Source organism: Pteronotus mesoamericanus, unplaced genomic scaffold, assembly GCF_021234165.1.
Source record: "Pteronotus mesoamericanus isolate MK-2021 breed Mesoamerican mustached bat unplaced genomic scaffold, CSHL_Meso_final scaffold_85, whole genome shotgun sequence".
NCBI lineage: Eukaryota > Metazoa > Chordata > Mammalia > Chiroptera > Mormoopidae > Pteronotus > Pteronotus mesoamericanus.
Genome location: NW_026555329.1, coordinates 56,197,946 through 56,486,303, shown reverse-complemented (window position 1 = coordinate 56,486,303; position 288,358 = coordinate 56,197,946). Strand labels below are relative to the sequence as shown.

At 35.6% G+C, this 288,358-nt stretch overlaps 2 pseudogenes; one reads left to right on the top strand and one right to left on the bottom strand.

Moving 5' to 3' along the window:
• The first annotated feature begins 54,580 nt into the window (after positions 1–54,580).
• Positions 54,581–165,619, top strand: LOC129063203 (nucleophosmin-like; annotated as a pseudogene).
• Positions 165,620–284,509: 118,890 nt separating this feature from the next.
• On the bottom strand, positions 284,510–286,490 carry LOC129062835 (RNA-binding protein EWS-like; annotated as a pseudogene).
• Between the last annotated feature and the right edge of the window lie 1,868 nt (positions 286,491–288,358).

The window sequence follows — 288,358 nt, the reverse complement described above, 5'->3', positions numbered from 1 at the left end:
CTTAGTTCACTTCATTCCTGGAATTAATACATTTTCCAACAATAAAATATCAATATATGTTGCTTATTTCTCTGCACTGTTGCAGCAGCTTCATTAGTTTCATTATACAGCTTTAAATGGTTTCATGCCAGCTTAAAAATGTAGGTATTCGAAGGATTAAGATTGCTAGTTCAGCCTAAAGAAATTTCAAGCTTACCCATATTAAGATTTTCATTTTTTAATCATTCTACTACAAACAATTTTTTACAATGGTATAATAATATATGCTACTCTTTGGAAACACTTATAAATTGTTGACAACATATACCTTGTACATTTACTAGACAATGAACTTTTAAGAAAATAATTGTTATAGACTGAAAAAGTTCTTTAAAGTTTCAGTGTCACAGAACAATATTTTCCGAAAAACACATTTCAAAGGCAAATGGCTTTACTTGGTTATTAATGTATAATAGTAGAATAATAACTCAATGATCAAATTGGAAAACATTGAATTAAACAATTATTTGAGATTTATTAATGCAGAACTGCTCAAGATTGTTATGTACAATGAAAACTAAATTCAATCCTAAGGGCATCAATGAGAGTAAGATATTTGATACTGCTTAATCCTCATTTTACTTTCCAGCCCCATTCAACAGCACTTGTCACAATTACACTTTTTTATTTGATTATAAAGTGATTATGCATTTACAAATATCACAATGTGTAATCAAGTATAAAGTGAACAGTATCCTTCAGCCAACTCAACACCTTTACCCACACTCCAAATCCAGGTATTGGATATCAACAGTGTCTATTTTATACTTTTATAACTTCATTATGCATAGACGAGTATATACATACATGATATTTCTATTTTATACATGTAACATAGTTGACTTAGCCTATTTCCAAAGTTGGATATTAAGTTGCTTTAAAATATTGGTACTACAGTCAACACATTATTTTGCATTTCTGTGGGTATACCTGAGTCATCATTTTACCAAAGTCAAATTCCCTAATAGAAAGCACTACAGATTTGAATCAACATGGCCAAGGAGCCAGTGGAAGTCACACTGACCTCTTCCCAGGATCAATCTGGAATTACAAGTAAACTGGGGAGAAACTACCTGGAACAAACAACTGAACAACAGCGAGAAAGGAGCCTTATAACCTCAGTCAGACAGAAGAATCAGCTTTAGCACAACCTAACTGGTAAGGGGTGCAGTAGAGACTCAAGAGGGCAGGTTGGGGTGCTCACAGGAAGTAGCACCAGAAGGGTACTGAAACTGCCAGTTGGATCCCCCTGAGATGAGTGGGGTCTAAACCTTAAGCGGGGATCTCCAGCCTACAGCACCAGAGCCCAAAAGTGCACAGATAACAGCCAGCAATGAAAAGTGGCAGGGTTGTCTCTGCCAGAAACAGGCAGCTGGAGATGCAAAGAGCCATTAAAAGGGCCAACACATACATTTTTATTTGTAGCCACTTATCTTGGTCTCTGGCAAAGGTGGGGACAGAGTGGGCTAGAGATGCCTGAGGAAAGACTGGGGAAGGATGCTTTGGGGAGAGAATGGAGAGAGTAGCGGGCAGGATCCCGGCGCTGACTCCTCCCCCATATAGCAGCAGTCATCTGGCTCATGCAGAACACTTCCCTGAAGAGGAAAAAATAATCCCACCCACAGCAGGGCCTAGGCTCTGCCCTGTGGTGTCTTGTTGGCCTGCTGAGTGCAGAGTGACTAAATTAACAGCTGAAGGAGCCAGCCACAGACAGGAGATTCCCGGAAGACTCAAACAGACTGCCTAAGGTCAGACAGGGTCAACATCTGACATCATCAGAGGCAGACACAGAAAAAAAAAAAAAAGAGCAGTCTAGTACCATAGAAGTTCACAACACAAAGTCAGGAAATCAAGACATACCAATTTAAGAATCTGAAGCAAAAAAAAGTCTCACAAATAATGGGAAGACAAAGAAACACCCCCCAGTTAAAGGGAAAGGAGGAAATCCCACAAAGGGAACTAAATGAAATAGAGGCAAGTAAACTATCAGATATTGATTTCAAAACAGTAGTTCTTAAGGAAGCTCAATGAGCTCAATGAGCACAGAGAAAATTACAAAAAAACTATAGGAAAACTACAAGGAACTTACTGTAAACTATATCAGCATGAAAAAGGATATAGAAATTATCAACAAGATATGAGAAAAAATGAAGAATACAATTTCTGAATTGAAGAACACAGTAGAAGGAATCAAAGGCAGGTTGAATGAAGCAGAGAACTGAATCAGTGAGCTGAAGGATAAGGTAGGAAAAAACTCCCATAAAGAGCAAGAAACTGAAAAAAAGACTCCAAAAGAATGAAGAGGCTTTGAGGGAAAGGCAAGACAACCTGAAATGTAATAATATCTGTATAATAGGGATACTGGAAGGAGAAGAAGAAGAGGAAGGGATAGAAAACCTGTTTGAAAAAGTAATGATGGAAAACTTCCCTAATTGGAGGAGAGAAAAAGTCTTACAAGTCCAGGAAGCACAAAGGGTCCCATTTAAGAGGAACCTAATGAGGCCCACCCCAAGAAACATCATAATGAAAAATGGCAAATAGCAAAGACAAAAAGAATCCTAAAGGAAGCAAGGAAGAAACAGGTAGTAACATATAAGTGAGCCGTGGTACAGCCAGCAGCTGACTTTTCAACAGAAACATTGCAAGCCAGAAGGGAATGGCAAGAAATATTCCAAGTAATGAAAAGCAAAGGCCTGCAACCCAGACTACTCTACCCAGTAAGACACTCAATTAAAATGAAGGCACAATAAAGGGTTTCCCAGACAAAAGAAGGCTGAAAGAATACATCTCCTCAAACCAGCATTGCAAAATATGCTAAAGGAACTGCTTTAAGAAGGTAAAGAAAAAGTCTATGAATACCTAGTTCCTTTCAGTCACGAATACTTGATATTACCAATATTTTTAATACTTATGAATCTGATTGTGACAATGATGTATTATTTTAATTGTTACTTCATTATTTGTTGAAACTAAACCTGTTTTAATATTTCCTGCCTATTTCTATTATTTTTAAAAATCTTTAAATGACTTTTTGATACTCTTTATCCATTTTTTGATTAAATGTTTATAGAATTATTTCCCTAAAAAAACCCAAAAAACTATTAACCCTTTTTTAGATGCATTGCAAATACTTTCCTATTCTATTACTTGTCCTTTAATTTTTTTATATGTATATTGCTATATAGTCTTAAATGTTTAATATAGTTATATTATTAATATTTTACTTTATATCTTCCAGGTTTGAGTATTTTACTTCAGGGTAAGAGAAATATTATTTTGTATTTTCTCCTAACATTCCATAGATTTTACATATTGATTTTTAACTCACCTGAATATTTGTTGTATAATGTGTGAAATAGGGTTCTATATTTGTTTTATTTTAAGTAATAGTGGTCCATTCCCTTTATGTGCTGAATAAGCCTTATTTTTCCCATGGATTTGATATATCAGTTTAATCATATATTACATTGTTAGACAGATATATATGTTTGTTTCTAGAATGCTCATTTTATTTCATTGATCTACTTGATTATTTCTGTGTTGGTGTCATGTTTTAATTGCTGAGACTTTATTTTATAATAGATTTTTACATTTAAAAAATAAGTAAATAAAATTAATCTGCATTAAAAAAAGAAGAAAGAAGGAATTCCTACTTTTTGTGACAACATGGATGGAACTGGAGAACATTATGTTTAGTGAAATAAGCCAGGCGGTGAAAGACAAATACCATATAACCTCACTTACAAGTGGTATGTATTCAACAAAATAAACTAACAAACAAAATAAACCACAAGCGTGGAAATATGGAGCAGACTGAAAGTGATCAGAGGGGATGGGGAAAGAGGACAATTGTGGAAAGAAGGAGAAGGAACTGAGTATGTATATATGAATGACCCATAGACATGGGCAACACAGTGGGAGAAAGGGGTGGGGTGGGATGGTTGGAGGAAGGCGAAGGGGGAAAAACTGAGACAAGTGTAATAGAGTAAACATGATTGAAAAATAAAATATTAAAAAAGAAAGAAAAGCACTAGTTATAATTCTGACAGATACTGCCAAAGTGCTACATATAGGAGTTACACCAAACACGTAATACTAATAACAGTTTGGCCAACAGAAGGTTGGTCCAGTTATTTTGCTTTTATCCAATTTGATAGGTGGTAAATACCATCTCAGTGAAATTTTGATATGAATTTTTCTTTATTTGAGCATACTTGAATATCTTTCCATTGGTTTAAAAGTCCTTTCTATTTCCTGTTCTGTCTTTTCATATACTTTGCCCATTTTTCTACTAAAGTTATTATGTTACTCATAACTTGATGGACACTTTCAGTATATGAAGATTTGTAATCATATGACTGTTTATGTAGATATAGGTCTTGTTAAAATTATTTCAAATTATTTAATCTATACTATTATATTTAAAAGGTGGATTTTTATTCCCTTATATTTATTCTGAAGTTTTCTAAAGTTTCTTGAGGTTTATGGTAGTTTGTCTTTCAGAATTTATTTTATATTAATTCATATAATCAACACAATAATTAGGGCCATAATTATGATTGCATTATAATAACAATATATTTATAGAATATTGATTTTATTAATGTTATATTGACATATCATAGTAGTATATAATTAACATATCATATGCAGCAGGTCATTGAATATCATTTCATTATAACATTGGTGAAATGCCAAAGAAACTTAACTCTTGTCTATATCAATTAAGTATATGGTAAAATTGATTTCATTATATGTTAATTTGCCACAGTTCCAAGAACCAATGAACTTAAGTGAGAACTTACTGTATAATTATTATCTTACTTATATTAATTACATCTTGAGTAAATACTTATAGTCTTTTTTTTAATGATTTTATTTATTTATTTAGAGAGAGGGGAAGGCAGAGAAAGAACGGGAGAGGACCAGCAATGCAAAAGAGAAAGATGCAAGAGAGAAACTTCAATCTGTTCCTGTTATCCAGAACCCCACAGGGACCGAACTTGTGACCCAGGCATGTGCCCTAACCAGCAATTGAACTGGTGACCTTCTGCTTTGCAGAACAATGCCCAGCAAACTGAGGCACACTAGTCAGGGCTTCTTTCTCTTTTTAGTTAAACCTAGAAACAATGTGAAATAATAGTCAGTACTTGGAAGATGGGTCTAATTCTTTGCAATGCTTTGGAAATGGCCATATGATTCTCTTTTTCTATATATAGTGAAATAGAAAACTGTTAATAAATTATTAAGAGTTAATCTTTTTTAGTCCATGGGATAGATCTCACTTAGGCATGATATATAATTTAATGTGTTTCTGTTAGTAATAATCATTGGGATTTTTGCCCTGGCAACTTTGTCATTTTCTTTATTGCTGGGCCTTTCTAAACTTTTGATGTTTCTTGTTTTCCTTACTCCACATGACCCTGTTTTCCTCAACTCTAACTTGTGTTTTCAAATCTGTCAGCTAGAGCATCTTCCGTATTTTTATAAAAATTGAGATGATTTTTAACTCGCATTTTAATTTTTCATAGTATTTAAGAAGTGAAGAAAAGTGCTGATTTCTTCCTACTTGTAATTTTCCTTCACTTAGCTTCCAGATAACAGTTATCTTCCTGCTTTTGTTTCTTACTTTGTTTTTAGCTCTTCAACTTCTTTGTAGGAACTTCTTTCCTTACCTAACCAGTAAATGCTGGACTTATTCTAGGTTTATTTCTGAGCTTTTTTTCTCTTCTCATTATATATTTTCTCTCTAGGCATTAGTATCCTTTGGATTTAAATGAGAGAACAGCAACATTTATTTAGCATCAAGGAAGTATTTTCCTGGATTTTTCACAGAATGATTTAATATAATTGAACTATATTATAATCTTCTTTCTGCATAAAAAGTGTGGTGGACAGACTCTCAGGTGCCCCCTGAATTTTGCTTCCTGTGATCAAGCTCTTCTACGATTTCTTCTTCCTGAGTATGGTTAAGGCTTGTTTCTAATCAATAGAATAAAGTAGAAGAGTATGTATTATCATGTGTTTTTGTTTAAGTTATATAACACGTAGCAACCGTCTTATGAGGAAACTGTCTTTCTTGATGCTTTTCATGGACTGTAAAGCTGCTCTGGAAAGGGCTACATAGTAAAGAACTGAGTTTGGCCTCCAACCAATAAAAACTGTGGCCTTCAGTCTGCTGAATCAATGCTTGGAAGCACATTCATTCTTAGTGAAGCCTAGGATGATACTGTAGCCTCAGCCTAGTACTTTGATTGGAACTTTGTGAGGTCTTTAAGTAGAAGACCCAACTACTTTGTGACCACATCATTGACAAACAAAAATAATAAGTAAAATGTGATCAGTTTATAAATTCCATAATGTCTAATCACTGGGTTGTACACCTGAAACTAATATAATATTGTACATCAACTATAATTGAAAAATAAAATATATTTTTAAAAAGGATGAGCGCCTGGCTGGATAGCTAAGTTGATTACAATGTTGTTCTGATATGACAAGCTTGCAGGTTTTATCTTTGGTCAGGGAACATACAAGAAAAAACAAACGAATGCACAGCTAAGTGGAACAGCAAATTGTTTCCCTCTCTTTCTCTCTCTCTTCCTATCTTTCTAAAATAAAATTTAAAAAAAAAAGGTGAGCAAAAAAAAAAGAAAAAAAAGGTCTAACCAAAAAAAAATGTGAAATAACAAATGTGTCTTGTTGTAAGATATGAAGTTTATGCAATAGGTAGGTATTATGCAATAGGTGTAACACTAGATAACTATTATGCCAAATATTTGTCGAGATAATTTATTTCAATGAGTATGCCCTTTCTCAACAATTATGCAAACCAGGTACCTAAAGTTTATCCTTGTGATTCTCTTTCTCTTTTCTGTGTACTATCATCACTTAATATTCAAACTGGTCTATTAAGGACAGCTCAAGTTTAGCTTCAATCTTTTCTCTGCACCAAGAATATTCTTGACATACAAATACAGTTATTTCATGCCTCTTCTAAACATTCTTTGAATGGCTCTATGCCTTCACTAAGTATAGAATCTTTAATTGCTTACAAACTTTGAAAACCTAGTTTATATCACTTCCACAATCTAAAGTACTTTCCTTGTTTCTGACAATGGGTCTATTAAAAATATCTTCCAGTATCATTCTCCCTTTTGCCACTGTGCATTTGTTTATGCTTTCTACTCACTTCATAGGTCTTTCATCCTGCTTTTTCTATTTAGATACTACATACCCATTTAATCTCATTTAAATTATCACTTCATCAAGACATCCTTGGTTGAATGTCCAATCAATTAGGGACCTTATAATAACAAGTACCTCTTGTCTGTATGATATTTTACAATTGCTATTTTAAACATTTATTTGCATGATTTTTTATTAAAACCATATCTCCTTGAAGTAAATCAACTGACTCTTCAATGTAGTCTTAGTTTATACTAGTTTATACTGTAAAAGTATTATGCAAATATGCATTGAATAAATTGGGTAAATTCCTGAATGAATTTATGAAACCTTATTTTGAAGTGGAACATCCTGCAAGAGTAAGGTTCTGATAAATAGTTTGTTAAATATTACATAGAATAATAAAGCTGAAAGGAAATTTTGAGGCTGAGTTCAATTCTTTCCTTGAAGATATGACTGACCTGATATCCAGAGGAGTTAGGTAATTTGACATAATTAATAAAACAAGATATAGACTTCCTGACTGAGACTAAAATATGAATCTTTTGGATTTTAGTCTAGCTTTATTTCTGTGATGCTATGTAATTTAAAATAAATTTCTGTAATTGTTTAACTTGTGCTTTTTTCTATGTTAAGCTTTTTTATACATAATCACACTCATGAATTAAGATAAAGTAAGTGGAACCTCTATGATCATAGTTTAAAAAATTATAGACATATGATGAGGTAGATGCACTATGAAAATATTTATTATATGAAAAAATCTTCAATTAATACATATTCAGTATAAAATGCAAATTATTTTCATTGAAATGAATGGAGCTTTTCCCCACTGAAGGCTGACATTCTATCTTAATCATCATTACCGCTTTTTTATACAGAGTAGATAATCAATTCATTTTTTCTGTTTATTTTTATATTTCAGCTTGATGGATGAATCTTGGTTAGTGAACACTCCCATGGAATCTTTAGAATCAAATTCCAAAACACTTTTAAAACAGATCCTTAGGCAGCCCAGTGAATATACTGTCAGTTTGAAAGAAATTTCAGGTTTCTAAATTCAAATTTGCTTAATTAAATATACAGGTTATTTTAATCTTCTGGAAAGCTGTGGAGTAGCTGTGAGAAAAATCATTGGCCCAACAGCAATTCAAGATTATTAGATAACTGTGCCATCTATTGTTTACACTTGGCTGTGCTGACCTGTTCTGGGTTCTGAAACCAACTGGCTATGTTTTCATCAATCTTATTTCACTTATGCAAAACTCATTATGTATTTAGGAGCAGATGGGTTGCCTATAACATCCTGATACCTGATGCTCTGGCTGAGCCTACTTTCATTATGTGTAATTATATTAACATAAAGGAGGAGAAATAATTAGAAAAATTAGTTTTTCTAATCAATGTATACTACACATACATACAGATATAGACATTTGTACATATATACACATATGTTTATATATATCACATTTAAATTATATTATGTAATAAGCACCAATTTCTCCTCATTTTTTGCTAAAATATTTATTTTGATATGAATGTTGCAATTGCTTGAGGTTTACATATTTTAAGTAAAATCACTGGAGGACATATTTTGCTATCTCCCAAAGACTACGAATGACAGATATAAACTATAGTAACTGGAGAATAAGTGTTTAATATTCACTAAGAATTTTAAGAATATAATGGTCATTTTGAAGCTGGCCTTGAAAATGGTCTTTGTATAATCAACTAATCAAATCATTACTAACACCAAATAATAAAGAATTTTTTGTAATTATGAAATTCATAGTAACGGGAAGATTACAATTTTTCATTGAATTATATGTTGCATTACTAAAAGTATTTCATGTGAATACCAGAATCATCTGAAAAAGACAGATATCTTCATGTTTCCAATCCTCTATGGCCACTCAGGTTTCTCTCAGAAAAGTATAAAATGTTTTACACATTACTTGCATTCTGTCAGGGGAGTTCAAAATCTTTCCCAGTTTATAAAGGTGGTATGAGTGGTACTATTACAGCATGAGGAAAAAGGCAGGACAACTGTAACTGAACAATAAATTAAAACATGAAAAAAGAAAATCTACCGGGGTTGGGGGACATTTTTGTGTGACATGGAGGAGTAAATTGCTTAATAGTAAAATTGCTTAATAGTGAACTTTACAAAACTTTGCTACTTACCCATGAATTTGAATGAGGTTTCAACATATGGTGAAAAGAAGTCAGTATTTTAATTCACATTTTTACTAAATATTTAAGAAAGATATTATACCAGTTCTTTATAAGGTCTTCTAGGAAACAGATGTGGTAGGAATATTTCGTAACTCATTCTAAAAGAACAACATTACCCTAATAACAAAACCAGACTAAGACATTAAAAGAAAGAAAAACTACAAACTAACATCTCTTTTAAACATAGATGCAAAAATCCTCAAAAATAGCAAAACCCAATAATCGATAAAAGGAAGCATATACCAAGACCAAACAAAATTTATTCCAGGTATACAAAACTGGTTAAACATTCAAAAATTAATGTACTCTAACACATCAATTTGCTAAAGACATAAAATTTCATAACTAAATCAATACACACAAAAAGTATTTGATAAAAGCACACACCATTCATAATAAAATCTCTCAACAAACTAAAATTACAAAGGTTCTTTCTCAACTTGATAAAGAACATTTTGAAAAATCCAACAAGTAACATCATATATAATGTTGAGAAACCAGATAGTTTTCAACTGAGCTGGAAACAAGGTAAAAGTGTTTTATCTCACAACTTCTTTTCAACATCTTACTGGAAAGTCCTAGGTAATGTGATAAGAAAAGAAAGTAAAAGGTACACAAACTGGGAAATAAATCAACCTTTTTATATGCAGATGAATGACTGTCTATGTAGGAAATCTCACAAAGTAAAACAACAACAACAACAACAACAACAAAAGGTCTGAAACCAGTAAGGGATTATAGCAAGGTTTCAGGATATAAGTTGAATATGCAAAAGTCAATTGCTATGTAAAGCAAGGGCCTACAACCAAGACTATTTTATCCAGCAAGGCTAACATTTAAAATTGAAGGGGAAATAAAGAGCTTTTTAAGACCAAAAAAAAAAAAACACCCAAAAATAAAAAATAAGGGAGTTCATTACTGTGAAACCAGTATTACAAGAAAGTTAAAGGCCTTGATTTAAGCCTCAGCAGAAAAAATGATCCAGAGAAAAACATAGATATAGAGAATAAAATGACAATAAGTATGTACCTATCTATAAGAACTTTAATGTAAATGGATTAAGTGCTCTAATCAAGAGACAAAGGATAGGTAAATGAATAAGAAAACATGACCCATATACATGCTGTCCACAAAGGGATGAAAAAATATTCAATGAAAATGGAAACAAACAAAAGAAGCCGAGGAGCAATACTGATATATCAAACAAAAGAGACTTCAAAACAAACACCATAACAAGAGACAAAGAAGGCCACTACATAATACTAAAGGAATATATCCAACAAGATGATATAACCCTTTAAACATATATGCATCCAACACAGGAGCACCAGAACATAAGGAAAAAACTCAGTGGACATTAAAAGAGAGATCAACAGCAATCAAGTCATAGTAGGTGATTTTAACACACTTCACTGACATCAGTGAATAGATCTTCCAGGCAAAAAATCAACAAGGCAAGAGCGACCTTACACAACACAGCAGATCAATGGATTTAATGTGTATGTACAGAACATTTCATCCCAAAGCAACAGAACACACATTCTTATCAAGTGCACATGGAGCAGTCTCAAAGATAGATCACATGTTAGAATCCAAAATAAGTCTTGATAGGTTTAATAAGATTGAAATCATAGCAAGCATCTTTTCTGACCATAATGATATAAAACTAAAAATTAACTGCAATAAAAAATCTGAAAAACATTCAAACACATGGAGGCTAAGTAACATCTTATTAAACAATGAATAGGTTAACAATGAGATCAAGGAAGAAATTAAAAGTTACCTGGAAGCAAGTGAAAATGAACACACAATAACCCAAAATCTATGGAACACATTGAAAGCAGTCCTAAGAGGGAAATTCACAGCATTACATAGCTTATCTTAAGAACCAAGACAAAATCTTGGCTGGTGTGACTCAGTGGATTGAGCTCCAGACTGTGAACCAAAGAGCTGCCACTTCAAATCCCAGTTAGGGCATATGCCTGGGTTGCAAACCAGATCCCTCATGGGAGGCATGTGAAAGGCAACTGGATGATGTACCTCTCACACACCGACATTTCTCTCCCTCTCTTTCTCCTTCTCTTCCCATTTCTTTAAAAATAAATAAATAAAATCTTTAATAAAAAGAATAATCTCAAATAAACAATCTAATCTTAGACCTAAAAGAACTAGGAAAACAACAACAAACAAATCCCAGAGTAAGTAGAAAGGAGGAAATAATAAAAATCAGAGCAGAAATAATGACTTAGAGACAAAAAAGAAAAATATTAATTCAAAAGATTAAAGAAACTAAGAGCTGGTGCTTTGAAAAGAGAAACAGGACTAACAAACCTCTAACCAGATTCATCAAATGAAAAAGGGAGAAAATCCAAATAATATCAGAAATGAAAGAGAAGAAATAATAACTGACATCGCAGAAAAATACTATGGACAACAAATTGAATAACCTGAGTGAAATGGATAAATTCTTAGAAACATATAATCTTCCAAAACTGAATCAGGAATAATAAGTAAACCTGAATAGGCCAGTTATAGCTAATGAAATTGAAGAAGTATTCAACAAACTTCCAACAAGCAAATATCCTGGACCAGATGACTTTACAGGCAATAACTGCCAAATATTCAAAAAGAACTAAAACTTATCCTTCTCAAACTATTCCAAAAAATTTAAGAGGAGTGAAAACTTCCAAATTCTTTTTATGAGGCCAACATCATTTCAATTCCAAAACCAGGTAAAGAGGCTACAAAGAAAGAAACATGTAGGCCATTATCCATGATGAACATAGATATTAAAATTTTCAAGAAAATATTAGCAAATACAGCACTACATTAAATAGATCATACACCATGATCAGACAAGATTTATTCCACAGATGCAAGGTTAGTACAATAAAAGTGATACATCATATCAACAAAAAGAAGGGAAAAAGTCGCAGAATCATATCAATAGATGCAGAAAAAGCATTCACTAAAATCCAACACCCATTTATGATAAAAACTCAGCAAAGTGAGAATAGAGAGATCATACCTCAACAAAATAAAGATTGTATGAAAAACCCACTGTCAGCATTATACTCAGTGGGCAAAAACTACAAGCATTACCCTTGCGATCAGGAATAAGACAAGGATGTCCACTTTCACCACTCTTATTCACCATAGTACTGGAAACCTTAGCCACATTGATAAGAAAAGAGGAAATAAAATGCATCCAAATTGTAAAGTAGGAAGTAAAATTGTTATTATTTGCAATGACATGGTATTGTACTTAGAAAACCCTAAAGATTCCACAAAAATGAAACTACTAGAGCTAATGAATGAATTCAGCAATGTAGCAGAATACAAAATTAATATTTAAAAATTGTTGACATTTTTATATACCAATTATGAACTATCAGAGAAATTAAGAAAATAATATCATTTACTATTGAAACAAAAATAAAATTAAGATACCTAGGAATAAATTTAAACAAGGAGGTAAAATACCGAACATAGAAAATTATAGACGTAAGACAGATTTTGAAGAAGATACAAGTAAGTGGAAGCACATATCATGCTCATGGATTGGAAAAATTAACATCGTAAATATGTCCATACTACCCAAAGTAATCTATAAATTTAACATCATTCTTATTAAAATACCAGTGACAATATTTCACAGATCAAGAACAAATATTCCAAAAATTTATATGGAACCAAAAAATACCTCAAATAGCCTCAGCAATCAGGAGAAAAAAGAACTTAGTTGAAGGGATCATACTACCTGGTATAAAATTATACTACAAGACCCTTGTAATTAAAATAGCCTGGTACTGACATAAAAATAGACATGTAAATCAATGAAACAGAACAGACAGCCCAGAAATAAACCCACAACTTCATGGTCAATTAATATTTGATAATAAAGGCAAGAGCATACGATGGAGTAAAGACAATATCTTCAATAATCGACATTAGGAATATTGGACAGGTATATGCAAAAAAAAATGAAATAAAATCAAACCACCAAATTACAGCATGCAAAAGAATAAACTCAAAGTGGGTAAAAAACTTAAATGTAAGTCACAAAACTACAAAAATCTTTGAGGAAAACATAGCCAACACAACCTCTGACATCTCTAGTAGCAATATTTTTGCCAATATATTCTCCTAGGGCAACGGAAGCAAAAGAAAAAAATTAAAAAATTGGACCACATCAGTCTAAAAAGCTTCTGCCCAGCAAAAAAAAAAAACTATCAACAAAATGGGAAAACATATTTTGCCAATGATATATCTGATAGGGGCTAATTTCCAAAATATATAAAGAACTTATATAAGTCAACACCAGGAAGACAAACAACCTAATTAAAACTGGATGAAGGACCTGTATAGACACTTCTCCAAAGAGGATTATGGATAGCCAATAGACATATGAAAAAATGCTCATCACTAATCATGAGATGTAAATTAAAATCACAATGAGAGAACACTTCACACATGCCAGAATGGTTATCATCAGTAAATGAACAAACAGGTGTTGGTGAAGATGTGAAGAAAAGGGAACCCTCATGTACTGTTGGTGGGAATCCAGACTGGTGCAGACACTGTGGAAAACAGTATGGAGTTTCCTCAAAAAATTTAAAATTGAACTGCCTTTTGAATCAGTGATCCTATTTATGGGAATATATCCTAAGAAATGCAAAATACTAATTCAATAGATTATATGCACCTCTATGTTTATTGTAATGTTATTTATAATAGCTAAGATCTGGAAACATCCTAAAAACCCATCAATACATATGTAGTTAAAAAAAAGCTGTGGTACATTTACACAATGCATACTATGTGGTCATGAAAAGAAAAGAGAAGGAAGGAAGGAAGGAAGGAAGGAAGGAAGGAAGGAAGGAAGGAAGGAAGGAAGGAAGGAAGGAAGGAAGGAAGGAAGGAAGGAAGGAAGGAAGGAAGGAAGGAAGGAAGGAAAGAAAGAAGGAAAGAAAGAAGGAAGGAAAGAAAGAAGGAAAGAAAGAAAGAAGGAAAGAAAGAAAGAAAGAAAGAAAGAAGGAAAGAAAGAAAGAAAGAAAGAAAGAAAGAGAGAGAGAGAGAGAGAGAAAGAAAGAAAGAAAAAGAAAGAAAGAAAGGAAGGAAGGAAGGAAGGAAGGAAGGAAGGAAGGAAGGAAGGAAGAGAGGAAGAGAGGAAGAGAGAGAGAAAGAGAGAAAGAAAGAGAAAGAAAAGAAAGAGAAAGAGAAAGAAAGAAAGAAAGAAAGCAAGCAAGAAAGAAAGAAAAGAAAACTTACCTTTTGTTACAACATGGAAAGAGGGGTAAAATAAAAGACACTTTTTTTTCATTTTCACTAAAAACTATTGATTTGCTTATTTTGAGTATTCTGGCAACCTCCCTTGTGGCATAATGTTGATTATTCTCAAGTAACGCCTGGGTTTGATGGCTATCACCTTCAACTGCTCTACCAGACCATGAATCATTTTCCAGTGAGAAATTTCTAGTCTAAAAATTCACAAATCACTTTTGACATGTTTTATCAGTCATAGCACCTGCCTTCCCCATACACTGCATAAATCTTTTGTGGGTGTCTGTTTCAGTTGTTTTTACCTTTCTTGAAATAATAAAGCATAATATACTGAAAATGTTGCATATTTTCTTTCATCTTCAGTATTAAAATGGCTAACAAAAATTCAAAATTTTGATTTTTTTTAAAGGCATGCTGATATGACAGCTGTCACAATACAATCTAACAAAATTAAGATAAAGGCAACTAAGCAAGACTACAGCCATCTTATGAGAAAAAAATTTGGCCAAATACACACACACACACACACACACACACACACACACACACACACACACACACATATATATAGCAATGCAATATATATATATATATATATATATAAATATATATATATATATATTTTTTGCATTGACACAGACATAACCATAGGCAAACGCGGGAGAGGGGTGGGGGTAGTTGGAGGTAGGCGATGATGAGGGAAATAGAGATGGAAAGACTTTACTTAGAGTAAGGGATGCACATTAGAGTGCAGATGATGCTTTATTGAGTTGTATACTTGAAACATGTATGGTTTTGTGAACCAATACAATCTCATTAATATTAATTAAAAAGTCAATTTATTTCCTCTATATCAACAATAAACAATTGGAATTTGAAATTGATACATTTATGGTAGCACTAAAAATAAAACAGGTATAAGTCTAACAAAATATGCATAAGATGTATATGAAGGAATCTACAAAGCTATGATGAAAGAAATCAAAGAACTAAATACATGGAGAAATATTTCCTATTCATGGACAGACAATATTGACAAAATGTTAGTTCTTCTCAACTGACATCAAGCAAAATTGTAGCCAAGTATTCTGTGGCTATCAACAATCAGGTGCTAAAGTTTTATGGAGAGCTAAATGACAGAATAACCAAGAAAAGTCAAATAAGAAGAAAAAACAATTGGAGGACTGACAATACCAGACTTCAAGCCTTATTGTAGTAATTAAGACAGTGTGGTATTGGCAAAAGAATAGACATACAGATTATTTGAACAGAACACCCAGTTATGGTCAACTCATCTTTGAGAGTAAAGGTAATACAATGGAACAAAGAGAGGTTTTTCAACAAATGGTAATGGAACAATTGTATATCCACATGAAGAAAATGAAACTAGACACTGATTTTATACCCATCACAAATATTAACTCAAAATGCATCACAGACCTAAATAAAATGCAAAACTGTAAAACTCCTAGAAGATAACATAGGAGGAAATGTAGATGATCTTGTGTTTGCTGATGACTTTTTAGATACAAGACTAAGGGCATGAAAATGAATGAATAAATTAATAGATTAGACTTCAGGAAAATTAAAAACTTTTGCTTTGTGAAGACACTGTCAAGAGAATGAGAAGAAAAGCTACAGACTGGAAAAATATTTGCAAAGTACGTATCTGATGAATGCCTGTAAACAAAATAGAGAAAGAACTCCTAAAACTCAAGAATAAGAAAGCAAAATCCTGATTTAAAAATGGGCAAAAGATATGAACAGAAACCACACCAAAGAAGAAATGAAAATGACAATTAACCATATGAAAAGATGCTCAACATTATACTTCATTAGGGAAATACAAGTTAAAACAATAAGATAGCACTACTCTCCTAATAGAATGGCTAAAAATTAAAGCACTGACAATGACAAAGGCTGACAAATATGTAGAACATTAGAAACTCTCATTCATTGCTGGACTGAAAAATGATAGTCACTTCAGAAGAGAGTTTGACAGTTTTTTAAATCAATCTAAATATACACTTCCCACATAATCCAGCAAGTGTGTGCCTTGATATTAAGCCAAATGTGTTCAAAATTTACGTTTACACAAAAACCTCTGCATGAGTGTTAACAGAATGATTTATTCATAATAGCCAAAACTTGGAAGCAAACATGATGTTGTTCATTAGGTAAATGTATAAATAAATTATGCTATATCTATAAAATGGAATATTATTCAGTGCAAAATAATTTGAGCTAAGAGGCCACAAAAAGATAAAGGAAACTTAAATGCATATTACTAAATAAAAGCAGCTAACCTGAAAATATTACATACTGCATGATTCCAAAAATATGACATTTTGGAAAAGACAAAACTATAGAGACAATAAAATAATCAATGATTGCAAAGTACTTGGAAAACGTGGGATGAATAGGTGGAGCATGGGGGAAACTTAGGGCAGTAAAACTATTTTGTATGGTACTATAATCTTAGGTACAGGCCATTATACATTTGTTAAAACCTGTAGAATGCACAACACACACAGTGAAGGTAAACTGTTCAGATGAGGACTGTATTTTCTGCTCAATTTTGCAGGGAACCCAAAACTGATCTAAAAAAAAAGACAATTTTTTAAAAAGCAAGTAGGTTTTTTTTCTCTGCTGGAGTTAGAAAACAGATTAAAATATTTTTGAGATTCACAGCTTCATGTGCATTCTAGTATTATAAATATGTAAAATTGTGCTGCTGGTGATCTAGCCAGAACTTGGTGTTTTCTTTATGTTTTGGTTCTGCCCTGTTAATACATTTCCATGAACCTTCATTTGCTAATATTCACTTCCACTCTTATACGATAGCCTATATCTATCTATGTATCTATCTATCATCATCATCTATCATCTATCATCTATCTATAGATATATATGAAAATGTTTACTTGAAACCTAAAATTACCTAGCATAATGATGTAGTGACATATATAATTATTCAGACTCTGCTATATCTTTTCTGCTCCTGAGCTAATTTTTGTTTAGTTTATTCCAATGTCCAAAATAGTGGTTTTAGAGAAAACCAGGATGTATTTCCTTTTCCTGACTGCTTTTCAGTTTCCATAACTTTTCTGTCAGTTTCTAGAAGTGGACAACTGAATAAATTCCTAATATGTTATTATAAAATTTAAACAAAGCATTTAAAATGATTTCCTTCTTGAAGAAACCTTGAGACCTTTGTTTTATGAATAGAATGACAATGATTTTAGAGTTTTATGGCCTTCATTTTAAACATCAAGACAGATGAATGTATCTAAATACTTTATTTCTAGAGTTGGGAATTATGAATTATTGCTAATTGAAGAGGACAACATTTCATTTTAAATCTTTGTATAAAATGTCACCTGTATGTAACAGCTGAGCCTGCAAAACAAAAATTAGCCAGTCAGATGTTTGTTTCATGGAACATGATTATAGAAATTGCATAGACATAATTTTCAAGGAAAGTTACTTGTTTTTACAGCTAACATAAATTTTGCAAGGCATTCTTGGACTATAATTTTGGTACAGTAACCAGTCTTGCTTTAACACTCATTTGCCATCTAAAATAGAATATGTAGCCTATGGATAATTAATGATTTAAAATGTAAAACATATATAATAAGAGATGTCATAAATAAAATACATTCCCACAATATAAATAGAGTTCACAGAAAATGAGGGCATTTGAACAAATACGCACATTATGGAGAGGCAATAATTAGCCTCTAGATGTATAAAGCATGGATTCTGGAGCCAAACTACTGGAATTAGACTTCTGTTTCTGACTAGCTCTGTGGTTTTGAGAAGACACTTCTCCATTCCTCAATTTCATTTATAAAACAAGGATCATGATGATGTCTTTTGCCTACATTAAAGAAAAAGTTAAGCATGAGGATTAAATAGGCTAATACCTGCCTGGCATAGTAAGCTGTCATGACAATGACAACATTAATGATGATTATTGCAGTGATGTAATTATTAGGTCAATTCTTTGATGTACAGGCACTTTATTCATCACTTAGAGTTAAGTACAAGGAAGCTGCTTTGAGAGACATGACTGGTATGTTTAGAAATAAGTAGAATAAAACTTGATTAATTTAGGCCCAGAGAAAATGTCTGAGTTAATAGGCCTATAAAGTGCTGTTATATTTCTTTCAATTATGCATTTGTAAGTATGTGTTTGAATTTACACAAGACACACAAATCAGTTTCATTCCTCCTTTCATCCATATTTATTTAAAACAGATACATAGAGTGAATGATAATCAGACAGACCTGGCATGTTATTTCTACTCTAATACTTTGACAAGTGTTGTTAAGATTTCCAAGCCTATATCCACATATATAAATTATTATAAGAAATACATGAGATAGGTTGTGCACACCACTTAATCATGGGATAGCTCCTTTTGAAGAAGTTCTAAGGGAATGAGCTTTAATAAAAAAATACAAAATAATTTAAATTAACATGAGAATTTAGGGGAGGTTGAAAGTTTATTTTTATAAAAATATTAAACATAGAATTAGAAGTATTCCTGGCACATAGTGATGTTTTTTAATATCTATATTTAATTATCTTATCCTGACAGCAAATACAAGTTTTCTGTGTCAGAAGAAAACCAGTTACAGTCATGCACCCTATAACAAAATTTTGGTCAATGACCAAGTAAGTAATACGATAGTGGACCCAAATATTATAATGGAGCTGAAAATTTTCTATCACCTAAATAAATTGAGTATAGCCTAAGTTTACAGTATTTATAAATACTCATAGATAGAGCAGGATGACAGATATTAAGAGGAAGGAGGTTAGGGGGTGGAGGCATCAGAGGGATTGATAAAAAAGGAAAAGGACTCATGGACATTAATGACAGTGTTGTGATTGCAGGGTGGAGAGAGGTATAAGGGTTAAATGACACTGGGAAAAGCACAATAACAAATTAATAAAATAAAATAAAGTCTACAGCAGTAGACAGTAATGTCCTGGGCCTTCACATTCACTCACCATTCACTGGCTGCATCACCAAGAGCAACTTCCAGTCCTGCAGGTCCCATTTATGGTAAGTACCTAGATAGGTGTATCATTTTTACCCTTTTAGGCCATATTTTTACTGTACATTTTCTAAGTTTAGAAATGTTTGGATATACATATACTTACCATTTTGCCTACAGTATTCAGTTCAGTATCATGCTACCCATATTTGTAGCCTAGGAGCAACAGGCTATACTGTATAGCCTAAGTGATAGGTTATACAATAAGGCTTGTGTAAGTGCACTCTGTGATGTTTATACAATGATGAAACTGCCTAACAACATATTTCTCAAGATGTAGCCCTGTTATTAAATGGCTCATGACTGTATTTACTTATAGAACATGTCAACACTGATTCCCTGTTCTTCATTCACCATTAAGCAACATGATCATTGCAAATGTAATTAATCTACTATAGGAGAAATACTGAATTGTTGTTCAGTTACAGTTGTCCCCCCTTTTCCCCATTGCTCCCCCCTACCCCATCCCCCCTCACTCCCACAGTAAACATCCCCCCATTGTACATGCCCATGAGCCCTGTGCTTGCCCCTTCCTCTTCTTTCCCTGTTATCCTCCTCCCACCTCCCCTCTGGTCATTGTCAATTTCTTTATTTCCAAGTCTCTGATTTTCAGAGCTTTTCTAGAAAAGGATGCATAGCTGTTTTATTTCCTGAAGAAAGTTCAAGAATCTTTGTTTTCTAATCACACCATTTATGGGAAGAGAAGAGGGAGATCTTTAGTTTGTTACAGCTTGTAATGTGAAAAACTGGCCCTCTGTATGTTTGGTGGGGGAGGGGTTGAGGGATTGTTTGTCTTTTTTTGTTTGCTTCCCCCCTTCCCGCCCTGCCTCCTCTTATAAATGTAAACAAGGGGATCCAGGGAAAATAAACCTGTAAATTTGTGCGGGACCATTCACTGTCTTTAAATTCCAAGACTAGTTTGCCATTCACTCATCCTTTAATCCAAGTTGCCAGTAATTTTTGCTCAAAAAACCTTTACTGTACAGTGACATGAAAATATACACCTTGTTTCCTGATATATAGCAGGTGCTCAGTAATGGCTGACTAACTGCAAAACTGAGGGCTGGAACAGATACTTGTGATAGTGCAGAAGAAATGAAGAACATGATGTATCTATATATGAATTTTTTTCTCCTATCTGGCTCCAACCTATCATACTAATGGTATTTTCTACCAATCCCCATCCATTCCATGTTCCACCCAAACAGCTTACCAACTTTTTATGATTCAATACTTTACTCCTGGTGATCTCTTGTTTTTCTTTCTTTCCAGGTAATCTCATACATTTTAATCCAGCTCACAGTTTAGTTCTTCTGTGAATACCTTCCATATTTCTCCAGGATATTTTTGTTCTTTCCTTTGTTCTCTCATAGCGTTCTGTTTATATAGTGGTGAATCTTTAGACAGAACATTGTAATGTGACCTATTCTTAATTACCATAAAATTAAAAATTTTACTCATAAAACATATAACAACTAAAAAATGCCTTTCTCCCAGATGATATATTTGAATTTCTATGAATGTTTCATAGCTTAAGTGTTACCAATGTGGCTGTATCTTCTTTGGCATTGTTAAGCAAGTTCTATATCAGCTTTGAAAAAGCCCTGGCTGATATGGTTCAGTTGGTTGAAGTGTCATCCAGTAAGTAAGCCTAAAGGTTGGAGGTTTGATCCCCAGTCAGGGCACACTAGGGCATATCTAGGTTGCAGGTTTGATCCTGGGTTGGAGTGCATATTGAATGCAACCAATCAATGTTTTTCTTTCACATCATTCTCTCTCTCTCTCTCTCTCTCTCTCATAGTGTAAAAGGCCAAAGCAGTTAATCAGGACCTTCATAATTGCATCAATATTATACACTACCATCTATAGTTAATCATTTCTCATTGCTAAAAATGGTATGAAACTTAAAATAGCCATAAAATTTAGAACAATTATTTCTTTGAAAACCTCAGTATTTAATTCTCCTGAGGAATAACATTTTACTTTATACATGTAGCAAAAATAATTCTATTATGTTTCTTTGTTTTGTATTGTAAAAGATAATATATAGAAAAGATAATGAAACATAAATGTAGAGATTAACATTATTATAAAATTACCAATTTTGAATGCATACCAATTCAAGATATAAAATTTATACCAGTTTCTTTTTTCAATACTGTAACTTTTATAAGTTGTTTTTAATCTCACTAGTTTATATCACGTTCTTCTAGAGTTTCTTGCATTATACTATTAACAAAATATACAAATAAACCAATAAATTACAATAGAGAGTGCAGAAATAGACCAAAACACCTAAAATTGCATGACTTATGGCAAAAGCATTAATAGAATATAAAGGGGAAGATAGCGGTTCTAAATTTAAAAATCTGGTCAACTCTATATTCACAGGGAAAAAAATGTCCTGACAAGCATCTCACAACAAACAAAAAGTAATTTGAAAAAGATCAAGAGTACAAATGTGTAAGGTAAAAATTTGTAAAAACTTCTATATAAAACTTAAGAAGATATCTCCATGGTCTCAACATAGGCAAGGCAAAGAGAATGCATACATTTTTAAAAAGTACTTATAAATTAAACAAAAAAATTGAATAGGGACTTTACAAATGTCTCTTAAAGCATATGAAGTGAAACTCAATATCGCTAGTTATCAGGGGATTACCAGTAACACACACACACACACACACACACACACACACACACACACACACGCACACCCCTTACATTCACCAGAATGGTTGAAATGAAAAAATCTGACTATATCAAGTATTGAGCAAAGATGCAGACAAACTGAAATTGACATACATTGCTTGTAGGGCTATAAATTGAAACAACTATTGGTTAAACTTTCTGGCAATATTTACTGAAGTTGGCAATGCTAGCCTATAACTCAACAATTCCATTCTGGGTATATGTTCACTGAAAATTAGTGTTTATGACCAAGAAAAGACATGTAAAATAATGTTGATAACAGCATTATTCATAACAAGAAATTTAAAACAACCCAGATGTACATTAGCAGAAGAATGTATAAAAATTATGTCATATTCAAAGGAAAGAGCAACTGCTGTTACAAACACTTGTATGGATGAACCTCACAAACAGAATAATTTTGATCATAAAAATATGAGATTACAAAGTATATATTGAACAATTCCATTTTTATAAATTTTCTACAGGCAAAATTGTTCCATAGTGGTAGAGGTAAGAATAATGAGGTTTGAGAGAGGAATTAACTAGAAAAGTTCTCCTACCAGTAATGTATAAGAGGGAACATTCCAGGAATGGAAATAATATAAACCTTGAAGTATAAGAAAGTTAAATAATTATATACATATATGATAACATTTATCAATTGGCATTCCATATGATATATCTACAAATCTCCAATTTGAGTGCCTTATACATTACTACTTTCTGGTCATGAATATTAATTTCCATTTTGTTGTCAATGTAGTGGAGTAGCTTGATAATATGTGAAATGTCAAGGTGTGAAGATGTATGTTTGGCCTTAGCAAGTGAAAAGAAAAATGCTTCTCATGACCTTTGTAAAGTGAAAAGGAGAAAAGCTATTATTCAGGTCCATAGAAGAATACCAGGTATGTTGATTTGTTCCTGCAATGATATTGCATCAAAAACAAAAACAAAACAAAAAACCCCCATAAAGCTGCATTTTGGTGCACTGCCTGATGAAGTTTATGATAATCCGGTGTCATAGTGCAAAGTGATCCCAATTACTCCATATATACACAGGTAAGCTAAAAGAGGATGTGATAGGTTACAATATCCATGCCTTGGTCAAATTTTTGATAAAGACATTAATCTCTGTAATAATTGTATCATATTTTTTGTTTATCATCCTGGTATCAAGGGACAGTTTTGGATAATTCCCTTGATCCCTTTCTCCAACAGCTTTACTGGGTTAGAGATCTATAGGGGAATTCTCCCATTTGCCAAGAATATCTATTCTAAGAATATATTCAAGAACCTGGGATAACCAAAACATTAGTCAGTGGAACAGCAGGGCCCAATGTGAGTGGAGACTAGCCTTCATAACATCTCACTCACTAAAGCCCCCAATTTGAATTGTGGACTAAAACAGCATGTTTGTGTCCCCAGAAACTAGTATGAGTTCAAAGTCAGTGTTTTATAATCCCTGAATAGCGTGCTTACTTTATTTCTGCTGTTTCATATTTGTTCTGGTAAATAACTACCAATTCCTTTAAAAAGTTTTGGAAAAAGACTTAACTTGTGTGGTGAAAAAAAGATCACATACTAACCTGGCAAGCTCAGGGGAGGCCTGCGTAGCAACCTTTCAAACTGAGACCTCACATATCCACAAAGGATGGTCTGAAGTGAAAACATAATAACTAAAAGCAGTTTATGGCAGATAGTCACATCCTATAGGCTAGGATCTTCCCTGACAAAAATCTTTATTTACACAGAACTGGAAATTGTTTCTGTTTCTTCCAGCTACAGCAATAGACGTTGTAAATTTTCAGGATGATGGTGGTTTACTCAACAGGACATTGCCTTTGTAAAGGGACAACTTTAGACCTAAATCAATAGCTACTTTTAATCTTGACTGACAAAGCTTAAAATTAAAATTTAAAAGAATCAAACTACTTTTTATATCAAATTTTTACTTTGTGTGAAGTTAATTTTTGAGAATATACAGCACAGTAAGATTACTAATATTTTATGATATAATTTCTGCAACATTATAATCATAAAGATGAATAAAACCCAGAAAGGAAAAAAAAAATTCATCCCTTAGACTCAATGTTTGAATCTTGTTCCTTTCCAATCTGTAAAATACTGAAATGGAAAAGAAGCATTTTTTTTTTAACACTCAAAAGAACTGCTAACCTGTTCACTTAGTGCTTTTTTTTCAGGCTACAGTTGCTGAATAAAATCAAAAGAAAGTTACAGGGCAACATTGCAAAATAAAATAAAATTAACAAAATGAAAGCCTAAAAACTATGTTAGCTCTAAATGTAATGTGACAAAAACTAATATTTTTTATAGGATTTAGAAATGTTTTCATCAATATCCACAAGCCATATGTTTTTAAGTTGCTAAAATAAGATGGCAAATTTTCTATAAAGTATACAACTGTCTTTCAGCTCTGTGGATTTTTTACCAAATAATGGACCCGTGGTGAGGGGGAAGCAGTGCCCAGATGCTATTACCAGAACAATGCCCCCCACTCCTCCGTCAAAGTCCCCGGGGTCCCTCGTTTGGAGCTCCTTTGCCTGCTTCCCTTGAAATTATGGCTCTGAATGGCACAGTTTGGTGAAAAGGAAAGGAACTATTTATTCAAAAGTTTTACAGGTTTGAGTAATAGCTAAATGTCACCCTTAAACCTCAAAATCCCTTCAAAACAATCACCAGCACACACACTGTCCTGCCTTCCCCACTTTGCCTAGTTAGGCCAGTCAGGCCAGTCAGGGGTACCTTCCTTCAGAAGAAAGAGAACAGAAGTCCAGGGCTCCACTAGGCAGGCCTCTCATGGTTCTCAGCACCATCTCCTGTGTTGCTGCGATCTCCAGCTCTTAATCCATAACCATGGGGCCCCTTCTCATGGCCCACTAGGCAAGAGTCCTTTCTCCCCTCTTTCTTCTCGCGTGGTCTTCACAGTTCCCCAGAGTCTGTGTCCCTTGGTCTCTCCTATGGGCCCTGTCTCCCCTCTTCCAGTGATGTTCTGTGGAAAGGTGTTTCAAACCTTCCTGGTTAGCCTCATTGAGATGCCGAATAACTGTCTTTGCATATGAGGTCTGAAGCAATCCTGTTATTGACATGCAAAATGACTCTCAATGGCCCTGCTCCAGGTCTCCCATCCCCCATGGCAGCCCATCTTGGCGGGCGAGGGTTAGAGAGAATATCTCATATTTTTCTTGGACATCCCAAGTTCTGAACCCCATACAAATACCCTTGGGGGGTGCTGGCTGTGCTCCATTACAGAATTAAACCAGTGTCTATATTTAATCCTTCTGCTACAAGGAAAGACAGCATTATACAGGACCCTTAACATACAATTCTTTGAAATGTGTTAGAAATGGTATCAGGGAGATTTCCCTGCCAATTGTAATAGTTTTGTCACAGTTGGGCACAGGTAACCAGGTTCTTGGTGATCGCGGACAAAAACTTGAACCGAACACACAGAGTTTATAGCAGAAAGCAAGAAAAAGCAAATTTATTAAGCCACACAGAACATGGGAGCAGGCCAACTCTGAGTAGAGTGGAGCAGAGAAGAGGCAGAAAATAGCCTAACAGCACTAGCAGCCCCAAACTGAGGAGCTAGAGGGCTTTTATTTCTTAGGGTGGGTCTCCCATGATTTCCTTGATTGGCTACTGGGAAGGGGGTCCCACAATGCTAATTTATTATAATGCTATTATAATGAAGCAGGGGTCAGGTAGCATCTGCACAGGTGCATTCTTGATCCACTAGGATTCAATGCTTTTCCAGATGCAGAAGCTACCAGTCTTAGAACAGGGTCTCCGCCCTTTATCCATGTTCTTTATCTTAGCCCTGGGGCACCTCTGGAGTTTCTTGCTTCCTGCCTCAGTCTTGGTGGCAAGTTTTAAAGAGCCCTCCAGATTTTCAAAGAAAACATCTCCCTGTTAAGATATCCATTAAGTCACACTAGAGAATGTCCCTGTGAAGCCTGTAGCCCACAAAGAAAATATCTTCTGGGGACTGAATTATTGAAAATACACTTGTCCATAGAAGCAGAAAAGATGAAAGAACATTACACATAATTCAAAAACATGTCTTTAATGTACTGAGTGTTGAGATCTTATAACCACCTTTAAGTAACTGTGTCTCTATAATGGAAGGATTGTTCCAAAACGTGGTTTTCTGCAAGTAAGGGAAATAATAAGACCATAAAACAATAAAGACCAGGTAGAATTTGCTTATCAGAAATTGGAGAGAGAAGTATAATTATTTACAGTAATCAGCATAAAATCCAGCATACATGGAGTAGCAATCAGAATTTGTCCAGCTTCTTCCTACTGCCATATTCCAAAGTCACTTCCCCATTTTTAGGTCCTTAAATCTGTATTAGTCCCATATTGCTGCAGTAACGATTTACCAGAAATTTAGTGGCTTAAAACAAACAATTATATTATCTTACAATTTTAAAGTCAGGTGTCTGAAATGGGACTTACTGGGCTAAAACCAAGGTTATCAGCAGGGCTGTGTACCTTTTGGAGTCTCTAAGGGAGAATCCATTATCTTATCTTTTGTTATTTCTAGAGACCACCCTCTCTTCTTGGCTCAATTCTTTCTCCTTGGTCTAATTCCTTCAGTCTAATTCCTTCATCTGTAAACTCAACTACATCAGGCCAAGTTCTCACATTTTTATTTCCTCGGTTCTTCTACTTCCTACTTCTTCTATTTTTTAGAACACTTGTAATTCGATTAGTCCCACCCAGATATTTCAAGATAATGTTCCTATATGCAGATCAGCTAATTAGTAGCCCTTTGTCACGTAACTATATATTCACAGGTTTCAGGAATTAAGACCTGGAAATCTCCAAGCGGTCATTATTCTGCTATACACATGGTAAGAGTTATCATAATATGGAAGACCATTTGGGAGCACCTGAAATTGCTCCCCACTTGGCTAATAAATAACAAGAATATCACATTGTGGGAGGGATATGGTAGAAATTAGTGCCAAACTTAAGGATGAAAAAAATGTGGGTATATGTTCCCCGTTATATCAAGTTCATCAGTCTGGCTTTTGTAGAAGCTGGATGATTCAAGAATAACTACAGACAACCATCAGCTAAACAAGGTAGTAACCCAAATTTCAGTTGCTATGTCAGATGTAATATACTTTTTAGAGCAGATAAATATATTCTCAAGTAGATGATATCTGGCATTAATTTGGTTAATTTATTCTCTCCTAATCAGAAATAAAAACCAATTTTTATTTCACATCAGACAGGTAGATGGACCTGCAATGAGTAATGATATAAATATCCACTAATGTCATAGGGTTATAGTAATATTCTTGTTTTCTGTAATAACATTGTCAAAAGATACTTGGGATATCCTGAGATTCTTCAAAATATCACATTGATCAGTATTTCACAAGTTACATTATATTTATTGACCGAATGATCAAGAGATGGGTAACATGATGAAGACATTCTGTAGAACTCAAATACTTCAGGATACAGGTGTTAAAACGTATGTTTTTCAGGGCCCTCCATAATTATTGCATTTTTAGGGTTCTGATGGTCGAGGGATTATACAGGACATGTTTAGCAAAATAAGAGACAAATTATTTCATCTTGAATAGCCTTCAAAATAGAAGGAAGCACAACATCTAGTTGATTTATTTGAGTTTTGATGTTACCATACAACAGAAACTAGCCATTATAGCTTATTGAATGAACAAAGAAATGTCCAGCTTTGTGTAGAACCAAGAGCAGGAAAAGCTATACAGAAGGTCCAATCATCAGGCTGTCATTTAAAGTATCAGTGATTGGGGAAAAGTTCACTTGTATTTTGTGACAAGTACCAGTTAGAGAATCATATCATAGACGTTTAGGTTTCTGGAGCTAGGCTTTTTCTGCTGCAGCATAGAATTGTTTATCTTTTGACAAACAACTCCTGGCATGATGCTAGGACATGACAGAGATGTTATGGCTCACTGTTGTATACCAAATGTATGCAGCTGGAATTGGTCACTATGAGCTGAGTCCTCTTAAATCTGTCAAACCATAATATTGGATGTATCCAAAAACAAATTATAATAACATGAAAGCGATTCATTGGGAGTAGAGGATGAGCAAGACCAGGTTGTACAAGATTGGCATCCTGGATACACATAAATGTACACTCACAGCTCTCCCTCATCACAAGGCTATAGCATAATCCAGATGTCACTATGTCGGAAATGCAGAATAAAATTAAAAATAATATTCATAGGTGCTGTCCCTTTCTGAAAGAGGATTTTTAAATCCCCTTCAGGAGTGCAGTTCCAGTTTCCCCTTGCAGTATCAACAGCAGCTACAAGATCTGATATCTACTCAGACAGTGCCCACTTTATCTGTGTGTGATGGACTTAAGGCTTGATTCCCTTGAGCTTTAGGGAAAGTGTGTTGTCAGCAGGACATCACAGGGACTGGTCCATTGCTAAGCTAACTGCTGTTCAGGACCTTGAGTCTTCCAGGTCCTTAGTAAGACTAGATCTGCCAGCTGTGGAAAGTATATAAAAGCTTGTCAGACAGGTAGATGGACCTGCAATGAGCAAACTCATACAAAATTGTTAGTATTTGTCCCAAATGTTGTATATATTGTTTGATTTTTTCATTCATGTTTTAAATTTAAAGGGGGTATTCCTTATATAGAAACTTGGAAGGATATACAATTAACTATTTCAAAAAAGCTTAAATTTAAGCCCATTTTGGGTCGCTATCTTAATCTGGACCAAGACAATAAAAAGTATCTGGTCTCATTTCAAATGTGTTTCCTGGAATATTTTTGCCAGGGTCTTATTTATTATGTGGTTCATTTTCTCAGTCTCCTCCATAGATTGGATGAACTTCTAAATGGTCTTTTGTACATGAGAGCCCTTCAAATGTTATCTAATATGACCCATTGAAGCATCCCTTCCATAATGGGTCCCTTCATGCATCAATGTGTGTTTGAGGATGGGATATACTAGAGTTTCAGGGAGTAAGATCATACCATGCAGGTTTACTTTCCACATAGAATTAGGATCAGTGTCAGAAAACCCTCTTTCACAGGCCCATTCTTCAGCTTGTTCTAAGTAATAGGTCTTAAATTCTGACAAGTCCAGGTAGATAATTAAAGCCCCAAGAAGTGGTGACTTTTGGGTGGCTTGTCTTCCTCCTTTATTGGCAGTTTGGTTTCCTTGGGTTGTTTGGGCACCATTTTTCTGGTGTCCCAAGCAGTGCATACGGCGATCTGGTTCAGTAGATTCACTGCCTCTATAAATTTAAAAATATCTTTTGCATGTTTGATGTAGGCATTCTCCAAGTTTAAGAACCCTATTTCATTTCATGTTGTCCCATGGGCATGGACTATCATAAAGGCATATTTAGACTCGGTGTAGATGTCAACAGTATTTTCCTGTGATAATTCTAAGGCTCTGGTGAGGGCTGAGGTTCCTACAGCATGAGCTTGAGCTTCTATTGCCTTGTGTATAATGATTACCATGTACATGGCTCATCATTGACCATTTTCCATGAAGCTGCTTCCATCTGTTACATAATTCCCAGTCAGGTTCAATCAGAGGTGGGTCAAATATATCTGGCCTGCTGGAATAAACTTGGTCAATGATTTCCAAGAAATAATGCTAGAGGTCTGAGCCTCCCTCTGAGTCTGTGAGTAGAGTGACTGGATTTAAGGTAGTGGTGGCTTGCAAGGTAGCATTTATATTGCCTAATAAAATGGCTTGATATTTTCTCATGTGCACTGCCATCAGCCAATACTCTTCCTTCTAACATTTCTCGGTGAGGGTTTCTATCCTTTTTATTTTTCCTTCTGAGTTTCAGGGAGTCCTTTCTCCAATGGCTGTCTCCTTGCAATATGCACATTGATTGGAGCCTAGTGGGTCTTTTCTTTTTCCTTTAAAGTACCACCTCTCCTTTTGGTTTCCTTGCACTATTTCTAAGAAAATGGTGGCCCACTTTAATTTCCTTGTTTCCTAGGCATGGTAAATTTTAAACTCTCTGTCCTTAAGATGGGAGGGACTCATACCCAACACCCTGTCTAAATATTGGAACTTACTCCTGATATCTGGGCCACTTTGCCCAATAAGTCATGTTTACCATAGTGCATTTTCTGGTGCCTGTGGAACAGCATAAGTAAGCTTTCAATAAGTCTGATAGATCCATTGTAAAAATTTGGAAGAATCTTTGTTTGGTTTCTGTTGAGTGTCCTGTATCATATTCAGGCTCTTTTGTTCAGGCACCACTTTCATAAACCATTCTAATATGCACATTTTGTCATGCTTGAGAAAGGCTAGGTCCTCTCTATTTGGGTCTCAGTTGGGCTCTGTGAAGGGAATTGCCCCAGCTGGGTTGGAGATCCTTTGGAATTTTCTTGATAGAGTCAATGAGTCTCTTCACTAGCCTTATTTATAACCAGCTGCCTTTCATCTGTCGTTAGCAGGATATTAAGGCGAGCCTGTACATCTGGCCAGCTTAGAGAGTAAATGGCAAAAATGGAGTTGATAAATCTGCCATTTTCTGAAGATCTTTTCTATATGAGGGATAGGAATTCTTCCAATTCAGTAAATCTGAGGTAGATAATGGACTATGGACCCAATAGGAGCCAGTGGGCTGGCCTTCCTGGTTTATACCACCTATAAAGTATAGCCTCAAAGGAAATTGTCCTGCTTTAGATAGGGAGGCTTCCAGGACGAACTGGGTGTTCTGTCGGGTCTTTTTAAGGGGAATCCATTCCTTGATCATACAAGAGTGGGACTGTTGTCTCTCTGGGCCCTATTTTAAGAGTATCTAGCAGTGGAGCAGGGGTAATCTTCCTTGCTGCTAATCATGGATTCCCTGTTATCAGGGCATTAAAGAGATGTATTTTCTCATTTTTTATTTATTCCTGTGTCTTACTATCAGGGAGGGGTTTTAAAGTCAGTTCTATTCTCTGCATAATTAGTTTGTTCCTTCTCTTTCCAAGTCCTTACTGTGTAAAAATATAAACTCCTGGACATAAAATATTTTGTCCTATTTCATTGACTTTTGGTAAAACAATTCCAATTTCATGATGATGCAGTAATCTAGGGAACCATTTATGGACTATTTTTTTTTCCTGTAGTCTAAAGTATACATAGGCCAAGCAGTTATAGTAGAGAATAAACTCCTTCTTAGACACTGTATAATAGCTGTACATAGACCTATCTGCTAAAATTTGGTCCAGTAATCTCCCTTCAAGAGTCAAATCAGAAACTCTGGATAGCATGAATGTACAAACTCAAAACCATAACTATAACAAACCTCAGACAAAATGGGAACGTATAAACAAAATTTGATTCACAGTTCCATTATTCCAAATGAGTGCTCACAAACATGCTCTGGAGCTTCGACCTTAGAGCATGTCTTAGTGACTCATCTCCTTCCAATGATACCGTAAGTGGTCCTAACTGGAACCAAATGACACAAAGCCCAAGTGGCAGGGGTAGCCTACTGACTGGTATCAAAATATTCCTAAGTGGCACAAAGACCAACTGGCACAAAGCCCAAGCAGCAGGGTTAATGTTAGCCTGCCAATGGGTACTGAAAAATTCCTAACTGGACCCAAGTGACACAAAACCTAAGTGGCAGGGATAGAGGACCCCTGTTCTACATGCCTGTTTGATTTACCCACTCTTGGAGTCCATCTCCTTTCACCAGCCAGAAGTTTCAGGTGGCTGATGCCTTGAGCACAAGTGCAGGGAAATTCCCTAAGAAAAGCTCTCAGTACCTGTTGGGAAATCTTCCCATTCTCATTTTCTAGGGTTGACTTGCCCCTGGGATCCCAGCCTGGGCCCTCTGGGACTTACCGCGGTCCATGCTCTTCCATCTGGAGTTGCCAAAACAGTAACTGAACAAAAACAGAGGTTTAGGTGCCTGTTGCCACAAAAGCCAAACTCATGAGTCAAGTGTGGGTACAAAAGGAAGGAGATTATGTGGGTGCCACACACCTGAGGAAATGGTAGGCTCCCATCTCAAAGATCATCTTAATCTTAATCTTAGTTTAATCCTTTCCCTGTTAACCCCTTCCCTCCTTCCCTCTCGTTTCTGTGGGTTTCTTTTCTCTTTCATGTTGCAGCTTAATCTTAATGCTCAAACTCAAAATTCTTAGCAGAATAGAGAGAAGAGGGATTTTTCTTCCTATCCAATAATGTTTCCAGTTTTTGGTGCACTCAGGGCACTGTCCATTCATCTTTCTAGCTTTTGGCATGCTTAAGTTCTACCTATTCATCTTTTTAGCATGTTATGGCCCTATCCGTTCATATTTCTAGCTTTTGCCAAGCTCAGTGTATGAACATTTCCTTGCTAACATGTTGGCCAATGAAGGGACTTATCAGTGCTCCTACAGATTGTCTATAGTAATAATTTGGCCAGGAATTGAACTGGTGCTTTTTCTGTGCACAGGAAAATGCTCCAACCACTAAGCCACAACAGCCAGAGCATCTTTTGCCTTTTAATGAAAAACAAACATAACGTACAACCCAATCATAACAAGTGGCCCGAAGATTTTTTTTGAAAAGCAATAATTACTTATTAATAATTCCACATAGAAAGCAAAGATAGAATTTATATATGAATAAACATCCAAAGAAGTAATAAAAAATAATACTTCATACTTAAATAAAAACATGAGTTTTTATTAACAGGCTATTTGAGTTTTGAAAATTGTATCTCAGGACATCAAGAATCCTGAATCAAGGACATCAAGAATCAAAGACCCTGAAAGCTCTCAAAGAAAATAAATTTTTATATTTTATTTTTTTCAATGTTTCACATATAATTTACTATGTATTTGTATGAGTGTTTTACATATATTAATTTATTTAATAATCACAGCTATGTCATAATGTAGGGACCATTATTATTTCTCTTTTTATTTTTATTGTTCAAATATATTTGTCTCCATTTACCTGCCACCACTTTCCCCTGTTCCACCCAAACCCACCTTCCTCCCTCAATCCTTCCCCACTTTGGCTTTGTCCATGGGTCCTTTCTACATATTCCATGACTTGACCTTTCCCCTTCCTTTCCCTGTTAACCCCTTCCCTCCTTCCCTCTTGTTTCTGTGGGTTTCTTTTCTCTTTCATGTTGCTGGTTATATTTTCCTTGCTTGTTCGTTTGTTGATTAGGTTCCACTTGCAGGTGAGATTATGCGGTATTTGTCTTTTGCCCTATGGCTTATTTCACTTAGCATAATGCTCTCTAGTTTCATCTATGCTGTTGTGAAGGGTAGTAGCTTTTTCTTTCTTTCTGCTGTGTAGAATTTAATTGTATAAATGTACCATAATTTTTTTATCCACTCATTTATTGATGGGTAGTTAGATTGCTACCAGCACTTGGCTATTGTAAATTGGGCTACTATGAACATTGAGGTGAATAGGTTCTTTTGAATTGGTGTTTTGAGATACTTAAGGTATGACCCCAGAGGTGGAATTTATGGGTCAAAAGGCAGTTCCATTTCTAGTTTTTTGAGGAAATGCCAAACTTTTCCGCAGGGGCTGCACCAGTCTGCATTCCCACCAGCAGTGCACTAAGGTTCACTTTTCTCCATAACTTCACCAGTACTTAGTGTTTGCTGATCTGTTTATGATGGCCATTCTGACCGGTGTGAAGTGATATCTCATTGTAGTATTAATTTGTATTTCTCTGATGGCTAATGATGATGAGCATTCTTTCATCTGTCTCTGGGTCCTGTGTATGTCCTCCTTGAAGAAGTGTCTGTTCAGGTCCTTTGCCCATTTTTTAATGGGATTGTTTGTCTTCATGGAGTGGAGTCATGTGAGTTCTTTACATATTTTGGAGATCAAACCCCTGTTGGAGGTATCATTGGCAAATATATTTTCCCATATGGTTGGTTCCCTTTTCATTCTGCTCATAATTTCTTTAGCCGAGCAGAAGCTTCTTACTGTGATGAAGTCCCATTTGTTTATTCTTTCTCTTATGTCCTTTGTCCTAGGGGACATATTGGTGAAAATATTGTCGCATGAGGATATCTGAGAGATTCCTGCCTATGCTCTCTTCTAGGATTTTTTTAGTGTCATGAGTTTATTTTTGTATATGGTGTCAGTTGGTGGTTGAATTTCACCCAACATCATTTGTTGAAAAGGCTATTTTTACTCCATTTTATGCTTCTGCACCTTTTGTCAAATATTAATTGAACATAAAGACATGGGTTTATTTCTGGGCTTTCTATTCTGTTCCATTGATTAATGTGTCTGTTCTTATGCCAGTACCAGACTGTTTTGATTACACTGGCCTTGTAATATAGTTTAATGTCAGGTATTGTGATCCCTCCAACTTTGTTCTTCTTCCTCAAAATTGCTGCAGCTATTTGGGGTCGTTTATGGTTCCATATACATTTTTAAAATGTTTGTTTTATGTCTGTGAAATACATCATTGGTATTTTAATAGAGATTGTGTTAAATCTATAAATTGTGTTGGGTGGAATGGACATTTTACTGATGTTAATTCTTCCAATCCATGAACATGGTATATGCTTCCATTTATTTGTGTCTTCCTTAATTTATTTCTTCAGTGGTGTATAGTTATCTGCGTAAAGGTCTTTTAACTCCTTTGTTAAGTTTATTCCTAGGTACTCTATTTTTCTTGCTGCTATAGCAAATGTTTTTTTTCCTGATTTCTGTTTCTGATATTTCATTGTTGGCATACAAAAATGCCTTCAATTGCTAAATGTTGACTTTGTATCCTGCTGTTTTGCCAAATTCACTTATTAGGTTGAGTAGTTTTTTGGTAGAGTCTATAGGGTTTTCTATGTACACTCTCATGCCATCTGCAAACAATGACAGTTTTACTTCCTGATTTACAATTTGGATACCTTTTGTATATTTTACTTGTCTGATCTCAGTGGCTAGTACTTCCAATACTATGTTGAATAGAAGTGGTAAAAGTGGACATTCTTGTCTTCTTCCCGATCTTAGCAGAAAAGCTTTTAGTTTTTGCCCATTGAGTATGAGGTTGGCTGTAGGTTTTTCATATATGGCCTTTATTATGTTGAGATATGCCTCCTTATTCCCACTTTGCTGAGTGTTTTTATCATAAATGGGTGCTGTACCTTATCAAATGCTTTTTCTGCATTTATTGATATGATCCTGTGGGTTTTTTGTCTTTCCTTTTATTTATGTGATGTATTATGTTTATTGATTTATGAATATTGAACCATCCTTGCATCCCTGAAATGAATCCCACTTGATCATGGTGAATGCTCTTTTTAATGTATTGCTGGATGCAGTTTGCCAATATTTTGTTGAGGATATTAGTATCTATGTTCATCAGCAATATTGGCCTGTAGTTTTCTTTCTTGTGGCTTTATCTTGTTGTGGGATTAGGTTGATGCTGGCCTCATGAAAAGAGTTTGGAAGTCTTCCCCCTTCTTGGATTTTCTGGATAAGTCTGAGAAGGACAGAGATTAGCTCTTCCTTAAATGTTTTGTAAGCTGCTCCTGGGAAACTGTCTGATCCAGGGCTTTTGTGTGCCTGGAGTTTTTTGATAACCGCTTCAATTTCACCAGCTGTTACTGGTCTCTTCAGGCTTTCAGCTTCTTCTTCATTCAGTGTTGGAAGGTTATACTTTTTCTAGAAATTTGTCCATTTCATTGAGGTTTTCAAATATCTTGGCATATAACTGCTCATAGTAATTTCTTACAATCCTTTGTATTTCTGTGATATCAGTTGTTTTTTCTCCTCTTTCATTTCTGATATTATTTATTTGGGTCCTCTGACTTTTTTTCTTGATGGATCTGTTTAAAGGCTTGTCAATATTTTTTATCTTTTCAAAGAACCAGCTCTTGGATTGATCGATCCTTTGAATTGTTCTTTTAGTCTCTATGCCATTCAATTCTGCTCTGATCTTGATGATTTCCTTTCTTCTACTCACTCTGGGCTTTGTTTGTTGTTGTTTCTCCAGTTCTTGAAGATGTAGGCTTAGGTCATTTATTTGAAATGTTTCTATCTTTTTTAGGTAAGCCTGTATTGCTATGATCTTCCCTCTCAGGACTGCCTTTGCTGTGTCCCATAGGTTTTGGACTGTTGGGTGTTCATTTTCATTTGTTTCCAGAAATTTTTTGATTTCTTCTCTTATCTCATTATTGACCCATTCATTGTTTAATAGCTTATTATTCAGTCTCCATGAATTTGAATGTTTTTGAGTTTTTTCCTTGAAGTTGGTTTCTAGTTTCAAGCCCTTGTGGTCCAAGAAAATGCTTGTTATTGTTTCAGTATTCCTTAATTTGTTGATGCTTGTTTTGTGTCCTATCATGTGTTCTATCTTTGAAAACATTCTATGTGCATTTGAAAAGAATATGTATTTTCCTTCTTTGGGATGAAAGGTTCTATATATATATATCAGTTAAGTCCATTTGATATAATGTGTGGTTAAGTAACTCAATATCCTTGTTGATTTTTGTTTGGAAAATCTATCCATTTTTGACAGTGAGGAGTTAAAATCCCCTACTGTCAGTGTGTTACTGTATATATCTTTCCTGAAGTCATCCGAGTTTTTCCTTATATATTTTGGTGCTGCTATTTTGGGTGTGTATGGGTTATACCCATTCTTGATGGATTCTTCCTTTTAGTATTGTAAAGTATCCTTTTGGGTCTCTTTTTATGGCTTTTGTTTTGAAATCTATTTTGTCTGATGTAAGTATTACTACCCCTGATATGTTTTGTTTTGTTTTGTTTTGTTTTGTTTTTCCTGTCCATTTGCTTGGAATATTTTTTTCCATCCCTTTACTTTCAGTCTGTGTAGGTCCTTTGTTCTGAGGTGGGGCTCTTGTAGGCATAGTATGTGTGGCTCATGTTTTCTTATCTTATCCATTCAGCTATCCTACATCTTTTGATTGGGGCGTTTAATCCACTTACATTAAAGTTATTACTGATAGGTATTTATTCATTTTGTCCCTTTGTACCTGCTTTCTCTTTCTCACACTTTTTCTTTATCTTCTTACACCAGTTCCTTTAGGATATCTTGTAGTGCTGATTTGGTGGAGGTGTATTCTATTAGTTCTCTTTTGTCTGGGAAACTATTTCACCTTCTGTTTTGAGAGCCTTGCTGGGTAGAGCAGTCTTGGTTGTAGGCCTTTGTTTTTCATTACTTGGAATATTTCTCACCATCCCATTCTGGCTGTAACATTTCTGTTGAGAAGTCAGCTGCTAGCCATATCGGAGCTCCTTTGTATGTTACTACCTCTTTCTTCCTTGCTTCTCTGTTTGTCTTTGATATTTGCCATTTTAATTATGATGTGTCTTGGAGTGGGCCTCATTGGGCTCCTCTTAAATGGGACTCTTTGTGCTTCCTGAATATGTGTGACTTTTTCTCTCCTCTAATTAGGGAAGTTTTCCATCATTATTTTTTCAAATAGGTTTTCTATCCCTTCCTCCTCTTCTTCTCCTTCTAGTATCCGTATTATACAGATGTTATTACGTTTCAGGTTGTCCTGCATTTCCCTCAATGCCACTTCATTCTTTCTGAGTCTCTTTTCCATTTCTTGCTCTTTCTGGGAGCTTTTTTCTACCTTGTCCTCTAGGTCGCTGATTGGATCCTCTGCTTCATCTAGCCTTCTTTTGAATCCTTTTACTGTGTCCTTCAATTTAGAAATTGTATTCTTCATTTCCTCTAGCCTCTTATTGATATTTTTCTACATCTTTTTTCATGCTTATATAATCTGCAGTAAGTTCCTCATAGTTTCCCTGTAGGTTTTCATAATTCTCTTTGAGCTGGCTGAGCTCACTGAGCTTCCTTATAACCATTGTTTGGAACTCAGTATGTGATAATTTACTTGCCTCTATTTCATTTATTTCTCTTTGTGGTGATTCTTCCTTTCCCTTCAATTGGGGAGTGCTTATTTTTTTTCCCCTTATTTGTGAGGCTCTTCTCTTTTGCTTTTGCTTCTTACATTGATCTGCTTTGAATTCTTGATTTTGTGGTGCGAACTTCTATGGTAGGTGTCTGCTGTTTTTTTCTTTTTCTTTGTGGATCTGCCTCTGATGATATTAGCTTCTGACCATGTCTGAACTTAGGCAGTGTTAGAAAGACTTCCAGGTATCTAAAGCCTGTGTCTATCTCCTCCAGTTGTTAATCTAGTCACTCTGCTCTCAGCAGTCAGGCTTAGGCACCACATGACAGGGCAGAGTACCTCCTGTGGGTGGGGTTATTGTATCCTTTCACACTGCTGCCACTCAGGGGAGTATTCTGCCTGAGCAAGATGGCTGCCGCTTTATGGGTGAGGAGTCAGCACAGGGATCCCCCCAGATACTCTCTTAGTTCTGTCCCCAATCCCTCTATTGCCAGGCTCCCCTCAGGCATCTCTTGACCACTCTGCATCCCCTTTAGTCAGGGATCTAATATCTGTGACTACTGCTCTGTACCTAGCACCTGGTCCTGTGCCACACTGGGTTGGAGCAGAGCCTCCTGAGGTCAGGTCTATTATATCCTTTCACACTGCTACCACTCAGGGGAGTGGTCTCCCTGAGCAAGATGGAAGCTGCAGAATGGGGGTGAGTCTGCACCAGGACCCCACCAGCCACTTTCTCAGTTCTTTTGCCAAAGCCTTCTTCCTAAGTCTGTCCTTGGGAGTCTCCACTCACTCTGTCCTCACCTTTGCCAGAGACCAGGGTAAGTGGTTACCGCTACAAATTTTTGTGTTGGTCCTTTGAATGACTCTTTGTGTCTCCAGCCACCTGTCTTTGGCAGAGGGCACCTCTACACTTTTTGTGCTTGCTGTTGTCTGTGTGCCTTTTGGGTTTGGGTGCTGTAGGCTGCAGATCCCCACTTATGATTTAGACCCTGCTCTTCTTAGGGAGATCTAACTGGCTGTTTCAATATCCACTGGCTTTGCCCCCCCATGTGTACCCAGACCACCTTCTTGAGCCTCTACTGTGCTTCTTACCAGTTAGGTTGTGCTTAAGCCAATTCTTCTGTCTGCCCAAGGTTTTAAGGCTCCTCTCTTGCTATTGTTCAATTGTTTTCCAGGTGATATCTTGACAATTGAGTTGCTTTCCAGTTTGGTCGTGGGAGGAGGTCAGTGTGACTTCCACTCAGTCCTCTGCCATCTTGAAGTCCTAAATTTTTATATTTTAATTTAGATAATTATCTACAAAAATCATATATCCATCAGTAACATTGGATTTATATGGAAGTGAAACAGTATTTTCATACCTAAAAAAAAGTATATTGAATCAGAATTTTATGCCTAGCAAAACTATCATTCATGCTACTTTTCTTTTTAAGAAGGATGTAATCTGGAAAAAGAAGGTGAGATATTCAGTATAAGGAAATGGAATTAATCCAAAATAAATGTTCCAGAATGAAGGGTATGCAGTATATCAGAAATTAACTAATTTAGAATAATATAAACCTTTGTGGTTATCAACTTGGACAATTTTGGAAGTCAGAGTCTCCAAAAAGATTGCCTTCAAAATGGAAGTTAATTCTATTCAACAGACATTATGATTAAAAAGACAAAGTATACTCATAATATGAAGAAGTCATATCTTTTCTCAAGGAAAATACAAAGAAAAAAAGAACTGAAACACTCAAATATTTTCTATTGGTTTTTAATTTTTAGAATCTATCAGAGGCAAAAATTCTAACTCCTATTTTATTGTTTCTACAATTGTAAACTAATGGAAAAACAAAAACAATTGGGAAAATAATGGAAAATAAGAGGTTTAGGGTAGTTCAGGAGCATTAATTTAATCACCTAACTTAAGGGATATTAAGAAATTTTGACTAAAGTTGATGAAACAAAAAATATAATTCAATGTATAGCTTTTGAAAGTTATTCAAATACAAGGCACTTTTTACTTGGCATAGTAGTTTGCTGCCCACCTCCAAATGATTGTGCAAACTAAAATCGTACAAAATAATCTCAATTTTCATTGGGAAAAACAACATTTGTTCCACAACTTCTCAAAATTTTTATTAAAACATTAAAAACGAATTTTTTGTTTATAAATGTATCAGGAAATAAAAAATAGTAAAACTAACATTTTAAACATCAAGACATTAAATTCTATAATTTAAACATTTAAACATTTAAATTATAGAATTTAGAACATAAAAAACATCCTCTTCAGTCATACTGATCTCTTTGTTATTTTTATTACTTTTTTATTTTTCATCTTTAAAATGTTTAGTATTTCAGTGTTTATTCTATTATAGTTGTCTCATTTTTTCCCTTTGCCCCCTCGATGCAGAATCCCTCATACCAACAGTCAACACCCCCACTATTGTCCATATCCATGGATCATGCATATATTGTCTTTAACTAATCACTTCACCTTCTTTAAAAACAGTCTCCATCTCCCTCATCCCCTTTACAGCTGTCTGTTCTATGTTTCTATGTCTTTGATTCTATTTTGCCTGAGACTTTATTATGTTCATTAAATTTCACTGATAAGTGAGATCATATGGTATTTGTATTTCACTTACTGGCTTAATTCACTTAGTGTAATAGTCTCCATTTCCATCCATGCTGCCACAAAAGGTAAGAATTACTTCTTTTGTACTTCTGTGTAGCATTTCATTGTGTAAATGCATCACAGCTGTTTTATTTACTCATCTATTGATGAGCACTTAGCTGTCTCAAAATCTTGGTTAAATAACACTGCCATGAACATAGAGGTACATACATGTATTTGCATTAGTGTTTCAGAATTCTTAGAATATATTCCCAGTAGTGAATCACTGGACCGAAAGGCAGTGTCATTTTTAATTTTTTGAGGAAACTCCATATTGATTTCTACAGTGGCTGCACCAATCCTCTTTCCCAACAACAGTTCAAAAGTGTTCCACTTTCTCCACCTCCTTGCCAGCACTTGCTGTTTGTTGATTAATGCTATCTATTTTTGCAGGTGTGAGGTGATATTACATTGTGGTTTTAACTTGTGTCTCTCTGATGGCTAGTGATGAACATTTTTTCAAATGCCTATGGGCCATCTGTATGGCCTCCTTGGAGAAGTATCTATGCAGGTCCTTTGCACATTTTTTAATGGAAATGTCTTCTTGGTGTTCAGTCATATAAGTTCTTTATATATTTTGGACATTAAACCCTTGTCCAATTTATCATTGGTAAGTGATTTATCAGAAAAATCCCTTAATTTCAGAAATACAAGCAGTAACATCCAAAAGCATTTCAGAGTACTGCACATCTATCATACTCTTTATACAATTCTTTTGAAGGAAACTGATCTCCTTTAAGAAGTCCCTGAGGATACATTTTGCTTGCTTTGTTCCTACTCCTTGTTAATATCCTTACATTTTAAATTTTTCTGTCAACTTTTATAAAAAAATAGCATCTTGTATCTTATTATATAATTTTTGAATTTTTAACTTTCTTTAGAATCTAACAAGTTTAGATTAGGTACTAGATTAATTGATCATAGAACCTTGTCTTTCACTTTTATTCTAATATACTTGAAATAGATACCTAAAGAATTAATTGAAGAAGGATTTAAGTTGGGGAGTATTTTTCATAACCAGAAACTAATTGAAGCTGGGGTTCAATTTTAATTTTATAGAAATTATTTGAAATGAAATCTATAAAGTGATTCCAAAGGCATTGCTATAAAAGAGTGACTGTCATTTAAGAACTTCCTATTATACTTCACCTCCCATGAGATCAAACTCTTATTCCTAGTCATAGTAATAAATCTTCCTTTTCTGAAGCTGTCTTACTGCACTTTCTACTCTTCAGTAATATTCTTGACATGATGATTTACAAATTCAAATAAATCATCCCTTATATTGGCAGAATTTTAAATGCACCTCTACTTTCCTCTGACACCAGTGTTCTGCTTTTTCCACTCTTTGCTTAAAAATAATCCACCCATTACTGAAGAAGTATTTCCAGTTCTAAATGCCCTAAGAAGCATGCCTTGATAATTCCCAATAACATGTTTCTTTCTCATCTTCATAACTCTTTATAGAGATTTTTAAAAATATTTTTTTCAAGGACATTTGTCTCCATTTTTCCCCTACCACTCCCCACCTCCCACCCTGGACCCTATCCCCCTTTGGCCTTATCCATGTGTCCTTTTTATTCATGTTCCTTGACAATCCTTCCTCTTCTTTCCCATGTTATCCCCCTCTCCCCTCCCCTTTGGGTACCATCTATTTGTTCTTTATTTCATCTCTGGTTATATTTTGCTTGCTTGATTGTTTTGTTGATTAGGTTTCACTTATGGGTAAGATCATATGGTATTTGCCTTTCACTGCCTGGCTTTCTTCACTTAGCATAATGCTCTCCAGATCCATCAATGCTTCTTTCTTTCTGCTGAATAGTATTCCATTATGTAAATGTACTATAGTTTTTTGATACACTCATTTACTGACGAGCACTTAGGTTGTATACAAATTTGGCTAATGTAAATTGTGCTGCTATGAACATTGGGGTGCTTAGGTACTTCTGAATTGATGTTTTAGTTATGATGGAATGCACTAAGAATCCTAAAAATATACTTAAAATGTGGTTTATATATTTTCATTTGCTTAAAAAAATCCTCATTACTTCTCATGTATCCATGTAACCATCCACAAGATTATTAATTTCTCCAAGTTAGGTATTATGCCATGTGCAATGTTTATGTCTGCTATTGTTCTTAGCAATTACCAAAATTAATACTCATTACAAAAACTAAGTTAGTTTAGGAATTAGCTTCATTTGGCCAGTAAAAATTAAAATACAATTCTTTTATAAAATGTACTCCTCTATGTATTGAAAGAAAATGAAAGAAAACAGACTTAAGTAATGATATGAAACATGAGTGATAAGGCAAAGAAAGGCTGAATCTCTGGAACTGAGTGTTTTTAAAAAGTTTGTGAAAGTTCTTTTGTAAGCTGTTAAAATTATTTTCACATGGTACTCTTGCAGGGGAATGGAATTTATTAATGCTCTTTCTAGGTCTGTCCTATTCCTACACTTACATGCTTTCAATCAATTATAAATCTCTATTATCTTTGTAGAAAATTGAAGGGAGGTGAATTTAAATGGTCAAAATAACTTTCTGTATATTAAATTTTAATCTCTAAAGTTACTATTTGTATTTTTAGATAAGGTACACAGTTTGCATACTAACACAAAGAAGCCTGGAAGCACAGTCTGTCAGTTATTGTGTTTTTTATCTTGTAATACATAATTAAATTAAAACTATTAATTATTAACTTAAAAAGTAATCATTGCTAGTGATGAATGTTCAATAATAAAGACAATTCTCTATTTGACTGCAATAAGGGAACACCAGAAATGCAATAATCTTGCAGTGTTTTCAGAGATTTAATGACTTCACTTTCTGTCCTTTTCTGAAAATGTTATAGTGTTTTCTAAATTAAATATTATGACACATAATATTTAGTCAAAATTACTCAGCATTGCTTTCTACAAAATTGCTGATGCTCTATTTTAGGCACAGAACAACTCTCTTCTTTCTTCTCTTCTCTCTCTCTCTCCCCATATATACATACACACACACACACACACACACACACACACACACATTTATATGCATATATGTATGTATGTATACATATGATCCATACACATGAACATATTTGGAATACCTGTAGACTAATTTATTATTTGTATCTAATTGAACTAGAAAACATTGCCATGGCAAAACCTGATGTTTATTTAGCTTATAAGTAGGGACACATTTGTATATCCCACTGTTCTGTACTATTATTTGGCATCATTTAGGTAACATGATGCACTGTATTGAATTAGAAAAAGAAAAAGTACTCTACAGGACAATTGCTTTCAGATCTGATAGCTTCTGGCACTCTTGATTGTTTGTAATCCAATTTACTAGAGTTTTGCTAGTATAAAATCTGCTTTTAATGATCTTAAATACTTATAAACTATCCAGTTGGAGTAAATATATATTGTTCATTTTATAAATAAGACTGGTAATGAGAGGTAGCAGGGTACCTGGGATGAAGTCAGAAATAAAGCATTGATCAGTATTTGAGAGCAGTACCTAAAGGTAGCCAGAAATTTTGAAGAGAAGTCAGAGAAAAACCATTTGAGTCTCTGCCTATGGAGGTGTCTATTAGAGGGTCCTGGTTGAAAAGCAATTATATGTAAATGAAGCTAGAGACCATAAATGGTAATTTCCGCCTTACTATCTTTGGAGGATAAAATGTTCTACTGAATAGCTTATCAGATGAAAAATGAAGGAGGAGTAGTCTGGAGTTTCTAGCTAGTTCAGAAAAATTTGTTTAGAAAAATGTCCCATCATTGTAGGGAAAAGTCAGTATTTCCTGACAGTCCAGTTTAGCTTTATATCACATTTACTTTATATCACATTTTATATTATTTCCTTTGGCCACACCTGCTTGATCAATGTGAACACCTGAATCTAGGGGAGTTCAATTTTATGCAGGTAAGTAGTAGCAATCAGATTATATCTCGGAAAATTTTATTTAGATACTCATACTCCAAGTGGGAGCCCATAAATGGATCTTGAAACAAAATGTCAGTGCTAGAATTATTATATTTAACCATGTGCAAGATGAGAAGAAAAATAATTCTTCATAAAAAATTAGTGGATTGAAAACTTTGGAGACTATCTATGGCCTGAAAGAGCTATGAAAAGAATAGTTATTTATTTTTATATCTATGTATTCCTCATAGAACCTACTCTCCTTTAATAAGGATTTAAACATTTTATTCTATGAATTTATTAATTTTCCATAGGTACAACATACTTTCTAGTTTCTGGAGAGCCTCAGGCTTAATTTTTACTTTGAGAGATATTTTCAGACTCTTTTGATGAAATGATATAATATACTTACTATTCAATATCCTTTACTATGTATGTACGTACATGTGAGAGAGAACCTCCCCAAAAGAGAATTATCTTCTGAAGGGTGAGTCCCTTGTAGCACAGGCTTCCCCTGCTAGGTGAGTCTTCTAGGAACCTATCTGTATCAGCGTACCTGATGGAGTTTTTTGTGAGAGGCTGTGTTCGGCTTCGATGAATTTTTTAAAGATTCTTTCAAAATATATGCCCTTTCCTCATTAGGTGATTTTATGAGTGCTCCTGTCCAGGCCACACACTGAGTGTTCCACAGTTTTTTACCATAAATGGATTGACCCTCTTGCCTCACCCTCCCAATTGACCTACTGTCATGAGCATATGTTTGTGATAATAGTCTTTCATATAAATCAGCCGGGCAACTGCTTAGCTGGCTGCCTACTGAGCAGCCCAGCACCAAGGAACAGACAAGAGTAACACACAGTAATTATGCTATTCACTCAGCTTTTACTGAATTCAGGATTACTCAAAGTAAAATATCAACATATATTAGTATCCTACTCACACTCTAAAAATGTAAAAGAAATATAACATGTACACACATCAATCAATGGGGGATAATGAGCCCGATTCTGAGAGTTTTTAGTCTGCAGGCCAGGGAGACAACAGGGTGGGCAAGGGAGCCATCAGCATCTTGCAAGGAAGGATTTCCAGAGCCAGGTGGGTAGCAGGGCAAATGAAGTCCTCAGTCCAGCAGGTCAGAGCCTCCAGCGGCTGATGCCAAAGAGGTCAGCATAGCTTGGAGCAGTACCTTGATGTGTGTAGCTCAGCTGTCTCAGCAGTGGTCTGGAACCTGCCTCAGTGATACCTTGAAAGTGGTGTACCCTACCCTTCTGGGTCTTTTTGATACATATCTTGGCACCCCTGATGCCAAATGTGGAATTTCCCCAGGAAATATTTGGGTGGCCCCACTCTGCTGACAAGTCTGTTATGACCACGTGTTCACGTGTTCTGATTTCTTAAGTGTGCTGTCATGCCAGATACATTTACTCTGACTCAGGTAATTTTCCGCTTGAACAAAAGTTTCATGGCTGACTCACAGCCATTTTAGTTGACATAAGTGACTCCATTTTGTTTGATATACTTTATATATATAAAGTGTTTGCATATAGCATTGATTGGACTGATGCTATTTTTGGTCCTGCTCTCCACACCTGACATTTCACTGAGTGCCTTTTGTGTGTGTGTCCCCAGATAAGAAAAGTCTTCAAAGGAAAAACTTTTGTTGATGTGGAAGAGGTGAAACAGAAAACAGCAGAGCACTAAAAGCCATCAAAATAGATGAGTACAGAAACTGTTGTAAGCAGTGGAAGAAATGTCTTGATAGGTATATTGCATCAAATGGTAAGAACTTTGAAAATGACTGGTTTAAACGTGTAAGAATAAATATACAATTTTTATAAAAAATTCTGGCCTTTTTGTACATATCTACATCTAATTATAATGATCATGAATAAACACACATTATATATAAAATATATAGTGTTATTATATATATATATCATTTATACATATATATCCTGAATATTTTATTCAGTCTTTAAACCTTATTTCACATTCTGTGTGGGCCTCTTTCAGTTCAGTGCCTTAGGCCTTTGTGCTGCTTCTTTGACTCAGTCACATGTATACATGTGTTGTTTCTTCATTTCTTCTTACATTTTTATTTATTTTAGAGATAGAGAGAGAGAAACATAAATGTTTTTGTTCCACTTACTTACACACTCATTGGTTGATTCTTGTTTGTGCCCTGACCAGGGATTAGACCCACAACCTTGGCATACCAGGATAATGGTCTAACCAACTGAGCTACCCAGCCATGACCTTATGGTGTTTCTTCATACATAGACTTAGGGGGTCCTCTTTTCTGGGTATCTACAGCACCCAGTTTTCCCAGACTTGCTTCTCTGTGTCCTCCAGCCAAAAACAAAACTTCCAGGTTTCATGGTTTTAATTTCCCTACTGTTTCATGTTTTGGCTTGCTTTCTGAGAAAATTAATTAAAATGAAGATACAGGAAACATTGTTGTACCTATGGATCCAAGTTTTGACTCACCTCAATAATCTGCTTCTTTATGTTTACACTATAGAATTCTTAGAAAGTCAATTCTTTTATAAAATAAAATAAAATTTTAAATCTCATCCATACACTTTTAGCTATTATAATCAAGAGAAGCTAGTAAAATGGAGCAAAGCTATCATTCCAGAATCAGAAATGCAGCATTCATCTTTAAAACTATATTACTATATTTAGTTTTATTATATATCTTTAGAACTTACATAGCTAGATCATTGAACATATACCTTAACTTCTTGTCCTAAAAGAATATTATTACATCATTTTAAACTTTCTTCAATGTTTTATAGAAATTCTGTATTCCTATATTTTCATCAGTAGGAAATTTTGGCTGAATATTAGCAAATTTTATCATTTTTGTCAGTTTAAGAGAGCAAACCAGTAGCTTATTATTGCTTTATATTCTATTTTCTGATTATAAGTGATTTTTTTGTCATCTGTTTGTTTTACTTTTTATTAAAGTGCCTGATCATGAAAATTTGTTATTTGTACTTTGTGTAAACCCTTGACACAGAGAGTTTATTTGGAAACATTTTTCAATCCGTGGGAAAATATTTTTAATGCCGTGCATGAGTTCTTTCACATTTTATTTTTTATTATTTTTATTTTACTATTTTTTTCTTCCTGGATCTATGCTGTTAACTCCTTGTTTTATTCTTCAGGGATCCCACTGCAATGTTTGGTAAATGAAGTTAATTATGAGTATTTTATTAAACATAAATATATAATACAGTTTTGGTTAATATATCAGTTCTGGCAGAAGTAATCTTACCTGAATATGGTTGGTAGGGTAATAATATGGGTGCAATAATTTACAGTTTTAATTTGAACACTTCACCTAAAATGTCATATGGTATGCTTGAGTGTGATATTGTTATGTTACAGAATTACATGCTCATGATTTTGTTATGAAAAATTCTGTAGTAAAAAGGGCATTATTTGTGCCAGACCCCTGTATATTTGAATTTATGTAAGTATTGTGATAAGCTGTCATTGATTTACTAAAGTTTTGAGACCACATAATTTTCAAATAGATTAGTGATGCTCTATGTACCTTTCATTTATGTCTGATCATTACATTGTGTTGCACTGTCTCACCATATTTTACTGATGGAATAGGTTAGTAAGGGAAACCTAAGTTATCTCACTTCCAGATAACAGTATGCTTGTGCATTTTATTTACGTGACTACTGACTTTAATTGTATACTCTAGCATAATAATATAATTTTACTAATTAATTTACTTGGTTATGTTTTCCTTCACTCATGACAATTAAGCCTCCTGAGAATAAAGTCATTATTTAGTTTTGTTCATCTTTGTTTCCATAACACTAACCCCACAGTATTAGAGATAGAGGACATGTAAGAAATATAGAAATAGAGAAGACAATAAGCACATATAGAAAGAATAAATAAATATAATTTCTAGTTACAATTCAAGAAGATACTTGCTGTTGCTCATTAAAATTTGTGTAGATTATTTCTACTAAAAGCATGAACATAATGTTAGAGATATGAAGTTTTGAGATTGACTTGTAAGAATACATTTATGTTCATTTAAAGAACTACAGTAACAAATGCTGGAGAGAATGTGGAGCAACATGGACTCTCATTTATTGTTGGCAAAAATGTAAAATGTGCAGCCATGTTAGAAGATAATTTAGCAGTTTCTTATAAAACTAAATATAACTTCAACATTAAAATTCAGCCACTGTGTTTCTTGATATTTACATATATATTACTGGGTACAAGCACCTCATCTGAAAAATGACATATGGTTTCACTCCAAGTATATGGCATGCCAGAGAAAGCAAAACTGTAAAGACAGTAGAAAGAATAATAGTTTTTAGGAGTTGGAAAATAGGCATAAATATGTGGAGGGCAGATGATTTTTATTGCAGTGAAAATACTTTGTGTAATAGTATAATGATGAAATACTTGTCCAAACCCATAGAATGTATAATAATAAGAGTGAACCCTAAAGTAAACTACAGACATTGGGTAATTATGATGTGTTAATGTAAGTTCATCAGTTGTAACAAATGTACCACTCTGATGGGAGAGTTTGATAACGGGGAAGACTGTATGTGTGGGGCCAGAGAATATAGAGGAAATTCCTGTATCTCCCTCTTATTTTTGCTGTGAAACTTATATTGTTCTAAAAAAGTCTTAATTTAAAAAATTGTAGGCTTCAGTAAAAAGAAATCTAAAAAACAAAAAATAAAATAAAATTTAATATAATAAAAGCATAGGAAATTTCTCTAATAGTATTCACTATGGAGTTCCTTAATGTAAGTTCTGACTAGCTCAAGAAAGTGTTAAAAACACATAATTTTCCTTTCCGTAGCGTGTTTGGAGACTGAAGAAACAATAAGAAACTGGTATAGAAATTTAGTGAGATATAAAGATAAAATGTCTGTTGACCTATAAGTTAACGGAAAAAATAATTTTATCTATAAGAAATTGTTTACTCATTAATCACAAATATATCTAGAATAGAGTATGAAATGTATTTATATTGTACAGTTCTACCAAGACCAATTCATTCTCTGTACTCAAGATCACCTGTGGGTTATTATGAGGTGAGGCTATCAATAGCGCAGACTACTGACATCACTGTGGCTGATCTGAATGAGCACAGATACCTGGGGTTGATCTTTGTTTTCACTTGTAAAGAGGGGTTTATTTTGGAAGTTGTTTCAAAATAGATACATTTTAAGTATAAATGTAAATAATTATTTATTGTTATTTACTACCTGATAGGTTGTCATAGTCTAAGGAAAATCCTGAATAAAATCAATTGTAGCATAGGGAACAAGGACACCAAGTTTAGCTCACTTTTTGCTTAACAGAAGGATTCATTTTGAGAAAAGTAATAGTTTTAAGGAAATAGTTTCAGCAGAAGCTCTTCATTAGCAAGAAACATGGTTTGCATTATATAGCATAAATAAGTGGAGCACAGCATTTTGTTTGTTTTCACATGTATGACTTAATAAACATAGTATTACTGAATTTCTGTAGTTGTTCATTTTTTGTTCTGAGATTATATATATATATATATATATATATATATATATATATATATATGTTGGAGGTATTACATTCCACAAATCAAAACTGATTTTTTAAACTACTGGTTACAGAATATTATTATAAACTTCCATTCTCCTTTAATTGTAAACCATGTTAGCACTGAAAAATACTGTTGTCAAAAAAATTAAGAATTCAACATCTATAATTAATAGAATAATTGATACACATGAAGAAGGCACTTATTAAAGTCAGAAGTAGATAACTGGAAGTAGCAAGCTTCACATTGAAAGTTTATTTAATATTGTTATCATTTTATCTGGATTTTTACCTGTATAGTTTATAACAGTTCTAGCATCTCTTAATCAATCATATTGCTAAATGACATTAAAAAAGTGGTTCTCATCAATAACAGCCTGGCTTTAGTGACTAAGGACTTCATTTACTAAGAGAGTTCGGTAATATAATATATATTGATTTTCAACTGCCCTGATTTAAGCTCACAGAATATAGAATGTCTATGATGTGTGTGAATTTAAGTGTGTATGTATTTATAGTCATGTTGATACATATGAATATGTATGTAAGTGTATTCATGTGTGTAGATGTTCTTTCTATGTGATATTTCTGTTGTTGATGAGCATAATTATTTTCTTATTAGAAATCACCACATTTTAATCCTTAGTTACTGCTCAAGAAAAGTTGACACTTTTAGATCTTTAGTGTTACATCTGTTAATGCCATGTTTGTTTGTTTTTTGCAACATTGGATACTAGCATCAATAGGTACTTTCAGTTCAAGATAACAGACCAGAGTAACATTTATTTTTGTTTTTCCTGAAATCATATTTAAATAAAAGTACAGAAATACCAAAATCAATAATCCAAGAAAAGCCATGAAATCATGGAAGTCATCAACAGATGAAAATAGAACAGTTTTGATACACTGCTGAAAAGAGAGAGACGGAGGGCAGAGAGGGCAGGGAGAAAAGGAGCTTAATACAAGGAGGCAAAAGTTATTTTAAGGAAAAATATTTATTGAATAAGCTTCAGAAAGCACCCAGTATACATCCACATTAAGTCTGTATGAATTACAATGGATAGTTAGTAAGAAAAGAGAAGTAAACCTGCAGTGTTCAACCGCAGGTTGTCAACAATGGTTTATTGTCAGTACTACAATTTCCATCCCATGTTGTCCACCATGAGGTTCATTTGATATGACTGGAAATTGGTGCTTTAAAAATGGTCAAATTATAAGTAATCTCACATAACAACTAAAAATTGTTGTTATTAAAACATTTTATTAACTATTAAATTAAATTTATTTTAAAAATAATTAGCCTTTACCAATTTTGTCTCAACTTGCTTTTGCCAAGCTAAATTTCTCAGAATAACCACTTTCTATCTAATGTGATTTTGTCTTAAAGGACAAATAAGATAATATTCTATATGTCAAAAAAAAATCCTGTTCCTCTACTTTTATTTGACAAGACATCAAGAGGTGGATTTCTCCATATTATCCTTGTCCAAATTTCCTTTTCTTGTCCTGAAACCCCAAAATAAATCATTTAAGAAATTTTTGTCTTTGGGGAAAAAAAGATGGAAATAACTTGACTGTAATTTATTGTTTTCAAATAAATCTGACACCTGATCATCTTTTTGAGAATTCTTATAAAAAATCTTTGCCTGAAACTTGTTCCAGCTTGCTATTTTTATTCAAATAGAGAAAATCAAGAGATTGTTACTTACTGAACTCTCCTCAAATTATATTAAAAATATGCTTAAATATCATAACTGTAAATTATTTCTTCTCTGGAAAGGTATGGGCTTACAATATTTCTCCTCAAAAAATATTTAAAAAAAACAGAATTTGGATCTGTTTGAAGGAGCAAAACCTTTTATGTTACCTGACTGGTGTGGCTCAGTTGGTTGGGCATCACCGTACAAAACAAAATGTCACTGGTTTGATTCCCAGTCAGGGCACTTGGCTGGGTAGCGGGTCCAGTTCCCAGTCGGGGCAAGTACAAAAAGCAACTGATAGATGTTTCTCTCCCTCTCTATCTCCCTCCCATCCCTCCTCTCAAAAATTAATAAATAAATAAACACATCTTTTGTGTCTCACCAACCTCAAAAAATGTTGGGCATGAAAATCCAAATTTACTCTAACATGTTATGAAAAAAATTATAAGCAGAAGATTAAAATTGATTTTGTAAATATGAATTATATTTAGTGCTATTTAAAATAGATTTTTACCAAAAATATAAACTCAAACAATTTTACCGAGCTATATAATTCTTGGTTCTGAAATACCTGCATGTCATATGAGTGTTATACAACATCAGCTCCACAAGAGGGAAAGTATTCCAATGAAGTAAGCCACAGAAACAGGATTCAAACTAGATAATGTCATATACAGACAAAGGTTTTCCAAATCTTTCTTGTCATGCTAAAGCTCTCAGCTCCTGGAAATAAATAACATGTTTCTCTTGTCCTGTACACACATAGATATGTCTCTTCTCTTGGGCATAATAATATCTAAAGTTACATTTAGGTGCCAATAATGTGCAGTGAAAACTGGATCCGGCTGGTGTGCTCACAATGATCAAATTCTGTAGCTTACTTTAATCCAATACATTATTCTATTATTAACTTGCAACAAATGAAGCATTTGTTTTCTAGACATGAATGAGATTATTTATCAGACATATTACAGGAAGGCCAGACAAAGTGGCTTCTAATTTATATGGAATAACATACTGGTGACTATCTTTTGGAATGGACCACAATTTATCCAGAATATATTATTTGCATATTTGGATGCTTCACACTAGATGAAGGAGAAAATCTGGACTACAAGTCTCAATTAGGTATGTAGGACGGGACCATACTGACAACTGGTAGTCCTTGACCTACACCTTCTGTCACTATAAACCCATATGGTCCATGATCAATTTATTATTTGAACTAAAGACCTCTTACGAGGAATGTGTGTGCATATTATAGGTATGACATGGTGCTAAGTACCCTAAAGTTTACAATAAAAAGGAAAGGAAATCAAAGGGGATAAAACAGGAAAGAAAGGAAAGGAAAAGAAAGAAAAGGGAAGGGAAAGGGAAGGGAAAGGGAAGGGAAGGGAAGGGAAGGGAAAGGAAGAGAAAGCAAGGCAATGCAAGGCAAGGAAAGGAAAAGGAGAGGAAAGGAAAGGAAAAACAATGATAACATACAATGAATATACCTTATGGAAAAACTGAAATCTAAAGTAGGAGCTCTGAAATCACAAGCTGGGTTCAAATCCTCATCAAAAACTGCCAACTGTATGAGCTCAGGAATGGTCTAAGGTTTAAATGTTGTCTTACCAAATTTCTAAAAAGAAGTGAAGAACTTGCCTGCCAATGCAGCACCCAGTCAGATCAGAACTTTGCGTCCACTCCTCATCAACTTTTACACCTGCCTGGTGGCCAAGGTAGTCATGGAGTAAGTGTACCTGACTTCAGGGCCCACAGAGAATCAGAGAAGGTCCTTGGATGAGGTGGGCTACATCTAGGCATGATTTTGGGGGTTCCAACAATAGGCTTTGAGTGGGCTCTGGCCTCTGGGACCCTGGGGAAGGTGCTGAGGAGCCTTCAGAGCAGATGCTAAGGTGTTAGCTCTGGTAGATGGGGCCTCTGGGGCCTTGAACAGTCTCCATATGGTGGCTTATCTGGAGTCAAACACCTGCAATGAAGTCAAAGGTGCTGGGAAGTCCAAAAGGGGTTGGTCAGTCATTGAGGCCTCACCCTTTGCCTTGGGCCATTTTCTCTTTAGGCTTTGGACTGGTGGTACACATTCCCCCCACCTCCACTCTTTGTGCATCCTCCCCCCTCCCCCATACTCTGTGACATCACAGGCACCTGGCTGAACTTAGTTCAGTGCCTACTAGACCTTGAGAGTAATGGAAAATTAAGGAGAGGCTCTCCTAGTTTCTATTCCATTGTCAGGTTCATTTGATGCACAACTGGCTTTGGAGGAGCAATTTGCATTTAAGTTTCATCTGCCATTCTGCCACCTCAGTCCCTTGCCCAATGGACATCAGCCACTAGTTTTCCCTGTTGCCCAGGATGATGCCCGACCTGGCTGAGCTCACTCTGATGCTCCAGCACCTGCCATGTGCACTGGTCACAAGCTGTTCCTCCAGGATCCTGTACCATTACCACCTGGCTTTTACATCACCAAAGGAGGTGGTGTCCTCTACCACAGACTATGAGCTCCCCTGTGGGGATCCTCCCCCTGGTGACCTGGGAGGATCTTCCAAAGAAGCCCATGCTGTCTGCCTGTAATTCCATGAATTTTGGATGCTTGAAAATTGTTCATATCCTTCCTCCAGTGTGCAGATTCTCTCCCTCATGTTGACCGCCTGAAGATGCAGTCAAGGCTGTGAGGCCCAGAACATCCAGTACTACCTCACTTCCTTCCCCAAAGAAGATGGAAGTGGAGGTTCAAGAAGAGTTCTTAAAACTGATGGCAAAGAACAAAGAGGACCAGGTAGAACCCAAAAACAAGATAATAGGGACAGTCATAGCAGTGGGAATCTACCACTGAGATCTAGGCCCCTGAAGACCAAGGGAGTCTTCACTCCATGTAAGTGTAGTCCTGGGCTTCTGTACCTCAATTCTAAACACCCACAGGATAGCTTGAGTGGGAATGCTCAATTGTCTCGTATGGGATCCTCCTTTGAAAGCCAGGATGTCACAAGCTAATACCCTGAGGAAGATGCCCTGCTTCCTCTGAAGCCTAACTCAGAAGCAGCAGTGCTCTCTGGCCCAACCCCATGCTGCTCCCTGTTGCCAGAGAGATCCACAAACAAAGCGCTGGGTGAAGACCATGTGTCCACCTTTCCAGGACCACTAACTTTGAGTAAGGAAATGAATGCTGAAAATGTATCAAACAGTAATTTTCTACTGGCCTCTGCAAGCAGAAAGCCCTGAAACACAAAATGCCCACACCACGTTTGCTACCACTGCCACCACTGCCCCCACTGCTGTGGGACTGAGGTGAGCTGCTCCACCTACTGAGTTGCCTCGCTTTGCTGTTGACAAAAATCTGAGCACCTTGGAGAACACTAAGTGTCAGAGTAAAAAGACCTGGAAGATTAAAACTGTGATCATGGCTGACTGCCATGCCATATAGCTTGTCCCTTCTTTCTCTCCACCTGGCTTGGTGATTGCAGACACCCTGCCCCTGGCCACTTAGACTTGGCAGGTCCCTGCTATCGCTAACAACTTGTCTGACCCAGTTGCCTCACCCCAGAACATGTTTGTCCCTCCACCTTCTCTAATACCAAATGTTGCTCAGAAAGAAATCACAGTCTCTCACTCTACTCCTGCTGCTCACACTAATTCTCTTAATTCTAGTATTTTGGGAATTCCAGTTCATGAGAATGCAGGTCTTTCTTATACCATTATAACCACAACAGTCTTATTTCTTACTTCCCTATACCTTTTAGGACCTCAGCCTTCTCCTTCCAGCAGCCCTTCTTCTAAAATGAATCCCTGACACCTATGTGTATACATCCTCCCCCTTTTTCTGTGTTTCCCACTCCTCTTTCCCTGCTTTATACCACTGTTTTCACTGCCCAGTCTATCCACTCTGCAGACACTCCTTCCAACAATACAGCCAAAGCATCTGCAGATTTGGCCCCTCAGCCTACTTCATTTTATGAGTTTTTCTTTATTTACTGATTTTAGTGAAAGAGAGAGAAATATTAACTTTGTTGTCTCACTTAACTTATGCATTTAATGGTTGCATCTTGTATGTACTCTGACTGGGGATCAAACACCGCCTTGTCTTTTTGGGTTGACACTCTAATCCATTGAGCTACCTGACTAGGGCTACCTCTCAGCCTACTTTAGATCTTGGTGTCATTGAAATGGACACTATTCTCTTTCTGTTCTGCCATAATCATATCTTCTCCATACTCAAGAATAAGATTCCTCCCAGTTTATCAAATCTAATAGAGTGTGGAGCACAGGTGCCTTGCAGTCCCCTCCACTGATTTCCCTCATTGAAGGACCCCTGCACTACCTCAGACCATCCCTCTGGCCCCAAATCATATTTGAGCCAACCTCAGAGACCTCTGATGGTCAGCAGAGGGTAACCACTCTCATAAGTGCTCCTGTTAACACTGGATTACCCATTATGGGTTCTGCATCACCCATGCTCTGGTAGACACCACCTCTGCAAAACTCAACCCTGCTATTCACACTGAGGCTATAGACACCTCTCTTCCTTCCCAGGCTGTACTTTTTCATTCTGCCCTGTCTCCAGGGATAGCCACTCTCTATTGTCCATGGCACCTCCTAATAATGACAATACACCACCCAGTGGCATCATTGTCTCAGCTGATGTTTCCACACATTTACCTAAAAATTAGTGAGCAGAGGGACCCAAGTTTCTTATCTTCCTTTGGACTCAAGTATTACCTCTTAGCCCACAGCTGGGGCCAGTGACGGGCAGCAGCCTAAAGACCCTTTAATGTTAGTGAAAGTGATCACCCCGACACAAGGCATGGGCGTAAATTCTCCTGCAGTCCTGCCAACTAGAACAGCATAATGCACTCAGGTAGTACAGGTCTGCCATTGCCAAATTCTACATTTGCTACCACTGGCATTGCCCATTGGTGACCCATGAATTCTCCCTATGGACATATCCACAACTGCTGGTGTTGGAGTTGCCCTCAAGACATATAACCAGGGACAGTAGCTCACTGTTTGCCAATATGTCTGCAGGCTGACTTCCTGTGATGAGTCTTGCAGCTCTCCTTGATGGTGGGAGCTATAGGGTCAGTATGTCCAGCTCGGGCCCCACTCAGTCACAGGCATCCAGAGCATCAACATTAGAGATGGACTTAGAAAGGGACACAGCACTGCTTCTATATCTCATTTTAGCCGTATAAGAAGGGATCCATCTGGTCTCAGCATGGCTGCTACAGCAGGAAGAGCATGTACCACCTCAGTGCTTGGATACACTGCTGGCTCCACCTTAAATCCGTTCACCATAGGCTCACCTTTCTCTAACATATGTGGTGGGGTCATGTGACAGTATAACACCATCCCCATAATTGGAGATGCTAGTATTCATACTTGATATCAGTGCTCCTGTGGCTTATCTGGACGTAAAAACCTCCTGTATTTGGAACAGCCACTGCCATGGAGAATAAAATTAGGTCACAGGACATGTCTGTTTTCACCTCTAACCAGACCACCAGGGACTCTTCTGTTTACAGCACACCCATTATAGATGCAAGTCCCAGTACCATTCCTGTGTTTAGACCATTTGTAGTTGCACTTTTTTTCCAAGCACTTGGAACCCACCTGTGCAGCATCAAGGCGATGCTATAGGATGATAGAGTATCCCCCCCATGATGGGAAGACTTGTTATTCTTACTTTTCAACAGTATATCTGGGGTCCATTTGGCCATTAGCCAGGTGGTGCATTCATACTGAACAATGTCTGACCTGTGTTGGCAGGCCTATGCGTGACCACGTGCCATCAGGACACGTGTAGCCCAACTATCCAGACCACAAGTAGAGTGATAGGAAATACCACAAAACCTGCAATGACTGGATGTGCTTTTGACCACCATTGTTATAGTTCTGGGGCCCTCCATGACCTAAACAGTACTGCTATGGGATGGAGCACCAGATATTTTTAGAGAGAAACTTAACTCTCAGTTTAAATACCTACCTCCCAAGCTAGCCATGGAACTGTCAGGATGCCCTAAACACACACACACATACACACACACACACACACACACATTCTTGATCTTGTTAACGTGCCTCTGCTCTTTGTTATTATTCTTTTTTTTCTTTTTTTTAAATTTTATTTTAATTTATTTTTTTAAAATACATTTGTCTCTGCCTACACCCCCACCACTTTCCCTTGCCCCCTACTTCCTTCCCTCCCTCAGCTCTTCCCCTTTGGTTTTGTCCATGAGTCCTTGTTGTATGTTCCTTGACTTTCCCCTTCCCTTCCCTTCCCCCCCCCTTCCCTCTTGTCTCTGTTGATTTCTTTCCCTTTCAGTGTTGCTGGTCTTATTTTCCTTGCATCTTTGTATTGTTGGATAGGTTCCACTTATAGGTGAGATCATATGATATTTGTCTTTCACCCCTGGCTTATTTCGCTTAGCATAATGGTCTTGAGTTCCATCCATGCTGTCGTGAAGTGCAGTAGTTCTTTTTTTCTTTCTGCTGTGTAGTATTCCATTGTGTATATGTACCATAACCTTTTGATCCAATGATCTACTGATGGGCATTTAGGTTGCTTCCAACACTTGGCTATTGTAAATTGTGCTGCTATGAATATTGGGGTTCATAGGTTCTTTAGTATTGGCGTTTTGGTGTTCTTAAGGTACAGTCCCAGCAGGGGAATCGCTGGATGCAAAGGCAGTTCCATTTTCAGCTTTTTGAGGAATTTCCACACTACTTTCCACAGTGGCTGCACCAGTCTGCATTCCCACCAACAGTGGACTAGGGATCCCTTTTCTCCACAGCCTCGCCAGCACCTGTTGTTTGTTGATCTGTTTATGATGGCCTGACTGACCAGTGTGAGGTGGTACCTCATGGTGGTTTTGATCTGCATTTCTCTGATGGCTAGTGATGCTGAGCATCCTTTCAAATGCCTCTGGACCCTCTGTATCTCCTCCTTAGAAAAGCGTCTGCCCAGGTCTTTTGCCCATTTCTGGATTGGATCGTTAGTCTTCTTGGAGTGGAGACAAGTGAGTTCTTTATATATCTTGGAGATCAAACCTCTGTCTGCTGTATCATTATCAAATATATTTTCCCATAGGGTTGGCTCCCTTTTCATTTTGCTGATGTTTTCTTTTGCCGTGCAGAAGCTTCTTATTTTGATGAGGTCCCACTTGTTTATTCTTTCCTTTATGTCCCTTGCTTTAGGAGACATATCAGTAAAAAAACTGCTGCGTGGGATATCTGAGAGTTTCCTGCCAATGTTCTCCTCGAGGACTTTGATGGTGTTGCGACTTCTGTTTAAGTCTTTGATCCATCTTGAGTTTATTTTTGTGTATGGTGTCAGCTGATGATCCTATTTCAATTTTTTGCATGTAGCCGTCCAGCTCTCCCAACACCATTTGTTGAAGAGGCTATTATTGCTCCATTTTAAGCTTCTGCCCCATTTGTCAAATATTAAATGCCCATGTAAACCTGGGCTTATTTCTGGGCTTTCTCTTCTGTTCCACTGGTCTATGGGTCTGTTCTTGTGCCAGTACCAGATTGTTTTGAGTATAGTGGCTTTGTAGTAGAGTTTGATGTCTGGTATTGTGATCCCCCCTACTTTGTTTTTCTTTCTCAAAATTGTTGAAGCTATTTGGGGTCGTTTATGGTTCCATATAAATTTTGAAATGTCTGTTCTATTCTGTGTAATACGTCATTGGTATCTTACTAGGGATTGCGTTGAATCTATTAATTGCTTTGGGTAGTATGGACATTTTGAGGATATTAATTCTTCCAATCTATGAGCACGGTATATGCTTCCATTTATTTGTGTCTTCCTTCATTTCTTTTTACAATGTTGTATAGTTTTCTGCATACAGGTCTCTTACGTCTTTGGTTAAATTTATGCTTAGGTACTTTATTTTTCCTCTTGCTATATCGAATGGTATTTTTTTTTCTGATTTCTTCTTCTATTGCATTGCTGGTGGACAAAAATACCTTTGATTTCTGAATGTTGACTTTGTATCCTGCTGTTTTGCCAAATTCACTTATTAGGTTGAGGAGTTTTTTGGTGGAGTCTACAGGGTTCTCTATGTACACTATCATGTCATCTGCAAACAATGATAGCTTTATTTCCTCTTTTCCTATATGGATGCCTTTTATCTCTTTCTCTTGTCTGACCGCTGTGGCTAGGACTTCCAATACAATGTTGTAAAGAAGCGGTGAGAGCGGGCATCCTTGGCGTGTTCCCGAAAGTAGTGGGAAAGCTTTCAGTTTTTGCCCATTGAGTATGATATTGGCTGTAGGTTTTTCATATATGGCCTTTATTACATTGAGGAATGCCCCATGTATTCCCATTTTGCTGAGTGTTTTGATCACAAATGGGTGCTGTACCTTATCGAATGCTTTTTCTGCATCTATTGACATGATCATGTGGTTTTTGTCTTTTCTTTTATTTATGTGATGCATCACGTTTACTGATTTGCGTATATTGAACCATCCCTGCATCCCTGTGATGAATCTCACTGGATCGTGGTGGATAATCTTTTTAATGTATTGTTGGATGCGGTTTGCCAATATTTTGTTGAGGATTTTAGCATCTCTGTTCATTAGCGAAATTGGCCAGTAGTTTTCTTTCTTTGTAGGGTCTTTATCTGGTTTTGGGATCAGGGTGATGCTGGCCTCATGAAATGAGTCTGGGAGTCTTCCCTCCTCTTGGATTTTTGGGAATAGTCTAAGAAGGACAGGGGTTAGCTCTTCCTTAAATGTTTTGTAATATTCTCCTGGGAAACCGTACGGCCCTGGGCTTTTGTGTGCCGGGAGTTCCTTGATGACTGCTTCAATTTCCGCAGCTGTTATCGGTCGGTTCAAGCTTTCTATTTTTTCCTCCTTCAGTGTTGGAAGACTATACTTTTCTAAAAATTTATCCATTTCATCCAGATATTCAAATTTCTTGGCATATAATTGTTCATAGTAGTTTCTAACGATCCTTTGTATTTCTGTGGTATCAGGTGATATTTCTCCTCTTTAATTTCTGATATTATTAATTTGGGTTCTCTTTTTTCTTGATGAGTCTGCTTAAAGGCTTCTTAATTTTATTTTTCTTTTCAAAGAACCAGCTTCTGGATTGGTTGATCCTCTGAATTGTTCTTTTCATCGCTACGTCATTCAGTTCTGTTCTAATCTTGACTATTTCTTTCCTTCTACTTGCTCTGGGATTTACTTGTTGTTGTTTCTCCAGTTCTTGAAGTTGTAGTGTTAGGTCTTTTATTTGAAATGTTTCTCTCTTTTATAGGTAAGCCTGTATTGCTATGAACGTTCCTCTCAGGACTGCCTTTGCTGTGTCCCATAACTTTTGGACTGTTGTCGGTTCATTTTCGTTTGTTTCCAGACATTTTTTGATGTCTTCTCTTATCTCATTATTGACCGATTCATTGTTTAATAGTCTACTGTTCGGTCGCCATGAGTTTGCAAGTTTTTGAAGTTTCTCTTTGAGGTTGATTTCCAGTTTCAATCCCTTGGGGTCTGAGAAAAAGTTCGGTATAATTTCAATTTTCCTGAATTTGCTGAGGTTTGCTTTTGTCCTATCATGTGGTCTATCTTTGAAAAACTGCCAGGAGCATTTGAAAAGAATGTGTATTTTTCCTCTTTGGGATGTAAAGTTCTATATATGTCAGTTAAGTCTCTTTGATTCAGTGTGTCATTCAGTGCCACAATATGTTTATTAATGTTTTGTTTGGAAGATCTGTCCATTTTTGACAGTGGGGTGTTGATATCCTCTAGTATCAGTATGTTGCTGTCTATACCTTTTCTGAAGTCATCCAGAAATTTCCTTATAAACTTGGGGGCTCCATTATTGGGAACATATAAGTATACAATATTGACATCTTGTTGATAGATTCTTCCTTTAAGTATTATACAGTGCCACTCTGGGTCTCTTTTTATGGCCTTTGTTTTGCAATCTCCTTTGTCTGATACAAGTATGGCAACCCCGGTCTTTTTCTCTTGCCCATTTGCTTGGAATATTTCTTTCCATCCCTTTACTTTCAATCTGTGTAGGTCTCTTGCTCTGAGGTGGGTCTCTTGTAGGCAGCATATGTGTGGGACATGTTTTCTTATCCATTCAGCTACCCTGTGTCTTTGGATTGGGGCATTTAGTCCATTCATGTTGAGAGATATTACTGATAGAAACTTACTCATCTTTTCTCTTTGTACCTGTTTTCCTCTCTCTCATTCTTTTCCTTCATCTGCTTAAACCAGTCCCCTTAGCATATCTTGGAGTGCTGGTTTGGTAAAGGTGTATTCTTTTAGCCTTCTCTTGTCTGGGAAACCCCGTATTTCCCCTTCTATTGTGATTGAGAGCCTTGGTGGGTAGAGCAGCCTTGGCTGTGGGCCCTTGCTTTTAATGGCTTGGAATATTTGTTGCCATTCCCTTCTGGCTTGTAGTGTTCTGTTGAGAAGTCAGCTCCTAGCCATATCGGGGCCCCGTTGTATGTTAATTTTTCCTTCTCCCTTGCTGCCTTCAGGATTCTCTCTTTGTCTTTGACATTTGCCATTTTAATGATGATGTGTCTTGGAGTGGACCTCTTTGCGTCCCTCTTGAGTGGGGTCCTCTGTGCCTCCTGGACCCATGAGAGCCTTTCTCTCCTCAAATTGGGGAAATTTTCCATCATTACTTTTTCAAGGAGGTTCTCTATCCCTTGCTCCTCTTCTTCTCCTGGTATCCCTATTATGCGGATATTATTGTGTTTCAGGTTGTCCTGCATTTCCCTAAATCCCTCTTCATTCTTTTTGAGTCTTTTTTCCATTTCTTGTTCTTTCTGGGAGCTTTTTTCTACCTTATCCTCCATCTCACTGATTCGATCCTCCACTTCTTCCAGCCTGCTTTGGATTCCTTCTACTGTGTTCTTCAATTCAGAAATGGTATTCTTCATATCTTCTTGTGTCTTCTTGATAGTTTCTATGTCCTTTTCCAGGCTGGTATAGATTGCTGTAAGATCCTGATAGTTTTTCTGCAGTTTCTCCTAGTTATCTTTGAGCTGGCTAAACTCATTGAGCTTCGTTAGAACCATTGTTTTGAATTCAATATCTGATAGTTCCCTTGCCTCTAATTCATTTAACTCTCTCTGTGGGGAGTCCCCTTTTCCACTCATTTGGGGGGAACTTCTTTTTCTTCCCATTTTTGTGAGAGTCTGTTAAGTATTTTTGTCCTTTCCTTTCTGGGCCTGCCTCTGATGATGTCAGTTGTTGACCCTATATGACCTTGGGTTGTTTGTTTGAGCCTTCCAGGAGTCTACTCTCTGTGTCTGACTACTGCTTGGGGCAGCTCTGTGACCCCTTCGGTCAGGGTTGGGCTATTTTTTGGGATATCTCTGCACTCTCAAGCTAGCTCCTTGAGCGCGCTCCCGCCGCGGCTGGATCCACCACCTGCCTGGGCTCGCATGTGCTTGCCCCAGACCAGGGGTCTTATTCACGACCTCGTGTACTCATCCGGCCCCCTGGCCAGCGAGCTCCCCGGCACTGCTCAGTTTATGGTTTTCTATTGTGTGTTTTCCCGCTTTTGGCTCTTTGGGTACGTTGCTTGCCCTTGCCAAATGGGGACTACGGAAATGGGAGGAAGTCAGCTCCAGGGCTCTCCGGTTAATCCTGTCTCTGGTCTCTCCTCTAGGGACTCTGGGCAGCTCTACTAATTTTGTGGGCCGCTCCGCAAACGCAGGCAGCCGGGTCAAATTATGCCTGCCCTTGCCGCTCTGTGCACTCCCTCGCAGGCCGTATGCGTGCCAATCTGTGGGAGGCGTTGCAGGCCGGTGCAAGCGTTAGCCAGCCTGCACGGGTCACACACAGGCTCGCCAACCCTCGCGGTGACTCGGTGCAAGTGTGCAAGCCTGCACCAAGTGTTTTTGGGGTGTCTATGTGTGCTTTTCAACTTTTGGCTCTTTGTGGGTGTGGCCGCCTCCGCGCAATGGAGACTATGGCAAGGAGAAGGAGTCGGGACTCCCAGGTTCCTCCCCCCTTTCTTTCCCAAATGCCTCCATTTCTAGTCTCTCCTCAGGGGTCTCTGGGCAGTTCTGTTACCCCTTCGGCCAAAGATCCACCACCTGTGCCCCCTGTGTTTCAATCACGGGCAGTCTGGTTCATGTGCGACCCGCTTCTGCCTCTTTCTGGGCTTGCCTTTCCAGCCCACAATGGAGACTACAGAATGGGGAGGGAGTGGGTACTCCCTGGTTCTTCCTCCCGTTCTTTCCCCAACGCCTCCGTCTCCAGTCTCTCCTCAAGGCTCTCTCAGCCCGTCTGCACTCAGCCCCGCAGCTCACATGCGTACAAGCTGTGTGCAGAGCGCACAAAAGGCAGGTTAATTGATTCCCTTATGCCTGAGCGAGATGGTAGCTGCAGAGTGGGAGGTGCGTTATCGCTGGGGTTCCTCCGGCCGCTGTGTCAGTTCTCTTCACAAAGTTTCCTCACCGGTATTTTCCCAGGCACCAGCCCACCCTGTTGTCACCTCTACCCAGAGATCAAGGAGGGTGGCTGCCACTGCAATTTTTGCGTTGGCCATTTAAATGTCTCTTTGCATCCCCAGCCACCTGTCTCTGGCAGAGAGCGCCCCTAAGCTTTTCCGGGTTGTGTTTTCTCTGTATTGTCTTGGTTTTAGCTGCTGTAGTTTAGGGGTTCCTGTTTATGATTCAGACCCCATTCTTCTCGGGGGAAGCTAACTGGCCGTTTCAATGTCCCTCTGGTGCCAGTGCCTGTGGGCACCCAGCCCACCCTCTCGAGCCTCCATCGCACTTCTCACTCTTTGGAATCTGTGAGAGTAGAATCCACTGTCCGCGGCTCCAAGGCTCCTCTCCCACTATCGTTCCATTGTTTTCCAGGTGATTCTGTGTCATTATTCTTTAACTCAGTCATAGAGGAAGAACTGATACTTGAATGGAGATGTGTTTAGCCAGATGTAACTGTGTATAACTTTTTGTGTTCCAGTGATTGGTGTGTGGAAGCAGCCACACTTTAATGCAGCGTGTACTGGCCCCTGAAATCTTGTTTTGAGTGTAAGGGATGATAACCCTGGGGAAAGGAATGTTCAGAGGTGGGGAAGTGGGTGGATCACTTTTGTCCCTTTCTTCTATGCTTTTCTCTTCTCTCCTACTTCTCTGACCTTATAGAGGCTAGAAAATCTCTGCTCTGTTATAGGAAAACATACTTTACACTCTTAGTTTTTAAAAATATTTAAATCTGTTTATTTGTGTATTCTTGTTTAATTTAGACTTAGGCCAGTCATTCTCACACATTCTCGCTTCACCCAGAGAGGGTAAATTTCGCATCTAGGTTCTAGAGTCTGAAGGAGGAACAAAGGGAGAAAGAGCTCATACCTGTTCTGTAATTACTGAAAATTTATGTTTACTTAGAATTTGTCGCGCTGTTTAAAAATATCAGAAAAGATCTTTTTAAATAATCAGGCAGGGCTCTAATCTAATCTGCTAACATATTAAATTATACAGGTTAAAATTGAGCTCAGTTCTGGCTGATTCTAGAATTCTGCAGGGTCTCCACTAGCCTTGATAAAGGCAAAATTCCTGACTTTGTGGAGCCTAAATTCTAGTTGGAGGGGAGAAAAGCAACAACAAAGATATGTAAATTATCTGCTAGGTTAGCCAGTACCAACTGCTATGGAGAATAAAGCAGTATATGGAGGATTGAGATTTTGGAATGAGAGAAGCAGAGTTTTTAGTTTAAACAATGGACAAAATAAGACTCTCTGGGAAGGTGAAATTTAAACAGTCTAGATGAAGGCAACTGAGTCAGGCATCTGAGGGAAAGCATTCCAAGTGATGCGAATAATTACAGCAAAGGCCCAGAAGAACAATGCCTTGGTTTTTCAGAGAGCAGTTAGTAAATAAATGTGGGTGGAATAGAACCAGGTGGGAGTGGGGAGAGGATAAATATGTGGGTTGAATCCCCTGCATCATTTATTGGCTCATAATCACAGAAGACTCAACCCTTGAGTGTTTCAGTGTATTCAGGGCATTTTCTATGGCCTACCTTCCAAGATTTTTGGAAGAAGAAAATATAATAATGTAGGGAAGTAAGTGACTTACAAGTCATCTTGTTATTGTATTATACATAAGGATAGGTAATAGGTAGGTAGATAGTTAGATGATAGATAGAACATAGAGTTAGAGGCTGAAATTTTATGTGTCCCTCCAAAAAAATCTAGATTGTGAACTCCTGACTCCCAGTGTGATGATATTTGGAGATTGGACCTTTGGAAACCAATTGTGTTTAGAAGAGATCATGAGGGTGGAACTGTCATGGTGGGATTAGTACTGTTAAGAAGAGAGAGAGAAAGAGAGAGAGAGAGAGAGAGAGAGAGAAACCAGAGCCTTCTGCCTCTGCCATATGAGGGCACAGCAGGAAGGTGGTTTATCTGAATGACAGAAAAAGGAGCCCACTATAAATTAAACGTCTTGATCTCAGACTTAACCTTCACAAGTATGAGAAATAAATGTTTGTTTAAGTCCCTCGTCTATATTTTCTTATAGCAGCCTGCACAAACTAAAATAGGTGGGTGGGTAAGGAGACAGATATAAAGGTAGACAGATAGATATGTGGTAAGTACATAGATACATAGATGATGTATGGAGATAGAGTTTATATATATGTATGTTTGCTTAATGAGTTTCTTAAGCAAGAGTGTTTTGACGCCTTCACTGAACAATTAAAATAAGACATTCCTATTTTAAATGAAACATAGCAGTGTTTACTTTTATGAAGTAAATACAGAAAAAAACATAACTGAATCTAAAAATGCTCAGCCTTGAGCCTACTGCAACATTTACCAGGTTAACCCTGTATGATGCTGAATCATTTACTGTAGGTTGTTTATTACAGTTAAAGAGGATCAAAGTTCCTGCTTCCAGAGACTAGCCAGCCCTTTTCAGTCAGAACTGCCTCACAGAAGCAGGGTTGAAATCCAGTTTGCTTCTAATAGTCCAGCATCTTAGCTCTTGACTTTTCTTTTTAAAAGGGCTTTGAGCTATCCCTGGTCAAGTCATTCAGTTGGTTGAAGTTTTGTCTTGTACAATAAAAGGTTGCAGGTTTGATTCCCTGTCAGGGTGTGTATGGGAGGCAACTAATAGGTGTTTCTATCTCACATTTCTCTCTCTCCTCCCCATCTCTTCCTCTCCTCTCTCTCTCCGCTTTCCTCTCTCTAAAAATATCAATAAACATATCCTTGTGTGAGGATAAAAAAAAGAAATGAGCTAAAAATAATGATCCTGATAAGGCAAATAATTAACAAATGCATAAGAAATGTAAATTTGATTTTTAATTTTATGTTTTGATGCACTCACACAGTTCAAGCTATTTCCAAACAAATAAAAGTAGTTTTTTATTTTTATAAAAATAACACATAAACATGATAGCAAGTTGAACAATACTGAAATTCAACCTTTTCTACCCCATTCTGCTCTCCAGAGATAGTTTTTCACTACTTCAATGTTACTCCCTTCATTCTAATCATTATGCTTATCCTCCTGTATCATAGCATATTTGCTTTAGACATTTTACCACATTGACATGGGGAGGAAAATAAACTCTCACTCCCACTCTCACTACTTTTCCTCTCTCTTCTTTTCTGATATATCATATTCATTTTATTATTTTTCTGTATCTTTTTGGTAACTTCATACAATTCTGCCAGTTTTAAAAGGAAACTGGTAGCATAGTAGCTTAAAGCACCTGGGCTGGAATCCTTGTTCTTTAGCTTATTAACTCTGTAAATTTCTTGTGCCTTTGTTTCTTCATCTGTAAGCCAGGGGAAAGAATACTTATTTTATTAGGTTGTTCATTATGATGCAAATAATAATGCAGTTGTAGATGATACTTTTGATAAGGGATAAATTTCTAAAATTTGTAAATAACTCATGCGACTCAACATCAAAAACAAAAACAACCCAGTTAAAAAGTGGTCAGAGGACCTGACTAGATATTCCTCATAGAGGACATACAGATGGTCAATAAATGTATGAAAAGATGCTAAACAACACTAATCAAGAGAAATGCAAAATAAAACCACAATAAAATATCGTTTCACCCCTGTCAGAGTAGCTATCATCAATAAGTCAACAAACAACAAGTGTTGGTGAGGATGTGAAAAAAACGCAGCCTTTGCACCTTGTTGGTAGGAATACAGGCTGGTACAACCACCTTGGAAAACAGTGTGGAGATTTCCTCAAAATATTAAAAATGGAACTGCTTTAGGACACATTGATTTCACTTCTGGGTCTTGTATATCCAAAGAAACTCAAAACACTTATTTGAAAGAATATATGCACCTTTATGTTCATTGCAGCATTATTTACAATAGCCAAGATATGGAAGCAACCAAAGTGCCTATCAATAGCTGAGTGGATAAAAATTTTTGGTACATGTATACAATGGAATGTTACTCAACTAAAAATAAAGAATGAAATCATTTGTAACAGCATGGTTAGACCTAGAGGATATTTTGGTAGGCAAAATTAGTCAGACAGAAAAAGACAAATATTGAATAATTTCACTTATATGCACAATCTAAAGAACAAAATAAATGAGCAAACAAAATAGACACTGACCTATAGCTACAGAGAACAGACTGATGGTTGCCAGAGGAAGCAGGGTTAGGTGGGCTGGGTGAAAAAAAGAGGAGATTAAGAAGTACTAATTGGTAGTTACAAAATAGTCATGAGGATGTAAAGAATAAGAAGTATAGTCATATATAATAATAACTGTGTATGGTAAAAGGTGGTACTTCAAATATACACTTTGTAAATGATGTCATTGTCTAACTGCTCTACTATACACCTAAAACTAATACAAACTAAAGTTGAATGCAAACTATAAATGACAAATAAAATTTTAAATAAACTTAAAAAATAAAATAGTGTATTATTACAGACACTTTCAGGAACATTTTGACAATGGCTACTATATTTTTTTTCTATCTTATGACTTAGAAATTCTATCCTTAGTTACATATTCAAGAGAATTGAATATATATATCTACTAAAAAGATAGGCACAAAATGTTTATCATTGCTTTATTTTTCATTGTCCAGATTGAAAACAACCCATTTGCTTGTGTATATTAGACTGGATATATAAATTATGGTATTCCCATGCAATTGAACATTATGCACCAACAAAAAATAGCAATTGCTGCTACATGCAAATCAGGGATGAAACTCACAGTCATAATGATGAACAAAAGAAACCAATGCAAACTTTGTATCTGCATGATTCAATTTATGAGAAATTAAAAAATAATTTATATTGATAGGAGCCAGAAATAAGGACCGAGGGAGAGCACCATGGATCTTTCTCATACGCTGGTAATGATGTAGGAAATAATTATATATTATATTGAGATACAATCAATGAACTTCAGGTTTTTTATACAATTTAAAAATAAAATGAACTAACATGGAGTACTGAGAATTCTCTTTAATAAAGAATCAAAGATTCTCTGTTCACATTAAAAAAGAAAACAAGAAACAATTTACACATTTGGTTTACATCTTTTGAGAAAACCCATATAAAATATTTCTATAATTATTCTTTATATGTGTTACTGTTTTACAGATGTATACATCTGTAGAAGTTAACTTTAATGTTTTGGAGAAATCTGAAAAAATATATCGTAAGAAATGAATTGAAATCCCACTTTGCTCAAAGAATATAACACAAACTGTGATTTCAGAGCAGGTGATAACAGAAACAAAAATATTAAAAACTGATCACTTTGTGAATAAATTATCTGAATTTTCATCTTTTGAAACTGTATAACTTTGACAATGAGCCCAGGCTGTGAATATACAGATATATTTTAGATTTTGCTTAAACATAAAAAAAACTCTTAATAATTAACTTATTGATTGATATTTGCTTCAATTTAGTGTATCCTCCATCTCAGGTAAAATTCATTGTTTTCTGTTAGTGAATACCTGCTCTCTCAGAGAGCCCAGGCAAAGCTACCATTGCAGGAAAAATGATTTTTTGTAGGAAAACTTTCCAGGCTCAAGTGCTGTCTTTCTGTCTCAAGAAATCACCTAAAGCAACAAAATTCTTGTACTCAAATGATTTTCCACATGTTATTGCACAACATTAAAGTAGATATAGATCTTTAATATTTTCTCATGGGACTTAGGAAGAGGCTACTTATGCTTAGTCTTCTGAAACTCCTTTATACTCTGACTTGAATTAGTGGAATGACTCTTTACAATGTCTATGCCATGTTGTACCTATTCTTAATAGATTTCTATAAAAATTCAGTACCAATGTATGTTAACTTTACTTTAAGAGCAAAGAGATCAATTCAGTGAAAGTTTTATTATTGATATCTATAAAGTGACCTCTAAGAAATATGTGCATCATCATTTTTAATATCTCCCATGAATTTATGAATTAAGGATGAAATGGTTAGGCTCCTGGTTCTGTACCAGTAACTCTCATTCACTTTTCCTATATAATCTATAAGGTTATCATTAAGAACACATCTAGTGAGATATTATTGTATTTTATTTATCTGAACTTTGTTTTGTAAAATAAATAATTATTTTCTTCACAGAATTTCACAGAGATGTAGCTTGTCCTTTTGTCTTTTCTATTTCTCTTTAAAACTTAGCTTTAAACTCAATTTTCCTGCTAGAAGCAGAGACATTTCTTCAGGAAAGCAATAAATCAAGCTGTTAACTCTCCCCATTATTTTATACACATCAGATTGCAACTGAAAATATTTATAAAGAAATTTATATGGTAACATGAAATAACTTCGAACTCACTGTATTTTTTAAAGGATGGACAGTTTATGTTCAACAGTCATGCAGAAGCACATTAAAGACACTTAAAGGATGAGAGAAGGCTGAGACCTGTAGTTTTTAGTGTTTCTACTGAAAGTTTTTATAATGAGAAAAACGTTCTACTACGTGCATTGCTTTTTATAGCCTAATTTTTCTAGGAGTTGTATTGATCTAAAGTATTTTGGCAGCTAAAACTGAACAACATAATAATGTCCAAGTCCTTACTTGCAGCCAAATGATGTACTGGTGTAATAAATGAAAACTAAGATGAAGAACCCTAAGGAGAGCACATAAAATAAGTATTACAAAATATTAACTCCATCACAAATAGCCAGTAGCGTATGTGAAACATTAAAACAGAGAGTTTGAAACTACAAAGTGCAAAACATTAATCTAGTTTCTACTAATGTTTTCCCAAGGGACAGTTCCTGTATCTGATTGGGATTTATGTTTAAATAATGTTACACCCTAGCTGGTGTGGCTCAGGGGATTGAGTTCTGGCCTGCAATATGAAGGGTTCGATTCCCAGTCAGGGCACATGCCTAGGTTGAGAGCCAGGTCTCCAGTTGGTGGTGTGCCAGAGGCAACAGATCCATATTTTTCTCACACATTGTTTCTCTCACACATTGATGTTTCCCTCTCTTTCTCCCTCCCTCCCCCTTTCTCTAAAATAAGTAAATTAAAAACAAACTGTTCCTGCCTTTCAAAAGAAAAAAAAAATGTTACATCCTTACTAACTACATTTCATGGTTTTTCCAAATTACATACAAAGGGATAATGCATAGAAAAAAATATTTTTGAGGAAATGAACATCTTTGTAAAGTCTTTCTGAAGACAACCTTTCAAACTGACACTGTGGTTTTAAAATGGCCTATGGATTCATTGTAAAATGTGATGTGAAAACAATCACTGAGCATATATTAATACATTTCCAAAATGCAGGATTGAAAATTTCTGAGTTCATGCTGGCACTTGATTATTTCTGCAAAAACATTTGTAAGCATAGAGGCCAATAGTACAAATGAAAACTCAGTGAAGTCAATAGAATAAATGACTCCCCTTCTCATACAGTGTGCAAGAGCAGATTATGTTACCCAAACATTTTAAAAACTCATGGCATACTGAATTTATGAAGTCTATATATTTATTTTGATAGGAAAGAATATCTTCGTGGATACCAAGAGGGAACTATTTTATCATTGTGCTTAAATGGAAATATGGATGATCTGTATTATGATTTGATATATACAGTGTTTAGAATGTTTTGAAATTTTAACTCAAATCCCTACCCTATTTCCAAATGCAGCCGCTTTTGTTGCAGAATAATTAGGCTCTCTGCAAGTATAGCAGGAGGAGACCTAGTTAAAAAAATCCGTGTATCCATACTTACCTGAATTTCACTAATATTCGTGGTTAAGCTCCAACTTACAATTCTAATTCCCATATGGCCTTTGTAAGATCCTAAAAGCCTGAATTTAACATAATGAATGATAGGGTTTTTACAGCATCAGCTTCACTCTTAATATTCCTAAATATTTTGTCAAAATCAGTATCATTGAGAATTTAAACTAAATGTATAGAAAATAAACTATCATAGCTTAATGTTGTTAATTTTGCTGTATTTATACATTAATAAAAAATAAATTAGCATAGCTATCATAGATGGAATGGCACTTTTATTTTTATTTTTTAAGATATTAATGACATCTTTAAAAGACTTCTGGCATTTCTATAGTGTTAAATTCCCATTATGCATATTTTTTAACTTAATCTAGACTACAAAAGTTTTCCTTTGAATTATTTATCTAGTGATAACTAAGCAAAACATACATAAAAATAGCATGATTTTTAACACATGAGACAGAATGCATTATTGTGAGAAATTTAGCTTAAATTGTTTGCATACAAAAAGTATTATGTGATTATTATCTATTTTCTACATCAAAACATTTAATAGTTAGAAGGATGTTTAACATTTTGGCATCTCTGTGCCACACCGGAAGAAGAGTGGTTTTGGACCACAAGTTGAATACATTGTGACACATATTCACAAAAATACCTCCTAATGTTTTAAGTAAATTTAGAATTTTGTGTTGGACCCCATTCACATCTATCCTGGGCTGCATGCTGCCCATAGGCTGCAGGTAGAGTACCCTTGACTGAACATTGTGTTTTATGTGCTACATATTTTTAAGAGAAAGGGGAAGGAAAGGAAAAAAGAGGGAGAGAAACATCAATGTGAGAGGGAATGTGGATTGATTGTCTTCTGTAAGCTTTGACCAGGGACTGAACCCACAACGGAAGTATATGCCCTGACTAGGAATCAAACTGGTGACATTTTAACTTGCAGGACAATGCCTAACCAGCTGAGCCACACTTAGTCAGGGCCCTAAGTGCTACATGTTATTGAAAGAAATGAGATTACTTTTCTGGTTATTGTAATATGAATTATCCTTTTAATTAGTAAGATTATTTGCAAATAAAGATATCTAATATACTGAACTCCATATGTGTGTTTATATAATTCAAATTCTATAATAGCATACTTTCATACATATAGATGATAATAATATGTCCATAGAAATCATGGAAAGGCTGTAAAAAGGATCACAGTTAACTTTCACAAGACAAAACTAGAATTTTTGGTATAAATATAACAAAAAATCCATTATAGTTTTATTACATACATAACACATTATATTGCACATCAGAAGTGTGCCTTGATAGACTATATGTACTATTTAATACATGCATTTAATAATCTGTTGGAATCCCATTCAATACATTTACTAATTTTAATTATGATGTTTATACATTGATTATTAAATATAGATTTTTGACCTTCATTTTGTTTATGTGATACATTACATTTATTTATTTGCAAATATGGTACCATCCTTGCATCCATGTGATGAATCCCAGCTGATGATGGCTTATGATCCTTTTAATGTATTTCTGAATCTGGATTGCTAGTATTTTGAGGAGGATTTTGGCATCTATGTTCATCAGAGATACTGGCTTGTTGTTTTCTTTCATTATGTCTTTACCTGGTTTTGTAATTAGGATGATACTGCTCTTGTAAAAGACTTTGGAAGTCTTTCCTCTTCATTAATTTTTGGAATAACTTCAGAAGGATAGGAGTTAGTTTTTCCATAAATATTTGGAAAAATTCACCTGTGAAGCCATCTGGGCCAGGGTTTTTGTGTTCCAGGAGTTTTTTGACTACTGCTTCAATTTGATTCATTGTTATTGGTATATCCAGGCCCTCTGCTTCTTCTTGATTCCGTTTTGGAAGATTATATGTTTCTATAAATTTGTCTATTTCACCAAGATTGTCCAATTTCTTGGAATATAGTGTTATAGCAATTTCTTACAATCCTTTGATTTCTGTGCTTCAGTTGTAACTTCTCCTCTTTCACTTCTGATTTTATTTATTTGGGTCCTCTCTATCTTTTTACTGATGAACCTAGTTAAAGGTTTGTCAATTCTGTTTATGTTTTCAAAGAATGAGCTCCTGGATTTATTGATCCTTTGAATTATTCTTTTAGTCCCTATGCCATTTAATTCTCTGACCTTGATTATATCCTTCCTTCTACTCACTCTGGGCATTGTTTGTTGTTTTTCCTCCACTTCTTTTAGATGTAGGGTTAGGTGGTTTATTTGATATTTTTCTATCTTCTTTAGGTAAGCCTGTATTGCTATGAACTTTCCTCACAGGATTGCCTTCACTGTGTCCGGTAGGTTTTGGGTTGTTGTGTTGTCATTTTCATTTGTTTGCATGTACTTTTTAATTTCTTCCTTGATCTCATTGTTGACCCATTCATTATGGAATAATATGTTGTTCAATTTCCATGTATTTGAACGTTTTTATGTTTTTTCCTTGAGGTTAGTTCCTAGTTTCAATTCATTATGATCTGAGCACACGCTTGATATGATTTCAACTTTTTTGAATTTGTTGAAGCTTATTTCATGTCCTACCATATGGTATGTTTTGTAAAACATTCCATGTGCATTTGAAAAGAATGTATATTTTGTTTCTTTGCGATGAAAGGTTCTAAATATATATATAGTCCATTTAATGTACAGTGCTTTTGCATGCCACAATATCTTTGCTGATTCCTTGTTTGGAACATCTATCAATTGTTGACAGTGGAGTATTAAAATTCCCTACAATGACTGTGTTGTTCTCAATACTTTCTTGAAATCCTCCAGGATTTTCTTTACATATTTAGGTGCTCTTATTTTAGGTGCATGTTTGTTTAAGTCACATGATAATATCAATAGATGTTGAAAAAGCTTTTGATAAAATCCAGCACCCATTTTTGATAAAAAACACTCAGCAAAGTGAGAGTAGAGGGAGCATACCTCAACATAATAAAAGCCATATACAAGAAACCTACAGCCAACACTATACTCAACTGACAAAAAAATTAACTATTTCCCGTTCAGATCAGAGACAAGACAAGGGTATCTACTCTCAACACTCTTATTCAACATAGTACTGGAAGTTCTAGCCACAGTGATCAGACAAGAAAAAAGAAATAAAAAGCATCCACATTGGAAAGGAGGAAGTAAAACTGTCATTACTCACGATGACATGATGGTGTACATAGAAAACCCTATAGCTTCCACCAAGAAATTACTCAACCCAATAAGTGAATTTGGCAAAATAACAGGATACAAAGCCAATGTTGAAAAATTGATGGCATTTTTGTATGAGAAACCAGGGAAAAAATACCATTTACTATAACAACAAGAAAAATAAAATACCTAGGAATAAATTTAACCAAAGAGTTAAAATACCTGTACTTGGAAAACTAGAGAACATTGAAGAAAAAACTAAGGAAGATACAAATACATGAAAACATATATTGTGTTCATGGATTGGAAGAATTAACATCACTAAAACGTCCATGTTACCCAAAGCAATCTATAGATTCAATGCAATTCCTATTAAAATACCAATGATATATTTCACAGATCTAGAAAAAAATATTTCAAAAACTTATATGGAACTAAAAATGACCCCAAATAGCCTCAGCAGTCTTAAGAAAGAAGAGCAAACTAGGAGGGATCACAATACCTGATATCAAACTGTACTAGAAGGCCACTGCAATCCAAAGAGTCTTGTACTGGCCTAAGAACAGACACATAGATCAATGGAATGAAATAAAGAACCTCAAAATGAACTCAAGACTCTATGGACAATTAATATTTGACAGAGGGGCCATGAGCATATAATGGAGTAAAGATAGCCTCTTCAATAAATGGTGTTGGGACGAATGGCCTGGTATATGCCAAAAAATGAAACTAGACCACCAATTTACACCACACACCAGAATAAACTCAAAATGGATAAAAGGCTTAAATATAAGTATGATACCATAAAAGTCCTAGAGGAAAACATAGGCAGGAAAATTTTGGATATCCCACATAGCAATATTTTTGCCAATATATCTCATAGGGCAAGATATATTAATGAAAAAATAAACACATCTATATCAAACTAAAAAGCTTCTGCATGGCTAAAGAAACCATCATCAAAATGGAAAGGGGACCAATTACTTGTGGGAGAACATATTCGTCAATCATCAGACAAGGTTTTGATCTATATAAAGAATTCATATGACTCCACACCAGGAAGACAGTCTAATTAAAAAGTAGGCAAAGGATATGAGAAGGCTCTTTTCCAAGGAGGATATACTGAGGGTCCATAGACATAAGAAAAGATGTTCAGCATCACTAGCCATCAGAGAGATGCAAATTAAAACCACATTGATATATCACCTCACATATGTCAAATGGCCATCATTAATAAATCAATAAACAACAAATGCTGATAAGGATGCAGAGATAAAAGAACCCTAGCATACTATTGATGGGGATGCAGACTGGTACAGCCACTGTAGAAAACAGTATGGGATTTCCTCAAAAAACTAAAGATGGAACTGCCTTTTGATCCAATGATTTTGCTGCTGGGATTATACACTAAGAATTCTGAGTCATCAATTCAAAAGAACTTATGCACCCCTGTGTTCAGAGAGGTGCTATTTACAATAGCCAGGTGCTGGAAATTGCCTAAGTGCCCATCAGTAAATGAATGGATCAAAAAACTGTGGTACTTTTACCCAGCGGAATACTATGCAGAGAAAAGAAAGAAGTTACTCCTGCCTTTTGCGATATCATGAATGGAACTGGAGAATATTATGCCAATTGAAATAAGCTAGTCAGTGAAAGGCAAATACCATATGATCTCACCTATAAAGGGAATCTAATGAACAAAATAAACTAATGAACAAAATAGAACCACAGACATGGAAACATGAAACAGAGTGAAAGTGAACGGGGAGTTGTGGAGGGGGATAATTGTGGAAGGAAGAAGAAGACTAGACAAAGAACTTGTATGGATGACTCACAGACAAGGACTACAGTGTGGAAATTGACTGTAGGAGCCAGGTGTGTGATAGACGGAGGCAGGTAAAGGTGGAAAAATTGAGACAACTGTAATAGAATAACAATAAAAATGATTAAAAGTAAAAAAACAGTAAGTACAGATTTTTAAAAAATGCAGAGTATGCAAACATGCCTTGTTACATTTTAAAATATGTTGTACCATGTTTTTCTCTTTTAATTAGTTGGCCATGTCTATGTAATGATGTAATTTGGTTATTTCTTTTCTTGACTACTCATTACAATTGTCTAGGGAATTTTAAAAAATACCAGTGTCTGGTCTCCAAAGATCTTAATTAGTATGAAGACATTCATTTTATCTCAGGTCCCAAATGTTTTTAATCTTCATGCATATGATCATCAATTTGGGAGTTATTTTAAAAATAACCATGCCTGGTTCTTGTCCCATACCAATTTAATTAGGATCTTTAGAGACAGCTTAATTTAATTTAATTTATGCAATTTAATTTACACAATTATGTAAATTAAAATAATCCATATCATAAAATTATATAGAACTATAAAACAATAAGCAATACAATATAAAATAGGTATTATTATCATCCCCATTGCTCAAATATGAAGATTACACACAGAGACATAGAATGTAATAACTTGTCTAAGTCAACACAGTTCATGAATTGAGGCCAAGCAGTCTGTATTCAGGGTTGACAACTCTTAGTGTACACACTGCTATACTTTGTGCTTAATCTTTGTTAACATTTTATGTGGTATTACTAATAAAACTATATTATAAACAATAAAACTAAGAATTAAAGACTCAAGTAACTTCCCTAAGTCAAGCAGCTAATAAGTGATGCACCTGATATTTCTGCTAGGGTATGAAAGACTTTAAATTCCATCACAATTTACTACTCTAGCTTGGTATAAATTACCTTATAAGTGCTCATTAAAGTTAGATTAAATGTTTTCTTAGTATAACAACATTTTGAAGATAAATTCACATTTAAGCACATTTGTCTCTTCTTTGAGGTTTTATTGATTTTGGATATGTCTAGAAAAATATACTTGGCAACTCTGAAGAAAACATTAAGATAAAATTTAATGAAAAATTTATGCACTTTAAAGCATAACATAAAATAAAGACATTTTATGTGTATTAACTTTGGCAAGACTTTTTCAGAATGTTTAAAGACCCAATGGGTTTTTTTAAGATTCATTGTACACTAAGTTGAGTTTCTCTAGTTGGTAATGAGATAAAACATGTGAAAAGAGAAACGTGTTTGTGTTGATCTTTTGTTATTTTGTTTTAAAAATATTTTTAAATATATAATCTTTATTATATTTTTTCATTACCCTTTAGTCCCCTTATATCCCTTCCCCCCAGTACTCACCTCACTGTTATCCATGTCTTTAAGTCTTTTTTCCTTTTTGCTCAATCCCTCCACCCCCTGACTTCCCCCCCTGCCTCCCATTAGCTATCATCTGTTCCCCATCTATAAGTCTGTTTTGCTTGTTAGTTCCATTTGTGGATAGACCTGGAGAACATGATGCTAAGTGAAATAAATCAGTCAGAGAAATATAAATACTACATGATTTCACTCATATGTGGAATCTAATGATCAAAAATATTTTTTGAGTAAGTAGCATTTCCCTTTTAGTAAGAAATGATAAATAGTAGATGTTTTGTGAAAACATATTTTCCTAAAAGAAGAATGCAGGCTCCTCTGAATTCTATACTAAAGATGTTATTTGCTTTTTCACGTGTATTTGTTGTAGTGTTTGATGTGAAGGTATTTACACTGGAAATAATTGTCTAGTCTTTGTTTATATATATATTTGTATGATACTATACTATATTGACTTAATGATTGTTTTATAATTTGTCTTTAAAAATAAAATATTAACTCTAACATATTTATGTAGTGGATGTTGTTATGACATACTAACTCCAAAATATTACAAGAGAAATCAACAAAACATAATAGAAAAAGCAATTTAATACTATTTCTAATAAGAGACACATTAACACTGATCAACCCCAAATTCTCGTCATGTAGTCAATTAGTGGTTAGGACATAGAACATTCTACTTTTTACATTGTTGCTTTTGCTCCTTGTAAAAATTTAAATCCTTGGAAATTTACCTCCTGTTCTGCAAGGTTCTACCACCAGCAGAATCTGTGTTTCTAAGTTAATGAATATTTTCTCTACCTTATTGCTCAAGCCAAAAGCCTGTTGTTACCTTAACTTCATCTCTTCCATCTAATGTCACATCAATTACCATATCTTGTTGACTCTACCTCCTTAAATTAATACATAAACTACCACTCAAAAAATTATTGTATTTTAAAAAATTGTCCTTTCCTTAAGTTTAACTTATTAGTTGCGTTATTTAAATTATATATAATGTAATAGTTTTCCTAAGAGTTTTAGCCAGGATTTGACGGATCCCTTAACCTCTTCTTGGTCTCTGTGATGTATCATGATCTGAATGGAGAAAATCAAGCCAGGAATATGGGCTGAGTCTGTGTCATCTCAGGAGACACTGTCAGGAAAGATTTCAACAATATTGATGGGGATGAGAGAGGAAAGAGCAACAGGAAATAATCACAAATGTGAATGTGGAAAGGACATATTATGGGCAATTGCAACTGTATGGAAAAGAAAACTCAATAATACCCTACACCTAGAATGTATTTTTATTACCTAATAAGTCTGGAGTAAAGAGTTTGTTAGTTTAATAACTTAGTGACATCAGGGATCTGGACCATTATCTAACAGCACACAAGTTTAAACTGTTTTAGCCTTTAAAGTGCTTACTCTGTGTCACATACTGTCCATATATACACACATATATACACATATACATATATTTACATACTATATATGTACTGTACATATAGGATATGTATATACATACTTATGTGTCATCATTTCCCCATTATATGCCTCTGTAGAAAGACAATCTTTACCAGAAGTCTCTTGCATACTTCCCTTTATGTCTCACTGTTCCTGGTTTAGGAGCTTGGACTACCTTCTATGAAATTGGTGGAGAGGGTTGGTTTAGAAGGAAAGTGTAATCAGAATATAGATTTTTTTTATTACACTACATATATGTTTGTAATTGTAATGAATTTAAATTTTCATGAAAAGATGTATGTGCTCCTATTTTATAATTTCAAATGCATGGAATAAGATGTATGAATTGGCCAGGATGATGCCAACATGCATTGTGACAGGAAAACTTTTAACTTAATAAATGAATATGTGAAACAGGATCTGTAAACATGGATATTCATAAACCTGAGAAGAAAGTCTTCTGTCACTCTAGATTGTTCTAACTCTGTGACTTTGCTTATGATTTGCTCCAAAGTATTTCACCTTACTTTCCCTATGTTTTTCCCTTTCTCATTCTTTTTAAGTCCAGCTTAAATGCAATTTGTTCACTCACTATATTATACACTTGAAACTAATATAACCAATATAAGATTGTAGACCGATTATATTTAAAGAATATGATTAAAATTTTTAATAATAAAAAACAAAGTAAAATACAAAAAATGTGATCACCTCCTTTTTTCTCCTAGTCCACCTTTTTTGCAATTTCCTTTTATTTTAAATATCCCACAGTGCAATTTTTATCTTATTATATTTATTAATGGACATCTGTTTTCTCTTCTTTCATACTCTAAGTTTTGTATGAGCTTATCAAATTTGCTTATACAAACTATAAATATAATTATGGAGAGATAAAATCCTGTGCTTTGGTAGAAGATAAAATGCAATGACTTCTAGATAATTTCCATCTCTCCGGATTGTATAATCATTAATTTCACAAAACATGTAATATATTCAGCAATAATCCCACTTTTGGATAAGCACTCAAGCTTATAACACTTTTGTAATCTTTCTAAAGATGCTATAATTTGAAATGCAAAGAGACCCAAAACTTACAAGAACCCAGAACATAGATTTAAAAAAAATTCACAACTGTTTTTGGTTAGTTATGTGGGTTGATATGCTAAAAATCAAATGGAATTCTTGATGAAAAATATGCATATCCAGGAAAGGGCACTCGAGACTGATTCCAAATCAATGGAGTGTGGTGTGAGAGACTATATTTTTTAAATGCCTCAAGCATATTTTGATACACAATGACTTTCAAATAACATCGTACCAACTTTTTACTAGAGCACATAGGCATAGAATGATTAAATTAACATAAAACCTGAAGATGAGAATTTCTATGTTTTAACTCCAATGGATCTGGCCAGTGGAGTAGAATTGTTCAACTCTTCTGTTATTTTGGTAGTAGTCTTATAGTTTTAAAGATGATGAAAGGATTTGTAACAGGTAAGAAAAAATTAGTATATGCATAACAAATAAATACAGACTTTTCAGTCAAGCTGAGGGAAACACAATAATTGCATAAATTTCATGGAAGGAAGGAAAATTGAAATTTTCTTACACATTTAAAAGTTTAAATTGACCATATTTGTCAGATGTTTATATTTTTGTATTTATCACCATCTAAGTTATTGGACTATCTATTTGACTTCCAAATGAGGTCCATTAATAATGAACAAGGCATTCTAATGAGTATTTAGATAGTTAATTATGGTTACATAGACAGATTTTATTTAATACATATTTAGTAGAAGGATCTAATGTTTAAAGAATTAAAGTGTCCTATAATTAGTATACTTTAGTATTCCTTGTTAGCATACAAATGCTATCTTATTTTTGATGGTATACATTGAGGAACATGTCCTCATACAAACACTTTATTCTAGCTTTTCTTCCTATAACTCCACTGTAATTACTCTTCTTAACATCACCTTAAATTTCATAAGGCTTGTTTCAAAATTATTTTTAGTGTCATTAATCTCGACTGATCAGTAGCATTTGTCACATTGTTCACTGTCTCATCTTTGGAAGACTCCCTTCACTTAATTCCCAGGATACTTCCTTCTCCTTGTTTTCCTTCTAGTCATTAGAAATTCCTTTTTCAATTGCTAATGCAGATTCTTATTCTTCTCTCATTCCTTTAATAGCAAAATTTCCAAGCTTTAATTATGGTATCTTTTCTCTACCTTATTTTCATTCTCTGGAAATATTATCCAGTCCCTATACTTAACTAACATCTACCTATATGCTCCAAATATCTAGATCTACATTTCCATTCTATACTTACTTTCTATATCTGAACTCATTTATCCAATTATTTACTCAACACTTTATTTTAAAGGGCTAATAAATGAACCAAACTGAAGTCTTAAACTTGTTCCCCCAAGTTTACCTTTCTATAGTCTTCTTTTCACTTTAAGATGGCAACTCTGTCTTTACACTTGCTCAAGCCACATATCTCTTTTTTAATATTACATTATTATTACAGTTAAGTTTATTGGAGTGACATTAATAAGATAGTATTATATAGGTTTCAAGAATACATTTCTATGATACATGCTCTGTACAAACACCTGGCTAGACTCATTAAGCAAAAAAGAGAAAAAGCACATGTAAATAAAATCATAAATGAAAGAGGAAGTTACTACAGACATCACAGGAATATAAAAGATCATACTAGAATACTATGAAAGACCATGTGCCACCAAATTGAATAACCTAGAAGAAATGGATAAGTTCCAAGAAATATATAACCTTTCTAGACTGAATCATAAAGAACTGGAATATTTAAATAAACCAATGAACAGTGAGGAAATTGAAACAACTATCAAAAACCTCCCAAAAATTAAAAGTCCAGATGACTTCACTAGAGAATTCTATTGAACATTCAAATATTTGTTACCTATCTTTCTCAAACTCTTCCAAAAAATATTGAAGAAGAGGCAATAGTTCTACATTTTGGGAGGCCATTATAACCCTGATACTAAAACCTGGCAAGTATAACACACACAAAATACTAAAGAACAATATCGCTGATGAATACAGAAGCAAAAATCCTAAACAAATTACCAGCAAATCAAATAAGACAATATATTTAAAAAATAATATATCACAATAAAGTTGGATTCATTTCAGGGCCACAAGAATGGTTCAACATGTGCAAATCAATCAATGTAATACATCACACTAAAAAAATGAATAGAAATCATATGATATTACCAATTGATGACGAAAGAGCATTTGATAAGATACAGAAACCATTTGTGTGTCACGGGGACAGAGAGCTTTGCGGGGAGCGTGGGACTCCCGGATCTGAGGGTTACTGTCCTGGGTCAGCTGAGAAGGGAGCAGGGCTCTGAATCCCGTAGAGCCCATCCCGGGGTTGGCACGGATAAACACGAAATAAACACGAGTTGTCGCAAACACGTCTCTGTTTGCCAGCAGAGGGGCAAGGGCACTTCCCCCTAGTGGAGAAGCCCCCTGATCCCCTTTACCCAAAGGTTTTTATTGAAAAGGTTATCAGTGGGGCTAAGTAATAGGAATGTACAGCTTATCTCATTACATCAGTATGTTAATGTTTGCAGAGAATAGATGATGTTTTGAAGAAAACAAATAGCAGAAACATACCAATTTACAAGGGTCTGAGAAGATATTAGTAAACATGAGAGAGTAAACATGAGAGCAGAAATGTGAGAGCACCAAAGGGTTTAAGGTTAGGATCAGCAAATAATGTAAATTTCCTTCCCAGCATGAGCTGGCTATGATAGCTTTTGAAGGAGAAAGAAAACATGCTTCAACGAATTTATTTTTAGGCCTAATTTCCCCTGGGAACTGCCTGATCCAGTTTAGGGCTGTCTCTAGTATTGTTTCAAGCCTGAGCAAGGTGGGGGGAGGGAGCAGCCAAGAGACAAGGAGACTTCTTTCAGATAAAATGAGGACTCCAGCTGTGTCCAAGCCAAGCTGAGGGGTGCAGGCCTTTTTGTCCCCCAAGTCCTTGTCTGCCTCCCATACTTAATGGGTCTGTCTTAGGTCATCTTTCCTCCTGAGCTATCTTACCCATTTTTGACTAGCCGACCATCACAGGGCCAAGCAGGGTGATGTAAGGGAAGCAGGGGCTGTGCCCCTGCCAGAGGGACAGGTTTCCTCTCCTCAGTGGCCTGTTTTCCCAAGGCTTCCTTGATTATTTCCAGCCTTGTGGCCCTTTCGTGTGTCAGCGGAGCTACAGTTCCTGAAACCAGATGTGGCCTTTCCTAACATCTGTGACTAAAACACTCAGTAAAATAGGTATGGAGGAAAAGAACCTGAACATAATAAAAAACGTGTATGACAAACCTTCAATATCATACGCAAGGGTGAAAAACTGAAAACTTTCCTCTAAGGTTAGGACCAAGCCATATATCATGATGTCATTACTGCCACAGCTTTTTTGAATCAACAATGCCATATTCTATTCACATGCCACATCTAATCCAACCAATATTAGGTCTAGCTTTCATATATACTGGAAATTCCAACCATTTTCATTACTGTTAACACACGAGTCTGAACTACCATCATTGTCACTATATAGAACAGGTCTCTTTCTTTCTGCTTATTCTTCTATTAGCTTTTTACAAAACAGCAGCTAGAATGTTTACGTTGGAACTAAGTCCAATAATTTATTATTCAAAACACATCAATGGTTCCTATTTGTCTCCTAAATTCTATATGACCTCCTTATATCTTCTTTAGTCATTCCACTTTAACCACTCTGGCTATGGAATGTTAGTGCAAAGTAGTCAGTGTCCCCCACTAAGGTGGTGTTTTTGGTTTATCAGTTCTCACTATCTGGATTATTCTTCCCCAGATGTCTCCTTTGTTACCTCTCACCTCTCTCAAACCATTACTCAAATCTCATCTGACTGATGATGAAAATGATGACTATTCTACGTGATACTGTAGTATACCCTACCTCACTTTTACTCAATTTTGACAACCGTTATATTTCTCTTTCTGCTTATTTTTTTCCTTTTTTATATCACCTTCCTATATAGTGCATAATTTACTTATATATCATGTTTCCTCTTAATAGTGCTTTTCTTTCTGCTACAACAAAAACATTAAGTGTCAATAATTTGAGGTTAGCCTTTATTTTGTAAACAATTAATTGTATGATCTTGGAAAAGATTTTTGACCTTTTTTGATATTGATTTTCCCATTTGGTTAAAAATGGAGATTCCACTCAGGAATCTCTAAGTCCTTTCCAACTATGTCTAACTCTAACTTCTTTTTTTTGGCAAAAATCATTTACATTGTAACTCTTAAAACTGAATTTTATCTTACAGAGAGGATATGAAATTAGCTGTTGGAAACACAAGTGTACAGTTGTAGTGTCAGTAATTAGCTGCCTCACTGAAAGTATTTTTTTTTAATAGAAACTTCCCCATTCTCCTAGAGATGACTGCATTTCTCAGGGTAAGCTACCTTTTCAATTCAATACATTGTTAAAACCCAAACAAGTACATAGCGTTGTTTTCCCCCATTGTAATGATATGATTTATTTGGATACAGGGTGCAGCTAAAGAAGTGCTATAAAATACTCATTTTGTTTTGAAATCAGGTGGGCTACAGGATGAAATGAACCTTTACTGTACAAATAAAGTTGTACAGTATGTGCATGTAATTGTGAGATATAATTACAAGATAAATTCAATTTTGAGTCATTGGATTTATCACGTTTTGAGTAAAAAATAGTAGTTACGTGAAGGTGTTATTTTAATTAACCAAGCAAGAGATTGGTTTACTCTTACAGACTTCTAATTTTGTGTTGATTGGTCTATTTTCAGGTAAAATTCAGGAATTTTTTAAAAAATGCATAGGGTATTATTCTTTCTAAACTGTCATCTCCAGGCTGAAATCTTGTTTGGAACATGAGAAATGGGTGGCTGTTTTCTGTAGGTCTAGTGTTTGCCTCTCAGAACTCAGTGACAGAATCCAATTCTCAGAGGTCACGAAGAGGCTGCTCTTGGCAGTGTGTAACAAGCTAGAGGCCTGACATTGATGCAGGCATAATTTTTATAAAAATTACACATATAACCAATAGCACCAAGAGAATTGAAGATTGACCCATCCACCCATATCTCAATCTGTAGATTGCTGCCAGTTCACAAGATTCTGAGGTTCACTAAGAACTGACTTGCTAAAAACCAGTTATAGAAAGCTATTTAACTTTGCAAGCATTGTTGGCAGGCCCTTTCCACTTCACGTATCTTTTATATGTGAAATTTATTTTGCTCTGATGAAACACACACACACACACACACACACATTTATTTTGTATAACGTGCTCTCAATGTAATTCAAAAGATTTATTTTATGAACGTAATTTGTGTGTGTATAATGAAAATATCTGAATCTTAGTATAAAGATGAAATAGAACGTTTACATTAAAAAATACATTTCAATATTTTCCTTATCATTCAGTGTATGCAAATTTATTTTTTTATCATTTTTTTATTTTGTTCAAGTACAGTTGTCTCCACTTCCCCCCCACTGCTCTCCTCCATGCCACAGACCCCACAATCCACCCTCAATCCCACCCCACTTTGATTTGTCCATGGGTCCTTTATACATATTTTTTGATGACCGATCCCCTTCTTTTCCTCATTATATCCCTCCCTCTCCCCTCTGGTCACTGTCAGTTTGTTTTTTATTTCCATGTCTCTGGTTCTATTTTGCTTGCTTATTTGTTTTGCTGATTAGGCTCCGCTTATAGGTGAGATCATATGGTATTTGTCTGTCATCCCCTGGCTTATTTCACTTAGCATAATGCTCTCCAGTTCCATCCATGCTGTACCAAGAGGTGGGAATACCTTCTTTCTTTCTGCTGGGTAGTATTCCATTGTGTAAATGTACCATAGTTTTTTTGATCCACTCATTTACTGATGGCACTTAGGTTGCTTCCAACACTTGGCTATTGTCAATTGTTCTGCTAGGAACATTGGGGTGCATAGGATCTTTTGAATTGGTGTTTCAGGGCCCTTAGGGTGTAATCCCAGCAGTGGAATGTCTGAGTCAAAAGGCAGTTCCATTTTTAGTTTTTTAAGGAAATTCCATTTTCTACAGTGGTTGCACCAGCCTGCATTCTTACCAACAGTGTACCAGGGTTCCCTTTTCTCTACAATCTCACCAGCACTTGTTGTTTGTTGATTTGTTTATGATGGCCATTCTGACTGGTGTGAAGTGCTATCTCTTTGTGGTTTTAATTTGCATCCCTCTGATGGCTAGTGATGCTGAGCCTCCTTTCATATGTCTCTGGGCCTGCTGTATGCCCTCCTTGGAGAAGTGTTTGTCCCGGTCCTTTGCCCATTTTTTTTAATTGAATTGTTTGTGTTCCTGGAGTAGAGTCGTGAGAGTTCTTTATATATTTTGGAGATCAGACCCTTGTCCAAGGTATCATTGGCAAATATATTTTCTAATATGGTTGGTTCCCTTTTCATTTTGCTGATATTTTCTTCAGCCATGCAGAAACTTTTTATTTTGATGAAGTCCCATTTGTTTATTCTTTCTTTTATGCCCCTTGCCATAAAGGACCCCCGAATAGCCACAGCAATTTGGAGAAAGAAGAACAAAGTAGGAGGGATCGCAATACCTGACATCAAATATATTACAAGGCCACTGTAATTAAAGAGTCTGGTACTGACATGGATCAATGCAACAGAAGAAAGAACTCAGAAATAAACCCATGTATCTATGGACAATTAATATTCAACAAGGAAGGCAGAAGCATAAAATGGAGTAAAAATAGCCTTTTCAAAAAATGGTGTGGGGGACCTGGACAGCTACATGCAAAAAAATGAAACTCCACCACCAACTTATACCATACACAAAAATAAACTCAAGATGGATAAAAGACTGATATATAAGTCACAACACCATAAAAGTACTAGAGGAGAATGTAGGCAGGAAAATCTCAGATATTCCATGCAGCAATATTTTCACTGGTATCTCCCTTAGAGCAAATTTATCTTTAAACTAAATTGATATTTAAATGAAATAGGTACTTATTTTCATTACATAACTGACTATAGGCAATAGTTATCATGATTCACTTGAAGATAGGCTAATGCAGGAAATAAAAATCTCTGCTTGTGATATATATGACTATGGTAAAATTTATGACTTAAAGTCAAAGGATATTGCCATTTTTACTTAAGTATTGGTTAAGTATTTGACAAACTGTAATGTATCTTTCCATTATTTTTGTAGCTATTCTTGAAGACCTACTTAGACCAGTGCATTTTGCAAGCAACTGTCATCTATTAAAATTTGAAATGAATTTGCCAATGCAACTTGTATAAAAAAACTAATATGTTTAAAGCATCTCTCTTCCATAGAGCTATCCTAACATTTTTGCCTATTATTAGTACCAATTATTACCTATGTTTGAATCTTATGGAACTTAGACCTAAACAGAATGGTTGGGTTAATAAAATGCAAATAGCTCAGCAACTATTATAACACAGCTTATAACACTGGAGTGTCTGCAAAATATTCTTAATTCTGTTTTGGAAGACATCAGAGTGAGAAAGCAAATACTATTGCAAAACACTAAAATATAGAATTCTGGTAACCACCATACTGTTGTCTGTGAATTTTTGTTTGTTTGTATTTATTGTTTTTTCAGAGGGATGGGGAGTAGTAAAAGATATCGGGGTTCAAATATATGGTGATGGAAGAAGTCTTGACTTTGAGTGATGGGCACACAATGCAATACACAAATGATGTACCATAGAATTGTACACTTGAATCCTACATAATCTAATTAACCATTATCACCACAATAAACTTAATTAAAATAAAAATGAATAAATAAATCATATAACATATATAGAATCCATAATAGGAAGTAGACAATTCTTAATGTGCTGATTGTGCATCTTCATTAACAATATATTTAATAATCATCCTTAATCTAAGACTTAGTTCTACTTTCTCTAAATTAAGAAACATTAAATAAAAACATTTACCAAATACTAGCAAAATTAGTTAAGTAATTATTACTAATTATCTACAGTATAACTCTGTGAAATCAATTTAGATTCATAAAAGTGCAAATACTTGAGATAAGCAAATTAGCTCTCATATGTTTTATAACCTTTTATTTCATAATGTTAGGACATATTTTGTAAAGATCATTGCAGATTTGTTAAAATGTAGACATCATTACTTTTTAGTAATTAAAAAGTGTAAAAGTTTAAATGTATTACTTTAAGATTAATTTGACAACATTATTCTAGAGATAGTCATTTAATTGAGATAGATGGATAGGGAGCAAAGTTGGCTAATTATAGCAATCTTAACTTGAAAATTATTTGTTGAAAACATGGTATTATAAAACAACATATTGTGTCATTCTAACCTAGATTATTTGTAATCTAACCTATATTAACTGTAATTATCCACGCTATCAACTGTTCAGCACATTAATAATACTTTTCTTTGCATGTAAACATTAGTGATAAGAATTGGCATTCATCTTATTTTAAAGTGGTTATTATTATCAATGTCATACTAGCCTCACAGAATGAGTCTGGAGATATGTTCCCTTTTCAAGTATTTTGCTGAAATTTACAAAGAACTACTATTATTTCTTCTTTATAAATGTGATTGGATTTGACGGTTTTGTGGAGTGAATTTTAGTTACTAATTGAAATACTTGTAGATCCATTAAAATTTTCTATTTTCAGCTTCTATAGAGAAAAATGACAAAACAGTATGAAGTACTAGATAAACCTAGATTTTATGATTTGTCCAAATTTATAAAGTTTTATCAATATTAATTTAACAGAAAATTTTAGTGATTCATTTTTTCAATATGTTTCCAAAATATTCAGCCAAATATCCATAAAAACAACTTTCTCAGGCTCAGAGTTTACTATGCTTTAATATTTAATCAAATTACATGATTACAACAAGAGGTACAATTAGGATAAAAAGTTTTGGTGACAACCACAAATGAATTTTAGAGTCTTGCTGATGGGAGCATGTGGAAAATATTACTCAGAAGTTCTCTACATTATGTAACTATCAGTGATTATATTTTCAGAGAAAATTAAGATTATGCTTTAACCTAGATAAACATTTAAGAAGTGACTAATTGAGAGCTTCTATCATATTTATTTATTATATTACCTAAATTATTCTTTAAAAAACTGAAATGAATCCACTCTAACCTATTATACTAGAAATTATTTCCATCATCGGAAGCACTAGTTCTTCAACTTTAGTATCTGAAAAACAAACAAAAAAAATTTGTTATGTATTTTATGGCTGCTTATATATGATACAAAGTATGTAACATAATAATTTAATAACTCATCATTTATCAGAAGATTGGTAAGAAATATCATTGAAACAGTAATTATGAATCTCTTAGATGTTTTATCTAAAATATGCGTTACTGGACATAAATACTGCAAGTGGCCATATATAAGTGCTCCTTAATCTCTTCATAGCAGGTAAAGACTGCTTTATATTACTTCTGAGACTGACAAGATACTCTGAAGTTGAAAGAAAGCCTGATAGAAATTTCAATGCTGTAAAACTGACTGTGATCTTTGTCTCCTACAGAGCGTAGCAAAACAAAACCTAATTATCTGGAGTTACTCATTGTTGACAGTATTTGTGTTTCAGCACATCATTCAGGAACCTCCCATAAGTCTTTAAACTCCATGATATTTTAGAGAAACATTTAATAAATGTTGTTGACTGAAGTGTCTTCCCCCAAATTCATATGTCAAAGCCTTAATCCCACAGGACTGTTTTTGGATGTAGGGCCTTCAAAGTGGTAGTTCAGGATAAATGAGATTACAATGATAAAATCCTAATACAATGTAACTTGGCCTTAAAGGCAGAGGAACAGACACCAGGGATGCAAAGACACACAGAGAAAAAGGCCCAGTGGGGACACAGCAAGCAGGTGGGTATCTGCAAGCCAAAGAGAGAGCCCACGGAGAAATCAAATCTGTTGAAAACTTTAACTTGAATTTCCAGCCTCCAGTTTGTGAAGAAGTGTATTTTTGTTTTTTAGAACACCCAGTGTATGGTATTTCATTATAACAAACCTAGCAAAGTAATACAATAAACTGCTTTGATGAAAATTGTGTAGTAAACACAAAATTAGTTATAAAAGTTAAACATATTTATGTCAAATTCCTTTTGATATTGTTTTTAAAGAAAGCATTATAGCTGAATATAATTAAGTATCATGGCTTATACATATTAATGCAGTTTTGTTTAGAACAGTTTTAGCTTTAGTTTAGAGCCCTACATTTAATTATTTGGAAGTTTTCACTAATATGAGAAATATCTAGAAAGTTGCATATACACAAAGAGTTTAGATTAACTGTACAAGCAATTTTACAGAGTCATTTACAGAGCAATTATGAAACATGTTATAGGGTTACAGAATCAGTTAGGAGTTATAAAATCTCCTACTAGGTTGAGAGAATCAATAAGAAAAAAAGAAAAATTAACAAAGAAATATGAGGTTAGATTTATATAACATACTCTTAAAATCATCATTTTTATGCTATCCTGCTGGTAGGGAAAAATTGTTAGACTCAAATATAACAGTGACATATTTTAGATTATAAATTGTCACTTTTGCTTGCTAGATAGGCTTGTATAACTCACAATTCCAACTATCATAATTTTTAAATTCAATGATCTATGAAAAGTCTTTTTTTTACCTACTATCAATGCTGAAGTCTTCAACACTCTGGCAGAAGAATCTAAATTACTGTGAAGATTTTACACTTCTTGTCTTGGAAAATTTTCCTTCTAATGGACAAACATGTTGATTAGTTTTGTTCCTAATTATAGGGGATCCCAGATGTAAAATGGTTTTTTAACTTTTCTTTGTTTAAATTTTATCCTTTACCTTAAATGAGAAAAGAATAAGAAAAACAACTGGGAAGTGTGGTAATATACCAAACTTGGTATCTACAAACTGGAATCTACGCAATACCAAAGCAGTCAGGGGGCCTGAAATATTAGTAATATGCATCTGTAATACCTCCTATTCATTTGAAAAGTGAAATATTAGGCAAATAAGGTCATTTGAAATTATGCAGGTACCATACTTAAGTAAACGTGCCTTTAATTGACTGATTGACAACTAAATCGAGAAATCTCATGACTCAATTATTTGACCCCCTAATGGATCTTAAAAACATTTACTGTATGTTGCCGTGTATAATGTGTGGCATATTTTTGTGTGTATTACAGACAGCATTACCATAACCATGGTATGTATTCATTATGCTTATATATAATGTGCATCCTTAGTTTTCCCTCAAAAATTTGAGCAAAAAAAGTGCACATCATACACATCAAAATATAGGTAGCTTAATTCATTCACTTTTTTATGTGAGAAATACTCTTGAAAATATTAAATCATTTCTCTAGATCTAAGTATTGAGGTATTATTAGTTGAGAGCTATTATGAAGTGATATCATACATTTATAGTTAAATAATATATGTATTTGTGTAGATGCATTTATGAAATTTATAAAATGAGTACTTTATAAGTATAATGTAAAAATATTAACTTATTTGAGAAATTATTGAGGTATTTCATATATTTTAAATGCATTTTGAACCAGTAATATGGTTTTATTTTTAATATGCAAAGAAAGAATTTGTCTTGTCATCTTCCATTTATTAAGATAATTTAGAAAACAAATATAACCTTGCATGTTTTGTTGTTGTTCAATTATAGTTGTCCTCATTTTCCCCTCATTATTCTCTCCCATCTCACCCACCCCACCTCCCACCTTCAATCTTCCCCTTGGCCTGGTGTCCATGTCCATGGGTCCTTTATACATGCTCCTTGACGACCTTTTATAAGTGTAATATTCGGAGTTAGTTTAGAAGAGTGAATGCGATCATGAAAAAATGAACTCATAATATTGCAAGAGCTGTTTTAAAATGGACTGATAAACTCTTTCCATCCTTTTTAAATAAGTTATATTTTAAACCTATAGAAAACAATAACTACAACAGGAAAAACATACTGGATATTATTTAAAAAATATTTCAGGAACATATCAGTAAAATTATAATAAAGCCTTTAAAATTCCAGTGTTCAGTGTAACCCTGTTTGCACTGGTCACATTGCTGCTGCTACAGAAGACTAGCACTGAAACTGGTCTTGGCCGCCTGACAACTGGGTTTTCTTGGCAGCAATGGAATTGAGCAAATGTTATTATTGGTTTTAAAATTTCCATTTTCTAATTTTATGCTGAAATTTTCAATCCTTATTAATGTATTTAATACAATATTAAAAACTTTGTTTTATTTTTATTTTTTAATTTTTTAAATTTTATTTTTTAAATCATGTTTATTCTATTACAGTTGTCTCAATTTTCCCCCATTTGTCCTCCTCCACCCATCCCCTTTGACCCCTCTCCCACAGTCAATCCCCACTCTGTTGTCCATGTCCATGGGTCATTCATACATGTTCTTTGATACAAAATACTTTAGTTTCATAAAGCTGGTAATGTTATCAGTTGAAGTGGGGTTCTTGTGGTATCTAAAGAAAAAGAATTTCCTGAGACTGCAAGGGGAATGTGACTCTGTGGTATGGTTTATTGGCGATGTACAATTAATGAGGTTCCCTTCCTGACTTCCCCATGTCCCATTTCCATCTATCTTGCCATGGAAAAAGCCCGATCTTGTCTTCTGTAGTGACAGATGAATACCACTACCAAGAGTTGCTGCTCCGTATCGAAGTGTGTTCCAGTCCAGCATCCAGCCAGCTTAGCATATTTCCAGCTGCAGTCAGTTGCTGTGCTTCAGTGTTTAGGCTCCCTCCTGGAGCCCATATGTAGAGCTGCAGCCACATGCCCATGGAGAGAACAGGCAAGTGCACTGTGCAAGTACAGGTCACAAGCAAGAAGAAGAACTCCTTTATTACTCTGGGGTTATAACCATGAGCCTGGTTTTGGGACAGATCAAATATTTTCTGAACATGACCAATCAACTTCCCAAACTTCTGTGGACTTTGCTCAGTCTACACCCTAGTGAGACTGACAGGCCTTTATGGTCCAATACCTCCCTTTGTGCCCCTCCAACAATCCACTACTGGAGACGGGAATGGAGGAATGTTAATCCCCTTGGAGAAGCAATGCCTTAATCCCCTGGGGTGTGTAGAGCTGTAGCTTCCTCGTGAAGCAGTTTATTAAGCTTAATGTCTAGTTCCCTTTGCTCTCTTTTCTTTTCTAAATAACTAGCTAAATACTGATGGTAACAGTAAGATACTTAATGAGTAATTTTCTTATATCTTATTTCCTTTCTTGGCATTAAGAAGCATATATACTTTTTAGTGAAACCTTAGTGCCTGCAAGGTTCTGAGCCCCTATATACCAATTTTATTAATGTAAACTATGTTACCTTTTCTTAAATATGTACTCAGTTACTCATGATTTCATATTATTTTCCCTTTTGTTGTATATTTTAGGAAAATTCTTTGTGGCTATATATATATAATATTTTTATCATATTTTTATTTTTTTTTCTATTAGTGGCTATCACCTGCAACAGTTATTGTTGTGGTGTCTTCTATATCTTTAATTTAATCAACATTTTAAAATTGAAATTTTACTGAAAAGAAGAGCTGTCCCTTCTATTTTTGCATTTTATTCAATTATTTATTTATATCAGAATATAGTCATAAATACTTATCTTATTGTATGGGATAAATGCTTTTTCTATAATTATTTAATTTGTTGCTCAAATTTCCAGTTTGGCTACTGGGACCTTTTTTGGAACTGGTACCAGTATCTTTTCCCCATATTTTAATTTTTTTACTATTTCTTTTAATATTCTGGAATAGATTCTTATATTTTTTTTCTGTTTGGTCTGAATAAAGCATTTCTTCAAAGAGCTGTGTTTCTTATTATTGAAGAATAACACTTAAAAATTTAAGATCTGAGTACAAGTGTGTTTATTGCTACTTGATTATTTTTGCTTCTAGAACCTCTAGCCATAGCTAAGAAATAAATACATAGACATTTAAATATATTCATACACACAAATTGTTATTCATGTAGCTATTTTTCTCATTTGTTACATATTTTTATTTAATTTTATTATGATGAGAGTATTTTTATCTTCTAAAACTTATTTTTTTAAAATTGCTTTATGATTCAGAATACAGTCAGTGTATTTATTCTGGAATATAGTTTCAAGAAAAAGTTTTGCACCCTGAAGTAATGTATTTCTATTCTTTGTCCTTTATTTTCTTCATCTGTGAAGAGCAGTGAAACTTTATTCCTGGCTCTGACATTTCATATTTATGTAAATCAAGTAATTTACATAATTCCTCACTGAAGTTTCTTTGTGTAGCTTAAAATGATGGTTATGACAATAAACACTTCAGAAATGCAAAGATGACAAGATAAGTTATAATCGTGTACCACATAACAATGTTTCTGTCAACAATAGACTGCATATATGAAAGGGGTCCCGTAAGATTATAATGGAGCTGGAAAATTCCTATCATCTACTCATGTTGTAGTCATCCTAAAATCATTGTGCAACATATTACTCATGTGTTTGTGGTGATGCTGGTGTAAATAAACCCACTGCACTGTCAGTTGTAAAAAAGTATTGCATGTACAAATTTGTACAGTATATGATACATGATAATAATAAACAACTATGTTACTGGTTTATGTATTTGTTATGCTATACTTTTTCTTATTATATTAGAGTGTTCTTTTAGTACTTATTTTTAAAAAGTTTGCTATAAAACAGTATTCTGTATTAGGCTGGCAGCAGACTCATACATCTATCTCATATTTATTTTGTCTCTTGATTGCTTCATTTCCCCGTGCCTTTTTTTATCTCATTTTGTTTTATATATTTAGTGTAGCCTAAGTGGATAGTGCTTATAAAGACTACAGTGGTTTACAGTAATATCCTAGGCCTTCACATTAACTCACCATTCACTTGCTGACATGCAGAGCAACTTCCAGTTCTACAAGTTCCATTCATGGTAAGTGCTCTATACAAGTGTACCGATTTTAAATCTTTTAAACCATATTTTTATTTTACATTTTATATGCTTATATATGTTTAGATACTCAAAATTACCATGGTGTTATAAGTGATAAGAATATTTAGTAGAGTAACATGCTGTACAGGTCCATAGTCTAAGAGCATTATTCTATACCAAATAGCCTAGGTGGGTAGTAGGCTATCCTATCCAGGTTTGTGTAAGTGCACTCTATGAGGTTCACATTATGACAAAACTGCCTAAGGACATATTTCTCAGAAAATATCCCCACGATCACATGGCCCACAACTGTACATCTGAAGGCAAAAAAAGTCAACCTCTGCTTAAGAAAATAAAGATAATAAACTGAAGAAAACAATGTGATATGAAAGAATTTATATTTAAAATATTGTTTATAAATAAACAATGTGAAGTCAATAAAGAAAATATAAATATCCTCCAAGAGTAGACTTCTGAGCAATGGAAGAAGTGCAAGTATGTGTTCAAATGGTATTAAAACAGATATTAAGGACAATTAAAGAATCCAAAATCAATATGTACCAAAAACAAAAAAAACACTAAAGAAAGGAATAAGGATGAGGATTAGCCTCTGTGTGTATATGTGTGGTGGTAGTGTGGTGTTGGGGCGAGGGATAACCAAATAAGCATTAATTAAGTATCCTTTACTAAATATTACAACAATTTGGAACTGCTAGAAGAAGGACTCTGGCTTCTGCTGGCCTGTTTTATGCTCTTTACAATTAATTTTTTAAAAAGTTTTTAAGGGATGCATTTGTTAGTTACCACTGACAGCATTAAACATTAATTCAAAGATTTTTCTGTGGTTCTGGTTATAAAAGCAGAAAAACATGGTAAGTGGCACTATTTTCATATATATATATATATATATATATATATATATATATATATAGTTGTGGGGCAAAAAGAAAAAGAGGGAAAGCCATTTGATATAATTAGATCAAAGCTACTAAATACAATTATATATTAGAGATATGCCATGCCAGGTATGATGTTCAAATAATTTATCGAGGTTGTATTATGGACTGAATAGTGGTGTCCCATGAATTTATTTGTTGCCACTTAACCCTATTGTAATTATATCTAGAGATAGGGCCTATTTGGAGGCGTTTAGGTTAAATGAGATAACAATTATGGGGTTCTACTGCAATAAAATTGGTGACCTTATATGACAGAGGGAGAGAGGGGAATCGTTCTTTCTCCTCTCCCCCCTCCACATCTCTCTGCCAAAATAAAAGTTCATGTGAACACACAGCAAAATATAAGCCACCTGAAAGCCAAAAGTAGAGGCCTAAGAATGAAAGCTGCCTTGCCAGCACCTTTACCTTGAACTTCTCAGCCTCCAGAACTATAAGAAAATAGATTTATCTTTTTAAGCTACCCTATCTATAGTATTTTTTATAGTACCCCAAGCAGACTAAGACAAATTTTAGTAATTAAAAGTGGGGTGCTGCTGTAATAAATAACTAAAAATGTTGAAACTTCTTTGGAACTGGAAAATCATTAGAAGCTGGATGAGTTTTAAGGTCCTTGAGAGAAAAAGCCTGAATTTCTATAAAAGGACTATAAGTAGAAATATGAACATTAAGGATAATTCTGGCAAAGGCTCAAAAAGAAAAAAAAAAGAGGAAACCTGGACCAAAAACCTCTCTCTTCTTAGACCTTACATAAATAATAATGAACAGAACATTGGTAGAAGTATGGACATTTATAGGCTATTCCATAAGGTCTCAGATGGAAATGAGAAACATGTTATTGGAAAACGGAGGAAAAATGATCCTTGTCACAAAGTGAAAAAAGAATTGGCTGAACTTTTTTCTAGTGTCCTGTGGAAGGTAGAATTTGTGCATGATGAAATTGGATATTTAGCAGAAGAGATTTTTTTAAGCAAAGTACTGCAAGTGCAATTTTGATACTTGTTACTGCTTACAGTAAAAAACAAGAAGAAAGAAAAAAATTGAAGAAGAAATTGGTAGACAAAAAGGAACCACAGCTTGGAGTGTTGAAAAATTCTCAGCCTGTTTAAATTGCAAAAAAAAAAAAAAAAAAGGAAAAGCTTGTTCTGAAGAGAACACTAAGGCTATGGCTTTGCTGAGCAACCATTTGATAAAGAGATCATGGTTGTAACTTAGGAACTTAACAAAAACAGAAAAGTTTCATTTTATACTGTAATAAATTGAATGGAGTGATTGTAAAACACTAAGTTCCTTCACAAAATTTAGCTTATGTTCAGAAAGAAATCTAATTATCAGACTGTTAACAGCCATCAGTGAAAGCTCAGCTCAGGATCTAAAGCAAGATAATGGAGGTTTCTTCAGTGCTTTGGAACTAATTGGTCATTTGAAGTCCAGGTTGTTTTCAAGATTGACACCAAGAAAATGAGAGGCTTTTGCTCATTCACTGTGGGTAAAGTGAAAAAAGGCCAGAACAAAGTCACCTTACTCCTTGGGAAAATTTCAGAAATTCTGCAGAAAGTGTTTAGAAACAAGTATCTCTAAAATATATATGCTATTTTGTTTGCTTTCTCTTAAACCCAGGCAAATCAAAAGTATTAAAGATTTTTATATACTATAAATAGTACTGTACCAGTGGGAAATGGTAAGCCACCCCACCATTCTTTTGACATTGTTTCTGTAAGTGCTGATTCTGACTAATGTGTAGTTTATAGATATGCAGCATGTTTGTATAAGAATCCTAGGAACTAATTTAAAAGACACAGACTCCAACTTTCCGTCATCTAAACTCTGGGAGATTTGCTGACCTGCAACTGGACAACCAGGATGATGAAAACAAAGATGACAAACACCAGACCATCACTTGACCAGTTCTGAGGTCTTTCTTGGAATGGGATATGTTGGTCTGCCCAAAGAGAACTTTTTAACCTTCTCCCTGGATCATATTGTTCTTTTTTCCTCTTCTTTCCTTATAAAAACCTCTGGGTGCACTGAGACATGGAGATAAGATTTGAGACAAGAGTCCTGCATCTTCTTAGGTGGCCAGCACTAGAATAAACCTACTTCCTTTTCCCCAGGGCCTCACAAGTTTGGCTTTTTTGAGGCAGGAAACTAAACCTGTGTTCAGTTAAAGATTTTGGTGACTCTTCCAGGACACTGTGAACCCTGGTAAGACCTGAAGAGCCTCAACTGAGGTCCCACATGCATGTGACAGGCTGACCCTGTGGCAGGAATTTCAGGAATCTGCCAGCAACTATGAAGAGTTTTTTATATCAAAAAATCTCCCTGTCTTCCCTCTAAAGGCATCAGCTGCCTGAATCCTTTAGCTGGTGCAAGGTAATAAGTTATGGGTGGGCTGATTAGCCTGAATTAGGGCAAGCCCCTAGCACGCACAATCAGAAGCCTTCTGTTCACCCTCTGTCTCTTTGGACCACTTTGGGACACCATATGAGTCATTTGGTAGTTGCCATTCATCAAGAGGCAAGGCTTTGTGATGAGAAAAATCCCAGTTCCCTGATGTGGGATTTTGTTACAGAGCTCTTCCTGGTCTGGTTACAAGGATTTCTCGGTACTAAATCCTTTCTAAATTGGTCTGTTCTTGTGCCAGTACCAGATTGTTTTGAGTATAGTGGCTTTGTAATAGAGTTTGATGTCCGGTATTGTGATCCTTCCTACTTTGTTTTTCTTTCTCAAAATTGCTGAGGCTATTTGGGGTCGTTTAGGTTCCATATAAATTTTTGAAATGTCTGTTCTATTTCTGTGAAATACCTCATTGGTATCTTTCTAGGGATTGTGTTGAATCTATAAATTGCTTTGGGTAGTATGGACATTTTGAGGATATTAATTCTTCCAATCCATGGAGCATGGTATATGCTTTCATTTATTTGTGTCTTCCTTCATTTCTTTTTTCAATGTTGTATAGTTTTCTGCATACAGGTCTCTTACGTCTTTGGTTAAATTTATGCTTAGGTACTTTATTTTTCTTCTTGCTATATCGAATGGTATTTTTTTTCTGATTTCTTCTTCTATTGCATTGCTGGTGTACAAAAACGCCTTTGATTTCTGAATGTTGACTTTGTATCTTGCTGTTTTGCCAAATTCACTTATTAGGTTGAGGAGTTTTTTGGTACAGTGTACAGGGTTTTTTATGTACACTATCATGTCATCAGCAAACAATGATAGTTTTACTTTCTCCTTTCCTATTTGGATGCCTTTCATCTCTTTTTCTTGTCTGACCGCTGTGGCTAGGACTTCGAATACCATGTCGAAAAGAAGTGGTGAAAGAGGACATCCTTGTCGTGTTCCCGATCTTAGTGGGAAAGCTTTCAGTTTTTGCCCTTTGAGTATGATATTGGCTGTAGGTTTTTCATATATGGCCTTTATCACATTGAGGAATGCCCCATTTATTCCCATTTTGCTGAGTGTTTTGATCATAAATGGGTGCTGTACCTTATCGAATGCTTTTTCTGCGTCTATCAAGATGATCATGTGGTTTTTGTCTTTTCTTTTATTTATGTGATGGATCACGTTTACTGATTTGCATATATTGAACCATCCCTGCATCCCTGGGATGAATCCCACTTGATCGTGGTGGATAATCCTTTTAATGTATTTCTGGATGCGGTTTGCCAATATTTTGTTGAGGATTTTAGCATCTCTGTTCATCAGCGAAATTGGCCTGTAGTTTTCTTTCTTTGTAGGGTCTTTATCTGGTTTTGGGATCAGGGTGATGCTGGCCTCATAGAAAGAGTCTGGGAGTTGTCCCTCCTCTTGGATTTTTGGGAATAGTCTGAGAAGGACAGGGGTTAGCTCTTCCTTAAATGTTTTGTAAAATTCTCCTATGAAACCGTCCGGCCCTGGGCTTTTGTGTGCTGGGAGTTTCTTGATTACTGCTTCGATTTACCCAGCTGTTATCGGTCTGTTCAAGCTTTCTGTTTCTTCCTCCTTCAGTGTTGGAAGATTATACTTTTCTAAAAATTTGTCCATTTCATCAAGATTTTCAAATTTCTTGGTATATAATTGTTCATAGTAGTTTCTGACGATCATTTGTATTTCTGTGGTATCAGTTGTTATTTCTCCTCTTTCATTTCTGATATTATCAATTTGGGTTCTCTCCCTTTTTTTCTTGATGAGTCTGCTTAAAGGCTTGTCAATTTTACTTATCTTTTCAAAGAACCAGCTTCTGGATTGGTTGATCTTCTGAATTGTTCTTTTCATCTCCATGTCATTCAGTTCTGCTCTACTCTTGACTATTTCCTTCCTTCTACTTGCTCTGGGATTTATTTGTTGTTGTTTCCCCAGTTCTTGAAGTTGTAGTGTTAGGTCTTTTATTTGAAATGTTTCTATCTTTTTTAGGTAAGCCTGTATTGCTATGAACTTCCCTCTCAGGACTGCCTTTGCTGTGCCCCATAGGTTTTGGACTCTTGGGTGTTCATTTTCATTTGTTTCCAGACATTTTTTGATTTCTTCTCTTATCTCATTATTGACCCATTCATTGTTTAATAGTCTACTGTTCAGTGTCCATGAGTTTGCAAGTTTTTGAAGTTTCTCTTTGAGGATGATTTCCAGTTTCAATCCCTTGTGGTCCCAGAAAAAGTTTGGTATTATTTCAATTTTCCTGAATTTGCTGAGGTTTGCTTTTGTCCTATCATGTAGTCTATCTTAGAAAAACTGCCATGAGCATTTGAAAAGAATGTGTATTTTGCTTCTTTGGGATGTAAGGTTCTATATATGTCAGTGAAGTCTCTTTGATTCAGTGTGTCATTCAGCGCCACAATATGTTTATTAATGTTTTGTTTGGAAGATGTGTCCATTTTTGACAGTGGGGTGTAGAAATCCCCTACTATCAGTATGTTGCTGTCTATATCTTTTTTGAAGTCATCCAACAATTTCCTTATAAACTTGGGGCTCCTATATTGGGAGCATATAAGTTTACAATATTGACGTCTTCTTGATAGATTCTTCCTTTAATTATTATAAAGTTCCCCTCTGGGTCTCTCTTTATGATCTTTGTTTTGAAATCTACTTTGTCTGATACAAGTATGGTAACCCCGGCCTTCTTCTCATGTCCATTTGCTTGGAATATTATTTTCCATCCCTTTACTTTCAACCTGTGTAGGTCTCTTGCCGTGACGTGGGTCTCTTGTAGGCAGAATATTTGTGGGACATGTTTTCTTATCCATTCAGCTACCCTGTGTCTTTGGATTGGGGCATTTAGTCCATTCACATTGAGAGATATTACTGATAGAAACTTATTCATCTGTTCTCTTTGTACCTGTGTTCCTCTCTCTCTCTCATTCTTTTCCTTCATCTTCTTAAACCAGTCCCTTCAGCATATCTTGGAGTGCTGGTTTGGTAGAGGTGTATTCTTTTAGCCTTCTCTTGTCTGGGAAACTCCGTATTTTCCCTTCTATTTTGATTGAGAGCCTAGCTGGGTAGAGCAGCCTTGGCTGTAGGCCCTAGGTTTTCATGGCTTGGAATATTTGTTGCCATTCCCTCTGGCTTGTAGTGTTTCTGTTGAGAAGTCAGCTCCTAGGCGTATCGGGGCCCCCTTGTATGTTACTTTCTCCTTCCCCCTTGCTGCCTTGAGGAATCTCTCTTTGTCTTTGACATTTGCCATTTTAATGATGATGTACCTTGGAGTGGACCTCTTTGAGTCCCTCTTGAGTGGGGTCCTCTGTGCCTCCTGGATCCACGAGAGCCATTCTCTCCTCAAATTAGGGAAATTTTCCATCATTACTTTTTTGAGGAGGTTCTCTATCCCTTGCTCCTCTTCTTCTATTTCTGGTATCCCTATTATGCGGATATTATTGTGTTTCAGGTTGTCCTGCATTTCCCTAAACGCCTCTTCAACCTTTTTGAGTCTTTTTTCCATTTCTTGTTCTTTCTGGGAGCTTCTTTCTACCTTATCCTCCATCTCACTGATTCGATCCTAGGCTTCATCTGGCCTGCTTTGGATTCCTTCTACTGTGTTCTTCAATTCAGAAATGGTGTTCTTCATATCTTCTTGTGTCTTCTTGATAGTTTCTATGTCCTTTTCCAGGCTGATATAGTTTGCTGTAAGATCCTGATAGTTTCTCTGCAGTTTCTCCTAGTTCTCTTTGAGCTATGAGCTCATTGAGCTTCCTTAGAGCCATTGTTTTGAATTCAGTATCTGATAGTTCCCTTGCCTCTATTTCATTTAGCTCTCTCTGCGGGGAGTCCCCTTTTCCACTCATTTGGGGGGAACTTCTTTTTCTTCCCATTTTTGTGAGAGTCTGTTAAGTGTTTTTGTCCTTTACTTTCTTTCTGGGCCTGCCTCTGATGATGTCAGTTGTTGACCCTATATGACCTTGGGTTGTTTGTTTGAGCCTTCCAGGTGTCTATTGTCTGTGTCTGACTCCTGCTTGGGGCAGCTCTGTGACCAGTTTGGTCAGGGCTGGGCTATTTTTTGGGATCTCTCTCCACTCTCACCTGGGCTCCTTGAGCGCGCTCCCGCTGCGGCTGGATTCCCCGCCTGCCTGGGCTCGCATGTGCTTGCCCCAGACCAGGGGTCTTATTCACGACCTCGCGTACTCATCTGGTCCCATGGCCAGCGAGCTCCCCGGCACTGCTCAGTTTAGGGTTTTCTATTGTGTGTTTTCCCGCTTTTGGCTCTTTGGGTATGTTGCTTGCCCTCGTCAAATGGGGACTACGGAAATGGGAGGAAGTCAGCTCCAGGGCTCTCCGGTTAATAATGTCTCTGGTCTCTCCTCCAGGGACTCTGGGGAGCTCTACTAATTTTGTGGGCCGCTCCGCAATCACAGGCGGGCGGGTCAATTAACACCTCCCCTTGCCGCTCTGTGCACTCCCTCGCAGGCCATATGGGTGCCAATCTGTGGGAGGCCTTGCCGGCCGGTGCAAGTCTTGGCTAGCCTGTGCGGGTCACACACATGCTCGCCATCCCACTCCAGTCACTCAGCGCAAGTGTGCGTGCCTGCACTGGGTGCTTTTGGGGTGTCTAAGTGTACTTTTCTGTTTTTGGCTCTTTGAGGGTGTGGCCTCTTCCCGCTAATGGAGACTACGGCAAGGAGAAGGAGTCGGGACTCCCCGGTTCCTCCTCCTGTTCTTTCCCAAACGCCTCCGTTTCTAGTCTCTCCTCAGGGGTCTCTGGGCAGTTCTGTTACCCCTTCGGCCAAGGATCCACCACCTGTGCAGCCTGCGTTTCAATCGCAGGCAGTCTGGTTCATGTGTGCCCCGCTTCTGCCTCTTTGGGGTCGCGCCTTTCCAGCCCACAATGGAGATTACAGAACGGGGAGGGAGTCGGGTCTCCCCGGTTCCTCCTCTCATTCTTTCCCCAATGCTTCTGTCTCCAGTCTCTCCTCAAGGCTCTCCCAGCCAGTCTGCACTCAGCCCCCCTGCTCACAGGCGCACAAGCTGTATGTAGAGCGCACAAAAGGCAGGTTAATTGATTCCCTTATGCCTGAGCGAGATGGTAGCTGCAGAGTGAGAGGCGCGCCATCATCCGAGCTCCACCGGCCCCCCTGTTAGTTCTCTTTACAAAGTTTCCCTCACCAGTCTTTTCCCAGGCACCAGCCTACTCTGTTGCTGCCTCTACCCAATGATCAAGGAGGGTGGCTGCCACTGCAACTTTTGTGTTGGCCTTTTAAATGTCTCTTTGCATCCCCAGCCACCTGTCTCTGGCAGAGAGCGCCCCTAAGCTTTTTGGGGTTGCGTTTTGTCTGTATTTTCTTGGTTTTAGCTGCTGTAGTTTAGGGGTTCCTGTTTATGATTCAGACCCCGTTCTTCCCAGGGGGACGCTAACTGGCCGTTTCAATGTCCCTCTGGTGCCAGTGCCCGTGGGCACCCAGCCCACCCTCTCAAGCGTCCACGGCACTTCTCACCCGTCGGGATGTGTGAGAGTCGAATCCACTATCCGTGGCTCCAAGGCTCCTCTCCCACTACCGCTCCACTGCTTTCCAGGTGATTACTCCACTATTTAGTTGCAATTCCAGTTTGGTCTTGGGAGGATGTTAGTGTGACTCCCATTCACTCCTCCGCCATCTTCTCTCCTGGTCTCCAGCCTGAATGAGTTTTGTTAAAAAAGACCAACTGAAAGTGACTAGAAAAGTTGTGGAAGGTCTAAGGGGAAGAGGGTTTGTGTACTCCACAGAAGGTTTGTGAAATTTGCAAGATTGTGTAGAGGGAAATAACAAAAGGAGAAAAAATTGAGGAAGTGAAAAAAGATGAGAAAGGATAAAAAAAGGTATATACATATTATATGGAAGAAAGACATTGGAAAAGTAATTCTTAAACAGGTAAGTGAAAATGGAAAAAAATAAGTAAGAAAAGGAAAGATACATAGATGGCAAAGTGGAGTGGTAATTGTATAAAAAGGCTGGGAATCTCTCTTTGATTTTTCAAAACCAATTGTAAATTCCCCTCAGGAATTCCCCTCAGGAATTTATACCTGTCAGTGGGGAACAAATTAGTTGATTTCATAGTTTGATGTAATTTCATTTGTAATTCTGAATGTTATCTTAAAATATCTTAAAATATTGTTACAAAAAAATCTTTGTCAATTACATTATAATCAGATCTATAACCATGTCATTTTAAGTAATATCTGTCACTTAGAGGCAATCATTGTTTTACTTTGATACATTTGCAGATATGTTACATCTTCAGAAAGATTCACGGAAATGACTTTGACTCATTCTAAAATATGAATTGCTGAGAAAAAAATTTGCATCATACGTTTATACTGGACAAAAATTTATAGAACTCTAAGGAATACCTGGATTCATGGAAATACTGACAAATAACCAGAATAAATAAGAATTGATTATGGGACTAAATGAACTGAAACAATATATTGCTGATATAAAAAAAGCTTATTAGATTTTTATAGCAATTTAATAAATTTTACCTTAATAAACAATGTTGAAGTATTTATATTTTCTCCCTACTTGATTCCTCCATAATTTAAAACTCTTAATGAGTATTATTATTTTCATGGCCATGTGCTTGCATAAATTCAATATAAATGTAATAATTTCATCATAGCATGACACATAAAGCCAGGTGCCAATTGTGGATTTATTAACCAAAACTTTGACTGGAGCGTCATGTCTCAGAGAGACATGTCCAGATTCTGGATGTCGGCAAAAAACTTTAAGGGATTAATATCGGCTTTGACAACCAATAAAAACCCCTTGGATAAATGACCTGGTACCTTACTTATTCATATGGTTTATGGCAGTCTTTCCAGGTAAGGAGTAAATGTTGCTTTCCTGGGAGATGGCAAGGAAGAACCTCAAGACATTTTGGGGACATGGAGAAGTTGAGTAATTTACCCAAACCTATACATATTGCAGGCAGAGCCTGATGGCAACTGTGTGGCGTGGCTTCCTTACCCTGAGAGGTTAATTAAAATTAAATTAAGAAAATCCTTATAAAATTCTAGTGAAGCTGATTTAAGAAAGCTTATATGGTCAATTACTATTCTTGTTGTGTTTATTCAAATAATCAGGCCAAATTGAAACTGGACTTAATGAAGTAAACGAATTGATCTTGATTTGACTCTTTGGTAAAAGTCAGGGTGATTTTAGGACTAAATTGCATTTCAATAAAATCTATCATACATAATTATGGAAATTAGACTGTAGTTAACTGTCTATAAAATTTTATTTTTCACCTGTAAACTAGACTGAATCCTAAGTGTTTCTCATTTTCTTAAATGTTTTGTCTGCAACCCTCTAAGTTCCATGGAAGTGGAAAAAAATTGACAGTTGAATATTGTAACAATGGGGAATTGTGAGCTACCTTACCATTTTTTGACATTGTTTCTGTAAATGCTGACTCTGACTAATATGTAGCTTGTAGATAAACAGCATGTTTGTATAATAATCCTAGAAACTAACCTCAAAAGATACAGACCCTAACCTTCAGTCAACCTAGCTCTGGGAGACTTGATGGGCTGCAATCATAGAACCGGGATGACATAAAATCAGGATGACAAAAACCAGGATGACAGGTATCAGACCATCACTTGACCAGTTTTGAGGTCCTTATCAGAGTGGATGATGCTGGAGTTCACATAGAGAACTTTTCAATCCCTCCCCCTGATCCTTTTGTGCTGCCTTCCATCTCCCTCCTTATAAAAACTTTTGACTGCACTGAGATGTGAGATGTGTTTAGAAACAAAAGTTCCCCATCTTCTCAAGTGGCCACCCTTGAATACACCCCTTTCCCAGCACCTATCTTAAGAGGTTGCCTTTCAGTGTGGCAGGCAGTTGTACCTGGGTTTGGTTATGGTACTAGTACTTTATTTCCTGGAATTTTTTTTTCACATTCAATCAAAAAGGAAAATACAAATTTCACAACAGCTTGTGAGATGGACCAGCCTGGAAATAGGTTCTTGTAGTGTTGTGATAAAAGCATTGCAAAGACACTTGGAAAGTAAGATTTTAATGACAGTGGCAAGATTTATTAGAGCACAAAATTACAACCCAAGAAAATAAAGGGAGCTCAGGGCACAATGCCCTTGAAAAGACTGCCACACTCAATGAGGTGCTTCCCTAACAGGTCCAGCAGCTGAAGCTGCACAACGTTGCCAGCCTTCCCCCAGACACACTATGCCTGATGTCTTATCCATGACCAGCTGGTTTACCTTCATCTCACTGCAGAAGAAGTGTAGCTTCTGTGGCACAGACCTACATTCGCCACCTGTGTTCACCAGGCCCAGGAGGATCAGGACCCAGAAATTCAGCATCATCACCCTGGCACCTGAGCTCCAATAACTCAGCTCAGTCTCATTCTTTGCTTCCATCCGGCTCCTACAGCTGTCTCCTCCACTACCCCCACCCAGATGAGCTTTTGTTTGGTTTTCTCACTGCATTTCCTTGGGCTTGGGAAAAAGAGCAGGCTTTATTTCAATCCACCAATCTGGCTCCTGGCTTTTCTTGGGCCCGTGTTGTGCCCTTGCCCTATCTAATCACTTTCCTGGATTTCCCTAGGCCAGTGCCCTCCCACTTCTGTGGTCGCCATTTTGGCTTCTACTGTGCATGCACTTTGCGAAAGGGCTAGTCCCTGTGCCATCTGCTCCCTCCCCCTGTTAGTGGTGCAAACTCCCAGGGTGCCTGAGAAACTTAATCAAGCTTAATCAGATAAGTGGTTCTGGATATTAACATCCCCTTTGGTTAATATCTAACTAACTGCCTACTGTAAGATGATGACATTTTAGAATTATATCAATTTGAATAGTCTTAAAATTACACATGTCAAAATATTGAAAGTGCACTTCAAATGTTAAGCTACTACTTACCAATCCCCTTTCAAAATTTAAATGTACAATAAAAAAGTGAATGAATATACTGAGAACTGACCTTCTAATAAATGCAATACAAGTTAACCTTATTAAGCAAGATTACTTCCCATGAACAAGTTCTGTCAACTATTATATATTAAGAGATATTAAAACCATTTATTTTTCTGAGGCACTACTCACACTGAGAACTTCTTGCCTGACATTCTAAAAATAATGGAAATAAGATTACATTGAATTATTCAGTGTTACCGCATCTCATCAAACTGGCTCACATATTCACACAACAGATATATTATTTATAAAATGTCACATTAACTGTCTCCTTTAACTGCTATTTTGACTTTTCTAATAAGTAGGACAAATGAGTGCTTTAGTTTTCATTTAAAATATTTATAAAGTTGTATGTAAATAGAATCCCGGTGGCAATTGTAGTAGATATTAAAAAAAATAAAAACAAAGCAAACTATATTATGGTCATCTCAGAATTCAGAAAAATGTATTGAAGAAATGGTGTATTCCTTTATCACTAACGTGTTGGGTATCTTTCTTGATCTTTTGATTTTCCTACCTGACCATTTCTATTTAGTAACTTATGGCTTTTCTTCATAATTCTGTTTTAATGAATTCTGTGCTCAGTCTCCTCTTCCTCCACACATTTCCCCTTCCATGGTCTCAATAATCCTTAGTAGTATAATAAGTTAGACTGGCAGAGTCCAGACTTATGTTATCAAAGTCTTTTTAAGCAACAGACTCTCCTTGTATCGAAACTGCTTCCTGGGACAAACCTTCAGATACTTTAAGATCAACATCCATACCTGCACTTATTAGCATGGTATTTCTTCTGTATCCCTTACCTACATGAATGACATCATTATCTATATCCTTGCATAAGTAAAAATAAACTGGACATCAGTGCATATTAATGATATTTTCAAGCATGAATATAATCTTCAATTTTTTTTGGCACCCAAATGCCACATTTTAAAATTATTTGCATTTTATTTATCACTAAAAAAACATAAAAACTCTGTGTATATGGGTGAGTGGTGACTATTGTTTATTTACTTTTCATTGAATGCTTACTTTGAATAATACTCCATGCAACCCAAAAGTCCATGATCCACAATTAAAAACTATAAATGTTTCTTTTAGGTAAAATACATCTGATACTGGTATATTTTATACATTGTATTTCAAGCTTATTGGAATAACCTGCCGAAGGCCCTTTCTCCTTGGTGTTGTGACCCATTCTAATATTGTTCAATATGAGAGTTTTTTCTTAAAAAATCACAAATATATTCAATAGCCCCTCTCAGGTGAATTTCTTCAAAGGTGCACCATCAAATACAGGGTAAATTTTGAACATTTATTAGAATGGTAGATAAAGTAATTTTTGGTCTGGTACTATATCATCCATTTTCCCACATGTACACAAAATTGTTCTCATATCAAGATGCTTGTGATTTGACAGTTTGACATTTTTTTTTACTACTTCCCTTGGGAAGTTGCCCACATTATGCCCTCCAAACATTACTGAAACATCACCGTCTGTCAAGCTTTGCCTAATTTTCCTAAGCAAATATCAGACCCTCCCTTGATAATATCTTATAATACCTTAATATGACATATATTCGATTTCATCAAAATTGTTCAGTTATATGTTTAACTTCCAACTAACATGTCAGCTCCTTAAGAACTGATTCAGCCTTATTTATCTTTGTATCTTTAGCAGCTAGCAGTGCAAGAAATGAGAGAAAAACATGTTTCCAAACCAAAACTTCTATATTCAACTTCAGATTCATATAACTATTTGCTTACTGATAATTTTTACCTCAATGTCAGGCAGATTCTTCATAAACAAACAGGTAAAGCCAAAAAAATGCTCAAAGTTATTTTCTCTCTTGCTTTTGCATTTTTACCTTATGTTATTTTGACCTAGAATGGTGCACACTAAAATTACATCTATAAAAAAAACTTTCAATTTTTTATTCCTCTGGCCCACTTTTTTCACATAGCATTTCCTGAATCCCCCAAGTAGTTAAATCTATCTATCTCCCCAGAGCCTTCAAGCCATTTTCCTCATTTTTTTACTCAGTCCACTTAACATTCTTTGTGAGAGAAGACCTTTTTATATTAACGTTTTCATTTTACTAGATATTAAATATCTAAAGAATAGGTCCTCATCACTCTCCATTTCCTCAGTTCCTTCCAGCATGCCATATACAAAATAGGTCACCAAAAATGCTTTTTAAGCCAAATTTTTTTAAAGTAATATTCTGCTGTGATTCAAAGGTATAAAAGCATTATCCTGTTACTTTTCAATTGTATATCATCTTAACTTGTAACTTTCTTCAAGACATTAATTAAAGTGAAAAAGACAGCCCTGGCTGGCATGGCTCACATGCTTGGGTGTCTTTCCATGAAACAAAAGGTTGCCAGTTTAATTTCCAATCAGGGCACATGCCTGGGTTGTGGTCCTGGTCCTCATTGGTATGCATGTGAGAGGCAACAGATTTATGTATCTCTCTTGCATTGTGTTTCTCTCCATCTCTTTCTCTTTACCCTCTCTCTAAACAAATAAATACATCTTTTTAAAAAAAGTGAAAAAAAGATAAAATACTAAATATGATGCTATATTGTAAAAACATTAATGGTTCTCAAATAATTTTGGCTCTGAACATGAATTATTAGGGAAAATTTCACAAAAATGTTCTTTGAGATTTCTTTGAAATATTAAACTATTATTTTAACATAGCATATCAAAAATAAAGGAGAGTTAGGAAGAGAGAAATTTATGTTTTGGAACTTATTTTTAGATAGTTTAATTCTGCTAAGGTAAACAAAATTGTCTTTTAGTTGAAGTAACATAATAAAGAAATAGATTAAATTAGTTTTTCACGGAAATAGACATGAGACCCAGAAACTTCTCTTTCAGCTATAAAGACATAATTTCATGGAATAATTATACATTTTAATGTCAATATATAAAAAGAGTTTGTAAAAATTCTTCCATTTTCTAAAAGTTTCCATCAGAATTCCATACACAAATTAGGTAAATAAAAATGGCTACTGTGGTATCCTGTGGCTAATCTGAAGATCTTGTTCATATATATATTGACTGACCAAAAACTTTTAGTTAAATAAATTAGAATGTACAAATGTTTTAATGCTAAATATGTTACTGTTTCATGTATAAAGATGTTTGTATATTATCATTGAATTTGTGGACATGCCTTAGATTATTTGAGAAAAATGGCATAAAATATCACAATTAAGAAACATTTTGTGAAGATGGTGGCATCGGTACATAGTTCACCTCCTTGCACAACCACATCAAAATTGCAACTAAACTATAGAATAACCATCACCAGGAACCATCAGAAGTCAAGCTGAATGGAAGTTCTATAACTATGTAATTAAAGAACAAACTACATCATGACTGGTAGGAGAAGTGGAGTAGAGGAATGGAGTGGTCCCCCACCCACATATGACAGTTAAAAATCAGCAGGGATATGTCAGAAGTGAAGGGTCCCCACCACATAAGAGGACCTCCAGCCCAGGGCTCCAGTGCCAGGAAGATAAGCCTCTATAACTTCTGGCTATAAAAACCAGTGGGGATTGATACTTTGGAAGACAGAAACTGCTATAATCCCCAGAAGTTCCTCTTAAAGGCCCCTTGCACAGACTTACTCAGACTCACTTGTTCCGAACTCCAGTGCAGGGGCAGCAGATTGAAGGGCACCAGAGACATACAGGGAGAAAGTGAATTGTCCAGAATCAAGGCAACAGCTGAGGGGCAGCTTTCCCCAGACAGAAGTGCCAGCAGAGACCATAATTCTTTTTCTTAGCCCTCCCCTAACAGAGCCAGTGAGCTGGCAGACAGATTCCATATCAGAGACTCCACCAACCTGGCTCACACTATCTGTCTGACCCAATGTATGGGCCAAACCAACCTGTTTCCAATGACTTGTCCATACAAATGTCTTGTCTTGGCCAATGTACCAGATTTTCCTAACGTCTCTCAAACAAGCAACATCTGGCTTCTGTGAGCTCCCAGGGCTGGTGTTAATAGCAGCCAGCTTTGGTTCACAGATTGGCTTTGCCTGGGCACCTCCAAGCCCAGCACAAGAGCAGCCATCTGTAGTTAGCTTTATAGTATATATTGTGTGATGCCAGACAGAACACAGGTGGTGGCTGCCCTTGAATGTGCCAAGAGCAATCAAGGTTCAACTATAATTAGACAGTGTACACAGCCCACACAGTGGGTGCATGTCAAGTACTCAGCTTGGGTAATAGGGGAGGCTGTGCAAATGAACCTTACAGGATACCTACACCATTAAGCCACTCTACCAATCTTGGGAAAAATAGCAGCTCTATCTAATGTATAGAAACAAACACAAGGAGGATGCCAAAATAAGATAAAGGAACATGGCTCAAATGAAAGAATGGAACAAAACTCCAGAAAATGAACTAAAAAAAAAATGGAGACAAGCAAGCTACTAGGTGCAGATTTCAAAACTCTGATTATAAGGATGCTCAATTAACTTAGGGGAAGAGTAGATGAACTCAGAGAGAACTTCACAGTATAAAAAAGGACATGGAAACCATAAAAAAGAAACAGAAATGAAGGATACATTAACTGAAATGAATAATTTAAAGGAAATCAACTGTAGAGTGGATAAAGCTGAAAATCAAATCAATAATTTGGAATATGAGGAAGCAAAAAAAAAAAAAACAATCACAGCAGCAAGAACAAAATAGAGTAAAAAAAAAAGAGGATAGTTTAAGGGGTCTCTGGGACAACATCAGGTATACCAACATTTGTATCATGAAGATGCCATAAAGAATACATAGAGAGAAAAATTTGGAAAACTATTTGAAAAAACAATGAAAGAAAACTTTCCTAACTTGGTGAAAGAAACAGACATACAAGCCCAAAAAGTGACAAGTGTCCCAAACAAGATGAACTCAAAGAGGTCCACCCCAAGATACACCATAATTAAAATGCCAAAGATTAAAAGCAAAGAGAGATCCTTAAAATTAGAAAAAGAAATGCAGTTAGTTACCTACAAGGGAACTTACTTCTCAAAAGAAATTTTTCAGGCTAGAAGGGAATGGCAAGACATATTCAAAGGGATGAAAAGCAAGGACCTACAACCAAGATTACAAGCACAGCTATCATTTAGAATTGAAGGACAATCACTTTTCAGCCTTTTGGCTAAGATCAAGTGTAGAATTGAAGGACAAAAAGGCACTTCCCAGACAAGAAAAACTAAATAAATACATCACCAACAACCAACACTATATAAAATGTTAAATCATCTTCTTTAGGAATAAGAAGAAGAAAATAAAAAATATGAACAATAAAATGACAACAAATACCTATCTATCAACAATTGAATTTAAAAAAACAAAATAAATAACCAAGCGGAACAGGAATAGAATCAAAGATACAGAGAACATTTTGATGGTTGCCAGATGGGAAGGGGGTGAGGGACTGAGTAAAAAAGTGGAAGGGGTTAAGAAGTATAAATTAGTAGTTACAGAATAGTCATGGGGATATAAAGTACAGCATAAGAAATAGGATAGCCAAAGAATATATATGCATGATCCATGGATATGGACAATGGGTTGGGGATTGTCTGAGGGAGTGGGGGGTACTAGGTAGGAGAGGGCAAAGGAGGAAATATTGAGACAACTGTAATTGCATAATCAATAAAATATAATTTTATTTTTTAATTAAAAATATTTAATTTGTAATAAAGAAATGAGAACATATGCCCTCACTTGTAGTAGTATGTGGAGTTCAGATGTTTAGTGATATCTTTTTTTTAAAGGTAATATTTTATTATTTTTTTATTGTTCAAATACATTTGTCCCCATTTTTCCTGCCATCACTTTCCCCTGCCTCACCCACCCCCACCTCCCAACCTCAATCCTTCCCTACTTTGGCTTTTGTCCATGGGTCCTTTATACATGTTCTTTAACTTGACTCTCCCCCATTTTTTCCCCATTATCTCCACTCCCTTCTCCTTACTGTCATTTTTTTAACTTTATTTATTTTTTTAATTTATAAATCATATTTATTCTATTACAGTTGTCTCAATTTTTACCTCTTTGCCCCCCTCCACCCATCCCACTCCCACCTCCTGCTCCCACAGTTAATTCTCACTCTGTTGCCCATGTCCATGGGTCATTCATACATGTTCTTTGTCTTTCCACCATTGTCCTCTTTCCCCATCCCCTCTGGTCACTTTCAGTCTGCCCCATGTTTCCATGCCTGTGATTTATTTTGTTCATTAGTTTATTTTGTTGAATACAATTACCTTATAGGTGAGATCATATGATATTTGTCTTTCATCAACTGGCTTATTTCACTTAGCTTAATATTCTCCAGTTCTATCCATATTGTCGCAAAAGGTAGGAGTTCCATCTCTCTCTCTCTCTTTCTTTCTTTCTTAAATGAAGATTGATTTTATTTATTTTTTTAAATGTCAAAGGTAATTATAAAATATTAGAAAAATTTAAAACCATTATAAAGTCTCAGCAATTAAAGCAACATGACACTAGCACAGAAATAATCAGGTAGATCAATGAAATATATTGAGCATTCTAGAGACAAATGTATATATCTGTCTAACAACATCATATATGATTAAATTGATATTTCAAATCAATGAGGAAAATAAGGCTTATTCAACAAATTAAGGTGCTTGGACCACTATTATTTTAAATAAGACAAATATAGAGCCATATTTCACACATTATACAAGAAATATTCAGGTGAGTTAAAAATCAATATGTAGAATCTAAGGAGTTTTAGAAGAAAATAGAACTAATATTTTTCATGACCAGAAGTAAAATATTCAGAAGCTATATATACTGACAATACGACTATATTAAACATTTAAGACTATACAGTAATATATGTATAAAAAAAGGTAAAGGACAAAGAATAGAATAGAAAAATATTTGCAACACACCTAAAATGGTTAACAGGTTTTTTTGTTTGTTTGTTTGTTTGTTTTTAGGGAAAAAAGTTCTACAAACTTTTAATCAATAAATGGATAAATAATACCAAAAAGCCATTTAAAGCATTTATTAAAAACAATAGAAATAAGCAATAAAGATACAAAAATAGGCTTAGTTTCAACAAGTTGTAAAGGAGCAATTAATATAACACCATTGTCACACTCAGATTGAGTATTAAAAATATTGGTAATATCAAGTATTGGCAACTGCGAAAGGAACTGGGTATTCACAGAAATTTTTTCTTCATCTTAAAGCAGTCCCTTTACCATATTTTGCAGTGCTGGTTTGGTGGAGGTATAGTCTTTTAGCCTTCTTTTGTCTGGGAAACTCTCTATTTTGCCTTCCATTTTAATTGAGACCCTTGCTGGGTAGAGTAGTCTTGGTTGCAGGTCTTTCCTTTTCATTCCTAGAAATATTTCTTGCCATTCCCTTCTGGCTTGCAGTGTTTCTGTTGAGAAGTCAGCTGCTAGCCATATTGGGGCACCCTTATGTGTTACTACCTGTTTCTCCCTTGCTTCCTTTAGGATTCTTTGTTTGTCTTTGATATTTGCCATTTAACGATGATGTGTATTGGAGTGGGCCTCTTTGGGTTCTTCTTGAGTGGGACCCTCTGTGCTTCCTGGACTTGTGTGGCTTTTTCTCTCCTCCAATTAGGGAAGTTTTCCATCATGACTTTTTCAAACAGGTTCTCTATCCCTTGCTCCTCCTATTCTCCTTCTGGTACCCCTATTATAAGGATATTGTTACGTTTCAGGTTGTCCTGCATCTCCCTCAATGCCTCTTCATTCTTTTTGAGACTTTTTTCATTTTCTTGCTCTTTCTGGGAGCTGTTTTCTACCTTGTCCTCCAGCTCACTGATTCAGTCCTCATCTTCATCTAGCCTGCTTTTGATTCCTTCTACTTTGTCCTTCAATTCAGAAATCGTATTCTTCATTTCCTCTTGTCTCTTATTGATAGTTTCTATGTCCTTTTTCATGCTGATATAGCTTGCAGTAAGTTCCTCGTAGTTTCCCAGTAGCGTTTTGTAATTCTCTCTGAGCTCCCTGAGCTGAATTAGCTTCCTAAGATTCGTTTTGAACTCATTATCTGATAGTTTACTTGCCTCTATTTCATTTATTTCTCTTTGTGGGGATTCCTCCTTTCCCTGCAAGTGGAGCGTATTTCTTTGTCTTCCCATTATATGTGAGACTCTTCCCTTTTGCTTCTGATTCTTAAGTTGATCTGTCTTGATTTTCTGACTTTTTGGTGTGAACTTCTATCATTGGAGACCACTATTTTTACTTTCTGGATCTACCTCTGATGATGTCACATGTCTTCTCTGTCTGACCTTAGACAGTTTGTTCGAGACTTCCAGGAATTTACTGTTTGTGGCTGTCTCCTGCAGCTCTTAATCTCTGTTTTTTCTTTCAATGTTGCTGGTTATATTTATTTTGCATGTTTGTTTTGTTGATTAGGTTCCACTTATAGGTGAGATCATATGGTATTAGTCTTTCACCCACTGGCTTATTTCACTTAGCATAATGCTCTCTAGTTCCATCCATGCTGTCATGAAGGGTAGGAGCTCTTTCTTTCTTCCTTCTGTATAGTATTCCATTGTGTGAATATACCATAGTTTTTTGATCCACTTATCTATTGATGGGAACTTAGGCTGCTTCCAGGACTTGGCTATTGCAAATTGTGCTGCTATGAACATCGGGGTGCAGAAGTTCTTTTGAATTGTTGTTTTGGGATTCTTAGGGCATAATCCCAGCAGTGGAATTGCTGGGTTAAAAGGCAGTTCCATTTTTAACTTTCTGAGGAAACTCCAAAATGTTTTCCATATTGGTGGCCCCAGTCCGCATTCCCACCAACAGACAATTATATGCCAAGAAATTTGAAAACCTGGGTGAAATGCACAAATTTCTATGAGATCAGAGAATAAATAAAAAAGTTTCTGGAAACAAATGGTAATAAATACACAATAGTCCAAAACTATGGGACACAGAAGAGGCAGTCCTGAGAGGGAAGTTCATAGCAATATAGGCCTATTTAAAAAAGATAGAAACATTTCAAATAAATGACCTAACACTACAACTTCAAGAACTGGAGAAACAACAACAAATAAATCCCACAGCAAGTAGAAGGAAGGAAATAGTCAAGATTAGAGCAGAACTGAATGACATAGAGACGAAAAAAACAATTCAAAGGATCAACCAATCCAGGAGCTGGTTCTTTGAAAAGATAAACAAAATAAATTAGCCTTTAAGCAGGCTCATCAAGAAAAGAAGGTAGAAGACCCAAATAAATAATATCAGAAACAAAAGAGGAGAAATAACAACTGATATCACAGAAATACAAAAGATTGTAAGAAATTACTATGAACATTTATATGACAAGAAATTTGAAAACCTCGATGAAATGGATAAATTTCTAGAAAAGAAATTTATTCCAACACTGAATGAAGCAGCAGAAAGCCTGAATAGACTGATGACAGCTGTTGAAATTGAAGTAGTAATCCAAAAACTCCCAACATCAAAAGCCCTGAACCAGACAGTTTCACACGAGAATTTTACAAAACATTTAAGGAAGAGCTAACTCCTGTCCTCAGACTATTTCAAAAATTCCAAGAAGAAAGACTACTCCTCAACTCTTTTCATGAGGCCAGCATCATCCTAATCCCAAAACCAGATAAAGACACAACAAAAAAAGAAAACTATAGGCCAATGTCACTGATGAACATAGACGCTAAAATTCTCCACTCAGTTTTGGCAAACTGCATCCAGTAACACATTAAAATAATTAATAAAATATAATGTTAAAAAGAAGTATTTTGAGTTGTATTTCAAATACTCTACAGACTATCTATTCAATATAACATATCCAAAATAAAGGAGAGTAGAAAAAGACAAAACTAATTCTGATTCGGAGCTTAATTTTCAAGTTTATTGTATCCAGGGGAAACAAAAACTTCTTATTTAGAGTGCCCGATAAAAGAGTAGATTAAGTAAGTCAGCCCATTATGGAAATAGAAATGAGACCCAGAGGCTTCACTTTCAGTTAAAGGCTTAATTTCAGGGAAACATTATACTTTGCAATCACAATACATAAAAAGACTAGAAAGAATTCTTTATTTCTTAAACTTCATAATCCCGCTGCATGGATTTTTTTTTTCCAGTGGAAGTTTTGGTATAAGTGATAGTTCATTTGAGCTTCATCTCAGACTCTGACTTTTCAGGCTGCTGTGATGACACAATGATCAGAATGACCTGGGGCATTAGGGGTTGAGAGCTTTTGTTTGGAAAACAGATTTTGCTGAAGGAAGTGAGGGGCATGAAGTTCTGTTGAGCATATCCTGAAGAGAAATATGAGGGTTTGTTTCAAGTACAGACTCTGGTCGGACTCCATAAACTTGTGTCCTCTGGAGAGAATCTATGGAGACAGAGGCTATAAACAGAAAAAAAAATAGATGGTTTTTGTTAAGATTCTATGAAATACAAACATATCTTCTTTAGACCAGAAATACCAAATGTGAGAAAAATAGTGAAAAAAGATAGTTTTCTCATCACTTCTATGTAGAACACAGTACTACTTTGAGATTTATAATCTTAGAGGTCCTATGTCTTTTTCTGACATAAACTTTGTGTGTCAGGTGGAAGTGGGTGGTCAGTCACAGGAGATATGGCTATGGTAATGCGCTGCCTAAAGTAACTTCTAAGGCCGAAGAGGTCCATGAGACAGCTCAGACATACGATTTGTGTGACATCCCAACAAATATTTTAGGAGTGAGGATTTTCATGGATCTAATGTTCTTCAAACTTATGCTGATAAAGGAAATATTCAAGAAATATTATTATCCTAATCAAATATAATGATACTTATATATAGTGATCCACGGATTACATTAATAAAAACTAACTTTCATCAGAAAAGGTTCACTAAATTGAATGTAATTTATGTATTATAAACAAATAAATACAATGACAAATACTGTCCCTTTACATAATTTTTCCCATCTGTCATCCTGATAGTTACTTATTGTGTTTCTGCCCTCTGTTCATGTCTGTAAAATAAACATTATAATATTGACTTCAATTAATTTTGTTAACATGACTAGCAAAGAATATATAATAATACAGTAGTATTTTTTGGACTACTTATTTAAAGATTGTTTCATGAATCTGGTAACTAAATTTATAGATTCAACTTAATGAAATAATGAAACAGCTCCATGAAAATATTTATTTTTCTCAAACATTCACTATTTTATTTTATTTATTCACTTACCTAATTGTCAAGCACTGTACTTCTTTAAAATCATATATTATCCTATGGTAAGAAACAACTCATAGTTGTGCTGTTGTCTACTCATTAAGATATAAAAAGTAAGTTTAAAATAAGACTCTCATCTCCTGATAATATCTCCTCTAAAGATTTGAAGCTCAGATTAACACAAACGTTTTACTGGAGTGATCCATGTTTTTACTTTATATTTCCTTTTGTTAAATATCTAATGTGGTAAAATCCACAACAGAACACGAAAAATTAAAGAGTTAATTTTCCATAAATTTTAATACTCTTTCAAGGCAATGTTATATAACATTTTTATGATTAATAATATATTAAACAGATATCTTTAAAATCAATACTTTATTAAAAACTAATTTTATGTAGAATTTACAAGTGAAATTTATTTATTTATTTTTTAAAATTTTATTTTAATTTATTTTTTCAAATACATTTGTCTCTGCCTTCCCCCCACCACTTTCCCTTGTCCCCTCCCTCCTTCCCTGCCTCAGCTCTTCCCCTTTGGTTTTGTTCATGAGTCCTTGCCATATGTTCCCTGACTTTCCCCTTCCCTTCCCTTTCCCTGCCCCCCCCTTCCCTCTTGTCTCTGTTGATTTCTTTTCCTTTCAGTGTTGCTGGTCTTATTTTCCTTGCATCTTTGTATTGTCGGTTAGGTTCCACTTATAGGTGAGATCATATGGTATTTGTCTTTCGCCCCCCTGGCTTATTTCGCTTAGCATAATGCTCTCCAGTTCCATCCATGTTGTCGCGAAGTTTAGTAGTTCTTTTTTTCTTTCTGCTGCGTAGTATTCCATTGTGCATATGTACCATAATTTTTTGATCCAATCATCTACTTTAGGTTGCTTCCAACACTTGGCTATTGTAAATTGTGCTGCTATGAACTTTGGGGTGCATAGGTTCTTTTCTATTGGCATTTTGGTGCTCTTAGGGTATAGTCCAGCAGGGGAATCACTGGATCCAAAGGCAGTTCCATTTTCAGTTTTTTGAGGAATTTCCACACTGCTTTCCATAGTGTCTACACCCGTCTGCATTCCCACCAACAGTGTTCTAGGGTTCCCTTTTCTCCACAGCCTCGCCAGCACCTGTTGTTTTTTGGTCTGTTTATGATGGCCATTCTGACCGGTGTGAGGTGGTACTTCATGGTGGTTTTGATCTGCATTTCTCTGATGGCTAGTGATGCTGAGCATCCTTTCAAATGCCTCCGGGCCCTCTGTATCTCCTCCTTGGAGAAGCATCTGCCCAGGTCCTTGGCCCATTTTTTGATTGGATCGTTTGTCTTCTTGGAGTGGAGTCGAGTGAGTTCTTTACGTATCTTGGAGATCAAATCTCTATCTGATGTATCATTATCGAATATATTTTCCCATAGGGTTGGCTCCCCTTTCATTTTGCTGATGTTTTCTTTTGCCATGCAGAAGCTTCTTATTTTGATGAGGTCCCACTACAAGTGAAATTTAAATACAATAGTCTCTCTTATCCATGGTTTTGCATTCCTTGGTATCATTTACCTGCAGTCAGCTGTGGTCCAAAAACAATGAATTGGAAATTCCAGAAATAAACAATTCATAAGTTTTAAATTTTCCATCATTCTGAATAGCTTAATGAAATCATGCACATTCTACTTTGTCCCACCTGGCAATGAATCATCCCTTTGTTCAGCTTATCCACAGGTTATATGCTACCTCCAGTTAGTCACTGATTGACCATCTTGGTTATCGGGTTGACTATGGAGGTATCACTGTGACTGTGCTCAAGTAACCTTTAGTTTACTTAATGATGGCCCGCAAAGCTCAACAATAGTGATTCTGACAATTCAGATATTTGAAGAGAAACCATAAAGTGCTTCTTTTAAGTGACAAATTATATGTGTGTAGGAAAAAATAAGGCATATATAGAATTTGGTATTATCTGCTATTTCAGTCATCCTACTCTCAGTTTCAAACATCTATTGGGGGCCTTGGAACATACCTCCTGTCCATAAGAGGGAACTACTGTAATTTACAAAGTTAGAAAACAAATTCAAACTAATAAAAATTAGCAGCTTTTAAGTTTTCAATACATTTTATTTTGTATGATGTCTTGCAAATGTAGAGTGTGTCCACAAGAAAAAGTTACAATAAGGAAAAATCAGTTTAAGTCATAGATATAAAATGAGAATGCTATCAGATAGAATATGAACATTTTATTGTACTTATAATTTTGAGTGAAATGTTGGAATAAAAATTTAAAATAATTTGATTCCTGATAAAATGGTGAACTACCAAAGGCCACACATTATATTGACTCTGTAGAACTTATGAAAGAGTGATAGTGATCTGAGCAACCATTATTGAAATAAATATATATGGCTGTGTAAAAAAGATCAATGTAGCCGTTGATAATGGGATGTTTAATTGGGAAATTAATATTGTATAACCTTTCAGATTTAAATAAATATACAATCTCATTTGTTTACAAATATTTATTTTTAAATGATATAACAACTTATTATAGACATTGTTATTGTTTCTTTTATCTTTTATTGAGTAAAAATTTTCTCTGATTCAATACCAATAGTTTTCATATTTTTCTGTTGTTTGGCTGTGGAAAGTTGACATAAATATACAGCTCAATGAATATTCACAGTGGACACATATGTAGAAAATAGAAGAAGAAAACTATACTAGTCCCTTTGTAGCTCTTTGAAAAAAACATGATAGCCAACAGCCACCTAAAAAAGAAAAGAAAACTGAGTTCATGGAGGTAGTAGCACCAATTATAAAGAGGAAAATTGTCAATAAAGGCCTATTTTGAGAAAATTTTATTGTTTAAACAGCCAGCTCTAAAATTGCTTTAACAGAGCAGTAATAGTCTCCTAGTAAGTCCATAGAATTGAGGAGAAATTATACCCTAGCCATTATGTCAAATAGTTATCTAGAGGGTCTCTCTATCTTCGAAGTACCCTGAGTTTGACCATGTCAAACAAGGTTCAGAAATTTAAGAACATAAAGGAAGAAAAGGTCCTCTCTGCCTTTTTACAAATAAACACGTAGAGGACACAGAATTTAATCAGGACAACTTGACTGATGGGACTTTCAGAAAGATGATCTAAAATATATCATAAAATCCTCATTAACTGAAATGAAAGTGCAGCTTGTAATAATGAATACTTTAAAAATTATTTTTTTTAATACCAGAAGTATCTTCAGAGGGCTGAGTTTTGTCCCCTTCTTCCTCCTAAATTCATATATTGAAGCTTTAACTCTCAATGTAACTGTATTTGTAGATCAAGCTTTTTAGGTAAATAAGGTTAAATGAGGTCATATGGGTAAGGCTATAATCCAATAGGTTGATGGCAATGTAACAAAAGAAAGACAGAGGGAGACAGTAGAGAGAGAAAGATTTCAACCACGTGAGTACACAATAAGAAAGAAGGCAGCCATCCACAAGCTGGAAAGAGAACTTTTATCAGGAAACTTAGCAGCCAGTACTGGGATTTTGGAATTTTAGCTTCCAGAAATGTGAGAAAACTAATTTTTGTTATTTCATCCAGTCTATGGAATTTTGTTATGGGGGCTTTAACTGACTAATACATACTCTTGAGTTTCTAGAACTTTCTTAGGTGTGTTATGGCCGTTACCTCACTTAATCTCATCCTAATGACAAAAAAGTATTTTTCTCTCTATTGTTAATAAGGAAATTGATGGTCTGATAAACAATGTTTTGAATTACTAACTGAATTTTTTTGGCCCCAATGATCTTTACACACCATATAATTAATCCCTCATCAAATGAAAGATTCATGCTGAAAACAAAAGAAATTGAAAAGAAACAGGGACACACTGAACTAAACATCCTGGGCAGGGGAGAGATGGGCTTAGAGTGGGCTCTGAATTTAATGAAATATCTTTCCTCATTATTTAGATGCTTTGCACAACATGATCTCCTTCATTCTTCCAAAGTTATGATTTGGTAATATAAATATAAAGTATTTTAATCATCAAAATAGAAAAATTTATGAATACTCCAGACTGTACTATTTTTAGATGGATTGTAAACTTACTGTACAGAAAGGTAGCATTTCATTTTCATTTCTAACATTCATAATCTGTGTTCTAATATTATGAAGATAGAAGATTTTAATTAATTTGTAAATCTTTTTTTCCAGTATTTTTGACATAGCAATTTTAGGCATTTGGTTTGTTTTTACTGAGTGCCTCTGAAATACATGAGATTGGATAATTCACTTGTAAGCATGATGTGCTACATGAATAATGGACTAACTGCCTTTACAATTTTTTTGTATTGACTTATGAATTATCTCAAGTTTTACATACTGTGTTAAGATTCTAGCTCCAACACATACTGTATAATGCTGGGCAAGTTACTTAGAATCACTAAATTTACTTGTGATATAATTTTTAAATAATGTATAACAATTGCTAAGTGCTTAGTAAATATTTATCTCTCAGAAATATTCATTTTACTGTGTCTTTGCTGCTATATCCTAGAATTTCTCAAGCCAAAGTGCCCATAGTAGGTATGACAAATATTTTGAATTTAATTCTTTTAATGCACACAGCAAAGTAAACCTATATCAGATGTAATTATATTATTTTACATTCATTATCTCATCAAACTAATCAGGGCATCTATTTTGGTATATTTTAAAGACAGAACACAACTATTTATCCTAAGATTCCAGTCCAGATTTTAAAAGGTTTTAGATTATGCAAAATAAAAGTCTAAACCATATAGACAATAGGTTTGTCAGAAATTAGAGAAATTCATTTAAGTGGGAAAACACTGACTTAGCTTTTCCATGTAACTATTGAACAAGACCCATGACTGTGAACATATACCTGATCAGGTTTCACCCCTTTCACTCAAGATCATTTGAGGATGTCACTCTCCCAAGAGGACAACCACACTGCATTCTTCCCTTCTTGAGCTTATGAGTACAAGTATGCGGCAGTAGCCGCTTTTTTCCTACAATAGTATGTACTGAAATAGAGTATTATTGCAGTTTAAAATATTTGAGTTAAGTAAAGAATACTTGGTCAAAAAAATTAGCTGTTTTGACATTTTAGAATTTGTATTTTTTTTTAAAAGCAACCGAACTCTTAAAGGTAGGGAGAGTTTATTAAGCACAGAAACATAAACTCTTAATGGCAACTCATTTACACCCATTTAATTGTTTTTATATCCAGAGGACGTTTCTGTGAGTACTCCATTATTTACTAAAAAAAAAAAAAAAAAAGTGCTTTGTCAAAGCTACCAAAATCAATTAGATTTTGTCCACTTTGGGGTCCAATGAGGCAGAGAATTAACCTCCAACAAATTTCCAAAGTAATTTACCAGCTGATAGCTTAGTACATTTACTGCCACCGGCATTAGGCAGTTCAGAACATTTGCAAAATACATGCTGTACAGTGCAGGAAATGTTATCATCTGGGCCATGATAGACTCATGAGCCATGAGTTTTTATTTATTTTACACTTTTAAAATCCCCTGAGGATCAGGAAATACACAATTTAATCTGATTATTAAATACGTTTTTAAAGTCAACAAGAAAATGTTTTCTATCACAAACTAAAAATCTTCCAGCCACTTTGGTACATTATTCTAAAAGACACAATAATGCTAGAGGGTTAATATGAGTTCAAATGAATTTCATGTTGAATTTCTCTTGTAATATAAAGAAGTAGGAACCAACTTCAGACATTATAACTTTCATAGATGGTGAAATCTCTTAAAGAAATTTATTGCTTAAAATAAAAAAATAAGTATAATGACTTAATAGAGACTGTGGTCTAATGTCCTTTTAGGTTCTAAGTTATTAAAACAGATAATATAAACAGATTAACTCTCCAGGGACACACTAACTGTCTAAAGAGTTAGACTCCATATTTTATATTTCTACAATAACAACTGTTTATATCATTTAAAATTCTGATTTGAATATTATCTTAAAATTTGTAAAGTCTTGTACTTTCTATTTAAGTGCATATATGTCATACTTATAGTGGCTAATATATATTACTCTATATAAAGGTATAAAATGAATAAGAAATGAGGAAAATTTCTCCAAAGACATCAGGATAATAGGATGAGAAAATGTAAGTGTTCTGAGCATTAACGTGTCTAAGGAAATCCTCTTCATGTATTTCATCTACATTATCCTCTTAGTAAGATAACCTAATAAAGATGCAGTGTGAAAGAAAACTGATATTGAGTCAGGGGTCAAAGAACAAATGAAATATTTGTTAAGATGTATGAAGACTACCATTTGCAATACTGTGTGATCAAGATACAAATATGTAAATGGAAGAATATACTATGCTCATAGATAGGAAGAATTAACATTATTAAAATGTCCATAATACCCAAAGCAATCTGTAGATTCAACACAATTCCTATCAAGATACCAATGATGCATTTCCCAGAACCAGAACAAATAATCCAAAACATTTATGTGGAAAAACTACAGGTATAAAAACAGACATGAAATCAATGGAACAGAATAGAGAGCCCAGAAATAAACTTATGCCTATATGCTCTATTAACATTTAACAAAGAAGGCAAGGACATACAATAGGATAAAGACAATATCATATATATAGTTGGAAAATTGAACATATACATGCAACAAAATGAAAGTGTACCACCCTCTTACACCATATACAAGAATAAATTCAAATGGATTAAAGACTTAAATGTAAGACTCAAGATCAAATGAGACTTTATGTGTATTTTTCAAAAAGTTGAAGACAATAACATTTCTTTTGTTTCTCTGCTGCAGAGTCTATCAGATACATACATGTTTCCTAATTCAATCTTGTTAATATTTATCTCGTTAATTCAAATGACTTTGGTTTGTAATTATTATGTTATACATATAGAAAAAGCTCTTAAGACATTTACATCATATAAATATACTCAGAGAGCTGGTTAATTAAATTGGCAATACCCAGAGAAGAAACAAGCAATCTGAGGATTTTCCTGAAGTCTATATATCCTCAGGTATCTCCTGCTCTAGAGGACAAAATGCTCACTATTAAAGTTTTAATAGGTTAATAAATAATCTTGTGGATTTAAATCCTGAAAGCAGGCCTTGGCAATCCCTGAATGCAATTGTTACTTTGTGAGTTCTGGGCCATGGAACAGGTGTGGGTATGGGCAGGTGCCAGAAGGACAGAGTGTAAAGTAAGTAAATGATGTAGAAAGCTGGATCATTCTAAAATGAGAGGAAAGGCCAAAAGTTTATATATTATTTTCCTCATATCTCTTCACTTTGCTTTTTCTTTGTTTTAGTTTTCTTTGGACTAATTGATTATAATTTTAGTAACATAACATATGCCAACACAATGACAATTATAATACCATATTTTCCATGGGTAAGAATATATTATATTCCAGGCATTGTACTAAGCATTACTTTTAAGGTGTCTTTGATATAAAAACACTTCTAAAGAATTTGATACTAGGACTTTCTCAAACTAGTGTAACTAGCAACTTGCCAGAAGAATCTAGATATAACTAGGGTACAAGATGCCTTACTTTTTAATTTAAATGGAGAATACCAAAAGAAATTTTCACTTACAGTGGACTGTTGGGACATAAGCTCACCATTCCCCACCATGTCCTATCAATACAGGTTCTTAACCTCCAGCTAGAAAGTTATTTTACAAAAGAGTTGACGAGTATTATTAATGGAACTAAAACTACAAGATTCAATGAACAGATTTGAAGGAGGAATTTACCATGTGTTATTTAAAATGTGTATGTCCTCATAGATAAAAATTGTGCCCTCATACAATGATCTCTCCTTATAAATTGCATACATATGCAGGCACACACATTACAATTTAATTATTATCAAATCCTAAGTAAATCAAGCACTGTGTATCTTATTCAAATCCCTATTCTTTGACAGTAATGTCAGTGGATTAAAGTTTTCAGCTGAAGCAATAGCATAAATAAGCTACTTATGTCAATATATATAGCATGCACCGAAGGCTAATTGAATTACCTCATCATGAATTACATATTTTCTACTGTCTACCAACATTTAGAGCACAGTGATTTATTACCATAGTTCAATTAGTGTGATGGCATTAATTATAAATATAAATATAAACCATAAAACTATTAATATATTTTTAAATCAGATGTTATTTGACCCCCTTAAACTGTTACGTTCATAGCATTGGCTGTGGCATTCAAACACTACTCTTTGAAAATTGAAGAGTCATCCTAACCTCAAGATGATGGTATTCCTATTAACCCTCTGTTTTGTGTAAAATCCTATGAAGACTGCATGCCCCAGATGCTTGCTCAAAAATAATTTGCACAGAAAAGTATTCAACAATCCCAAAACAGCACTAAAGAACTTGTGCTATTGTTGGCTGTCTCTGGTTCACAAATGTATGAAAACAGATTTGAGAAAAATGTCAACAGAAGGTTATAAATTTCAACTCCATAATCCTAGATATCATTATTTTCATTTTAAAAGTTGTTTTTCTTCTCTTTTTCTATTGCATATTTTATTTTAGTTACTTTAGATCAAATTTTCTAAACTAGCTTGCTGTAAAAATTTCTTGTTGGGGGGTAAAATATGAAGGATGTATAATATTTGGGAGAGTGTAAACTTGAGTGTACACACACGTGTTTATCTTTATGGTCATTATGAGCAGTGTCTTTGTTTTGATCATATTTATATCTCTTGTCTAGCATAGGTGACAGATATAAGTAAATGGCTCAAGAATATTTTCAAAGAATAAATCAGACTTTAAATTATTGAAACAAAATCTATAGAAGTTTACATTGCTGTTGTCATAAGTAACTAAGTCACATGTGGAAATCTTTTCTTTTTATTAACTCACCAGGAGTGTGCTAGTTTTTAATATCATTGACCAAGACTAGCAATATTGTTGGTTGATTTGTTGTAAAATGTTGTAGAATAACATCAACAACAAAATGGCAAAAGGGGACACATAACCCATGCTTCATGTCTCAATCTGAAGCTTTATGTTGACACACTATATCACCAGACCTGATTATTATCTATGATACCAATATCAACCCACAAAGAACAAAACCCAAATAAGTGATTTCCATAATAAAAGCTTCTCTTACAGCATTCACAGATTTTTTTAAACTTATCTTTGAGCATAACTTTAGGCATTAGCTTCTATCCATTAAATTATTATAATGTAAAATACATGCAAAGTTATTTTAATAAAAAACACCTATCGTGCATCATAAGTTAATTTTTCTGGTTTAATATTTGGTTATGTATGTTAAATCTATGCTTTAAAATTATAAAAGTGACTAATTTTATGTTCTTTGTAATGAATTAGCTTTCTTTCATAGAACTTCCCCATCCCTACTTTCACATCAACTCTTGATTATGTTGCCACAATTGAATGTTCAACAACACTAAGAGATGTCCCGCTTCCAGGACCCCATAATATGGAATTTCTCTTTCTGACCCTTATGGGTTTTGGAGAGAGGCAGATGGGGGTTAAAATCCTGACTTTCTCTTAAATTAGCATATTGGATAAATTATTGAATTTCACTGAGAATCTATTTAAATGAACAATTTATTCTGAGACTTGTAAAAATTAGTGAAGCAATTGTAAATTGCCCTCCAAATAAATAGCACTCAATAAATGCATCTTGTATCTTTTAGGATGAAGTCTCTTCATCCTAAACAGTAACATTAACCCTTTCTTCTTGTCCTCTTCCTGAACACCTGACCATGTTCAGACTCCATAATCAAACATTTTAACTTTGTGTTTACTTTAGATTTACTTTTTTAAACATTATTGTTCACACTCTTACAGATGTCCCCATCTTTGTCCCCTTTTGCTCACACCTACCTAGTCCCTGCACCCCTTTCCCTCTTGCCATCATCACACTGTTGTCTGTGACATGGTTTATATTTACATATTCTTTGGCTAATCCCTTCATTTTCTTTCTTCCAGGGCCCCATCACCCCTCTCCTCTGACAGCTGTCAGACTGTTCCATGTACCCATTGTCTCTGTTTCTTTTTTTATTCATGAATTTATTTTGTTCATAAAATTCCACATATAAGTGAGAGCATAAGGTATTTGTCTTTCTTCAACTGGCGTATTTCACTTAGCATAATAATCTCCAGGTCCATTAATGCTGTCACAAAAAGGTAAGATTTCTTTGTTTTTTTATGGCTACATAGTATTCCATTGTGTGAATGTACCACTGCTTTTTTATTCATTCATCTACTAATAGACACTTGGTCTGTTTATAGACCTTGACTACTGTAATTATTACTGCATATATTATTTATAATTAGTGTTTCAGGGTTCCTTGATTATATTCCAGGAAATGGAATCACTGAGTTCAAGGCTATTTCATTTTTAATTTTTTAAGGAAACTCTATTCTGTTTTCCACAGTGGCTGTACTAGTCTGAATTTCAAGCAACAGTGCATTATAATTCCCTTTTCTCCACTTCCTCGACTGCACTTGTTGTGTGTTGATGTATTGGTGGTTGCCATATGGGCAGATTTACTTTTTAAAACCTTTTTTAGTATCCACCTCTTATTAACTCCATATTTATTCAACAATTCAACAATATTTTTAGTTTTGAAAATAGCACATATTTCTGGAACACTCAGCACAACCGGAGGAATTATAATCATGTTAATTAAATGCATTATTCACAATATCTTTTCTGAAATTGAAGGTCATAATTCAGAATTGCTGATATTTGTTAAATTAATGTTTCAATTAATCTCAAATAAAATAATTTTGGCCCTTGTGAAATCCAAATAAAATCTTACTTTCGCTTTATCTTTTTTCTTTGTTCAGTTTTACTGAGATGTAATTGACATATAACATTGCAGTAGTTAAAAGTAATAACATGGTGATTCCATATATGTGTATATAGCAAAATAATTATCATAATAAATTTAGTTATTGTTACTTCCATGTCCTGGTTATTATAAATAATGCTACAATGGTACCTTTTTAATACAGTACTTTCATTTCCATCAGTTATATACCCAGAGATGAAATTGCTGGATTATATGGTAGTTATTTTTTTTTTTAATTTTTTGACTATTCTTTTTTTTTTTACTTTTTTTAAATTTTATTTTAATTTATTTTTTCAAATACATTTGTCTCTGCCTACGCCCCACCACTTTCCCTTGACCCCTCCCTCCTTCCCTGCCTCAGCTCTCCCCTTTGGTTTTGTCCATGAGTCCTTGCTATATGTTCCTTGACTTTCTCCTTCGCTTCCTTTTTCCCCACCCTGCCTCCCTCCTTCCCTCTTGTCTCTGTTGATTTCTTTTCCTTTCAGTGTTGCTGGTCTTATTTTCCTTGCATCTTTGTATTGTTGATAGGTTCACTTATAGGTAAGATCATATGGTATTTGTCTTTCGCCCCTGGCTTATTTCGCTTAGCATAATGCTCTCCAGTTCCATCCATGCTGTCGCGAAGTTTAGTAGTTCTTTTTTTCTTTCTGCTGCATAGTATTCCATTGTGTATAAGTACCATAATTTTTTGATCCACTCATCGACTGATGGGTGGAGTCGAGTGAGTTCTTTATATATCTTGGAGATCAAACCTCTATCTGATGTATCATTTTCGAATATATTTTCCCATAGGGATGGCTCCCTTTTCATTTTGCTGAACTGTTCTTTTGCCGTGCAGAACCTTCTTATTTTGATGAGGTCGCACTTGTTTATTCTTTCCTTTATTCCCTTGCTTTAGGAGACATATCACTAAAAAATTGCTGCGTGGGATATCTGAGAGTTTGCTGCCAATGTTCTCCTCTAGGACTTTGATGGTGTTGCGACTTATATTTAAGTCGTTTATCCATCTTGAGTTTATTTTTTTGTATCAGCTGGTGTCAGCAGATGATCCAATTTCAATTTTTTGCATGTAGCCGTCCAGCTCTCCCAACACCATTTGTTGAAGAGGCTATTATTGCTCCATTTTATGCTTCTGCCCCCTTTGTCAAATATTAGATGCCCGTAGAGATCTGGGCTTATTTCTGGGCTTTCTATTCTGTTCCATTGGTCTATGGGTCTGCTCTTGTGCCAGTACCAGATTGTTTGGAGTATAGTGGCTTTGTAGTACAGTTTGATGTCCGGTATTGTGATCCCTCCTACTTTGTTTTTCTTTCTCAAAATTGCTGAGGCTATTCAGGGTCGTTTATGGTCCTATATAAATTTTTGAAATGTCTGTTCTATTCTGTGAAATACGTCATTGGTATCTTAATAAGGATTGCGTTGAATCCATAAACTGCTTTGGGTAGTATGGACATTTTGAGGATATTAATTCTTCCAATCCATGAACACGGTATATGCTTCCATTTATTTGTGTTTTCCTTCATTTCTTTTTTCAATGTATAGTTTTCTGCATACAGGTCTCTTACGTCTTTGGTTAAATTTATGCTTAGGTACTTTATTTTTCTTCTTGCTATATCGAATGTTATTTTTTTTTTCTGATTTCTTCTTCTTCTATAGCATTGCTGGTGTACAAACATGCCTTTGATTTCTGAATGTTGACTTTGTATCCTGCTGTTTTGCCAAATTCACTTATTAGGTTGAGGAGTTTGTTGGTAGAGTCTACAGGGTTCTCTATGTACACTATCATGTCATCTGCAAACAATGATAGCTTTACTTCCTTCTTTCCTATTTGGATGCCTTTTATCTCTTTCTCTTGTCTGACCGCTGTGGCTAGGACTTCCAATACAATGTTGAAAAGAAGCGGTGAGAGCGGACATCCTTGTCATGTTCCCGAACGTAGTGGGAAATCTTTCAGTTTTTGCCTGTTGAGTATGATATTGGCTGTAGGTTTTGCATATATGGTCTTTATTACGTTGAGGAATGCCCCATTTATTCCCATTTTGCTGAGTGTTTTGATCATAAATGGGTGCTGTATCTTATCGAATGCTTGTTCTGCATCTATCGAGATGATCATGTGGTTTTTGTCTTTTCTTTTATTTATGTGATGTATCACGTTTACCGATTTGCGTATATTGAACCATCCCTGCATCCTGGGATGAATCTCACTGGTGGATAATCTTTTTAATGTATTGTTGGATGCGGTTTGCCAATATTTGGTTGAGGATTTTAGCATCTCTGTTCATCAGCGAAATTGGCCAGTAGTTTTCTTTCTTTGTAGGGTCTTTATCTGGTTTTCGGATCAGGGTGATGCTGGCCTCATAGAAAGAGTCTGGGAGTCTTCCCTCCTCTTAGATTTTTGGGAATAGTCTGAGAAAGGCGGGGATTAGCTCTTCCTTAAATGTTTTGTATAATTCTTCTGTGAAACCATCCGGCCCTGGGCTTTTGTGTGATGGCAGTTTCTTGATTACTGCTTCAATTTCTCCAGCTGTTATCGGTCTGTTCAAGCTTTCTGTTTCTTCCTCCTTCAGAATTTGAAGAATATACTGTTCTAAAAATTTGTCCATTTCATCAAGATTTTCAAATTTCTTGGTATATAATTGTTAATAGTAGTTTCTAACGATCCTTTGTATTTCTGTGGTATCAGTTGTTATTTCTCCTCTTTTATTTCTGATATTATTAATTTGGGTCCTCTCCCTTTTATTCCTGATGAGTCTGCTTAACGGCTTGTTGATTTTATTTATCTTTTCAAAGAACCAGCTTCTGGATTGGTTGATCCTTTGAATTGTTCTTTTTGTCTCTATGTCATTCAGTTCTGCTCTAACCTTGACTATTTCTTTCCTTCTCCTTGCTCTGGGATTTATTTGTTGTTTCTCCAGTTCTTGAAGTTGTAGTGTTAGGTCTTTTATCTGAAATGTTTCTATCTTTTATAGGTAAGCCTGTATTGCTATGAACTTCCCTCTCAGGACTGCCTTTGCTGTGTCCCATAGGTTTTGGACTGTTGTCTGTTCATTTTCATTTGTTTCCAGACATTTTTTGATTTCTCTTATCTCATTATTGACCCATTCATTGTTTAATAGTCTACTGTTCAGTGTCCATGAGTTTGCAAGTTTTTGAAGTTTCTCTTTGGAGTTGATATCATGTTTCAATCCCTTGTGGTCTGAGAAAAAGTTTGGTATAATTTCAATTTTCCTGAATTTGCTAAGGGTTGCTTTGTGTCCTATCATGTGGTCTATCTTTGAAAAACTGCCATGAGCATTTGAAAAGAATGTGTATTTTTCCTCTTTGGGATGTAAGGTTCTATATATGTTAGTTAAGTCTCTTTGATTCAGTGTGTCATTCAGCGCCACAGTATGTTTATTAATGTTTTGTTTGGAAGATGTGTCCATTTTTTACAGTGGGGTGTTGAAATCCCCTACTATCAGTATGTTGCTGTCTATATCTTTTTTGAAGTCATCCAACAATTTCCTTATAAACTTGGGGGCTCCTATATTGGGAGCATATAAGTTTACAATGTTGATGTCTTCTTGATAGAGTCTTCCTTTAAGTATTATACAGTGCCACCTGGGTCTCTTTTTATGGCCTATGTTTTGAAATCTACTTTGTCTGATACAAGTATGGCAACCCCGGTCTTTTTTGCTTGGAATATTTCTTTCTATCCCTTTACTTTCAATCTGTGTAGGTCTCTTGCTCTGAGGTGGTCTCTTGTAGGCAGCATATGTGTGGGTCATGTTTTCTTATCCATTCAGCTACCCTGTGTCTTTTGATTGGGGCATTTAGTCCAGTCATGTTGAGAGATATTACTGATAGAAACTTACTCATCTTTTCTCTTTGTACCTGTGTTCCTCTCTCTCTCATTCTTTTCCTTCATCTTCTTAAACCAGTCCCTTCAGCATATCTTGGAGTGCTGGCTTGGTAGAGGTGTATTCTTTTAGCCTTCTCTTGTCTGGGAAACTCCGTATTTCCCCTTCTATTGTGATTGAGAGCCTTGGTGGGTAGAGCAGCCTTGGTTGTAGGCCCTTGCTTTTCATGACTTGGAATATTTGTTGCCATTCCCTTCTGGTTTGTAGTGTTTCTGTTGAGAAGTCAGCTCCTAGGTGTATCCGGGCCCCTTTGTATGTTACTTTCTCCTTCTTCCTTGCTGCCTTGAGGATTCTCTTTTTGTCTTTGACATTTGCCATTTTAATGATGATGTGTCTTGGAGTGGACCTCTTTGCGTCCCTCTTGAGTGGGGTCCTCTGTGCCTCCTGGACCCATGAGAGCCTTTCTCTCCTCAAATTGGGGAAATTTTCCATCGTTACTTTTTTGAGGAGGTTCTCTATCCCTTCCTCCTCTTCTTTTACTTCTGGTATCCCTAATATACAGATATTATTGCATTTCAGGTTGTCCTGCATTTCCCTAAATGCCTCTTCAGTCTTTTTGAGTCATTTTTCCATTTCTTGTTCTTTCTGGGAGCTTCCTTCTACCTTATCCTCCATCTCACTGATTTGATCCTCGGCTTTTCCAGCCTGCTTTGGATTCCTTCTACTGTGTTCTTCAATTCAGACATGGTATTCTTCATATCCTCTTGTGTCTTCTTGATAGTTTCTATGTCCTTTTCCAGGCTGATATAGTTTGCTGTAAGATCCTGATAGTTTCTCTGCAGTTTCTCCTAGTTATCTTTGAGCTGGCTGAGCTCATTGAGTTTCCTTAGAACCATTGTTTTGAATTCAGCATCTGATAGTTCCCTTGCCTCTATTTCATTTAGCTCTCTCTGTGGGGAGTCCCCTTTTCCACTCATTTGGGTGGAACCTCTTTTTCTTCCCATTTTTGTCAGAGTCTGTTAAGTAATTAATTTATTTATTTATTTTTGCTTCTCCTTTAATTGATGTCTAGGTTTTCCTGACTTTATGGATTAAACTTCTATCGTTGTAAGTGGGTCTTTTTATTTATTTATTTTTCCCTTTACTTTTCTTTCTGAGCCTGCCTCTGATGATGTCAGTTGTTGACCCTATATGACCTTGGGTTGTTTGTTTAAGCCTTCCAGGAGTCTACTGTCTGTGTCTGACTCCTGCTTGGGGCAGTTCTGTGATCCCTTCCATCGGGGCTGGACTATATTTTTGGATAGCTCTGCACTCTCATGCCAGCTCCTTGATCGCGCTCCCCGGTCCGGCAGGATACCCCGCCCACCTGGGCTCTCCTGTGCTTGCCCCAGCCCAGGGGGCTTATTCGCAACCTCGTGTACTTGCTTTTGACGATTCTTTATCCTTTTTCCATAGTAGCTGTACCAATTAACATGCCTAGTAGCAGTGCACAAAGATTCCTTTTTTTCCATGTTTTCCCCAGCACTTGTTATTTCTTGTTTTTTGTTAATATCCATTCTACCAGCTGTGAGGTAATACGTTATTGTGGTTTAGACTTCCATTTCCCTGTTTATTAGTGACATTCATCACCTTTCCATATGCATGTTGGACTTTTATATGCCTTCTTTGGAAAATTTTCTATTCAGTTTCCCTACCTAATTTTAAATCAGAAATTGAGTTATAAGAATTTTTTATATACTTTGTATATTAACCCTCTATGAAATATATGATTCCTAAATATTTTCTCTCATTTGATTGGTTGACTTTTTATTTGGTGGGTGGTTTCCTTTCCTGTACAGAGGTTTCTTAAGTTTTATGTAGTCCCACTTGTATATTTTTTGCTATTGTTGCCTTTGCTTTTGGTGATAAATCCCCATATATTATAGCCAATATCAATGTACTCTATGTTTTGTACTATGAGTTTTATTATTTCAAGTCTTTCATTCAAGTTTTTAATCCATTTTGCATTAATTTTTATGTCTGGTATAAGACAGGTATTCTTTCATTATTATGCATGTGACCATCCCATTTTCTCAAAATCATTTACTGAAGAGACTGTATTTTCCCAGTTGCATTTCTTGATTATTTTGTGATATATTAATTGAACATACATGCGTGTGCTTATTTCAGAACTCTCTATTCTGTGCCAATGGTGTGGGTCTGTTTTTATGCCAATACCATACTATTTTAATTACTATTTGTAATTATAGTGTGTAATATAGTTTGAAATATTCTTTGGGGCATAATTTGATGCCTCTACCTTTGTTCTTTTTTCTCAATATTGGTCTGGCTACTCAGGATATTTTGTGGTTCCATACAAATTTTAGCATTGTTTTCTTCTATTTTGGAGGAAATATCAGTGTGATTTTGATTAGGATTACACTAAATTGTAGAATTTTGGGGGGTGGTTTGGATTTTTAAACTAAATTAATTCTTCCATACTGTAAGCACATAATATTGTTCATTTATTTGTGTCCTCACTTAAAAGTTTATTACCTGCTTTCCCAAACGTGCTCTTTGTCATTCTTTGAGTGTTCAGGCTTAAATAACTAAATCATCTACTGTCTTAGTGGCTAATCTTGACTATATTCAACCATTTTCCAAATTATTGACTTAAACACAAATGTTTTCAATCTTAAAAGATTTAAAATTTTGGTGGTGCACTTTTGATAATGCTTAAAAACCGCTTCAATTTGGCCTCTACAGTTTTCCTGATACTCTTTGCTTAACTCCAACCAATTTTTCACACAATAGCAAAAATATTTTTTCTTCACATAAAATTTCATATCTTCACCTATTATTTTAGGCAGCTTCAATAACTTCTCAATGAACCCAGAGAGATGAAAAAAATCCAAAGTTTTTTCAATGACCTCCAAGGCCCTGGATAATCCGTCCCCTTCTTAGCATACTAATTGTGTTCTCTGTCAATCTCCCTTTACTCATCACATTATTATTTTTCAGTTAATTAAGAAACTCCTCTTTCACATTTTGAGTTCTCTGTATACACTGATCTGCCAACTTGAATGCTATTTTCTCTTTTGTTTCACAGGCTTAATTCCTCTTAATCTTGGGGAGTCCTTTCCTAAACAGTGTACTTAAAGTTAGTTCATTTCCCTCTTCTATCTCAGCTCTTTTCTTAGTAACACCAATTTTAATTTGTATTTTGCAATTTTATTTTTGTCTGTACCCCAAATTAGCACAAAGTCAAATAAGGGCAGTGTAGTTCCCTGCCTTCTTCATCAACACATTCTTTAATATAGTTCTTTGGAACTCAGCAGTAATCTAATCTTGTGAATGAGCAGGTCAAAGAATACCAGGTGCTCAATAAATATGTCCAAATTTTGTGTCGATCTCAACTGAATTCAAAGAAAGTGACAGTCATAAAAGAAAGTAAAAAAAAATTTCTTTTGAAAAAAGTAGAACCTTCATCTTTTTATTGTACAGCCATTAGTTTATTTCCAAAATGTCTTTGATGGGTTATAGTGTTTGCTCAAAAAAGAATATTAAATGACTCATTTTGATGTATCACAGTTTTACTATAAGGATAGATTTATAATGTCAGATCTTAAAAGAACTTTTTGTGCCAGCATATTTTAATGTTTTTCAAGATTTTTCTCAATTTACTTTTTCAATTAAATGAAATTAATGTAGAAAAAATTGGTAATCTAGAATTTCTATGATTGTGCAATTATTATAGCAGGTAATTAATGTCAGACATATAGCATAGAGTTTAAAAATATGTATGCATACATTTACATTTCTATATGTAATACATATACACACATACATACATACATGAATACATACATGTTCATAAAACAGTTATTACCAATTTGATGGTTAGTTCAGTATAGCTATGATTATGGCCACACTGTTCCCTACATCTTCATTATACTTTTTTCTCTGTGTCATGGCAAACAAATTGCACAACTTTATTTTATTTATTTTATTTTAACTTTATTTTATTTCAGGTAGAAAATCAGGAAATAAAAACAACTTAGAAGTTCCTATCAACCTCTCTCTTAAAAATGCAAATGGCCAGCTTACATTGCCAAGTATAAGTTAACAGTTATCTTTGTGTCCTCGAACTTACATTTAAACTAAATCTTGAGAGCAAGCATGTATGTCATAATGTAAGCTTTATAAATAATCACTCAGTGCCTTGGAGTAATAACATTACTTGTCACCAATAGAATGTTGCAATATTCATCAAGGTAAATTTTTTTCTTTTACATTTGATACTAGTGTTTCTTTTAGATTTTTCCTTAATGGCTTGGTCAGTGAGAGAATGAGTTCCTCTATTTGTTTTTTATAATGTTAAGCCTCTTAATGATTTGCATAATAATTTGCCTTTTTCTCTCACAAGACGGATACTTTATAATAAAAAAAGAATGCTTTAATAATTGTATAATATTATTTATGGTGTATAACATGCAAACACATTCATCATATTCTGCAAACACACTTACATAGTGTTTCCTAGATAACTGAACATTGCTTATACTGATGAAAAATCATTTTTGTTGTTATTGTTAATAGCAAGTCCTCAGAAACTTCAAAAGAGGTCTAAACTTAGTTCTTTTTTTAAGAAAGATTTATGTACTCTTGGTCTTCTAGGATTAAGTTATTTATCATTGATGGTAATTACCTCATTTTTCTTTCTTCTCAGTATATATCCATTACTAGTTACATGTAATTTTTAAAAACTATTTTGAACTTTTCAAAAGGCAGAAAAATTTTCTAAAATATATATTCTATGATAAAGTAAACCACAGCTGATTAAAACAAATCTTTTGTTATGAAGTTGTCATTGGATGGGCCTTCACTATCACATTCTTTCCTATATAAAATAAGTCCATGCAGTTCTAAAACAATAGACTAATGGCATGGAAATAAATGCAATCATTATATTCTGAATTTCTACCCTGAAAACTTATCACTACATTTCCATAGTACAATTATTTAGCTTTGTCATGTGGTGCATACATACATTCTGTTAGATCCACTTAATATTAATCAAATCCTTACCCATGTTAAGTACTTTTATAGATTTCACTCAATTCTAACAAAAACTCTACATGTAGGTGCTATGATTATCCACAGCAAACACCTGTGTAACCTAAGAGTTAGATGTTAAAATACATTTTCATAATCTTTCCAGGGTCTGATTTACTTAGGGAGCCCACTTGTATAGACCTACCCTAAGGGAAGAGAAAGGGGACTACCTGGTATCCCTAATACTCTGCCTACTTCATTATCAGGGTAGATATCTATCCCTGCTATTCTAGAACATGCATGCAAACTGATGCCTCATAGTTTCATTAGTCAGTGTTTTCCTTTCCCTGTTTCTGTATGATTCACCTCAATGGTTTTAAATTCTTTCTTGCAATCATCACCATTACAGTTCTAACACCAATTTGTACCTGAAACAGAACCTCAAATAAACAAATAAATGCATAAGTAAACAAACAAGGAAAAACAAAATGAAAACTCAATTGTGAAACTAATTGTTTAGTCATTTCTCTCTTAAGGTTGTTCAAGAAGATAATTTGCCAGTTTTCATCATTGGAATCTACATCATTCCCTAGTTATTACAAAAAAATATTTTCTTGTTCACCTAAGGGAGACTTATTGCAGCTTTTTCTTATACATTCCACTATTTAAAATCAACCTTGGTGCCAATTTTTGAGGTTTAATCAGTGACCTTTGAAATGCTGATAAATTTTGTGAGTACCCTTCTGATAGTGGAGTCATGCCCATTTGACTATATTTTGTCTGACACTTAATCTTATCATGACCTTTCATTCTCAAAAAGTCATAATGGTGGTACATGTCAGATTTTCCCCTAAAACTGTTTTAATATTATTTATGTAAACTATCTCACTGACTTGACCAAAATCTCACAAAACAAATTTTATAAGTATTTATATTTAAAAGTGTTATGAGAGGGTCAAGACCAAGTATCTTGTTTCAGAACTTTTCTCCCAAAATTAACAGTTATAAAACTGGGCAAAATACATAGAGCACCTCTCCTCATGTATTGGATAACACATAGCAAAAGGTTGTTATCCTTCAGAGAAGGTAAATTTACCAGTTAAATCCTAAAATTACTTTAATTTTTTCCTGGTAAATCTTCCCAGACTATAGTTTTGAGAAGAATTAAACAAACATACTGGGACAACTAAATAGAAACTGGCAAAAAAAAAACCCAAACTGAAGTCAGACCGTTATTTTACATCATTAAAAAAATAACAAAACCTAAATATAAGAGCTAAAGTTATAAAACTCTTAGAAAAAAAACATAGGAGTAAATCCTCATAACATTGAATTTGGCAAGAGATTCTTTGATATGAAACAAAAAACACGAGCCACAAAAGAAAAAATAGTTCTCACTTCATCGAAAGAAGAAACTGTGCTTCAAAGAAAACCATCAATCAACAGTCAACGTCCACAATCATGTGAGAAAATATAAGCCCTGGTTTTAAAGGGCTTTAAATACAGGCCACTTTTAGAGGCCTGTATTTTTTTGTTGCATCCTAACTGAAACAGGAGACTATGATGAAGAGACTTTGAATACCACAGGAAACGCACGGTGGTAAACAGAATTCTAAAAGGGCCCTGAGCCTTCCTGCCCTGATATCTATCACCTCCCATTGCCTGTAGGTAAACCTGACTTCTTTCTAGCTAATAGAATATGGTGAAGGTGATTGAATAGTTACTTTTCTGAGTGAATTATGTTATCTAAAACTCTGTCTTTGCAGGCTGAAAAGAGATTTCCTTTTGGTTTTGAAGAAATTAACTGCAATGTTGAGGAGAGGGCCATGTGACATGCAGGGGCAGACTGTAGGTGTGGATACCCACACCCTCCAATCATAAGGAACTGATGCTGCAAATGACCAGTGAGCATGGAAGAGGGCAAAGCGTGAACTACAGATGAAATCACAGCCCTGTACTTTATATTTTTACTGGAAATTAAATTGTGAATTACATTTAACTGAGGTTTCTAGTTAAATTTTTACTTCATTTTAATTTTATATTTGAAGATTGTTCTCTTTAAAACAAAGAAATGGGGCTGCAAAGACACACAATCCTTTTTATTGTATGTAGAAACAGAAACAGTTTCAATTAATATTTTGATACATTCATGTAATTCTGTGATTACTGCATGCTTTTAGCCCTTTACTTTATTTGTGGTAGATATTCATAGTATATTTGAACACAGTTTTCTTCTTTAAAATATATCTTTAAGTGAACAAAATGCAATAAAACTCAAAGCTAATATTTACCCTATTAAAATGTATACTTTTTTTTAAAGAGTATGGCAATATTGTAATTATTACTGTTACTTTTGCCAGTTTTCCTTCTTACTTTTTTTTTTTTTAGAAATAAAAGACAGGATTAAGTTTAATATTTTAGTGAAGAAATCTTAGACAGAGTTTATTTATAATCTTATCCACCTATATTCAAATCCTCTGCCTAATCCCTCTTTCATCTAACTTGAAAAATGTCCTTTATATACATTTTATCATATTAAAAATTAATTTTATATACATAATTCTAAACAAGCTAAGAAAAAAGTGGCAGTAGCTTGAATTCTGTTCTACTAATAATAAACTAGCTTATTTTATTAACTTTCATTTAAGTTTCTTTTATTTGATAATTGTGACAACTTCGTGAGAGAGAATCACAGCATAAAACAAAGCTTAACAGAAGAATGACACAAATTTCACAAATTCCAAATATATAAGGCTAGAAGTATGAGCAGAAACTTCCTTATTCCAATTCTAGTGACTTCAATATATTCCCGATTTCATTTTAACATGCAGAAATATGCAGGTGGCAAGATCTGAGGGTAGAATTGAAGCAATTGTATTTAATGGTCTCACAGTCCTATTCATAGTAATACCAACACATTTTGAATAGTTTGGGCCTCTATCTCCATAAGCCTGCACTCACTACTATTCTTATGGGATGTTTAATAAAATGAAGAAAAAAGTGGCACCACATATTAGTGTCATCTAGAAATTGCTGTGATTTTTATTTTTGGTTAATAAACTTCAGTTTCCAACAAGGAATTATGTGAAAGTAATAGGACAGTCATTACATACTAGGGTAAGGTATACTTCTCAGTAAATTCAAAGGGCTGTCTCTTGTTAGGAGATGTGTTTACCAAGATGCTCAGATTTGATCCAGGTTAATACTGGGAGTACTTGGGATGCCTGCTCTGGAGTTTCTCCTCTTAGTTGAAGCCTTTACTAACTCCTTCAGGAAAATCACTCTAACCTTCTCTTCCCAATCAAAACACTATAGCACTTAATATACACCTTTATTGTAATCTGTTAGCTCACCTTTTTTTCCCCCTTTCTTCCATTCCTCCCTTGTTTTACCCCCAAATGAAGAGATTTCTTTAAATTATTTAAGTACTATGATCTGCCTTTCATATGTGCTTTAGTCTCTTAGGGGACTTGCATTTTTCCTAGAACAATGGTGGGAGTTGGGGAGATTCAGCTTTATTCTTGTATGCCTATTGAGACCCTCCTTCCATGCTGTCTAAAAATGAGCAGGCTGCGACTAAAGTAAGCAGGCTGCGGCTCAGAGCTCTAATATGCAGGTTAAAAGCCAAAGACCGAGGCCTGGAGCAAATCACTTGCTTGCTCTCTTCCTTTTACAGTTACATTTTCTTTATGGATTGTGAGATCTTCTTGAACACACTTTTTCTCACCAACACAGTGGTGAAATATGAAGAGTCAAAGTCCAGGGGTACATTGGGAAAGAAACAGGCAAAAGGCAATATTTTGCCTATTTTAATAATTAGGTCACTATCCTTAGAAAGAGAAGTTTTTGTGTGCCACAGTCATGTCAGGGTTGACATAAAGGTTTTAAGACAAAGCCTCAAGTACAAATAGTCTGTTTTTTCATTTGTTTATTAACCACATTCTTTGTCCATATACTTTCCTTGAGGCCCTAGATAAGTAATAAGTGGCTTAATAAGAATAACATTCAATGATTCAGTAATCTTGAGTTCTGGTTCTTATCTTTTGATGTCTTAACAGTACCAGCATTAAATGTTTGTCATATCATGATTACTTTCTAATAAGCTTATCTTGTCTACAAAACTAAACTTCTCAAACTCACGGAACATTTGTTATTCATACTCTCTTTCCAGGTTTGTTTATTCCCTAGCAGATACTTGATGCTTGTTGAATAAAAGACCAAAGGAATGACAAAACTGCTATAGGACAGGCCACTCAGACAACCTAGAGAGCATCTGACAAATATAATTCAGAAACTGCCACTTGAATATTCAACTCACACACAAAAAAGTGCTTTAAATAAAATGCTTGGAAATCATGTTCTTTGTAAAGTATGATATTACAACCTTAGTAGCAGTATTTTCCTACGTTTATACTACAGAAAAACACATAAAATAATTAACCTACTAAAGATTGTATGTAAATGTGTGAAAATAAGCAAATTTATTAGTCTCTGATAATCTCGCATCCAGCTACATCTTTTAAGTTGTAAAAACGATTTATGGATTATTTTTCATAAAAATGTTAACCAAAAAGAATAGACCTATATTTAATATATTATTTTTAGATGTGAGTCACAACGTTCCCAAAAGTCAATGCTTCTCTTGTCATTCTCCAATACAATATTCAAATATACATTTAAGCGTTGTTCGAGGCAAAATTAAATTTAGGGAACAAAGTGTATATTAAGAAAAGTAGTTATAATTTATTAAAACTTTATCTAACAGTTTGTAAAAGAGAAATTCTGAAGAGTTTTGTAAAAATGCAAAAGTAAATGATTTCTCTTACCTATTTTGTTCCTTTGGTAACAACTGTTTTATATGTTTGTACTCTGCAGTTTTAATTCATTTAGTGAAAATAATATTTATTTCTGTTGACATTTCCTGTTTACTATCATGAGGTGAATGAAGAATATGAACTTGGCAGAACTAGAAGTGAGGATTACAATTTACCCATAAATAAAAACAGTTAAATATTCACCTAATTTTTATACAGTAACAAGAATCTTTTGTATATATCCAGTGAAAGAAAGTGTCTGCACTGGCAATATAATTTAGTCTCTAATTTTCCTCTCACTTGTTTTGGTGATTCTTCTATAAGAGAATCAATAAAAGTGAGGGATAATATAAACATTTTTGATTGTATTTAAAACAATTAGTCACCTGGCCTAGATCTGTAAATCCAGGTGGTGATTTTGCAATAATTGTGTTGTGATGTGTTTTAGCCTAAAGGGTTGTTCTTCTGTCTGATTCAGTTAGTGTTATTTCATAATTTTTTTTTTGTCCTGGAAGTTCTTGAGTTGGCTCATGTAACTAATCACTGATTCAGTTAGAGATAGCCATGTTGGATTGGTTATAAAATGACTTATTTCAGTTTGAAACAATGAATGAGACTGTGAATTTGTTCTCATGTTAATTCATTCTCACAATTTGGAAATTAGCTCCAAATAATAATCTTAATCATGTCCCAAAACAGCAGAAACAGTTTGTTTTGATGAAAGGTACTTTTCAGCAAGAGGAATTGTATTATTAACCTATATGTTCTTTTTCTGTACGTTTTTGTACCTTTTTAAAAAAGTACTTTTTGTACCTTTATTTAAAGAACTGACTTTCTATGTGGACATTCATGAAGTATTTTCTCCTATTTCTAGCCTCTCATTTAGATTTCTAACCTATATGTGGAATCTATCTTATTAACAATTGCCATTTAAGACCAAGATAAATATTTTGAAATTATTTCTGATATTTTCCAAGTCTTGGTCTTTATAAAATACACAATAGTATCTTGAATAGCTATTATGTTGTATCATTTGATGAAGACAAATGGAGTAAAAAATAAAAAAAAAACTGTCTTACAATGACATTATTTATCAAACATTAACTCCTACAAATGTCTTTTCTTCTAAGGAGCTTTAATTCTTACTCATTCCAAATCTCCTTCTAAAGGAAAAGTAGATGAATTAAGATTAGGCACAAGCATGTTTTCTTTAGATTAAGAGACTCATGCTTCAAATATTTTCAATGTGTAGCATTTTATGAAAGCATGAATAGAAATATGTTTTGAATATTATGTTAGAGTTTAGAAATATGTTTTGAATATTATGTTAGAGTTTCCTATCCAGGTGTAGTGTCATAAACAAAAGAAGAAAGAAGAGAAAGAGAAGGAGGAGGAGGAGAAAGAGTGTTGAGGAGTAAGAAGGAAAAATGAACAGAGGTCAGATGGCTGCAACCTAAAGTACAATCATCCATCATTTCTACATTGTATATGTGTGTGTTGAATATGCACACAAGATCTTATATGAGTTTGTATGTACAAAGGTTGAAGTGGATGCTGTAAAGAAATTTAAAAAATATGGGATAAATACCCTGGCATTCATCTATTTTAAAATAATTGTGGAGCTACTAGCTATTGATGGGAAAGAGAAAGCACGTTTGTTGCTTAGGATCAGTTTCTGCACAGTAAGACAAGATATGCCTGGCTTTCCTGTAGTCAATTAGGTACAATGATTCTGTTTGGATCCAGCAGACATACTAGTCATGTTTGTAATGGTAAAGATCATTTAAATGCATTTTGTGAAGCTTAAACATTGGGGCACTAATTTATCATTATATAATATATTGATTGTTACCTTCAACTTAAAACTGCAAAAGTTTAATAACTTAATATCTGCTAGGCTGTAAATAAAGAGTATCTTGAGAATATATATACATGTTTTTGATATATTTTCTAACATAAATACTGCTTTACAAAGGGGTTTGTTTCAGTAAAGAAAATATATCTAACCCTGAAAGTAATGTATAGTCAAAAAGTCAAAGCTTATCACAGGACTATTTTTATTGGCCCTTGTTTAGGGTCACATTTTATAACCAGTTTCTTACGAGGATTTAGAGAACTCCAAAGCATCAAATTTTGACAGTTTCTGCAATTAATTTTTGTTTCTAAATTAAACATGCTTATTATACAGCAAATACATCAGTAATCTGGAAGCTTTTTAAAATTATTTTTCTTTACACATGAATTTTATTTTTATATGGTTTAACCTTGTATTCTTAAGTTTATTTTAGGTATTTTATTACTTAAAATATTTGGCATTTTTTATGTTTCAAAATTAATATGCATATCCTAAACCCTAAGAATATTTTCTTTACATTTGTTATGCCAACTGAAAGGTTAGTGCTTACAATGCAGACTTATCTGTTAATACAAACCCACATATCTTGCTTACACTACCAAAAAAGATGAAAGATGAGAGGAAACTGGGCAATGGGATATAATACTCAGGAACATTTATGAGACACATTAATAAAACATATGGTCAGAGGACTTAGGAATAATGAGAGAACACCTGAATATGGAAAAGAGGCCAATGAAAACATGCAGGAGGGCAGTTCTGCAGACCTAGAAATGCCCAAGCCTGGGCTGTTCTCGGCTGTCATACTTCTTTTCCTTCTCCTCAGCCAGGCTTGGCTTTCATGCCCCTCTCCTGTCAGAGGCCTAGTAGCAGCATATTTCCAATAATGCCCCTTTTTCTTTCAGGACCCTCTATTCCAATAATCAAAATTAAAAAAAAAAACACATGCCTGCTTCTAACAGGTTTTCTAAATTGACAATCAAATCCAATGTGTCTTTGAGATCAAACTACAATGGAAATGAAAAGAATATTTGTTTGTCATTTTTTACTTCTGAGGAGATTAGCTTCAGTCTAATATTGCTCAGTTCCTGAGCCAGTAGAGGACAGCAAGCATGACCTCTTAGCTGTGAGTTAAGATCCAATGCTAGAAATCTTCAGTTACCTTTTTGATGAACACAGTTTTTTTTTAGCCTTAGTGATGAGAACTAAGGAGAGTAATAGGTGCCTTGTAACATAATGTTGAAATTTAATATATTGGTTTAATTGTGTCTTCCAAAAAGAGATGTCCAACTCTTATCCCCCAGTACTGGTGAATATGACCTTATTTACAAACAGATTGTTTGCAGGTGTATTTAAGGATCTCAAGAAGAGTTCATCCTGGATTTAAGGTAGAACCTAAATTCAATGAATAGTGTGTTCTAAGAGAAAAGAGAGGGAAACATGACACTCTGAGGGAAGGACATCACATAAACATAGAGGCATAGGTTGAAATTATGAAGCCCCAAGGCAAAGAATGAAGAGGGTTCCTGGTCACCACAGATTGGAAGACAAGCATGGAAGGGATTCTCCCTGAGAAACTTTAGAGCGTATCAGCAGTGCCAACACTGAGACTGTGGATCTGGCCTCCTCAACTGTGAGAACAAATTTTTCTTGTTTATGTTGTCTAGTTTGTGATTGTTTTTTACCATTGTCCTAGCAAACTAATATGGTCTTCAAAAATGATTCTCCATAATTCTCTTGTTTTTCTATCAACTTTATATTTTCAAAGGTGTGCACTAATATGGCCAAGACAGTTAAGTGATTTGTTTATTGCTTAACTCTGATAAGATTTGGACTGTGTCAAATGGTTATTACATATTTTGACTTTTACCCTTCTATATTTTTTAACATTACCCATCCACATTTGATTCACTCATCCTGAGCATTGAAAAATTATCCATGGATGGTATGTATTTTGGAAACAGGATGAATTTAAAAAGGAGAGAGGAATGCAACAAATTATGAATGCAGAAGAGGTTATGTTTTGCTTGCTAAGACAGGCAATACTGTAAGTCTTCAGGTAAGAACAGGCAATATTTAATCATTAATCACTTTTAGAGTAGAAACGCATGTAAGATCATATAACATTTTCCCCCAAACAACAAGTACTTCTCAAGGATTTTAAAGTCTAATTAGAACAGTGAGATATATACACTTGAAAATGTAAGAAGAAATAGTAGCAAATTATAAATGCCATCCAAGAGGTGGCAACAGAAATAAATTCCTGATCTCATTGCTCGTTATGTATAGAGACCAAGAGCTTGCTGTAGGCTACACATACCAAAACATACCTATATAATACATATGGCATTTCTTTTTTAGGTAGGTATATTACTAAACACTCTCACCAAACACATACCTTTGGAAAATTAAGCAAGAACTGTTTATAGTGAAGTTTTATCTCTAGCTAGATAATATTGAATAGTAAAAAATCAATTAATTAAAATAACTAAAAAGTCCTGTTCTTGAAAAAGCACAATTATGCCCCCAATTAAATCTGTTTATTTATTGACCGTTCCTGCACCAGGAATTAAAGATCAAATTCTGTATTTAAAATTTGTTTTAATTTTCTTTTCTTTCTCCATTAACATATAAGATTTTAAGATTAAAATTTAATGTATTAAAGAAATAAACATAATTGCCTGTAAGTATAGTTTATTGTTTTTCTTTTTGCTTCTCTCTAAAATCTAATTACCTAAACTGTGCTTATTTAAACATATTCTTCCTTCCTAAAATAAAAAGGAATGTTTTTATTATAAAAGAATATAACTATTATTCACCCTCAAAAGAAGTGGGAGAGCAGGCCCTGGCTGGTGTGGTTCAGTGGACTGATCACTGGCCTGCAAACCAAAGGGTCGCCTGTTTGATTCCCAATTAGGGCACAGGCCTGGGTTGCAGGCCAGGTCCCCAGGACAGGGAGCATGAGAGGCAACCACACATTGATGTTTCTCTCCCTCTCTTTCTCCTTCCCTTCCCCTTTCTCTAAAAATAAATAAAATCTTTTTTTTAAAAAAAGTGGTGGAGCAAAGAGAAAAATAGCAACTGTCTGGGTCAGTTCAGGCTGCTGTAACAAAGTACCATAGATTGGGTGGCTTATAAACAATAAATATTTACTTCTCATAGCTCTAGAAGCTGGAAGTCAGAGATTAAGAAGCCAGCATCATTGGATTTTGGTGAAAGCCTGCTTCTTGATTCATGAAAGGATATTTTTCCATTGTACCCTCACATTGTAAGGAGCAAGAGAAGCAAGCTCTCTCTTGACTTTTATAAGGACACCACTTCCATTTATGAGAGCGCCACCCTCTTGACCTTACCTAACCATAAACACCTCCCAAAGGTCCCACCTCCTAATAGCATCACGCTGGGGGTAGGATCTCAAATTATGAATTTGGGTGGATACAAAGATGCAGTCCATAACAGCAATTCTCAGTGGAATAATTTTTTAATGAAATATTTATTATCAACTGGATAATTCTCTGAATGTAGAGCAGATTCATTTTTGTATCTTTGGTTATTTTCATGCCATGAAACAGGTTAGGCCAGTTGTAGACCATCCCATGGCCTCCTCAGGAGAGTTTCAGGTCTTAAAACAGCACATCATTGATTCCATTGCACTTCTTTTAGCCGAGAATGAAAAACTAGAAACCCAAGCTTCATCAGAGATAAAACCAGAGTTAACCCCATCCAGCTGTAGATAAGTTGCATGTTCACAGCAGCCAAGACTGTAAGTCTGCTCTCTGATATTTGCTGGATGTGGTTCCCTTTGCTTTTTCCCAAGGATATTACTGTTTGTGTTTTACCTTATAAGAGTTCCTCAAAATTTGAATTCTTATAATGGTACCCTTTTTATTTTTCAGTACTTTCATGGCTTTTATTTCTTATTTTTTCTTAGCATATTTTATATCAAATAGAATTTTGGGTTGACAAGTAATAGATACCTATGCTCAAACTCTTATATTGAACTCAAGTTTCTCATTTAACATTTGTGTACTTATACTTATGACATTAATCATTCTTTTACTGTGAATCTTAACTGCTAAACATCATGAAAATATGTCTAATCAGTAAGTTAATTCAAAAGTGAAACACTCAGTAAACCAGCAAGATATGAAACATCTTGATTTAACTGAATAAAAAACAATCTGACATGTTTATGATGTGTCTTATGTTTTCATTTACTAGCTGTTCTTTAACTTTAGTTTGTATAATATTCTTTTTCAGAAATATATTCCTTCTGGTTAAAAGCTTTAAATACAATCTAATTAATTTATTGTTGTTTAGCTTCATGGTCAAGACATTGAACAGATTTCCTGAGATTAATTTGCCTTAAGTATGAAAAGGGTCTGGGTTCATATTTTCTTCTTTTGTCATTATTTAATATATTTGAAAACACAGAGACTGTAATCTATTAGCAATCATCTCTTCCCCTTTGGAAATCCTAAGCATCATTTCAATATATACCTTATGTCTTCATTTTAGTCATAATTTCTATCATCTTGTGGATTGAATTCTAGTCTTTAAACCCAAATCTCTTTTTTGTACACCTTAAGACATTTTCCCAGTGTATTTCTCTTCTCAAAAAGTCACTCAGTTGAAGTCAGTAAGCACATCATCCTCTTGCCACTAAAGTTACTTTCTTATCAATGACCTATATGGGAGGCATGATGGGAAACTTGCAGATACCATATTATTATGAAGTTCTTATTAAATTATTCTGGTTTTTCAATAGCTTACTTAATTAATGTATTTTCACATTCTGAATGTTTCAATGAATTAGGAAAGTAGCAAAGAAAAAATTAAATAAGTAATTAAGTCAGCCAGTCAAGAAAAATAATACCATATGATTTCACTTATATGTGGGATCTAATGAACAAGTTGAACTAACAAGAAAAATAGAGACAGACTCATAGAGAGAGGGCTGACAGCTCCGGAGAGGAGGGCAGGGTAAGGATTTGAGCAAAAACAAATGAATCATACTTTTATACTATTGACTTTAAAATTCAAACATTGAAACAACTCATTAGTCTAATAAAAGCTTCTCATTATATTTGCAAACAGTTTTTCACAACAAGACTTTGCAACAGATTGTTCCAGACTTTTTTTTAGAAAAAATATCAAATTATTTTATTGACTTGGTAACTCAATTTTAGTTATTAATGCTAAGATGAATGATTTTATATTCATCTTTCAATCCTGGGGCTTTAGAAATGCAAAAGTTAGTCCAGTGCAATTTTATGAATGCAAAAGTGAAATAACCATTTCACTTTGTAAGACAAATAACTATTGTCTTAATGATTTGTAATTGCAGTTAAAATTTTCATCCTTGAGTAAAACATAAGTATGTCCTTCCAACAATAGAATTAAAAATTTAGAAAAGCTAAAGGAGACTTTCTAAAAAGGGCTATGAGAGAGACTAAATTTTGAGAAACTAAACTGGGCTGCTCTTGACGTCTTCCATATGGCTGTGTCTACGTTCCATCTACATTGCTTAAGTGGTGAGTTAGAGAACAATAGAAATACTAAGTCATCATCTTCAGGTTTTTCTGGAAAATATATTGACCTTTCTCTAGGTTTTAAGCTCATTTTATTTTTGTTAATGTTTAATTCATATAGCAAATGAATGGAAAGGCAAAGCTTTCAGATTTGTAAAACATCATTGAGCATTGCATAATGAAAAGGAAGCCTGACTTGATTACTTTTTGTGATTTTAAAATTGAACTAAGTCAACTTAATAGCAGCAACCATGGCTTTTTCAATTTGTGAAAAGGTGAGGGAAATGTCTTGCCAATTATATTTGCCATGCTTTCACTTCCTAGTTCATATACATCTATAATCATAATCTCAAATTATTTTCTTTTCATAACTATACCAACAGACTGAGATATATTTGAATAGTGAAATGTTAGAAAACTACTTGAAATAATGGTAATAACAAAAAGCACGTGATTAGCAAGTTGAATTTTGCTCACTGAAAGAGAATCTCTAAGCTTCAGAGTATCTTGAAACAAATAGGTATAATAATATGTCCTTGTTTAAGAAAAAGAGCAACGACTAAATATTTTGAAACATTTTGAACTATGATAAAAAAAAGAATGTAATTAATTTTTTCCAGAGTATCGCCTTCTCTCCTAAACATTATAGATACTGAGAATTTAAATGGGTCCATGAGAACCTATGTCTTTATGGGCTAATTGACCACTCTTAAAAAGTGGGCACAGCAGCAATCAGCCCCATCCATGAACAACATGTGGTGCTCATGACCGCTGGCTGCTTCATAAAAAATGAGAAAAAGAACCAAGTATTTAATCAGGAGTTACTCTGGGTTGATTTTCTTGTCAGGTGTATTATATGTATTAAACAATTAATTCCAGGGGGAAAATCTGTCAGTTGGGAATGACCTCCTTTATTAGATGAAGACACCAAGTCTCTATGACTTCTCTAATTTACCATAGTGTACAAGGAAGATTTAAAAGTTGAACCAACTTCTCTTTGTTCCACAGCTATGTCCAAAATTTGATCTTGATTTAAGATATTGAATAATCAATTAAGTGCTGAATGAATTGCCCTAGGATAACACTGAGGGTGATTTAGGTAGAAAGATAACAATTTATATAAAGTCTATTTTGTTTTTCTTTTGCCCACTCCCAAGGGTCATCCTATAATTTAATACTGGACTGTAAAAATGGAAAAAGAAAGAGCCTTTTTATTGGATACATTTAATTTACAAGCAAACAATGATACCAAGTACTGTTTCTTCTGCCTCCTACCTGTTCGCTGGTGAAGGATCTATATAATGTGGGTTGAATAGAGTTGAGTTCATATTCAGGTGTTTGGCTTTGACTTAATAGAAGAATCCACACAAGTTATGTATGTCACAGTAAAGCAACTTCTGCCCAAACTTCAGCCTTTTCATCATTTAGAATTGGAGCAAGATTCACTGGTCTCTGTCCACAAATCGAATTCCTTCAGAAATCAGAAAATGAGTGTGAATGGGGCTACAAGGGCTGGTATTTCTTTAAGCAACTAAGGGAGACAAGTTTTGACAATACTATATATCACAATGATCTTTTTGTCATATTCTTGTAATAATACAAAATAATCTTAGTTCAACTGTACAGTTAGTAACTACATGCTGTTCTATTCTATTGTCATTCTTCACCTACTAAAATGCCAACCTGTGTTCTGCCTATATGATCCAGTAACAAATCTCCAATGTCTCTCAATGTTTCCCCTCTCATTAGTTCCCTGTTGTTAGTTACTTTGTTGTTGTCATTGTCATTGTTAGCTACTTTTTGGATTCTCCTCCTAGTGTTCTTTTCAAACCCTTTATATCCTCAGCTCCTTGACTGAAAGCTTTTTCAATCCTAGACAAAATTAAAACTTGACTTTCCAATCTATACATCTGTACCTCCCATGTCAGTGTTATTGAACAAGCCTTTTGAACATTTTTCCCTGTACACGACTACGTTGTACCATTCATCAGCAGTGTTCTTCTCCTTTCCTAGTTTGCTGAAGGCATAGAATATCTTGTAGAACACTGGATCAGGCTTGAGAAATGTACTTAAGCATGACAATGGGCAGCAACAGGAATCTCGGTAGTGTTTTTCGGTAGTGTTTTTCTCTACATCTTTCTTTTTTGCTTCACTAGTAATTCTGGAATTCCCCATGTACTTCTGGAAGGATTTTTTGCTTGCCTGTCTAAACACAATACATGGCTATTCCATGTGTCTCAAACTGTTACATTATTATTTAAGGAACTGACCAATAGTGGAATGAATGAATTTCCTAATTTTCAAGAAGCAACTTTGATTCATCTTGAGTCAATGTTCTCCTCTGATATAATCACTGTGACCGGCATGAGAAAAGCTATTATTTTACACATATAATTGTCTAGAGCCATACAATCACAGAGAGAGTAAAAGGTAATCTCTACCTGGTGGAGTGAGGCAGACATCTTTATAACATATCAGTACTTAATGAGCATTGAGTAGTTATCTAGGGGTTTATGTCAATTTCCACTATTTCACAAGGGGTAACCTTCATACTTCACTTAATGAAGCTTTCTCCTCTTCCACATATAAACTCTTCTCCTTATGTTGCTATGATATGGAAAAAGTTCTTCAACAAGGAACAAATTAGGATAGTTTGAAAATTTAGCTTATGAATCAAACATCATTCTGACATCAAAGCTGACAAAAAAGAGCACATAAAAGGAAGTAAAATGCCTCCAATGACTAGAAATGCAGAGCAGAAAATAATATTACTAGTCTAAGATTTTTAAATTTCTTCCTTCTGAGACTCAGTGACTTAAGTACATATAGGTTTACAATTTCTATTGTTTACTAAACTCCCACTTTTTCACATATCTCGTCTCTCCCTGACACAAGACACTATTCAAGCAATACTCCTTTACCCCACTCTGCACATCATCTATTTTTATTTTTATACTAGATCATCTTATCAACATATACATGTGTTATTTATCCTACCTTTAGAAAGCAAACAAACACATCAAAAAAAAAACCCAGATAAACAAAATAAGAAGTAATTTCAGCCCAACTTTTCCTTCCAGGTACTACCTTATAGCAAAATTCTTCAACAGTGTTTATAATAATCATTTCTGATTGCCCTCCTCCCATTCCCTTTGAAACTCACCACTTTACTAGCACCAGTCTTAATGAGGGTGCCAGTGCTCTCCATATTGCCATCACTCATAGTCAATTCTCAGTCCTCATCTTCCTTGTCTATTAGCACTGCTTAATACAAAGAATGTTCATTCATTCACTTAGCTTCCTTGACACTTCATTCTCCTGGTCTTCTGTTACCCACTAATGCTCCTTCCCACCTTGTTTTGCTGGATGAACTCCATCATCCCAATCTCATATAATGAAATGTCACTGACTTATTCCTCAGCCCTCACTCACCTCTATCTACTCCTTTGGTGAATTTTATCCTGTCTCATGACTTTCAATATATTCTTTGTGATTACAATTCCCAGATATGTTTCTATCCAGAACTTCTCCTAACATATCAGATTCAGATAACCAAATAATTTGCAAAATTCCCTACTTAGATATCTAATAGGAAACTGAAATATACCTTGTCCCAAATCAATCTTCTGATTTCTATTCTTTCCACACAATTTTACTGCTTTTTGGGTTTTCCCCATCTCAGTTAATTCCAACTACTTTGCTCCAGCTTAAAGCCTTTTATTTATACACTTCATGTATAATATTTTTCACAAATTATTTTTAACTATATTTTAATTGCCTGCAGTATCACAGATGTCTCATTTTCCCCCTTTGCCATCACCACACTGTTGTCTGTATCTATGGGTTATGTATATACGTTCTTTGGCTAATCCCTTCACCTTCTTTCACACAGTAGCCCCTCCCCTTCTCTCCCTTGACAGCTGTCAATCATCTCTATTTTCTGAACATTCCAATTGTGTTGACTTATCACTACCTCTGCTGCTTCCAGACTGATTTGAGCCTCTAAAATCTCTTGCTTGGATTACTACAATTGCTTCCTGACCAATTTCCTGATTCCAAACCAGCCTATCATATATTTTTAACCAAGCAGATAGAGGAATAATTTTAAAACAAATCTCAGATCAACACACTTCCCAGTCTCAAATTTTCCAGCATGTTTATGATACTCAGAATAAAAGCCACTGTTGTTCTCTTACTGACCTGGCAGCTTGTTTCCTCTCTGACCTTATTTTTTCTAATTTTATAAGCAATTCTCATATCTTTCACTTTTTTAATTTTTCTCCATATCAATTTTATTTTTTGTTACTCTTTCTTAGTTTTATTTTTATTATTATTTTTATTTAAGATTTACTGTATTATTTTCCATTACCATTTAATTCTCTTATACACCCTTTCCCCAGAAATCATCACACTCTTTTCCACATCCATGAATCCTTTTTCCTTTTTGCTCAATCCCTCAAGCCCCTAACCACCCCCACGCCACAGCAGTCGTCTGCTCTCCATCTATGAGTCCACCTCTCTTTTGCTTGTTTATTCAGTTTGTTCATTAGATTCCACATATAAATGAAATCATATGGTATTTGCTTTTCTCTGATTTACTTATTTCATTTGGCATAATGTTCTCCTGGTCTATCCATACCATTTCAAAGGTTAACATTTTCTTCTTTTTTATGGCCAAGTAGAATTCCTTTGTGTAAATGTCCCATAGATGTTTTATCCACTCATGTATTCATGGACACTTGGGCTGCTTCCATTGTAAATAACACTGCAATGAACACAAGGATGCTTATGTTCTTTTGAATTCACATTTTGGGTTCCTTTGGATAAATTCCAAGAAGTAGGATTGCTGTATTAAAAGGCAGATCCATTTTTAATTTTTTGAAATATGTCCATACTGCTTTCTACGGTGATTGTACCAAACTTTATTCCTATCAACAGTGCAAACTTGTTCTCCTTTCTCCACATCCTTGCCAGCACTTGTTTGTTTATTTATTGATGACAGCCATCCTGACAGGTATGAAATGGTATCTCATTGTGCTTTTAATTTGCATTTCTCTGATTAGTGACTTTGAGCATCTTTTTATATGTCTATTAGCAATGCATGTCCTCTTTGGAGAAGTGTCTATTCAAATCCTTTGCCCATATTTTTAATTGGGTGGTTTGGGTATTTTGGTGTTGAGCTTTGTTAAGTACTTTATAAATTTTGTATATTAACCCCTTATCAGATGAATTGGTAAATATATTATCCCATTCTGTGGTTTTTTTTTTTATTTCATTGATGACTTCCTTTACTATGCAAAAAATTTTTAGTTTGATGTAGTTCTATTTGTTTATATTTTTTCATTTCCCTTGCCTGGGGAGATATTTTCTACAAGCACTGTCAGATTTTGCTGTCTATGTTTTCTTCTAGGATTTTTTATATTTTGGGTCTAACGTTTAAGGTTTTGATCCATTTTCAATTTATTCTCATGTGTGGTATAAGAAGATAGTCTAGCTTCATTTTTCTGCACATATCTGTCCAATTTTCCCAATACCATTTATTGAATAGACTATCATTAGCCCATTGTATGCGTTTGCTTCCTCTTTCAAATATTAATTGACTGTAAAGTTATGGATTTATTTCTGGGCTCTCTATTCTGTTCCACTGACCTATGTGTTTGTTCTTATGCCAGTACCTTGCTGTTTTGATTACCTTGGACTTACCATATAGTTTAATATTAGGTAGTGTGACTCCTCCAATTTTTTTCTTCTTTCTCCTGATGGCTATTGCTATGCAGGGCCTTTTGTGGCTCCATATAAATTTTTGAAATGTTTGTTCTAGTTCTGAGAAATACGTCACTGGAAGCTTGATAGGAATTGTGCTGAATCTGTAGATCGCTTTGGGTAGTATAGACATTTTTATGATGTTAATTCTTCTTATCCATGCACATGGTATGTGCTTCCACTTTTGTATCTTCTTCAATTTCTTTTTTCAGTGTCTTATAATTGCCCATGTAGAGGTCTTTTACATACTTGGTTAGGTTTATTCCTAGGTATTTTATTCATTTTGAAGCAATTGTGAATGGCATTGTTTTCTGTTTATCCATTACTGGCATAAAAAATGAAACTGATTTCTGGATATTAATTTTGTATCCTGCCACTTTATGAACTCATTTATCAGTTCTAGTAGTTTCTTGGTGGAATCTTTGGGGTTCTCTATGTACAGTATTTTGTCATCTGCTAATAAAGATAGTTTTACTTCTTCTTTTCCAATTTAGATGTCTTTTATTTCTTCTTATTTTCTGATTGCTGTGGCTAGGACTTCCAGTACTATGTTGAATAAGAGAGGTGAAAGCAGACATCCCTGTCTTGTTCTCAAGCTTAAGGGGAACACTTGTGGTTTTTGCCCATTGAACATGATATACTACTGGCAGTGGGTTTGTCATATATGACCTTTATTAAGTTTATGTATGTTCTCTCTATCCCCTCTTTTTTGAGAGTTTTGATCATAAATGGGTACTGGATTTTATCAAAAGCTTTTTCTGCATCTATTGATATGACTGTGTGGTTTTTATTATTCATTATAATATGTGGTAAATCACATTTATTGATTTGAGAATGTTGTACCAATCTAGCATTCCTGGAATAAATATCACTTGATCATGGTGCATGATCTTTTTGATGCATTACTGTATTCAGTTTCCTTATATTTTGTTGAGGATTTTAGCATGTATGTTCATCAGGTATATTGGCCCAAAATTTTCTCTCTGTAGAGTCTTTATCTGGTTTTGGAATGAGGATAATGCTGGTTTCATAAAATGAGTTTGTAAGCTTTCCCTTCTTTTGAATTTTATAAAATGATTTGAAAAGGAGAGGTGTTAGTTCTTAGGATGTTTGGTGAAATCCACTGTGAAGCCATATGATCCAGGCTTTCTCTTTGTTGGGAATTTTTAATTTACTGTTTCAATTTCATTAGGTGTAATCTCTCTATTCAGATTCTCTAATTCTTCCTGATTTGTGTTTGGAATATTGTATGTTTCTAGGAATTATCCATTTCATCCAGGTTGTCCAGTTTGTTGCCATGTGATTGTTCATAATATTTTCTTACACTCCTTTGTATTTCTTTGGTGTCAGTTGTTATTTTTCCTCTTTCATTTATGATTTTATTTATTTGGCTCTTCTCTCTTTTTTTCTTTAAGAGTCTGGTTAAAGATTTGTCAATCTTGTTTATCTTTTCAAAGAACCAGCCCTTGGATTCATTGATCTTTTGTATCATTTTTTTAGACTCTATTTTGTTTATTTCTTCCCTGATCTTTATTATTTCCTTTTGTCCACCCACATTGGGCTTTGCTTGTGGTTCTTTTTCAAGTTCCTTTAAGTGTGAAGTTAGATTGTTTATTTGAGCTTTTTCTTGGTTTAGTTTGTTTTTGTTTTTTGGGGTTTTTATATATTTATTTATGTTTGAGATAGGACTGTAATTCTATGAATGTCCCTATTAGGATTGTTTTCACAGTGTCCCACAGATTTTGAATTGTTGTATCCTCATTTTCATTTGTTTCAAGGTATCTTTTGATTTTCATTGATCTTCTTGTTAACCCATTCATTGTTTAATAACATGTTATTTAGCTTCCATGGCTTTGCATGTTTTTCAGTGTTCTTCTTGTGATTGATTTCTAGTTTCATAACACTGTGATCAGAGAAGATGTTTGATATTATTTCAATCCTCTTAAATTTGTTGAGACTTGTTCTGTGTCCAAACTTGTGGTCTATCCTAGGAAAACTTCCATGTGCAGTTGGAAAGTATCTATATTCTGATGCTTTCAGGGAAATGCTCTGAAAATATCAATTAAATCCATTTGGTCTATTGTGTCATTTTATGCTGCTGTCTCCTTGTAGATATTTTTTCTAGAAAATCTATCCATTGAAGTTAATGGGGTGTTAAAATACCAAACTACAACTGTATTTCGGTCAATCTCTCCCTTTGTGTCCACAAAAATTTGCTTTACATATTTAGGTGCTCCTCTATTTGGTGTATAAATGTTTACTAGGGTTATATCCTCTTGTTGGAGTGTCTCTTTTATTATTATGTAGTGTCTTTTTTTTGTTTCTTACTATAGCCTTTGTTTTACAGTCTATTTTGTGAGATATAAGCACTGCTATTCCAGCTGTTAATATCTTTCCATTTACATGAAATATCTTTCTTCAACCTTTTACTTTTAGTCTGTGGGTTTGATCTGAGATGGGTCTCTTGGAGGCAGCATGTATATGGCTCTTGTTTTCTTATCCATTGAGCTGCCCTATGTCTTTTGATGGAACATTTAAACCATTTACATTTAAGATCATTTATTCATAGATACATATGTAGTGCTATTTTATTGTTAGACTGTTTTCCTCTTTTTCTTTCTCTTTTTCTTCTTCTTCTAAAAGCAAGCCCTTTAACATTTTTTGCAGTACTGGTTTGGTATTAATAAACTTCTTTAGGTTTCTTTTGTCTAAAAAGCTCCTTATTTCTCCTTTGATAGTAAATGATAACTTTGCTGTGTAAAGTAGCCTTGGTTATAGGTCTTTGCTTTTCATCACCTTGAATGTCTCACACCACTCCCTTCTGGCCTGAAATATTTCTGTTGAGTAATCAGATGCCAGTCTAACTCGTGCTCCCTTGTAAGTAACTACCTGTTTTCCTTTTGTGGCTTTTAGGATTCTCTCCTTGTCTTTAAGCCTTGTCATTTTAACTGAGAAGTGCCATGGTGTAGACTTCTTTGCGTCCAACCTATTTGGGACTCTGAGTTTTCCTGGACTTGAGGGACTTTTCCTACATCAGATTAGTGACGTTTTCAGTCATTACTTCTTAAAATAAGCTCATGATCTCTTGCTCACTCTCTTCTCCTTCTGGTATCCCCATGATGTGGATGCTGTTATGCTTCATGTTGCCCAAAATGTTTCTTAAACTCTCCTAAATTTTTTAAATTTGTTTTTCCTTTTGCTGCTCTGCCTGAGTGTTTTTTTTACCATGTTTTCTAGAACACTGATTTAATCCCCTTCTTCATCTAACCTAATGTTAATTCTTTCCAGTGTATTATTTAATTCAGATATTACATTCTTTATTTCTGTTTTTTTTTAATGGTTTTATGTCTTTTTTCTGCTGTTAAGTATCCTTATAGTCATTACTCTAAACTATCCGATAAATTGTTTGTCTCCATTTCATGCTGCCCTTCTGGAGGATTCTCTTGTTGTTTCATTTGGGGCATGTTTCTTTGTTTTCCCATTTTGGCTATTTTTTTTAATTTTTCACCAAAGATGTTAAACTAATCAGTCATTATACTGATTAGTTGTTAATCTAATCACATCGTAATCAGCAGGCTGGCTTAAACACTACAGGGTGGGCAAAGTAATTCCTGTGGGTGGGGGTACTGCTTCCCCTCAGACTGTTGCCATTCAGAGGGAAGTGCACTGCCTGAGAAAGCTGGCTTCTGCAGTATGGGGAATGACTTAGCACAGGGATCCATGTGGGTGTTCCTTCAGTTCTCTTTCCACAGCCACCAAGCCCAGACCCTCCTCAAGCATCTCTAGTCCACTCTGCCCTCTTTTTCCTGGAGACCAGGGTACATAGCTGCAAAGGAAATTTTGTGTGTTGGCCCCTTAAGAGGCTCTCTCGGTCTCCAACTGTCTCTCTTTGGCGGATAGAAACCCTGCTGCTTTTCACAGCTCTGTGTTTTCTAGGTTCCTTTCCATCTCTGGTGCTGTAGGCTGGGGAGCCCAAAATGGGGTTTAAACCCCCTTCTTCTCAGGGATAATGACCGGGCCACTGAAATATTCCTCCAGAACTTCAGCTGCCCAGCCCAGCCAGCCCTCTCATACCTCCTCTGCTCTTCCTGCTGGTCACATTGTGGTGAAGTGGTTTCTCCTGTCTGTCTGCAGTTATAAGGCTTCTCTCCAGCTAGTGTGCAATTGGTTATTCTGGACGATTTCTCTATAATTTAGATTGATCCTGGAGGTGGTTAGTGTAGCTTCCACTTACTCTTCCACCATATTGGATCTTCCATATCAGTTTTAAAAGATGCATAATATATTGTGCTTATTTATTTTATTTTTCTTAGCATATTTATTCCATGAGAGTAAATATTTTTGTGGATTTTGTGAATTTTGCTTTCTTCTATGTTCCCAGCACTCAGAGTAGTTGGCACCTGGCAAGTCTAAAAATATTTTCTGTATGAAGAAAAATATATTAATTACCTCTGCTCTGTATGGAAAGTCTGGGCAGTGTGGTAATTCTCCCCTGGGTTCTCTTTCTTACCATAAGTCACTGCCAGGAACATTGAGTAAGATTTCACCATTCCTGAGCCAATGAGCAAAATAAGACACTTGTTCCTTAACCTTCCTGTGCTAGCCCTTCAGTACCTCCATAATTACCATCCATGTGAAACAGAAATGAAGAGGTTTTATGATTATTTTAGAAAGAAATTGAAGGACAAGTTAAAATTTATTAATGTATTTACTAACTTGTTCAACCACTATTAATCTCAGGAATTTCTTTAAGACTGAAGTGCATTGCTACCATGTATTTGACCCTGTATATACAAGGTAATATCTCCCTGCAAAACTACATTTATTAAGCAACCCTTTATGTCACCACAGTTCTTAAACAATGTACTTCTCCATGATCCTTACCCCTCCCTGACCCCACCACTTTCCCAAAAACTCCATGGAAAATCTTAAGCATCTTTAAGTCCAAAGTAGTATCCCCTCAAGGGTCCACAGTAATTTTGAAAGGCCAGTGCAACCAGTATGCTGTCATATATGTCTTCTCACTGAAGGAGGATGGCAGAGTTAAAGTAGAGCAGATGAACTCCTCCTGGTTCAAAGTCCTTTATTTTATAGTGATTTTACCTCTGTAAGTTTTAAGCAACAGATAACGTTCAATATTGTATCTACTACATTAAATATATGTACATCTACAGAAAGAAAAATATTTTCCAAGATGACTACAATCTAAATACATATCATAAAATAATTATTTTCACAACTAACAAATTTCTTTCTTCCCAATATCATAAAATTAACATGTGCATTATATAATGCCTATAATTATTCAAATAGGCTGCTATCTTAAAAAGCAACACAATAATACAAAAATATATTTGAAAGAATTCACAGGTGGATAAAGCAAAAATGAGTATTATTTTTAAAAAGAGAGAAAGGGATTTTTTTCAAAATGTACTTCAAAAATACAATGGTTAAAAAAGTATGCAAAAGAACATATTATACTCTGATCCACAATTACTATCCCAGAAAAAGATCTTAATATGCAGGACAATTTAGTATAATAAATATAGAATTTCAAAAACATGAAAATCAGATATGTGATAAGTTGTCCTGGAATCATTAGTTGCCTAATGAAAGAAAATTAGATTGTAAATCCATGCTTACTATAATTTCCAGATATAAAGATATAAATAGAAAGAACAAATATGTAAAAGACACTGATTGAAAATATTGGTTGAAATAACTTCTAAACATGACACAAAAAGTAGAACAGTTTCCATTTGAAGTACAATATCATAATGAGAAATATATTTTAGAAATTTAAGTAATGTTTTATATGATATTAATAATCAAATGTACATTTCTAAATATGATTGGTTTGTCTTTGTATATAAACAAAAAATCCTGAGGTTGGAAAATTACTGCCAGGAGTTTTATTCTATTGGATCCTCTGCTTTTTTTAATTCTGCCACCAGCCCTAAGTTTGAGACACAGTATGAAATCTTGGCAGCATCAGGTTCTCTGTCCAGTGTTCCCAAGGTGCCATGTGGCACAGGAATCTTCACAGAAAACTGAGTTTAATGATTATTCTGGGTGACATCTATAGTTGATACACCTTTGCTACTGTTGCATCATTCATGTGCAATTCTAACCAGAAGAATAACAGTCACAAATCTAAACAGAGTTTCAGATTGTTTTCACTTCCAAAGGCCTTTTAAGAATGTGATATTTAGCAGGAATAAATAGAAAGGTGGAACATGTCCTCATACATGATGAACTAGTGTCAACAAAAAGCAAAGGTATGATACAGAGAGCCACATTCTTGTTCTGAGCTGCCCTGCTTCAGGACTTTTTTTGACTGAAAATTCAGAACAATTTAACTGCTCATAATCCAAATCAAGAAATTAGCATTGCTTTGAACATCAAACAAAATAAAGACATACTATCACAGATGAGAAAATATCTAACATGAATCTCTTATACAAACTAAGACTTATGCAAGATGGGACAAAAGCAGATTTACAGTTGTTAGCATGCAAAACAGAGTTTATTTTTGTATTATTATTTATTAATTATCACATTATTTTTCATATGAATGTAAACCTACTTTTTTCCATCCTGTATATCATCCAGAAAGAAAAAGAAAACCAAAGAAAAATGAAATGAGAGTGAACAGTTTATATAGCACAATGGCATAGTAATATGATAAGAATCATGGAAGTTATACTTTGGATATTAATTATCACTAAAATAACTACCAGTGATCCTATATTCACAATCCAGGTGCATCAGAAATCTTATAGAATGATCGATTTCAAAATAAACTCAGAAATCTCATTAGAAGGAAATCATGAAAGCCTCTTTGTAAACTGTGTCAGAAGTTATATTTTATGTTTTGTGGTACTTCTTTCTATGGAAAAAAAGTCAATTTTGTTTCGGAATTTAAGAAACTAATCCAACTATATCAATAAATCATCTTTGCAGAATTTGGCCCTCAGCTAAAACAAATCAGTAAGTAAAAAATAGAAATATGACTCAGTCTTTATTTTCTATCTATATATTTCACCACCAAGTTATATTTAAATATTTATAGTGAGAGTATCAAAATAGTACATAGAAATTTTTATAAAGAACTGACTCTCACCCTGGTGTGACTGCATCCTATGTGTCTGTTCTGCAGAACAGAAGTCGTTTATCTCCATCTACCTTCTTTCCCAACCAAGTGGGTGTCACCACCCGAAGGGAGGTTCAGTGGACATGGACATGGGCCCTCTGAGGCCCAGAGCTATATTTTTGGTTGTGAACCAAAGGCTGACAAAAATTATGACTTTAAGGTGAATAATGATGAAAATGAGCACCAATTTTCTTATAAACGGTCAGTTTAGGATCTGGTGCAAAAGATGAAATACACATTGTTAAAGCAGAGACAATGAATTATGAAAGCATTCCAATTAGGGTAACACTGGCAACTTTGAAAATGTTTGTACAGCCAATGGTTTCCCTCTATGGCTTTTAAATAACACTACCTGTGGTCTTACAGGTGAAGCATGGTTCAGGGGCTTTGTTTATTAGTGGACAGCACTTGGTAGCTGTGGAGGAAAATGAAGATGAAAAGGATGTGAAACTCCTAAGTATATCTGGAAAGTGTTCTGCTCTTGGAAGTGGTACCAAGTTTCCACAGTGAAAAGTAAAACATGCTGTTGATGAAGATAATGAGAAATATGATGATGATGATGGTTATGATGATTTTGGGATGAGGAAGTTGAAGAAAAATCTCCAGAAAAGAAACCTGTTTGAGATACTCTAGCCAAAAATGTATAAAAGTCAAACCAGAACCATCAAACCAAGATCAAAAAGTAAAGAATCCTTAAAAAAACAGAAAAAAAATTCCTAAAACATTAACAGGACCTATTTTTGTAAAAGATATTAAAGCAAAAATTCAAGCAAGTACAGAAAAATGTGGTTCTTTCCCCCAATTAAAAGACATGTAAAGAACTGCTTTTGGATAATTAACCATGAGATTATTTATGATCCTTGACAGCAAAGGGAGTGCCCTTAAGAAAATAGTTTAAATCCTTTGTTAAAATTTTTCATCTTATTTTATTTTTGTAACAATTGATACTTGGCTGTCTTTTTTAAAATACAGAGAGAGAACTTTCCATACCATGTCTAATAAATGTTGTTTAGGTTCCATTGCCAAGAATATGTTGTCAAAATGCCTGTTTAGTTTTTTTAAAATCACTTTTATTGTTATTCTATTATAGTTATCTCAATTTTTCCCCTGTTGCCCTCCTCCACCCAGCCTACCCCCCACTTCCACAATCAATCCCCACACCATTGTCCATGTCCATGGCTCATTCATTCAGGTCATTTAACTAGTCCCTTCTCCTTCTTTCCATTATTATCCTCCCCCCCGCCCATTCACTTTGAGTCTGTTCCATGTGTCCATGCTTGTGGTTGTAGTTTATTTGTTAGTTTATTTTTTGTTCATTAGGTTCCTCTTATAGGTGAGATGTATGGTATTTTTCTTTTACTGACTCGCTTATTTCACTTAGCATAATGCTGGGAGTATATCCTAAGAATCCTGAATCACCAATGCAAAAGAACCTATGCACCCCTATGCTCATAGCAGCTCTATTTACAATAACCAAGTGCTAGAAACAGCCTAAGTGCCCATCAGTAAATTAGTGGATTAAAATACTGTGGAACATTTACACAATGGAATACTATGCCGCAGAAAGGAAGAAGGAATGCCTGTTTCATTTGTAAATATGGAAGTCCACCCTTTGCTTGATTTTAAGTAAGTATGGAATGTTAGACAAATAGAAATGTTTGGAAAACAAAAATATACATGTGAAATAAACTCAGTAGTTTAATAAGGTAAAAAAAACCGGACTGCATAAAATATATGGTATTCTTTTACATATAAATGATATGATGGCCCATAATTCATTATTTCAAGGAGTATATTCTACATGCCATGCATGTGTGTGCTTAGTGCTGGACATGTTGAATTTTGGGGGAAAAAAGACATCAGTTCTTGCCTCAAGGAACACATACTTCCAGAGGTGTGTATTCTGAACAGTTTCTAAAAACATGGACAAGATGGATGTATTGAATTGTCCATCTTCTCTAGTATAATATTTTGTCTAGTGCTATGGCTTTGTAAAATTGCTGACTGGCAAAGCTATGGCTTTGGTCAAAAAATGGGACATAACCAGAGAAGATGGATATTCTGTCATCAACCACAAGAATTATGTTTAGGCATATAAAGCATCCCAACACTCAACTTCAACTAGATTATGTTTATATTTTCTGAAGATAGTTACAATAAAGAAAGGAAAAGTAATTTTTTACTTATCAAATTTTTCTTTCTTTAATTTACTTTTTAAATACATTTGTCTCTGCTTCCCCCCCCCCCACCACCACCACTTTCCCTTGCCCGCTCCCTCCTTCCCTCCCTCAGCTCTTCCCCTTTGGTGTTGTCCATGAGTCCTTGCTATATGTTCCTTGACTTGCCCCTTCCCTTCCCTTTCCCTGCCCTCCCCCCCTTCCCTCTTGTCTCTGTTGATTTCTTTTCCTTTCAGTGTTGCTGGTCATATTTTCCTTGCATCTTTGCATTGTTGGTTAGGTTCCACTTATAGGTGAGATCATATGGTATTTGTCTTCGCCCCCTGGCTTATTTTGCTTAGCATGATGCTCTCCAGTTCCATCCATGCTGTCGTGAAGTGCAGTAGTTCTCTTTTCCTTTCTGCTGCGTAGTATTCCATTGTGTATATGTACCATAATTTTTTGATCCACACATCTTCTGATGGGCATTTAGGTTGCTTCCAACACTAGGCTATTGTAAGTTGTGCTGCTATGAACATTGGGGTTCATAGGTTCTTTTGTATTGGCGTTTTGGTGTTCTTAGGGTATAGTCCCAGCAGCGGAATCCCTGGATCAAAAGGCAGTTCCATTTTCAGCTTTCTGAGGAAATTCCACACTGCTTTCGATAGCGGCTGCACCAATCTGCATTCCCACCAACAGTGGACTAGGGTTCCCTTTTCTCCACAGCCTCACCAGCACCTGTTGTTTGTGGATCTCTTTATGATGGCCATTCTGACCGGTGTGAGGTGGTACCTCATGGTGGTTTTGATCTGCATTTCTCTGATGGCTAGTGATGCTGAGCATCCTTTCAAATGCCTCTGGGCCCTCTGTATCTCCTCCTTAGAAAAGCGTCTGCCCAGGTCCTTTGTCCATTTTTTGATTGGATCGTTTGTCTTCTTGGAGTGGAGTCGAGTGAGTTCTTTATATATCTTGGAGATCAAACCTCTATCTGATGTATCATTTTCGAATATATTTTCCCATAGGGTTGGCTCCCTTTTCATTTTGCTGATGTTTTCTTTTGCCGTGCAGAAGCTTCTTATTTTGATGAGGTCCCACTTGTTTATTCTTTCCTTTATGTCCCTTGCTTTACGAGACATATCAGTGAAAAAATTGCTGCAAGGGATATCTGAGAGTTTCCTACCAATGTTCTCCTCTAGGACTTTGATGGTGTTGCGACATCTGTTTAAGTCTTTTATCCATCTTGAGTTGATTTTTGTGTATGGTGTCAGCTGATGATCCCATTTCAATTTTTTGCATGTAGCCGTCCAGCTCTCCCAACACCATTTGTTGAAGAGGCTGTTATTGCTCCATTTTATGCTTCTGCCCCCTTTGTCAAATATTAGATGCCCATATAGACCTGGGCTTATTTCTGGGCTTTCTATTCTGTTCCACTGGTCTATGGGTCTGTTCCTGTGCCAGTACCAGATTGTTTTAAGTATAGTGGCTTTGTAGTAGAGTTTGATGTCTGGTATTGTGATCCCCCCTACTTTGTGTTTCTTTCTCAAAATTGCTGCGGCTCTTCGGGGTCGTTTATGGTTCCATATAAATTTTTGAAATGTCTGTTCTATTTCTGTGAAATACGTCATTGGTATCTTAATAGGGATTGCGTTGAATCTATAAATTGCTTTGGGTAGTATGGACATTTTGAGGATATTAATTCTTCCAATCCATGAGCACAGTATATGCTTCCATTTATTTGTGTCTTCCCTCATTTCTTTTTTCAATGTTGTATAGTTTTCTGCATACAGGTCTTTTGTGTCTTTGGTTCAATTTATGCCTAGATATTTTATATTTTTTCTTGCTATATCGAATGGTATTTTTTTTCTGATTTCTTCTTCTTCTATTGCATTGCTGGTGTACAAAAATGCCTTTGATTTCTGAATGTTGACTTTGTATCCTGCTGTTTTGCCAAATTCACTTATTAGGTTGAGGAGTTTTTTGGTAGAGTCTACAGGGTTCTCTATGTACACTATCATGTCATCTGCAAACAATGATAGTTTTACTTCCTCCTTTCCTATTTGGATGCCTTTTATCTCTTTCTCTTGTCTGACCACTGCGGCTAGGACTTCCAATACAATGTTGAAAAGAAGCGGTGAAAGCAGACATCCTTGTCGTGTTCCCGATCTTAGTGGGAAAGCTTTCAGTTTTTGCCTGTTGAGTACGATATTAGCTGTAGGTTTTTCATATATGGCTTTTATTATGTTGAGGAATGCCCCATTTATTCCCATTTTTCTAAGTGTTTTGATCATAAGTGGGTGCTGTACCTTATCAAATGCTTTTTCTGCATCTATCGAGATGATCATGTGGTTTTTGTCTTTTCTTTCATTTATGTGATGTATCACCTTTACCGATTTGCGTATATTGAACCATCCCTGCATCCCTGGGATGAATCCCACTTGATCGTGGTGGATAATCTTTTGAATGTATTTCTGGATGCGGTTTGCCAATATTTTGTTCAGGATTTTAGCATCTATGTTCACTAGCGAAATTGGCCTGTAGTTTTCTTTCTTTGTAGGGTCTTTATCTGGTTTTGGGATCAGGGTGATGCTGGCCTCATAGAAGGAGTCTGGGAGTCTTCCCTCCTCTTGGATTTCTTGGAATAGTCTGAGAAGGACAGGGGTTAGCTCTTCCTTAAATGTTTTGTAAAATTCTCCTGGGAAACCGTCTGGCCCTGGGCTTTTGTGTGCTGGGAGTTTCTTGATGACTGCTTCAATTTCCCCAGCTGTTATCGGTCTGTTCAAACTTCCTGTTTCTTCCTCCTTCAGTGTTGGAAGATTATACATTTCTAAAAATTTGTCCATTTCATCAAGATTTTCAAATTTCTTGGCATATAATTGTTCATAATAGTTTCTGATGATCCTTTGTATTTCTGTGGTATCAGTTGTTATTTCTCCTCTTTCATTTCTGATATTATTAATTTGGTTCCTCTCCCTTTTTTTCTTGATGAGTCTGCTTAAAGGCTTGTCAATTTTATTTATCTTTTCAAAGAACCAGCTCCTGGACTGGTTGATCCTGTGAATTGTTCTTTTTGTCTCTATGTCATTCAGTTCTGCTCTACTCTTGACTATTTCCTTCCTTCTACTTGCTCTGGGATTTATTTGTTGTTGTTTCTCCAGTTCTTGAAGTTGTAGTGCTAGGTCTTTTATTTGAAATGTTTCTATCTTTTTAAGGTAAGCGTGTATTGCTATGAACTTCCCTCTCAGGACTGCCTTTGCTGTGTCCCATAGGTTTTGGACAGTTGTCTGTTCATTTTCATTTGTTTCCAGAAATTTTTTGATTTCTTCTCTTAACTCATTATTGACCCATTCATTGTTTAATAGTGTACTGTTCAGTCTCCATGAGTTTGCAAGTTTTTGAAGTTTGTCTTTGAGGTTGATTTCGAGTTTCAAGGCCTTGTGGTCTGAGAAAAAGTTTGGTATTATTTCAATTTTCCTGAATTTGCTAAGGGTTGCTTTGTGTCCTATCGTGTGGTCTATCTTTGAAAAACTGCCATGAGCATTTGAAAAGAATGAGTATTTTGCTTCTTTGGGATGTAAGGTTCTATATAAGTCAGTTAAGTCTCTTTGATTCAGTGTGTCATTCAGCGCCACAATATGTTTATTAATGTTTTGTTCGGAAGATCTGTCCATTTTTTACAGTGGGGTGTTGAAATCCCCTACTAGCAGTGTGTTGCTGTCTATATCTTTTTTGAAGTCATCCAACAATTTCCTCATATACTTGGGGGCTCCTATATTGGGTGCATATAAGTTTACAATGTTGATGTCTTCTTGATAGATTCTTCCTTTAAGTATGATAAAGTGCTCCTCTGGGTTTCTCTTTATGGCCTTTGTTTTGAAATCTACTTTGTCTGATACAAGTATGGCAATGCCAGCCTTTTTCTCATGTCCATTTGCTTGGAATATTATTTTCCATCCCTTTACTTTCAATCTGTGTAGGTCTCTTGCTCTGAGGTGGGTCTCTTGTAGGCAGCATATGTGTGGGTCCTGTTTTCTTATCCATTCAGCTACCCTGTGTCTTTTGATTGGGGCATTTAGTCCATTCACATTGAGAGATATTACTGATAGAAATTTACTCATCTTTTCTCTTTGTACCTGTGTTCCTCTCTCTCTCATTCTTTTCCTTCATCTGCTTAAACCAGTCCCCTTAGCATATCTTGGAGTGCTGGTTTGGTAGAGATGTATTCTTTTAGCCTTCTTTTGTCTGGGAAACTCCGTATTTCTCCTTCTATTTTAATGGAGAGCCTAGCTGGGTAGAGCAGCCTTTGCTGTAGGCCCTTTTTTTCATGGCTTGGAATATTTGTTGCCATTCCCTTCTGGCTTGTAGTGTTTTTGTTGAGAAGTCAGCTCCTAGGCGCATCGGGGCCCCCTTGCATGTTACTTTCTCCTTCTCCCTTGCTGCCTTGAGGATTCTCTCTTTGTCTTTAATAGTTGCCATTTTAATGATGATGTGTCTTGTAGTGGACCTCCTTGAGTCCCTCTTGAGTGGGGTCCTCTGTGCCTCCTGGATCCATGAGAGCCTTTCTCTCCTCAAATTAGGGAAATTTTCCATCATTACTTTTTCAAGGAGGTCCTCAATTCCTTGCTCCTCTTCTTCTCCTTCTGGGATCCCTATTATACGGATGTTATTGTGTTTCAGGTTGTCCTGCATTTCCCTAAATGCTTCTTCATTCTTTTTGAGCCGTTTTTCCATTTCTTGTTCTTTCTGGGAGCTTTTTTCTACCTTGTCCTCCATCTCACTGATTCGATCCTAGGCTTCATCCAGCCTGCTTTGGATTCCTTCTACTGTGTTCTTCAATTCAGAAATGGTATTCTTCATATCCTCTTGTGTCTTCTTGATAGTTTCTATGTCCTTTTCCAGGCTGATATAGTTTGCTGTAAGATCCTGATAGTTTCTCTGCAGTTTCTCCTAGTTATCTTTGAGCTATGAGCTCATTGAGCTTCCTTAGAACCATTGTTTTGAATTCAGTATCTGATAGTTCCCTTGCCTCTATTTCATTTAGCTCTCTTTGTGGGGTGTCCCCTTTTCCACTCATTTGAGGGGAACTTCTTTTTCTTCCCATTTTTGTGAGTCTGTTAAGTATTTTTGTCCTTTACTTTTCTTTCTGGGTTTGCCTCTAATGATGTCAGCTGTTCACCCTATATGACCTTGGGTTGTTTTTTTGAGCCTTTCAGGAGTCTAATGCCTGTGTCTGACTCCTGCTTGGAGCAGCTCTGTGACCCCTTCGGTCAGGGCTGGGCTATTTTTTGGGATCTCTCTGCGCTCTCAAGCGAGCTCCTTGAGCGCGTTCCCAGCGCGGCGGGGTCCCCCACCTGCCTGGGCTCGCATGTGCTTGCCCCAGACCAGGGGGCTTATTCGCGACCTGGCGTACTCATCTGGCCCCCCTTGACATGCGAGCTTCGCGGCACTGGTCAGTTTAAGGTCTTCTATTGTGTATTTTCCCCGCTTTCGGCTCTTTGGGTGCGTTGCTTGCCCTCGCCAAATGGGGACTACGGAAATGGGAGGAAATCAGCTCTAGAACTCTCCGGTTAATCCTGTTTCTGGTCTCTCCTCCAGGGACTCTGGGCAGCTCTACTAATTTTGTGGGCCGCTCTGCAATCACGGCGGGCAGGTCAATTTACGCCTGCCTTTGCTGCTCTGCGCACTCCCTCGTAGGCCGTATGGGTGCCAGTCTGTGTGAGACCTTGCCGGCCAGTGCAAGCGTTCTCCAGCCCGCGTGCGTTACACACACGTTCGCCAACCCTCGCCGGTCACTCGGCACAAGTGTGCGCACCCACACTGGGTGTTTTTGGGGTGTCTATGTGTGCTTTTCGGCTTTTGGATCTTTGGGGGTGTGGCCTCTTCCCGCGTAATGGAGACTATGGCAAGGAGAAGGAGTCGGGACTCCCCGGTTCCTCCTCCCGTTCTTTCCCCAATTCCTCCGTTTCTAGTCTCTCCTCAGGGGCCTCTGGGCAGTTCTGTGACCCCTTCGGCCAAGGATCCACCCCCTGTGGGGACTGCGTTTCAAACGCAGGCAGTCTGGTTCATGTGCACCCCGCTTCTGCCTCTTTGGCGTCACGCCTTTCCAGCCCACAATGGAGACTACCGAACGGGGAGGGAGTCGGGACTCCCCTGTTCCTCCTCCTGTTCTTTCCCCAACGCCTCCGTCTCCAGTCTCTCCTCAAGGCTCTCCCAGCCAGTCTGTACTCAGCCCTGCAGCTCACAGGAGTACAAGCTGTGTGCAGAGCGCACAAAAGGCAGGTTAATTGATTCCCTTATGCTTGAGCGAGATGGTAGCTGCAGAGTGGGAAGTGCGTTATCACCCGGGCTCCACCGGCCGCAGTGTCAGTTCTCTTCACAAAGTTTTCCTCACCAGTCTTTTCCCAGGCACCAGCCCACCCTGCTGCCGCCTCTACCCAGTGATCAAGGAGGGTGGCTGCCGCTGCAACTTTTGCGTTGGCCCTTTAAATGTCTTTTTGCATCCCCAGCCACCTGTCTCTGGCAGAGAGCGCACCTAAGCTTTTTGGGGTTGCGTTTTGTCTGTATTTTCTTGGCTTTAGCTGCTGTAGTTTAGGGGTTCCTGTTTATGATTCAGACCCCGTTCTTCTTGGGAGGAGATAACTGGCCGTTTCAATGTCCCTCTGGTGCCAGTGCCCGTACGCACCCAGCCCACCCTCTCGAGCCTCCACCGCAATTCTCACCCGTTGGGATGTGTGAGAGTCGAATCCGCTGTCCGCGGCACCAAGGCTCCTCTCCCAGTATCGCTCCACTGCTTTCCAGGTGATTACTCCATTATTTAGTTGCAATTCCCTCTTTCTTTTTTAATTGTATTTTTTTCCATTTTCATTTGGCCCCCTTATACCCTCTTCCACTTCTACTCACCCTTGCCCCATCCCCCACAATCACCACACAGCTGTCCATGTCCATGAGTCCTTTTTCCTTTTTGCTCGATCTCTCTACCCCCAATACAGCTCCCACCCCTAAGCTATCAACCTGCTCTCTATCTATGAATCTGTGTCTATTTTGCTTGTTAGCTCACTTTATTCATTAGATTCCACATATGGATAAAATTATATGGTATTTGTATTTCTCTGACTTGATTATTTCATTTTGTATAATGTTCTCCAGGAAGGAAAAATTTTGTATTGATAGAGGCCTCAAGTCGGGAATGCTTCTGTTGCCATCATTTAACGTAGAAGCAGTGTATGTTAGTAAAAAAAATTCACAAGCAAACAACAATGTCTGGCCAACTTGGAAAACTGCTGAGTGTTAAAATGGCTTGCATGAGAGTAGAAAGTAGTTCAGAGGTAGGGCTGGCTCTGTATGTCTACAGGACACCTTTTGTCCTTGCCTCATGCAATTCTTTGTAAGCTTATGGAGGGCAGATATGTGATAAATCTATCCATATGAAAAGAGTAATTTCTAAATTTTAATTATAATCTTTTTCAGAAACACAGAGATTCTATATCTTGCAAAATCAACCTGTGTAAAGATACTTTAATTTATTATTTAACTCTCTTGAAAATTCCTATACTTATATATTTTCCTAGATTTATCTGTTTCCATGTTTGTATACATTTATGTGTATGTGTTTGTGTATGTAAATCCTGTTTAATTTTGTGTTTGAATTCCAAGTAAATAATAAAGATTCTCAGTATTTTGCCAATGGGTATAAAATGGAAGACTATAAAAGCTATTTCTTTCTGGAAAAATTATCATTAAAATATGTAAGTATCTCAAATTTATTATAGGTTATTTTTCATTCATAAATAATGCATTCCAAATGTGAAATGCTTTTAAAAAGTGGTGACTGTTGTCTGTACTCCTCATCATTAACTGTTGTTTAATTTAGGCCATATTAATGTGGAGTGACTACGTATCACTTTATACCAACAGTTACTTATTCTATAATATACCATGCTTCTACCTATGCCCAAATTTCTCTATAGAATTCCTAATATGATATTTCTCAACATGAAATCAATGACCATTTATCTGTTTAAAACAAAGCAAAAACATTAAAAACTTATTTTTTAACATTAACTAAGTAATACAAAGTCCCCTTTTCTTAATAAGATATATAAGAGCCTTAACAGACTCTCAAATCTCTCAATTTTTATTTTCTATTAAGTCTTTCAATAATGCCTCATATTCTAGCTATATTGAATGCCTCCATGTACTAACATTTTATTATATCATCTTGTTTTTAATAAAGAAGCAACTCATCTAATCTTTAATACATGCTATCTACTTTACTTGGAACTCTTCCACCACTCATGGGCTAGGAAACTCCCACTTGACTTTCATGACCCAGGATTATTTTTCCCTGGTTAGCAAGTATTACTCTTCTCCTTCCTCTGAAATCCCACAGCACTCCCCTTGCTTATTGTATTATAACTGTTAATTTATATGTCTATATCCTTGTGAAGGAGGGAATGATTTTCTGCTACCAGATATATAACTCATGTTTTCATATTTTATTTGGTATTACATTGAGGTAAAAAAAAATTCTTGTATGTCTGGGGTTGGATCTCTAAAATTAAAATCATTCATGGTGTCCATTATTTGACGAAAACAGCATGTGTTTCAGAATTTAAATCCAAACTAAGAAAAACTCTAGGTAAAGCTTTGAAAAAAAGAAAAAAAATCATTCTTTTGATGATGATTTTTGCATTAGTACTAAGAGATTGCTACTGCCCAGAAATGTGTGTGGTGATAATTTCCATGTGGATAGTGGACAGAAGCTAAGAAGTACAAAGCAACAAGTTTCTCAAATTCTTCAGAGCTAAAAGAGAACCAATCCAGATGGTAACTGAATATGGGGCCTTCATGCTCTGAGAAAAAATTAATTATGGGAGATCAGGAATACACCTTTTTAAACAGCTTTATGAATTATAAATTATATCCCATAAATATTCACCCATTTTACATATGCACTTCAATGACTTTAGTAACAGTGTCCTACAACTATAACCACGGATTGGGCTCAAAGTGGTCCTATCCTGTCTAATGAGATACTGAATTCCTTTTCAGTTTACAACAGTCTAAACCCACAAGTCATTAAGCCAAATAATGCTCAGAGGAGGAAATTGTGACCTGCAGTTGCACCAAGAACCACAGTCTTGCTCCCCAAAACACACACATACACACACACACACACACACACACACACACACACCCCCCACCCCCAATATACAAGTTGTGTACAAATAATCCTGGAACTTAAAATCTGGAACCTTTTCAGAAGCTAAGCGCCCATTGTCAGGAAGATCTTGTGCTGACTCCCAATTACCATAAATGAATGGCTAAATTCGAAGATCCTCCAATTAAAACCCCCACCAGCACTTCTGAATACCTGTTTCTCCAAACTCTTTAAACACCTACCAAGTCCAGTGAGTGAAATGAATTTGAGGCACCAGTAGATCTTCCATCTTTCTGGCTGGTCTTTTCTCAATCAATGTCTCTGCTTATTCCAAACTCTGATGCTTTGTGATTTGGACTTTTGAAGTATCAGGCATACAAACTTGGGTTCAGTAATACAATCATTACCGCTATCTAGTTTTAGGATATTAGTATCACCACAAAAATATTATATATTTTCTGACTATTTGTGTCCAATCCCTGTTTATATCCCTAGGTGGCCACTGATTTATTTTCTGTGTATAGATTTACCTTTTCTGGACATTTCATTTAAGTGGAATAGTAAAATATCTGATCTTTTGTTTTTGGCTTCTTTCACTTAGCATAATGTTTTTAAGCTTCATATTGTAGCATGTATCAGTTGTTTACTCCTTTTTTAATTGCTAAATTGTACTTCTTTGTATGATATACCACATTTGTTTACCTTTTCACAAAAAGATGGACATTTGAATTTTTCCCAGTTTGGGGTAATTATATATAATGCTGCTGTGAATATTCATGTACAGGTCTTCATATGAACATATATTTTCATTTTATTCAAGTAGAGTCTTTGGAGTAGAAATCCTTATAACATGGTAAGCTTATTTTTAACTTTTTGTGAAACAGATAAAATATTTTCCTAATGGAGGTAATATTTTAAATTTTCCCTGGCAGTATATGAAAGTTCCTGTTTCTCCACATCTTCAACAGTACTTGTCCTGTAAATTGTACCAGTTCCAGTAAATGAAATGAAATCTCACTATAGTTTTAATTTACATTTCCCTACTGACTAGTATTAGCATTTTTTTATGTGCTCATTAGAAATTCCTATATTTTCTTTGGTAAAATTATAATAGAATTTTTAATTTGTATCCCTTTGTTGCTGGTGGAAATGAGGCCCTTTCATGGAGTCACAAGAAAAGCACTTCAGGGACCTGTGTATGGCAGGTTATGGCATAGTTGTGCTATTCATTGAAACTAGAACAAACACAAAGGGCTATTCTGGGTTCAGCTGCAGTGTCTCATCTCCATCTGTCCCACCATGGAGAAAATCCAGTTTTGTCTTTATAAAACCCAGAACAAAGACCAAGGTCCAAAGGTTCTGTACCATAATGAAACTTAGTCCAGTTTAGTGCATGTCTGTACTCATCTAGCTAGTTAGCCTGCGCTCAGCTGTATTCTGGTTGGTGCTGCTTTGCTGTACCCATGCTCACATTTGGAGTCCAGGATCCCAGGTGTCTACTAGGGCTGCACAGCTGCTTTGGAAAGAGAATGTGTGAAGGAACAAGGTGAGTGCATGTAACCATGTGAGAAATGGAGAAAGAGAGAGAGATTCTTTGTTAAGCTTGGGTTACCTTATGTCTGTCTTGGGAAAGACCAAGCACCCTTTCAAAATAGCCAATTAACTTCCCAATCTTTCATGACCTTGTGCTGGTTCTTCCCTCTAACCAATCCATTTTCTAGATCATCTGGGGTTTGTGTAATTTATCTAATCCAATTCTCCCAGGGTGGACAAATGGACCTTTATGGTCGCCATCTTACTTCTTACTGTGTATGCTTCATGGTAGAAGCACCTCTCCCTGTGCCATTTTCATTTCTGTTGGGTATACACATAGCAGAGGTATTTCCTCATTATTTGTTCCATTCCTCTACCCCATAATCTGGGCAAATGGACAAGTTGTACCCTGGAGATATTGGAAACCTGGTTCTTTCTTCCTTCGAGGGAATGGAGGGGTGTTAATCCCCTTGGTGGGGAAATGCAGAGATCCCTTGAGAAGCCTATGAATGCTGCAACTTCCTAGCAAAGCAGGCTCGCCATTCGGTTCAGCTCCCCAGTTTATCATGCTTAATACTGTCCGATGTCCTTTCCTCCCTTTCTTTATTAATGTCTAGCTATCTATGTTAACACTTTTTCTTATAGTTGACATGTAAGACTTCTTTGTATATCCTGGATAAAAGCCTCTTACAAGATATGAGTTGAAAATATTTCTTCCCACTCTGGGTCTTGTCTTTTTTTCATATTTTCTTTTTTTGATGGTTTTTATTGAAATATTACAAGTGTTTGTAATTTTTATGAAGTCTAATTTATTATTTTTATGTTATAAATGCTGCTAAAATATTTTTACCCAACCCAATGTCACCAATATTTCCTTATATGTTTTCTTCTAAATGTTTTACAGTTTTAGCTCTTGCATTTAAACTATAATGCTTTTAGGGTTAGTTTTTTGTATGATGTAGTATAAGAATCTGTGGTAATAATGAATGTATTTGGTCTTTGTTCTGGTTCCTGGCACAGAGCTCCCACAGCCATATGAATTTCCTGAGTGTGTTCTTTTGAACACACACAAGTTTATGCTAATGAGATGACTGAGGATGGGTCCCTTAGATAACCTTAGGATGGTATTGGTCACCAGAACAAACATGAGATTAGAAGGCTGGAACTTTTAGCCCTATTCAAGAGTTTCAAGGAAGGAGGAGAGGCTCTATAAAGACTATTGAACCATAAGATTTAATGATTTTCTTGTTGGTGAACACATGCAAATGATGGGAGGGTAATACACCCCAGCTCCATGGGCACAGAAAGTTCAGAGTTTAAGAACCCTTCTGGACCTCATCCTATGTAACTCTTCATCAGATTTTCATCTTTATAATCCTATACTTCATTCATATTATAGCATATAAAATATCCTACATTATGTTATCATTATTATTATCCTATGTCATAAACCTGTAAGCATATATAAATGTTTTTCTGAGCTTTCTGTGCCTTTCTAATAAATGATCACACCCAGGAGGAAATCCTGGGAACCTCTGACTTTGTGCTCCTTATTCCACCAAGCTACAAGTTCAGCCATAAGAATATGCCTTTTGGACTAAATGTTTGTGTGTGTTCATCATGCCTTTTCCAAGTAGTCCTCCATTAATATTTAGGAAAGACTTTAAGAAACCCCAGTTTATCTCAGTTATACTAAGAAACAAAGCGAGGCTGGTCTTCTGTACCTATTTGAACCAGAGCTATATTATGGAAGCATTTTGTGTGAGTCACAGGTTAGTACCTGCAGTTATAGAAATGTGAGATATAAAAGGGGAGACAAAATTTAAGACATTGTATTGGAGCCATTGACCAGGAACCTTTACTCATCCTGAGATTCTGCTTTCTAAACGAGTTACAGGGTTTGAATTTGGTTTTCCCAGGAGTGGTGGGAACCTATTGCAATTTCAACTGTTGATTTCTCAACAAGGTACATTATCTCTATGTGGGCTTAGTCATTGTATTGTGGCCCTTTCTATAGTGCTTGTCATATAGTAGCCTCTCAAGGAAAGACTGTTAAATAAATAACTAAAAATATCAATGGTTCATCTCCAGTCTGAATATCTAATATATTCTTTGTATAAACACATTCTCAAGGGCTACTCAGGTAAGTAATCAGAACATTACTGTATCACAGAGGGCTATTATTTTTTAATGAATTTATTAAATTTGTCACTGTTTGATTTTCTATATAACTATTTATAGTTGTCTGGCTGTAATTTGTCCTTTTATTTTCTTAATAAGGTGCTGGGGACTTTCTTTAAGAGTAGACATTTCTAATTAACTGTTATTTTGGAAACACTGGTATCTGTCTTATAAGAAAGAGTTAAAATGCTCTCAGGTGTGTCCAACCTGTGGCTTGCGGGCTACATGTGTCCCAGGATGGACATGAATGAGGCCTAACACAAAATTGAAAATGTACTTAAAACATTACAAGAATTTTTTTTGTGCTTATGTGTCACAATGCATTAATGTGTGACCCAAGACAACCCTTCTTCTTCCAGTGTGGCCCAGAGACACCAAAAGTTTGGAAGATGTATAACTTAATGTTTTCTATATACATATTTCTTACATCTTATAACTGATAGTTGATGCCTATTCACATCATACTGTCAGTTTATCATATAGACTGGGTTTTTAAAATTTGTACATGTCATTGCTGATCCATTTGAAACATGTTATCATATTCCAGTTTTGCTTATTGAAGCAGGAAGGGGATGCATTGGAGAAGAGAATCTTAGAGCATTATTTGAGCAGTCTATCCTTCGTGGAGGTTTTATATGTCTACAATTTTGTTTCTTTTCTCCTGTTCTTGATCATTAAAAATGTTTATGACATTTTAGCTGATGCAACTTGAAATGCCATTTCCCATGATCTGTAAATGATTATTTTGGGCTCTGAACAAGATATGAATTCCTTGGACATAACAGTTAAATGCTGCCTATTGCTTTATGTACTGCTCATTTTATTTTATTGCAGAAAAGTCTGACTGGAACAGCTGTGCCCAGTTTTAGTCTCAAAAGGAACTCCATTCACTACTCTGTGTGCTCTGTGTGTGCCTCTGTAGAATTGAGAGGAGTATTTGAATTTGGAATGATTTACATTGTCAGGTTCAAGTGAAATGTTAGATAATTGTAGAAAGAATCCAAATACATTTATTGGGTTAGTTTTTTACTGATTCATTCCGATGTAGAAAATATCCAATAGTATCAACACCAACAAAAAAAACAACACACACTCCTGCTCTTATATTTCAGAATCTGCTATTGAAATGTTCTGACTAGAGGTTGCACATTTCACGCTCTGGCTCATTTTCACACCTTCAGCAACCAGAAAATCATATTCAAAATATGTCATCTGCTGATCTCTGTGAGTCTAATCCATTGTGAATGTAATCCATTGGTGAGTAGGGCCCAGCCATCCTTTGACCCAAAAAGTAGTTTCACCATCTACCGTCTATAAATGTTGGTAGATGTTGACTTGTTCTGTGAACATGGCACTGGCAGATGCTTTTTTAAGGAAAAAGTATTTATTCAAGCAAATGACGATGCAAATAACATTTATTAAGCTTGTGTTTCTCTAAAACAGTATTCTTAAAGCACATTGGCTTACTGATTCTCAATGTGGCCTTCAAGGAATTGTTATTAAGTGTTTTAGAAGATCATTCATATTTCAAGTTTTCTAAATCTTGTAATAGACCACTATTCCTGTTTTCTCCATCTTATTTTTGTAGTTATTTTAATAGCTACACCATCACACCATCACACCAATATGGCAATAATTTTTAGTGATTTGTAAATGTCTATAAAACTCATTCTTTTCAGTCATTGTTATAATGTATACTATTCTTCTCACAGAACATATGAGAGGGATAAGAAACTATAAAGTCTATGCTCAATAATGTTACACTCTTATTAAAATAGGTTTAGAATAGTAAACTAATAACAATGTACCTTCTGAAATTGAACCTGTATTTAATGACACAGGAGTCAGGATTCTTGGTAGTCTGCATTTAAATGCTTTATCATAAGCATAAGAAAGTATTGAAATTAAACTTTGAAATAGCTGTGTTATCAATGACAACTTTGAGCAATATTACTGCTATAGATATATTACAGGTTATTAAAATAGTTATTATGCCAGTAGGTGAATTTTCATTCCTAATGTTTTCATTACAGTAAGAGTGGTAAGCTTACAGTTCTCCCCTTGGATATGGTAAAAGTCTTCCAAGTAAAAGAGAATCAATCATAGATTTCATATAAACTAGGAACATTTTAACCACTGTAGAGTGAAGCAGTACTTGACACTGAAATATTTTATCTCAACACATCAGTTAAGCTGTTTTTTAAAAATTTTTACCTCACGTTAATATTAATATACACCATGATTATTTTTTGCATTAGAACAGCTTTTATCCTGTTGATAGCATCCAAGTTAGTTGGGAAGCTATTCTCTGAGTGTTGAAAAAAGGAATTATGACCTATGTCCACATTCATTTACTTTAAAATCGAGCATATTTCCATCATGAGAATGATTACAAACAAATTAGATTACTTGTAATTATTGAAATGTTAATACATATACACACAGTCTCATACATTCCTGTATTCACTGTATTAATTGACCCTTATGCAGCATAGCACATTTATTCATTCATTCATTTATCCCTGAAACATATTATACATGTATAAGTGGTACAAGTGGTATTTTGGATGCTTGTAACCAAGTTAAATATGTGCCTCTTTCAGATATGGTATTTTTATTTCTTGGCACATGTGAAGAGGCTATATAGAGATACCATATATAGGTAAACACCACTTTCTTTTTAACCAAAAAATATAAGTCTATGGAATAATATTGTAGTCTATTTCTAACAAGGTACAACATTCTTCCAAGTCTAATATCATGATAAGTAAATGATATGCAAGTAGATATATAGGATGCATTTAATTAGTTAAAAATTCCAGTTTGAATGGGGGTGCCTGTGTTATAGTTGGAAATAAGAGGGAGTGGTAAATTGTGGTTTTAAAAAACATGATAGTAAACCTGCCAAGGTTAAAACCTGAATCTGTCTTGACTGTGACTTTGGGGAATCACAGTACTTTTCGGCTTCCATCTGTTAATTTGCATTATGAGGATGATTATAATAACAAGCTAAAGGGCTATGTGAAAATTAAAGAAGATCATGCATATATATTTCTTAGCATAGTGCTTGGCCTGAAGTAAAACCTCAGAAAGTGTAATCTCTTAACACATAAATATTGAACCTTTGTATTTATTTTTTCTGTCACCTGAGTATATGTTTTTATTGATTCAAGGGAGAGAGAAGAAGGGAGAGAGAAAGAAATATCGATGCCACAGAGAAACATTAATTGGCTGTCACCTGCATATGCCCTGACTGGGGAACAAACCCATAACCCAGGCATGTGCCCTGACCAGGAATCAAACCACCAACATTTCAGTGTACAGGAAGGTGCTTCAACCAACTAAGTTACCTGTTCGTGGTAAACCGTAGCATGTTTAAAGGATCAGGAAATATGACAACCATGTAGTTGCGCTAAATAAATATGTAGGTTTTAAAAGTCATATGTGGCCAATAAATTAGATCTAAAGGAGCATTTTAATAAAAGACACAGTGTTCTATTTATAGATTTCAGTATAAGTGACTGACAATGGAGATTCATTTATTTGTTTTTCATGTGTTATAATTATTCTTCCAATTGAAAAAAGTCTAAGGAGAATGATTAAAGACAAGTCTTATGATACCAAGTGTTATTATGTCTTGAAATGACATTTTAAGTACCTGTTTTTAACTCTTGTGTTGATTTACCTGGAGCTATTACAGTAAGTAGGTTCTGGGCAGAAGTGTGATTGAGAACATTAGAAGAGGAGTATGAATTTCCAACAATTGGAAGATGAATTATACCAATAAAATAACTCATATTCATTAAGGTTCCATTCAAACATTACCTGCATTCTGATATTCTCTATCTTCTCTTAATAGTTTTATATCCCTTCATCTCTGCTTTCTTAATATACTGTACATCATACATTCTCTTTTTTTTAGTACTAATAATTCTTTCTTTTCTCCTTAATGAGGACGTGCCCATTAATTCTTGGGGGAGAGGAAGGAAGGGAGATAAAAAGGGAGAGAGACATTCATGTGAGAGAGAAACTTTGACCTGTTGCCTTCTGTAAATACCCTGACTGGGGACTGAACCAGCAACCTAGGAAATGTGCCTTGACTGGGGACCAAGCCTGAACTTTGACCCTTCAGTTTATGGGACAACTCTCAAACAACTGAGCCATACCTGCCAGGGCAAAACTAATAGTTATTTATTATATATTTATCTTCCTGACCTCAAGACCACAGACCAATCAAGTCTTAGTGGGCTATGCAGCTCCAAATGTGTCTAGAAAAACAAATGTCCATGATCTATGAAAAATAAAGACATTTATTGAAGAAGATAACAAGAAACATTATACATAGGATAATGATACTTCAGTTCCCTTCAAAATAGGCACCTTGGGACCTGTCCTAGTTCTCCCAGCATCTCTTCCATTGCTCAACACATTCTGAGAAATCCTTTGCTGGAATCACCATCAGCTGCCTCATTGTATTTTCCTGAATCTCATCAACAGTCTGAAATCTTTTCCCTTTCAAAGACAACTAACTGCTTTTTACTTGCTACTTTTAAGATTCTCCCTTTGTCTTTAACCTTTGGCATTTTAATTATGATGTGTCTTGGTGTGAGCCTGTTTGCATCCATCTTGTTTGGGACTCTCTGTACTTTTTAGACTTGTATATTTCATTCACCAAATTAAAGAAATTTTCTGTCTTTTTTTTTTTTAAATATAGCTTTCTAATTTCTAGCTCCCTCTCTTCTCCTCCTGGCACACCATAATAGGAATGTTGGTGTGCTTGAAGTGGTCCCAGGAGCTCTTTACACTATTCTCATTATTTTAAATTCTTTTTTCTTGCTGTTCTGTTTGTGTGTTTTTTACTTCCTTATTCCAAATGGCTGCTTTGATTCCTAGCTTCATCTACTCTATACTGTTGATACCCTGTAAATAATTCTTATTTCAGTTAGTGTATCCTTCATTTATGAGTGGTTCTTTTTTTATGCTGTTGAAGGTCTCACTGAATTCATTAAGTATCCTTATAACCAGTGTTTTGAACTCTGAGTCTAGTAGATTACATGTCTTGTCTCCATTTTGTTTAGTTCTTTCTCTGGAGTTTTGTTCTATCTTTCATTTGGGTCATGTTTCTTTGTCTCCTCATTTTTGCAGCCTCCCTGTGTTTGTTTCTATTTATGACATAGCTCCCTTGGTAGAGTGGCTTAATGTAGTAGGTGTTCTGTAGGGTCCAGTGGCATAGCCTCCCCAATCATCCAGCTGGGTTCTTAAGATGTGCCTACCAAGTGGGCTGTGTTTCCTCTCTTCTTATAGTTGATATTTGATAGCTTTTGGCACAAAAAGGGGGGATTTGCCTAGGCCACTCAGCTGCAAGGATGGGCTGTGATCACTAATGACCTACCTCCAACCACCATGGAGGATCAGATGTGCAGGTTCCACTGCACTGACCAGGACTTATTTCAACAGGGTTCTAGAACCTGCTGAGACTGCCCCTTGACAGTGTCACTTGTGGAGGTGGTAGGTGGTAATGTCCCAAAATGGTCTGAAGATATCCACTAGATGCGCTGGCTCTAGGGCCTCCTAGGAGCTACAGGTCAAGGTCAGGCACCACCTATGTTTTACCCAGAGCTAGCCAGCGTAAGCTACAAAGTGATCTGCAGATAGCTGCTACTTGTGCTTAAGTTTGCATGTTGACAAATGATTATTAGAATTGGTGGGATAAAAACATTGTAAGATATAAAATGCCAATCACTATACAGTAAACCTGAAAATAATGTAACTATAAAATAATGTATATTTAACTTAAAAATAATAGCTAAAGTCTTAATGGTGCTTGGTGAAGTATTAAGATTACTACAGAATGTCTGCTCTTACTACTAATATAAGCCAGAAACTTGGGCCATATTCTAACCCACAGGTTTCCAAACTTGTCTGCAATCAGCTGAAATGTTTCAAAAAAATTAAACAAATAAATATGAATGTTTCAGTTTCACACTCAGAGATTATGACTTAATTGCAGTGGGGTAGAGATTAATTTGTTTGATAGGGTGGGGCCAAGCTTTGAAATTTTAAAAAATTGGCAGCATGATGCAAATGTTTTAAATGTTTTAAAATCAATGACTTATTAGCTAATTATTGTTAAGCATTGGTCCTCATTGATATAATTAATAATATTAGAAATGTCTTCTGGAAAAAAGATTTTTTAGAGACATACTGCCAACATGCATGAATAGGCAGGAAAACCTAGCCAGCTCACTGCATGTTCTGTACAGAGAAGCATTGCTCTCCAGGCTGGTTTCCAAACTGGGTAAGATGGGTCTTGGTCTCCTTATATATGAGGGAAAGCAGAGATTGCCACCCCAAAATATGCATTTTGGGGGTATGGCTCTGTGGAAGAAAAGGAGCTACCTGCAAAACCTAACTAGTTCAAGGGCCTACATGGAAACCTTAAAATTTAGAGACCTAAAGTGACCACAGAGATTAAAACTTATTAACTAAAAGCTGTTCATGGCAGGTATCAGGTAGAAAAACATGTTCAAAGGAAGGGCACTATCACTTCAGCATCACAATGAACTAAGAGTGGCAGAATGGAAAGAATCTAGCAAAATCAGTTTGTTAAATTCCCCTCACCCTTGCACCATTGTTCTAGTGGGCTTGCCAGAATTTCTTGCCAGAATTTTTTACCAAAGGTTTGTTCTGTCTTTCCTACCTGTGAATTTCCTACTTTCTCTTTGAAGTCTTTTACTCCTGTCTCCTTCTCCTTAGTCCAGATTGGCAATTGCCTGATTTGCCCTAGGATTTCATATTCTTAGGGAAGGCCCCTATGTATACATATAGTGAATTTGGTTATTTTTTTCCTGCTAATATCTCTCATGTCAATTTGAATATTAGACCAGCAAGAAGAAATTAAAAGGGTAGAAGAAAAAATATTTTCCTCCTTCACATATGCATTTTGAATATTGTCACATTGACTCTAGGCAACTTTCCATGAAAGATTTTTCAGATCTCTACCGAATCCTCCCAAAAAGGGAAGCTAGAGTTTTTAAGCTGACTGTTTGATAAGTTTTAGGGACTTTGGGTGGAGAATTGAATTATGGCCAGCCAGTGTCAGTTTATTGGGAAATAATGATCTATTTACCTACAAGATCCTAATCGTCTGTATCACCATTTCAAAACAACCGATGGGAGATGGGAGGAATAGGGATCATGAGGAGAGTGTCTGGGAAGACCCACAGAACAGAAGATATTTGAGCTGAATATTGAAAAATCAGTAGCAATTTCCCAAGTTAAGAGAATGGTGTGAGAGGAAATATTTCATCAGGGAATATTATGAGATTGTCCCAAGATGCAAAAGAGTGTTGACTTATTTATTCAACCAGAAAATGGCTGAAACTCTCAGGTTTTGAGTACAAATCAGGCAAAAGCAAGATTACAAAAGGGTCTATATAATTTATACAAGTGTTTTTCAAACTTTTTTAACATAAATCATGGTAACATACTTTTATATTACACAAGCATAAACCTATAAAATTGTAATCTGATAAAATATTATAGCTTATTAGGTAAAAGTACTCAGATGTTTTATATTCTACTGTATGTTTTTTAGTTGATTTCATTCTATTTATTTCATTGAAAGTGCTGGTTTTGAAAAAGTAAATTGACTTTCTGACACATCAGTGGGTCACCTCCACATTATGAAAACTCTGTCCTGTGAAAAATTCAAAGTTATGAAATATTTCAAGCAGTTTTTGTGATGAATGGAAAGACCATTGTTTTGATAATAATAGAAAATGGATTAGAGGTGTAAGGTTGGAAGTGGAGGAAAATGGTAGAGAATTATCATCCTATTCCAGATAAGTGATTGTGATTTTCTGAACTGAGCATTAGGTTGTGGATTGGGGGCAGGAAAGGTTTGAGAGATAAGTGAGTAAATGAGCAAAACTTGGTCACTGACTCCATAAGGGTGTTTGGTGTTGACAGAGGTAGAATCATAGGAAAGGTTTGAGGCTAATGGACTAGATAAAAATGTGTGGCTAGTGGAACTACACAAGCATACAATACACAAAAGAACCACAGTTGTGTTTTATTTATTTTCTGATAAGAGGACCTTACTGCATTATGTAGCTCTCAGTGTGATTGGGGTTTTTTCATGATTTTATAGTTTTTTAATAAAACATATCTTAGAAGTATGTTGGTTATTTAGACTTAACCATTTTTGATCCAAAGGATCCAAAATCTGATGCTGCCTAAAACTGAATCCCTTTGAGAGGATTCAAGGATGTGTATTGCTTAACAAGATCTTGACTGGGTCTTTGCAGCAGTCCTATGATTGTAATGTGGCTATCACTGGTCTTTATTTTACGTAGAAGAAAACAGTACCTATGGTATATAGTAATTTCTCCAATGCTCACTATTTAGAGGCTTAGCTGAAACTAAAATCCACCCAGTATAGTACTTTTCTTCATTTCTATGCTTTCATCAAAACTCTGGTAATTTATTGCTCACTGATGATCCTGCCTTATGATTTTAAATTAAGACTACATGACAATTTCACCTTAAAATATTTCTATATTTTCACATTTTCTATATCCCTTTAATTCTTTATTGCTATGAATCTTCTCCAACTATTTTTATGTCTCTCATTGTGCCTTTCTCTTCCCAGATCAAAGTGTTGTTCTATTTGCTTTCTAAGACCAATATTTTTCAGATATATTCAGATACAAAGAACTCTGCCAGCATGTGTTCTTTGTAAACACTTCCTTTAGGTATTTTTATTACACCCAGTTCTTCATTGTTTATAAACTGCTTTTCTATATTGAGTTGAATAGGATAGACAATGAAGTGATATTTAATTCTGGATAAAATGCATATAAGCCAGTAACAGACTGTTTAGATTACTATGGCCTTGTAGTATAGTTTGATATTAGGTATAGTGATTCCTCCAATTTTGCTCTTCCCCAGGATTGCTGTTGCTATGTGGGACCCTTTGTGTTTCCACATAAGTTTTTGAAATAGTTTTTCTATTTCTGTGAAATACATCATTGGACTCTTGAGAGGAATTGTGTTGAATCTATAGATCACTTTGGGTAGTATGGACATTTTAATGATGTTAATTCTTCTTATCTATGAACATGGTATGCGCTTCCACTTATTTGTATCTTCTTCAATTTGTTTCTTCAGTGTCTTATAATTTTCAAAATACAGGTCTTTTACTTCTTTGGGTAGGTTTATTCCTAGGCATTTTATTCATTTTGAAGCAGCTGTGAATGGAATTATTTTCTTAATTCCCCTTTCTGTTATTTCATTATTGGCATATAAAAATACAACTGATTTCTGGATATTGATTTTGTATCTTATTACTTTGCTGAATACATTTATCAGTTCTATTAGTTTCTTCATGGAACTTTTGGAGTTCTCTATCTACAGTATCATGTCATTTGCAAATAAAGACAGTTTTACTTTTTTCTTTCCAATTTGTGTGCATTTTATGTCTTCTTCCTGTCTGATTGCTATGGCTATGACTTCCAGTACTATGATGAATAAGAGAAATGAAAGTGGACATCCCTGCCTTTTTCCTGATCTTACCTGTTGAGTATGATGCTGGCAGCGGGTGTGTCATATGTGGCCTTTATTATGTTTAGGTGTGTTCCCTTTATTCCCACTTTGTGGGGAGTGTTGATAATAAATGAGCGCTAGATTTTATCAGAAACTTTTTTGCATTTATTAATATGATCATGTGGTTTTTATCCTTCATTTTATTTATGTGGTGAATCACATTTATTGATTTGAGAATGTTGTACCCAACTTACATTCCTGGAATAAATCCCACTTGATCATGGTATATGATTTTTTTTTGATGCATTGCTGTATTCGATTTGCTGATATTTTGTTGAGGATTTTAGCATCTATTTCATCAAGGATATTGGCCTATAATTTTCTTTCTTTGTAGCTCCTTTATCTGGTTTTGGAATTAGGGTTATGCTAGCCTCATAAAATAGGTTTGGGAGCCTTCTCACCTTTTGAATTTTATGAAATAGTTTGATGAGGAAAGATGTTTTTCTTCTTGGAATGTTTGGTAAAATTCACCTGAGAAGCCATCTGGTCCAGGGCTTTTGTTTGGTGGGAGTTTTTATTATTATTATTATTATTATTATTATTATTATTGCTTTAGTTTCATTAGGTGTAATCTCTCTATTCAGATTCTCTGATTCTTCCTGATTTATTTTTGGAATATGGTGTGTTTCTAGGAATTTATCCACTTTGTCCATGGTGGCCAGTGTGATGACATATAATTGTTCACAATATTTTCTTACAATCCTTTGTATTTCTTTAGTGTCAGTTGTTATTTCTCCTTTTTCATTTTTTGTTATAATTATTTGGATCTTTTCTCTTTTTTTCTTGATGAGTCTCTGGTTAAAGTTTTGTCAATCTTGTTTATCTTTCCAAAGGACCAACTCTTGGATTCATTGATCTTTTGTATTGCTATTTTTTACTCTATTTCATTTATTTTTTCTCTCATATTTATTATTTCTTCCTTTATACCCACTTTGGGCTTTTTTTTGTTTGTTGTTTTTTTTGTCAAGTTCCTATAAATGTGAAGTTAGGTTGTTTATCTGAGCTTTTTCTTGTTTTCTGAGATAGACCTGTAATGCCATGAATTTCTCTCTTAGGATTGCTTTCACAATGTCCGACAGATTTTGGATTGTTGTGTCCTTATTTTCATTTGTTTCAAGGTATCTTTTGATTTTCCTTGATCTCATTGTTGACCTATTCACTATTTAATAACATGTTATTTAGCTACCATGTCTCTGTGTATTTTTCAGCATTCCTCTTGTGATTGATTTCTAGTTTCATGGCATTGTGAAGAGAGAAGATGCTTGATATGATTTCATTCTTCTTAAATTTATTGAGACTTGTTTTGTGTCTTAACATGTGGTCTATCCTAGAAAACATTCCATGTGCTCTGGAATATATCAATTAAATCCATTTGATCTACTGTGTCATTTAAGGCCACTGTCTACTTGTTGATTTTCTGCCTGGTAGATTTATCCATTGAAGTCATTTGGGTGTTAAAATCTCCAACTATGACTGTATTTTTGTCAGTCTTTCCATTTATGTTCATCAAGATTTGCTTTACATATTTAGGTGCTCCTATGTTGGGTACGTAAATACTTACTAGGATTATATTCTCTTGTTAGATTGTTACCTTTATCAAGGTAACATGTGGTGTCCTTCTTATACTCTTATTATAGCCTTGGTTTTAAAGTCTAGTTTTTCAGATATAAGTACTGTACCCCAGCTTTTATTCTTTTCCATTTGCATGAAATATCTTTGGCACTGGCATAAAAGCAGACACATAGATCAATGGAACAGAATAGAGAGCCCAGAAATAAACCCACACTTTTAGAATAAATTAATATTTACTAGAGGAAGCCAGCACATACAATAGGCTAATGATACTTATTTCAATAAATGGTGCTGGGAAAATTTTTCAGGTACATGCAGAAAAATGACTCTAGACCACGTTCTTAATACCACAAACAAAAATAAATTCAAAAAATGGATCAAAGACTTAAGTGTTAGACCCAAAACCATAAAATTCCTAGATGGAAACATAGACAGTAAAATCTCTGACATTGCTCATAGAAATTTTTTATTAGATATATCTCACCAGGCAAAGGAAACAACAGAAAATAATAAACAAATAGGACTACATCAAACTAAAGAGTTTTTGCACAGCAAAGGAAATCACTAATAAAATAAAAGGACAACCCACAGAATGCGAGGATATATTCGCTGATACATTTGGTAAGCTATTAATATCCAAAATTTATAAAGTATTTACAAAACTCAACACCAAAAAACCAAACAACCCTATTAAAAAGTGGGCAAAGGATCTGAATAAACACTTCACCAAAGAGGATATACAGATGGCCAATAGACACATGAGAAGATGCTCAACATTACTAGTCATCAGAGAGATGCAAATTAAAACCACAGTGAGATACCATCTCACACCTATCAGAATGGCTATCATCAATAAATCAGCAAACAACAAGTGTTGACAAGGATATGGAGAAAGGGGAACCCTTTTGTATCTTAACTCATGTTATCAGCTCTCCCTTCCCCCAAGCAAGGGCTGTGGGAAATGTGGTCTATTTCTGGGTCCCTTTGCTTTGTACCCTGTTTCAATAATAAACTCGATAAACTCTGGGGAGGACTGTATGGTGGCCTTATAAACTCAGAAACCCAATATAACCACATAGGATCATCTGAAATGAAAACTAGTTAATTAAAGGCGGTTCATGGTGTGTAGTCATGTTCAAAAACAGTATTTTTCCCTAACAAAGGACAGTCTTCACTGTAACTAAGCCTGCTTATTGTCTTTTTGCATCTAGGAAAATACACCTGATAAACAAGTCTTTGCAACAAATTTCCCTTTTTCCTAACCCCTCCAAGCACAGATACCACACAAGAAGGGAGATAACAAATCCCCTCATTATCATTTTTATCATGTTAATTGTTGGCTCTTAATTCTCCTATACCCACCTATGTAAGAGAAGTATGTGTCCATTACTTTACTTTTTATTCTATCCCAGAGGTTTCCCTCTTTGCTTTCTCCTGCCTCTCTAATCTATCACCAGCAGATTCCATGTAACCCACTTACATCTTCCCTTTATACATTGTAATGTATATAGCAGAGGGCAGAACTGCCATTTCCTGGAACATTTTCTCAATTCATTGAGGTTTTGCTTCTTGGCACTTTTTGTCAGTTTGACTCAAATAAACTCACAAAAATTCTTTATAGGTTTGAACGTTTCTTACATCTACACCTTCATACTTACAGCAAAGTTGAAAGAAATATATGATAAGCACATATATTTCTGTGCATAGGTTAATTGATTATTAACATTTTGTAACATGTTTTATATCTATCTTTCAGTGTCTGTCTTTGTTTCTGTCTCTATCTGGGGATGGATGGATGGACAGAAAAAAAGATAGAAAGAGAAAAGGGTCTTTTATTCTAAACCATTATTGTAACCTAGCAAAGCAGGGTCTGTGCACGTGGCACCTTGATGTATAACACAGCAGTTAGTGTTGGAGGAAGCAGGTTTTTATTTACAGAATTCTGACCTCAGGGGGGCTGTGAGCACTCATGCTTGGAGCCCTGTTCTCCCATGGGACCCAGCATTTCCCTTGCTCCCCACCAGGCTATAAGCCAAAACGAAGCTCCAAATTTTCCCATATCCTTATATGTCTTTAAGCTTACTGCACAAACAGATCTCCATCCTCTCTGAAAAGCATACTGTTGGGTTTCAAAGTCACCATCCTCTTGCAGCAGCTCTCTTCTTCAGGATCTGGGGTATGTTTTCTTAAGCATCCACATAGTAGTCCAGGGAAACATGTGCCGTGTTGCACTGGATCATGGTGAAGTCCAGGAAATGTACAAGTCTCAGGAAAGTGACTTCTTTGGATATCCTAAGTCCCAAGAGTCCAGATAGACCTGCGTCTTTGAGGCAGCAGGTCAGCCTTTTGCAAGGCAGAGTCCTTGGTGGCTTTGGAGTCAGCTAGAATAGACATGATTAGAGCAGCAGGATGTCTTTTTTTCCCCCTTGGCTGCTGCTCCCTTACTATACCAGGCCTCATGGTGGAATGCTGACTACAAACTACATAGCTTCTGTCTGCTTTCTTATTTAGACTTTATGGTTAAATCTCTCCTGGCTACTCCTCACTGCTGCCTGCTATCTCTTTCTTACTATCCCAGGCCACATGGCCAAGTCATCAGAGGAAGAGATGTAGGCCCTCCCTCACTACCGGCAGCATGGCAGGAGCTCTCACATGGCTGTCCTTTTCACTACAGACTAGCACAGCTGCTTTTTGCTTTTTTACTACACCATAGTGGGCTAGCCTCTCTCTCTCTCTCTCTCTCTCTCTGCCTTTAGTTTAAATCCTGACGTGGATCTTCCTATGTGACCCCTAATCCTGCTCTTCCCATAATGTACTACATTTGCCAGTCTACCTGCTCGACAGCCATCTTTAGTCAGGGCAAGGGTTCCCATGACACAGCGGCTTGAGGGAGAGTGTTAACCTCCCAGGGCTATGTCCTGAGTCCCTGAATGCTCTCAGGGTCACACAGACACTTTTCACCTGGGGTGGTAGCACAGCTATTAACTTGTCTTTTTGTTATGCAAAGTATCTTAAGCCATATCATCCACTTCCCTCATCCCCCAATTGAGGTTTGTGGGGCTTTTCTTCTATTTTGGGGGACCCTTGTTTTGTCTTTTGTTTCATTATGACAACTCATACCCTATATATTTCATCATTCATCTCCTAAGAACAATGCCATTCTTCTAAGCCCAATACAATGATCATACCCAATAAATTTAAATTATTAGCATATTGTGACCTGTTACAAAGACCTTCTTCAAAATGTCCCATTTTTCTCAATAATGTTCATTGAAGTTTTATGGGAAAATTCAAATAATGTATTGCATTTAGTTTATTTTTATTTGACTTTTCTTCTTTTTCAATTATTCCCTATACTTTATATCCCCATGACTAATTTGTAACTGCTATTTTGTACTTCTTAACCCCTCCACCCTCTGTTCTTGATCTTTCTCATCAGTCTATCACTACATTCATGTATTTTTAAGAATTCAGGCAAGTCATTTTACAAAATGAGTCTCAAAATAGATCTGTTTAAATGCCTCCTTGTGATTAGATATATTTTTTTTAAATGTTGGTCAAAATGTTATATGTTAGTTTTGTCCCATTATTAGTGATGGTAAGTTTAATCACTTGGTTAAGTCAGTGTTCACCAAATTTCTCTACTCTAAAAGTCTCTTTCCCAGCCTACTAACATGTAATCTGTGGGGCAATATCCTGAGGTTAGCCCATTCTCCCAGTACAGTTTAGCCAATGGTTTCGGTATCCTTCTGCCATTACTTCTACATTAATTAGTTACCCATTTTCCAACAGTTTTCCCTTCTTGCCTCATGGTTTATGTTCTTAAAATTGTCCATGTGGATTAAGGATTCATTTTAATTCATTACATTGAGCTCTATTATTATCATAATTAATTTTCATGCTAAAATTGTTCCACATTGAGCCAATGAAGGTAAGTTCTTCAAGATGACACCTCTCTTTTTTTAAGCATTTCCTTACTTTCTGAAGTAACTTGCAAACCAAACTTCTGACATAAAAAAAGAATTCAGGCTTATATCCTACTTTTCTGCCCCCACACTGGAATCAATAATTTTTCTAAGGACCTGATTCACATTTTTCAGAAGATGGTTTTAGAAACCAGGATCAGGCCTCTGAGATTGCTTGTTGCTCCTTGAATTTCGTTGCTTCTAGACCCTGTCAGTGGATATTAACACACATACACACACACAGACACACATACACACACATACACACATCTAGCTGTTAAACTAAATGTGAGTACATAATGACATCTTTTATATCCAATACCACAAGTTTTATTCTAGTCTTTCTTCTTGCTCATCTATAACTACTCTCATTAACAGTTAAAAAACCTGACTCCCATCTTTTGCATTTATTTACATGTTTATTTAACCCTAGCATACTGGTAAGGCAGCTCAGATTTGTTAACTCATATGGGAGTATAGTCAACCCATAATCAAAAGTTTACCAACTGGACTATAGTGTTAATGTATATAATTGATTTAGTTTTTACACTTACTGTCTCTATTCTAAACAATATTTTACAAAGTTAATGGGGCCAGCTCCTTTTTGACCCCAGCCTCTTAAGTTCAGTTAGATCATACTTTTATAATATAGATAGATTCATTTGTCAAAGTCTGCATTTCATTCAGGCATCCTTTGACATCCTGGCTGATGTGTTGTTGTTTTAGTTTGTATATATTAAAATTCACCTTTTGTAATTATGTTTCAATGGGTTTTGAAAAATGTATGGTATTCAAATGTATGGTACGCCAGTAATATGTAGATTAGTTTCTTCACCCGAAAATTTTATTTTTCAGTCACTTTGGTGTCAACCTCCTTAGTCCTTCAATCTCTACCACTATTTTCTGTCCCTGTAGATCTGCCTATTCCAAAACATCGTATGAATAGAAGCATACAATATGTAGCCTTTTGTTTTTTTCTTTCTCTTAGCAAAACACCCTGAAGATTCATCTGTCTTACAAGTGAATCAATGGTCCATTCCTTTTTATACTTGAATAGCATTTCATTATATGGATATGCTATATTTTGCTTATCCATTCCCATGCTAAAGCTGTTTAAGAACATCTTTGTTGCTTCTGGGTTTTTTGTTTGTTTGTTTTTAATATTATGACTAAAGCTGTAGCAAACAGACTTTTGTGTAAACATAGCTTATAATTTACTTAAGTAATAGGGTGATTCCTGGGTAATGTGCTACATTTTATATTTAAGTTTAGAAAAAACTGTGTAACTGTCATCCAAAGTGGAAGACAGAAATAAGTACGAGTACCTGTTGCTCCTCTATTGATATGTTTAGGTATATTTTATATAACAGTACATAAACAAATTATTTTTTCAGTATATAAGAGAGCTAGTCATGAAGTTTTAGGTATATTGCCTTATCATTTGCATATATAACTAGTTTTACTCTGTTTTCTCTGTTTACTCTGTTTAATTATGTTTTAGTGATTTCTCTTTAATTATAGCAGCTAATATCTCAAAACATGTTTAACAGAGGTGGAGACTGTGGGTATGTTAGCTTTTCCTTGACTCTATAGGGATTGTCTCTAGTGTTTCTCCTTTAAATAATTTGCATGAGCATGTGTGTGTAAGTATCCAACAATTTGTATTTCAATTATGTTTATCAGAAATAGACATTGGATATTTCTCAACATCTTTTTCTTTCTTTTTTTTTTAATTTTAAAATCATGTTTATTCTATTAGAGCTCTGTCAGTTTTTCTCCTTTTGCCCTCCTCCACCCATCCCACCTCCACCCCCTTTCTCACAGTCAGTTCTCACTCTATTGCCCATGCCCATGGGTCATTCATACCTGTTCTTTGTTTAGTCCCTTCTCCTTCTTTTACCATTCTCCTCCTTCCCCATCCCTTCTGGTCACTTTCAGTCTCTTCATGTTTTCTTGCCTGTGGTTTACTTTGTTAGTTTATTTTGTTGAATAGGTTCCACTTATAGGTGAGATCATATGGTATTTGTCTTTCACCAACTGGCTAATTTCACTTAGCATAATATTCTCCAGTTACATCCATGTTGTTACAAAAAGTAGGAGTTCCTTCTTTCTATCTTTTTTGTTAAAACTCAGATGGATTTTATTTATTTATTTTTTGAAATGTCAAGATCCATTATAAAATATTAAAAAATTTAAATTCATTGTAGTCTCAACAATTAAAACAACATGATACCATCATAGAAATACTCAAGTAGATCAATGAAATAAAATGAGCATTCTAGAAACAAATGTATATAACTGTCTAACAATGTAATATATGGTTACATTGATATTTCAAATCAATGGGGAAAATAAGGCTTACTCAACAAATATGGTGCATGAACCACTATTATTTGAAATAAAACAAATACAGAGCCTATTTCACACATTATACAACAAATATTCAGGTGATTTAAAAATCAATATGTAAAACCTAAGGAATTTTAGGAGAAAATACAAAATAATATTTTTCTTACCATGAAGTAACATATTAAAACAAAGAAATTAGAAAGTAAAATATTGACAATATGACTTCATTAAACATTTAAGACTATACATTAATATACATATAAAAAAGTTAAAGGACAAGCAATAGAATAGGAAAGTATTTGCAACATATCTAAAAAAAGATTAATAGTTTTGGGGGTTTTTTGGGGGGGAATTCTACACTTAATCAAAAAATGGATAAAGAATATCAAAAAGTCATTGAAAGCTTCTTAAAAATAATAGAAATAGGCAAGAAATATACAAAAACAGGTTTAGTTTCAACAAATAATAAAATAACAATGAACTCATCATTGTCACAATCATTTTAATAAGTGTTAAAAATATTGGTAATATCAAGTATTGGTGACCGTGAAAGGAAATGGGTATTCATAGACTTTTTTTCTTCATCTTCTTAAAAGAGTCCCTTTAGCATATCTTGCAGTGCTGGTTTGGTGGAGGTGTAGTCTTTTAGCCTTCTTTTGTCTGGGAAAGTCCTTATTTCCCCTTCCATTTTAATTGAGAGCCTTGCTGGGTAGAGCACTCTTGGTTGCAGGCCTTTGCTTTTCATGATTTTCTTGCCATTCCCTTCTGGCTTGTAGTGTTTCTGTTGAGAAGTCAGCTGCTAACTGTATCTGGGCTCCCTTGTATATTACTGCCTCTTTCTCCCTTGTTACCTTTAGGATTCTCTGTCTTTGATATTTGTCCTTTTAATTATGATGTGTCTTGGAGTGGACCTCACTGGTTTCCTCTTGAATGGGACTCTCTGTGTTTCCTGGACTTGTGTGACTTTATCTTCCTCCAATTAGGGAAGTTTTCCATCATTACTTTTTCAAATGGGTTTTCTATCCCTTGTTGTTCTTCTCCTTCTGGTATCCCTACTATATGAATATTAATACATTTCAGGTCGTCCTGCATTTCCCTCAACACCTCTTCATTCTTTCTGAGTCTTTTTTCATTTTCTTGCTCTTTCTGGGAGCTTTTTCTACCTTCTCCTCCAGCTCGCTGATTCACTCCTCGGCTTCATCTAGCCTGCTTTTGATTTTCTACTGGATTCTTCAATTAGTAAATTGTATTTTTCATTTCCTCTTGTCTCTTATTGATAGTTTCTATGTCCTTTTTCATGCTGATATAGTTTGCAGTAAGTTCCTTCTAGTTTCCCTGTAGATTTTTGTAATTCTCTCTGAGTTCACTGAGCTCATTGTGCTTCCTTAGAACTGTTGTTTGGAACTCAATATCTGATATTTTACTTGTCTCTATTTCATTTTATTTTCTTTCTGGGGATTCCTCCTTTCTGTTTGATTGGGCCCGGGGATGCTTCTTTTTCTTCCCATTTTTTGTGAGACTCATCTGCTTCTGCTTCTTAAATTGATCTGTCTCAATTTCTTGTCTTTGTGGTGTGAACTTCTATGGTAGGAGACTGCTGCTCTTTTCTTTCTGGGTCTGCCTCTGATAATGTCAGATGTTGACCCTGTCTGACCTTAAACAGTCTGTTTGAGACTACCAAGAATCTACTGTCTGGCTGTCTCCTTCAACTGTTGATCAAGTCACTCTGCACTCATCAGGCTGACTTAGAGACACCACAGGGCAGAGCAGAGTTGCTCCTTGGGGTGGGGCTATTAGGTCCTCCTACACTGCTGCCACTCAGGGGAGTGGTCTGCCTGAGCCAGATGGCTGCTGCCATCTGGGGGATGAGTCAGTACCAGGATCCCACAGGTTACACTCTCAGTTTTCTCCCCAAAGCCTCCTTCCCCAGTCTCTCCTCAGGCATCGTCAGCCCACTCTGCCCCTGCCTTTGGAGAAGCCCAGGTTAAGTGGCTACAAATAAAAATATATGTGTTGGCCCTTTAAATGGCTCTTTGTGTCTACAGCCTCCTGTCTCTGGCAGAGAGCAACCCTGCTGCTTTTCGCAGCTAGCTGTAATCTGTATCCTTTTTGGGCTCTGGTGCTATAGGCTGGACATCCCCATTTATGGTTTAGACCCCATTCTTCTCAGGGGGATCCAACTAGCCATTTCAATATCCATCTGGTGCTGCCATCTGTGGGTGCCTCACCAGCCTTCTTGAGCCTCTACTGTACTCCTTACCAGTTAGGGTGTGCTAAAACTGATTCTTCTGTCTATCTGAGGTTAAAGGCTCCTCTCTCACTATTGTTCAGTTGTTTGTTCCAGGCTATTTCTCCACAATTTAGTTGTAATTCCAGACTGGCCCTGGGAGAAGGTCAGTTTGACTTCCACTCACTCCTCTGCCATCTTAATTCTTTTGTCAACATCTTTTTTCATTTAGTCAAGATGCAGTGTTTCTTGATGCAGAGAGTGGATTTGGTTTGCTTTTATGTTTTTAGGAATTTTAAAGATTTTTTCATAAATATTTATAGAGAGATTAATCTATAATATTTTGGTGTTTTATTTGGTTTAATTATAATTGCTATATTGTTTTCATAAACTTTATTTTAAAATTTTCATTCATTTTCTATAATTTGAAATATAGCATTAGAATTGCCTGATTTTTTTAAGTTTAATAAGATTTTCTCTTGAAATTATTTTGGTGTGCATGTATTTTTATTGTTATTTCTTCTCTCTTTTCTTGTAAGAGAATTATTTAATAGCTTAAAATTTCTAAGATTCATATTTCCTATGCCTAACATATTGGTGCAAACTCTTATGAAATATTAAAAATAAAAAATCTTTATTTAAATCCATCTGAATTTTAGATTTCCCTGATCTTTTCTGGGAGATCTCAAGAGGTTCATTCACCATGTCTGCATGCTGTTGACTGTGGCCTTCATTTCTTGTACTTTATTACTGATTCTTTATGGCTTGTGAAGATGTTTGTTCTAACCAATTTAAAGTTCCCTTTAACTGAAGTACACATCATTGCTATTACTAAGGAGAATAACTTTCTCAAATAAGTGCAAAATAGTATTCATTAAAGAAAATAGCGACACAATTCTAAAACATTTTGTGTCTACATCATTATCAGTTTTACTTTCCTGGTTATACTCTCTGTGTTTGCATTCCCTCTGCTGGGTGCTATAAACAGGTTGTGCTTTAAATTCATGTTGATGGAAAAGTCACTTCTGGTTAGGGCCTCAGTTAGAAAAATATATTTTATCCATTTCATACATCATGACATTTCTAGTATCCATTTATGTTGTTAAAACTCAAAACAAACAAACATATTCTTAGACTTTCCAAGTTCATGTAAAAGCATATAACATTAGTTTTAAAAATATATGTCATCTTTGTCTCTTTTAGAAGGTTCCCCCAAGTCACTCTAAGTTAGTCCTAATACTAATTGTATCTACATTGTTACCATCACTGAAGAGTTCCACCCAATTTGCAGTGTTTCTATTTGTAGAACCTAGGCTCCCAATTGATTTTCACAACTATGCTGTATAAAAGAAACTGAATAGCAAATTTCAGAAAATAACACACTAAACTAATTAATGGCTGGATGCTACACTTTGGGGAAAATTTTGAAGTATAATCTGTGTTTATCAACAATTAACTTCATAAATCACACCATTTTCTTACTTCAAAACATTTTCAGTTTTTCATACAGCCAAAGCCTTCATACTAGAAAAAATGTTGTTAAGAGTTTAGAAATGGAAATGATTTCACACTTGTGCAAATATTGAGCTTCCACCTAAAGAATAATGCAGCTTGACTCACTTCTTCTATGTTACAAATTTTGTTCAAAGCATGTAAGTACATGTTGTATTATAGTACTATTATTTTTATTTTTGAAAGAATAAAATGTATTTTTATTGTTATTCTATTACCGTTGTCCCAATATTTTCCACATTTGTCCTCCTCTGCCCAGCCCTGTGTTACAAGATGGAAAAGATTTTATGTCAATTTAATTCCTACTGTATATTAGTCTCCTCTCCTCTGCCCCAAACTCCAATCACAAATTAGAGTAACTTAGCCCCAACACCTACCCCTACTATGGTTAACACCTTTGTCAATACTGAGCAATGGTAACATACAGAAAAATATTTCTATTGATAGGTTGTTTTGTCTTGCTTTTTCTCTTTAAAAGCAATTTCCTGGCGGTAGCCTCCTTGCTGGAAGGATTAAGGAGCAAAAGAGCAAGATATATGTGTATATATACTTTTTATATAGATATATATAAAGGTATATATATAATTTATATATAAATACATATATAATTTATGTATATATAAAGATACATATATAATGGGATTTCATATGTATATATAAGCATAAAAAGACAAACTATCTTGCTTTGGCACTCTCTTTCTAGCCAAGTGCTATATTACAAATAAAAATAGGAAGAAAATAGGGACAAATTTCAGTCATTGACAAATTGATCAAATTAAGTAATTGCTTGAAAGAACAAGATTATTATATCAAATGTATTTCTTCTTATGGCTTTTCAAATTCTTTGATGTCACTTACATTATTCCTAAACCTGTGACTTATAGATGGCTGATTTGTCTTTGTTTTTGTGATGGGGAATAGAAAATAGTGAATTAAGAGATATAGCACTTAGATTTTAAGTGCTTCTAGCATCCAGCACATTGTCCTGAAATTACAGTGCACTTTTAAAATGATTTCCTCTTACATGTAACTTCTTTGTGTACAATATTACAAATTGGCAAATTACCACCCTTTGGCTAAATCTAGCCTTCTTCCTAGTTTTGTAAATAAAGTTTTCTTAAAATATGATAATGCCCATCTGTTTTGATACTGTAAATCTGTTTTCTGCTACATAACAAAGTAGAATAGTTGTAACAGATACCACATAGCCTGAAAAGCCTAACATATTTACCATCTGAGCTTTTATAGAAAAAGTTTGCCATTTTTTATGCCAAATGATTATACTTTGGTTCTCTTGTGGAGTAGCCCTTTTGCTTTTTCTCTATTACTTGTTCTTTTCTGATTGAAATACTGTTTGGAGGGGAAAAAAAATTACCAAACAAGGGCCAAATTCAGAAAGGCTTTCTCTATTTCCATTCACTGTTACAGGTGAAAGTAAAGAACAGAACCAGTTAGCTCCTCTTATGTCCTCAGTTTTGTATGAGAAGTAGTAATGAATTGATAGAGAGATGATTCATCCACGTCGATCCCTGATGTGATTTATAAGCATTTTTCAGTCAACTATACAAAATGACATTTCAATATATTGGAGTTCCTAGGCATTATCAGATCCTTGTTGCTTCAGTAGTTTACCCAATGCAGCAAATTAGCTCTTTCCCATTTTCTATACCTTGTTACCAAACCAAGCTCATTTTTATTCTATAATATTATACATAATTTCACCACTAGCTATGCATGGTGGATTGATCCTATGTGGCAATTTACCTTCTTTTATAGAAACATAAATAAGATATTGTATAGGAATAAAACTGTATAAATCAGGAAGGAAAAACAGAACAGGAAATGATTAACAGTAGAAAGGCAATGTAAACGCATTTGAAAGACTGAGTATGGGTGAAAGAATGACTAAAGAGAAAGAAGAAAGTACCATCTGGTAAATATACAGGAGGCCAGAGAGAGTTTGCAGTTGAGAAGTGCAAACTGGAAAGCCATTAATAGAACTGGGAAAATTTGAATAAAACCATAAGTTTAATTAATATTATTATACTAATGTTAATTCCTTAGCTTTGATAAATACGCTATGTTATGTAAGATGCTAATATGAAGGGGAGCTGGGGAATGAGTGTTGTAGCACTTATATAAGCCTAAAAATTTTCTCAAACTAAAATGATTAAAAAAGATATATTTCTGATACTACACAGTTCAGTGTCTAATGAGAAACAGAAACATTAATAGAAAACAACACAGATAAATATGCAACAATGCTCTGATAATGAATACCCTCGAGGCACCATGGAAATACAAGATAGTTATCGATAGCCAAAAAAAATAGTGTGGGAAATGAAGATGATAGATATCAGAGGATTCTTTCTGGAGAAGGTGTTTTCATACTCTACTGTGAAGGATGAGTGGAAGATACCCAGGCAGAGAAAAAGATAAAAAATTCCAGGTAGTTGTAACACCATGTTTAAGGACATGGAAACAGGAGTAAACATGGAACATTCTGGGATGTTTACTATGAAGAGAAATGACTTTTGAGAGGTGGAGTGGAAAGAGATGAGACTGGAAGAGGTTGTCAGTAAATATAATTGACAGGAACTTTTACAGTGTACTAAAGAATTCAGATTTTTTTTAACTTAAAGAAAATTGTAACAATTAAACAAAATTTACCAGATTGATATGATCAGTTTTAGCCTGAAATGTTAGCCTGGAGTGTGTGTCATGGGTTGGAAAAGAACAGCAGTGGAAACCGAAAGACTAGCTTACCATATTACTTTATTCCAGGTGAGCTAAGGCATTAGAGACATGATTTGAAAAAGTGGAAAGTGTTAAACACAATTAAGTAGAAATCAGCATAATATAATGTTTAGATTTGAGGTTATTGAAACAGGAATATCTAGAATGGAACTAGGTGATCAGAAAATTAGTTGCAGATAAGTATTTGTCATCAATATTTAGAATGAAAGAGGTAAGCAAATTTCAAAGAGAAGATTGTGGGGTGTCACTTCCATATTTACATTATTTTCAGTCGTTTGTAGCACACCAAGGTATTGTAAGAGGCTGTTCAAGCTCAACTGTCACTCTAAATGAGCCATTAAGTTGGAAGTCACTTTGTACTTAAAACCATGAGATTAAATAACCAGAAAAGTTTGAAGTGTAAAGAAGAAAAAATTAAAAATAGTACTCTGGGAAAACAAAGAGTTGAGTAAAGTGAAGGAAGAGAAACTGCATAGGAAATTAAGACAAATTTATTATTGATTTCTGGAGGAATGAAACAAAAGATAATGGCTTTACAACAGGTAACAGAGGAGTTTCAAGAAAAATTCTTAGATGTTTTGGGTATCAAATAATAAAATTATTAAAATGTCTTGTATTTGGTAACTAGAACATTAAGAAAATTGAGAAAGCTATTTCAGAAATCAAAGTGAGGTACATTGAATGGGATCATGAAATATGAAAGAGATGACTTTTGTATGCAAATTATAAAATACATTAAATGGTCCTTTATGATGGTGTGAAACATCAACACGTGAATATGACTCATACAAAGTGCACATAGATAAGCTAGAAAAAGAACATAGATAAGCTCCTGAGGATCTCAGAAGTAATTGAGTCCTCGATCAGAAGTAATTTTATTGTTGATCAGGAGACATCTTCCTTTAATATATGAAAACAAATGGAAAAGAGATAATCAAATCAGTTATAATAGAATATGTCCCTGAACTAAGGAAAAACTGCAGATTAAAATGACTTAGCCTGTTGGTCAACTTTAGGATAAAAGATATATATATATATATATATATATATATATATATATGTTCTATATAACCTCAGCAAAGTGTTTAAATTAAAAGGACAAAAAAAATCTTAGGGTTTAAAAAAAAAGAGGTAACAAAAGTCATGAAAATAAGCTTGGAATTAGAATGCTCTACTTCCTAAAACACAGAAAAATAGAAAAGGCTGAGGAACAATGTGTTAAAATTGTAAGAACAAAAGAAACCCTGAGATCTAATAACTTCCTCCTTTCACATGTGAATGATAGACACATGAAGACTGAAATGGACTCATACTTTTCTAAGAAATTACTAAAGTGAATTTTCCAGGTAAATAGCCTTCCCTACCTCATTTCATCCAAAACTGTTGAAATATCACCTTTTAAAGAGGATTTTCATAAATACCACAACTCACAATGCTTCACACCCTCTCACCTTACCTGTTTGATTTTCTTTGCATCATCACTGAATAATATATAGTTATTTGTCTGCATTTTTCACTCCTATTTATTCAATGCCTAGAATATCATCTGGAATCTGAATGTTCAATAAATATATAAACTAGTGGCTAAATAAAAAATGAATTTTGTGGCCTTTATTATCTCTTACAAGCAGACAGGAACTTTAATTTTTTAATTTAATTTAATTGTTTTATTGTTGTTCAATTGCAGTAGTCCCCATTTTTCACTACTTTCCCCTGCCCTACCCAACACCTACCTCCCATATTCAGTCCTCCTGGCCCCCTATTGTCTTTGTCCATAGGTCCTTTACGTATGTCCCTTGATTCAATCCTTCTCGTTAATCCCCCAAAATTCCCCTGCCCTCTCCCATGTAGTCATTTTCAGTTTGTTCCTTATTTCCATGTCTCTGGCTCTATTTTGCTCACTTGTATTTTTTGTTGATTTGGTTCCACTTATAGGTAAAATCATATGGTATTTTCCTTTTACTGCCTGGCTTATTTCACTTAGCATAATACTCTACAGTCCTATCCATGCTGTTGCAAAGGGTAGGGGTTGTTTTTGCCTGCTAAATAGTATTCCATTGTGTAAATGTACCACAGTTTTTAGATCCACTCATTTACTGATGGGCACTTAGGCTGTTTCCAGAACTGGGTTATTTTAAATAATGTTGCTATGAATATTGGGGTTCATGGGTTCTTTTGAACTGGTGTATCAGTATTCTTAGGGTATAATCCCAACGATGGAATTGCTGGATCAAAAGGCAATTCCATTTTTAGTTTTTTGAGGAAATTCTATACTGCTTTCCACTGTGACTACACAAGTCTGCATTCTCACCAAGAATGAGCAAGGGTTTCCATCTCTTCACAGCTTTGCCAGCACTTGTTTTTTGATGATTTGTTTATGATGGCCATTCTGGCCTGTGTGAAGTGGTACCTCATTGTGGTTTTAATTTACATCTGACAGCTAGTGATGTTGAGCAATCTTTCACATGTCTCTGGGCCCTCTGTATGTCCTCCTTGGAGAAGTGTTGTTCAGGTCCTTTGCCCATCTTTTAAGTTGTGTTGTTTGTCTTGTCAGTGTGGAGTTGTGGGAGTGTGGGAGTGCCATATATATAGATATATATAGATATAGATAGATATAGATATATAGATATAGATATCTATATCTATATATATATCAGATCAAACCCTTGTTTGAGCATTGGCAAATATATTTTCCCATCTGGTTGCTTCCTTTTTCATATTGCTGATGTTTTCTTTAGCTGTGCAGAAGCTTTTTAATTTCATGAGGTCCCATTTGTTTATTCTTTTCTTTAGATCCCTTGTACAAGGGGACATATTGAAAATATTACTGCATGGAATAGCTGAGATTTTCCTACCTGTGTTGTCCTCTAGGACTTTTATGGTGTTGCAGCTTATATTTAAGGCTTTTATCCATCTTGGGTTTGTTTTTGTGCATGGAGTAACTTGGTAATCGAATTTCAATTTTTTACATGTAACTGTCCAGATCTCCCAGCACCATTTGTTGAAGAGACTATTTTTACTCCATTTTACGCTCCCGTCCCTTTGTCAAATATCAATTGCCCATAGAGGCATGGGTTTATTTCTGGGCTCTCTATTCTGTTTCGTTGATCTCTGTATTTGTTCTTATACCAGTACCAGACTCTCTTGATTACAGTGTCCTTGTAATATAGTTTGACACCAGGTATTATGGTTCCTCCTACTTTGTTCTTCTTTCTCAAAATTACAGCGGCTATTCAGGGTCATTTATGGTTTCATATAAATTTTTGGAATGCTTTTTTCCATGTATCTGTGAAATAAGTAATTGGTATTTTAATAGGGATCATGTTGAATATATAAATTTCTTTGGGTAGTATGGACATTCTGATGATGTTAATTCTTACAATCAATGAACACAGTATATGTTTCCATTTATTTGTGTCTTCCTTAATTTCTTTCTTCAGTGTTGTATAGTTTTCTGAGTAAAGGTCTTTTACCTCCTTGATTATGTTTATTCCTGGATACTTTATTTTTCTTGTTGCTATAGCAAATGGGATTTATTTCCTGATTTTTGCTTCTGATATTTCATTTTTGGTGTACAAAAATGCCTTCTATTTCTAAATATTGACTTTGTATACCACTGTTTGGCCAAATTCACTTATTAGGTGGAGTATTTTTTCAGTGAAGTCTATGGGGTACTCTATGTATACTATCATGTCATCTGCAAACAGTGACAGTTTTATTTCCTCACTTATAATTTCAATGTCTTTCATTTATTTTTCTTGTCTGATCTATGTGGCTGGAAATTCCAGTACTATGTTGAATAGAAGTGGTGAAAGCGGGCACCCTTATCTTGTTCCTGATCTTAGTGGGAAAGCTTTTAGTTTTTGCCTGTTGAGTATGATGTTAGCTGTAGGTTTCTTGTATATGGCCTTTATTATGTTGACATGTGCTCTCTCTACTCCCACTTTGCTGAGTGTTTTTATCATAAATGAAGGCTGTACCTTACCAAATACTTTTTCTACATCAACTGATATGATCATGTGGGTTTTGTCTTTCCTTTTGTATATGTGAGGTATTACATCCATTGGTTTGTGAATATTGAACCATCCTTGCATCTCTGGGATGGATCCCACTTGATCGTGGTGGATGATCTTTGTAACGTATTGCTGGATGTGGGTTGCCAATATTTTGTTGACATACAACAACATAACGTCTATGTTCACCAATGATATCGACCTGTAGTTTTCTTTCTTTGTTGTGTCTTTATCTGGTTTTGGGATTAAGGCAATGCTGGCTTCATAAAAAAAGTTGGGGAGTCTTCCCTCTTCTTGGATTTTTTGGAATACTTTGAGTAGGATAGGGGGTAGTTCTTCCTTAAATGTTTTGTAAAAATCTCCTGTAAGACCATCTGGTTGAGGACGTTTGTGCTCCAGGAGTTTTTGAATACTGCCTCAATTTCACCATCTACTGTCAGTCTGTTCAGGCTTTCTCCTTCTTTTCGATTCAGTTTGAGATTATATGTTTCTAGAATATTGTCCATTTCATTCAGCTTTTCAAATTTCTTGGCACATCATTGTTTGTAGTAATTTATTACAATCCTTTGTATTTCTCTGGTATTGGTTGTAACTTCTCTTTCATTTCTGATTTTATTTATTTGGGTCCCCTCTCTTTTTTTCTTGATGAGTCTGGTTGAAGTCTTGTCAATTTTGTTTATCTTTTCAAAGAACCAGGTCCTGGAATTATAAATCTTTTGAATTGTTTTTTTAGTCTCTATGCCATTCAGTTCTGCTCTGAACTTGATCATATCTTTCCTTTTACTCCTTTTCTGTTTTGCTTGTTGTTGTTCCTCCAGTTCCTCTAGCTGTAGGGTCAGGTTTTTTTTTATTTGCAGTGTTTCTATATTTTTTAGGTAGGCCTGTATTGCTATGAACTTCCCTCTCAGGACTGCCTTCACTTTGTTCCATTGGTTTTGGACTGTTGTGTGTTCATTTACATTTGTTTCCAGAAACTTATTGATTTCTTCCTTGCTCTTTTTATTAACCCATTCATTGTTTTTATTAACCCATTAGCATACTATTCAATCTCCATGAATTTGAATGCTTTTGAGTTTCTTCCTTGAGGTTGGTTTCTAGTTTTATGCCCTTGTGGTCTGATAAAATGCTTGATATGGTTTCAAATTTCTTGAATTTGTTGAGTCTTGTTTTGTATACTATCATGTGGTCTGTCTTTGAAAATGTTCCATGTGCACTTTAAAAGAATGTGTATTTTGCTTCTTTGGGAGGGAAGGTTATATATAATCAGTAGGTCCGTTTCATCTAGTGTGTATTTGTCATTCAGTGCCACAACATCCTTGTTGATATTTTGTCTGGAAGATATATCCATTGTTGACAGAGGGGTTTTAAAATCCCCTAGTATACGTGTGTTGCTGTCTATATCTTTCTTGTATTCCTCCAAGTTTTCTGTATATATTTGGATGCTCCTATGTTGGGTGCATATATGTTGACAATGTTTATGTTGTCTTAATAGATTCTTCCTTTGAGTATTATGAAGTGTCCTTCTGTGTGTCTTTATATGGTCTTTTTTTTTTCTTGAAGTCTGTTCTGTCTGATATAAGTATTGCTGCCCTGCCTTTTTTCCCCAGTCCATTTGCTTGGAATATTTTTATCCAGCCCTTCACTTTCAGTCTGTATGTCTTTTGTTCTGAAATGGGTCTTTTGTCTGCAGCATATATATGGGTCATGTTTTCTTATCCATTTCACAAGCCTATGTTTTTTAATTGGAGCTTTTAATCCATATACATTTAAGGTTATTATTGATAGATAGTTACTAATTGCTATTTTCCCCCTTTGTACCTGTGCTCTTCTCTTTCTTACTCTTTGCGTTCATTTTCATAAAGCAGTCCCTTTAGCATATCTTCAGTGCTGGTTTGGTAGAGGTATGTTCTTTCAACCTTTCTTTTTCTGGGAAACTCCTTATTTCACCTTCCATTTTAAATGAGAGTATTGTTGGGTAGAATAGTCTTGGCTGCAGGCCTTTGCTTTTCATGACTTGGAATATTTCTTGCCATTCCTTTCTGGTTTCTAGTGTTTCCGTTGAGAAATCAGCTGCTAGCCTTATCGGGGTTACTCCTTATTTCTCCCTTGTTGCCTTTAAGATTCTCTTTTTGTCTTTGAATTTTTCCATTTTAATTATGATCTGTCTTGGTGTGGGCCTCTGGGCTCATTTTGATTGGGACTCTCTGAACTTCCTGTACTTCTGTGACTTTATCTCTTAAGGAATGTTTTTTAGAATTTTTCCATCATTACTTTTTCAAACAATTTTTCTATCCCTTGCTCCTCTTCCTCTCCTTCTGGTATCCCTATTATATGGATATTATTATGTTCCATGTTGTCTGGCATTTCCCTTTACCACTCTTCATTCTTTCTTAGTCTTTTTCCATTTTCTTGTTCTTCTGGGAACTTTTTTCTACCTTGTCCTCCAGTTCATTGATTCCTCTGCTTCATCTAGTCTGATTTTTATTCTTTCTACTGTGTTCTTCAGTTCAGAAACTGTATTCTTCATTTCCTCCTGACTCTTTTTAATAGTTTCTATGTCCTATTTCATATTGATGTAGTTCACAATAACTTCCTTGTAGTTTCCCTGTAGTTTTTCATAATTCTCACTGAGGTCACTGAGCTTCCTTATAACCATTGTTTTGAACTCAATATCTGATAGTTTACTTGCTTCTATTTCATATACCACTCTTTCTGGGGATTCTTCCTTTCTTTTGATTGGGATTGTTTCTTTCCCTTCCCATTTTTGGGGTGACTCTTGTTTTCTTTTGCTTCTTAAATTGATCTGTTTTGACTCCCTGTCTTTGTGGTGTGAACTTCTATGGTAGGAGACCTGTGTGGTTCAGTGGTGAAATCTCCTTGATCCTCTGAACTTGGTGCTCTTGGGATGCCTTTTATGCCATTAATGTTGGCTCTCTGGATGTATCTAGGTTTTGATTGTTGTGTCCCTCTTTGGTTGGTTCTTCCTTGCAGCTATTTGACTGATAGTAACTCCATCTACTACATCATTATGCTGTTGTGCAGGTGCTGCCAGAACAAAACCACAACGCCCAGGAAACAAACCCACACCCACAAAAATAACTCCCACTGCAACCCCACTATCAACAGTGAATGAACCAGTATTAATAAGGGTGCGAAGGAGATTAATTAAGGTGTGAAGAAGGTTGTGGTGTGAAGGGTGTAAAGGACTATTATAAGAAAGAGATTATCTACTGAAAGAAAAATGATTTTGAGAGGGTAAAGGGAGGAACACTAATAAGAGTAGGGAATCAGAGCAATTGGAAGTAAAACTTACTTCATAAATAAAAATGGGAATAAAGAAGGCAGAATTGAGTGAAAGGAGAGAAGCATACAGAATTAGGTTTAAACACAAGTTAAAATAAAATTAAAAAAATAAAGTGAGAGGGGAAAAAAATTAAAAATGCAAACAAATACTTTTAAAAAATCCAACTCGGAGAGAAAGATCCACCACAGCACTATCAACAACAAATAAGCTAAAAGTAATATGTGTGGGAAAGGAATAAGAGGGAGAAGAATAAAAGAAAGAAAGAAAGAAAGAAAGAAAGAAAGAAAGAAAGAAAGAAAGAAAGAAAGAAAGAAAGAAAGAAAAAGAAAGAAAGATCGATTTAAGAGGTGTCTAGAGGAAAGGGAAGTGATTTTGAGATGACAGAGGAAGAGGGAATACTAAGAATGAGGAATGAGAACCAGGTTAAGACAGGGAAAAATTAAAATTTGAGATGAAAATAAAAAGAAAAACAGGTAGGATGAAAGAGAAATAAAGAAAAAACGGGCTTAAGGGGAGAAAAATTAAAATTTCACATAAAAAAAAGAGTAGGTGAGGGAAATAGTAAAATTTGGGATTAGAAACACAAGAATAGTCAAGATCTAGAGATAGAAATTGAAAAAATACAACAACTACGCTATCCACAACCAATAAGCAAAGGTTGCTAAAGGTGGAGAGAAACGCAGGTATTTCAAGAGTGGGGAAAAAGGAAAGTGAGATGACCTGTGACAAGAAAATTGTTTTTGAGAGGCTGGCAGGGGAGAAATAGTAGGAGTGCAGAATGGAAAAAAGTTGTAGCAAGAGAGAAAACAAAATTTAAAACACAAATAATAAGAGGAAAGAAGAAGGTAAAATGGGGTAAAAGAAGGGAGGAGCAAAATATTTGAATTGAAATAAACTATAATATGAAATCTAGTGACTTAATATGCACAAACTTGAAGGGCAAGAAATGAATGTTAAAAAGCTATGCAGGAAAGGAAATATCACAAATTATGGAGAAGACAGAGGTGGATTTCATCTGGGTAGCATCTAGTAGTTACCACTGTTTTTTCTTTCTGAATTCACCTCTGGTGACATTAGATGGTGACCTCATCTGGCCTTAGGCAGCCTTTTTAAATCTACCAAGGATCTATGTCTGTGGCTGACTCCTTTGGTTGCTAATCTAGTCACTCTGCACACAGCAGTCAGGCTTCAACACCACAAGGTAGGGCAAAATCCCTCCTGGTGCTGAGCTGTTATCTCCCCTCAGGCTACTGCAGCTGAGAGGGGAGTGGCCTGATTGAGCAAGATGGCTGCTGCTCTATTGGGGATGACTCAGCACCAGGATCCTGGTGGCTATTCTCTCAGTTATCTCCCCAAAGCCTCCATCCCCAGTCTCTAATCCACTCTGTCCCCATTTTTGCTGGAGCCCAGGGTAAGTGGTTGCAAATGAAAATTTATGTGTTGGGCCTTTAAAGTGCTCTTTGTGTCTTGAGCCATTCATCTTTGGCAGAGAGCAACACTGCTGCTTTTTGCAACTGGATGTTATCTGTGTACTTTTCAGGTTTGGTGCTCCAGGCTGGGGATCCCAGCTAACGGTTTAGACCCCACACTTCTCAGGGGGATCCAACAGCCACATAAATTTCCCTCCAGCACTGAAGCTACCACTTGTGGGTTCCCTGCCAGCCCTCTCATGTCGCCACCGTGCTCTCTACCAGTCACATTGTGCTGAAGTTGATTCTTCTGTCTGTCTTTGGTTATATGGTTTCTCTCACTATAGTTCAGTTGTTCGTTCTAGGTGATTTCTCCACAATTTAGTTATAATTTCAAATTAGTCCTGGGAGAAGGTTAGTGTACCTTCCACTCACTCCTCTGCCATTTCAGATTTCATCTCTCTGTTTAAAAGAGAATGTTATGTACTTGTGCACATGAGGAAAATGGTCAAGTTTTGAATTGTTTTGAATAGTTGAAAAGGTAGTTAAATAAGAGATGACCAGAGGGATTGCTGAAGAGTATTTAATGGATAATTTACTCATTCATTAGGACTACATTTATTTATTGTGCTCTTATCATGCTGTATCGTCACTTCCCCTTGTCCTCTCAAGGGCTTCCCTCTTCAGGTCATTTGAGATTTATCTAAAATCAAAAGAGTAATTGCTTTATATCTTACTCATCACTCTCTTCTTTCTTTGCAGCATGTTTCGAGCAGTCATACAACATGCAGGAAACAATCCCATTCTAAAAAGTATTTTATCCTAACTCCACATCCAACTTCAATCTCTACTCATGTTTTTTGCTGCCCTTCACAGCCAGAAATATTCTTTTTATATTATTACAATTATTCACTGTGACAGCTGGTGGGGAGAAGTTGGGGGTGTAGGGATTGAGCAAAAGGAAAGAGGACTCATAGACATGGACCACAGTGTGGTGATTGCTGGAGGGAGGGAAGTATAAAGGGACTAAATGGTAATGAAAAAAAACATAATAAAGATTAAATCAATCAATCAATCAATTGATAAATGAAAGAAGCTTTAAAATGTTACAATACAGTGACTAATATAACATTCACTGCACAGAACTATAACTTTATGTTACTATTTTATCATTTTGCTGAAAATCTTAACTCAAAGAAATAACACATAATTGATAACACTGAAGTTTCCTTTTTATAACTCACAATCTTTCCACTCCTCACTAGTAGCAACAAATATCATCAATTTGGTATTTATATACCCTCTATTTTTTTATGTTTAGATATGTAATAATATTTGTGTTATAATGTACATAAATTTAACATGTTGAAGTTCTCTCAATAACCATCTTTTTTATTTATTCATATATATGCAAGATATACCTGTGTGCACACTTAATAATTCATCAAAGACATTACATTTCTCCTCCATATGCATGTACTATTTTTACTTATCTATTCTCATGATAATGAATAATTATTTCCACTTTATTATATTTTATATCATTACCTTTATGCATTATCATTTGCACCCTCAGCTCATATCTATCATGAATATTGTAACAGCTTAAAGCATCTTCCATGAATAATTTTACTTAAGTAATTTTATTCTATATCCCACCAATATTATCATGGGCGAGGATGATTATGAAAACACCTGCAGTCTGAAAAGAAACTTTGGAGGAAAAAATATATAAAAAGGGTGATTGAAGGAAGAGAGGTCAGGGCACTAAGTGGAAAGAGTTACGAATGCAGGAGAAACTATTATAATTCATGTCAATGGAGTGTTTTATACAGAAGGATGTGTGTGCTCAGCAATATAAAATAATTCAAATAAAAATTTTAAGGGTTACTGATGATTTTACCAAGTACAGTTTCAATGAAGTAGTGCACTGAAAGTCAGATTAAGACATCTCATTGTGGACTAATGTACAAATGGGAGAAAAATTGTTTTTTCAAAGAGTTTGGCTGAAAACACACACACACAAATACAACTGTGTTGAAGAAGTCTTATTTAAAAACTTGGAAGTGTCCCTGACTGGTGTGGCTCAGTGAGTTGGGCATCATCCCGCAAACCAAAAAGTCACTGGTTCAATTCCCATTCAGGGCACATGCCTGGGTTACTGGGCCAGGTCCTGGGTTGGGGAGCATGCTACCGGCAACCAATATATGTTTCTCTCACATATCAATGTTTCTCTCTCTCTTTTTCTCTCCCCTTCCTAGCTCTCTAAAAATAAATAAATAAAATCTTTAAAAAAATAAAACCTTGAAGTGTTCCTAACTTAAAGAAGAATTTAAAATTACAGGAGAGCAATGCACACAGGAAATTTTTTTTTTTAGATTGAATGAGAGTATTTATGCACAAGATTGTACAACGTTGCCTAGAAATTATTTTTGTTTTAATATTAATTTACTATTCAGGAAAAACAAATGGTATGTAAGTGTGGTAAAATACTCACTTTACCCTTCATCACAATAACATTAAATGCTTAACATTGTGAAGACTATCTAGGCAAATGACTTTTTTTTAGTATTGCTCAATTGTTTTAATCACATTATAAAGGAACCAAACATTCTCAACATACAAGAATTCAGTCCATCACTTAAAAATAAAACTTAAAAATAAACAAACACAGAGATACAAATTAAAACCACAATGAGACACGGGTTGACACAGATCAGAATGACCATCATTCAACAAACAACAAGTGTTGGTAAGGATGTGGAGAAAAGAAAACCGTAGTCCACTGTTGGTGGGAATGCAGCCTGATATAGTCTGGAATTTCCTGAAAAAACTGGAAATGAAATTGCTTTTTGACCCAGCAATTCCACTGCTGGGATTATACCCTAAAAGTCCCAAAACACCAATTCAAAAAAACCTATGCACCCCAATGTTCGTAACAGAGCTATTTACAGTAACCAAGTTCTGGAAACAGCCTAAGTGCCCATCAGTAAATGAATGGATCAAACACCTGGTACATTTACACAATAGAATACTATGCAGCAGAAAGTAAGAACTCCTACTCTTTGAGACAACATGGATGGAATTGTAGAGTATTATGCTAAGTAAAAATAAGCCAGGCAGTAAAAGACAAAAACCATATGATCTCACCTATAATTGGAACCTAATCAATAAAACAAACAAATGAGCAAAATAGAAACAAAAACATGGAAATAAAGAACAAACTGACTGACTGGAGGGATGGGGCAGATGGGGGAATGAAGGGAAAGGGTCAAGTAAAGGGACATGTATAAAGGACCCGTGTAAATGGACAACAGGGTGGGAATTGACTGTGGGAGTGCAGGTGTGGCGGGACAAGGGAAGCAATGGAGAGAAAATTGGGGCAACCGTAACTAAACAACAATTTAAAAAAATAATCCCTAGATCTTCTGCCAAATCTTGTTATTTAATATGTGAATTAAAAAGCACATACACTCCTGCATCACACATTTTTTTAAAAACACTACTCAATGAGTAAAGTTGACATGATATGTCCATGGCTATTAAATTTAAAATTAAAGATAAATAAAAATATTAAAAAGTCTTGAAAAAATTGCTACATTTTTAAATCTTCTGAATTAACCAAATAAGAAAAGTAAAATGAAAGGCTAGGTCATATGTGAGATATAAAAATAAAAAAATAAATATAATAAACAGAAAACTGCTCAATATAGGAAAATAATTTTATGACTATATTTATCTATAATGTAAACAAATACAAATGGATTGAATGTCATTTAAATAGGTCATAATGTTAGCTAAAATTTAAAATATTTATTAACAGGGGTGAAAGGAAATAAAAATTGAAATATCAGTGAATATGGAAAGCAATGATTCTAGAACATGCGAATCTTAGAACCTATGAAATCTGGCTAAAATGTGCCCAGTAAGGGTAAACATGAATTAAAAACCATAGGTTTAAATTTCCCTCTTGAAAATAAGACAATTCCCTACCCCGTCCTTTTCCTAGAGTATTCACTTTAGAATACTTGTAAGGTCTTTATTTTTTCTTTGAACAGTATGTAAATCTTTTAAAGGCTAAATAAACCTCTTTCCAGCTTTACAGCTCAGGGCTGCCTATCTCAAGAACCCCAGGACCACTTCTTTGCAATGTAATCATTAAGGAAAATAGTATCCATACACCCCGGTGTTATTTTTTGTTTTTTGTTTCCCATGCTGCGCTCCACGTATGGGAGAATAAGATCCTAAATTTCTCAGGTGTGTTGTTGCAAAACTACCTTCTGTTATAGAAGTTGATCTTTCCTTTGGATAAAGTCAATTAGTTTAAGTGGATGGTTACCTCCAATTACCAGGTGAATTCAGGATGACTGTGTGTGACAAACAGTGTTGTGAAGTCCTTTTACTTAAAGCTAGTTATTGTTCATTCTAAGAACTTATGTATAATGGACTGTATTTGCTTGAGCATATGAAAAGATGAGATGTCTTTCTGTCTGCAATATCTTTAGCAGATTACCTGTGATTGCCATTACTCTCTGGTGTAAAGCTTATTCAGGAAAAAAATTATTTTTTTTCTCTTCTAGCTTTGTGGAAAGGTTTTCTGAGTTGGGAAGAGATTTTATTTTTAATCACATTTTCTCAACACCATTGGGAAATCTATTACTTATATACTCAGTTATAAAGGATCAATAGAAAAATGGATTAAAATTTAAAGCTATTTGATAATACTTTTCAACATTTTAATAAATCAGAAGAAAACAATATATGATTATCTCCCTTATTATTATGACAGTATTCAGAATTAACTTGTTTTATGGTGTTCCTTTGGTAAGAACAATACACAACATGCTCTTACCATATGGCCAAACTCTAACTGCACGACTGACAATAAAGAAAGAAACAAACGAACTCCATTTATCATAAAAAAATAAAAAGATAGTTTCACATAAAATCCTTGATATTTTCAAATAAAAATTATTATTTATCCATAATAGACCCCAAACAAAAATCATCCCAATGCCCCTCAAAAGGTGAATCACTAAATAAGTTATAATAGGCCTGACCAGTATGGCTCTGTTGATTGGACATGGTACCACAAAATGAAAGGTTTGCTGGTGCTGGTTTGATTTCTGGTCAGGGCATATGCCTGGGTTGTAGGTTCAGTCCCCAGGTCAGGACATGTGTCAGAGGCAACTGATCAATGTTTCTCTCCCTCTCTTTCTCCTTCCCTTCCCCTCTCTAAAAATAAATAAATAAAATCTTCAAAATAAATAGATTAATTAATTACATTATATATATACACACACACACCATGGAATACTACTCAGCAATAAAAAGGGGAAAACAGTTTATACATGCAGCATCTTAGATGGCTCTCAAGAAAAATATACTGAGTGAAAAAAAGTCTCAGAAAATTATATAATGTAGGATTCTATTTATGCAGTCATTTTGAAATAACAAAAATCTAGAAGTTGAAGACATATTAGTGATTGTGAGTAGTTAGGGAGATGTGGAAGGAAGGGAGGAAGCTGTGGTTGTAAAAGACTAGCAGGAGAGATCCTAGTTATGAAATTGTTTGTATCTTAACTTTCTCAGTACTCACATGAGTCTAAATGTGATAAATTTGCATAGGACTAAACACGCACACACACACATACACACAAATGAGTGCATGTAAAACTTACATCATATAAGGTTGAAGATAAGTATCAATGTCAACTTCCTGGTTTTTATATTGTACTATATTTATGTGAGATGTTAGCATTGGGAAAACTAGTTTAAGGGTATATGAGATTTCTCTATTATTTCTTAAAATGCACGTCAACTATAATTATCTCAAATTATTTTCTTTAAATTGTGAAATGTTTAAAGCCAGAACAACTCAGCAAGAAACATTGCTTTATTTTATTTAGCAGTAGCATTCTATATTTCTATTGCAGAAATAATTTTTTCTGGAACATTAAGTCATGCCTGAAATTATCCCCTTGGTTCCACAATGCACTGTGAATTCCTTTTATGAATTCAAAGTCACAAAGTTAATGCTATAAGCATACCACTGCTGAGAGAAGAAAACACTTTTAATAAGCACATGATGATCCTTTAACCCAGTGAACGCACTATTGCTCATATACAGTATTTATTCCATAGAATTGAGTAATAGTTTGAGGAAAAAATACAAAATATAAACCTTTCTGTAGAAATCTTATGCATATTTGCTAAAACAATACACGTATACTCACACACAGAGTTTAGGTGTGATGTTATAGTGCTTCACAAAGCATTGAAACCATGCACTTAGTATTTTGAAAACACTTTGACAAAGGATCACACATTTGAAAAATAAATGTGAAATTTCTGTAAGATGTATATTCTGATTTTCTGTGAAGGGAATTTAAAGAATTGGACAGTTTACAATAGGCTGCAAATATGAAACTAAGCAGTATTTTTAGAAATAAGAAATGGATGTTTACTTATAAAATATAAATTTTAATGTTCAATGAAGGTATGTATTCCAAATAAACAACCTCTTGGGGAAATTTAAAACACACAGTGATATAGTGTCAAAGCATGTTGATATTTGCAATGAAAATATTTATTATCCTTTTATATCATTCTCTATGAGGTTTGAGACAGGAAGTACCTGAATGATATCTTGAGCAGTGCAAGTTTCAACGAGGACAGGACATCATTAAGGAACATGGAATCTCTTAGAGTATGTTATGACTAATTAATAAGATTTTAAATCTTGACATATGCAGTAAAGAAATGAAGACAAACTCTACATAAAAATCTTTAAAAAGAAAACAGAAGATGACATCAAGTCAGAATCAGAATTTAAAATTATGAATGGAAAAACAACAAAAAATATCTAACTTAAAATAAGAAACTGCTGTTGGAAATTGTACTTGATGGTATAATAAGTTATTACATAAAAACTCCATCACCCATGAACCTGACACCATCAAGATAAAACCAAAAGAAACTTGAATGAGCCATGAAAGGAAGAAGCTGTATTGAATTTGACTGCTTTAGTCTTTGTGAGTGTGTGTGGCATGAGAGTAGCGTATACATTAATGAATATAAAGAGCACGCATGTACTTTGTAAAGAGAGTTAGTTTCCTCTTCTGGTTTAAATGGAGTCAGTGAAATAAGGATGATTGGATGATGGTGGAATAAGAGATAAAAAGATATCCTCTGTACATACTGTAGGTGAAACGGAATTTCTGGATTATATCACTGAAATATTTATAACATTAAGTCTTTGTGTTTATTTGCACATAAATTTGAAAATAAAAATATTCTATTATAGTCTTTTTTAAATCTTCACCCAAAGATATATTTATTTATTTGAGAAAGAGAGAGTGACACTGATGTGAAAGAGAAACATCGATTTGTTGCCTCCTAATGTTTCCTGGGGATGAAACCCACAATTTTTTGGTGTATGGGAAGATGCTCCAACCAACTGAGCCACCCACCAGGGTGTTACTATTGTTTTATTTTATCATTATTATTTTAAAGAAAATGAGGATCTTAAATTTGGGCTCAAACTCATCATTGAAAAATGTTACCTGGATAAATAGAATGATTTTTCCACCATAAAAAGTAATGCTTTAGAGAATTTGTTGACATGCCCAAAAGTTGTATTTTTCAAAATCATAAAGAGAAAACGGACAAAAAGCCTGCCTGGTGGTCACTCAACTGCATTGGTAGGATCTAGTGAGATTATGAAGGTCCTCAGGTAATTGAAAATTGTTACTTATACCTTACCTGAAAAGGCCAAAAAAAAACAATCTTTGGGACTGAAAATTCCATATATATATATATAAATATATATATATTTATATATATATATTTATATATATATATTTATATATATATTTATATACACACAGGCACACACACACACACACACACACACATATACATACACACACCTACATGGGGAATATATATTTTTCCAAGAAGTTTTCATCTGGATATGCATATAAAGCTAATGCATTATTTTTAAAAAAGAAAAAACAAGAACAATAATTATATTACAAGAATATAATTTTATGGGTTTTTTTATAGGTAAATTGTCCTACACATGGGGTCCTTAAACTTGAGCATGCATCAGACTCACTCAGAGGTTTTTCAGAACATAATTTAGGGGGCCCACTGCAGGGTGCCTAAGTAAATCTATGGTGGAGTCCATGAATTTTCATTTGTAAGAATTTCCCAGGAGGTGCTAATTCTACCAATCTGAGGACTACGCTTTGAGAATCACTTAGAGGAACAAAGAAGAGGCAAGATATTGTAAACTGGGATAGCTGAGCATGTTTTATGGAGGAAGTGATTCATACATTGTGATTAAAACAGATTTATACTGCATAACAATCTATTCACTCTATAATTTCTATCAAGTCTGGCAATGGTAAATTCAATTTATTTATTATTGTTTCCTTTTTTCCCTCCTCATCCTTTTCCTTCACCTTCTTCCTTTTCCTCTCTTCTTTTTTTCTTTTTTTTTTTCTGAGAACAAAATGTCTCATCAGTTCCTTATTGCAACCTTCACTTTTTGTAAAGGACACAGTGTTTGTTTTCTAGTAGATTAAATTGGTACACTTTTATTTTGTCCAGACCAATTTTCCAATAACTTTTCCAGGCTGTGTGTCCAACTTGTTTTGTACATAGCTATTTCCTCTGTAAACCAGTTTCCAATGACTGCGGCAAACTTCATTATTGAAGCAAGAGAGACGAAGTTGGGCTGCTATATAATGAATGCCATATACAGATAAATGCTGCATGTCAGCAATGTTTACTCAATATTTCCAATTACAAAAGCAATATAAATAGTGAAATGTCAGGTACACAGTCCAGATTTTCATTTTACATTATTCCTGGAAAATTTTACCCACAAGAACTTTTTTTCTTTAACTCCAATAAACTTACTTTTATCTTTGAGATACATGAATTATTTTTGTTTGGGTTTTTTTTTACAATTAAAATATATTATATTTACATAAAAATGTAGTGCTTTGTGTTTCTTCTCTCCAAGCTGTATCTTTGGTACTCAATCTGAGAAGGGACAGGAGCAGGAAAATTTTACACTTTAAAAATAACTAAGGAATATTTTTGAAACAGAATGCACTTCAAGTTGTATTTGCCAACATATTTATATAAAGCATTAAAATATATTCACTGCATTTGTACTGGAAGATGCTAATTATATTTATTTTCCACATTACTCTCACCAACATCTTTTTATAAGTGATGAGTTCTTTTTCTTTTTTTGAAAATGAAAAGTAAACTGCTCTCCCTCCTCTATTCACAGTCACACAATCTAGAAACAAGAAGTGTGACAATAGACAATAAAAAGGCTCCCCCTCAATCCATCCATCTGCTCAGTTCCCACTTGTCTGTCTCAGTGTATTCGTAGATTCTTCTGTATCTTCTCAGAGAATTTCTTCAGGTAAACTTACTGCAAACATAGATTTCTTCTTTATACAAAGTAACATGAAATGCATACTGTTTTGCTACAGGCTTTTTTTCACTTAACCTACATCTCCATGCTCTTTCCATGTTCATGTATCAAGAACCTCGCTCTTTTTTTTTTTCCAGCTGTGCAACATTCCATTGTATGTATATGCCACACCTATCCCCAATGAGAGACATGTGGCTCATTTTCATCCTTTGGTTGTCATGATCAGTGTCACAGTGCATAATCTTGTATATTCCTCATCGTACACATGTACAACTATCTAGAAGAAATTCTCCAAAGTGGAACTGTTGGGTCAAAGAATATGTGTATATATAATATTAACGGGTTTTTCCAAATTGCTTTCCACTGGGTTTGTACTGCCTTATACTTCCACCAGTAGTGTATAAGAGGAGAACCCTTTTATGTATAATGCTAGAACAATTTTTAACTGGTTTGCTGCGAGGATTTTTTTTAACTTTATTTGTATTGTTTACATTATTACAGTTGTCCACATTTTTTCCCATTTTCCCACCTCCACCAAGCTCCTGCCCCCTCTTGCCTCAGGCCATCACCATACTGTTGTGTGTGTCTATGACTTAAGCACCTGTGCTCATTGGCTAATCCATTTACCTTCTTTCATCCAGGCAACCACTCCCACTCCCCCTCTGACAGCTGTCAGTCTATTCTGTGTATCTCTGATTCTGTATGTTTTTCGCTCGTCAGTTTATTTTGTTCATTAGATTTTACATATTAGTGATATCCATATGGTATTTGGCTGTCTCTGGCTGGCTTATTTCACTTCACGTAATAATCTCCAGGCCCATGCCTGCTGTCACAATAGATGATTCCTGCACTTTTACAGCTGCATAGTGTGCCATTGTATAAATGTACCACAGTCTTATCTACTCATCTACTGATGGGCAATTGGGCTGGTTCCAGATCTTGGCTATTACAAATAACACTGTAATGATCATGGGGGTGCTACATTCTTTCGAATTATTGTTTTGGTTCCTTTGGATATATTCCCAGAAGTGGGATTGCTGTGTCAAAAGGCAGATCCATTTTTAACTTTTTGAGGCAACTCCATACCATTTTCCACAGTGGCTGTACCAGTCTGCCTTCTCACCAACAGTTCACTAGGGTTTTCGTTTCTCAGCAGCTTCACCAGATCTTCTTGTTTGTTGATTTATTGATGGTAGCCATTTTAATTTGCATCTCTTTGATGATCAGTGACGGTGAACTTTTTTCATATATCTATTCAGGTCCTTTTGTCCATTTTTAAATTGGATTTTTGTCTTAATCACACAGCATTCACCACAGTGTTGTCCATGAGTCTTTCCTCCTTTTTGCTCAATCCCTCCACCACCTAACCTGCTCCCTCCCTCCTCACTGTCATCCTGCTCTTTATTCATGAATCTGTACGCATTTTCCTTGTTGATTCAGTTTGTCCATTAGATTCCATATTTGAGAGAAATCATATGGTATTTGTCTTTCTCTGACTGGCTTATTACACTTAGCATAATGTTTTCTAGGTCCATCCAGTCTGTCACAAAGGGTAAAATTTTCTTTTTTATGGCCAATTATTATTCCATTGTATAAATGTCTCATAGTTGTTTTATCCACTCATCTTGGAAACTTGGTCTGCTTCCCTATCTTGGCAATTTAAATAATGATGCAATGAACAAAGGTGTGCTTATGTTCTTTTGAATTACTGTTTTGGGTTCCTTTGGATATATTCCCAGAAGCGGTATTGCTGGTTCAAAAGGAAGATCTAATTTTAATTTTTTGAGGTATCTCCATACTGTTTTCCACAATGGCTGCACCATTCTACATTCCTACCAACAGTGAAAAAGGGTTCATCTTTCTCTACATCCTCACCAACGTTGTTTGTTGCTTTATTGATAATAGACATTCTGACACGTGTGAGGTCGTATCTCATTGTGGTTTTAATTTGCATTTCTCTAATGATTAGTGATGTTAAGCATCCTTTCATATGTCTATTGGCCATCTGTATGTCCTCTTTGAAGAAGTATCTATTCAGGTCCTTTGCCCATTTTTTAATTGGGTTGTTTTTTTTTGGTGTTGAGTTTTGTAAGTTCTTTGTAAATTTTGGATATTAAAACCTTATCAGATGTATTGGCAAACATGTTCTCTCTTTCTGTGTATTGTCTTTCTATTTTGTTGATGATTTCCTTTGCTGTGCAAAAACTTTACTTTGATGCAGTCCCATTCATTTAAATTTTCCCTTTGTTTCCCTTGACAGGGGAGATATATCCGATAAAATATTTCTTGGAACAATGTCCAAGATTTTGCTTCCTATTCTTTCTTCTAGGATTTTTATGTATTTCAATCTACATTTAAGTCTTTGATCCATTTTGAATTTATTCTTGTGTGTGGTGCAAGAATATGAGTGGCTCAATGTTTTTACTTTATGAATAATGAAAGAAAAAGATCAAATCTTTCTGCCCAAACTAATGTAATAACAGTTCTTCTAGACATCATGGGTTTGAAGTAAAATGGAGAGTTGATTGGCAGACACACAGCAGCCTCTATTGTCTACTCTCTAATCACATGGCTAAGCACACGGAAGGTCTCTGTTCCAAGGCACTGTGACAACCATGTCTCAGTATCAATCCAAGCTATTATTCTCTCCTGGAGCTTCAAGCCAGAAAATGACAGTTTTTCATCTTTCATTATTTTCTTCTTCTTTCCCTTTGCTTTTTATATGAGCTATTAAGATAAGTTGCTTTATTATTCATTTTCTAAGAGTAAAGGGGTAACTTGGTGAACGTGAATAATGCAACAGTAATTAGGGTGAGACTTTACCAACCAAGAGTTATATAAAAATAATATATTCAGTCCCAGCATACACATAATAAAGCAAAATGAACAGTATTCAAAAAATGTTGCCCATATTTAAGGGATTAAATTTTAATTGATTCAGGAAATAAAAATAGTAATTGTAAAAATTTATTGTGTTAACCATGTGTATATTTGGCATGTATTATCTCTTGGAATCTTTATAAGACGATGTCATAAGTTCAATTATTTCCCCCATTTTATACAAATTGGAGGCAAAGAGCAAATAACTCCAAAATTATACAGCTGGGAAGTAGCAGAACAAGAATTAAGCTCAAATAATATGAAGCCAGAACTGTTCTCCTATCTCTTATCCTGTACTGCCTCTGTCATGTAATAAGAAAAATTTTCTCACCATGTTTTCTTTATCTGTTTGTTGGTTTGTTTTTACAAAGTGGCTTGCCTATAATTAATAATTATAAGAATAGGTGTGTGAGAGTTTCTGTGCTGTCTTTATATAAAACTGTAGCATTTCAGGTTAAAACTGCTATGCACTGAAATGCATTAAGATTAAGGAACTCTGGGAGAACTCTAGACATGGATTTACTTATGAAAGAAAACTTCTGGTCTTTTAAGGCCTTAGTATACCTTTAAAACATAAATTAAAACTTATTTTAGATAAATATACTTGCAGTTTTAATAATGCCAAATTATTCTAAGAGACAGAATTAAGCCAAATTTTTCACATTTAAGTAGTTCAAAGTACATATTAAGGCTTGTCATGGAAATAGCTTCAAATTGCCCATTGATCATAAAAATTACCCAATGGATGTTAAAATCACCCATTAAATATTACAATTTTATACAAACAAAATATTCAGTGGAAAGTGTCTTTAACTACATAACTTGGTGGAGGTTAATTCCTTGGCTTACTAGTTATATTGGTCTTATGCTAGACCAAAAACTATGGTTGAAAAGCATTGCTCTTCCTCCAAAATACATATCTTGAGTTACCATGATATTTTCCAGAGAAAAGTGTTATATTACACCAAATTCTAAACTTCAGAAATTTGTGATAGAAAGTATATTAAACAAAAATTTAACCTGTGTTTCCTTTGACGCCATTTATTACTAAATGGGTAAGTCTTTTAGTATGAAACAATTAATTTAAATCTATAATCCTCATATTTTTCTCTCATAATATATTTTGTCTTTATTCCTGCTTAAGATATATTAATAGTACCATTGTGAAATATAACAGTGCTAGGATTTCATATTATTTAAGATATAATATACTTGATAGTATTTGATAAGTCTTTCACAACTTCCTCACCAACCTCCTTACTCATAGACCACTTTGGGAGCATTCAATTTCTGTTAACTCATCTCCTGGTCAAGGGAAATATTCATTGAAACATTATTTACAATAACCAAGATATGGAAACAACCTAAGTGTCTTTTGATGAATGAATGGATAAAGAATATGTGATAAATATATACAACGGAATATTATTCAACCATAAAAGCACATGAAATCTTATTTGTGACAATACAAATAGATCTTGAGGGCATTATACTCAGTGAAACAATTCTTACAAAGGTACATACTGTATGCTCTCACTTATATGTGTAACCTAAAGCAAAATAAAACCAGTGCACAGCTACAGAGAACAGATTGGCTTTTGACATGGGCATAGGGTGAGAACTGGGTGAAATGAGTGAAGGGTGTATAGGAAGGTATATGCATTTTAAATTATAAAATAAATGTCATAGAGATATAATGTACAACATGTTAATTATACCTCAATTTAAAAAATCTAAAGTTAATGGAAAATAGAGAATAGACAAAATAAAGAAAGAAAGGAGGAGGTTAAAAAAAGGAGAGTGAGAGAAACTTCCAGGATACTGCTTCTGGTTATTTGAAGGGGGAAGAAGAACTGATAAGAGAGATACATAAGAGAAAGGGAGAATGAGAGCGAGGGAGGGAGAGAAGAAAAATTTCAAGTACATGATGAGTAAAATGTGCCACTTAGATATTTTCTTGAGATGCATTAAGAATTATTTGCACAGATTTTCAATTGCTTTCAAACATGAGATTTGTATGTTTTTAATATAATAAGGCAAATGTAGCACCAGGAAGCATATAGTGTGTGTGTGTGTGTGTGCGTGTGTGTATAAATATTTAAGTGTATGTGTATATGTCTCTTCTGTAAGTGGGAATCAACTTAAACCTTCAAATTTATGGCCACTAAATAGTGCTTATTTATTCATATTTTTAAAAATTAATATATCTTTGTGTATGTATATTTTTGCCTAAATTAATATTTTTCTTCTCGACTTGATGTTTTCTTCTTTTTTTTTAACCTAAGGAGTGCCATACTTCTTAAGCAGGTGATTCTAAGCTGGTAAAAACTATTGCCACATCCATGACAAACTATTCTTTTCTTAATTAATTTTTTAGAGATATAGACCTTTGGAAAATGTAAAAAACTTTACAGAACAGGAAAAAAAGATGTGGAGTAACTAAAAAAAAAAATTCAAACTTTATATATTCCTGATTCATTCTTTCTTAATCATGTCATTATGTATATTTATATTGAGCAAAATTGGAAAAAAATTTGTATAAAAATTAACTACTACAAGAAATCCTATACGTAGACTTGAAATAATGCATTTCTTATAATCTTATAGCATTTTCAGGTACATTTATTTTATATGTCATTTATTAATTTTTACGACTCAAAAATGAAGAAAGAAAAATATTACAATACAATCTGTTATTTTATTTATCAGTAACCCAGGAGAAATAGAACCTCCAAATCTTGAACCTTGTCTTTATCAGTTGTGCAAATATTATCCCATTAAAATACATGAATAACATGTTTACAAAAGCTCTTCAGGAAAAATGAGAATTTTTAGCCTACCCTTGAAAAATATGACAGTTCTTAAGGCTAGAATTTGCAGCTGATTGATATTGCATTTCTTGCTTCTACTTCATTCAGCCCGAGATTTTTCTTTATGTAAACTAGTCACCTGAGATGAGAAGTCTTTTCATTGTAATATACTATGAGTGTTGTGTCCACTTTAATTATTTTTTATCACAAAGGCATAAATAGAAGTTTCTCAAACATCAAAATTTTTACCTGCGGCACATATTCTACTTACGTTAAATATAATATAAAGTAAAAATGTATTCTTTGTTTCTAACTTATACACAGCAAGGATCTTTCTTATGTTTTGCCTTATTAAAATTTAGAAAAGTTACTTATAAAAAACATTGTAAGAATACAAAATGCTATTTTCAGAATAGTTGTTTCTGTCTGTGGAAGAAAACTTTTATATATATTTATTTGTGATTTGTCCCTAGAGATAAACTTAGAGAAAAATGATAGAAATATTGATTGTCAGTTGGTGGATAAGCATCCATCTTTATAAATGGCACAGGATTGAATTCATATATTTCTACAAAAAATGTAATTTTTGGAGTGGATCCAATTCCTTTTGGAAGTGAAATTTTCTAATTTACAAACAAATACATAATGAAGTCACTAGACTGAAATGAAGTGGCAGTTGAAATACAGCTAGCTTTTTTATATGAGCATTTTCAACTTTTTTATGTCTGAGGCCCACTATGCAAACCTATCTATCAGGAAATATCTAAAAGAGCATTGCGTTTTATTTCTAGGTTAAGATTGAATGCAGCATAGACTTGAACATGTCTTGATTCCCAAAAATCCCATTTCATCACAGAATATTAGTCATAAATTTACCTATTAAGAGTATAAAAGAGATATATTTTCTTCAAGGTCTGCTCATCATACATAATCTTTCTCAATTCCAATTCTGGAGAGCCATTATGACTTCATGTCCAAGAAATCTAGATGTTTTTTATAGGCAGAGATAATCAATAACATTTTAAAGCTATCATTTAGAATGAAAGGGCAGATAAAGTTCTCCCCAGACAAGGTAAAGTTAAAGGAGTTCATCATCACAAAGTCCTTATTATGTGAAATGTTAAAGGGACTTATCTAAGAAAATGATCAGAACTATGAACAGTAAAATGACAACAAACACAACTATAACAACTGAACTTAACAAAAACAAAAACAAACTAAGCAAACAACTGAAACAGGAATGTAATCACAGAAATGAAGATCCCATAGAGGGTTATCAGTGGGGAGGAGGAGGGAAGAGAATGAGAGGAACATGTACAGGGAATAAGCATAATTGGTAGGTAAAAACAAAACAGACAGCGGGAGGTTAAGAACAGTATAAGTGATGGAGAAGCCAAAGAACTTACATGTATGACCCATGGACATGAACTAAGCAGAGGAGGGAATGCTGGTGGGAGGGAGGTGCAGGGCAGAGGAGGATAAAGGGGAGAAAAAAAATGGGACAACTGTAATAGCCTAACCAATAAAATATACTTTAAAAAAGGATGAATGTGACAAACAGGATGAGCTACCCCTCTGTTAAGGTCCTGGGTAATAATTATGTCTGATGTACCAATATGAGAACATGAGTGTCTTGTAGAATGGTACTGAAGATGACTTCCACCATATACCTAGAAGACAATGAGGTCTCTGAGAACTGATAGAAAGTCAAAGTTTCTTGAACAATCATGGAAATCTGAGCCTACTTGAGAGGAAGTCCATGGAGAGGCCGCATATCACATGGAATGTATGTGGGTGCCTATGAGAACTAGGCAATGAGTGTCCTGGCTGTGGGAGACTAGAAAGAAGTCTCAAGCCAAATTTGGCATGAGGGTTGAAGTCACCAGGAAATTAATTTAACCTGACATTGCCTTAATTCTTCCTCAAACTATACTTCATTGACAGCCTTAAAGGAATATGACTTGAGGAGTAGAAAAAATAGAAGAAAAATATAACGTGGGTAGACAGAGTGCATCACAGGGAGTGCAGCACTCCGGGATCTGATGGTTACCGTCCGGGGCCAGCTGAGATGGAAACAGGGACTCTTAATCCCACAGAGCCCATCCTGAGGGTGTCACGGATGTGGGGGGATAAACATGAGTCGTCGCAAAAACTTCTCTGTTTGCCAGGAGAGGGGACATGGCACATCACTCTAGTGGGGAAGGCCCAGAGTCCCTTTGTATTGAAAGGGTTATCAGAGGGACTAAGTAACAGGAATGCACAGGTGACCTCATTACATCAGTATGTTAATGTTTACAGAGAATAGATGATGTTTTGAAGAAAACAAATGGCAGGAACACAGCGATTTACATGGGAGGAAACTAGTAAACAAGAGAGATGACTAAGCAAAAGAGTGTAGTAAACAGAAGAGTGCCTAAGGGTATAGGGTTAGGGTCTGTTAATAATGTAAATTTCTCTCCCAGCATGAGCTGGCTAGAGCTTCTGAGGGAACAGCAAAGCACACTTTAAAAAATTTTCCTTTTAGGCTTGATTTCCCTGGAAACCTCTAGGTCTGGTTTAGGACTGTCTCCAGTATTGTTTCAAGTCTGAAACAGGTGGGAGGAGGGAGCCGCCAAGAGGCAAGCGGACTTCTTTCAGATAGAATGAGGACTCCGGCCATGTCCTAGCCAATCCGAGGGGTGTGGGCCTTTTTGCCCTTTCTCTGTGTCCCCCAATTTCTTGTCTGCCTCCCATACTGATCGATGTCTGGCTTAGGTTGTTATCTCTGTGTGAGATAACTTACCTGTCATCAACAGTTGACCATCACTGGGGCAAGAAGAGAGGCAGGAGCTATGCCCCTGTCAGGGGAGACAGGTTATGTCTCCTCAGGGGCCTGTTTCTCCAAGGCCTCCTTAATTATTTCCAGCCTTGCGGCCCTCCCACCTGTTGGCAGGGTTATAGTTCCTGAAACTAGACAGGGCGTTTCCCTAGAGAAAAATAAGAAAAATTGTCTACCTCCTCCATGTTCAGAATATCTTGGTATCCACTTTAATAGGTATATGTAAATTCACAGAATTTTAGGAGTTATAGAAGGGCTTATGAAAAAGAGGAATTTTAAAAATAAAATAAAATGTAATTATTTTATTATGGCATTTTTACATAAGATGTAAATATAGAAAAAATATATCCCAATCATGAAAGGGAATGTTAATTATATAAGAATGTTTAGGTTATATGGCATGGCAGTGCTAGGCTTATCTTTTAATATCAGCATAGAATTTGATTATAACTATCTATTCTGATCCTTAGCTTTGTACTAAGTACAAAGCAGTGGTAGACCACTTCCAGAAAAATTTGAAGCCTTTGGTACATTAAAATTACCAAAAACAAAAACAAAATTCAACTTACCTCTATTTCTGAAATGACTCAACCACCCACAATTAGTAGCCAGACAGAGTAAAAGTCATACTCATTTTGAAGAACAGATATTATTTACCTCATTCTCTATTATTCTATACACAATGACCAGAAATCAATAGAAAGTTATGAAACAGATAAATGAGTATGAAAAGTATTCAACTTTGTCAAAGTACAAAGAAATCAACAGAGCCAGAAATGTAGATGATTCAGATGTTAAAACTATCTGTCTGGGATATTAAATAAACTGCAGTTTCTATCTTAAATAGATCTAAAAGAAATAGTAGACAAATGCACAAACATATAGAAAATTTCAACAAGGAGATGAACACAACTAAGGAATTAATTAAATTGAAGTAGTGAGTAGAAATTACGCAAGCTGAAACACAAAGGAAAGAGGGAGGATGAAAAACAATGAGCACCCAAGAGCCATAGGACTACATCATTCAGTCTAACATACATTTAATTAGAGCTCCAGAAAGACAAAAGAAAGAGAACAGGGCAGAATAAGATTTTTAAAAATAAAAATTAATGGCTCAAATTTTCAAAAAATAGTGAAAGATTTCAAACCATAGATCCAAGAAGCCTACAGATCTCAAGTATACTAAATACAAAATGCATACAAAAACACACACATCATATTTTCAAATTGTTGAAACCCAAACCAGAAAATCAGGAAGGCAGGCACAAGAAAGAAAGACATAAAACATACATAAAGAACAATGATAACAACTGTATTAGTCTCAGGAACTATGCAAATCAGAGGTCATTGGAATGACTTAGTTAAAGTACTCAATGTAAAACAGTCAACCCAGAATTATCTAACCATTAAAAGTATCTTTACAAAATGAAGTTAACATAAAGATATTTTCTAACATAAGCTGAGAAAATTAATTGTCAGTGCAGACACAAGGTAGCAAATGCTAAAGCAAGTACTTGAGCAAAAGGAACAAGAATCCATAAAGAAACTTGAGTGTTCTCAAAGAAATTTTGAGTTCTGGAAATGGTAAAAATAAAACAAAATATTAAGTTATTTCAAGAAGTTTTGTTGCTTTTTATTTATATCCATTATTTTACTATATTAATTTATGGAAAATGCTATCCCTTAAAACTTGATTTTTTAGTTTATATTTTCCTGATAACAATATATTTGTCAGTTTTAGAGAAAATTATTAATTTCTTAATTGCATTATATAGAATTGGTCAAGTAAAAAAATTTCCTTTTGTCACTCTAAATGATTAAATATTTCTATCTGTAAATTAATGATTACAAATACTGCTATTTTGGGGTAAAACCTGACAAATAATAAAAAAACAATGATTTTAGATGTAAAAATCAAATTTATTTAAGAATAATGGCAAAATAAAATACCAGCTGATTTATATTAAATTTTGGTATTATTGAAGGTAAAAGACTTGCTTATTAATACCCAGAATCATAAAGCAATTTTAACAAAGAGGTGAAGAACATATGCCAACAGTATCATAATTTTATCATTATTCGAAATGCAGCTAATAAAACTGTACTCCTCTTTTGTGGTGCAGTTCTGTTATTCCTGTTCCTTAACTAGAGTTCTGTAGATGACCTTTTTAGCACTTGTATTTTGCATAAAATGTGGCCATGGGGAAGTAAACCTTTGATAAATTCCATATGTATCGCATTAGGAATTCATAGAATTTTATTTGCCAAATAAAAACAAAATGCCATTTTTCAGAATCAAAATGAATGTTATAGTAATAAAATAAAATTTCTTCAATCACAATAATTAGTATGTAGATTGACACTAAATATATGGAAAGTTATATATCTCTCTACCTACTTAAACAAAATGTTGGAGAAACATCCCAAATGAGGGCCTCAGGAGTCTATTCATTTCATTATGCCCGTGAATATATAGCCAAATATTACATATAATCCTTTTACTCATATTATGACTACCTATAGATGATAAAGCATTTTTTTAAGGATAAATGGTATATAAAAACTACTATTCCAATCTCCCAATATATGGAATAAAATTTCTCTGATAGCTGAATTTTTTTAAATGACCACTTATTCTGTTCAATCCAGTCTCAAATACTAACAGGAAGAATACATCAGGAATGTGCTATCTCATACTGTGTTCATTTTCCTTTCTCACTTGTTATTTATAAAAGCTTGGCTTAGACTCAAGCACTTTATCTACAAAGTACAAATTTTGTCACTATGACTGCCTAAAATAATCTCTCAGTGTGAGGCTTTGCTGCTTCAGGTTGTTGCACAAAACAAGGAGCTCTTGGGTCCTATGGCTTAGCTTTTGTAGGTTCTCCATGCATCCTCCTCCTCAGCGCCCTGTCATTTGACTTGCTGGGCTCATTCAGCTCACCCTCCAGTCCCCTCAAATGAGTTTAGACTTATAGAGAGGACTGAGAGAGGCAGTGCCACCTAATTACTTTTCTCAGGTTAGTGAATACTAATAAACTAGAAACAGCTTGAACTGAGGCAAAGCTAATAGTGAAAACAAACACAATTTTAACCTCATTATTACATTCTGCTATGTATGAATACCAGATACGTAATATATAATCAGGGAAGCCAACTAAATTAGGATGGGCCCTGAAAAGTAATGATATCTGAATAAGTTTATCACCTGTGTTTCATGGTAATGAAGCAAGTTTCTTGGGGGCCTAAGTGACTGCTTCACTCAGCTATTAACCGAAGTCATGATAACCCCAAGAAGTGCACAGGAGCACTTAAAGGAAAAGACAACGGGCCCTGCTCTTTCAGCTATTAACTCAAATCAGAGTAAGAAATTCTATGACATATGAGAGAAATCATGTTTCTCAGCCTTTTCTGGCTGATTTATTTCACTTAGTATAATATTCTTAAAGTCTATTCATGTTGTTGTAAATGGCATTATTTCACGTTTTATTATGGCTGAGTAGTGTTCCACAGTGTGTGTATGTGTGTGCATATATACATATACATAGCTTTTTATGACTCTATTAACCAATATCTCCCAATAAGTTAAAAAAAAAAAACAAACTATGGTAGTCCTAAAATAAACTTTATTCCTTATCTCTACAGGCCTGTTCTTAATTAAATCAGACAAAAACTTTAATTGAGTGGGTGTAAAATTATAACAGAAGATGAGTTTTAGCCTTATCAAGTCTTTCTTGTAAAGGCCCAGGCAGTGTTTGGAGGAGAGTGGGATCATAATAATTGAACAAGGCTCACTGAGATGCTGCAGGGTAAGTGGAGGCAGTCTGGCTCCCTCACCCAGATGCGTGGGTAACCGGAGGGAGCAGCTCCTCACAACCTTGAAGGAGTCTGATAAAGAAGTGTTCCCACAGCCTTGAGCCTGGGTCTCATGGCCTTGAGCCCAGGTGCAATAAACTGTCCCACAGCCCTGAGACATTTATGTATCCAGTATTTTTAGGCCTGAGTCACCCTGAGGCTCCCTTGCCGATGGAATTAGCCTGCTCTTGTTTCTGAGAGAACCAGTCCTCCCTTGCTAGAAGGCCCTGAAATAACCTCACCTGGGGCCTTGCAAATGTATGTTTATTCTCAAGACACTCTTTTTGCCTTTCCATCCATAACTGGGGTTATATCACAGCACAGTCCAGAAAGGTAAGTACAAAGTCTAACTAGGAAAGAAGTAGCTCCTCATCAAAAAAAATTCAAAAAGTTTTGTGTAAATATATTGGCAGAAATTGGGGGTATGGTTTAGAATTAGATCTATTTCAAATTAGGATAACTAATTCCAAACTTAAGTCCTATAATTTATAATAAATTCTATAAATACCATATACCATCTATAGTATATGCTAATAAATGGTACCAGTGGCTTGTACAGGGCTGAGTTCTCTGCTATATTATCTCATTGAATTTTCCCCAATCCCGAGTAAGATTGTAGCTATTTTTGCTATTTTAATAGATAAAGAAACTGACTCAAGCAAGCTTAAATACTAAAATAGCCCAGTATATAAATACTCTTTGCTGGGTAGTATTTATATTTGAAAATATATATGTATACATTTTTATTTGATTTAAGAATTGCTTTATTTTCTTTTACGAGAAATCAAGATAAGTTCATGGTCTTGCCTGAGCCCAGAATCACTTATTCTTTTATTCAAGATGTAAGTTTGTAGACTCTGTTTAACAAAGATAAAATAAAACCAATATTTTCTAGCACTTTATGTTCTTATAAAATGTGCTCTGTGATCTTTTACAATTTTTTTTCTTTCACATTCAATGCTTTTTTTCCTATTCCATCTCATCTTACAATAAATTCTTCCTCAAATGTCATGTTGTATGACTAGGTGATATCATCTGACAACTTCATCCCTGTCTCTTCTAATGTGCTGTTCGGTATTAGATAGAGTGGGTCAGTTTCTCAGTGGAGAGGCACATGTATAAATGACTCAGTTCCTATTTCCTTCCTATCTCTAAAGGTACTCAATATTTCAAAGAAAAGAAAGCAGCAGAGATACCTCTGATCATGAACTTTGATCATTGATCACCTCTGATCATGAAACATTGATCATAAACTTTAGATTCAATTCCACTCCAGCCATTAGCACCTGTGGGACTGGGCCCATCACTGAAACCCTGTGGACTTTAACCTTCTCATCTGTACAGAAAGAACAATAACACTTGCCCCTGAAGTTAATGTGAAGATGCTATGTGATCCAAGCAAAACCTCTAACTAACCATACCTGAGGGATTTATGTATCCAGTATTAGAAATTGAATCTACCCTCTGGAATTAAAACAGGAAGTATTCCATTTACTGTCTAGTAGCAAAATGACTGTGTGTGTTTGAGAGAGAATATTAGAGAAGGAAAGGGTAAAGAAAGAAAAAAGAGAAAACACATATATATAGGTAAACCTTCTTAGAATTAGAAGGTTAACATATGTTTTTTATTAAAGCAAAATATTTACTTTGGTTAAAAAAGCTTCAAGAAGAGGAAGAAAAAGAGTCTATGTATACCCAGTTCCTTTCACAGTCACCAATACTTGTTATTAGCAATATCTTTAATACTTAGTAATTTGAATGTGACAATGATGTTATTTTAATTGTTCCTTTATTATTTGTTGAAACTAAACCTGTTTTTGTAGATTTCTTGCCTATTTCTGTTATTTCTAAAAAAAGATTTAGATGATGTTTTGGTATTCTTTATCTATTTTTTGGTTAAATGTTTATAGAATTTTTTCCCTAAAAAATAAAACAAAAAAACTATTAACCCTTTTTCAGATGTGTTGCAAATATTTTCTTATTCTATTACTTCTCCTTTAACTTTTTTATATGTATATTACTATATAGTCTTAAATGTTTAATATAGTCATATTGTCAATATTTTACTTTACAGCTTCTGGGTTTAAATATTTTACTTCAGGGTAAGAAAAATATTATTTTGTATTTTCTCCTAGAACTTAGATTTTACACATTGACTTTTAAATAACTTGGATATTTTTTGTCTAATGTGTGAAGTGTGGCTCTTTATTTGTTTTATTTCAAGTAATAGTGGTCCATGTACCTTATGTGTTGAATAAACCTTATTTTCCCCATTGATTTAAAATATCAATTTAATCATATATTACATTGTTAGACAGATATATGTATTTGTTTCTAGAATGCTCATTTGTTTTCATTGATCTACTTGATTATTTCTGTGCTGATGTCATGTTATTTTAATTGCTGAAATTTTATAATGGTTTTAAATTTTTAAATATTTTTATAATGGATTTTGACATTCAAAAAATAAATTAATTAAATCAATCTGCATTAAAAAAAATAAAAAGAAGGAAGGAAAGAAAGATCTCCTACCTTTTGCGACAACATGGATGGAACTGGAGAATATTAGGTTAAGTCAAGTAAGCCAGTCAGTGAAAGACAAATACCATATGATCTCACCTATAAGTGGAATCTATTCAACAAAATAAACTAATGAACAAAATATACTACAGGCACGGAAACATGGAGCAGGATGAAAGGGACCAGAGGGGATGGGGTAGGAGGACAATGGTGGAAACAAGGGGAAGGTACTAGACAAAGAATACGTATGAATGACCCATGGACATGGGCAACAGAGTGGGAATTGACTGTGGGAGCAGGGGGCGGGGGTGGGATGGGTGGAGGGGGGGAAAGGGGGAAAAATTGAGACATCTGTAATAAACACGATTTAAAAATTTAAAAAAAGAAAGCTATGACATTAAGTCCATGATGACATGGGAAAAATATAGCACAAATTTCAAGCAGTTGTTGCATAATTGTGTTTCAAAACTCTTGGTACAAGTAAGGGAGAGAACTAGGAATCTGTAGTTGAAATTTAATTAAATTATTTTCATGTTCCATCTGCTCATATAATTGGTGCTAAATAAGACTTTTGAATCCTTCAAAATACATGTATTATATTTATTTCATTGAAAATTGAGGATCAGTTCAGAAATATTATATAATTGTTTATAGAAAATATTGCTTAAAGGAAGACAGAGCAAACCTAAATGGTAAAAGTTTACATGACACACAGCATATGAATTCATCTTTAGAAGCGACATTCAAAAGTTGTTTTTTATAAACCATAAAATGCATCCTCTCCCCACATTTGCAGAGCTTTCTGGTTAAATCAGGTACTCAATATGATTTTGAGGCTATTGAGAGAGATTATCAGCAGCTCTGGCACAGTTGCTTTGGCCTCTTTCCTGGTGCCCTTCTTGGAAAGAGATGCCTTCTGCCACCCATAGCCTTGTGGTCCAATCAACCACTGGGCATCTGGTACAGCAGATGGGCTCTGCCTCCACCCTGGAACAGTGACACAAGTACAACTTGCTCTTTCTCCACTTCTGCATGAACTTAGTTACATGGTCTACATTCAAAGCATAAATATGTAGAGATTACCAAGGTGAATGTAAACACACATCTTTATCTCAAGAGCTTCATCCAATTTACATCCAAATCTTGTTTCTGATGTTCCCCTGATCAGGCTTACATCTGCTTTGGCATAGATTAGATTACTTTATACACAGTAATTCATTTTAATTTGTGTTCCTTCCTCATGCTCTATGCCCTCTTTGATGTTCTTGCTCTGTTTTATCAGCTACCCCAATCTTCATGCCTAGTTGCAACTTTGGAACATATTTCTTCCCCTAGGCTTAATATGGAATTGTTCCAAGGTTAGAGATTTATTAATCATTCCAAACAAACTGAGGAACTTTTTTCAACTTTTTTCGGCATGCTCTAAATTCACCCTAGAGTTTCTGATTTGATAAGTCCAGATGCTATCCTGGTCTTATGTTTCTATCCAGTTCTGTTGAAATTACTGATAATGAAATGACTGCTGGATTAAGAGAGTATATCCTTTTCTTGAATGTGATGCATCAGATAACCCTGGTGTGATTCTAGTAGTAGCTGTATACTTTATTTATGGCATTAAAGGGTAAGAGGTGAGGTGGAAGGGTGCATAGTATGGGTAAGAGATAGCAAAATAAAATGGTTTTAATATTCAGCCAGATGATACAATCGACAGAGGCTGGCTAGGCATATTAAATATAGCAAAAAACATGACTGGACAGAAAAAAGAAAAACATCCCTACAGGCCAACAGTTTGTGATCCGTGGATGTGCTCTGTGATCTAAAGACAGAATCAGGAAGTTCTCTAGGCAGCTCCTGAGGAGCTGCCTCTGCCACAGCTTTGGCAGAGGTTATGCTTTTCCCAGGGTAGCTTTCATGGAATGACTGAGTGAGGTGTATAAAGGCTGGTCATCTAGCCACAGAAAGATGTGAGGATGGGCTTTCTTGCTTTTAGGATCCCCACCAAGTTGGATGAGGCTTTGTTGAACCTGCATATCACTTGAACTCCTTTCCCTGTATAATCATGCTTTCTCCCTCTTCCCTTTACAAGGGCTGGGTGCCAATAAACAACTTTCAGCACCTGCTTTCAGAGGACCTAACTGACACATGCAACAAACAGGAGTATAAGATGCAGAAAAAAAGAAAATAAAGAAAAATGTGAAATCTTGATTTTATAATGTGAAACTCCAAGTCACATTCCAATAGTAGTATGGTTAGGAGACAGGACATAATTGTGCTTAAAGGAGACTAGAAGCAATAAACAATTATAAAACAATAAGCCTGAAACACCTGACCTATTTAAAATTTTATAAACTAAGTGTCTGTAGCAAAAATTTTAAAAAAGAATAAAATAAAGTAAGAACTGAACTGTAGCTTTGGTGGATTACTCTCTTTCTGTTTCAGTCCCATTGAAGCCACTATCTGTTTCTTACTCTTGTGAGATGAAAACCTTTGGTCTACAGTGAAGTATTCACAGGATATCTGCATCTATGTCATCATAATCTCTTTTCTTATGTTTCACATAAAGAGGTGACTCCTATCACTGGCTCACACATCTGAATCTTATTTCCTTCCACATGCTCTGGAACTTTAGTCATCAATTTGCTCTTTTCTCCTTTCTCTTTAACCTCCGTCTCTTGGTTTCTAAATATGTTCAAGGCTTTCCCATGATAATTAAGTGCTTACATGCACACGCATTCAAATGCAACAAAAATGAGATGCTTTTGTTTTTGCTATTTTTTCCTTTTCTAATTCTGATAGTCCTTTAAAGCATGGATTAAAATAAACCAAACTTAAAATATTTGGATAACTATCTTTCAAAGTAATAAAACAAGATTCTCAAATATAACTCAGCATATTCAAAGGCACAAAACAATATTTTTAGTGACATTCAAGTGATTTAGGCATATTTTAAAAATAAATATTCTAAATTTTTTAATTAACTTATTTTCTCTTTTCTATTTATGCTTATAATTTATCTCTATTAATACTTAGCATATATATTCATTTTATGTTTTCTTTATTCATAGTGGCATCCAGTTAAAATATTTGAACACTATTAGCTGAAAGACCATTGTTTTTGCAGGAGAGCCTATTGAAATCTTTAAATGTATATGAGAGTCCCTATAAAATATATAAAACTACTTACCTTTATTTCTACTCTAAAGCCATTTTACACACTGAAAATTAGCTATATGCACAATATTTACCCTAAAAATTACATCAATAAAAAGTTAATGAATGAATAACTATGAAACATTACTATTGGAGATGAAAAAAACAGTTCTGTCTGTATTCTTTCTTATACTTGCTTATAACTCTAAAATTATCTCAAAATAAAAAGTTGAAAAAATTAGCAATTTTAAGGGTTATCAGTTTGAATTTTTGATTCTCATAGTCAACATTTAATAAGAAGTTTCCAGATAAGGTTCATAAAATGAAAGTTTTAATAGAGTATTAACTTTTATTATAATTATAAAAAGTTAACATTTTTGAAGTTCTAAATTTGTTTTAATGTCCATGTATCACAACACAAAGATTCATTGAACTCACTACTCTAACAAGTGAGTATTCAGAGTAAAAATTTCAAAATCTGTCTCACTAAGCCTAACCCTTAATTCTAATCCTCTCTTCATTAAACCATTGTTTCCCATTTCCTTAATGTATTCAGTTGTTATGTTTTAAATATAATGTCAAATCAGTACAATAAAGATAAAATCTATATTTTAAAGTTACTTCATGTAGAAAAGTTGCTTTAATTGGATATGCCATTAATTACTAAGCCATTTTCTATTACTAGAATTGAATTAATATCAAATATTTTACTATTATAATAAAAATAAATTAAAGTTTTATGCATATCTCTTTGTTTAAATGTAAGTATATTTCTATAGGATATGAAATGGTTGCTTCTAAATACTCACAGGTTAAAGGGTTCTCAAATGGTCATCAATGATATATTAATTGAACTTTATGACAGTGGAATTTTTACCCACAGATTCTATAATATAACATTAACATTTTAAAAATGATAGTCTGATGGTCAAGCCATTAGATTTTCTTATTATTTTAATTTTATTTTATTGACTATAAATGGCATTTGGCATTTTCCATATGCTCATAGGCCATTTGCATTTTTCTTCTGGGATTGCCTGTGCAGTTCCTTTACTTAATATTTTAGTGATTAATTTGTGATAGTTCATTTTTACTTGTATATTAATCATTTTAGGTTTATATTTGAAATATTCAGAGATAATCTGAAATTTTTCATTTTAAATTTTTTAAATTTTATTTTTGTTTGAAAAACACAACATAAATTATGATTATAGCTATATTTTCTTCAGATACAGTTTTTGTTAGACTCTCCATAAGTGTAAATTTTTACTTAACATTTTAATGATTTATGATCATTTTTTGGTGAAAGCAAATTATAATTTCACTTCACTTTTCTAATTGGATGAGCAAATTGTTTCAACATCAGTTTGTGAATAGTGACTTAACTTTCAGTACTTTAAAATATCAAGTATATACTACATTAAAGTCTGCTATAGTCATAGTCTATGTTTATCTGGCTTTGTATTTTGTGTATATGAAGTCTTCTGGTCGCTCTATTTTAAAAATGTGTTCTTATCTCTTAGGAAAAACAATAATCTCTCATTATACTTGAGTTTTCCAGACAGATAATAACATAGTAGAAATTTTATCTATTTTTAAACAATATTGTCTTTATTTTACATTGCAATAATCAAGATCTTCTTTGACTAGAATAAGTGCACCATATCACTTGTTTTCATTGCTTACTTTAATGAAAATAATATGTTTTGTCCTTAACAATGGTTTTATGTGCTTGAATGGTAACCCCATGAGCTGTTCATAATAAAGCTCAACCACTCTCATAATCAGGAAGAAAAATTAAAAACAAGAAAATACATTTTCATAGTTATTTACATTTAATGGCAAAATTAATATTAAATTTTTGTAAGCTGTAGAGAAATAGAACATTGTATACATAAATGTGGAAAGTATTTATTATCTAGCTATTCTGGAGTACAATTTTGCAATGTTTGGATAAAGAAGAGTATGGTCTTATGTTTTTTCAATTATTAGACAAAAGAATTTTGTAAATATATATAGTTGTTGCATCATAATTTATAAAAACTAATTACTCATCCATATCATCGATGCTAAATGAAATTAAAATAATAGGTAACAAATGGATAAAAGTGTATTATATTTGGACAAGAAAATGTAATGGGAGTTCCTGACAAGATGGCAGATTAGGTGGATGTTGTACTCACCTCTTCCTGTGATCACATCAAAATTATAACTAACTTATAGAACGATCAACCTAGATAACCTTCTAAAGACTAATTTAACATTAGTCCAATAGCTAAGAATATAAAGACTGGTAGGAGGGGCTGAGATGCAAAATTGGCTGGCTCCACACCCGCAGATGGTGGTTGAGAATCAAAAACAGTATTTCAGCTGAAGAGGTTCTACATGAGGAGCAAGGGATTTAAGCAACACAGTGGGTTCCCTAGCCTGAAATACCAGTGCTGGGCAGAGGAGCTCACATAACAGCTGGCTGTGAAAATAAACAGGGATTCTGTCCACCTGGGTGAGAAAGAAGGCTGCTAGAAACCCAAGCATCCTCTTAAAGGGACAGTGCACAAACTCTTCCTCACTGGCATGCAACTGTCACAGGTGGGCACAGGTAACCAGGTTCTTGGTGGTCACCGACAAAAAATTGAACCGAACACACAGAGTTTATAGCAGAAAGCAAGGAAAAGCAGATTTATTAAGCCACACAGAACATGGGAACAGGCCAACTCTGAGCAGAGTGGAGCAGAGAAGAAAGGAGAAGAGCCTAACAGCAGCAGCAGCAGCAAGCAGCAGGGGCAGCTGGAGCAGGGCAAAAAAGGGAGGAACTCAGGGGATAGAGGACTTTTATTCCTTAAGGTGGGCCTTCCTTTCCTTGATTGGCTACTGGGAAGAAGGCCCCACAATGATAATTCATTATAATGAAGTAAGGGTCAGGTAGCCTCTTCTGCACAGGGGCAGTCCTGATTCACTAGGATTCAATGCTTCTCCAGATGCAGAAACTACCAGACTTAGGACAGGGTCTCCGCCCTTTATCCATGTTCTTTATCTCCTGGGAGACCTCTGGAGTTTCCTCCTTCCTGACTATCCCCTGCCTCACAACTTGGGCTCCCACAGAGAGAGCCCTTGGCAGGGGGCATTAGGGGATGCTGCTCCAGAGACAAACAGGAAGAAATTGAGTTGTGTGGCAATGTTCTGGAAAGATGGTTGCCAATTACCTTGTGTTGAACACTCTTTCCTTCCCATATGTCCAAATATGAATCTGTATTAGCCTGGTGAACACCACTTGCCCCACCCTGAGGGCTCCCTGAGACTCTACCTCATCTAACTCACATACTATCTAAGGGTCTTTCAGAGACTAAGACTCACAGGCAGCCAAAAGGTGACAGCAGATCCCAGATGTCTGCACCAGGCCTGATACCTACAGCACACAGCCTCATGTCACATCACAGTCCATCCCAGAAGCATTCAGGCCTAGCATAGGCAGCTAGAAGTTTGTAGCTTCTAACATGTAGCCCCAGGCTAGTTATAGGCCTTGACATTGACCTGCATTGGGGTCCCTCCCAAAAGTTCCAGAACTAGTACATCTTTTTGCTGACTTCAGATCACAGCAGAGTACTCCTGGGAACCGTCTTGCCTGGTTTCAGGGACTGTAGCCTTGCCTACAGATGAAAAGGCCCGAAAGCTAGGGCAGAGCAAGGAGGCCTTGGGAAAATTGGCCACTGAGGAGACAAAACTTATGCCATGGCAGAGATGCAGCCCTTGCCTCCTTCACATCACCCAGCTTGGCTCTGAAGGATGGCTAGTTAGTCAATGATGGGTAAGACCCCTCAATGGCAAGGGCAACCTAAGACAGGCACAGTCGGGCCACGAGGGAAGGACTTGGGGGACACTGAGAAAGGGGAAAAGAACCTCACCTCTCAGCTTTGTCAGGACTGGAGTCCTCATTCTATCTGAAAGAAATCTCTTTATCTCTTGACTGCTCTGCTCCACCCGCTTGGCTCAAGCTTGAAATAATACTAAAGGCAGACGTAGCCCTTAACTGGATCAGGCAGTTCCTGGAGACAATTAGGCCTGGAAAAAGAATGCATTAAATCCTATGAATTTACTTTGCTAAGAAAACTCTCGAGTTAGCAACTACTGATGCTTGGGGGCAAGCATAGAATGTGATCAGTTTCCCAAGTTTCAGGGCCTAATGGGCACCACTCTGTATACCAGACCCTGACCTGAGGCAAATCTCTGTGATCCTTCATTTGTTATCTATGATGTCTATCTGTTTTCTGTAAACATAGCCTTTTGACATTTATTGATGAGCTTTGCATTCTTGCTGTATACCCCTGCACATATGATTCTCAATAAAAGCCACTTTAAAAGAAGGATTAGGGGCATTCTCCACTAGAGGGAATAGCCACCCCCTTTACTTGGCAGACTGAGAAGTGTCTGGAATGACTTATTTTATTTTCACCATCCACGGGGACCCGGGGGGATTCTGCACAGGATGCAGTACCCCCTCATCTGGTGCCCAATGTAGGCCCCCCTACAGAGTACCTGATTAGCTCAACAAGTGGCACACACAGTGGGAGACCTCAACAGGCACCAGAACCATCTGGGGGAAATACTGACGCATGGGATGAGCCCTTTCACAGAAGCTTGTACCCTGTGGTTATTGCCAGTGCTCACAGCCAGTTAGTGTGGGAGTTAATCCATGCACTGATGGGCCAACATCAATCAAGACTCAAGTAATATAGGAAGGCACACAAAAGAGACAATCCTGAGTGCTCAGCTCAAGTGATAACAAAGACTGCACCACTGTGCCTCACAGGATACTTACTACACAAGGCCAACTTACCAAGACTGAATACATGGCAGATCTACCTAATAAACAAGATAAAAATACAAAGAGACAGTTAAAATAGGAAACAAAAAAACATGCCTCAAATGAGAACATCAACAAAGAGATATTGAACATAAAAAAAATCATAAAACTATAAAAAAAAGTCCAAAATGAAGAATACTATAACTGAAATGAAGAATACAATACAAGGCATCAACAGCATATTAGTTAAAGCAGAGGATCAAAACAGTAATTTGGAAGTCAAGATAGCAGAAAACACATAATTAGAACAGCAAACGAAAAGAGAATTTTAATAATGAGGAAGTTTAAGGGACATCTGGGACAACATTAAGCATAACAACAGTCGTATAATAAGGGTACCAGAAAGAGAATACAGAGAGCAACCTTGTAAGAGGTTAATAGGATTGAGAACCTATTAAATAAATAATGACTGAATATTTCCCTGACCTGGTAAAGGAAAAAAAAAAATACTCAGGTTCAGAAAGTGCAGAGAGTTTCAAAAAAGATGAACCCAAAGAGGCACACACCAAAATATATCAAAATTAAAATGACAAAGGGTAAAGACAAAGAAAGAATCTTAAAAGCAACAAAATAAAGACAGTTTCCTACAGGAGCTCCCATAAGACTGTCAACTTATTTCTCAACTGAAACTTTTCAGGCCAGAATAAACTAGCACAAAACATTCAAAGTGATGAATGGCCAATACATACAAAGTAAATAATAAAAATAAGAATGGAAATAAACAAAATAGAATCTAAAAAAAAAAGAAAAGACCAATGAATACAAGAGTTGGCTCTTTAAAAATATAAAAAAAGGATGAACTTTTAACCACACTCACCAAAAAAAAAAAAAAAAAAAAGTGGGAATGAGAGGACACAAATAAATAAAATCAGAAATAAAAGAGAAGTGACGTCTGACACCAAGAAACGCAAAGAATTATGAGAAAATACTATGAACAATTATATGCCAGCAAACTGGACAAACTAAAAGAAATGAATAAATTTTTAGAAATATGTCATCTTCCAAGACTGAGTCAAGAACAAACAAAAATATCTAAACAGACAGATGACAAACAACAAAATTATATCAGTAATCAAAACACTTTCAACAAACAAAAGCCCTGAGCAGGTTGGTTTTATAGGTGTATTTTACAAAATATTCAAAGAAAAGTTCATAGTTATTCTTATCAAACTATTCAAATAATTCAAGAGGATGGAAGGTTCTCAACCTCGTTTTGAGGCTACTGTTATTTTCATTCAAAAATGAGAAAAAATACAAAATAACAATAATAGAATATGTCCCCCAATAAACATAGATGCAAAGATCTTCAGCAAAATATTAACAAACCAAATTTAGCAATAAAAGATTATACAACATGATCAAGTGAGTTTATTTCTTAGATGCAAAATTGGTTTGATATCAGCAAATCAATTAACATGATATATCACATAATCAAATTGAAGGGAAAATATCATATGATGATATCAATAGATCCATAAAAGCATTTTACAATATTCAGCATTTATTTTAAATTTAAAAAATCTCACACATTTGGGAACAGAAAGAACATACTTCAACACAGTGAATGCCATATGTGACAAATCCACAACTATTATCATACTAAATGAGAAAAAGCTAAAAATGTTTTCCTTAAGATCAGGAGTAATACAAAGATATTCACTTCTACCACTTGCATTCAACATAGTATTGGAAGTCCTAGCCATAGACATCAGACAAGAAAAATAAAGGCATTCAAGTTGGAAAAGGAGAATTAAAACTGTCATTATTTGCAGATGGCATAATAATATATGTAGAGGACCCTAAAGATTTTATCAACAAACTATTAGAACTTATAAATAAGTTAAGTAGCAAGATAAAAATAAATATTCAGAAATTGGTTGCATTTTAGGATATCAATAATGAAAAAAATAAAAGAGAAATTAAGAAAACAATCCCTTTTAAAATTGCATGAAAAAAACACCTAGGAAAAAGTTTAACCAAAGATGTAAAATATCTATCCTTGGAAAATAAGACATTGAAAAAGAACTTGGAGAACATACAAAGAAATGGAAGTATGTACTATGGTAATGAATAAGAATTAACATCATGAAAATGTCCAAGCTACCCAAAGTAATCTATAGATTTAATGCAATCCCTATTGAAATATTAATGGTATTTGTTACAGAACCAGAATAATCCTAAAATTTATATGAAATCACAAAAGACACCAAATAACCACAACAATGTTGAGAAACAAGGACAAAATTGGAGGTATCATGCTACCTGATATCAAACTGGACTACAATGTCATTATAATCAAAAGAGCATGGTACTAGCATAAAAACAGTCTTACAGAACAGTGAAACAAAATAGGGAGCCCTGAAGTACACTCATGCCTGTAATAAATTAATATATGACTAAGTGACCAAGAACTTACAGTGAGGTAAAGACAATCTCTTCAATAATGATACTGGGGAAATGGATAGATACAAACAAAGAAAGAGAGGAGAAAGAAAGAGAGAAGGAAAGAAAGAAAGGAGGGAAGGAAGGAAGGAAGGAAGGAAGGAAGGAAGGAAGGAAGGAAGGAAGGAAGGAAGGAAGGAAGGAAGGAAGGAAGGAAGGAAGGAAGAGGGAGGGAGGAAGGAGGAAGGAAGGAAGGAAGGAAGGAAGGAAGGAAGGAAGGAAGGAAGGAAGGAAGGAAGAGGGAGGGAGGAAGGAGGAAGGAAGGAAGGAGGAAAGAAGGAAAGAAGGAAGGTAGGAAGGATGGGACCTGTGCTCCTTCTGATACCATCTCCAAGAATAAACTCAAAATGGATTAAAGGCTTAAAGTTATGACTTAAAACCATAAAAGTCCTACAAGAAAAGATAAAGCATAAAATCTAACATTTCTCTTAGTAATATGTCTTATGCTATATCTCCTAAAGCAAGTAATATAAAAAGAAAAATTAGATTACATCAAACTAAAAAAATTATTGCATAGCAAAGGAAGCCATCAACAAAATGAAAAAAAAAGACAGGCTACTGAATGAGAGAAGATATTCATTAATGATATATCCAATAAGGGTATAATTGCCAAAATTTATAAAGACCTTACACAACTCAGCACCCCCCCCAAAAAAAATCCAATTCAGGGCAGAGAACCTGAATAGACACTTCTCCAAAGAAGGTATACAGATCGCCAATAAACATATGACAAGATGCTCAATGCTACCATCAATAAATTAACCAACAACAAGTTTTGGCAAAGGCCTGAAGAAAAGAAAAAATATTCTGTATTGTTGATTGGGATGTAAATTGGTGTAGACACTGTGGAAAGTAGTAAGGAGGTCCTCAAAAAGTTAAAAATGGAAATGCCTTATGATTCAGTAATTCTACTTCTGGGTATATACTCAAAGAAATTCAAAACAGTAATTCAAAAACATGTATGCATCACTATGTTCATTACCGCTTTAATTATAATAGCCAATATATGGAACCAAAATATGCCCATCAATAGTTGATTGGATAAAGAAGTAGTGGTACACACATACAGGGGAATGTTATTTGATCATAAAAAGAGTGAAAACTTACCATTTGCATCAACATGGATGGACCTACAAAGTATTAATGCTAAGTCAAAATAGAGAGCAACAAATGCCATATGATTTCATTTATATATGGAATCTAAAGAATAAAATAAACAAACATAACAGAAACAAACTCATAGATGTTCAATAAACTGAGTGTTGTCAGATGGGAGGGGTTTGGGAGACTGGGTGAAAAAGGTGAAGAGACTAAAACATAAAAATTGGTAGTTACAAAATAGTTATAAGAATGTAAAAAATAGAGGACATCCTGGCAAGATAGCTCAATTGGTTGGAGTGTTGTTCCAATGCAACAAGGTTGCAGATTTGATCCCCAGCCAAGGCACATAATAAATCAATCAATGAATGCATAAATGAGCAGAACAGGGGGCTGATGTTTCTCTTCTCTCTCTCTTCCTCTCTCTGGAATCATTTTTTTAATAAAAAGAATATGAAATACAGTAAATAATATTTGTACTAACTATGGATGGTGCCAGGTGGGTACTAGAATTATCAGGGAGATCACTTTCTACTTCATATAACTGTCTAACCACTATGCTGCATATCTGAAACTAATATTCCCTGGCTCGTGTGGCTCAGTGGATTGAGTACCAGCCTGCATATCAAAGGGTCCCTGTTTTGAGAGATGAAGATGGCGGAGGAGTGAATGGGAGTCACGCTGACCTCCTTCCCCCAAGACCAAACTGGAATTGCGACTAAATAGTGGAGTAATCACCTGGAAAACAATGGAACGATAGTGGGAGAGGAGCCTTGGAGCCGCGGACAGTGGATGCGACTCTCACACATCCCAACGGGTGAGAAGTGTGGTGGAGGCTCGAGAAGGTGGGCTGGGTGCCCAAGGGCACTAGCACCAGAGGGACATTGAAACTGCCACTTAGCTCCCCCTGAGAAGAACAGGGTCTGAATCATAAACAGGGACCCCTAAACTACAGCAGCTAAAACCAAGAAAATACAGACAAAACGCAACCCTGAAAAGCTTAGGGGCTCTCTCTGCCAGAGACAGGTGGCTGGGAATGCAAAGAGACATTTAAAGGGCCAACGCAAAAATTGCAGCGGCAGCTGCAGCGGCAGTCTACCCTCCTTGATCTCTGGGTAGAGGCAGCAGCAGGGTGGACTGGTGCCTGGGAAAAGACTGGTGAGGAAAACTTTGTGAAGAGAACTAACAGGGGGGCCGGTGGAGCCCTGGTGATAACGCACCTCCCACTTTGCAGCTACCATCTCGCTCAGGCATAAGGGAATCAATTAACCTGCCTTTTGTGTGCTCCACACACAGCTTGTGAGTGTGAGATGGGGGCTGAGTGCAGAATGGCTGGGAGAACCTTGAGGAGAGACTGGAGACGGAGGCATTGGGGAAGGAACGAGAGGAGGAAGAGGGGAGTCCCGAATCCTTCTCCTTGCCATAGTCTCCATTGTGCAGGAAGAGGCCACACCCCCAAAGAGCCAAAAGCCAAAAAGCACACATAGACACCCCAAAACTACCCAGTGCAGGCGCGCACACTTGTGCCGAGTAGCTGGCGAGGGTTGGCGAGCATGTGTGACCCGCGAGGGGTGGAGAGGGCTAGCACCAGCTGGCAAGGCCTCCTACAGATTGGCACCGATATGGCCTGCGAGGGAGTGCACAGAGCAGAAAGGGCAGGCGTAAACTGACTCACCTGGCCCGTGATTGCAGAGCGGCTCACAGAATTAGTAGATCCCAGGCCGAAGGGGTCACAGAGCTGCCCAGAGTCCCTGGAGGAGAGACCAGAGAAAGGATTAACCTGAGAGTCCTGGAGTTGACTTCCTTCAATTTCCGTAATCTCCATTTGGTGAGGACAAGCAACGCACCCAAAGAACCAAAAGTGGGAAAACACACAATTGAAGACCCTAAATTGACCAGTGCTGGGGAGCCCTCTGGCCAGGAGGGCCAGGCGAGTATGTAATGTAGTGAATAAGCACCCTGGTCTGGGCCAAGCACGAGTGAGCCCAGGCAGGTGGGGGATCCTGCCCCACCAAAGAGCACACTCACGGAACCGGGGTGAAAGTGCAGTGCGATCCCAAAAAATAGCCCAGCCCTGACCGAAGGGGTCACAGAGCTGCCCCAAGCAGGAGTCAGACACAGACAGTAGACTCCTGGAAGGCTCAAACAAACATCCCAAGGTCATATAGGGTCAAAAATTGACATCATCAGAGGCAGGCCCAGAAAGAAAAGGGAAAAATAAATAAATAAATAAATAAAAAAGACCCACCTACTACCATAGAAGTTCACTCCACAAAATCAGGAAATCTAGACAGCTCAATTGAAGCAGAAGCCAAAATAAATAAATAAATAAATAAATAAATAAATAAGTAAGTAAGTAAGTAAATTACTTAACAGACTCTCACAAAAGTGGGAAGAAAAAGAAATTCTCCCCAAATGATTGGAAAAGGGGACTCCCCACAGAGAGATCTAAATGAAATAGGGACAAGGGAACTATCAGATATTGAATTCAAAACAATGGTTCTAAGGAAGCTCAATGAGCTCAGCCAGCTCAAACATAACTAGGAGAAACTGCAGAGAAAACATCAGGATCTTACAACAAACTATATCAGCCTGGAAAAGGACATAGAAACTATCAAGAAGACACAAGAGGATATGAAGAATACCATTTCTGAACTGAAGAACACAGTAGAAGGAATCCAAAGCAGGCTGGATGAAGCCGAGGATCAAATCAGTGAGATGGAGGTTAAGGTAGAAAGAAGCTCCCAGAAAGAATAAGAAATGGAAAAACGACTCAAAAAGACTGAAGAGGCATTTAGGGAAATGCAGGACAAGCTGAAACGCAATAATATCCATATAATAAGGATACCAGAAGGAGAAGAAGAGGAGCAAGGGATAGAGAACCTCCTCAAAAAAGTAATGATGGAAAATTTCCCTAATTTGAGGAGAGAAAGGCTCTCATGGATCCAGGAGGCACAGTGGACCCCAATAAAGAGGGACTCAAGGAGGTCCACTCCAAGTCAGATCATCATTAAAATGGCAACTATCAAAGACAAAGAGAGAATCCTCAAGGCAGCAAGGGACAAGGAGAAAGTAACATACAAGTGGGCCCCGATACGCCTAGGAGCTAACTTCTTAACAGAAACACTACACACCAGAAGGGAATGGCAACAAATATTTCAAGTCATGAAAAGCAAAGGCCTACAGCCAAGGCTGCTCTACCCCACAAGGCTCTCCATTAAAATAGAAGTGGAAATACGGAGTTTCCCAGACAAGAGACGGCTAAAAGAATACATCCCTACCAAACAAGCACTCCAAGATATGCTGAAGGGACTGGTTTAAGAAGATGAAGGAAAAGAAGGAGAGAGAGGAAAACAGTTACAAAGAGAAAAGATGAGTAAGTTTCTATCAGTAATATCTCTCAAAGTGAATGGACTAAATGCCCCAATCCAAAGACACAGGGTAGCTGAATGGATAAGAAAACATGACCCACACATATGCTGCCTACAAGAGACACACCTCACAGAAAGAGACCTACACAGACTGAAAGTAAAGGGATGGAAAGAAATATTCCAAACAAATGGGCAAGAGAAAAAAGCTGGGTTGCCATACTTGTATCAGACAAAGTAGATTTCAAAACAAAGGCCATAAAAAGAGACCCAGAGGGGCACTTTATCATACTTAAAGGAAGAATCTATCAAGAAGACATCAACATTGTAAACTTATATGCACCCAATATAGGAGCCCCCAAGTATATGAGGAAATTGTTGGATGACTTCAAAAAAGATATAGACAGCAACACACTGATAGTAGGGGATTTCAACACCCCGCTGTCAAAAATGGACAGATCTTCCAAACAAAACATTAATAAACATATCGTGGCGCTGAATGACACGCTGAATCAAAGAGACTTAACTGACATATATAGAACCTTACATCCCGAAGAAGAAAAACACAGAGTCTTTTCAAATGCTCATGGCAGTTTTTCAAAGATAGACCACATGATAGGACACAAAGCAGACCTCAGGAAATTCAGGAAACTTGAAATAATACCCAACTTTTTCTCAGACCACAAGGGCTTGAAATTGGAAATCAGCCTCAAAGAGAAACTTCAAAAACTTGCAAACTCATGGAGACTGAACAGTAGACTATTAAACAATGAATGGGTGAATAATGAGATAAGAGAAGAAATCAAAAAATGTCTGGAAACAAATGAAAATGAACAGACAACAGTCCAAAACCTATGGGACACAGCAAAGGCAGTCCTGAGAGGGAAGTTCATAGCAATACAGGCTTACCTAAAAAAGATAGAAACATTTCAAATAAAAGACCTAACACTACAACTTCCAGAATTGCAAAAACAACAACAAATAAATCCCAGAGCAAGTAGAAGGAAGGAAATAGTCAAGAGTAGAGCACAACTGAATGACATAGAGACAAAAAGAACAATTCAGAGGATCAACCAATCCAGAAGCTGGTTCTTTGAAAAGATAAATAAAATTAAGAAGCCTTTAAGCAGACTCATCAAGAAAAAAAGGGAGAGAACCCAAATTAATAATATCAGAAATGAAAGAGGAGAAATAACAACTGATACCACAGAAATACAAGGGATCGTCAGAAACTACTATGGACAATTATATGCCAAGAAATTTGAAAATCTTGATGAAATGGACAAATTTATAGAAAAGTATAATCTTCCAAAACTGAAGGAGGAAGAAACAGAGAGCGTGAACAGACCGATAATAGCTGGGGAAATTGAAGCAGTGATCAAGAAACTCCCGGCACACAAACGCCCAGGGCCGGACGGTTTCACAGGAGAATTTTACAAAACATTTAAGGAAGAGCTAACCCCTGTACTCCTCAGATTATGCCAAAAAAATCCAAGAGGAGGGAAGACTCCCAGACTCTTTCTATGAGGCCAGCATCACCCTGATCCCAAAACCAAATAAAGACCCTACAAAGAAAACTAGAGGCCAATTTCACTGATGAACATAGACGCTAAAATCCTGAACAAAATATTGTCAAACCGCATCCAGCAATACATTCAAAAGATTATCCACCACAATCAAGTTGGATTCATCCCAGGGATGCAGGGATGGTTCAATACACACAAATCAGTAAACGTGATACATCACATAAATAAAAGAAAAGACAAAAACCACATGATCATCTCGATAGTCACAGAAAAAGCATTCGATAAGGTACAGCACCCATTTATGATCAAAACACTCAGCAAAATGGGAATAAATGGAGCATTCCTCAACATAATCTAGGCCATATATGAAAAACCTACAGCCAATATCATACTCAATGGGCAAAAACTTTTGAAAGCTTTCCCACTAAGATCGGGAATACGACAAGGATGTCTGCTCTCACCGCTTCTTTACAACATCGTATTGGAAGTCCTAGCCACAGCATTCAGACAAGAGAAAGAGATAAAAGGCATCCATATAGGAAAAGAGGAAGTAAAGCTATCATTGTTTGCAGATGACATGATAGTGTACATAGAGAACCCTGTAGACTCTACCAAAAAACTCCTCAACCTAATAAGTGAATTTGGCAAAACAGCAGGATACAAAGTGAACATTCAGAAATCAAAGGCATGTTTGTACACCAGCAATGCAATAGAAGAAGAAATCAGAGAAAAAAATACCATTCGATATAGCAAGAAGAAAAATAAAGTACCTAGGCATAAATTGAACCAAAGATGTAAAAGACCTGTACACAGAAAACTATACAGCATTGAAAAAAGAAACTAAGGAAGACACAAATAAATGGAAGCATATACCGTGCTCATGGATGGAAGAATTAATATCATCAAAATGTCCATACTACCCAAAGCAGTTTATAGATTCAGCGGAATCCCTATTAAGATACCAATGACATATTTCACAGAAATAGAACAAACATTTCAAAAATTTATATGGAAGCATAAATGACCCTGAATAGCCTCAGCAATTTTGAGAAAGAAAAACAAAGTAGGAGGGATCACAATACCAGACATCAAACTCTACTACAAAGCCACTATACTCAAAACAATCTGGTACTGGCACAAGAGCAGACCCATAGACCAGTGGAACGGAAGAGAAAGCCCAGAAATAAGCCCAGGTCTCTATGGGTATCTAATATTTGACAAAGGGGGCAGAAGCTTAAAATGGAGCAATAATAGCCTCTTCAACAAATGGTGTTGGGAGAGCTGGACTGCTACATGCAAAAAATGGAAATTGGATCATCAGCTGACACCATACACAAAAATAAACTCAAGATGGATCAAAGACTTAAATATAAGTCGCAACACCATAAAAGTCCTAGAAGAGAACATTGACAGGAAACTCTCAGATATCCCATGCAGCAGTTTTTTCACTGATATGTCTCCTAAAGCAAGGGACATAATGGAAAGAATAAACAAGTGGGACCTCATCAAAATAAGAAGCTTTTGCACGGCAATAGAACACATCAGCAAAATGAAAAGGGAGCCAACCATTTGGGAAAATATATTCGATAATGATACATCAGATAGAGGTTTGATCTCCAAGATTATAAAGAACTCACTCGACTCCACTCCAAGAAGACAAACGATCCAATCAAAAAATGCTCAAAGGACTTAGGCAGACGCTTTTCCAAGGAGGAGATACAGAGGGCCCAGAGGCATTTGAAAGAATGCTCAGCATCACTAGCCATCAGAGAAATGCAGATCAAAACCACCATGAGGTACCACCTCACACCGGTCAGAATGGCCATCATAAACAGATCCGCAAACAACAGGTGCTGGTGAGGCTGTGGAGAAAAGGGAACCCTAGTCCACTGTTGGTGGGAATGCAGACTGGTGCAGCCACTATGGAAAGCAGTGTGGAATTTCCTCAGAAAGCTGAAAATGGAACTGCCTTTTGATCCAGAGATTCCCCTGCTGGGACTATACCCTAAGAACACCAAAACGCCAATACAAAGGAACCTATGCACCCCAATGTTCATAGCAGCACACTTTACAATAGCCAAGTGTTGGAAGCAACCTAAATGCCCATCAGTAGATGATTGGATCAAAAATTATCGTACATATACACAATGGAATACTACGTAGCAGAAAGAAAAAAAGAACTACTAAACTTCGCGACAGCATGGATGGAACTGGAGAGCATTATGCTAATTGAAATAAGCCAGGGGGCGAAAGACAAATACGATATGATCTCACCTATAAGCGGAACCTAACCAACAATACAAAGATACAAGGAAAATAAGACCAGCGACACTGAAAGGATAAGAAATCAACAGAGACAAAAGGGAAGGGAGGGGTGGGGAAATAGAAGGCAAGGGGAGAGTCAGGGAACACATAGCAAGGACTCATGAACAAAACCAAAGGGGAAGAGCTGAGGGATGGAAGGAAGGAGGGGGCAATGGAAAGTGGTGGGGCGTAGGCAGAGACAAATGTATTTGAAAAAATTTAAAAAAAAAAAGTGTCCCTGGTTTGATTGCCAGTCTGGGCACATGCCTGTGTTGTGGGCCAGGTCCCCAGTGGGGAGCGTGTGAGACGCAACAACACATTGATGAAACTAATATTAAATAATATTAGATGTCAAGTACAATTGAAAAATAAAATAATTAAAAATAAATAAAGAACTGGAAGAAATAAAATATAGCATGTTATATCTACATGAGGAATTATAATGTACCATATACCCATTATGTTATGTTACTATATATCCATTTCCCAAAAAACTAAAGAATTATAGAGTAGAATGGCATTTATATTGTTTTAAAATTGTCCTTAATAAAGTCTATATCGAAATACAGTATAAGAAGATTAAAAGTTTTCAGATACTAGCTTTCTCTAAGGAAAACTGTGCCCTGAGAAAGTGGATTTCTAAGGAAATGGGCTCACCAGCAGGATCGGCGCTGACCTGAACACTTTTCATTGTTAAAAATTTTGATCTGAAGGAAATATTGTGATATTTATTAATTCTTAATATTGGGCACACAGATCTTTTCTCTAATTATTGGTGTAAATGCTTTATTATTTTTTGTTTTTTTGTTGTCTTATTAGAATAGAAAATAAAGTGTTATCTCTAGAGAAGACCTCTTTCAAGTGAAAGTTTTGTTTAACAAAATAATATTTGAAAACGTACAAGAAAAGACTGATAAGTTGCAGCATACCCAGGTATCTTCATAAAAATATAACACAGTATAATTTTAAACTGCATAAATGAATTCATTAAGGAAACCATAACTAAATTTCAAACTTCAAAGTATGACAGCCTCATTGAGAAATTTTTTTTATTGTTGTTCAATTACAGTTGTCCCAACTTTTCGCCACTTGCTTTCCCTTGCCCTGCCCATCCCCCACTCCCTCAGTGAGTCCTCACCCTTTTGTCCATCATCACGGGTCCTTTATACATGTTCCTTGATTAGATACTTCCCCTTCTTTCCCACATTTTCCCTCTCCCCTCTTGTCCTGCAAGTGTTCGAGGCCAGGCAGGTTCACATGGGATTTGGGCAGATGGAAGAATATACACAGAGCCTGGCGATATCTGACGTGCCTTTGTTCCACGGTAGGGCGATCCATGTGTGTCACAAATTGCAAGTCCCACCACGGAAAGTCCTTATTCCCTTATATACTAAGTGCAAACAAAGCTGATAAGGTGCCATTACTGACCTTCTAGTTATATAACAGAGTTTCATTCTACTCATGCGAGCCCCTACTCAAGGTTATATGAACACTGCTAAGTTATGTTTGCTTAGACATCCTGGTGAGGGAACATGACTGATTCCATTGTCCCTACATTCCACCCCTTCAGAGATCCTCACTGTACAATCTATGGGAAGGTGTCTTACCCGAGGGCCCCTTGGTGAGGAGGGCAGAGCTCTGCACTCAAATGCTGCAACAGCAGTACAAGTTGTAGCAACATGCTGCAATCAAAACACAAGCACTGCCGCCTAAGACATCAAGGACCCATCACCATTCAGTAGTTAAGGATGCCCACCATTCCTGCAAGTGATCACCTATCAGGCATTCAATAGCATAACTCTCAGAAGCTAATACCAATAGAGCTTGGCTAACATTGTGATGGACATCTGGAATGTACACAGCATTTGGCCCCTCACTTAGCCAATGTGGATGTCTGGGCCATGCCACTGGGAGGCTTGACCATCCAGTCCCAGACACACTATGAAAAGGGGTAAGTGGTCCTTATTGTCAAGAGGGCAGTTCCTGTTAGAAATTCCATGGCCAACAGGGCAGTGTACACCACCATCAGTTACTTTTCAGTTAAAGAATACTGCGCCTCTGCTCCCTTCCATAGTTGGAACCAGAAACCCAGGGGTTGTCATAGCTATTCTGATTGCTGCCAAAGACCCCAACCAAAGCCTTCTTGGGTCACGTGCTCTTCTAGTTGACAAGGTCAGGGCATGCAAGGGCTGAGCACATTTAATAATGTGCTTTTTTTCCTTGGAATGCTTGTTCCAAGGTCGGAGTCCAGTCCCAGCACACTCCCTTTTTCACCAGAGCGTATAAGAGACAAACAACTTGAGCAAGGTGGCGCATCAACACTCTCCAGTATAGTAGCAGGCCCAAAAGCATCTGGAGCTGCTTCACAGTGATAGGGGTAGGATATACCTGAATTTTATCTATCACTGCATCGGGGATGACTTTTGTCTTAGCCAACCAGGGAGCACTTGAGAGAGCACTGTAAGTCCATTGTTGGCCTTCCCAGATGAAAGCAAACTGATCTTGACTCTCCAGAGCAATATCAATGAACAAAAAGGTATTTGCTGGTTTGGCTACTAAATGGTAAGTTCCCAGCTCATTAGTTAATTGGTCCATCAAGTCCACCACAGAAAGGACCACTGCATGTATTTGGGGAATCATCTTATAGAGCTCCTGGTAATCTATGGTCATTCTTCATGTGCCACCTGGCTTTCTCATTAGTCACATGGGAAAGATAAAGGGCCTGTGGGCGGCCCTAATTATCCCCACCTTTTCCAACTCTCCTACAGTTGCTGTACCTTCCTCATGGCCCCCGGGGGAAACCGGTACTCCTTCACCACCGTCACGCATCATGGGTGTGGCAACTGAATGGGGGGATGGTTAGCATGTCCCCACAGATTGGCTTTTACCACTCACACTATCAGGCGGAACTCTCCCACAGCGGTTCACAGCCACAATCTTTAGAGCACATCAATGCCCAGGATATACTCAGGAACGGGGGACACAGAAACAGTACATTCATGGCAGTGGGGGGCAGTCTCCCAATACTCAGGGGGAACTGCACAGCTTTCAATCCCACACTGTGCCCTATGTAACCGTCAATATGGGCTGCAGACCCAGGAAACTTGTCAGGTTTTCCATACAGAAGCATACATTCTGCCCATATCTACTAAAGCCCAGGACCCGCTAAATATTTTTAGGGGACCAGTGGATAGCCAATTCCACATATGTCCCCTAATCCCCATCCACCCCCTGTAGACAGGTTCCTCGGTCCTTTTCCTGTTCAAATAGCCAAAGGATATCTCCTTCTTCATCTTTTTGGGAGGTTGGCAAAGCCATGTGATCCTCCAGATGCACATGACAGGCCTCTTGGGTCTCAACCCTGGGTTTTCTCTTGGCCTTTTTCTTCTTCTGGTGCCGCAAGAAGCATTTATCAGCTCATAACTGTTTCCACAGTTCTAATAAGTAGGCTTTTGGCTTCCCATCAATTTTATTTCAATCTACTCCAGCCGCAAAAGATCCACTCACACCTGGGTCCTGGTCATCCACATGGGGTTACTTTTTGCCTAAGAGGCAGAGGGAGCTCAAGACATAATCCAAACTCCTTTCTGCTGCCACTGACTCTCTGCCTCTCCCAGACCCATCACCATGTTGGTGATGTCACCAACATACATGGCCAAAATAGCCACAAAGGATCAAAAAGAGGAAGGAGGGGCATGCTGCAGCACTAGATCCCCCATCCCTGCAATAAAACATTCATTACTGGGGCGTAAGTACTAAGATTAAACATGGCTTAACACATGCCCAACTTCCGTAGGTTCTGCACTAAGTCTGTGTAGGACTGCCTTTTGCCCCCAGTGTCCAGCATGTCTCTGGCATCCACACAAAGCTTAAAAATCATGGCCATGACCCACTCTAACAGAGAAAGAGATCCCTGCCCCATCCAGAGCCTCCAGGTATGTTGTAGCCATTGGTGCGGGAAGGGTGAGTCTTGATGGAGCCAAATTTTCCATCTCATTATCAGTGCACATGATACTATCTACTCCTAAATCCCAAAGGCAGAGGAGCCAAGCTGCCAAGGGTTCCCAGGGCCATTGCTGAAACTGTTTCCCAGATCTACTAGTTCGGCCTGCTGTATAGGAGGAGTAGTAATGTGTTCAAACATCGGGGCTGGGGGCAGCCCCATTCCCCCAGATGCCATAGGCTGCTGGATTCCATCTTTTGTATCACTACTGGGTGAGCCCTTAGGGAACTCAGTTCCACTTCCCACTCTGAATGGTCCACTATGATTGTGGGGGAGGAGATTGCCGTGATTCCACTGATCTTAGGTCTTCTTCCAGGGCAGGGACCCGAGCCTCCATGGCTTCCACTTCCTCTCAGAGCTCTTGTAACTTTGCTGCATTGTGCAACTCAGCCTCCTCTCCCTTACAGAGTTCTCACAACTGTGCTGAATCTCAAAGTGCAGTCTCTGTCATAGCTCACAAAGCTGTAACAAACACCTAGCCCACATCCCCATGGCCACCCAGGCACTCTGCTTCTCCAGAGTCTCCCCTAACACCCGCAGGGCCTTCTATACCTTGTTGGGTGCACCACTAACATTGGGCCAGTCCTGGGGAGGAGCCCAAGCTGTGAAGAGCCCTGCCACCAAATACCACATAATGGTGGCAGGCCACCCCTCTAACCCCCTCTCTAGGGTTCCCAATGGTTCCATACAGTACTGTGACTAATCCTGCCAACTATGCCAATCATCTGGCAAGAGTGTGAGGCCAGGCAGGTTCACATGGGATTTGGGCAGATGGAAGAATACATGTGGAGTTTTTAGGATGTCTGACAGGCCTTTATTCTGAGTTGGGGGCAATCCATACATGCCACAAGTTGTGAGTCCCACCAGGTCGCAAGTCCCACCACAGGAAGTCTCGTCTACCTTACATACTAAGTGCACACAAAGCTGACAAGGTGCCAATAGTGACTTTACAGTTATATAAGAGAGCTTCATTCTACACATGTGGGCCCTTACTCAAGGTTATATGACCATTGCTAAGTTACGTTTACCTGGACATCCAGGTGACAGAGCCTGACTGATTCCTTTGTCCATACATCCCTCTTCTCTGACCACTATCAGTTTGTTCCTTATTTCTATGTCTCAGTTTCTATTTTGCTCATTCATTTGTTTTCTTTGTTAAATGTCACTTATAGGTAAGATCATATGGTATTTGTCTTTCACTGTCTCACTTATTTCACTTAACACACTCTCCAGTTCCATTCATGCGTCACAAAGGGCAGAAGTTCCTTCTTTCTTTCTCCTGTGTAGTATTCCATTGTGTAAAGGTACCACAGTTTTGTGATCCACTCATTTACCTATGGGCACTTAGGCTGTTTCCAGCACTTGGCTATTGTGCATAACACTGCTATGAATATTGCCATGCATAGGTTTTTTTGAATTGGTGTTTCAGTATTCTTAGGGTATAATCCCACCAGTGGGATCATTGGATCAAAAGGCAGTTCTATCTTGTTTTTTGAGGAAATTCCATACTGTTTTCTACAGTGGCTGCCCCATTCTGAATTTCTACCAACAGTGCACCAGAGTTTCCTTTTCCCTACATTATTGTCAGCACTTGTGTGTTGATTTGTTAATGATGGCCATTTGAACCTGTGTGAAGCGGTACCTCACTGCGGTTTTAATCTGCAACTCTCTAATGGCCAGTGATGTTGAACATCTTATCATATGTCTATATGCTCTCTCTCTCTCTATGTCCTCCATGGAGAAGTGTCTGTTCAAGTTTTTGCCCATTTTTTAAATTGCATTTTTTTGTCTTCCTGGTGTTGAGATATGTGAGTTCTTTGTATATTTTGGGGATCAAACCCTTGTCCAAAGTATCATTGACAAATATGTTTTCCCATATGGTTGGTTCCCTTTTCGTTTTGTTGATGTTTTCTTTAGCTGTGAAGAAACTTTTTAATTTGAGGAATGTCTGATCAAGTGATATGGTTAGCATGGGGGAATGAATGAAAGGTAGGTACTGACACAATTGTAAAACTGATTTAATCAACTTGTTTTCAGATGAGCAAACTAAGGTTAATATTGCTCATGTGATATCTCAAGGTTATTCCACTTTCACCCTGAGTTTTTTCAAAGCAACATTTTCTATCAATTTTTTTTTATTGTTCAAATTTTGTCTCCATTTCTCTCCCACCACTCTCCCCTGCACACCAACACCCACCTCAGACCCTCAATCCTTCCCTACTTTGGCTTTGTCCATGGGTCTGTTATACGTTCATTGATTTGATCCTTCCCCTTCTTTTCCCCATCACCCCCATCCCTCCTTCCCTCTCATTACTGTCAGTTTCCTTTTTCTTTCAATGGTGCTAGTTATATTTTCCTTGTTTGTTTGTTTTGTTGATTAGGTTCTACTTATAGGTGAGATCATATGGTATTTGTCTTTCACCTCCTGGCTTATTTCACTTAGCATAATGCTCTCCAGTTCCATCTATGCTGCCACGAAGGGTAAGAGCGCTTTCCTTGTTTCTTTCTGATGCATAATATTCCTTTGTGTAAATGTACCATAGTTTTTTGATCCACTCATTTACTGATAGGCACTTAGGTTGCTTCCAGCACTTGGCTATTGTAAACTGTGCTGTCATGAATATTGGGGTGCATAGGTTCTTTTGTATTGGCGTTTTGGTATTCTTAGGATATAATCCCAGCAGTGAAATGGCTGGGTCAAAAGGCATTTCCAAGTTCAGCTTTTTCAGGAAATTCCAAACTGTTTTTCACAGTGACTGCACCAGCCTACATTCCCACCAACAGTGTTCTAGGGTTCCCTTTCTCCACAACCTTGCCAGCACTTGTTTATTGATTTGTTTATGATAGCCATTCTGAACAATGTGAAGTGGTATCTCATTGTGCTTTTAATTTGTATTTCTCTGATGGCTAGTGATACTGAGCATCCTTTCATATGTTTCTGGGTCTTGTTTATGTCCTCCTTGGAGAAGTGCCTGTTTAGGTCCTTTGCCCATTTTTAGTTAGATTGTTTGTCTTCCTGGAATGGAATCGTGTGAGTTCTTTATACATTTTGGAGATCAAACCCCTGTCCGAAGTATCATTGGCAAATATATTTTCTTATAAGGTTGGTTCCCTTTTCATTTTGCTGATGTTTTCTTTACCTGTGCAGAAGCTTCTTATTTGGATGAAGTCCCATTTGTTTATTTTTCCTTTTATGACCATTGCTCTAGAGGACATAACAGTGAAAATGTTACTACGTGGGATATCTGTGTTTCCTGCCTATGTTCTCCTCTAGGACTTTTATGGTGTTGCGACTTATATTTAAGTCTTGTATCCATCTCGAGTTTATTTTTGTGTATAGTGTAAATTGATGGTTGAATTTCAATTATTTGCTAGTACCTGTCCACTTCTCCCAACACCATTTGTTGAAGAGGCTATTTTTTTCCATTTTATGCTTCTGCCCACTTTGTCGAGTATTAATTAAGCATAGAAACATGGGTTTATTTCTAGGCTCTCTATTCTGTTCCATTGATCTATGTGTCTGTTCTTATGCCAGTACCAGACTGTTTTGATTAAAGCCACCTTATAATATAGTTTGATGTCGGGTCAAACTATATTCTCCTACTTTGTTCTTTCTCCAAATTGCTGCAGCTATTAAGGGTTGTTTATGGTTCCATATACATTTTTTAAATGTTTGTTCTATATCTATAAAGTACCTTATTGGTATTTTAATAAGGATTGCATTGAATCTATAAATTGCTTTGGGTAGTATGGATATTTTGATGATATTAATTCTTCCAGTCCATGAACATGGTATATGCTTACATTTATTTGTCTTCCTTAATTTCCTTCTTCAGTGTTGTGTAGTTTTCTGCGTATAGTTCTTTTACCTTTTTGGTTGTTTATTCCTAAGTACTTTATTTTTCTTATTGCTATAGCAAATAGGATTTTTTTCTTGATTTCTGATTCTCATATTTCAATGTTGGTGTACAAAAATGCCTTTGATTTTTTAATATTAACTTTGTATCCCGTTCTTTGGCCAAATTCACTTATTAGGTGGATAGGTTTTTTGGTAGAGTCTATGGGGTATTTTATGTAAGCTATCATGTCATCTGCAAAGAATGACAGTTTTACTTCCTAATTTACAATTTTGATGCTTTTTATTTCTTTTTCTTGTCTGATTGCTGTGGCTAGGACTTCCAATACAACGTTGAATAGGAGTGGTGAAAGTGAATACCCTTGTCTTGTTCTCGATCTTAGTGGGAAAGCTTTTAGTTATTGCCCAGTATGTATGATGTTGGCTGTAGGTTTCTTGTATATGTAGGTTTCTTTGTTATGTTGAGGTATGCCTCCTTTATTCCCACTTTGCTAAGTGTTTTTATCGTAACTGGATGCTATACCTTATCAAATACTTTATCTTCATCTGTTGGTATGATCATGTGGTTTTTGTCTTTTCTTTTATTTATATGCTGTATTACAGTTATTGATTTGTGAATATTAGACCATCCTTGCATCCCTGGGATGAATCCCACTTGATCATGGTGGGCGATCTTTTTAATGTATTGCTATATGTGGATTGCCAATATTTTGTTTAGGATTTTAACATCTATGTTCATCAGTGATATTGGCCTGTGATTCTCTTACATTGTTGTATTTTTATCTGGTTTTGGGATTGGGATGATGTTTGCCTCATAAAAAGAGTTTGGGAGTCTTCCTTCTTCTTGATTTTTTGTAATATCCTGAGAAGGAAAACAGTTAGCTCTTTCTTAAATGTTTTGTAAAATTCTCCTCTGAAACCATCTGGTCAAGGGCTTTTGTGTGCTGGGAGTTTTTTGATGACTGCTTCAATTTCACCAGCTGTTATTGGTCTGTTCAGCCTTTCTGCTTCTTCTTCATTCAGTGTTGTAAGGTTATTTTTTCTAGAAATTTGTGAATTTCATCAAGGTTTTCAAACTTTTTGACATATACTTGTTCATAGCAATTTCTTACAATCCTTTGTATTTCTGTGGTATCAGTTGTTATTTGTCCTCTTTCATTTCTGATATTTTTTGGGGGGCTCCTCTCACTTTTTTTCTTGATAAATCTGCTTAAAGGCTTGCCCATTCTGTTTATCTTTTCAAAGAACCAGCTTCTGGATTTATTGATCCGTCGGATTATTCTTTTAGTCTCTTTGTCATTCAATTCTGCTCTGATTTCCTTCCTTTTACTAGCTCTTGGCTTTGTTGTTGTTCCTCCAATTCTTGAAGCTATAAGGTTAGGTCGTTTCTTTGAAATGTTTCTATTTTTTCTAGGTAGGCCGGTATTGCTATGAACTTCCCTCTCAGGACTTCCTTCACAGTGTCCCATAGGTTTTGGACTATTGTGTGTTCATCTTCATTTGTTTCCAGAAACTTTTTGATTTCTTCTTTGATCTCATTATTGACCGATTCTTTGTTGAATAGTATGCTATTCAGTCTCCATGAATTTGAATATTTTTGAGTTTTTTCCATGAGGTTGGTTTCTACTTTCAAGCTGTTGTGGTCCAAGAAAATGCTTGTTATGTTTTCAGTTTTCTTGAATTTGTTGAGGCTTGTTTTGTGTCCAATCATGTGGTCTATCCTTGGAAAATGTTGTACATTCATTTGAAAAGAGGAAATGTTCCTTCTTTAGGATGAAATGTTGTATATATGACAGTTAAGTCTATTTGATCTAATGCATCTTTCAGTTCCACAATATCTTTGTTGATGTTTTAGTTGGAAGATCTATCCATTTTTAACAGTCGGGAGTTAAATCCCCTACTATCAGTGTCTTGCTGTCTATATCTTTCTTGAAGTCCTCCAAGATTTTCCTTATATATTTGGGTGCTCCTAGGTTGGGCGCATATATGTTTACAATGTTTATGTCTTCTTGATGGATCCTTCCTTTAAGTATTATGAAGTGTCCTTTTGGGTCTCTTTTTAGGTCTTTGCTTTCAAATCTATTTTGTGTGATATCAGTATTGCTACCCCTGCTTTTTTTTTTTTTTTTCCTGTCTATTTGCTTGGATTTTTTTTCCATCTCTTTACTTTCAGTCTTGTAGGTTCTTTTTTCTGAAGTGGGTCTCTAGAAGGCAGTACATGTGCGGGTCTCATTTTCTTATCCATTTAGCTACCCTATGTCTTTTGACTGGAGCATTTAATCCATTTACATTTAAAGTTATTATTGTTAGATACCTATTCTTTTTATTTTTTTGCTTTTGCACCTGTGTTCCTCTCTTTCTCACTCTTTTTTTTTTGTCTTCTTCTTAAAGCAGTCCCTGTACCATATCTTGCAGTGCTTGTTTGGTGGAGGTGGATTCTTTTAGCCTTATTTTGCCTGGGAAACTCCTTATTTTGCCTTCCATTTGAATTGAGAGCCTTGGTAGGTAGAGAAGTCTTGGTTGCAGGCGTTTGCTTTTCATGACTTGGAATATTTCTTGCCATTCCTTCTGGCTTGCAGTGTTTCTGTTGAGAAGTCAGCTGCTAGCCATATTGGGGCTCCCTTTTATGTTACTACCTGTTTCTCCCTTGCTACCTTTAGGACTCTATGTTTGTCTTTGATTTTGCCATTTTAATGATCATGTCTCTTAAAGTGGGCCTCATTGGATTCCTCTTGAATGGGGCCCTCTGTGCTTCCTGGACTAGTCTGATTTTTTCCTCTCCTCAAATGAGGGAAGTTTTCCATCACTTATTTTTCAAACAGCTCCTCTATCCCTTGTTCCTCTTCTTCTCCTTCAGGTATCCCTATTATACGAATATTATTACGTTTCAGTTTGTCTTGCATTTCCCTAAACACCTCTTCATTCTTTTTGAATCTCTTTTCATTCTCTTGCTCTTTCTGGGAACATTTTTTCTACCTATCCTGCAGCTCACTGATTTGATCCTCTGATTCATCTAACCTGCTTTTGAGTCCTTCTACTATGTTCTTCAATTCAGAAATTGCATTCTTAATTTTCTCTTGCTTCTTATTGATAGTTTCTATGTCTTTTTTCATGCTGGTATAGTTGGCAGTATGTTCTTTATAGTTTCCATGTAGTTTTTGGTAATTCTTTCTGAGCTCACTGAGCTCATTGAGGTTCCTTAGAACCATTGTTTTGAACTCAATATCTGATAGTTTATTTGCCTCTATTTCATTTAGTTCTCTTTCTGGGGATTTCTCCTTTCCCTTTGATTGGCGGTGTTTCTTTGTCTTCCCATTATTTGTGAGACTCTTCTTTTTTACTTCTGCTTCTTAAATTAATCTGCCTTGACTTCCTGACCTTGTGGTGTGAACTTCTATGGTAGGATACCTCTTTTTTTTCTTTCTGGATCTGCCTGATGATGTCATCTGTTGACCCAATTTGACTTTAGGCAGCCTTTTCAAGACTTCCAGGAATCTACCCTCTGTGGCTGTCTCCTTCAGTTGTTAAGGGAGTCACACTTCACTCAGCATTGAGGCTTAAGCACCACAGGGAGGGGCAGTGTCCCTCTTGTGGGAGAGGTTATTGAGTCCTTTTAAGCTGCTGCAGTTCAGGGGGAGAGGTCTGCCTGAGCAAGATGGCTTCTGCCATATAGAGGAAGAGTCAACACTGGGACCTCACTAGTTACTGTCTCCATTCTCTCCCCAAAGCCTCTCCCTCCTTTTTCTCCTCTAATGCCTCTAGACCACTCTGTGTCCTCTTTAGGCAGGGATCTACTATCTATGGCTGCCACTCTGTACTCAGCAGTCAGGTTTTAGCACCACTTGCCCAGAGCCGAGCCCCTCCTTGGGGCCAAGCTATTGTCTCCTCTCAGGATGCTGCCACTCAGGGGAGTGGTCTTCCTGAGCAAGATGGCTGCTGCCAAATGGGGGATGAGTCAGCCTCATGACCTCACTGGCTGCTCTTTTATTTCTCTCCCCAAACCCTCCTTCCACACTCTCTTCAGGCGGTTCCAGCCCACTCTGTCCCTGCCTTTGCCAGAGCTCAGGGTAAGTGGCTGCCTGTACAAATTTATGCCTTGACCCTTTAAAAGGTTCTTTGTGTCTCCAACTACCTGTCTGTGGCAGAGAGCAACCTGCTGCTTTTCACAGCTGGCTGCTACTTGTGTACTTTTTAGGCCCTGGTGCTATAGGCTGGATATCCCCACATATGATTCAGACCCCTTCTCATGGAGATTCAACTGGCTATTTAAACATCCCTCTGGCACTGGTGCCTGTAGGTCCCAGCTGACCTCCTTGAGTTGCTATCATACTCCTTACCAGTTAGGTTGTGCTAAAGATGATTCCTCTGTCTGTCTGAGGTTTTAAGGCTCCTTTCTTGCTATTATTTAGTTGTTTGGTTCAGATGATTTCTTCACAATTCAGTTGTAATTCCATATTGGTCCTGGGAGGAGGTCAGCGTTCCATTCACTCCTCCACCATCTTGAATCTCTCCATCAAATTTTTGTGTGCATTCCTAGGATTTTTTTAAAAATTAGTTTCAGGGTTTTTTCTATAATTAACAAATATACTTAACTACATAAAATTTAATATATTTTAGTATTTTCTGTAATAACTATTCAGAGCTCGCAGTTAAAATAAATAATACTTATATGAGTCTGATGTTTCTGTAATGGCACATGAATATGATATATAAAGCCAACCATATTAATCTTAGTAAATATTAAACCCAGCTTGTTGGTCTAATCTGATTTTCCTCTCATAACTAGAGCTTTCATGTTAACAGTTTTTTAGTATAGCTTAGAGTTCTGAACCTAAAGAACAGTCTAATCTCAAACCCCAGCTGACACTGATCATCCAGATACAGAAATTCAACTGACATAAACCAGATAGCCAATGCAGGGATGCTGACCATGAAAACCCATATTAGGACCAGCGAAGACACTGCCTGCATGTCTACAGACCTCCCCTTGATTTCTTTTCTTTGCTTTCCTTCTCCCTCCTTGTAAAAATGTCTGCCTATACTATGAGAGTAATATGGGCTTTGGGATGAGAGTACCCCATCTTAGGTGGCTGACACTTGACTAAGCCACTTTCCTTTTCTACCAGCACCTGTCTAACAAGTTTGGCTTTCATTGCAGCAGGCAGTCAAACCCTGGTTTCTGTTATAATTATTTTTCCAGGGGTATATACATTCTATTTTCAACTTACCTTTAGAAATTGTTGATTTCTGACTGAATTATTTGTGGCTACTAATTTCTTACAGTCACTGTTTTTTTTATGTAACAGTATAATTTTTTTTCATCAAAAAGCTATTGAAAAGTTTATAATGTCCCAATACTCAATATCACATGCTTGTTCTTACTCTTCTCCCTTACTGGATGTACCTAAGTCAACTGTAAATAAGCTAAAAGTTTTCTTTTTTAGCCCTGGCTGGGGTTGCTCAGTGGATTGAGTGCCAGCCTGTGAACCAAAGGGTTGTCGGTTAGATTCCCAGCCAGGTCACATGCCTGAATTTTGGACCAGGTCCCCGGCAGGGGTCACATGAGAGGCAACCACACACTGGTGTTTCCCTACTTCCCCCCTTCCCCTCTCTCTAAAAATAAACACACAAAATCGGGTTTGTTAAGTTTTGTTTTAGCCTCTTCCCAAAAGGACCTCATCTCATGACATGTAATTTCATCATGATTCCTATCTTTGCTTTTTTTGCCAATATCTCTTTGATCCTCAGGAAATGGGCTAAGTACAATGAGCATTATTTTAAAAGAATAACAATTATGAAAGATCTCAGTGACCACATACAATTATAGAGTTCTGCAGAATAATAATGTTGATTCAAAGGAATAATGAATAAATATTGGGTTGGCCAAAATGTCCAAGTGTGCTTTTTTGTAAAATGAAAATTTTTTTGTTTTCACCAATAACTTTTTATTTGACTATTTTGAGTATGTCAGCTATCTCCTGCATGGTAGAATGTTGATTTTTCTCAATTAATACCTTGATTTGATCGCTATTAACTTCAACTGGTCTACCCCACCATGGAGCATCATCCACTGAGAAATCTTCAGCACAAAACTTTGCAAACCACTCTTTATACATTATATCAGTCACAGCACCTTCTCCATAGTCTACACAAATTGTTTTTAAATTTCAGTTGCACTTTTATCTTTCTTGTAATAATAAAGCATAATATGCTAAAAATGTTGCTTATTTTCTTCCATTCTTAGGATTAAAGTGGCTACACAAAAATTCACCAATTTTGATATTTTTAAAAATGCATCCTGATACAACAGCTGTCACAATACAATCTAACAAAATTGTTCCAAATGAAGTAAAAGACCACTAAGTTCTATTAGAGCTAATTTATGGAAAAAAAACAAACAAGCTTTTTGGCCAACCCAACAACACAATTAGATGTGTTACAAATATTGTTACATTGTTTTTCCTATAAAATTGACTTGAAAACAAATTCTTCAATAATTTAAGATTGGAATTACCTCTTCCATGATTTCCAGTTTCCAGTTACAAAACAATGGGAAGTTTTTAGTAACCTCATTACTAATGTTTTTAGGAGAATATATATATTTTAATTTTTTGTGTTTTAGATTTTGCTTAGCAATGTTATTTTTAGCCTTGGAAAAAAACTAAGAGCACAAATTAATGTCAGTTATAATACCATTTTTTAGGCTATTAAATGCAAATTTCTACCAAGCTGTTAAAATACAACTCAGAATTGTCATTAATTTCTTTAGCAGTTAAAAGAAAGGGCATTTGAATAACACTGACTGATGGCATAGGTAGTTGATATCATCCTTATATTAAAATCTCACAACATTTACTATTGTAAAAGGTAGGGAGTAGTTTCCCTGAACCATCAATATAGTGCTAATTTTTTAATGTAATTTTTGTATATTTTTCTAACTCTGTGTGTGTGTGTGTGTGAGAAAGAGAGAGAGAGAGAGAGAGAGAGAGAGAGAGAGAGAACTCTTTAGGTCCTTTGATTATGAAGAGTTTTCTATTACTCCCAATAACAACCTCAATTCCAAGTTTCTTTTACATTTTACACATGCATCATTTGGATAATTTTGTAGAATAGTCAATGTCAAGCTTACTTCATCAAAATCAAAGCATAAGGTCAGTAATACAATTGTCTTTGGTAGAGAAAATCAAAATAAATTAAATGTTCTATTTTGGTTCCTAGGGAGTAGTAAGCCAGATAACAATAAATCTTTGATTAAAAGTATCATACCCCTTTTTGTGTACATTGTTCATTTTTTATATGGTTTGTTTTTCACAAAAACTGTTGGATAAAATTATATACTTTGTGTACATACTGTATCACATTCACAACTGGTTTAATATCCTTCAGTGTGATAAACTATTTAAGGGGCTTATTAGTAATTACTGAATATACCGGAAAGATATTATTTTCACCTCTAACAGACAAACATCTAGAAGTTAACATATGATATCAAAAGTCTGGGATTTTAATAAATGTTAAACAGTAATTCAAAAATATTACATGTCCTTGGAGGAAGAGTTAGCAAATAGGGACTACAAGCTAAACCTAAATTGCCATCTCTTTAACTAAAATTTTACTGGAAGAGAATTTTTCTATCTGTCCCTTTACAGAAAGTTGGTCCGTTCTTGCTATTGATAAGATTTGGGTGGTTCACCCCAATTTGAACATATTATTCCCCATTTTGTGTAATTTTCAAGTGTTGATCATTTTTCATAAGAAAATTAATTTGAAGCGCACAATTAGTTAACATTAGAAATCCCCCAACCAGAAATCCATTTTTGAATGTGGCTAATTCTTTCATAGCATGTTGAACTTCAGAAATAATCTTTATAGATTAACTGAGTAACATTCAAGAAATGAATTTTTTAGAAATATTTAGTTCTTTTACATTAATTAGGTTTATGTATCTGACAATCTCACCAGTCTAACATTTACAAAGCAGAAATGTAGGCTTTCTCAATAGATTGATTATAGTCCTTTCCATTTAACAGAAATTTCTGTCCTCTGAGTCTGGTGGCCATGTTGTCTAAAGCTTAACCACATGGGCTTGTACACTACTACACACTACTTTTATCACATTATATAAGTCATTTAACCTTCTTTGTGTCAGTTTCATCATCTAAAATGTTTTCTGTTTTGAGGGTTATGTGATTTAATGCATATGAAGTATGTTTAAAATATGTAAACTGCCAAAATATAAATAAGACAGATATTTAAAATTATTAGGTATGATACATTTTAATGGCTCTATTGAGATATGATTGATATACCAAGAGCTGCATATATTTAATGTGTGAAAATTGATGAGTTTGGACATAAGCAAAAATCCATACTATTGTCACAATGAAAGTAATAGATATATCTAATACTTCCCCAAGTTTCCTTATGTCTCTTTTTTTGTTTTTTTTTTGTTTTTATGGTAAATAAACCATAAATGGAACAAATATAAATGGAGATTAGAAAAACAATAAAAATATCAATGAAACTGAGTTGGTTTTTTTGAAAAGATAAACAAAATTGAAAAATCCTTAGTTTGACCAAGAAAAAAAAAGAAAAATCAATAAAATTAGGAATAAGAAAAGAGACATTACAACTGATGTCACAGAAATAAAAAGGGTTACAAGAAAATACTACGGACAATTATACACCAACAAGTTGCATAACCTAGAAGAAATGGATAAATTTTTAGAAACATAACACATACAAAGACTGAGTCATGAAGAAATAGAATATCTGAACAGAGAAATAACTAGTAAGGAGACTGAAGGATTGAATCAGTGATCGAAAACCTCCCAGCAAAGCCTCGAAATAGATGGCCTCATTGTGAATCCTACCAAGCATTTAAAGGAGGATTAATAAAAATCCTCCTCAAACACTTCCAAAAAATTAAAGAGAAGCAAACACTCAAACTCATTATGGAAGACCAGCATTACCCTGATACAAAAGCTAGAGAAGGACATTTCAAACAAAGAAAAATACAGACCGCTAACCCTGATGAATTGTAACAAACCCCAATGAAATACTAGAAAATGAAATAAATGGAAAGATACATTTTAAAAGTATACACATGATCAAGTTGAACATATGAACATATGAACATGAACAAATTGACATACCACATTAATAGAACAAAGTATAAAATCATACAATCATCTCAGTAAATACAGAAAACACATTTGACAAATTCAGTAACTGCTATGGACTGAACACTCATAAGTTGAAACCAAATCTCAAATGTGATAGTATTTTGAGGTGAGGCCTTAAAAGGTGATTACAAAAGAGTCTCATAAATGGAATAAGTATTTCTTCAAAAGAGACTTCAGAGAGCTGCCTTGTTTCTTTTTCCATGTGAGGATACAGGGAGAAGATGGCCATTTATGAATGAAGAACCAAGCCATCACCAGAAATCAAATCTGCTAACATCTTGATCTTGGACTTCCCAATCTCTGAAACTTTGAGAAAGAAATTTATGTTGTTTATAAGCCACCTATTCTATGATATTTATATTATAGCACACCAAATAAACTAAGACAATACCCTTTGGTGAGAAAGTATGAGTATTTTCTTATTGAGATAAAATATGATAGAAGAAAAAAAACTAATATGGTAACAGCTACATATATATGAAAATCCTACAGCTAACATGACACTAAAAAGAAAAAAATTTTTCTAAAATTGGGAACAAGACAAGGATGCGCACTCTTGCTTGCTTCTACTTAGATAGTACTGGAAATCCTCACCAAAGTAATCGGGCAAAAAAAATCAAGAAAAGGCATCCAAATCAGAAAGTTAAGAAGAAAACTATCTCTGTTTACACATGGCATGATATGACATGTAGAAAATCACAAACTATACAAAAAAGAGTGCTGTTAGAATTAATGAATATAGTTAAGTTATGGGATGAAAAATCAGCATACAAAAATCAGTTGCATTTCAACAGACTAACAAAGAACTGTCAGAAAAGGAGATGATTTCATCAAAAAGAATAAAATACTTAGAAGTAAACTTATCAAGGAAATGAAATACATGTAAAATAAAAATTGAATCAATGATATAAGAAATCTAAAGAGACACAGTAAATGAAAAACCCATGTTCACAATTTATAAAATTTAATATAGTTAAAATGTCCATATTATCCAAAGAAACCTATCAAAATTAACAAAATCATAATGGCATTTTTTTACGGAAAGAGATAAAAGAGTTAAAATTCACATATAACTACAGAAGGCCTCAAACTGCCAAATTAATCTTATAAAGAAAAACAAAGCATCACACTTCCTGATTTCAGAATACACTACAAAGTTACAAAAAATAAAATACAAAGGTCTGTCCAAAAATGTCCAGCCATTGGTAATATAATGAGAACTGTTTGTGTGACATCTGTGCAATCTGGCAGCCAAGGAAAGTGGACTGGAATGAACATATGTGAACAATGACAACTTCACTGTACATGCTCACTCAACGGTAGATGTCATTGAGTGAGCATGTGCACCTGTAACGGGGTTCAGAATGAAGATGCATGGGAATATAGAAAAAGAAAACCTCCACAGCCATGGTTTGGGAGATGGGGGAAGCAGAAGAAGGCAATTGAGAGGTACTTAGCATATCTATAGCAGCTAGGTTAGTGTATGTAATAGTTATGCTAATTTCTGTGCTAGGGGCCAGGGAGATGGGCAAGACTTTGACTCACGATGAGGGGACAGGGAGCTTACAGTGCCCAAGAGAGAAGCAAGGACCGAGCTCCCCTGCGTCTTGGAGGCTCGCCTGCACTGGTAAAGGATGGCAGTGAAGGGAATGTAAACTGTACAGATGACTAGCAGAATGTAGCTCTTTATGGGAAGAGTCAGTAATGGAGTCTCATAGAAGGCTCCAGGTCAAGATTTAAACAAAGATGAGCAGTCATGAGGGGGGATTTGGCCATGCAACTTGCAAGGAAGTAGGAGAGCCATGCAGGAGGGATGATATAGCAGCCATGTGAGAGGGAGAAGTAAGCAAGCAACCATGTAGCTTGTAGTCAGGATCCAGCCATGCCACCCGGTGTAACAAGGAAGGAGATATGTTGCTGCTCTGATCTTGCCGGCTCTAGCTGACTCTGAAGATTCTCCCTTGCAATATGCTGACCTGATGCCTTGCAAACTCAGACTTTATCTTGACTCTTGAGATTTGTGCCTTTCCTGGACTTGGCCATGGTCCAAGGCACAGCACATGCTTTCTTGGATTATTACATGGAGGCTGATGACAATATACCCCAGATTCTGAAGGAGAGAGCTGCTTCATGAGGACGGTGACTCTGGTGACTTCCAGAGAGACTGGAGAACTGTTTGTGCACCCACTTAAGATAAGAATACAGGGAACTTTGGGGGGATTTGGCTTATAGATTTTGGGGGAACAAGGGAAGTGTTTGATCTAGTGGGAAAGGAGAGCTCCAAGCATAAGTGCTCTGAGCTCCCTCAAGTTGGGATATTGTACATAAATACCTGGTCCTTCCAATAATGATTGTTGGATCATGCACTAAGGTGCCATATTAACAGGTCCCTGTCTGCTCGGTTACACACTGTCTCACCATCACATTCAAAATTACTGAGTGAGTAGAGCAATGAATCTGCATCAAATTTTATGTTAAGCTTGAACATTACTCCATGGAAACTATTTGGATGATTCAGTAGGCTTTCAGAAATGATACAATGAGGACAGTGCAAATAAAAGTGTGGCACAAATGCTTCAAAGGTAGTCAAGAATCTGTTGAAAGGGATCCATATTTTGGAAGGCTTTCAACAAGCAGAACACCTGAGAATGTTGAATGTGTATGGGCTATGATGAACAAAGATCGGCAGCCAACAATGGGAGAACTAAGCTGATCTATTTTGAAGGGGACTGAAGCATCATTATTCTATGTACAATGTTTCTTGTATCTTGTATCTTTTTCAATAAATGCCTCATTCATAGCACATGGATAGATATTTTCTGGACAGGTCTTATAGTATGATACTGGGATAAGAAAAAACATGTAGACTAATGGATCAGAATAGAAAGCTCAGAAATAAATCCACATATATATGGTCAATTGATTTTCAACAAGCATGCCAAGAGCAACAAGTGGTTAAAAGATAGTCTCTCCAATAAATCGTATTAGGAAAACTGGATAGCCATATGTAAAAGAAAAAATTTGGTTCCTTATTATCTACCATACACAAAAAGCAGCTCAAAATTTATTAAAGATTTAAATGTTAAATTCGGAACTGTAATAATCCTAGAAGAAAACATAGGAGAATATCTTCATGATGTTGGATTTGGAAATAATTTTTTGGATAGGCCATTGAAAGCACAGGCAACAATAGCAAATTTTGACAAAATTTTGTAGTTTGAACTACATCAAACTAAAATGCTCCTGTATAACAAAAGAAACAATAAAGAGAGTAAAAGTAACATGCAGAATGGGAAAAATGTTTGCAAACCATATACCTAAAAAAGGATCGATATCCAAAAGACATAAGGAACTGTTACAATTGAGCAGCGAAACTGAAAATAATGCAATTTAAAAATGGGCAAAGAATTTGAGTAGACATTTCTCCAAAGAAGACATACAAATGGTCAACAGGTATATCACAAGTTGCTAAACATCACTAATCATCAGGGAGATGCAAATCCAAAATGAGATGTTATTGTACACTTGTTTGGATGGTTATTATCTAAGGAAATAATAGTTAACAAGTACTTGTATTATCCTGAAAAAATTCGAACCCTTGTACACTATGATGGAAAACACTACAGTCTTTCTTAAAAAAATTAGAAAAGAACTATCTTCTGATTCAGTAATCTTACTTTGTTTTGTGTATTCAGAAAATTGATATCAGGATCTTAAAAATATGTTTGTACTACTATGTTCACTGCAGCATTTTTCACAATAGCCAAGAGGTGGAAACAACCAAAATTTCTATTAGCAGATGAATGGATGTAGTAAATGTGTTTTATACATACAATGAAATATTATTCAGTATTAAAAATTTAAAAAATTATGTTATATGAGACAACATGGATAAACTTTCAAAACTATGCTAAGAGAAAAAGACACAGAAAGATATATAGTACATGATACCATTTATATGAGAGATTTAAAAATAGTCAAACTCATAGAAACAGAGTAGATTGGTAGTTTCCAGGGGCTAGGGGAGGGGGGAGCTGCAAGTTGCTGTCTAACTGATAAAAGTCTCAATTACAGCAAGTAAATAAGTTTTAGAATCAACTGTACAATATTATGTCTATAGTTAACAACACTAAAGTGCTCACTTAAAAGTTGTTGAGGATAGATCTCATTATGTGTTCTTACCACAATAAAAATAAATAAAAAGTAAAAAAAACCCCACAAAAACCTTGTTTATTGTTCAAATGAATTGCTGACCCTTTAGAGGGGGAAGAGGTATGGTATCCATTTCCAGCTATATGGTTTGTTGCTCTTTTTGTGTGATAGTGCTCTGTCAGGGATTCATTATTGATCATTATTTGATTTTAAATTGGATATTCAGCAGCAATGGTAGTTGAATCAGTCTTGGTAAAGGGAAGCCTATAATTTTGAACCCAAGCCTAGAACCCATTCCTACCACCATGACTACCCTATTCAAGGATCTAACATAACCTACATAATCTTGTAGGAGAAAAAATTTATATTCCCTTCAGTACATAAGCTCTAGATAAGGCAATCTAAAATTAATAGAACAAGCTTCACTCCAAGCTCTGGTCCTGAGTTGGTCACTGATGCATTTGACATAGTGTTTTTCTCCATGAGGGAGTTGCCCATCAAAAGTCTATTATTTCAGCGTACATACCCTCCATGTGGAAAACATTGACTGTTTTCCTCTAAAGTAGAAATTAAGGAAAAAAATTAAGAATTCTCCTTGAATTAGTGGTATTACAGTATATATTTTGTGACCAACAGATTGCACAGTATAGAGTGCTTATGTTTTTATTAAAGGTATTTCATTTAAAAACTGGATTGATATTCATTTCAATTGATTTTTAAGATATTTATCCTATATTGTCATCAAGGTTAGACTTATTTTTATCAGAGAGTAATAAGGAAAGAGAGAAGGGAAAATATTGAGTCCTCTACTCTATCCAGCACAGTTCTTCATAGTGGGTAAGACTCCTCCCTGAAACTTTGATTTTTTTGTTTTGTTTTGTTTTAAGATTTTATTTATTTATTATTAGAGAGGAGAAGGGAAGGAGAAAGAAAGAGAGAAAAACATTAATGTGTGGTTGCCACTAATGTGCCACCTACTGGAGACCTGGCCTGCAACCCAAGCATGTGCCCTGCACTGGCAATTGAACTGGTGACCCTTTAGTTCACAGTCTGTCACTCAATCCACCAAGCCACACCAGCCAGGGCAAAACTTTGTTTTGACTGGATTACATTAACATTCTTTCTTATTTGGGGAGGAATGTTTAGATCCAATGTACAGAAGCAATATGTGGCAGTTTGGAATAGAAGAAACATGACATTTTAAGGTCCAAGAGATGTGAATTCAAATCCCTATTCAACTGCTTTATGATTATTTGCCTAGAGAAAAAAGAATCCTTAAACTAATATGAGCAATAATTTCCTTAAATGTAAATTAAATAATAACATTCACCCCTTAGGGATAAGAGAATATTAAATGAAATACAGCATACAACATACCTTTAATTTAAGGGCCAATAAACTGACTCAAGCCTGAGTATTGATTGATGGTTGTAACTGCTTTATGTTTCAAGGTAGACATTTATTCACTTATTCTAGAACCTTTTTACTATGTACAAATAAAGTAAGAATTTAGTGAATTTTGCAGCTTTGTCAGCTCTAGAAACACCATGATTAACTAGCTAATGTCATAGGTCTTTGAGAATCAGAATGTTCTTATTGCTGCTTTGACTCTGCTGTTTACTATGATAATCATACTTTTGGCAGCTGAGTGCAGCCACTTGGCCTTTGGGACCCTGGGATCCAGTTATCCCCATTGCCTTTAGGTTTCCTGGTTCATTGGCAGCAGCTCTGTTATTTCTGACCTACAGAGAAGAATTATCACCACAGCTCTTCAAGGCTATTTTGCTGAGAACATAACAAGCACCAGTACTAGTATAAATATTTTGTTATTATCTTATAAATTATAGTAAGAATTGTTGAAATAAAATGAAATATGTGTATTTCTATTCCAAAATAGGAATAAATGTAATTATACATACAATGTAGATTACATAGTATGACATTTCTTTAAAGTGCTTGTTAAAAATTCTAGTTGCAGGAATTCAACTAAACTGTTCTAAAACAAGGTGCATGCAAGCATAATCTGCATTTTATCAGGTTTCCACTTTATTTTTATGAGTGCTAAATTTGAGAATATTTTTGTAAACTATATTGCTTTTCTAATCTAATTACTTGGGGCAGTATTATCTTGATTTTTATAGTCCTTAGTTGCAGCACTTTCAGATATTGCTTTCATTCCAGAATTGATAAAGAATAAAATTACTGAATCACTCTATCATGGATGTAAGCCAACTAAAAATATTCTATATGTGTATATACACAAACTAGTATATGTATATATACATACATACAGTACATTTGTTTTGTGTAAGTTATAATCCATTCTTCTAAATATAGAATTGGAATAAACATCCTTAACTGAGTTTAACTAAAAGGAACATCTTGTATCCATATGAGATTCTCCTCTTTGAATTCCCTATTTCTATGTTGTCTATTGGTTTTGTTTTGTTTTCTTTTATTGCTGTGTTTTATTTTTCTAATGGTAAGATAACCACTATCTTATATTAAGCCTCAGGATTATACAGAGAAATCTTATGTCATCATTGACAGTTGCATATATTTTCTTTAATTTTGACATCTCCAGATTGCATTAGTTTCTGGCTCTCTTTGAATAAGATACATTGAGAATTCTGAACACATACTGTTTCCCAAAGCACAGGCCATAGAAAATAGAATATTTATAGAAATACAAAGCATATATATAAATGCTCTTCAAGTCCTCACATATAAATTCAAAATAAAACACTGTATTAAAGATGAGAAACATATCATCATTCCTGTTATTATTATCATAGTCTTTTGTTTTATCAATTCATATGCAAATTAAGTAACAGGCTAAAATGGGTTTCAAACTGAAAAGCATGGCAAAATAAAAAAGTTTGGAAGGCTCATTCAGTTGGAGCATCATCCCACACACCAAAAGGTTGAGGGTTTGATCCCAGGTCAGGGCACATACCTAGGCTGCACGTTCAATTCCTGGTTGGAGAGCATACAGGAAGGAACAGATCAATGTTTTCTCTCCAACTGATGTTTCTCTCTCTTCCTTCTTCTCTCTTCAAAAGCAATTAAAAAATATCCTTGGATGAGGATTAAAAAGAAATGTAGTATGTTCATCTACTTTAGAATCACAGTTATAATGACTTCCTTACTTATATTCAGTTTGCATTTACAAAAATGTAGATAAAAGCAGTTATCAGAATAATTCATTACAAGGAAGTATGCTTAACATGTCATTGCTTCCCTGTTGACCAAATGTTACAATACTTAAAATATTAATCATAAGCTCACAGACTTAAAAACATTTGAGTGTGTCTCAAAACAGTTTTTAGAACTTATGGTTTCAGTGCCACCAAGTAAAGACAGTAGAAGTTCTTGCTGCCATCTTCACAACAACAAAAAGCTGACAAATCCAAACCTAGTGACTTTTTTTGACTCATCAGAGGACTGAAATCACAGGGCAAACTCTGCTGGTAGAAGTGAATTCTTTCAAGGCAAGAATTCTTTCATTCCTTTGCAAGGAAAGCGTTCCAGGCAACCCACCAATGGGAAGCCTCACTTCTTGGTAAGATTCTCTACAGAAGAAAAATCAGAGAACTGCCTCTGGTTTCCCAATGTCTCATTTTCATCTGTTCCACTGTGGAAAAAGTGCAATCTTGTCTTTATCAGGCCCAAAGATAGGGCCAATGTCCAGAGATTCCGTGCCATGTCAAAGTTTAGTCCAAATCAAAACGATCTAGTTCCCAGCTGTCTGGCTGACTGGTGCTGCTTTATCCAGTACCCAGGCTTGGCTTGGAGCCTGCTCGAAGTCCACATGGCTACTGGCATGGGATGCAAGGGCCACTTGGTTGCTATGGAGAGAAAATGTGCAAACATGAGAGTGAGAAACTCTTGAAGGCTACCTTAGGGGTGCCTCATTTAACCACACAAGTTCTAATTGTGAAGGTCAAGAAAGATCCCCTTCATGACACTATTAGGGGGAGGAGAATTTTAAACACATCCTCTATAACAAGGATCCCCAGCCCCTGAGCTGTGGACTGGTACAAGTCCCTGGTCTGTTAGGAACCGGATCGCACAGCAGGAGGTGAGCTTGAATGTAATGTGCTTGGATCGTTCTGAAGCTGTCTCCCTGCCCTAGACTGTGGAAAAGTTGTCTTCCACAAAACCTGTCCCTGGTGCCAAAAGGTTAGGGACAGCTTCCTAAGGTTCTTTGTAATGGAGAAAGACATTTTCCATAACAGACGTTTACTTTCAAGGAGAATACCCGATGATGTTACTTTGACAAGAGAAAGGCATTTATCACTATTCTGCCCCTTCCAGGCTTTCTGTTCCTCTAAAGTGGAGAGCAAAAGCTAAGAAACATTGATAAAAGTCACAGCCCAGGGAAAGAGGTTCATTAAAAGACTGATATCTAATCACGAGGTTAGGAAAGTCTTCCACTTCCTCACACATTACCATCACATTAACAAAGCTTACAGTTAAAGGACCTGCAAAACACAGAAGACTCTCTCTGAGGAGAAATACTTAGGAAAACCCAAAATCAGCAAGGACTATAAAAAACAGGATATTAGAAGAATTTGAAGCATATGGCAACGCAGATATAGCAAGTGTTAGACATGGCACGACTCATAGCCTGATTAACAAATTTAAAGTTAATACATGTCCAGGAGTCAATAACAAAAAAAATCTAATGTATTGCTATTATTGTTTATAATTAGATCTTATTTTTTTCTATGTAGATAAATCCAAACACAAAAATCATAAAAACACACCTTAAGGAATAGTTTTGCAGTGCTGACAGGGGAAAAGAGTAAGAATTTCCCAAGAATCCAGACACTCAAAATATGTTTGATTGAATATATATATTTATATTGCATTTCAGGTGAGATAAGACTGTTAGTCAGGATAATATACATGTTTGCTTCATTTCTTACCTTTTATTTATGTGCTTGACCTTCTCATAAATTTTTATCAAATAAAAAAATGTTTTCTTGTGCCAAGGCACAATATTAACAAATTACTTCTACCTTCAAAGGGAACACATATAAACTAGAAATAAGAAGTCATAGAATCTGAGCTTTAGAAAAAATTCACCAAGTCAGCTGACTGATGTTTTCTGTTATAGGGGAATAGATCCTAGTGGTAGTTGAGAGATCTTCAGAACTGATATTTAGGCAAATAGCAAAAAATGTTATGTTACTCATTTAATTTATTCTATTTTTCTCTTAATTAAAAGTTAAACCAGACGCTGAGAAGTGTGGTTCAGTGGGTTGAGCATCATCCCAAAAACCAAAAGGCCACTAGATAAATTCCTAGTCAGGGAACTTGCCTGGGTTGCTGGGCAAGGTTCCCAGTTCAGGAGATTAAGGACATGCAAGAGGCAATCGATTAATGTTTATCTCGCACATCAGTGTTTCTCTCCCTCCTTTTCTCTCTCCCATTTCCTCTCTCTAAAAATAAATAACTAAAAATTTTGAAAAGTTAAACTGGGAAAACCAAAAATATAAATACAGTAGCAACTAAAATGTAGGAGTGTTTATATGTTAGATGTGGGAACAAGAAAAGGTAACTTGAAAAATATAGCATTTTATAAACTAAACACTAGATTAGTTACTATAGCCTTAAAATAAAAATGCCAAAATCTGGAAAAAACAACAAAGTGATGGAATTGCAAAGAATTTAATGCTCTCTGAGTTAAGCCCATTCTACAGAATCAAGCCCATTTTCCTAATTTCCTAATAAATATACAATATCTTAAGAGAATTTAAAAAAGTAAAGAATTAACAAAAAGGTATCATGGAGAAAGATATACATTTCAGTTAACTAGAATTTAAAGATATATAAATTATTATCACAACTTTTAACATGAATTACAACAGTCTTGTCCAGAACAATTCTGGTTCGCTCATTTTTCCTGCCTTAAATATTAGTATTATGCCATTTAACTAAAAATTAACCTATATGATGCTTTTAAATTTTCTTCTGCTCCTGTCTCCAGTCTCATACCATCCTCTCTAAACTCAACTCACTGTATTTATCACCTCCTCTGGTTTTATGAATACCCTCAGATATGCCAGAGACCCTTTGCCTTCTGTTCAAAGGCCAACTCATTCATTTATATCTAAATTGCATCTGAAACATTCTCTCCTTAGGGAGGCTTTCCTGGAATTCTATAGATGGATGTTCAGATTAATTCATTAGATCTTCTATAATTGCTCTAATGACTCTTTAATTTCCCTTCTGTAGTGCTGTGCTTTGTTGTTGTTGTTTTTTTTTTAATCAATGAGGTACAGTTTGTAATATCTACCTTCCCTTTTAGAATATAAGCTCCATGAAGGCAAAAACCACATCTTCTTTTTAGACTTTTTTTCCTGGTTTTTGGCAGAATGAAGAGCTTACAAATCATGATCAAGTATGTAAATTATCTTGTAATGACTCCTCTGATATCCATAAAACAAATGAAGAAACTGAAACTAGAGAATTTAAACATAATTCTCCCTGTCACAATCCTGTTAAACAACAAGTCTGATTATAAACCCATGCGTGCCTGAATTCAAAGACCACGCTTTTGCTATTTTTAAAAACAGAGAGCAAATTACATGAAAATAAGCTTTGGAAAATATACCTCTTCTTTGAAAGATGTAAAATTATATCATCCAGGATGATTTGGTTATAATTAGCTTTCTTTTTGAAATCACATTTATTTGAGGTTTGCTTTACATACGGTAAACTTTACCAATTTAAATCATACAATTAGATAATTTTGCAAGTGCATTCAATTATGTAACAACCAAAATCAAGATACAAAACAGTCTGAAAACCCAGACTGTTTCCTGGTGCCTCTCTGCAGTCAATCCTTTCCACCCATACCCTAGCTAACACTGATCTGTTTTCTGTCAATAGAGTTTTGCATTTTCAAAATGTCATATAAATGAAATCATACATTATGTGATCTTTTGTATTTAGCTTATTTCACAGTTTTGGGTACTCATCCAGGTTGTAGTTTTAATATTTTTTTATTGTTGAAGACTATTTCATTTATATGGATGTACTATATTTAGTTTACCCATTCATCTGTTGCTAGACATATGAGTTGTTTCAAGTTTGAGCAATTTCGAATAAAGCTGCTATAAACATTTATAAACAAATTATTTGGCAGACATATATTTTCATTTTATCTTAAAAAAATGCCTAAGAGTAGAAAGGCTGTTATACAGTAAGAACATATGTAACTGTATAAGAACCTGCAAAAAGGTTTTCAAAGTGATTATAAAATTTTACAGTTCCCTTAACAAAGTATGAGATTGCCAATTATTTCATATTTTTTTTGTTTATAAACATTTGGAATTTTATTTAAAAAAAATCACAACCATGAACATTGTTACAGTTAGTTAGAGGCCCTCTTGGTTCTCCATAATGATACTGAGCATGCTCACAAGGGGTTTCCATTGTTTAGTCTTAGTTAACCATCTTTAAAAGGAGAAAAACAAACAAACAAACAAAAAATTCAGCACACTACCATTTAACTTGTTTTAATGTTTCTTCACAAATGGTGAAAAATACTAAAGTACAGACAAGGAATAATCATAATGTTGTGACCAACATTATAAATATGGATTTATAAATTTAAAACATTTTCTGGTTTAAAAAATAAATCTGGTAGCTCTGCGAGGTCCTGCATCTAGTAGAGCAGGTCTCTGCTTTCCTGATGGTGCTCTCTTTTATCCATTTTCCCAGGTCTTCTGTGCCCTCCTCTGCGTCCTCCCATCTGTTCCATCAAAGGTCCAAGAGGGCCCCCAGGGCCTGGTCGTCTTCCTCCGCCAAAGCCACCTCAGTCCATGCCCTGGCCGCCACGGAAGCCACCTCTGTCTCCACCACGGCTACTTCTGTACATGCCACCAGGACCACCGCAGTCCATGAAGCCACCTCTTCTTCCCCGCATGCCATCAGGGCCACCTCTGCCACGGTCACCGCCCAGAGGTGGAAAGAGTGGCGGGAGGAAGCCTTCAGGCTTTGGAGCCTTACACTGGTTGCATTCTGTTCTCCAGGTGAAGTTCCGGTTTCCACACCACGGATTGGGGCACTGCCAATCTCCCACATGGTGCTGGAATTTCCTCCTCCAGATGGGTTTCCTCGGGAACTCCAGGGTCCTCTTGGGGGGAAGCCTCCTCTGTCTCCTCCACGGCCTCCCAATGAGACCCATGGGTCCCCCGGGACCTCCTGGGCCCCCTGGACCTCCACGGAGCGGCCGCGGCATCCCCCTGCCCTCTCGGGGCAGCATCCCCACCTCCCCCCACTGCGTGCTGTTCATCGGGGGCTTCTTCTGAGCAAGAGAAACTTTAAGTTTGCTTCCTTGAAAATCTTTCCCATCAAACCACTCCACCGCAGCCTTGGCAGTTGACGGATCTTCATAGGACATTGTAGCATCACCTTTGGGCTTTCCTGTTTCCTTGTCCAAGTAGATATGAATCATGGGTTGCCCAGTTCTCTTGTTCACCTTAACAACTCTGCAGTGCTTGAAGAAGTCTGCCAGATCATCTGGAGTCACATTGTCATTTAATCCTTGTACATAAATTGCACTGTTGTCAGAGTCTTCTCTGGACCAACAGGTGGGTCTAGATCAAGATCCGGTCCTTCATCCATGGGTCCACCAAGCTTATTGAAGCCACCTCGCTCTCCAGCGCTGCCCATTCCACCGCGTCCTCCTCCCCGCCCACCTCTGCTCATGCCTCCACGATCAAATCCTCCTCTTCCCCTGCCCCGGTTATCAGGGCCACTCATGCTCCGGTTCTCTCCTGGTCCGGAAAATCCTCCAGACTCCTGCCCACACACACCCATGCTACTGGGGTGGTCCTGTGGGAATGAGCTCTGCTGCCTGTACCTGCTGCTCTGCTGGCTATATTGACTTGGAGCCTGGCTGTAGGATCCAGTTTGGGGCGGGGGGTAACTAGTGGGCGACTGCTGCCCATAGCTGCGTTGTTGACCATAGCTACTCTGCTGTCCATAGCTGCTCGGCTGCCCATAGGTGTTCTGCTGAGAGTAACTGCTCTGATCATAACAGTCGGCTGTGTAGAGGAATAGCTGGTAGGAGGATAGGATGGTGGTGCTGTGACTGGCTGCACGGCGTAGCTCCCAGGTACCTGGGGATAACTGTAGTTACTCTGTCCATATCCCAGGCTGGGCTGGTAGTAACCCTCTGTGCTAGATTGAGGTTGACTAGGCTCAGCAAGTTTGTTACCATCCTGTGGTCTTGCAGGTGCTGTGGTGGCCGGCTGTTGCCCCTAGGCTGGGTAAGCAGGCTGAGTGCCATAAGCAGACTGAGCTGCATAGGAGGCCTGGGTACTAGTGACGGTAGCAGTGGTGGTATCATAAACACTAGTGCCATACCCCTGGACAGGCTGACTGCACGCTTGGGGGGCAGTTGGAGCAGTATAACCTGTGGGAGGCTGTCCATAAGAAGTTGCATAGGCTGTCTGCCCACAGGTAGCAGTGGTCTGAGCCTGGGAATAGTTTACATCAGTGGGCTTTCCATAGGTTCTGTAACTTCGTTGCCCATACATCTGGGTGGTCTGTGCATATCCTTGAGTGGGCTGGGCGGTGTAAGCACTGTAGCTCTGCTGGGCTGCAGCTTGGCTGTAGGTAGTGTAATCCATGGATGCCATTTTCTCTCCTTCCTTCTTGTTCTCATATCTTATTTTATGTGCAATTTTTATTATTTCATAAGAAGAAACAACTGAAAGGTGACAGAGATTGTTAATATGTAAATTTGGTTCTGGATCTATCTCAGAGAAGTGATGTGATCATGGTAGTATTTTTACCAGATTATCTTTGGGATTTATGTAAAATTTCTGTGAAGGATAAGTTTTTACTCTTTAACCAAGCTTCCCCTATGTGATCCATTAATTCTTTATTAAGATTTTCTTCAAATACATTTTCTGCAACACAAACAAAAAAGTAAATTATTTAAATGCAACATATTGTGTACTTAAAACTATTATAAATAGCATAGCTCCTCAAGGTTTTGCATTACAAGTAAATATATCAATGTAACTGTGGTATTCAAAATCTAAGTTTTTGTATTAGTTTGCTGGGGCTATTATAACAAAGTAGCACAAACTGAGTGGCTTGAACAACAGAAATATGTTGTTTCACAGTTCTGAAGGCTAGAAGTTTGAGATCAAGGTGTCACTAAGTCAATTTCTTCAGAGGGGATGTAGTCAAGAATCTGCTCTACGTTCCGTGGCAGTTTTTGGCATTCTTTTGCTTAAAATCATCACCCAAAAATCTTCCCTTATGTTCACATGAAGTTTTCCCTGAATGCATCATACCTGTCTCCAAATTTGTCTTTTAAGGATACTAGTTGTATGGGTACCCAACCTAATAACCTAATTTTTACTTGAGTACCTCTATAAAGACTTTATCTTCAAATAAAGTCACATTTTGAAATACTGGGGATTAGGGATCTAACATATGAATTTTGAGGGATACAATTCAGCTAATAATAGTTATCTTAGATCCAATGATGACTGAGCTTGCTGTCATAGTGTAAACACTCATAAATTGATAATAATGTTAAAGGAGAGATACATGCAAGCCTCTGTAAAACTGAATTGCTTTTTATAACACTTTTATAGATTTCTCTGGGTAAGAATATTTTAGTAATGATCAATGATGACAAAAGTTTTGAGAACAATTTCTTACTGTATGCATAACAAAAAGAAAATCCTTTAGAAAATCCTAAAATTCATATAATATAGGGTCTTCATCGGAGGTAGTAAATTATTTAACATTAGATAATAGATATTTTAAATAAAATAAACATCAGATGTATACTCTTTGAAATTGTGAAAGTAATAAAATACTAAAAAGACAATGCATAATTTTAATAATTTATCCACAGAGGGTGCAAGACTATCCATGTATATAATTTTCTCAGCTCCAATATTTTTATAAAATTAATGGTAATTAAGATGGCACCCTGAATTTCATGTAATTATAAAGCAAATCATGACTAATTCTAAACTGTAATCATTCATCCTAGAGTAAGATTTATTTTGCAGTTCTGGAAGGCAATGGCATTTACAACAGAATATATGAAAGCAAATGAAGAAGAAAATTTTATTCTATGTACTACTTAGTTCATTATATTTTTAAATGACTATGCTAATCCATGTTCATCAATAGGAGAGAGATGTGCAAAAAAAATGAATAAAAATTTATCACCAAGAAATGGCCTGTTTCACAAGCATAGAAGTTGTAGTATTATAATCTATCTGCATTTATTCTTCACTATGTGCCATAATCAAAGTATTAAAACATATGTTTGTTTTATTGGTTAGGTTCCACTTATGGGTGAGATCATATGGTATTTTTCTTTCACTACCTGGCTTATTTCACTTAGCATAATGCTCTCCAGTTCCACCCATGCTATTGCAAATGGTAGGAGTCCCTTCTTTCTTTTCTGCTGCCTAGTAGTCCATGAGATTTGAAGATAAAGAAAAAATGGACGGTGGCCAGAGGGGAGGAGGGA